General features: G+C 48.5%; 5 protein-coding genes across 6 annotated transcripts; 1 reads left to right on the forward strand and 4 right to left on the reverse strand.

Moving 5' to 3' along the window:
* Positions 1-56,173: 56,173 nt before the first annotated feature.
* Positions 56,174-80,711, reverse strand: RBM5 (RNA binding motif protein 5). Its single transcript, XM_048856523.2, has 25 exons — positions 80,578-80,711; positions 80,251-80,314; positions 78,307-78,502; positions 76,407-76,574; positions 73,519-73,588; positions 72,968-73,041; positions 70,403-70,486; positions 68,287-68,347; positions 68,047-68,112; positions 67,437-67,597; positions 66,607-66,704; positions 63,932-64,019; positions 63,595-63,672; positions 63,421-63,493; positions 62,638-62,723; positions 62,181-62,259; positions 61,841-61,932; positions 61,119-61,280; positions 60,329-60,475; positions 60,179-60,250; positions 59,380-59,559; positions 59,090-59,164; positions 57,873-57,970; positions 57,660-57,789; positions 56,174-56,759 (listed from the first exon to the last, which is right to left on the reverse strand). Exons 2-25 carry the CDS (start codon positions 80,265-80,267, stop codon positions 56,634-56,636), a joined length of 2,481 nt encoding a protein of 826 aa, XP_048712480.2. The 5' UTR covers positions 80,268-80,314; positions 80,578-80,711; the 3' UTR covers positions 56,174-56,633.
* Positions 80,712-80,808: 97 nt separating this feature from the next.
* Positions 80,809-84,660, reverse strand: LOC142072753 (uncharacterized). The gene is made up of 2 exons (XM_075130639.1): positions 84,174-84,660; positions 80,809-83,505 (listed from the first exon to the last, which is right to left on the reverse strand). Exons 1-2 carry the CDS (start codon positions 84,658-84,660, stop codon positions 82,937-82,939), a joined length of 1,056 nt encoding a protein of 351 aa, XP_074986740.1. The 3' UTR covers positions 80,809-82,936.
* Positions 84,661-87,567: 2,907 nt separating this feature from the next.
* Positions 87,568-234,109, reverse strand: RBM6 (RNA binding motif protein 6). Of its 2 annotated transcripts, XM_048856495.2 has the most exons (22): positions 234,022-234,109; positions 216,043-216,154; positions 209,748-211,068; positions 209,006-209,095; positions 207,727-207,796; positions 182,887-182,960; positions 117,883-117,957; positions 114,944-115,004; positions 113,095-113,163; positions 109,586-109,834; positions 108,343-108,503; positions 106,749-106,846; positions 105,728-105,770; positions 104,182-104,242; positions 103,099-103,190; positions 101,719-101,862; positions 98,496-98,585; positions 97,393-97,656; positions 96,334-96,408; positions 91,013-91,110; positions 89,392-89,521; positions 87,568-87,815 (listed from the first exon to the last, which is right to left on the reverse strand). In XM_048856495.2, the coding sequence occupies exons 2-22, from the start codon at positions 216,084-216,086 to the stop codon at positions 87,690-87,692; spliced, it is 3,435 nt and encodes a 1,144-aa protein (XP_048712452.2). In that variant the 5' UTR covers positions 216,087-216,154; positions 234,022-234,109; the 3' UTR covers positions 87,568-87,689. The 2 variants fall into 2 exon arrangements, with proteins under 2 accessions (XP_048712452.2, XP_074986742.1); XM_075130641.1 differs by lacking the exon at positions 113,095-113,163.
* On the reverse strand, positions 137,918-140,252 carry LOC142072754 (uncharacterized). The gene is made up of 2 exons (XM_075130640.1): positions 139,682-140,252; positions 137,918-139,094 (listed from the first exon to the last, which is right to left on the reverse strand). The coding sequence occupies exons 1-2, from the start codon at positions 140,235-140,237 to the stop codon at positions 138,586-138,588; spliced, it is 1,065 nt and encodes a 354-aa protein (XP_074986741.1). The 5' UTR covers positions 140,238-140,252; the 3' UTR covers positions 137,918-138,585.
* A 10,294-nt stretch (positions 234,110-244,403) lies between the features above and the next one.
* MON1A (MON1 vesicular trafficking associated A) lies at positions 244,404-276,818 on the forward strand. Its single transcript, XM_048856549.2, has 6 exons — positions 244,404-244,685; positions 261,413-261,560; positions 269,092-269,559; positions 270,464-271,223; positions 273,461-273,608; positions 275,430-276,818. Exons 2-6 carry the CDS (start codon positions 261,434-261,436, stop codon positions 275,568-275,570), a joined length of 1,644 nt encoding a protein of 547 aa, XP_048712506.1. The 5' UTR covers positions 244,404-244,685; positions 261,413-261,433; the 3' UTR covers positions 275,571-276,818.
* The last annotated feature ends 11,540 nt before the right edge of the window (positions 276,819-288,358 follow it).

Below are 288,358 nucleotides of genomic sequence, written 5' to 3' on the forward strand. Positions count from 1 at the left end.
GGGTTGGCTTACAGTGAATTAAAATCAACAAAGGGGGTGGCTTTACATCAAGGAGAAATAAAAACAACTGCCACACAGAATGGCCCCCTCAAGGATTGAACTGAAATCCCTGGGTTTGGCAGGCCAATGCTCAACCCAATGCTCAACCCACTGAGCTGTCCCTCCCCCTGGTATTTCAGGCATGACTGAATCTCCATTAAAGTTTTCAAGGTGCCCCTGACAGACCACACTGAAACAATTGTCGGCCGTTGATTTCACGGAGAGAGGGAAGGGGAAGCAAATGAATACAAAACAAATCTGGTATATTTCTTGTTTTGATCCACTCCATCTATCTTTTATATCTTTGGCTGGCAGCAGACGGTGCAGTAGGACTGCTGGCCATCCTCATCTCCTGCCTGCTCGCCATAAGACGGTACAATAGGACTGCCGGCAGGACTAAAGAGAATGGCCTGGTCGAGTCACTCCTATTTTAGTCCCTGCGCCCATGTCTGCCCAAGCGCTCCTGACCAACCTTACCTAGGTGGCCAGGAGCACCTCAGACATGACAATGATGGTTATCAGGCCTATTGCACCATCTGCTGCCACAAGGCAATGAGCTGCTGCTGTGTAGCAATGCAGTACCGCATCTGCCAGCACCCAGGAGACATACTGTGACAGTGAGCTGGGCGGGCTCCGTGCTTGCCATGGTATGGTGTCTCCATGGGTAACTCAGGAAAAAAGGTGCAAAACAATTGTCTGCTGTTGCTTTCATGGAGCGAGGGAGGGAGGGAGGGCCTGACAACATGTACCCCTAACCACCCGTGACAATGTTTTTGCCCCATTAGGCATTGGGATCTCAACCCAGAATTCCAGTGGGCAGCGGAGACTGCGGGAACTGTGGGATAGCTACCCACAGTGCAATGCTCCAGAAGTCAACGCTAGCCTCGGTACTGTGGAAGCACTCCACCGAGTTAATGCACTTAATGCACTTAGAGCATTTTGTGTGGGGACACACACAAGCAACTATATAAAAACGATTTCTAAAAAAATGACTTCTATAAATTCGACCTAATTACATAGTGTAGACATACCCTTAGTGTCATCTGCGAACTTGCTGAGGGTGCAATCCATCCCATCTTCCAGATCATTAATAAAGATGTTGAACAAAACCGGCCCCAGGACCGACCCCTGGGGAACTCTGCTTGATACCGGCTGCCAACTAGACATCGAGCTGCCTGGCCAGTGCAGATACACACTGGGCTGTTTATCTTACCCCAGGGGGTGTATTAATTTGCCTCTCACATAGTAACACCAGGCAATACAGGCTTACAGCCAAGGTAGGCTTCCCTGGAGCCCTCACTTCCCAGCCCATGCTCATCCTCTGAGCTCCTCCTGAGCTGCCCCTTGCTTTCTTTTCCTCCCCAATTACCTGGCTAGCCCAGTGACTGTCACCCAAGGGCTCATGGCCCCCACCAGAAAATGTAGAACTGCCCTCAGCTGGGCCTGCAGCCTGCCCCAGGGTGCTGCTGATCGTGCCTGCCGCAACCTCACTAATGAGTTAACATCCTGTCAAAAAAGGTTGATCTCACCTAAAGTTCTCGTCAGCATTTTCGGCCAAGCTAAGATCGCTTTCTCTTTGGGATTACAGTGGACGAGAAGCTGGATATGAGTCAGCAGGGTCCTTTTTAGCCACAGTAATTACATTTCAGGTCCCTCAAGTCGCACGAGGGGGTCAGCCTGCCCCAGCTCACAGGCACCCTTGAGTTGGGCTTCCTGGAGTCCCACCTTTGAGAGATCTCTGGGTGACTCCCCTCCTCCCCCTGATCTGCTGTCCACAAACTCATCTGCCACTGAGCAGATCTTTAGGCTTCTGGTCCCCTTACCACATCTTAAGGTCTGGAGGGCAGATGTCATACAGCTACTTTTTCACTAGGAGGGTGGTGAAGTACTGGAATGGGTTACCTAGGGAGGTGGTGGAATCTCCTTCCTTAGATATTTTTAAGGTCAGGCTTGACAAAGCCCTGGCTGGGATGATTTAGTTGGGGATTGGTCCTGCTTTGAGCAGGGGGTTGGACTAGATGACCTCCTGAGGTCCCTTCCATGATTCTGATTCTATGATTCTATGATACTCCAACTCCACCAGGTTATACAAGTCCTCGATGGTAGTGGCCCCTGTGCCCTTTCCCAACTTGCAGAGATATTCCCCCAGCAGGTTGGCAACCTCCTTGTAGGTGATGCCTGAGGTCTTGTGTACCCCCGGAATCATTTCCTGTATGCCTCTGGGGGTAGAACAGGTCATAGTACCCCATCTCAATACCACCCATTTGGCTGAATGCCTCTAGGGCCTTTGGACCCAGTAACGGGGGGTTAGACAGTGGAGCCTGTCTGTGGGGTCAATCTGGTTCAGACCACAAGTCTTCTCAAAGGCTGTGAGGTAGCCATTAATATCCCTTCCCCACCCCTCCTTAAACTGGGGCTGCAGTTTGGTGTCTAGATTCCCCGCAGACCTGGCATTTCAGGGCCTTTCCCCACTTACCACCCCCGGCAGGCCCTCTTGGCCTGCCTCTCCTCCAACTCCAGCTCATGTTTTCACTGCCCCAAGCAGTCAGCTAGCCTCTGCTCCTCCGGCTCCAGCTCCTTCACTCTCAGCTTCAGTTTCCATCTCTTCACACGCACTGGGGGGAACCCAGGTGGGAAGCCCCCATCCTGGCTGGGGAACTGGGTCCATTGGACCCCCTGCCATTACCCCAACTGCCCCCCTGCTACTCCCAGGAACTTGGTCCTTAGACTGGTCACTCTCTACCAGCCAGGCAGTCAGCTGCTCTTAGGTGAGCCTCCCAATGCTCAGCCCTCTCTCCCTGCACAGATGTGCCAGGTCCCTCTTACAGAGCTGGTTATAGGCCATTTCCATGCTGGTTCCTTCCATTCCCTCATTTTATCGCTGGCAGCCACTCACTGCAAAGTGCCTGCATTCGCAGCCACCTATCTACAGGGTGCATCCACAAACCATTCTTTGCTACCACATTGTCACAGACTCCCAGTCGTGCCCACACTTGGCCCCTGGGAGGAACCCCCTTCAGTGTGACAGCCCTTCTCGGTGGTCCACTCTCTCTCGGGGGTTAAGCCCCTCTCCTTCTGGAACCACACCTCTCTGTCTGTCTCTCGCCTTGGGCCCCCTCATGGAGTCCACTCCCTCTGGACCCCCGGGGCCGCTACCCCCAGAGGGAATAATGTAACCCTGTTCTCTAGACCGGCACGACTCTCAGCCAGCGTAAAACAGGAGGGTTTCTTGAGCGTCTGAACGCAGCATAGGAAACTCTCAGGGCCCTCAGGCCTGGCCTCCCTCAACAGCACAGTACGTCTAAGTCTCCCCTGCATCCAGGTGGGCTCTGCCTGCTCTCTCTCTCCAGTCCTGAGACCTTCCGCTTTCCAGCTGGGCATCCGATATCACCAGCCCCAACATCTCCTCCCCTGTCCTTTTTCTTCCATCCAAGGTAAATAGGTTGCTGGGGCCCTCTCTCTTCTGTCCTTTGTTCCCCTCTGGCTGGAACTGGTTGGTCAGGTCACCGGGGTCTCTCTCCTCAGCCCTTTGTCCTCCCATTGGTCAGAACCGGCTGACTGCCAAGCTGGGATGGGCCTCTTAGTCACCAGGTCACCAGTTGTTAGTGTTCCCCATCTCCAAGCCGTTGTCTGGGGGTCCCAGCTGCCAGGCGAGGTCACAAACCCTCTGCAACAACAAACCCTCTCCCACCACCTTGTTAAACTTGCAGCACACAGGGAAACTGAGGCACACACACATTGTTCATGTAAAACACTACAAAAATCCCCAACTTTGTCACACCTCCTACCCAAGAGTCCTCACAGGGGCTGTGTGTTCCTTGCCCAGCTGGGCAGCTGCATAATAGGTCTGCTTTATCCCCTCAAATCATCAGCAGACAGTGTGGTCTAGCAGATGGAGCCTTTAACTCTGGAGATGGGGGTTTTGTTCCCAGCTCAGCTCCTGCCCTGCTGGGTGGTCTGGGGCAAATCACATCCCTGCCCTGTGCCTCAGTTTCCTCATCTGTAAAATGGGGATAATTATGCTGACCTCCTTGGTAAAGTGCTTTGAGCTCTCCTGATGAGAAATGCTTGGTATTTGTATTAGCCCAGGACACACACACCCGTCCCAGGGAGGACATGCCTCTCCAAGCAGATCTCTTGGTTTCTGTAGGAAATACACTTTGTCTTCCCCACTCAAAGCAGACTACTGCAGACTCCCTTCCATAAGAGATGTTCTTGGATGCGGGCTCCTTCCCCTTCGATTCATGATCCCATGACATCCCTGTGGATGCCGCAGCCAGGGCTGACATGAGCAAGCCGTGTTAGCAATGTCATCAAGAACATTGGCACTGAGAACGTGTTGGGTCATTTGTCCTTTTGGCTTTTTATTTCCTCTGGCCAGAACCTTCTCCCCCCCCAACTCCATTCGTCTCCTACCCTCTGCTTCCCCACACAACCCGCCCAGCTGCCTCGAGCCCTGGCACCCTGCTTTGGCCCTGACAGCAGCTCTCAATCCCTCTCCTTCTACATAGCAGCAGCTCCTAGAGATGGCAGCACAGCTGCTCCTTCTGGCTTTCAGCTGCGTTTATAGGCCTGGTGGTTCTTCTTTGCAAGGAAGAGCTGGAACATCTGTAGAAACACCTGGAAAGAAGAAGGAGGAACCAGCAGCATACAACCAGCCAGCCAAGGGAGTTCTCTACAGACCCCAGTGAGAGAGACACCGGGCAAGACAGTCACCCACACCACCATGCTGTAGCAGAGATGGTGGGATTGCATGACACTATCATCACTAACCGTGGGGTTCTGCCCTACCCGGACATGGCCCTCTGGACTTGCAAGTCAATTGTTTCAAACTTGGGAACATTACAAGGCCTTTTCCTTGCAAACGTGCCCTGGTTTTGGGGTGGATGCTACTTTCACAGCTCCAGGGGAATCTGTCAAGAACTTTCTTTTCTTTCCCAGGGAACAAGACAAAAATACATGTTTGTAATTTCAGGTAGATTTTTTTTCTGTCACTCATATGGGGGAATAAAGGTTTGATATTTGAATGTACATAAAAAATAGCTTGTTATGTCCCGATTGGGGCCCTCAAGCTCTACCAATTAATATTAACTAATTAATATTGTTAATTATTATCATCTGATGACAAGAGAACCTCACAAGTCCTGGAATTTGGGTTCAGTTCTGGGAAGTGCCCTGCAACAGGCGTGACTTTCTGTAGCTTAATCAAAGAAGAACAAGTCTTCAGAATTGCACTGGAACTTCCATAGTGGCTTTTCTCCTGGGTTTTCTGATGCCAGTGCATCTCTGCAGTACATTCATCTCTCGTGTAAGAAGTCTGTTGACTTCAACTTCCATCAACTTCAGTTCCCTGTGACTAGCTTGTTAGAGAGCTTATTCCTTCACTCTCCCACTTCCCTGGTCCTTCTTGCATGAACAGAGAACAACAATACCCGAAGTCTGAAGGTGCAAACAATTCAATGTTTATTGGGGTGAACTTCCAGCAAGCTTAAATCCAAGTTCCTTTTTTCTTATTTTCAAATCCCAACTTAATTCCTGTTTGCCCCTAATTTATATAGTAATATTCTTAGCTATACCTTAACCAATCATTCTACTGAAATTTACCTAAGCAATCCTAACATATTGTAACATGATTAGCTAACCAATTATATCCAACCACCTTAATTAGTTTACACCCAGCAAAATTAATTACACAGCAGACAGAAACAATCACAGAATCAGACAGAGACCATGCAAATAAACAATAGCAAAGTGGGAACTATAATAACAAAACAATACAGAAGTGAGGATTTCACAACTACATCTATGACGACATAAGGGTTTCCCAGCTGTGTCTATTGATAAGTGAGTTCTTATCAAACAGAAAACTATCAAACTAAATTTCCTTTTACATCTTTTAGGCTCTTCCCTTTCTCTGGAGGTGATAGATCGGATCACCTTCCTAAGAGCCCCAGATTGCCTGATTTCAGTGTGACTAGTTTGGGATGTGAGGATGTGACTGTATGCTTCCCAGCTTATGGCTGCTTAAAGGCCTTAGCCTAAGGCCTGGTCTACACTACAAGTTTATGTTGGATTTAGCAGCATTAAATCCGAATTAACCCTGCACCCGTCCACACAACAAAGCCATTTTTTCGACATAAAGGGCTCTTAAAACTGATTTCTGTACTCCTCCCCAACAAGGGGATTAGCGCTGAAATCGACATCGCTGTTTCGAATTAGGGTTAGTGTGGATGCAATTTGAAGGTATTGGCCTCCGGGAGCTATCCCACAGTGCACCATTGTGACTGCTCTGCACAGCACTCTGAACTCAGATGCACTGGCCAGGTGTACAGAAAAAGCCCCGGGAACTTTTGAATCTCATTTCCTGTTTGGCCAGGCAAGGTCATCAGCACAGGTGACCATGCAGTCTCAGAATCGAAAAAGAGCTCCAGCATGGACCGAATGGGAGGTACTGGATCTGATTGCTGTATGGGGAGAGGAATCCGTGCTATCAGAATTACGTTCCAAAAGATGACATACCAAAACATTTCAAAAAATCTCAGAGGCAATGAGGGACAGAGGGTACATCAGGGACGCACCACAGTGCTGTGTGAAACTTAAGGAGCTCAGACAAGCGTACCAGAAAACCAAAGAATCAAACAGCCGCTCTGGGACAGAGCCCCAGATATGACAGAGCCCCTACGCTGAGCTGCATGCAATTCTTGGGGGGGCCTCCACTACTACCCCACCCCTAGAATCATAGAATATATAAGGGTTGGAAGGGACCCCAGAAGGTCATCTAGTCCAACCCCCTGCTCGAAGCAGGACCAATTCCCAGTTAAATCATCCCAGCCAGGGCTTTGTCAAGCCTGACCTTAAAAACCTCTAAGGAAGGAGATTCTACCACCTCCCTAGGTAACGCATTCCAGTGTTTCACCACCCTCTTAGTGAAAAAGTTTTTCCTAATATCCAATCTAAACCTCCCCCACTGCAGCTTGAGACCATTACTCCTCGTTCTGTCATCTGCTACCATTGAGAACAGTCTAGAGCCATCCTCTTTGGAACCCCCTTTCAGGTAGTTGAAAGCAGCTATCAAATCCCCCCTCATTCTTCTCTTCTGCAGGCTAAACAATCCCAGCTCCCTCAGCCTCTCCTCATAACTCATGTGTTCCAGACCCCTAATCATTTTTGTTGCCCTTCGCTGGACTCTCTCCAATTTATCCACATCCTTCTTGAAGTGTGGGGCCCAAAACTGGACACAGTACTCCAGATGAGGCCTCACCAATGTCGAATAGAGGGGAACGATCACGTCCCTCGATCTGCTCGCTATGCCCCTACTTATACATCCCAAAATGCCATTGGCCTTCTTGGCAACAAGGGCACACTGCTGACTCATATCCAGCTTCTTGTCCACTGTCACCCCTAGGTCCTTTTCCGCAGAACTGCTGCCTAGCCATTCGGTCCCTAGTCTGTAGCTGTGCATTGGGTTCTTCCGTCCTAAGTGCAGGACCCTGCACTTATCCTTATTGAACCTCATCAGATTTCTTTTGGCCCAATCCTCCAATTTGTCTAGGTCCTTCTGTATCCTATCCCTCCCCTCCAGCGTATCTACCACTCCTCCCAGTTTAGTATCATCCGCAAATTTGCTGAGAGTGCAATCCACACCATCTTCCAGATCATTTATGAAGATTCTTTATCTCTCTGTGTTATCCTCAGGAGAGTGATATCGTTCATGGTAACCTGGTTGAAATAGGGGAATTTGATTAAGGGGACATTCAGAGGTGCCCGTTCCTACTGGGCTGTTTGCCTGTGGCTGAAAAGAAATCCTCCCCACAGTTAGCCACGCGGTTGGAGGGGGGGCCATTGGCGCTGAGCTGTTCGCGTTTGGCTAGCAGGGATCTTCCCTGATACCAGCCATGCGGTGTGGGGAGAGGAAAAGCGATCATCCCAGAGAATTGGATGTGGGGAGGGGGTTAGTTTGGTTTCTGCTGCTGCACGTTAACAGGAAAACTGCAGCAGTAAATGGCCAGCTCAACGGGCTTTGCTTGGTATGGGGAAGTAGGGGGATGCTGTTATGAAGGTTGCAGAAGCCAAAAGGCTATGGCTTACCATGGCCGCCTGCAAGCCGAAGATAGGGATATGCGTTCCGTCTATAGCCCCTCCACATTTAGGGAATCCCATTGCAGCAAAGCCATCCACTATGACCTGCACATTTCCCAGGGTCACTGCCCTTGATATCAGCAGATCTTTGATTGCGTTGGCTACTTGCATCACAGCAGCCCCCACAATAGATTTGCCCACTGCAAATTGATTCCTGACTGACCAGTAGCTGTCTGGCATTGCAAGCTTCCACAGGGCTATTGCCACTCGCTTCTCAACTGTGAGGGCTGCTCTCATTTTGGTATTCTTGCACCTCAGGGCAGGGGAAAGCAAGTCATAAAGTTCCATGAAAGTGCCCTTACGCAACCAAAAGTTTCACAGCCACTGGAAAAGTCCCAGACCAGCAACACTATGCGGTCCCACCACTCTGTGCTTGTTTCCCGGGCCCAGAATCATCTTTCCAAGGCATGAGCCTGCCCCATTAACACCATGATCTCCAAATTGCAGGGGAACGCGGTTTTAGAGAAAAGTGTGTTCAGGACCTCATCACCGCGCTGCCATCACCTCCTCGCCTGGTTTTTCAGGTGCTGGTTCTGCATACGCTGCATGATAATGCGCGAGGTGTTTACAATGGTCATAACTGCTGGGGTGAGCTGAACGGGCTCCATGTTTGCTGTGCTATGGCGTCTGCTCCTGCTCGGGCAAACCAGAGAAAAGGGCACGAAACGATTGTTTACCGTTGCTCTGGCAGAGGGAGGGATGACTGACAACATGGCTTACAGGGTTGGCTTACAGGGAATTAAAATCAACAAAGGGAGTGGATTTGCGAGGAACAAAATGGCCCCCTCAAGAATAGAACTCAAAACTGGATTTAGCAGGCCGTTGATTTCACGGAGGGAGGGAGGAGAAAATGAATACAAAACAAATCTGGTCTATTTCTTGTTATGATCCACTTCATCTATCTTTATACATCTTGCTGGCAGCAGACTGTGCAGTACAACTGCTAGCCATCGTCATCACCTGGGTGCTCGGCAGAAGACGGTGCAGTATGACTGCTGGCCATCGTCTTCTGCTGGCTGCAGATTAAAAGACAGTGCTCTGCCAGTAGGACTGAATCACTATGAGATGAAACTTAAAGGGAAATGACCTGGCTGAGTCACTGCCATGTTTGCCCAGGCGCCCCTGACCTCATCGAGGTCAGTTAAAAGAGCACCCTGGACTACGTCGACAACGGTTACCAGTCATACTGCACTGACTGCTGCCAAAAGGCAATAAATTGCTGCTGTGTAGCAATGCAGTACCGCGTCTGCCAGCACCCAGAAGACGTACGGTGACAATGAGCTGAGTGGGTTCCATGCTTGCCGTGGTATGGCATCTGCACAGGTAACTCAAGAAAAAAGGTGCAAAACGATTGTCTGCTCGTGCTTTCACAGAGGGAGGGAGGGAAGGTGGGCCTGATGATATGTACCCAGAACCACCCGAAACAATGTTTTAGCCTCATCAGACAATGGGATTTCTACCCAGAATTCAAATGGGCGGTGGAGACTGCGGGAACTATGGGATAGCTACCCACAGTGCAACGCTCCGGAAGTCTACGGTTGCCTCGGTACTGTGGACACACTCCGCCGACTACATGAATTTAGAGCATTTGTGTGGGGACACACAAAATCGACTGTATAAAAACACTTTCTACAAAACTGACTTCTATAAATTCAACCTATTTTCATAGTGTAGACAAGGCCTAAGAACAGGGCCTCAGACTGTCACAGTGAGAGAAGTTAGTTACACAGATTCTTTCTTTTATACCTCTATAACCAGCTAAATGATAAACATATATCTAAATTCATAAAGTATAGGCCTTTACAGACAGGCCTGAATATCTATATCCTAGCATCGCTGACAAGGGATCAGGGACTCTGCATAGTTTTGTTTTATAAAAGTTTCTCGTTTCATTTAGGAGCTGCTTTAGGAAGCTCGATCTTCTCTGGCCCAGAGCGAGGTATCAGACAATGCTCTTCTCCAACAGAGATCCACCTTAGCAGGGCTCAGCTAAGCGTAATGAAATTAGCTCTGACACAATGCGATAAGGGGACTAGCTGACACACAGAAACTCTCTTCCAACCCAGCAGATCCTCGGAACGTGTCTGGGATTTGATCAGAAATGGCATGTGTATTTAACAGTCCTCAGTGAATTAACTCTTAGTACCCATTCATGTACCCTTTGACTCCTCAAAAATGCTAGTGAAATTTAACCCCTGAAGGGCTATTGTGTGTATGAGTCCATGAGGCATAAGTCTTCCAAGGAAACTACAGAATACAAAAGCGGCCATACTGGATCAGACCAATGGTCCATCTAGCCCAGTATCCCATCTTCTGACAGTGGCCAAATCCAGCTGCTTCAGAGGGAATGAACAGAACAGCGCAATTTCAAGTGATCCATTCCCTGTCATCCAGTCCCAGCTTCTGGCAGTCAGAGACTTATGAACACCCAGAGCATGGGATTGCATCCCTGACCATTTTGGCTAATAGCCACTGACAGACCTTGTGGCGGGTTTTCCCCCCCTCTCCGGGGTGCCACCCGATGTACTGGGGTTGCACTGAGAACTGCCTGTTCCACCAGCTTGGGCTCCCTCACCCTGTCCTGCTGCACACATACACACAAGTAGGGATACACCCAGCTATCTTCATGGGAAGAGTCAGCTCGGGGATTGCCCAGTACTCAAGTGCACACACCCTCTGGAGTGTAAACCGAAAATTATATTGTCTTGCGCTGTATACAGATCTATACAGCATAAGCTCATGAAATTCGCTCCCTCACTCATTGTGGAGGAAGATATGCACAGCTTTTTGCATCCCACCATGAATTATACAAACTGGTCATAGAATAAACAAAAAACAAGTTTATTAGCTACAAAAGGTAGATTTTAAGGGATAGCAAATAGATTAAAGCAGATTACTGAGCAAATAAAACAAAAACGCAAACTAGGCTGAATACATTAAAGAAATTGGCTACAAATAGTAATTTCTCACCCTAAATGTTATTTTATGCAGGTTGCAGAGTTTCTTGAAGGCAAACTGCACTGTTTGCATCCTAAATCTCCAGGTATTCCTTTCACAGGCTAGATCTTTCTCACCTGGACTCAGCTCCTACCCCCTGCCCCCACTTAGTTCCTTTGTTTCTTCAGGTGTTTTCAGCAGTCTTCTTTCTTGGGTGGGGAGACAGTGGAGAAGAACCTAGATTAACTCACTCCCCAGCCTTAAATAGGATTTCCATATGGTGGGAATCCTTTGTTTCCCAGTTTGACCCCCACCCCCTCCTAGTGGAAAATACTAGCAGTCCAAGATGGTGTCTGTGATGGGTTAAACTCCCTGGGGTGTCACCTGATGTGCTGAGATACCACTGAGTTGACCTGTTCTGCCAGCCTGGGCCCCCTTTAACCTGGCTTGCTGAGCCAGGCTCTTATAACCTCCTCTAACACACACACACACAGGCAGGGCCATACCCAGCTGCACAGAGAGACAAAGATCTGCTCTGAGAAGGCTCATCTTAAGCAGCTTGCCACAGCACCCAGATGTCCACCCCCGCACTTCCTTGGAGTACAAACCCAAAATTATATGACATTTGCCTCTTCCCTCAATGTGGAAGAGGGTATGCACAACTTCTCACCCTCACTCCCAGTTAGAAATCACATAAACTGGGTTATATTGTATATCAGAAATAAATTTATTAACTATAACAGGTGTATTTTAAGTAGTTAAGGAGGTAGCAGACACAACAAGGCAGGTTACTAAGAAAATACAACAGAGAACGCAAACTAAGCTTTGGTCCCCCCATGTGGACAAATTGGAGAGAGTCCAGCGGAGGGCAACAAAAATGATTAGGGGGCTGGGGTACATGACTTATCAGGAGAGACTCAGGGAACTGGGCTTGTTTAGTCTGCAGAAGAGAAGAGTGAGGGGGGATTTGATAGCAGCCTTCAACTACCTGAAGGGGGGTTCCAAAGAGGGTGGAACTCGGCTGTTCTCAGTGGAGGAAGATGACAGAACAAGGAGCAAAGGTCTCAAGTTGCAGTGGGGGAGGTTTAGGTTGGATATTAGGTTTCAGAGTAACAGCCGTGTTAGTCTGTATTCGCAAAAAGAAAAGGAGGACTTGTGGCACCTTAGAGACTAATCAATTTATTTGAGCATAAGCTTTTGTGAGCTACAGCTCACTTCATCAGATGCATACTGTGGAAAGTTTAGAAGATCTTATTAATTGTGTGTATATAATAAGATCTTCTAAACTTTCCACAGTATGCATCCGATGAAGTGAGCTGTAGCTCACGAAAGCTTATGCTCAAATAAATTGGTTAGTCTCTAAGGTGCCACAAGTACTCCTTTTCTTGTTGGATATTAGGAAACACTATTTCACTCGGAGGGTGGTGAAGCACTGGAATGGATTACCTAGGGAGGTAGTGGAATCTGCATCCTTAGAGGTTTTTAAGGACTGGCATGTCAAAACCCAGGTTGGGATGATTTAGTTGGTGTTGGTCCTGCTTTGAGCAGGGGATTGGACTAGATAACCTCCTGAGGTCTCTTCCAACCCTAATATTCTATGATTCTATGATTTTAAGCTTAATACACTAAAGAAACTGGTTACATGTAAATTCTTATCCTTATTCTAATCTTCTTCACAGGCCAGACGCCCTTCAAGCCAGCATCCCGTTCTTTCCCCCAGTTCAGTCTTAGTTGTTTCCAGCAGTCATCTTAGGTGGAGTAGCAGGGGAGAACTGACAACTTGGATTACCTCACTCCCCACCCTTAAATAGGATTTGCATAAGGTGGGAGTTCTTTGTTTCCTAGTTTGATCCCCCCCTTGTGGAAAAGTACAGAATTCAAGATGGGTCCCAGTATCCAGTGACATGGTTACATGCCTCTGGAGGGCCCTTGTAGCCATTCTTCACAAGATGACCCACACGTTCACAGGAAGACTAAGCACTTTTACAGTCCATTGTCTTTTGCTGATGGGCCATCAGCACTGTTTCATTGTTGTACCTGAAGTGTTAGCAGGGGGCATCACCCAAAGTAACATAGTTGAAATATAGATACATAGTCAGAATTCCTAATTTCAGATACAGAAATGATACATGCATACAAATTGGATAATCACATTCAGTAAATTATAACCTTTCTAATGATACCTTACAAGAGTTATCTTGCATAAAGCATATCTTAGTTATGTCATATTCCTATCACAAGCATATTGTAATGTCACAGTGTCCAGTACCAAGTGACTTGGTACTGACCCTGCAGTGTCAAAGCAGCATCCCAGGAAACTTCTCAGGAAGGAGGGAGATCAGTATCTTCAAAGTCCTATTGTTCTTCCTAATGGCCCATTCCAGACTAATTGCATACTGTCTGGTGGGCGTTCCCTAGGTGAAAACAGTTGTAATTTTTACATTGCCAATATTCCTAACTTCAGATACAGAAATGATACATGCATACAAATTGGATAACCACATTCAGTAAATCATAACCTTTCCAATGATACCTCACATGACCCATCTTGTAGGTGTGTGTGTGTGGGGGGGGAATGTGGGAAGAGGGAGTGCCGTTCCGCCAACTCTGCTACAACCAGAAGTTGAGCTCCCTCTGCCTCTCCTTAGCTAGACGAGGTAGCACTCCCCTCTTCTGGGCTGATGCTGAGAAAGCTGCCCCTCCTGGTTCAGTCGGCCTGCTTCATGGAGGTCAGGGCAGCATGCAGGAGATAAGTGGAACTGTGGCTGTGGCTGGACCTACTGGCCTGCCCTTGGCTCACTCAGGCAGAGTCTGCAGACCAGGGTGGGGGCAGCAGGGGGCGGGAAGTGAGAAGAGGGTGCTCAGATAATATGGAGGCACTTGGATACTGCACTCAATCCCAGGATTTTAGGAGAATAAGGCTACAGTCATTACTGAAGGGAAAACCAAGTGCGAGCCGGACTGGTGGATTCTCACTGGCTCCCCAGAGATCGGCTAACCAGCCCTAAGGTGACTTGACACTCCGGCTAAGCCACATGTCCTCCAGCGCCAAATGTCCCCATTGCCTGGTGGGCCATGTGGCCTTTGATTAATTTAGAGTGCAGAATGCAAAGTCCCTCTCAACCAGTTCTTTTACTGAGGTGGCTACGGAAATGCATTATAGATGAGACGAGTGGATCACACAGGGAGACACAAGGATTTTATTTAGTACTTAAAAATGGATAAGTAAACTGGAAACCATAGAAAAGCAATGTAAACACAGCAAAACTGCTCAATGTCTAGTAGGCAGCCGGTATCAAGTGGAGTACCCCAGGCAGGGCCGGCTCTAGGATTTTTACCGCCCCAAGCAAAATAATGTTTGGCCGCCCCCACTTTTTTTCGTGGCCCCCCCCGCCCCGGCTCTGCCCCAACTCCACCCCTTCCCAACCCCTTCCCCAAATCCCCAGCCTCACCTCCTCCCCAGGGCACGCTGCATTTCCCGCCCCCATTGCTTCCTTCGGCTCCCCCCCGCAACCCCCCGCCCTAGCTCACCTCCGCTCCGCCGGCTCCCCTGAACAAGATGCTGCTCCGCTTCTCCCTCCCCCAAGGTGAGGGAGAGGCAGCGTGTTCAGGGGAGTAGGTGGAGCGGAGGTGAGCAAAGGTGTGGGAGGAGAGCAGGAAGTAATGTGGGGGGGTAGAGGAACTGCTCCCCGCCCCAGCTCACCTCCGTTCCACCACCGCTGCCTCCCCCGAGCACGCCACTGCTCGACTTCTTCTCCCTCCCTCCCAGACTTGCCATACAAAACAGCAAGCCTGGAGAGGGGAGGGGAGAAGCGGAGCAGCAGCGGAGCGCTCAGGGGAGCAGGCGGAGGCGAGCTGGGGCAGCGGGGGCACATTTCTAGGGGCAGCATGGCCAGCGCCGGAACGCCGCCCCTAGAAATGTGCCACCCCAACCACCTGCTTGTTTTGCTGGTGCCTAGAGCCGGCCCTGACCCCAGGGGTCGGTCCTGGGGCCGGTTTTGTTCAACATCTTTATTAATGATCTAGAGGATGGTGTGGACTGCACCCTCAGAAAGTTTGCAGATGACACTAAACTGCGGGGAGAGGTAGATATGCTGGAGGGTAAGGATAGGGTCCAGAGGGACCTAGACAAATTGAAGGATTGGGCCAAAAGAAATCTGATGAGGTTCAACAAGAATAAGTGCAGAGTCCCGCACTTAGGACAGAAAAATCCCATGACTGCTACCAAATGGCTAAGCAGCACTTCTGCAGAAAAGGACCTAGGGATTACAGTGAATGAGAAGCTGGATATGAGTCAGCAGTGTGCCCTTGTTGCCAAAAAGGCTAACGGCATATTGGGCTGCATTAGTAGGAGCACAGCCAGCAGATCGAGGGAAGTGATAGTTCCCCTCTATTCGGCACTGGTGAGGCCACATCTGGAGTACTGTGTCCAGTTGTTGGGCCCCCCCATTACAGAAAGTATGTGGACAAATTGGAGAGAGTCCAGCGGAGGATAACGAAAATGATCAGGGGGCTGGGGCACATGACTTACGAGGAGAGGCTGAGGGAACGGGACTTATTTAGTCTGCAGAAGAGTAGAGTGAGGAGGGATTTGATAGCAGCCTTCAACTACCTGAAGGGGGGTTCCAAAGAGGATGGAGCTAGGCTGTTCTCAGTGGAGGCAGATGACAGAACAAGAAGCAATGGTTTCAAGTTGCAGTGGGGGAGGTTTAGGTTGGATATTAGGAAACACTATTTCACTAGGAGGGTGGTGAAGCACTGGAATGCGTTACCTAGGGAGGTGGTAGAATCTCCTTCCTTAGAGGTTTTTAAGGTCAGGCTTGACAAAGCCCTGGCTGGGATGCTTTAGTTGGGGATTGGTCCTGCCTTGAGCAGGGGGTTGGGCTAGATGACCTCCTGAGGTCTCTTCCAACCCTGATATTCTATGATTCTATGGAAACAATCCCCTGCATTGCACACACTCAGCCTCATGGAGCTCATTGGATGAGAGAAGATGGAACGAAAAGCAAGTGGAGAACATCATCAGTAGGATGAGACGATCCAGGATTCCACCACCCTCTTACCCAAATGTAAACACTAGGGGTTGGTCTGACAACCTTTTTACACGCCTTTTCCTTACATCCCCCACCCATCCGGTGACCAGATTGCCCCCTCCACGTTTCCAGCAAATGCAGACCACCTGATCACTGCAGAAAGTGTGGAAGGATAGAGGATGCCACGGAGAATGGAGTCCTACTTAGCAAAGGGGTGTGTCGATGTCCAGTTCATCATCAGCTACACCCAAAATCTCCACTCCCATGTCCCCATAAGTGCTCCGACCTCTTGGGCAAGTCTACAGCATCCTAAGGAGGCAGCCCCTGGTCCATCCCCAACTCTCCCCAGTCTCAGTCACTTTCCCCCAAAAGTGATGGCCCCTTCTTCTGGCCCTTTGGGAGCTGGTTTTCTCACTGACCCTCTTGGGTGTTACCACTCCTCCTCCCAGATTGAGCTGGGTCTGGTTTATACAGGCCCAGAGCCAACCTCACAGAGGATTGGTTACTTGGAGTCAGGTGACAGTTCCCTCTGTCACACAAGACCCCTGGGACTGCTGCCCCAGCTGGAAATAAGGGGGCTTTGGAGCCAGGCTCCAGTGCCCTGACAGCGCACCCCTGAATGGGAACAGCTCACTGCACACCCCCACCACAGCTGTACTCACACAAGGGGTCATGGGAGGTCAGGGGCTGGAACTGGCATCCTTTTCCCAGCACCTTTGTGGTGCTGCTGTGCAGTGTGGAGGCAAGAGGGGATCACACACCCAGGACATGCATTGAGGAGTCTCCAAGACCCACGTCTCCAAAAGCAGGAGTGTGGGTTGGTTGCCCGCCCCCAGCATGTGCCTTTGGGGAGGGAGGGCCATGCTTTCTCCCCCAGGCTGCTGAACATGGATACATCGTAACTCTGAATGCATCTGTTCTGCCCTAAACACGTGCCTGTGGGCAGCAGCTGCATGTACAGAGGTGCAGAGACCCAGGGCTGCACACATGCATCACACCGGTCCACAGGGATCCAACCCAGGACCTTCAGCACCCGAAGCACAAGGAGCTGCTCCGGTAGAGGTGAGAAAGACTTTGTGCCAGCAGGGTACATGATCGCAGGCACTAAGCCAGCACCATACATACAGCAGGTGAACAACAGGTTGCACTACCCTGCACAGATCTTTCCTGCTCTGCTACCCACGGTCAAGTGCTGGGCTGCAGCCCTCAGGGCAGGGAGCAGGGATGGGAAGAGCGTAGCAATGGGCCATGCTTCTGATTACTCAGCCGTGCATTTTGGCAGCTGTGAGGTGTCACCTTTCATAGAATCATAGAATATCAGGGTTGGAACGGACCTCAGGAGGTCATCTAGTCCATAACCCTGCTCAAAGCAGGACCAATCCCCAATTTTTGCCCCAGATCCCTAAATAGACCCCTCAAGGATTGAACTCACAACCTGGGTTTAGCAGGCCAGTGCTCAAACCAGTGAGCTATCCCTCCCTCCAGCTATCCCTTTCATAGCCCCAGGGCCCCATCTACACTAAGGAAATGCTGCCAACAATTCTTGGCAGCGGCTCTGCTAGCAAGTGGGGTTTAATTGCTGAGCAAAACCATAGCCAGCATGGTCCTAAAGAAAGTGAGCACGAGCAGGGGCCCTGAGCCTTGGGTCGTGCCGGCCCGGGCTCTTCCACATGGTGGCTAGCTGGCAAGGGGGTCCCAGCCAGATCCCAGCTAGAAGGGAAGAGGGGCTTGGTATGGAAAAGGCCGAGAACCACTGCTCTAGACCATGTGCCAGCAGCATTGTGAGGGTCCTGCTGGAAGTGTGAACGCTGATCCATAAGGAGCCTCAGGAGCCCCCCAAAACCAGCACGCCTGGGGTATTGGAAGGGCAGGGAGCACTGTGCACAGTTAGGATGGACGTATTGGACTGAGCATGTGCCCTGCCCCTGTACACCAGCTAGGTGCCTGCACCACTTGCCCCTGCCCCCTTTTCCCATGGGGACCTATGGAGGGCTCCCTCCACTCACACACCAACCTTGGCTCTCCCACTCTTTTGCACACCTACACCCTTGCTCTTCTTTGCATGTGTGGTGGGTCCGTGCTGGTATCCACACAGCCTTTTGCCTACACACATATACACACCCCCTCGCTACACACACACGCGCGCGCACATACAGCCCTCAGTGTCAGCTCTCCTTAAGCAACTGCTATGGAGGACGGAGCAGGAAGGGGTCACAAGGAAATCGCTTTCTGACTGTACAAATAGAAAATGCGCAGGGATTAGGTTGCCGCTCTGGCATCCCACAGTTGAATGGCACCTCCGCCTGCTGAAAAGCAGGACAGCAAACACCAGAGGTGTCTGCTTCCCTCCCACCACGACCCACCTGCCCTTGTTAGGGCTGCATGGCAGGGGCAGCTTGCCAGGGCTCCGCTGCAAAGGCTGTGCCTGTGATGACAGATCGGGAGCGTCAGCAGGCACCTGGCTGGACCCAAAGGCCTGATTTATATGCAGCCCAGAGCCAGAAAAACGCCGTCTGCCTGATGCCACTAGAGCGGGCACCATTGCGCTGGGCCCTGGGGATGGCCTGTGCACATAACTATCACGCACACGCAGCAATCAGCTCCACGCATCTCAGCCAACAGAGAAACACATGGTGGGCTAACACCAGCTCCAGCCACTGCCCTTCTAGACAGGTAGCATGAGGTGCTGCAGCCTATGACGCTGCTGGGGCACTGGCTTGGCCTGGTTGTGCTGTGTCTGCAGCCCCTGCCTCTGAACCCCATACAAATGAACAGCAGCCTGAAAACAGGACCACCAGACGCCAGCCCTCGGGCCTGGGCTCCAGCTCGCCCACCACGTCACCAGCCCTCGGGCCTGGGCTCCAGCTCGCCCACCACGTCGCCAGCCCTCGGGCCTGGGCTCTGGCTCCCCCGCTGCGTCTCCAGCCCTTGGGCCTGGGCTCCGGCTCCCCCGCTGCGTCTCCAGCCCTCGGGCCAGGGATCTGGCTTCCCCGTCACGTCTCCCGCCCTCAGTAGGGTCACCAACTTTCTAATTTCAGAAAACTGAACACTCTTGCCCCGCCCCTTCCCCGAGACCCCACTCTATCCCCCCTCTTCTGTCACTCGCTCTCCCCCACCCTCGCTCACTCATTCATTTTCACAGGACTGGGGCAGGGGATTGGGGTGAGGGAGGGGTTGAGGGCTCTGGCTGGGGGTGCAGGCTCCAGAGGGGGTGGGGCCAGGGATGAGGGGTTGGGGTGCAGGAGGGGACTCCGGGGTGTGGCCAAGGGGTTCAGAGTGTTGGGGGGAGCGTGCAGACTCCGGGAGTGAGTTCGCATGCAGGAAGGGGTGTGGGGTGCAGGCTCCGGGAGGGAGTTTGTGTGCAGGAGGGGGCTCCGAGCTGGGGCAGGGGATTGGGAGGCAGGAGAAGGTTCCGAGTGCAGGCTCCGGGTGGCTCCGGCTGGTGCAGTTTGCGGGGGCTCCGGGAGGTGCTGATGTCAGACGGCCTCTTAAATAGTAGCCACACCAGTGCTGCCCGGGCATTTCCTGGGCCTCAGAGGCTGCTCTATCTGCCATGAATCCTGGACAAATGGCTCAGCCAGTGCACCAAAGACAAAGGTTTTTCCTGTTCTCTGGAATGGGGAGGTGGGGGGGAAGAGAATTCCGCACAAGTGACACACGCACCCCCTGCTCCCCCAGCATAGCCCAAATCACAGCAACTCTAGGGAGAACGCTGCTGCAGGCCCCCTCCTCCTCCTCCCCCCACTGTTTAAGTGACCCCCAACCCCTCTCCGTCCCCCCCAGCCTGGCCGCTGGCTGGGGCCTCCACGCCCAGCTGCTGCCCAACTCTGCTCAGACCCGTTCCCGGGAAGAGCAGCCCAGCTTTAGCCCCATGCTTCCGTGTAGCCCATTCATCCCCAGGAGAAGACTGACCAGCCCACAGCCCCTTACCTGTTGTCCGCATTGTCCCGAGACGAGCCCGCAGCAGCAGCCCCCATGGAGAGGGCTACTGGGCCTAGGGCAGGTGGCAGCGGCTCACCGTGGCCCCCACCCCTGACGCCAGCTGCATGCAGCCCCCAGGGAGCCGAGCTGGCTCCTCTCTCCGCTCCCACTGGCTGGGAAGCAGCGGGACAGGTAGGGAGGGAAACAAAGGCACTTCCTAAAGGCCAAAATGCCCGCTTCCCAGGGAGCCCCTGGCCACTGTGGTGGCTGCTGCCCGGGGTTAACCCTGCTGGCCCCAGCCTGCAGCCAGGTGCCTCTCCCAGCCCCTCCGCTGAGATCCGCCCCCTGCCCACCAGGGCTCTCATGGCCCCCGAGCTCCACAGAGAGAGCTGCTTCATGCCCCCTTTTTTATCCCCCCACCCACGACCAGACTTTTAACAGCCGACCAGAGCTGCCAGGGTCCCTTTTCGACCATGCATTCCGGTCAAAAACCAGATGCCTGGCAACCCTAGTACTCAGGCTTCCCCGCCGCGTCTCCGGCCCTCGGGCTTGGGCTCTGGCCATGTCTCCAGCCCTTGGGCCTGGGCTCCCGCTCCCCTGCTGTGTCTCCGGCCCTCGGGCTTGGGCTCCGGATCCCTGATGCATTTCTGGCCCTTGGGCCTGGGCTCCAGCTCCCCCACTGCATCTGTCGCCCTCAGGCCTGGGCTCCAGCCACATCTCCGGCCTATGGGCCAGGGATCAGGCTCTCCTGCCGCGTCTCCTCTCCCAGGGTGGGGGGACCTGCTGCTGAAACTCCTGCCCCTCATTTTGATGCTACCCCAATGGACCATCCTCTGCTTTCAGCTGGGCCTTCAGTGGAGCGATTTAAAAGGGGCTGTAGGGCAGCTGGCAGGGGGTGGCAGGAGGGTCGGGGAACCACAGGAGAGGGAGCTGCTGCTCAGCAGAGCCCAGACTGCCTGCCAGGCACTGAGGCCAGGGAGCTGGGGAGAGGAGCTGGGGGAAGTGGGGATCCAGCTGGGGGAGAAGACAGGTTAATGCAGTCCAGCGGGCGAAGGAGAGGATCTGGTAGGTGAGGGGGTTGTGTGTTGGGGTGCTGGTGGCGGGGTGTGCTGTGCTAACTGATGCAGACTTTATGCCTAGTTGATGCAGGTGTCTGCTGGGGCAGGCAGGTTGCCCAGTACCCCTCCAATCCGAGGTCCCCAGCAGGAGCATGCAGCATCAGTGGTGTTATATGCATGGCAATAGCACCGAGCACCCTGAGCCAGGCCCAGCCATGCTGACAAGGTGGGGGGGTCTCTGATTTCAAGAGGAGCGCCTGTGGTGAGCCGTCTCTTGCTTTCCAAACATTTGCAAGATCTACGCTTTCCCCAGAAAAGGAGCCAGTCCATGGTTCTTCCTCTATGCCCTGCTAAAGGGAACTCCAGCTCCTTAATTGCTTGTCACCCCTATCTGCACAGGGCGGGAGGCTGCGTCCAGCAGTAAGTGGGAAGCTCTCTGGGGTGAGCCCTAGCTGTTTGTTTGCATGGCCCAGTAGTGAGGGCTCTAGCTTAGAACCTGGGAACCCTGAATTCAAACACCTGCTCTGGTACAGCCTTCCTGTGTCCCGCAACCCTTCTGTGCTTCAGTTCCCTGGCTGTAAAACAGCGATAACTGCACTGCCCTAGCTCCCAGGGGGTACGAGGTGCCAGCTACCCCAGTGATGGGGGGCTACATAAGAATGCAGAGATAACAAAGGTGGGCTGTCTCTACAGTGCCTAGCACAAGGGGGCTGATCCAGGACTGGGGCCCCCAGGCCTTACCAAAATGCAAAGAGGAACTGACCACACAATTCAGGCATTTGATCGAATGTGTCCAACAGCAATGTTGGGGGCAGGGGATATTAATCCCAGGCTCTTTTGACAAGAGAACACTTGCTGGCATCTCCGGTTGCTGACAGCAATGTTGTTGGTTCAGTGGTTTTCCTCTCACGCTGCACTGGTCACAGCCAAGCTCTGCCTGCTGAGGTTTGTTTTTCTCTGCTGTCTCTCAGAAGAGGCGAGATGACCTGTTCCACTGGATGGAGGTTTGGAGCCTGGTGTCAGAGCCTTCCCAGGGGCTGCCTCAGAGAAATTCACTAAAGCTGCGGCTGAGAGGATTCCATACCTATCTCGTCCCAAAAAGCAGAGAGCATGTACCAGGACCTTCTTCCTCCTCTTACAAAGCAGAGGAACAGCACAGGTGGCAAGTTGTGGAAAGGGCTCAGGAGCGTAAGATGCCAGAGAACAAAGGAATTTGTAGAACTGGAGTGATTCAGGCACTGGAGCAGAATTTCTGGGTTCAAAACTGAAATCCCTCTCTAATTTTCCAGTCCTGAAAGCTGGGAAAGTTCTGCCTCTCCTGGAATCTAAAGGAAGCTCCTTTCTGTAGGGGAAACTTACAAGGCTGCCCCTTGCTTCCCATAACATCTTGCCCACTTGCCAACTCAACACCTGCGCTCTACAACAGCCCCCTTTCCGGCTCTCAGGTAGGGAGGGGCTCAGAACAGAAGGAGGAGAACCCAGCTCGAACACAACCATTAAGGTAGTGTCAAGGGTGGGGACTTGTCTTCAGGTGCGTGGGTCCCTGGTGGCAGCATCTGTCGAGCGTGTTCTAGGTCAGGCATTGGCTTAAGTGGCCAGGGGAAGGGGAATTACCTAGAGAACTCCACTAAGCAGCCATTTAATACATTCCAACAGCTGTAGAGGGGGAGCTCTTCACATGCGTTTCTGATGAAAGGCGGGCTCCAGACACCTATCAACCAAAGTGCTGTAACAACAGGGGCAGGAGATTTTTTTCCCCTCAACTGGGATATTAGATGAGCTGAAGCTTTTCTGATGATTCCCCAGAGTCCACGGCTGTTATTAAAACCACACACACAAGGAAGCCCTTAAGTTCCTGGGCCTGGCAGACCGCACCAGGATTCTGCTCTTTCTTCTGAAGGCAACGGGCAGTTTGTTCCCATGAACAGTGAGTCTCGGGTCCTAGATGCATCGTTGGCCTGCCCAGCCCTCTCTCAGGGTCTCTCAATGGTGATGAAAAGATAGTCCTCGAGCGAGGGGAATCTATCCCAGGGATGGGCAAACTACAGCCTGCAGGCTGGATCCGCTCTCAGAAGCGGCCAGCACCAAGTCCCTGGGGCCCCTGGGTGGGGGTGGGGGGGCAGAGGGCTCCATGCGTTGCCCTTGCCTCCAGGCACCGCCCCCCACAGCTCCCATCGGCCGGGAATGGGGAACCGCGGCCAATGGGAGCTTCGGGGGAGGTGCATGGAGGCATGGCAAGGGCAGCACATGGAGCCCTGTGCCCCCTTTCCCACAGGGGCCGCGCAGGGACATGGTTCCGGTCGCTTCCCGGAGTGGCACAGCCTGCGGCCAGGGCAGGCAGGCAGGGAAGGAGCCTGCCCTGGCCCCGGTGCGCACCACTGCCACCCCAGAGGCGCTTTAGGTAAGCAGCGCCAGGCCAGAGCCCGAACCCCTCCTGCACCCTGCCCCCCCAACTCCCTGCCCTAAGCCCCCCACCACACCCCAACCCCCTGCCCTGAGCCCCCTGCTGCACCCCACACCCCTCCTGAACCCCAACCCCTGCCCTGAGCCCCCTGCCTGCACCTTGCACCCCAACCCCTGCTGCACCCTGCACCCCAACCCCCTTCCCTGAGCCCCCAGCTGCACCCCACATCCCCGTGCACCCCAACCCCCTTCCCTGAGCCCCCAGCTGCACCTCAACTCCCTGCCCTGAGCCCTCGCCACAACCCACACCCCAACCCCCTTCCCTGAGCCCCCTCATACACCCCGCACCCCTCCTCTGCCCCAATCCCTTGCCCTGAGCCCGTTCCTGCACACCGCACCCCCTCCCACACCCCGCACTTCCTCCCACACCCCAATCCTCTGCCCCGGCCTTGCATACAATTTCCCCACCCAGATGTGGCCCCCGGCCAAAATGTTTGCCCACCCCTGATCTATCCTGATGCTTTCGCCCAAGCCGAATAGCACCTCCCCTCCCGCATGGTCCCATTCCACTTGGGTTCCATTCCTGTCTCTGCCACACACTCCCCTGTATGAGCTTGGCCAAGTCACCTGGTCTCGCTGTGCTTCGGTTTCTCCATCCATACAAGGGGGACAATAGCCCTGCCCTGCCACACTAAGGCGATGGGAAGATAAAAGTGCTCATGTGTGCGAGGTGAGATAAGCACTATGGAGAAGCCAATAATCAGCTACCAGAGTGTCGGTGGGATGATCTCCATTTTAATTCCATTAAGGCCCAGACAGAATGGTAAGAGGAGAGCTGCCATAAGTCTACTCTGGTATCTACATGGCTCCCTCCGCTGGAGTATCTGGGCACCTCACAATCTATACCAAGTTTATCCTCCTTCACCCCTGCGAGATCAGGCTACCCCCCATTATACCACTGGGGATCTGAGGTCCAGAGAGGTGAAGGATATGGCACAGCTGGGAACTGCATTCAGATTGCTGGAGTCCCAGGCCAGCCCCCGAACCATCCTTCCTCTCCAAGAAGAGGAAACAGGGTCTAGTGGTTAAAGCACAGGCCTGGAAGTCAGGAAATCTTGAGCCATTCCTTGTTCTGCCACTGGCTCACCATGTGACCCCAGGCAAGTCACCTCCCTTCTCTGTGCCTCAGTTTCCCCATGAAAGGGACTGAAAGATAAGGGCGTTAGGAACAGTCATCCCCCCCAGCTACAGGCTGCCTTCAGGGGAACTGGCAGGCTCGGCCCAGAAAAATGAGGCCAAGAAGTCAAAACAAACATCAGGCTGCAACAACAAGCCCCAGAACAGGGTGACAACCTGCCCTGCCACCAGGAGGCTTGACAAGCAGCTGGCAGCCAGCCTGGCAGCCTCAGGTCTGTGGGAAACACATGCACTTTCCAAACTCAGGGACGAGGCCTGGCAGTGCCAACTCCTGCAAGGAGTGCTTCCGGCTCAACATCCACCACCCCTTCCCACCCGGAGGTCCCACGGCAACAGGACACATCCCACCATGCAATGGCTTTGTGTCCCATCAGGGCCCAATTCTACCAGGGGCTAATCTCCCCTAGCCCTTGGGAGAGCAGAGTGCATGCAGCACCCTCCCCCACCCCCCATAGCGCTCAGCACCTTACAAGGCCAGGAGTTCGATTACCCACACCCAACTGGTATGGGACGCCCCAGTGGTCCCATACTCTCTCAGCTGGCATCGCACCAGCTGACCAAGCAAGGTGTGATGAGTGAATGACTTTCCCAGTGCTGCTTCCCATGCTGCCATCACACAGACGCCAGCAAAGCACAGAGCTCTGGCTGATGTCAGCAGCTCCAGTTCCAGCCCAAGCACAACCTTTCACAGATGTCTTCCTGGGTGGGATGAACATTTTGGGGTTTACCCAGTGCAGGTCCTTCCAATATTCCACCACAGCTGACAGAGCTGGCGTCAGAGCACGGATCTCCTCAGATCCTTCCTGAAGCCCTCCGGCATGCCACCAAGACACCACTCCAGTCCGTATCCTGTTGGCTGGGTCACCAGGATCTTCTTAAAGATGAGATCTGGGAGGGTAGCTAGCAGGATCAGCCTCAGCAGCTGATTGTACAGTTCCAGACCCACCTGCCATGACTCACCCAACTTCAAAGAGCTCCCCCCAAACTTTCCCCCAGTGCCCCCTCTGCTAAAGCAAGCTCAGGGCCCCCCATTTTCAGCTGGTCCAGGCAATATTCCTTTATCATCTGTTCCAGCCGCCACAGTGACCTCGTGGCTTTGCTGCTGCAGAAGAATCCTGGACTCACAAAAGGGAAGGCCACCAGAGAGATGCCAGACCCTGGCACGCTCCATGTGGACTGAGTCCCCAGAGCCCAGTTCAGCGGTTGTGACGAAGTGACTCAGCAGGGAGGGGGGAGTGTTGACCTGGGAATGTGCCCTGGGGATGGGAGACCTGAGAGCCTGGCACCTGAGCCAGGAGGGGGAGGGGGAGGTAACACCTCTGCCCGGGAATGTGAACAGAGGCTGCAGCAGGGAACCTGCTGGGTGGGGTTAGTTGGCAGTTTGGAGGCTGGGGAGAGGAACACAGGGAACCCCAGGGCTGGGGTCTAAGCTCCCTGCTCCCCCAGAAGGACGTGATCGAGGGGCCCTGGTTGTACCCACAAGCTCTGTTGTGGACTGTGTTCCTGTTGTCCAATAAACCTTCTGTTTTACTGGGTGGCTGAGAGTCTCAGTGGATCCCAGGAAGAGGGGTGCAGGGCCTGGACTCCCCCACACTCCGCGACAACTGGTGGCAGCGGTGGGATCTACTGCACCCCGTGAACGGCGCTTCCTGCAGTAAGTGACTGGGGAACAGTAAAACGAAGGGGAATTGACGGGGACCAGGCGTGCTGAAGATTCAGAGAGAGACGGTTTCGGGGGGCGGCTAACCCCTGGGAATGTGTGACCAGAGAGAAAGACTTTTGCAGTAACAGGGTCCCCCGGGGGATTGCAGCGAGCGGTCCCAGGGGCGGAGGAGTCTGCAGCTCGACCCTGGCAAAGAGGTGGTGACCTCAAGAAGGACTGGCACACTAAGGGCTTTTCCTGGAAACCGTGGGAAGCTGCCCGGCCTGCGAGTGGCCAGCAGGGAGATGTACGCTAAACGCCTTAAGAGTGACCTGGTGGAGCTGTGCAGGCAGAGGGGGCTGCGCATCGGGAGGTCCACCAAGGAACAACTGATTGCCCAGTTGGAGGAGAGGGATCGCTTGGATGACCCGATCCCTGTCCCTGAGGGGAGCCGCCCGGCAGACGCAGCGTGGGCCCCGGGGCCTGACCGGGCTGGGAGGGGTCAGACTGCTGCCGAGGACATCCCGAGACCCTTCCTACCTATGCCTGGGGGAGGGGTTGGGGGAAGCCCAGCGAATACCGAGGGCACCCTGACCCCAGCACCCAGCAGGGGATCCTCCCGGCGGAGCTCCCCATCCCTGGAGCGGAGGCGGCTGGAATGGGAGAGGGAGATGAAAATGAGGGAGCTGGAGGATCATGAAAAACAACGTCAACATGAGGAGAAACAACGTCAACATGAGCAGGAGGAGAAGGAGAGGGAGCGTCAGGAGAAGGAGAGGGAGCGTCAGGAGAAGGAGAGGGAGCGTCAGGAGAAGGAGAAACAAAGACAGCATGAACTGGAGCTGGCCAGGCTGAAGAGCAGTGGGGCCCCGGCTGTGGTGAATGAGGGGGGACCCAAGACTGCAAGGAACTTTGATAAGTGCTTCCTGGCCCAGCGGAAGGAGGGGGAGGACGTAGATAGCTTCCTGACGGCCTTTGAGAATGCCTGTGAGCTGCACAGGGTTGACCCTGCAGACAGGCTCCAGTTTCTCACCCCCTTACTGGACCCCAAAGCCGTGGAGGTGTACAGCCGGATGACAGGGCCGGAGGCAGGGGACTATGAACTGTTCAAACAGGCCCTGCTCCGTGAGTTTGGGCTGACCCCCGAGATGTACCGGAGAAGGTTCCGGAGTCAGCGTAAAACGCCTGAGGTCACCTACCTACAACTGGCCAACCGGATGCAGGGATATGCCCGCAAGTGGACAGCTGGGGCCCGAGCTAAAGAGGACCTGCTTGACCTAATTGTACTGGAGCAACTGTATGAACAGTGCCCTTCCGACCTGAGGCTGTGGTTGGTGGACAAAAAGCTCGAGAACCCCCAGCACGCAGGGCAGCTGGCCGACGAGTTTGTGAACAGTCGGTCAGGGGGTAGCCGGGAGGAGTCCCAAAAGAACAGGCCCCCCCCGATGCAGAGAGAGAGTCACCAGGGGGCCTCCCAGCGGGGAAATAGGGAGAACCCCCTCCCAAGGGGAACGCCTGGCGTCGGGCCCCTCCGACCCGCTCGAGGGGACCAATGTGACCTGAGCTGCTATCACTGTGGCCAGAGAGGCCACATACGGTCCCAGTGCCCTGGGCTCAGGGACAAACTGAGCAGACCCAACCGACCCAGGGTTAATTGGGTAGGGACCCAGCTGGACGAGGGGCAGACGACTCAGGCAAGGGGGGCTGCCAGTTTACCACCTGCCCCGGAGGGAAGAGTACCCCAGGCCAGCTCCACCAGAGGGCTGGAGGCTCTGGACTCAGGGCGCTCAGTTTACAGGGTGGGCGCGGGGCTGTCCCTCCGGAGAGAGTGCCTTGTTCCCCTGGAGGTGGATGGGAGGAAGGTCAATGGATACTGGGATACGGGCGCGGAGGTGACGCTGGCCCGGCCCGAGGTGGTGGCCCCAGATCGGGTGGTGCCCAACACCTACCTGACCCTGACAGGGGTGGGCGGGACCCCATTTAAGGTGCCCGTGGCAAGGGTACACCTGAAATGGGGGGCCAAGGAGGGCCCCAAGGATGTGGGGGTACACCACCATTTGCCCACTGAAGTTTTGATGGGGGGAGACCTAGAGGACTGGCCAAGCAAGCCCCAGACCGCCCTGGTTGTGACCCGTAGCCAGAGCCGGCGAGGGCCACTGCTCCCTGACCTCGGGGAGGGTACCGCACCGGAGGCGCAGGACCCTACCCTGGTGGGAAGGGAGGGCCGAGGGGCACGGCTCAGAGAGGCTGAGGCCTCAGACCTGGCCACTGAGGGGGAACCGGGCCCCATCCCTTCCCCAGCCGCTGAGTTCCAGGCCGAGTTGAGGAAAGATCCCTCCTTGCGGAAGCTCAGGGACCTGGCCGACCTCGGTGTGGTACGAACCATGAGGAGAGGCTGCCAGGAGAGGTTCCTGTGGGAGAAGGGGTTCCTGTACCGAGAATGGGCTCCCACAAGGGAAGTAGAGTCCTGTGGGATCAGGAGGCAGCTGGTGGTCCCCCAGAAGTATCGCCGCAAGCTCCTGTACCTGGCCCATGACATCCCCCTCGCAGGGCACCAGGGAATCCGGCGCACCCGGCAGAGGTTGCTACAGAACTTTTACTGGCCTGGGGTCTTTACCACGGTCCGGCAGTATTGCCGATCCTGTGACCCCTGTCAGAGGGTGGGGAAGGCCCGGGACAAGGGGAAAGCAGCTTTGAGACCTTTGCCCATCATAGAGGAGCCTTTCCAGAAGGTGGCCATGGACATCGTGGGGCCTCTCAGCAAGACGACCCGGTCGGGGAAGAAATACATTCTGGTGGTGGTAGATTTTGCCACCCGCTACCCCGAGGCAGTGCCCTTAGCTTCCATTGAAGCAGACACCGTGGCCGATGCGCTCCTGACCATTTTCAGCCGAGTGGGGTTCCCCAAGGAAGTCTTGACAGACCAAGGCTCCAACTTCATGTCGGCCCTGCTCCGGTGCTTGTGGGAGAAATGTGGGGTCCGGCACGACTGGGCCTCAGCTTATCACCCCCAGTCCAATGGGCTGGTGGAGAGGTTTAACGGGACGCTAAAGATGATGCTGAAAACCTTTATGAACCAGCACCCGCAGGATTGGGACAAGTACTTACCTCACCTGCTGTTCGCGTACAGGGAGGTGCCCCAGGAGTCTACCGGATTTTCGCCTTTCGAACTGTTATATGGAAGGAGGGTGAGGGGCCCCCTGGACCTGATGAGAGACGAGTGGGAGGGGAAGGCCACTCCCGATGGAGAGTCAGTGGTGGAGTATGTCCTGATCTTCCGAGAGAGACTGGCTGAACTCATGGGCCTGGCCAGGGAGAATCTGGCCAGAGCCCAGAAGAAGCAGAAGGTCTGGTATGACCGCACGGCAAGGGCCCGTGCCTACGCCACCGGGGATCCGGTGATGGTTCTCATCCCTGTGAGAAAGAACAAACTACAGGCCGCCTGGGAGGGCCCTTTCAAGGTCGTCAAGCAGCTCAATGAGGTAAACTATGTGGTGGAGCTGTCGAACCGGGCGCACCACCGCCGGGTGTACCATGTGAATATGATGAAGCCATATTATGCCAGGGGGAATGTGGTGTTGGCCGTGTGTGGACAGTGGGAAGAGCAGGGAGATGACCCTTTAGTAGATCTATTCCCTGGGACCAGAGCTGGTTCCCCCCTGGAAACAATCCCCCTCTCGGATCAGCTAACCCCTGCCCAGCAAGCTGAGGTCAGGGGGGTGCTGCATCCGTACCGACAGCTGTTTTCCAACCAGCCTGGACGCACTAATCTGACTGTCCACCGGGTGCAGACAGGGTCGCACCCGCTGATAAGATGCTCCCCCTTCCGAGTCACAGGGAAAACTGCTCAGGACCTGGAAAGAGAGGTCCGGGACATGCTGGCTTTGGGGGTGATCCAGCCATCTGCCAGCCCTTGGGCCTCGCCGGTGGTGCTGGTCCCCAAAAAGGACGGGTCGGTCCGGTTCTGCGTGGACTATCGGAAGCTCAATGCCATCACTGTATCTGATGCCTACCCCATGCCCAGGCCGGACGAGCTCCTAGACAAACTGGGAGGAGCTCGGTACCTTACCACCATGGACCTTACAAAGGGCTACTGGCAAGTGCCGCTGGATGCAGATGCCCGACTGAAATCGGCCTTTATCACCCCTCTGGGGCTCTATGAGTTCCTGACCCTGCCTTTCGGCCTCAAGGGAGCGCCGGCCACCTTCCAACGCCTGGTGGACCAGCTCCTGAGGGGGATGGAGAGTTTTGCCGTGGCGTATATTGATGACATCTGTGTCTTTAGCCAGACCTGGGAGGACCACGTGTCCCAGGTTAGACAAGTGCTGGACCGACTCCAGGGGGCTGGGCTGACTGTAAAAGCGGAGAAGTGCAAGGTGGGGATGGCGGAAGTGTCTTACCTGGGCCATCGGGTGGGGAGCGGCCGCCTAAAGCCGGAACCAGCCAAGGTGGAGGTGATCAGAGACTGGCCCGCTCCCCACACCAAAAAGCAGGTCCAAGCCTTTATTGGGATGGCAGGATACTACCGAAGATTTGTGCCCCACTTTAGCGCCATAGCCACCCCCATCACTGAGCTATGCAAGAAGGGGAAGCCAGACAAGGTGGTCTGGACCGAGCAGTGCCAGGTGGCTTTCCGGGCGCTGAAGGAGGCTCTGGTCAGTGGCCCAGTTCTGGCGAACCCGGACTTTGACAAGGCCTTTGTGGTGTTCACCGACGCCTCCGACACGGGACTGGGGGCGGTGTTAATGCAGGAGGATGAAAAGGGGGAGAGACACCCCATCGTGTACCTGAGCAAGAAGTTGCTACCCCGGGAGCAACACTACGCGGCCATCGAGAAGGAGTGCCTGGCCATGGTGTGGGCCCTCAAGAAACTAGAGCCCTATCTCTTCGGGCGGCACTTCACCGTGTACACCGACCACTCTCCCCTGACCTGGCTGCACCAGATGAAAGGAGCCAACGCCAAGCTCCTGAGATGGAGCCTGCTCCTGCAGGATTACGACATGGACGTGGTCCACGTGAAGGGAAGTGCCAACCTGATAGCGGATGCGCTGTCCCGGAGAGGGGGCCCCGAACTTCCCCAGGTCACTGGTCACAGTGACCCCGCTCAGTTCAGTCTCGAAGGGGGGAGAGACCACTATAGTTGTCGCGGAGTGTGGGGGAGTCCAGGCCCTGCACCCCTCTTCCTGGGATCCACTGAGACTCTCAGCCAGCCAGTAAAACAGAAGGTTTATTGGACAACAGGAACACAGTCCACAACAGAGCTTGTGGGTACAACCAGGGCCCCTCGATCACGTCCTTCTGGGGGAGCAGGGAGCTTAGACCCCAGCCCTGGGGTTCCCTGTGTTCCTCTCCCCAGCCTCCAAACTGCCAACTAACCCCACCCAGCAGGTTCCCTGCTGCAGCCTCTGTTCACATTCCCGGGCAGAGGTGTTACCTCCCCCTCCCCCTCCTGGCTCAGGTGCCAGGCTCTCAGGTCTCCCATCCCCAGGGCACATTCCCAGGTCAACACTCCCCCCTCCCTGCTGAGTCACTTCGTCACAGCGGTTGATTTAATTCACAGGAGCAGCACTTGAAGAACTGCCAAATGTTCCCCGACTGATACTTCCCAGGCTTTGCTGGGAGAGCGTTGACTGACAACGCCAAGCGCATGTGTCCCCATGTGCAGGCTTCAGGCGTCTCTCCATACAACGGCTGTACTGGCTGCTTTACCTACACTGGGCTAGGTAAAACAATACGCCCCCTCGTGGGGAGGCAGGTATAGCAATTGTGGCAAGGCACCTTCTCAGTCTCACCAGCCTCAGCCTTGGTGAGACGGGCTTGGGGTAAAACTATCCGTCTTGGCTGCTCAGGGGCAGTCCATCCTTCTCTCAGCCAATCTTTTGGGCTTGTTTGTCTCCCTTATGGGAGGGAATGCAGCCTCCCCTCCTGATGAGGCTCACTCTCTTGCTGCTACTCACCTGCTGGCAGCTGGAATCCTTCTCTCTCCTTCCCTCCCTCTTCTCCCAACAGGGAGGGTTTAAAAATGTCTCAGGCAGCCCTTAGTTGGAATCAGCTGATCCTAAATGACCTCAGGTAATGCCCTCTCAGCTGATCCTAATTGATGTCTGGTAACCTCTTCTCAGCTGAACCTGTAGTCACCCCTCCTCCGTTTGCTAGGGAGGAGGGCCTTTTAACCTTCTGGGACTGTTCCTCCCCGGCCGCTTGCAGACGTCTGTCCTGAGTTTATCACACAGTATAACAGTGCTTAGACCAGTATACTATTCCCATGTGGGAAGGGTATTAATTGATACCTAAGGCTCCTTTATCTTGGTATAACTGTGTCCTTATGGGGGTTATTCCAGTACTGTATAACTATATTGGTTACCAAAAAACCCACCCCCCAGCTCATTGTTCTACTGCTACACAATCAGTGTGTGGAGCAGGCTGCCAACACTGACAGACTTTATACTTTCTGTACTAAACTAGTGCCCCGAGAGTAGAACTGGACACTGGGACTTGGGCCCCTGAGTCTCCCAGGAGATCTGAGACCTACCGTGTCAAAACAGTGACACTGCTTGCCTTCCCCAGAGCTGCAGAAGCTCAAAAGCATGTCCCTTCCATCAACAGACGTTGGTCCAAAAAACGAGATCACCTCCCCCACCACATCTCTCTCCGATCCTGGGACTCACCCTGCTGCAAACATCAAAACTGACTTGTGGGCTTGGGTGTCTGAATTTATGGGATCCCAGTGCCTGAGCAGCTGCCCTCTGTAATGCAGGCCCTTTAAGATGTCTCAAAATTGTCCCCCCAAAAAATCACATCACTTTTGAGAAGCTGGGCCTTGTGACCAAAGACACATGTCTCTGTCCTTAATTCCCAATGAGGGGAGGGGAGCCCCGCAACCTGACCCCAGCCCATCGGGATCCAAATACAAGCTTCTGGCCCGGGTTGGACACCAGCTGGACACCCTCGGGCTCGGGCCTGTTGGGCTCTCCTCCTTGAGCCAGTGTGGTTGGCATGGCGGCGGCTGCATGCCCTGCTCCTGCTGGGCCCTACCTCCTCGCCGCACTGCGTATGCTGCAGAGTGAGCATGTCAAGGAGTCAGATCTCCTCTCACTGTGCAGCAGGCAATAACAGCCAATGGAAGTGGGACACGCAACACTGGTGCACCAACACCCCTGGGCAGGGGAGGAGAAGACCCAACCCCCCACTCCCCAGGGCAGCAAGCAGGGCTGACTCCAGAGGAGGTGGGGGGAAGAGTCAGGTCAGAAAATGATTCGCCCTCTGGCACTCAGAAAACAATGGCTCAGGGGGCCATCAAGGTGTCAAGCCATTGCACTGCTATGTGGGCACACCTGGGGTAGGGAAGAGATAGTAACTGAGGGGTTTTGGAGTAGCTCGGGTGTGACGGGGGAGCAGTTGATCTCCCTGGATTTGGCATGAATCCCCAAACAGGGCATAAGGTCAGTGATTGTCGGGGACCAGGGCAGATGTTGGGATGCTGGCAGAGGAGTAGGAGATGGAGATTGTTATCTGAGCCATGTACCTGTGTTGTTCCTTGTCTGTCCCTTCAGTCGAGAAGGCTTTGCCCAGTTTAACTTGTGCCAAGTGTAATGCTGCAGGCTTTGCTTTTAAATCCCCTTTTATTTCTCCTCTTATTGTGAAAGTCTCTTATTGCATTGGAATTCTACCCTGCCCATCGCTGAGGGACCCACCCAGTGACGCATTGCCTACAGGGGGAGAGGGCTGCAGGAACCAGCACTCCCTGCTGGGACAGTTCTCAGGGTGCCCAGGACTGGGAGTCATCTTGTTACCCTCCTCCCTGCCTCCATTGTGAGGGAGTCTTGCCTGTGCTTAGGTGGGTGTCAGTTTTCTAACACCGCCAGCCTTCTAGCCACTCCAGCACTCTCTTCTGGGCTAGGCCAGCCCATACATTACCTTGCAGGTTAACAACAGGTGCACTCCCAGTCCCCTGGAGCGTCCAGACCCTTCTGCACTGAACACCAACAGAAACACGAGGCCTGCTGGCCCCGAAAGCACAGAACACACCAGCTTGTCTGAGTCAACTCAGGATCAGCACCTTGCTTAACATCACAGCACTGAGATACATTTATAGTGAAAGCAAGAATAAGTTTATTATCCAAGATTCAAGTGACAGCCAATAAGGATATTGGAAACAAAATGTTATATATGACACAAAAACATAACATGCTCTATAGAGACTAAATTTAACAGGCTAATCTCCCAACAAAAGAAGTTTATCTCATGCTCAAAATCCTCCGCAGCCACCTGTTTACTGCCTAGGCGTAGATATGGGTGTGTGTCATAAACATACAGCTAAGGGTAGCATAAAATCCCTCCTAGGTAGTTGTACTGAATCTTTACCTGTAAGGGGTTAAAAAGCTCAAATAACCTAATGGGTACCTGACCAAAAGGGCCAATAAGAAAAGAAGATACTTTCAAATGTGGGAGGGTTTGTTTGTCCTCTCTTTGTTTGTTCCCTCTCTGGACAGGGAGAGAGAAACCAGGCAGGAAATATATCTCCTGAAAACATACCTGAAACAAGTAGTAAAATTACAAAAATTGTAAGTAATGGCAAGGAAATGTGTTAGATTATCTTTTGTTTTAGCTTGTAAATTTTCCCTGTGCGAAAAGTGAGTTTTATCCCTGTTTTTTTTTTTTTTTTTTTTTTTTTGTGACTGTGAAGCTGATCCTAGAGGGGAACCCTCTGTGTTTTAAATCTTTTTAATTACCCTGTAAAAAGTACCTTCCATCCTGATTTTTGCAGGTGTAATTCTTTTACATGTTTTAAATAAAATTCTTCTTTTGAGAACCTGATTGATTTTCAGTCTCCTAAAACCTAAGGGGTTTGGTCTGTGCTCACATTGTACCAATTGGTGAGGATATTATTCTCAAACCTCCCCAGGAAATGGGTGAAGGGGCTTGGGGGAATATTTTGGGGAGACAGGGATTCCAAGTGGCCCTTTTCCTAAATCTTTGGCTAAATCACTTGGTGGTGGCAGCAATACCATCCAAGGACAAGGAAAGGATTTGTGCCTTGGGGAAGTTTTATCCTAAGCATGTAGAAATAAGCTTAGGGGGTCTTTCATGTGGGTCCCCACATCTGTACCCAAGAGTTCGGAGTAGGGAGGGAACCCTGACAGGGTGTCTCTTTTGCCTTCTGCTTATGTCCCCAAAGTTCATTGTCTGTCCTCAGAGGCAGGATAAGCACCTGTGGCTTGTTTGTTCTGCGTGCTCCTTCCCCGTTGACTTCACTTCTCTTCAATAACTGCATGTAAATGGGCATCCATTGTATTAGCTTATAATGCTTAATTTACATCCAACAGAGAGACAGGTCAATATGTATCTCGTGTCTGACAGCAAACCTCTTCTTTCCTCTCTGCTTGTGACTCAGACTTTGACACAGGCTCTAAGAACAGCTCTTCGGCATATACACATTGCTCCTGACATAGCGTCTGTACGTACATTTCACAATGCTATTAATGACCAGCATGACCTCAGTTGTCATTTAAGACCTCACGTGACATTCTCTGGAGAACCAGAACGTACACAGTCAGGACATTCCTGTAACCCCCTTTCAAGTTGGCATTAAGGTGTCCTTAGGTCACACCCACTTTAATCTGGGCCAAAGAGGCATGGGGAAAGGGGCCCACTCCCAGTTAGGGCTGCTGCAAGAGGCTAGGGTAGGTAACACACAAGGAGAGTAGCCGTGAGACCAAAGGAGTATAAGTTTTTTGGGGCAGGGACTGTCTTTGTAAGTGCCTCATGCAAGGGGGTCCTGGTCAATGACAAGGTCTCCTAGGTGCTACTGAGTAGGAGTGTGTGGCAGTGTGGCAGCAGGCACTGGCCCTGGGCACTGACCCACAGCTCCAGCTGAGTAGTTGCGGGCTCCAATCCCTGGCTCCAGACACACAGTTCCTGTCCCCAGCCCTGGCCCTGGCTGCATGGCAGCAGACACCAGGCCCTGGCTCTGGCTACGCAACAGTGGGCCACTGCCCCAACACCCATCACTGGCCCCCGGTGACTCCCACAGCCCTGTATCCATCCCCCCGGACCCTACTGCCTCCTCCTATTCATGTCTCCGCAGGACCCAGCTGCCTCCTCCAGCCCCCCATCCATCCCCACATTGCCCCGGGCCCCCGCTGCCTCTCCTGGCCCTACATCCATCCCACCATCACCTGTGGCCCCTGCTGCCTCCCCCTTGGGCCCCCCGCATCCAGGGCTTAATGGGTCCTGGGGCTTGCTGAGAAAAGTGATATTAACAAACATGCAAGTATCACTTTTCCCAGCAGACTTACCAGCTATCTGTGAAAAGTGATACTTGTATGTTTGTTAATATCACTTCTCACTTTTCATAGCCTCCCAGGTAGCTACTAAGTGTGCTGTGATATTAACAAAGATCCCTTTTCACAGCAAGCCCCAGGACCCACTAAGCCCTGGATGGGGTGGGGCGGGGGCAGCATTATTTTTGTTATTGAGTCTGCCAACAAACCCCACATATACACATTACACTGATGTGGATGTGTCTCTGTGCATATTTAATTGGTTTTCCTAAAGTTAATTAAGTATTTTAGGGGAAAAGTGTCAGTGCGGCCACCAGTGAGAGTTGGTGGCCGCACTGTGAGGCCACCCAAAAATGTGTTGCGAGAACTCCTGGCCTAGAGTGTACGAGTAACAGAGAATTTAATGCAGATAACAGCCCTACCTGTCATGGGAGAAGAGCCATGTGGGACCCAGGTGGGGCTGGGCCCACCACCTCTTAAAGGGACCTGTCACCTTGTGACAGGGTGCAACCCCCACCTTCTGCCCCCAAAAACCATTTCCTTGCATGACTGTGACACACAGCTGGATTGCTCAGGGAATTGCTGCCCTCCAGAGGGCAATGGGTGGGAAATGAGTCAAACAGCCTCGCCAGCTGCTTTGTGCAGTGGGGCTGGTCAGTCTGGAGCAGGGCTGGGATAGCGTGCAGGTGCGGAGAGTGGTGGTGGCTGTGACCCACAAAAGGTCAGACCCAATGGTCTATGGGGCCCTTCTGACCTTGGACTCTGGGACTCTAGGGCTTATCCTGGGTTGGACGGCACGATGGGAGAGAAACACTTTGACATTTGGCTTCACCCGGGCTCCAGCCGACCTCGAAGCGAAAACCTTCCAGATTTCAGCAGAGCTAAGCCAACCTACCCCAGCTGAGGCTCCTGGCTGGTCATTGTCTTAGGAGGTTTCTGGATGCGCAAAGCTGGGGTTTCCAAGAAGTGCCCAACTCCCATTAAATTTCAATGAGATTTGAGGCCTAACACCCTTGGCCATCTTTGAAATTTCCAGGCTACAGGCCAACTTCAGTGTCTTTCTCTCAGACAGTGCACTGGGCGTGGATACACCGAGTACGGCAACCCCTTTCATAGGGCTCCCAGTGCCTCTGAGCATACTGCCCACAGGTTGCCTTTCTTCTGCTAACAGGCAACCAGGGAGAGGCAAACTCTGGGCAGGAAGATACTCATACTGACCTGCGATCGGTGGGGAAAGCCCTGGACTCTGATCTTGGCATCCTCAGCCCACAGCCCTACCCCTCCCACCCAGGCACCTAATCTCTGCTCTGCCCAGTCCCACCCGCCCAGCTTGCCGGTGGAGCTGGCTGAGTATGGGAGGAGATATGCACAGAGTGGCACCAACCTGCAACCCCCCAGGCAACTTGACTATTCTGTGAGGTGGCCCTGTGATCTACTGGGGCTGCTTCTTTGGGCTGCAAAGAGGGGCCCAGGGCAGAGCAAAGGGAGTACATTTGCCAGGTCAGTCAGGGCCCCTTGGCAGTGACCTTTCCCCACCCCGACTTGGTGCGGGGCACAGGCTGCTCAGTGCCTCGTGATGGGGAGAGGAGGAGACGTGGGGGAAGGGCAGGCTGGGGGCAGCAGGGCCAGCACTATGCCCCCGGCGACTCAAAGGGAGGAAAGTGGGTTTGGAAATCCGCCTGCCCGTGCCCCAGCCATGGGCCCTTTTCCCCTCCGTTCCCAGCCTTCTGTCCACAGGGCTCCCTGGACTAGCACTGGGCCTCACCCCTGGAGGGCGCTGGTCCCTGGGGGATGCTGATGACACTGGGGTCTCCCCGAGGTGTAGAAAGAATAGTAAATATGGCAGGCGACCAGCTTGGCTTAACAGTGAAATCCTTGCTGATCTTAAATACAAAAAAGAAGCTTACAAGAAGTGGAAGATTGGACAAATGACCAGGGATGAGTATAAAAATATTGCTCGGGCTTGCAGGAGTGAAATAAGGAAGGCCAAATCATCCCTGGAGTTGCAGCTAGCAAGAGATTTTAAGAGTAACAAGAAGGGTTTCTTCAGGTATATTAGCAGCAAGAAGAAAGTCAAGGAAAGCGTGGGCCCCTTACTGAATGAGGGAGGCAACCTAGTGACAGAGGATGTGGAAAAAGCTAATGTACTCAATGCTTTTTTTGTCTCTGTCTTCACAAACAAGGTCAGCTCGCAGACTACTGCACTGGGCAGCACAGCATGGGGAGAAGGTGACCAGCCTTCTGTGGAGAAAGAAGTGGTTTGGGACTATTTAGAAAAGCTGGATGAGCACAAGTCCATGGAGCCGGATGTGCTGCATTTGAGAGTGCTAAAGGAGTTGGCGGATGTGATTGCAGAGCCATTGGCCATTATCTTTGAAAACTCATGGCGATCGGGGGAGGTCCCAGATGACTGGAAAAAGGCTAATGTAGTGGCCATCTTTAAAAAAGGGAAGGAGGAGGATCCTGGAAACTACAGGCCAGTCAGCCTCACCTCAGTCCCTGGAAAAATCATGGAGCAGGTCCTCAAGGAATCAATTCTGAAGCACTTAGAGGAGAGGAAAGTGATCAGGAACAGTCAGCATGGATTCACCAAGGGCAAGTCATGCCTGACTAATCTAATTGCCTTCTATGACGAGATAACTGGCTCTGTGGATGAAGGGAAAGCAGTGGACGTGTTGTTCTTTGACTTTAGCAAAGCTTTTCACACGGTCTCCCACAGTATTCTTGCCAGCAAGTTAAAGAAGTATGGGCTAGATGAATGGACTATAAGATGGATAGAAAGCTGGCTAGATTGTCGGGATCAACGGGTAGTGATCAATGGCTCCATGTCTAGTTGGCAGCCGATATCAAGTGGAGAGCCCCAGGGGTCGGTCCTGGGGCCGGTTTTGTTCAATATCTTCATAAATGATCTGGAGGATGGTGTGGATTGCACCCTCAGCAAGTTTGCAGATGACACTAAACTGAGAGGAGTGGTAGATACGCTGGAGGGTAGGGATAGGATACAGAGGGACCTAGACAAATTGGAGGATTGGGCCAAAAGAAATCTGATGAAGTTCAACAAAGACAAGTGCAGAGTCCTGCACTTAGGACGGAAGAATCCCATGCACCGCTACAGACTAGGGACCGAAAGGCTCGGCAGCAGTTCTGCAGAAAAGGACCTAGGGGTTACAGTGGACGAGAAGTTGGATATGAGTCAACAGTGTGCCCTTGTTGCCAAGAAGGCCAATGGCATTTTGGGATGTATAAGTAGGGGCATTGCCAGCAGATCGAGGGACGTGATCATTCCCCTCTATTCGACATTGGTGAGGCCTCATCTGGAGTACTGTGTCCAGTTTTGGGCCCCACACTACAAGAAGGATGTGGAAAAATTGGAAAGAGTCCAGCGGAGGGCAACAAAAATGATTAGGGGACTGGAACACATGAGTTATGAGGAGAGGCTGAGGGAACTGGGGATGTTTAGTCTTCAGAAGAGAAGAATGAGGGGAGATTTGCTGCTTTCAACTACCTGAAAGGGGGTTCCAAAGAGGATGGCTCTAGACTGTTCTTGTTCTGTCATCTGTTACCACTGAAGAGTAATGGTCTCAAGTTGCAGTGGGGGAGATTTATGTTGGATATTAGGAAAAACTTTTTCACTATGCGGGTGGTGAAACACTGGAATGCGTTACCTACGGAGGTGGTGGAATCTCCTTCCCTAGAAGTTTTTAAGGTCAGGCTTGACAAAGCCCTGGCTGGGATGATTTAGTCAGGGATCAGTCCTGCTTTGAGCAGGGGGTTGGACTAGATGACCTCCTGAGGTCCCTTCCAACCCTGATATTCTATGATTCTATGATTCACTGTGTGTGGCTGGAGGCTGCTCCGGAGAACCAACACCAACGATGGGGCTAGGCAGAGGGTTCCCTAAGCAGGCTGGACTAGGGGGGACATTTCACCCACTGGATGCCCCTGGTCCACTCTCTATACAAGGCCTGACACCCTCCTTCCCCTGTGGGGAGGGGCCGGTGTCGTGCTGGGGTTTGGTCCCCCCCATGGCAAACCCCATCAGCCAACAATTACGTGTGGGTACCCAAAGCATGACTGCCTGGGGCTGTGACTGCATCTGGCTGCCCCCTCCTCCACCCCCAGCTGCTGGCTAGGCATGCTTCCCTGGTGAGTCACAAGCGAGTCTGTTGGCACAAGCCCAGAACACTCACTTCTTTAAACAACAAAGAGTGTGAAAACGTAGAGCATTTGTTCCTCTTTTAAAATGTTTTCTGTTTATTGCCATCAATATGGCTCCATTAACACAGATTCCAAGGCAAAAAATGATATTGAAGTGGAATTAAATGTTACAAGTACATATCAGTGATGTGCAATAAAACCATTGCCAGGATGTCCTGGCTAGACCCAAACCAGGCGGTCCAAACCCAGAACATCAGAGTTAATGTCACACTTACAAGAACCTGAGATGTGTTGAAGTAAAAAACGCAACTAGGTAGGCTTCTCTCTCTCAGGAAGGGAGAAGAATATGGGCAAAAAATATCTATTCAAATCAGTTTCATCTCCTTTGTAAATATCCTCCCTCTATCATGAGTTCAGTTTGCTATCATCAGCAATTTCTCATCTTCTCAAGCACATAACGTTACTAGATACAAAGGTAAGGTCTGTGTGGCAATTCTGCTGTCTAATAAAACATGCCCAGCTCACCCCCATCCCACCTCTTCATGACTCCTCCAAGTTCACCCGGAGTGCAGAATGGGCAAGAGAAGCGGGAAGCTGCTGCTGAATGGTATATGGGGAGGGCTTAGTGTAGCAGGCACTGGGGTGGAGGGGGTCAGTGGGGGGGTCAGAGCTGGGGGTGGTGGTTCAGAGCCCTGCGTGGGATGCTGAAGCAGTGCAGGGGGCGTAGGAGCTTGAGAGACTGCAGGGTGAGGACACTGCCCCTTTGTCCCTAAGGGCTGGTGGCAGGCAGTTCTGACAGGCCCAGCACAGCCCTAGATCCTGACTCTGACTGGCCGAAGGGCCCAGCCACACACTGTGTTTGGAAACATTTCCATGGCTAGAGCTCTGATGAAAAATTGGGGGTTTCTAGTCCCCAAAGAGCCTTTACTGTCTGGGGGCTCCAAGGTGCTGACAGAGTAGAACCATAAAGGCAGGGGTGGGGAGGAATTGGGCACCTTCCCCAGCAGTGACATGTGGGCAGCGGGGAGAAATGGAGCCATCTGTGTCCTCCATGCTGTACATGTACCCAAACAACTTCCCCCACATTGGCTGCTCCCCTTCCCTCTGCAGCAGGGGAAGTGGCTCAGAACTCTCCTCCTTCCCCTGTCCTGCCCCAGAGAGTGAATGAGACCCCAGGCTCAGCCTTCCCCACAAGGCTGCTGCTTTTAGGGGCTATTAGAGCAGCGCAAGGGGGGAAAGGTAAGGGCGGGGTTCAGTTCTGCCCCCCCCATCCCACCTCCCCATTTCCATCCCTCCTTCCAAAAATGGCCCCACTGACTCCACATCAGCCCCTGCATCCTCTCCCAAGCTCACCATCCTGTGAGGTCCTGGCTCCCTGGGGAGGACGGAGAGCCGGGCTGCGCTGGTAAGGCAGGGGATGGGAGGTGAGATCTGGGCAAGGAAGGGCCCAATATACCGCCAGAGCATTGTGTGGCTAGCGTCATCATAGCCAAGGAGCCAGAGGCAGTGGAGGAGGGGAGAGGGGCTGTGGAACATGGGAGTGCTGAAAAATTATTTTAAAAAACCTACCACAAAGAAATTAACTGCCCAGAAACTTTGTAAACGCAGAGTTAAGGGTGCCCAGCAGTGCCCTATGCAAAGCATAACAGTGTGCACTATTGGTTGTAACCTCCTGGCAAACAGGGGTTAATAGTTCCCAGGCAGGTTCAAAGAGAGGACGATTAGCAAAATAAACATGGAATGCATGCCGAACACATCATCAGTAGGATAAAACACCGGCAATAGTATTTGGAACACTCCGAATCACTTTTAAACAACAGCTGTTAGACAATACAAAAGTATAACTGGGCTCACAAGAAGAATGAGATGGATGGGGTCCAACAGCGGCTATTAGCCAAGGTGGTCAGGGAGGCAACCCCAAGCTCTGGGTGTCCCTCACCCTCTGACTGCTGGAACCTGAGACTGGATGACAGGGGATGGATCACTGGATAATTGCCCTGTTCATTCCCTCTGATGTATCTGGCACCGGCCACAGTCAGAGACAGGACACTGGGCTAGATGGACCATTGGTCTGACTCGGTATCTCCCAGTGTACCTTATACAGACTTCTCAGCTTTTTTTCTGTCACAAATATTCAAACCTAAGGTTTCAACATCACATTTTGTATACTTCAGCACACACATTAAAACCCCTTCATGTCCAGGGCCCTCTCTTTTCCCCATATCATAGAATCATAGAATATCAGGGTTGGAAAGGACCTCAGGAGGTCATCTAGTCCAACCCCCTGCTCAAAGCAGGGCCAATCCCCAATTAAATCATCCATAAACCCAGCTAAGTCAGGCAAGAATTTACAAACCTTCCCTTGCCCCATTTGCTCTCCTTCGCAAAACAGATTCCCAATCTGGAGCAGGTAGCTAGTAGCTAAATGTAAATGCCACAGGTCTATAGCCTCTAGGGGTCATAAATGTTACCCCAGGTCTCCTGCTAGCCCCAGAAAACACCCCAAAACGGATCAAACCTCCTCACATAGGTAACGCTGGAGCAGCCATCCCTGTATCCACAGTGGGACCCACCAGGGACATCTCTGGATCCTGCGTAGATCAGCCGCTGAGTCCCTTGGGCTGTCTCTAACTCTTGTGTTTATCCCCCTTCCCCTGTGGCCTCCTTCTGAGGCATTGCCTTCACTTACACCTCACCAGGAGACCTGTGCCACGTCTGCCACCAGGCTGCTCATAAGGCCCATGGCAAGGGGGCCCTGTGCCAGGCTACTGAAGTATAAGAACAGTCCATCTAGCCCAGTGTCCTGTCTCTATCAGTGGCTAATGCCAGGTGCTTCAGAGGGAGTGAACAGAACAGAGCAATCGTCCAGTGATCCATCCCCTGTCGTCCAGCCCCGGCTCCTGGCAGTCAGAGGCTAGGAACAGCTAGAGCATGGGATTATGTCCCTGCTCAACTTGGCTAATAGCCACTGATGGGCCTAACTTCAGTGAACTTATCTAGTTCTTTTTTGAACCCCATTATAGCTTTGGCCTTCACAGCCATCCCCTGGCAACGAGTTCCACAGACTGACTGTGCGTTGTGTGAAGAAATACTTCCTTTTGTTTGTTTCAAACCTGCTGCTTATTAATTTCATTGGGTGACTCCTCTTTGTGTGTTAGGTGAAGGGGTAAATAACACTTCCTTATTTACTTTCTCCACACTATTCTCAATTTTATAGACCTCTATCATATCCCTCCTTAGTCATCTCTTTTCTAAGATGAATAGTCCCAGACTTTTTAATCTCTCCTGATACAGAAGCTGTTCCATACCCCTAATCATTTTTGTTGCCTTTCTCTGTACCTTTTCCAATTCTATTACATCTTTTTGGAGATGGGGCAACCAGAACTGCGTGCAGTATTCAAGGTACGGGCATTTGAAGATTTGTAAATTCTTGCCTGACTTAGCTGGAGGGTTCTGTCCTGCCCTGGGCGTTGGAGGTTGCAGAGCCCTGTGGGGTGGCCTGGCCAAATCTGAATGGCACTGTAATCCTGTATGCTGGCTCCCTGCTCTGGGCAATGTGACCTATGCCCAGCCCACAAGACAGGAGCTGCTGCTGCAGGGAGAGGTTTTTCATTCTATAGGGTTTTTTCCCCATATTTTTGAGAAACAACACAGGCCTCTAATTATTGCCTCATTTTTCAGATGGAAACTGAGGCACATAAAAATTCAGGACTGGGTCAAGATGGGATTGGAACACCACTCTTGTGAATGCGCTAGGTTAAGATCTGAACCTCAAGATCAGCCTTCCTCTGGTGTTTAAAGACGCATCCACCTGTTCCACCAGCACAGACCCTCACCATGTGCACTAGAGGAGAATCACTGTTTGCTCTCAGCAATATAGGGCTTATGACACCCAGCTGAGCAGTTTTGAGTCCATCCTGAAGAAGGCAGCGACACCCTGACGCACACCAGCAAGAAAGTCCCAGCAGCACCTGGCTCCTTTCCCCTCCCTCTTATTCAGCAGCTGGGTATTATTAAATCCTCAAAACCCAGCAAAAGCTCTAAACAGAACAGGGCTGAGTAGTCATTTGCAGAGGGTAGGATGGGATTTGCAGGTGGGAGGGGAGCTTGGCTGACCAGAGTTAAATGGCATGGGCAGTTACTGACCCGCTCTATCTGCTGAGATAAAAACTCCCTGAGGTCACTGGCAAAATAAAGCTCTCAAAAATAATATTTTTGGAATGATTTTGGTGGCCATGGTAATGCTGCGCAGTTGGGGCTTTACCCCGGTGACATCAGGCGTTGGCGTGGGTTCCTGGCTGGAGCAGGGGAAGGGGAAACTGCATTTGAGCAAAGGACTCCAGCTTCTTTCTGCCCTGCAAAGGAATCGCATTTCCCAAAGCCAGCTGCAAACAGCTCCGTTGGTTTGCTGTGGCATGGCGCGCTCCCCATGAGCGAGGAGCAAAGGCAGGCCTGTCCCATCTGTAGGGGAGGGCAAGGCGTAGCATTGGAAATGCAGCGTGCAGAGCAGATCTCTCACCCACATCCTCCCCTCCCCCGGTATCTCTGAAACACCCTGCACTTGTATCTAGCCAAACAAAGCAGAGCCCCGTGCCTGTCTCCCCACGAGATTTCGCTCCAGAACTCAGGATTAATGAAGGCGTCAGACTCCAGCCTCTCTGGGGCATGGATTGTGCGGACAGAAAGTTTTGATCCCAGTTTTGTTACTTAGAGCAGAATCTAAACTCTGTACGAAGTTGCTCTCATTTTTCTGAGCCAGGGGCAGGGGCATTGTAGGGGAGCTCCCAGCTACTCCAGTACCAGCCTCTCCCAGCAGGGGGCGCTGTGAGCAGGGGGCCAGAGCACTGGCTGTGGGGGGAGCACCCAGCTACACCAGCCTCAGCCTCTCCCAGCAGGGGGCACTGTGGGGAGGGCGCAGGAGTGCTGGCTGTGCGGGGAGCTCCCAGCAGAGCCTGGGACACATGGCAGGGCCAGAGAGGGGAGAAGGGAGCTGCATAAAGGGAATGGAGGATAGGAAAATCGCTGAGCCCTGCTTCGCTGTCCCTCACTAGCTGGAGTGGGGCAGCCAGGCGGGGCTGGGGAGGAGAAGGTAGGTGGAAGAAGGCTGGAACCAAGAAACAGGGAGGCCTGCCCGTACTGTCAGCGCCACTCCGTGGGCCATTCTCCCCGAGGACACTCTGAGCGCTAGGCCCCACGTCAGCCACACCCTGAAACAAGCAACCCTATGGAGCATCACCCCACTGAGCCAGGCTCCAAAGGGGGAGGGGAGCCGGATCCTGCCATCCACATGCAGGGCCAGCTGCACACTCCCCGGCACCAGGGGAATGGAGACCACCGGGGGCACTGGGCAGAGAAGCGCCTTTGGGGCCACCTACCCCAAGACCCATCATTAGGGACGCTCGAGATGCTCTGTGAGGCGTGTTCCCAATCAGTCCCACCATCGATGCTCCGGCCGAGCCAGGGTGGGACCCAGGCTGCAGTTCAGTCCCGGGGGCAAGCGTTTACCCTTGGCCTGGATCCCGGGGGGTGGGGAGACGGTGTTGGATATGCCCAGTGGGAGAGCGCTGGCTTGTCTCTCCCAGCCCCTGTTGTGTATTCACCTGCCATCCCCTCTCCTGACATGGCCTCAGAGCCTGCCAGGACTGTCAGCCACATTCTGTGTTTGTGCAGTGCTCCTACACCTACCGTAATCCACCTAATAAACAGTCATAGCAACAGGGCGCAGCCTGGCCTGTTGTTGGCACCCAGCTGCGCAGGCAAGCCCTGCAACCCATGGCTGGCATGGACTCGGGCTCACCACCTGGTACTGAAGCCTCCACAGAGGAGAGGAGCAGGATTTCATTTTGATTTGGGAAACAGACCAGAGTCACCCCACGGGGACCCCCCAGCCACACGTCCTGGGGCGGCTGTGAGATCCCAGTGCAATGGGCACAACTGAGCAGGACAGGAGATGGATGCGCCACTAAGGGCCGGGAGGATGGGGTCGGGGGCTATGCCTGGCACTCATCCCCTCCATCCCAACTGCTGATTCCCCCCGTGGCATGCGGTTGTTACCCCATCGACTCACAACACTGTCAGGGCAGCTAGGCCCAGGGGTCAGAGTGGGGTCCAGCCTGAGGCTGGGACTAGTGCAGTAGCTTGTAGAGATGGGCTGGTCCCAAGGATCAGAGTCCAAGTCAGGTTGCAGGTTAGGAGGCAAAGTCCAAATCAAGGAAGGGCCAAGCTCAGGCATGAGGATGATCACAGCAATTACAGGCGATCTGGATACTTCCTGGAACACCCCTTGGGTTTATATAGGGCAGGGAGCCAATCAGGAGCCAGGAGGTTGCTGTCTCTCAGATCCCATGAGGAGGGACTTCCTGGGTCTGTGTCCATAGTGGGCAGTGGAGGGCAAGCAGGGTGGCGGCATGGGGATGCCAGCTGCCTGGCAGTACTATAGGCCTGGGTTCTAGGCCCATGGGGCCTGACAGAAACCTCCTCTGAAACCATCAGTCTGACAAAGCCCCTCTCTGCCCAGCCAAGTGTCAGGAGTGTGGGCTCAGCCCAGCCTCCCGCTGGTGGTGGAGCTACAGCCTGGGCCCTGGGGTGCTGATTTTCCAGTGCCCCCTGCTCTAGGGCCAGGTCTCTCGCTGGTCACCAGGCTGGTGTTTCAGGCACCTGATACCCTCTCAGGCCCCCAAGGTGACTCAGGAGTAGCTACACTGGGATTTACCAGAGGAGGGATGTTCTGGAACAGCTGCCCAGTAGGGACAAAAAACCCTAACTGGCTTCAAGACTGAGCTTGGTAAATTCGTGGAGTGGAGGGGATGATGAGACGGACTACAATGGCATGTAGCCAATCCATGACCACTACTAGCCAATACCTCCAATGGCTGGAGGTGGGACACCAAATGGGGAGGGCTCTGAGTTACTACAGCGAATTCTTCCCCAGGTGTCTAGCTGGTGGGTCTCACTCTCAGGGTCAGGAAGGAATTTTCCCCTGGGTCAGATTGGCAGAGACCCTAGGGGCTTTTCACCTCCATCTGCAGCATGGGGCACAGGTCACTTGCAGGTTTAATCTAGTGTAAATGGTGGATTCTCTGTAACTTGAAGTCTTTAAACCACGATGTGAGGATGTCAGTAATTCAGCCAGAGGTCGGGGATCTGGTACAGGAGCCGGTGGGGGAGGTTCTGTGGCCTTCAATGTGGTGGTTGAAAGATCAAACTCAAAAAGTAGTTTAGCAATAGTTCGCTGTCAAACTGGGAGGACGTATCTAGTGGAGTCCTGCAGGAGTCAGTCCTGTGATCTGTGCTAGTTAATATTTATGACTTCGATAATGGAGTGCAGATTATGCTTATAAAATCTGTGGATGACACCAAGCTGGGTGGGTTTGCAGACATTTTGGAGAGCAGGATTAGAATTCAAAATGACCTTGCCAAACTGGAGAATTGGTCTGAAACCAACAAGATGAAATTCAATAAAGATATGTGCAAAGTACTTAATTTAGGAAGGCAAAATCAAAGGCACAGCTACAAAGGGGGAACAACTGGCTAGGCAGTAGCACTGCTGAAAAGGATCTCGGTGTGATAGTGGATCACAAATTGAAAATGAGTCACCAGTACGGTGCTGCTGTGAAAAAGGCTAATATCATTCTGGGGTGTGTCAAGGTTCCTTCCCCACTCTGAACTCTAGGGTACAGATGTGGGGACCTGCATGAAAACCTCCTAAGTTTACTTTTACCAGCTTAGGTTAAAACTTCCCCAAGGTACAAAATTATTTTACTCTTGGATTTCCACTGCCACCGCCAACCTTTATCTGGGTTTACTGGGAAAACGTAGTTTGGACACATCTTTCCCCCCCAAAATCCTCCCAATCTTTGCACCCCACTTCCTGGGGAAGGTTTGGTAAAAATCCTCACCAATTTGCATAGGTGACCACAGACTCAAACCCTTGGATCTTAGAACAATGAAAAAGCATTCAGTTTTCTTACAAGAAGACTTTTAATAGAAGTAAAGGAATCACCTCTGTAAAATCAGGATGGTAGATACCTTACGGGGTAATTAGATTCAAAACATAGAGAATCCCTCTAGGCAAAACCTTAAGTTACAAAAAAGACACACAGACAGGAATAGTCATTCTATTCAGCACAGCTCTTTCTCAGCCATTTAAAGAAATCATAATCTAACACATACCTAGCTAGATTACTTACTAAAAGTTCTATGACTCCATTCCTGTTCTGTCCCCGGCAAAAGCAGCAGACAGACAGACACAGACCCTTTTTTTTTCTCCCTCCTCCCAGCTTTTGAAAGTATCTTGTCTCCTCATTGGTCATTTTGGTCAGGTGCCAGCGAGGTTATCTTTAGCTTCTTAACCCTTTACAGGGAAGAGGATTTTTCCTCTAGCCAGGAGGGATTTTAAAGGGGTTTACCCTTCCCTTTATATTTATGACAGGGTGTATTAATAAGAGTGTTGTATGTAAGACATGGGAGGTAATTGTCCCACTCTGCGCTGCACTAGTGATAAAATTAACAGGCATCAGGTTTAAAACAAACAAAAGGAAGTATTTCTTCACACAATGGAGTCACCTGTGGAACTCGTTGCCAAGGGATGCTGTGAAGGCCAAAACTATAACTGGGTTCAAAAAAGAACTAGGTAAGTTCATGGAGGACAGGTCCATCAGTGGCTATGAGCCAAGCTGGCCAGGGATGCAACCACATGACCTCAGCTGGAGTACTGTGTCCTGTTCTGGGTGCCACACGTCAGGGAAAATGTGGACAAATTGGAAAGAGTCCAGAGGACAGCAACAAAAATAATCAAAGGTTTAGAAACCTGTGGGGAAAGGTTAAAAAAACTGAGCCCGGTCAGTCTTGAGGACAGGTGACAATGGGGGACTTGATAACAGTCTGCAAATAAGTTATGGACTCCTATAAAGAAGATGGGGATCAGCTGTTCTCCATGCTCACTGGAGAGAGGACAAGGAGCACTGGGCTCATTCTGCAGCAAGGGAGAGAGAGGTTAGATATTAGCAAACACTTTCTAACTCTTAGGGCCGTTCAGTTCCGGAACAGGCCTCCAAAGGAGGTTGTGGAAGCCCCATCACTGGGGGCTTAAGAATAGGCTGTACAAACCCATCAGGGCTGGACTAGGGTTACTGTTGTAGCACAGGGGGCTGGCCTCTCAAGGCCCTTCCAGCTCCACATTTCTATGGTCCCATGCTCCACTGAGCAGGCGCAGGCTCATGCCAGGCTGCCAGGAGGCCAGGGAGAGGCCGACTGTGAATCCAAGAACCTCCCTTGGCGCCCAGGAGACCATACATCCATCCCCAGCCCTTACACGTGACTTGGATCCCAGGAGCAGGGGGTTCCCTGGGCCCCTCCATTCCCTGGGCACCCCCTAAGTGCTCTAGTCCATGTGCAGCTCTGTCTCCACGTGAGCCGTGGGGCTGACAGGCCAGCTGGCCCAGCGGGCTGGGCACTAGCATGAGCCCTGGGTTCAGTCAGTCCCTGGCTCTGTCACAAACTCCCTGTGTGGCTTGGGGCCTCGGTTCCCCCCGGTCCTGGGGATGGCAGCCCTGCCCTGCCCCTGCGAGTGGGTGAGGGTGAGTACCGGACATCTAAGGAGCCCCCAGAGGCTCTGGAGGTGGGAGCCAGGTGCATACCATAGACAAATGGGCTCTCATGTAACAACTCCCCTCACCTGGCTAGGGGTGACTAGTGGCTCCCTAGAGAGAGGGTCAGGGGGCTGGCTCAGATTGGTGCTGGGCACTGCCAGCCCCCACTGGGATTAGTGGAAGCTGTGGGCACTCAGATTGGAACACCCTCCATGCTGGGAGGGACAGGCCTCATCTCCACTCCTGGCTGAGGCCCCCAAGCGTCAGCGCCACAGCGTACCCGCCCTGTGCTCAGAGTGGTTTGAGGCCCCAGCGGGACCTTTACCCCTCTCAGCACAGTTCCCCCTCAGTGCCCAGGGTCTCTCTGTCACAGAGCCGGCTGAGCACCCACCAAGGGCCGGGCACCAGAAGCAAAGCGCAAAGCCTGGCAGGGAGCTAGGGGACCTGGCTCATGCCCCAGAGCTCTGTTTGCAGACCCTGTACATGATACCCAGCTGGCTGATGTGGCCAGAGCCAGCCAGCCAGCCACTGCCCCAAACCCTGCCAGAAAGCGTGGGAGTCTCAGGGCTCTCCGCCTCATCACCCACTAGGGCTGGGATCACAGGGGTGTCCCAACCAAAAACCTGGGGCCTGTACCTCAGCTCCCCCAGTAATACCCACAGGTGAGTCTCAAACCCAGCGTGGCACAAGGGGAAGAGTTGCCTGCTCCTCTAGTGCAGGCCTTGCCGCTGAGCCAGCCCCACACACCTTTCTGACTGCGGGCGCTTGCTCCCCAGCCACGACTGCTGTGAGCCAGAGCTCAGTGTTCCCATGGCTTCAGAGGTGCTATTGAGGCGGTGAGCGGGACTTTGTAATTCTCTTTGGCTTGTCAATGTGGCTGCTCTCGATAGTTCTTCGCATGGAGCCAAGTGCCTCTCTGCCCATGTAGTGCCGGGGCCCTGAAGGACTGGGCAGGAGAAGAAGCTGCCTCCTAAACGTTGTAGCCCTCAGAAATATTCCACGTTCCCCACCTGGAGACTGATGCCCATGAGGCGTCTGACTGTCCTCTGGCTACTGAATAGCAAAGGCTGAAGGAAGCGCGGGGGTTTGAAAGTCTTTGACCAGGTCTCTGTAGCTTTTGCGTCATCCTCTCATACCTAAGGTACGCCCCCAGCTTCTCCGTGGGGTGTGTGGGACTCACTTGCTAGCTAAGGAGCACAGTAGCCACCTTGGAAATAAGGGGCACATTTAACTGTGAGGCAAAAGGTATAGTAACAGGAGAAGTGGGATCTAGTGATTAGATCTGGTGGGACTGGGAGCTTGGACTCCTGGGTTTTCTTCCCAGCTCTGGGAGGGGAGTGGGGTCTAATAATTACAGGGGCTGAAAGCTGGGAGCCAGGACTCCTGGATTCTATCCCCAGCTCTGGCAGGGGTCTAGTGCTTAGAGTGGAGGGCAGGAGGTCTCCTGGGAGTCAGAACTATCCTTCACTCAGAGTCCCTCTGAAGTGCTGGAGCCGGAGCTAGGAGGGAGCCAGTCACCTTCCAAACAAATGCCAGGGCCTGGGTTTGCAGACCTCAGGACGTAGTTGCTTGTGGCCAGAGGGGTCACTCCTGCCAGCAGCTGGAGCTTCAGGGCACAGAGGCTGCACTGAGGCATCCGTGCTCTGATCCCCAAAGCTGATCCCAGTCCTGGGGGGGGACATGGCACTGGGGGTGCTGCCTCTGCCCCTCCCCCATACCCTCTGGCTTCCCCACCTTGCTGCTGTACAGAAACCCAGCTCTGCAGTGTCATTGGGGGCTGGGGATGCATAGGGCCAAGACTCTAGAAGGGGTCACCGAGGGGCATGGCTGAATAATATCAGGCCCAGCACAGTGGCTGAATTAGGGGAGCATGGTCTAGTAGCTAGAGCAGGGGCCTGGGAGGCAGGACTACTGGGTTCTATCCCCAGCTCTGATACCGGGAGGCTGTGTGCCATGGGTCGAGCTGTGTCATTCAGTGCCTCAGTTTCTCCATCTGTAAACTGGGCTAGTGTCACTGCCCCAATGTCACAGGACCTTGTGCTACCCGGGGCTGGAACAGACGAGAATTCTGCCACACCTTCTGACCTGATGGTGCCCCCTGCAGGGAACCTCCTGGCTAGCACACACCCCCTCCCCGCCCCCAGCTGTGCAAGGCCCGGCTGGCAAAGGGCCAGCAGTGCAGCAAAGTGCTTTGATCCTCTGGGTGATGGTTTCTAATTGGAGGGGAAACAATTTTCAGGCCAGGGTTTCCCAGCATGGAGATTCAGCTGGTCGATAAAATGCATTTCCTTGTCTCTCTGCCTTTGGAATCTATCGATTTCACTCAGAAATAGCCTGATAACAAAGGGGATGAGTCAGACTTTGAGCCTCCCTGCTCCCCCTGCCTCCAGAAAGGAAAAGGGTGGTCTGGGGGGACCTGGCTGAGAGCAGGCAAAACCTCTCATGGCTGGGTACTGATGCTGGCCTGAGGTGGGGCAAGGAATCGGCATGGCAGTACAGGGCTGAGGCCTCATCTTTGTGCCAGCACAGCACCTACGTCCCCCACCCCTGCAATGTATCGTACTGATCATCTCTGGCATAAGGTGGCAGCTCCAGGGGGGTGGCCTGCTTGGCTGCCTGCTCCAGGGTAGGCCATGGGAGCCAGGCAGGGGCTTCAGCTCTGGAGCTGCTGCCTGTGATGGTGCTGGTTTCAATCCCGCTCTGGCTGGCACTGAGCAGACAGGAGGAGAACGGGTGCGACAAAACCCTCCACGCTCAGGCCCAGGCCCCAGCTTAGGCACCACCCGCTGAGCCCTGGGGAAGGCAAGGGAGGGCATTGCTAGGGAGCGGCTGCCATCTTGTGGCCGTTGTGCATCACCCCTTCACACACAAACCCTGCAAAGCTGCGGCTGTGAGTTAGAGGTTTACAGCTGCAGACCAGCTGTGGGACAGTGGAGGTTCCCCTCGCCTCCATTTCCTGTATTCTGCCATTGAGGATCAAGAGATTTTCCTTGCATGCAAGGTTGTCTGGGAAGGGCCTCATCCCTGTTCCTGGCTCCTTTTCTCCCTGCATTCTGAATGCCGGGGAAATGCAAAGGGATAGCCTTGTGATCAAGGCGCAGCAGAGCTCTGCAACTTCTCACGGGGGCTATGCAAAGGCTGCAGCGCATTAACTGGCCTGGTTAATGGAAGCAGCACAATCCCCAGGGCAGATTCATGATTCCAAGGCCAGAAGGGACCATGGTGATCATGGTCTGACCCCCTGAATAACCCAGGCCCACAATAATCCCTACAGCTGAGCTCTAAGAAAAGTAGCCAATTATGATTTAAAAATTGCCTGTGGTGAACCCACCATAGCCCTTGGTAAATGGTTTCCATGGTTCATTACGCTCAGGGTTAAAAATGTACCTTCTTTTCAGTCTGAATGTGCCTAGCATCAACTTCCAGCCATTGGGCCGTGTTAGACTTTTCTCTGCTAGACTGAACAGCCCATTGTGAAGTATTTGTTCCCTGTGAAGGTACTTTTATAGGCTAATCAAGTCAGCCCTTCACCTTCTCTTTGCTAAGCTAAATACCCCAGGAGATCAATCACTGTAAGGCAGGCTTTCGAATCCTTTAATCTTTCTCATGAGCCTTCTCTAATTTAACAACCTTTTTGAATTGTGGACACCAGAACTGGACCCAGGATTCCAGCAGCAGTGTCAAATACAGAAGTTAAAATAACCTCTCTACTCCTACTGGATACTCCCATACAAATCCCAAGGTCATATTAGCCCTTTTTACCACAGTGTCACACTGGGAGCTCACATTCAGCTGATTATCCACCACACCCACCAAATCTTGCTCAGTCTCTGCTGCCCAGGATCAAGTCTCCCACGTTGTAAGGAGGGCCTGCATTCTTTGGTTCTAGATAGCATGCATTTACATTTAGCCATATTAAAATGCCATTTATGGAGCAATGCAGATCATTCTGTATCAGTGACTGGATGCAGTTACACTGGTGTAAGAGGCTGAGGCCTGTATAGATTAATCCTGGATGGGCAACTCACCTCCGCAGAAGCAGGGAGACCCTGGCATTTCCTTCCCATCCTGACCCTTCCTTCCAGCCCACAGCCTGGAGCATTTTGTTGCCAATATTGCTATGGTCGATGCCATCTTTACGGGGGTGTGCGTGAGTCCATAGGGGAATAAGCTACAAAGGAATAAAGCTCCTTTTGCCTAGCATGGTTGCATCCATACTAGGGCTTGGGTTGCTTTAACTACATGGGGGGGGGGGGGGGGGGAGAGGAAAAATAACACTCCTAACTATCATGGAGACCAAGCCTCAGGAGAGGAACAGGGAGAACATGGCCCTGGAGCATCTGGAGAACATGCGCTGTGACTGTTCAACAGAACCCAGCCCCCAGGAGGGGGCCTGTAGCGAAGGAGCAGAGACGCAATGCAAGGGGTACTCTGGGCTCTTTTCAAGCTCTGTAACAATTCTGCAAGGACACAAACGCACAGGTAGGCGCACGCGCACACACCCGCAGCGCTGGACAGATTTCCCTGGTGGCTCCACTGGCTGACTTGAAAGCTGCGTGAAAATTCTTTTCAGCAAGTGGTGCTAGGAAAGGTCAAAGGGGAGGAGGGGTGTCATTTCCCAGGCAGGTGGGGGACATGGAAAGGATCCAACACAAAGATGCAGCCACTTCTTTAGGACCAAAAAAAGACATCCTCATAATACTCCAATGGTTGTGGAATCCCTACTCCTGTCCCCTCCTCCCCCTTGAGAGCCCCCCAATTTATTACAAACATTTGAGAAAAAGTTTGCTACAGTTCTGAAAGCAGGGCAGAGGAGCAGTAGAAGCTGCAAAGATGGCAGTACGAGAAACAATAGACATATACATGTGTCATCTTCAATCAGTTAGGGAATGGGGCAAGCCTCAAGCTCCGCCCACAAGACAAGCTCCACCCACCCAGATCAGTAGGAGATTCCACTTACAGCACATTGTGTGCCTTCAGAATACACCCACCCCCTCCTTTGTTGCCAGCACTGAAGTAGTTAATGACACTGACAGCCAACATTAGGTTTCAGAGTCAATACAAAGTAGAGACAAGCTGGGGAAGGTCAAGCTTTCAGAGCTATCATTCCAGGCTATCTGCAGACCCAGGTACATACATGGTGCTGCATTAGTAGTTTTTCTTCACAACCAGACTTAATTCCAGAGCATAAGTTGCCAACTCGGCCACTCACCCCCCCAAACAGAGCCCTGGGGCTGTGACAGATCTGGGAAGAAGAGAGGCAGTGTCACGGCTGTAGCCCTTTTTAAAGACTGGATTCACTGGCAGGGGGGCTGGAACCTTTGTCCATTGGCTTATGGAAGATAAGCTGGAGCAGTAACATGGGGTGTGGTATGATGGGGCTTGACAAAGAGCAGGGAAAGCCGCTTGGTGTCCACAGTGGGCTGGAGAGCATCTCCTCCGAAGCCACTAGAACTTCTGGAAACCCAGGGGCTCCTTAAATGCAAAGCCCAGCCCAAGCAGCCTGAAGGCATGGAAGGGGCCTGCCCCAAGTGGGGTGTGGCTAATTCACCCTTCCTATGTCAGGAGCCACCCATTCCAGAGTGCAGCATGCTAGAGGCCCAGAAACCTGCACCCACCCTCTGCAGCTTCATAAGTAGTAGCTGCATCAAGCTCTACAGCTGGATGGTGAGAATCCAGCACAGGCTACAAAGGATGATTTGAGCCCATGAGGGTGAACAGGGTCAGTTTTGAGTGTTTTTCTTGTGGAAAGAAGCCAAACTGGCAACTAGAATCAAAATCTTCAAAAAGTCTATACAAAGGTATATCATACAAAATATACAGGAAAGTTGTGCCAAAAAAAACCAAGACAATACAACAAAGGAGAGCACAGACAGTGTCAAACCACAGCTAACACATCCCTCACCTGCTCCAGAGACCTGGAGTGACATTGACACTACGCACTCTGAACTCAAAGTACATTATATTACACTATGTACAAGAATGTATAAAGATGCAGCATCCCCTTTGGCCTGGCCACGAGCTCCCCAGCATGAAGGTATAGCAATTCAGACAGTCCCTCATAGAAGCTACATGGTGGAAGGGAAGACAGTCCAAGGGAATGAAATGGTTAATCCTAACCCATACTCAGAATACAGCACTGCCACCAAGGTCCCAAGGTTTAACAGTCAGTTCCAGGTAACAGACAAGTCAAGTGCTTTGGTAGCTCGTAAGCCTCGAGGGTGTGGAACTCATCATTCCATCTCAGTGAAGCGAGCAAACATGGCTTTCCGCACTGCATCCTTGTACGAGTCGGCTGTGGAGACTCCGTAAGAACTCCCCTTAGCTCCCAAGCCAGCTCCTCGCATGCGCACTTGAGCCTGGAAGGAAACAGGCACTTTAGGATTGGGTGCACAGTATCCTGTACACCACACCCACTACAGAAATCCCTATGCTCGCTACCTAAGGGAATCTACTACAGTGGGAAGTACAATACTTATCAGGTTATGAGAGAGGGGAGATGAGAGATTTGTTGCATTCTTTTAACAGCTATTTAAGTCCCTCTAGTAGATTTATTACTAGGAGGCCTGTCTCTGGGAAGGGCCCCCAGTCCACAGATACAGCAAGAGCTACATGCTTAGCTTTCACCTGTACACAGCTGACCTGCTGCCACGAAACACGCTGTAACAGGATGAGGGAATGTGCCTGACACATTAGCCAAGCTGCTATTCAAAACAGAAAACATGGCAGACGCAGCCCCGCTAATAGAATCAGAACAGATGTTAGAACCATGTGCATAGAAGTGACGCACCTTGGAGCAGTACAATGGGATAAGCACCTCTAGCCTTGCCCACTTTCATGTCATCTTAAAGTCAGAGAAAACTAGATTCTGAATTACAGTAAATTTGGTGAAGTGCAAACTGTTCTAGCCCTTAACTTAACCCATGACCCCAACACTGACTGCTGCACTACATACATGCACAAGTTTACCTTCCTGTTAGACAGCTTTTCAAAACTACATGTATGTCATCCTGTGCACACAGCTGCGGGACAGTTTCAGGAGCCCTAATCCCACAATGGTGCAGATCCTTGCTGACTGGGGAGGGGTGTCACAGCTGGGGGTTCATGCCAGTTCAGACCTTAGTTGCAGCATATTCTGCTCCAACTGTCAGGAAAGTACTTCTTCAGGGCATCTAATTGCTCGGGACAGCCTCCACTGTAATTAGCAAAGCCAACAGATCATACAGCCAGTACCTTCTCTCCTCCTCCACCATGCTTACCTCAATGGGAGCTGTGATACCCTGGCATTTCCTTCCGAGTCCCGAACCTTCCCTCCAGCCCATGGCCTGAAGCATTTTGTTGCCAATATTACTATGGTCAATGCCATCTTTAGTGGGTTGCTCATAATTCCTACACAAGAGAATAAACCATTAGATTTAGGAAAGCTTGTTATGTACTCTAAAAAGGCACTACAGTGCCTGGCAAATACATACACTGTGCCAGCATCAAACACCTTCTTGCGCTTCGGCTCAGGGGGTTCCGGGATACCATATTTCTCTCGCCGTTCAGCAGCTCTGTCTCTGTATTTCATCTGCAATGAGATATATTCTGTAGGACTGAGTGCAAATGGCTGTAAGTGGGATGCCAACTCCACCAGACACCCAAAGTCAAAGAATTCCCTCTTGGCACTTTGATACAGCAAGAGCTAGGTGCTCAGAATACTACAAGTTACTGTTGGTTTGCACAGCTGCAGGTGCACCAAGTTCTGGGTTAATTGTTTAAGCCACCCTCATCTTTCACAGTCTATAATACCAAGTACAAGCATTAGAGATGCTGCTTTTGGAGCAGGCTGAACATTAACAGGAAACACTTTTTCTCTGCACATAAATACCCAGTCTATTCAACTGGGCAGTTTTGCCAACTGAACGGAAGATAGTTGGGAAGATTCACAGAAAGCCACAAATAGGAATCTATCATTCTGAAAAGCTTTTAGCAGTAAATAGAGGATAGGAGCCGTGTGTTTGATGACTTTGCATTAGCACAGAGGTTCTCTCACATACTCCACCTGTGACACCCACACCAGCTCAAATTTTGCATCATGACCAAAATGCAGTTTATAGTCACTCCACTAAAACTGAGGGTTGGTTTGGTTGAAGGGCTTCCTTTTCTCCCCTCCCTAGTGCTTGCACTATGCCCTGGACTTGACACTTAATCATGGTGAGGAGCAGGACAAGCAGGATCAAGGAAACTGGCTCCTCAAGATGTCGGAGCTGTGCATCCCTGGAGCATAACATGATGTGGCACAGGGAGTAATTACACTGGGGTGCGACTAGCAGGGCAATGAGGACACAGCTACTCCCCTCCCGAGTCCTGGCAAAATAAACAGAGCTCTGCAGTTGCTAAGATCCCCCACTTCCCAGACCACCTTAGGGTCACTACCTCCAGCGTGGGAGCCCATATATAAAAATACTGCTGTATAGCAAAGAGTGAAAAAGCCACCCTCCCTTCCCCGATAAACAGAACTTATGAGCACCTGAATATTCAGGTCTTATTCACTGGGAAAGCCCCCCAAGCTTGTCACAAGGCAGATGTTTAGGATAATCTAGCTCCTGGTTATCCCCAGCTGGTGACATGGAACTGGAAAGAAACATCCCATCCATCACAAATGCATGTTCATCTCTGGATCCTGTCTTGCCACATGGCCACTGACCTCTCTCTCACGCAGCTCCAGTGCTTCAAGTTCCTGCTCCGACAGCCTAGATCGCCTGTAGATATCCATGTTTTGCTGTGTCAAAGGAAGTACATCACATTAGGAGGATGCTCAAGGAGGCCACATGGCTGCTGTTTTAGAACAGTAACACCTTGGTGGTATACCTGACGAACAGATGTTGGTGGTTTCTGGAAAGCAAAGCTTTCTAGTACAAGCAGTGCCACAGTACCTTAACTCCATTGTAAAACACTGCAACCTCAGAGATGGGAGCTGCTCCCACAAACAGTTACCTTGTGCAGGTCAGAGAGCTGCTGGTGTCGGACCAAGGCATCTTTGTTTGGGAACTGCCTCCTACACAGCAGACAGGCCAGCTTCTTCCAGTCAGTCAGCTTCTCTTCCTCATTCTCGATTCTTTCCAGCAGGTCCTCCTCATTATCGCTATCTCCACTGTAGGCAGCCACCAGGCCACGCTGGAAGGCAGGCAAGGCCACCATTAGCAAAGGGAACATTGTACAGGAAGGCAACTGCAGCAGGTGGCAAGATCCTCAGTTTAAAGAGTGGGTATCTCAGAAATGGGCACAACTGAAGGAAGTGCATCTCCTCACCCGCAAACTTCCTGACAAGAGTAGGGCAACAACATCATGCAAGATCTCATGCCCTCCCCAATGGGCACAACTCTTCAAGGTAGTTCCACAGCTTAACATCAGGGACACCACATCTAGAGTCCTGCAAATCCACGGACATCCATTTTATATCTGCAGATGTGGAATCTGCGGACCATGTTTGTGGACTGGATGCGGATACAAATTTTATATCCGCACAGGGCTCTAACCATATCCTAGAAGTGGGAATGCAGCAGCCCTGGAAGAACTAATTATTCCTTCCAGCTGGTCTGCTACAACACTAACTAAAAAACTGTCTGCAGTGCCAGGACCCTTACCTGAGCCTATCCCTTTGCACAAAGGACCCCAGGACTTCAAAGCAGAACAGTATCAGCTGACACTCAGATAAAAGCTGGATGCCATGTTCCCACCAGCATTATCCAAAGCTGCAGCAATATGGGAATGAGCTGAGTGTGTGTACACTTACTTTGAGTGGATTCTCCTCCTCTCCATTCTTTACCACCTCTGGCATGACCTGCTGTCTCTCAGACAATGTGCCCTAGGAAAGAGAAAGACATGAGCTCTGGGCTCTGCACAGCTTGCCCTGCTCTGTAACCACGCTCCTCCACATGACTACCTTTTTCTCGAAAAGAGCAAAGCCAGCATCTGCTGCTGCCGATTCCCTCCTTTCTTCCTCCCTGGAGCAGAGTGGCTGGAAGCTATTCTTAAAATTCTCTTTCTGTTTGTTTAAGCTCTTTGCCCAGCGCTCCATGTCTTTAGCAATCTGAAACACAGACAACAGGGACTGAGTCAGACAACTCACTTTGCACGATGCCTCCTGGGACTTTGGATCTAGTCATTCCAACATCTCTACCCCCTGTAGGAGGTGACACACACACTTTGACCCTATGATCTTTTAAGATCTTAATAAAGCCCTGTTATGGGATCATATCATCATCCCACTTTTACAGTGCTTTTCTTTGAAAAGGAATTTTCACTGTCTACAGTATGCCAGAATTGAAATTTACCCATTGCCACTTGAAAGTCTTTGAGGAATCTAGTAACCAGCTTTGACTCAAGCTACAGGAAAGCAAAATCTAGTAACCAGCTTTGACTCAAGCTACAGTGAAAACAACAGCTTACAATTACCTCCTTAGCCCAGACACCAGCCCCTGTAGGCTGCTAGTCAAAGACTGTGGGGTGCTCCTGTTGTGTTAGAACTCCTTGGTTTTCACAAAACTTTCCAACTCCTCCCCAGTTCTCTACTATGCCTACTCTGAGGTGCAGCTACCCATCCAAATGGCTCAACCCAGATGTCCCCTGCTTCAAAAAGAACCCTGAGTTTAAGAGGTTACATGTGACCATACAGTTCCAGAAAAGCTCACAGATTTCCCATCCCAGCTGTGATCTGATTTTCTTCTCCTCACCTGCTGAGCGGTTTTACTCTTGGGTTTCTCTTTCTTCTCCTTCCCTTCTTTGCTGGAAGGTGCACTAGTTTGCTGGTATGTTATACCCTCTGCAGCAGGCATGTAGGTCTCTTTCTCGCCATCCCAGTAAAGGTACTGCTGGGTTAGGGCATTGTAGTAATACTGAGGGAGAAGTGAAAAATCAGACAGTTATCCATCTGAGATAAGCTAAGTGTACAAGGGACAACTGCTACTCCCCAACCAAGAGGAATGTTAGATTCAGATTGTTAGATTTGAGTCAGAGTTTTTCACAGTATCCCAAATCTCCACAAAGTGGTCAACCAGGTATCAGCCTGTTAAATCCCCTGCTTGCAACCACATGCATTCTAACCAGGTAGCATTACAGGAAGAACCTTCTCCTCTACTTCACAATTTCTTTTGGGAAACCCCACTAAAGCCCAGAGCTAGACAAGTTTAACTAGATTCTGCAGAGCTAGAAGTCACACCAATAGGATCTATAGTTAGAGGCCTATACTCATATGGGTTGTTCAGGGGAAAAAAAAGCAATGTGAAAAACTGTTACACTGTCGGGAACAGACAACAGTCCTGAATCACTGTTGAGGGAGTGCGCAGCATTCACTATTTTACCCCCCTCCCAAGAATGTCAGTTTCACTCACAGTTGATGGGGCATGAAACTAACAGACCTCAAAAATTAGGATGGATGGGAAGAACTTGCGTTTACCTGGGAGTTAGGATCATAATAGAGCCCTGTTATGGGATCATAATAATATCCTGAAGACTCATCGTATTGGTAGGTAGAGGTGTCAGGGACAGCTGTAAAAATCAAGAATTGAAACAGGTACCTTTTCGTTTCAGTTAAGACAACTGTGATGATAGCAACTACAAGGATAGAAAAGGCTATAAAGCACTGCCATCTCATCAACACACGTTGCATTACCCCCAGGGATGGCTTCACTGCCAACAACATGGGAAGGAAACACTAAATCAAGGGAATATATTTATCTACTACCACACAATCACAGATGTGCTTCTGCCAACAAGTATGACTCAGCATTGCTTACCACATTTGGTGCCAGGGACCACACCAGTTGGAGAAGCTGACTGTGCCTGGGTGCTGGTGCTTGGCTGTGCTGTTTCAGTCTGGAAAGAATAGAAACCTCATTCAGGATGTCCTTGCAGGGTCCATGGAAATCAAGACCAGCAAAGCCAGCCACTAGCAACATATTAGTATGCACACCAGCTGTTCTTAACCCACGTGCTCTATATATTCTCTCTCTCTCTCTCAAAGAGAGGAATCAAAGCCAGTGTAGAAAGAATGGCAGATAGCTGCTCTTTTGTAACTAAAAGTTCCCGATAGACTAATTTCAGTCTACAGAGAGATTAAAGTTTAGGAAGAAATGATTCCCCAGTTTTGCTACATGCTCAGTTGCAAAGCAGCACAGGAATGCCCCATGATCAATTCCAACCCTGCCTGCACAGAAAGTCAGTTGCAAGAGCTCTACAAAGTTCTATATTTACCGGAGAGTCAGGAGAGTTGGGCTGTTGATTATATAGCTGAGGACTCTGGGATACAACAGCTGCTGTAGTGGTAGTAACTGGAGCACCTGCCAATGTATAGTTTGTCAGTTGGTCAGTGAACTTATTTCCTGGAACTCTTGGGACAGCACCTCATGCCAGAGCTAGAGTAATTCCACTTACTGAAGCGTGTATCAGCTCCCATTATCACCTCCAATAGTCCCCTTGGGCAAGAGCATTCAGAGAATTGTCAGAGATAATGGGCATATAATTCAATCTACACAGACGGAGAAATACTTTCTTTACAGAAAGAGATATAAACAGACTCTCTGGGAATGGAACAGTTAATACAGCATGGTCAATACATGCAGGATCTTTCTTAGCATGAATGTTACGCATTTACTATGCCAGAAGGCAGCCACCTTGCCTACATGCAACAGTAATTCCTGGTAAACAACAGCTGCTGGCATCAAAGATTAGGCTGGAGCAGCTCAGGTGTGGCTTTGAGACAAATGCATATCTGAGTTCTATAGGGGAGTCCATAGCTGCCCTCCATTTTAAATGAGTTGCAACCAGAAGAGACTAGAGGTCCCTACATGCTCCATCTTGAGCAGACCTTGGCCACCCTGGTTTACTGGAGATCAGAGACTCCTTTATTCCAAATGGCAGAATCAGCTAGAACTGCTGACACTAAATGGGATTCACTTGATTCTGCAGAGATTAATACTGCTACACAACTCACATAACCCAAAAAAGAGCTACTCGGAAATGTAAAGAAGATATTACCTGATATAATAGCTGCTTCTGTGTCCAACGCTCCAGCCTGACTCTGGTAGTACTGCTGGTAGTCCTGCGAGTACTGTGAAGGGAAGCAAATGACAAAGTAAGCATCCAGTTGAACAGACTTTTGCCTCAGACAACGAGTAAACACGGTTAACAACATTAATCAACATTACCCACCTGCGCATACTGGGTATAACCATCTTGCCCTGGCTGGAGATAGCTGTAGTCAATGGTGCCTCCTTCTCCGCTATGAGGCTGCAAATTCCAGCAGAGAGTTTTCATCAGAGACAAGTCAGTTCCTTTATTTCACTGTTTCTAAAACGTGCTAATACTGTATCCAAGCCAACAAGCTCACTAACTGTAGTGACCATTTCCTTCCTTAGTACTCTGCTCTGTATCTCCATTTAGCCAAGTCAGGAATGTTAAACTGTCATTAGCGGGACTAAGAATTCTCTAGTTTCATTTTAGCAAAAGTAACGTGCTAGTGTATGGAAGCCTCCCCACCAAATCCTACCTGGGTAGATGACCACTGAGCTGCAGCGATGGCTGTGCTTGCCACAGAGAAGGCACTGACCCGGTTACCATCTGGGAGAAGCAAATCTCTGAAACCAGGAAGATCAAGTCACAAGAATGAGCAAGTGATGCTTTCTCTCGGTCAGCCTCCGTGCAGGAAATCTCCCTGTATTCTATTGTTCCAAGGGGATTCACTGACCACGATACATGTGGATCTCTAAAGATACCTACAAACACCCTCTAAGATGTCCCAGCCGGCTAAAGTGCAGCCTGGCAAGTTTGGGGGAACAGGGGAGTTACTTTGAGGCTCACAACTGCAATCCAGAAATACTGAACAGAAATTATTTTGGGGAAATAATTCTGCATCTCTTAAAAAAAAATCAGTAAAAAAAAAATCAGTAGCAGTGGCAATGACGGGCTTGAAATGCAGAGGAATAAGCAGCCGGAGTTGATGATCGTATTTTCGCTTCATGTGATATGATGGACAAGCAACAGCAGACACTGGTTGAGTGAGCAGAGCCATTTCCCCAAACAGAATGTTGTACTAACAGCAAAGGCCATGATGACACTTGCAAGTCTTAGGCCTGGTCTACAAAACAGGGGAGGTGTACACACTACAAAGCTACTTTTGGCAGCAAAAGTCTGCTGTTTTGCAGACAAAATAGAACCACTTCAACGAGAGGCATAAAGCTCTTTGCGGCAAAGTAAAAGCGACAAAGCATCGATGTAGAGACTGCTGTTTGTTTCTGACATAACTGGCTTCCACCAGTATCCCACAATGCCTGCCGTGACTGCTCTGCTCACTGTTTTGATCTCTGCTGCCCTGCAAGGCACGCACCCCTCCACTTTCAAAGCTCCAGAAGTATCCGACAGCTGAGCATGCTGCTCTGGAAACTAACCATTAACCTGGAATGCTCCTGTTCTGCCCTGCATTAGAAAGTGGAGAGGGAAGAACTGCTGTGACATTCCTCAGCAGGGAGAGCTGACAGAGCTGCTCAGGATGCCGTTCCCTGCAGCTGAGGAGGCTGTGGGAGAATTTGGAGGAAACTACAAAACCATGACGAGATAACTGGCTCTGTGGATGAGGGGAAAGCAGTGGACGTGGTATTCCTTGACTTTAGCAAAGCTTTTGACACGGTCTCCCACAGTATTTTTGCTAGCAAGTTAAAGAAGTATGGGCTGGATGAATGGACTATAAGGTGGAAAGAAAGCTGGCTAGATTGTCGGGATCAACGGGTAGTGATCAATGGCTCCATGTCTAGTTGGCAACCGGTATCAAGTGGAGTGCCCCAAGGGTCGGTCCTGGGGCCGGTTTTGTTCAATAGCTTCATTAATGATCTGGAGAATGGCGTGGATTGCACCCTCGCCAAGTTTGCAGAAGACATTGAACTTGGAGGAGAGGTAGATACACTGGAGGGTACGGATAGGATACAGAGGGACCTAGACAAATTAGAGGACTGGACCAAAAGAAATCTGATGAGGTTCAACAAGGACAAGTGCACAGTCCTGCACTTAGGATGGAAGAATCCAATGCACCGCTACAGACTAGGGACCGACTGGCTAGGCAGCAGTTCTCCAGAAAAGGACCTAAGGGTTACAGTGGATGACAACCTGGATATGAGTCAACAGCATGCCCTTGTTGCCAAGAAGGCCAACGGCATTTTGGGATGTATAACTAGGAGCACTGCCAGCAGATCGAGGGACGTGATCGTTCCCCTCTATTCGACATTGGTGAGGCCTCATCTGGAATACTGTGTCCAGTTTTGGGCCCCACACTACAAAAGGATGTAAAAAAATTGGAAAGCGTCCAGCGGAGGGCAACAAAAATGATTAGGGGACTGGAACACATGACTTATGAGGAGAGGCTGAGGGAACTGGGATTGTTTAGTTTGTGGAACTAATGAGGGGGGATTTGATCGCTGCTTTCAGCTACCTGAAAGGGTGTTCCAAAGACTGTTCTCAGTGGTAGTAGATGACAGAACAAGGAGTAAAGGTCTCAAGTTGCAGTGGGGGAGGTTTAGGTTGGTTATTAGGAAAAACTTTTTCACTAGGAGGGTGGTGAAGCACTGGAATGCTTTACCTAGGCAAATGGTGGAATCTCCTTTGACGTTTTTAAGGTTAGGCTTGACAAAGCTCTGGCTGGGATGATTTAGTTGGGGATTGGTCCTGCTTTGAGCAGGTGGTTGGACTAGATGACCTCCTGAGGTCCCTTCCAATCCTAATATTCTATGATAGGCAGGCAGACAAAGACAGCTGCTTCGGGAGAGATAGGTGTGCCTGCCGAGCACAGCCAGGGGCTGACATGGGGGGCACTGGGGGTTGTGAGAAGTCGGTCAGCCTGCTGTCTCTCCCTTCCCCTCAACCCTTCAGTTGAAAAAGTGGCAGACAATATACTAGTATGCCCCTGGAACAATGGAATTAAGAAACCTGTATCATGTGATGCTGTACCTGCACCATGAGGCACTGCAACCCCTTCCCAAAGCACCCTGCTCTCTGTGTCGATGCAAGAGCTGTTAGTGTGGATGCACTTTGCTGACACAAGGAGCTAGTGTGGACATGCAACAGCGTTTTTAATTAACAAGCTTTAATTAAAGCGGCATAACTTTTGCCGACAAAACTTTGTAGTGTAGACAAGGCCCTAACAGAGTTAGGAAAAGTTAAGTGCTTATAACTCACTTTCTGGCACTCTTTGCAAAATCAACACCAATTGTTTTGCCATCAATTTTCAATGGTGGCTGAAGACTTTGTAAAATCTGCAACAACTGAGATGCATCCTAAAAAGAGAAAATACCTGTCAGCACAGTACAAGCTACCAACTGAAAAAGCAAGGTATTATTGAAGATTCAGTAGTGTTCATCCCAATTAAGTATCAAAAGTGCCAAACTCTAAGGAAAAGATGGATAAATTACATGCAATTGCACATACTATTTGCAAGTAGCTAAGAATACAAACATTTCCCCACTCCCTTCATACTACATAAGGGTAGATTTAGTGCTCTTGAGAGATGACTGCACTGATCAAAACCATGGTCTGTGGACAAGCTCTGAAAGACTCCCAGATGCAGCTTTGTCAATGTACCTTCTTCCTGATCTGCAAAACCCCTGGCTCTTCAATTCTCAATTGGTCAAAATGGTCTGTAATATGAGGTCCACAGGGAACTTATCTGAGACTAAACTACCTGTTTTTAGTAGACATGATCAGGATTCAAACCTAGTCTACAGAAACCAGAGCACAGATCCTACCCTCCAATACCAAAAAGCTTTCTTTTCTCCTGTATGTACATGTTTCATTTAAGGATCTCTAGGTGCTTTTTCACCACCATGAGGATAATGCAGAAATAGGCAAATGGTTAAGTGATACACTCACTGTTACAGTGAACCGGGCAAACCAGGAAATAGCAGCCAAGGTCCTAATTCCTCACTTCAGTCACTAGCCCACGTTGGCAATGCACTTCTCACAAGGCTTCCTTCACATTTTTAAATCAAAGTGCATTATTAAAATCTCACCATTGCAGAAGACAGCTGCACAAATGCAAAACCCCTATTCTGCTGGGTCTGCTTGTCTTTGATAAGGCGAATGTTATTGACTGCCAGCGAAGCATATGGAGTCAGTGCAGTCATGATGGAATCTACCACTGTGTGGGGAGCTATGTTTCGTAAAATGATAGCTGAGGAAGAAAGAGGCAAAGAGTTACAACAGTTATAGTCATAAATACTCCTCACAATACTTTTAGTTATTATGAAACCAACAGCTGTTGGAAGGTCCCTCAGCATTAGGCCTTAAATAGCAAAAAGAAATGACTATTTTTAAAGAAAATTTACGAGAAATCTCTCTTATCTAGGAAGAGAAGGGGGGTAACTTTTTTCCAAAGTTTTATGCTACATGCAAATAAAACCTGCCTACACACATTATTGAATTTCTGCTATAAGTCATACCTAACGAACATGCGTCATGGAGCACACTACGCTGAACAACCTGCATTGAAAAGGGAACAGGAAGTGGGTCCCAAATACATAGTACAACACAGACACTAGAGAGGATTTTTAGCACTGCTGTATCTCCTGCTAGATCATACTAACACATGAAGTCAAAGAAAAAGCACAAACACTAACTTACTATCGCAGTAGTAATCCACAGACTGAACAGCCTCTGCTGATCCAGGTGGTACCTCCTGTTCTGAATCTTCACAGGAAAGAGGAATAAATTGCTGTTACTCATACAGCATGGACCTCTCACTCATAGTTAAAACAGACTCTTAATGAGCCAGCCTAGGACCTGTGATCCCATTTAGTTTCCAACTGTGACAGGAAATATTCCACGTAACAAAATGTGCTCAAAAAGCTGAAAGTGACTTACCAAATTTATCTGCTCCACAGCGGAAGCATTTTAACCGTCTCCTGAAGTTGTAAAGGCAGCACTAGGGGACAAAACAATTTTACTGAGATTTTACAGAGTTCATACCCTATCTGGCATGCTATGAAATGTCCATATGAGGTACTGTATATCTTCATTATGATGCTATAGTCAAAGAGACTGAACATGCCAGATTAGATTTAAGATGCATCACAGCTGCTACGCCACAAAGTATTAGAACAGCAGTTGTTAACAGGTGATTCTACCTTAAATTAAATTACTCAGGTATTTGATAGCCTCCAGTCTATGATCCCAGACATGTAAAATATCCATGTACTACTATTACAGGCTCATGACTGCCACGCTAAGCCATCCCTCTCTGGTAGGCCACAATGTGCTACTATTGCTTACTTCCTGATTAACTAGACATGGTTTGATTTGCCATGGAGTTTTGGCAGCTTGGTCTTGGGCAGTCCAGTCTCCACTGCAGATTACAGCATGCACAGGTAAATGAGAGGCAGCAAGCACTGGCTGGTACAACCCAGGTCTCCATATGGTTAACTCGTATAACTGCCAGAGACAGCTGAGAATAACTTTTCTGTAAGATTTCAGAGTAACAGCCGTGTTAGTCTGTATTCGCAAAAAGAAAAGGAGTACTTGTGGCACCTTAGAGACTAACCAATTTATTTGAGCATAAACTTTCGTGAGCTAAAGTGAGCTGTAGCTCACGAAAGCTTATGCTCAAATAAATTGGTTAGTCTCTAAGGTGCCACAAGTACTCCTTTTCTTTTCTGTAAGAGACAAGAAACAAGCTAGAGTGATGTAAAGCTTGCATGGAATCAACCCATCTCAACACTGCTGCGGGTAGACAACAGACAAAATATTTTAAGTTTCAAAGATTGGTCCACTGAGCTCCACAGAGTGATCGGAATGGTTCTTTGGGGGCACAAACATGTCGCAACAGAAAGATCTGAAAGTTTAGTTTCTCCATTAAAAGCTGGCATTTGAGCCTAGCCTAGCCTGCTCAAGGCAGGCATCTTGCTGCGAAGCAGCATCAGAGTAGCTCCCATATGGGTGGGGTCAATGAAATCTGGCCTGCAGATTACCATTTTAAGACTTGTTATTTACACAAGCGTCACAGAAAGTTACATCAGCATTAAGAGAGACTGGAAACAGATTTACTATAACTGCTGCTTAGACAGATCGGCTATAACCACCAACACATCAAATTTAGTTTAGTGACCTATGTCTTAAATACATCATTTAAACTGTATGCTATTTGCTGTGCAACTTGGAACAAAAGATAAATATGAATGGAAGCTTTCTTTAGTGCCATGAAATGCCATGCTGCCAAACGTGTGACCCTGGAGGCTGCTCAGCTACAACATCCTGCCTGCGGGCCAGAGATCTAGTCATACTCATACCCCCTTTAGATAGCGTTTTATTAAAATGGGGGTACAAGGCTGGGAAGCAATATGGACAGAGCAATCCGGTTTTTGTTCTTGCTGGGTCATTTCCACTTTGGGCTCAGCAAAGAACATGAGAATATTTACTACTGAATATAATTCAGTACTGGGTTAGGGCGGTCATATCCTACATTAGCACTCAACCTCTACTATAGTAGAGGAAATATGGAATTCAGCTGACGAATTCTTAAATCTGATGTCAGATGAGAGTCCCATTAGCTCATCTCAATCCTATGCCAAGATACTCAACCGAAAATCCTCGATCAAGATTGGATGCCTTTCTGAAAGATACACTCCAGTTCAGCCACAGGTTACTAGACTCAATGCTAGAACTGCTGAGTGAAATTCCATGGCCTGTGTACGAAGGTCACTTTATAGTAGTCCCTTCTGACCATAATCTGTGAATTGCTGTCCATGTCACTCCAGGTCTCTCTTGACTGAGCACCTCCCTTTCATTTGATCTATGTTTCGTTTTATTTGGCCCCAGAGATGACACATTTTAATCTTATTTTGTTCCTTAGTATCATGTGATCTCACGTGAATTGGCAACATCTGCAAGGTTAACATACCTCTTTGCCCATATCATTAACAGTGGTAAACAGAACAGAACCCCAATGTTGATTAGAACTCTTTGCAGAAACCATACATCTTACCTTGTTACAAAGCCAGTCTTCAAATTTAGGCCTCGGGTTGCTGTAGTGCATTGCAATCTGCTTCCCTTGAATCACCAGTTTTTTCTGCAAGAAAAGCAGGTTTAAGTTATCCCTGTATCGAGGCACACGTGTCCATTTTCCCATGGCAGAGCACACTTCGGAGGAATCAGTGCTCCTGAATTAAATGGACAACATATGGGGAGGACGTGGAGGACCAACCACCGCCACCTACGCTCTGCCCATCCAATCCTGCAGAGAGGAGGACGTGGGCAGTAAGAGAATGGGATGTGGAATAAAGGTAAACGGAATCAGGGAGTGTTGACCAAGCTGTCAAATACTAAACGCTGACATGGAACAAGGAAGTGTCTCGAAGGAGACAGAGTCCTAAACCTGCTGCATTCAGTATCGCCAGATTTTAGGAGTTTCTTGCACCCAAGTATTTCTACTTCTGGTATACCACTGAGCAGCTTTTTAACCGTGTCCTTACTGCTTCACTTCTTACCCTACTCCAAACACCTACAGCTTTAAATGATAGCATTTTGAATCTTTTTTCCCCCTCAAGTGCTTTCTTCAGGATGTGTCCCTTGGAAATACAGTAATTTTCCCAAAGAGACCCTGCTTAGACTTCTTAGAAGTTGGATTATAAATGCCATCAACTGAAACATAGCTCAAAATGGATGCCTTTGACTAATGCACCAGTTCATGTGAAAGCCTGTGTAAGAGGTTTGTGTTCTTCATTCAGACAGCCAGGAACTCTCTTCAAAATGAGTAACTAGACTGCGAGTAAAGTTCTCCAAGGCGTAAGAAGAGATCATACTGCTTTCATCAGTGTCCTCTCAGTCAAGAGTGTGACATTACAAAGGGGCTGGGAGTTTTAATCTATTTCAGCAGCCAAGGTTCTGAGCTTCAATCATTTCTGAACCCTATGTATACAGAGTGCCCTTTCAAAGTATGGCCATTTACAGGCTTACAACTTAACAGTTAATTCAGCTGCCTCTTTAAGTGTGGCCCCAGGGACATGTGTTGAGGTAGCATGGGCCAAACCCCAGACATTTTATTCAATTTCTTTTTTTTCAAATGAGGGTTAAGCTTTATTATACAGGCACTAAAGAAACATCAGGACCAGTCCTTTTGATAACAGGATCTGACAGATCTAGGGTGTAGCACATGAACAGGGCTCAAGTTCTGTACTGCTAGACAGGAGAAAGCTAATCTTGTCCTGTGAGCAGAAGGGAGGATTGGAGGGCCCAGTACTCGCTGGATATGCACACATATGAAACAAAGATGCTCGCATTTTTACAATACATCATCTTTTCGTCTAACAGTCAGCAGCAGGGCCACTGGGGAGTCTCAACTACTTTTTTCCCTACTGCTAGGGTGGCTCTGGTTCTTTCGGAGTGAATTTGGATTGTATCCATCTCAATAAATAATACATTAACACAGCTTTGTATACATTAAAACTGGGGTGATTTTAAAATTTTTTTTTTGCTAAAGTTAATTTCTTGCCACCAGTAGTCCTGGTGCATATGCTGCAAGCAATAGACATTATGTCAGGAAAATATGACTTGAACATTTTGTTGCTGTGGGGCTATGATATGAAATGCATGACACTCTACTCTAGGAGGCTACATGTTGTGACTTCTGATTACTGACACAAGAAGTCTCAAAATCCAACATGAATTTAATTTTCTTAAGTGTTAAAAATAAAGGACTATAATATTACGTGTGCCTCCCTTTTAACTTTAATGGTTTTCTAACCACACAAAAAGAGCTCTCATTATATTTTGACTCAATGTGAGGAGAGCAATTTGATGAATTTTGCTGCAAGGACTGAAAACCAATATCAAAATGCAGCAGAACTAAACATTCCCATTCATGTGCAGTGTAACAGGAAAACTTAATTGTAAAATGGAATGAACTTTTAACAGACTATCTATTCTGGTTTTCAGCTCCTATTATTCTCAGAAAAGAGGCCAGAAATACACAATATCACTTTGAGAGAACTGAGCTTCTAGAGGCCTTTAGCAGGTCCCATGATTTGAATGGACTCCAATAAAGAGTTCCCCCACTAGAGAGGGAGCTAGGGTCTGTCAGTTTACAATCAAATGTCAGTGCCTTCAGGGCTAGTACCAGTGATGCAGATATTCAACGTTACTACTGCACTCCTTTTAAAAGGTCTGGTACTTTGTATGGCAACAGTGATATGGGAAATGTCAGGTGGGAATAAAGAAGGATGTTTCAGAAGACTGGTCTAGGTAAGAGTTTTAAGAGCCAATTAGAACTGTACTATATAATTAAAACACCAGCACACAATTAAAGCAGTGGTTTATGCCTATTTGTTTAACCAGGGGTGGTTCAGCATAGCCAATTATTTTTCTCCTCATACTATCCTTGTTCCACTGTTACTAATTTTAATATATACAAAGCCTTTATTCTTTTAAGTCACTGTTTTGGAACAAACCACTCCTTCCACCTTTTGTTTATTCCTTTTCTTTTCTTTTTTTTTTTAAACTGTACAGACTTGTTCCATTTTCAGGAATATCTAGACTTGGTGAGTGAAGCAACCTGATTGGCTTCCATCCAGCTGGTAGCATCTTGAAAGTGATAAAACTCCACGAAGGCGAAACCACGGCTTACACCTAGAGACAGCATTCAGATATAGACGGGATACTTGTGTTAGTCAGTTCCTTTAAAACAGGTGAATCTCTCTCCAACTGCTTCATTACGTCATGATAAAGCAGCTTTACAAATGCGACGTCAACTGCTGGGATCTGCTTATTTTGCCATGGCAAGGAACCAAGCTGCCTTAACTGGCTACATTTTGCTTGATTTGAATCCATGTTTAAGGTAACCATGCAACAGACTACATAACTGTCAAATGGGTTTACGCTAGTGTTACTTACCGATACCTTTTAACAAAAATCCCTGAAGACAGAGGTCTTTTACAGTGTTCTTCAGCTATCTAAAACCTATCAAAAGGCCACATTCCTTAGCCATGGCAAACCTTTTATTTTGGTTTTGTGTGCTTGCAGATTTGGGGTAATTCTGGATGTTCTTGTGTGTCTGGGGGTGAGGGGAGAGGAAAATGGCACCAACAGTCAGATTAGAGCACTCACCTGTCTTTCTCTTCATCAGCCTCACGTCTGCAGGCTGAGGGCCTTCAAAGGACTCAATAAGCTCTCGAATCTGTATGGAGTTTAGTCATCAGACAGTTAAAGTTTCAAATCTTGACAAATATCCTTTTTCTCACTGTGAACTGATTTGCAGCCTTCCACCCCAAATATTTACTCTGAATGAGAATCATTGTGCAAAATCACACTTTTGATTTTACTTTAGACTGAACTGAGAGAGAAGTACCACCTCTGTGTAGGAACTAATTTAAGAAAAGTAATACTTACTACACCCAACCAATTCTCCCCTTATTTGTATTTAAGTATTGTCTAGGAGATCCAGTCATGGACCAGGACTCCATGGTGCCAGATGCTGTATGAACAAGACGACTGTCTCTGCCCCCAGGAATCTGCAATCCAAGATATAATCTACAATACTCTTGTCTGCAAAATCGCTAGACCTGTCTCCCTTTCTCTCAAACTCAGAAGACTGAAGGGTATTTATTTAAATACTGATCTTGGCTTGCAGCCACCTTCTCTTTTTGACCTACTCTCTTCACATTCTCTCAAGGGGAAGAAAGGGATTTGTGCAGAATACTAACATCAAAGAACAAGGCTAACAGGTTAATAAGGCACCACTTCCTCAACTGTACTGAACCTGCTTAAAGCTCCAGAAATGCCCAACGAGAAAGATGAAAAAACCATCAGATTAGTAAGAAGTTCCCCAGAAGGGTGAAGAAAAAGGTTACTATTGGCAGAAACGTTAGAAAACGTATTAAAAGCAGATGAAAGAAATCCCAACGTGGCTCAAAAGAAAGATATGTAACAGCTCAAGAACAGCCCTTACAGTACAGGGAAACCCAAAGGCAGATTTGATCAACAAAGCACAAAGACAGTACATGGCCATCCTGTAGCTTTGCAAGTCAAACTGACCCATGGTTGACTATTGTTGACAGTGGTGTCCTTTGGAGCTGACTTTTACATACATCAACATGCCAAAGAAAAATTAAACAAATAAAGATAGCCATTGCAACTGTCTTCCCTAACCACAAGGGAAGGGCTGCAAATTTGTATAGCAGCAGTTGTTGCATTTTGGAAAATGGAAACAAAACAAAACAAAATATGACTAACTAGTACATAAATTAAAAGCCCTACTTACACATTAAAGATTTGTTCAAATTAAATTCTGATTCTAAATGACTCAACATTATTCAAAGAAACTACACTACAGTCATTTTAGCTGTTAGCAGGCATACAAATCAATATTTAAAAACTGTTCAATACAGCTCAGCTAAATCCATTTAAATGCCTCAGAACAAGTAGCAATTTCACACACCATTTATTCAGGATTCGAATAAAATAAACATCAAACTTAAATAAAAGCATTTACTGAAATTTTATAAAATGACTTGTTTGTTTCATACAAAGCATATATATACTCACATCGAAACTAACCACTATAGCATCAGACTAGTCATGAAAATCAGAAAATAAACTGGACTGGCTAGTCACTACTTTCCTAGCTAAGTGAAATGCAAAAATTTAAATAGTAAAAGTGGCACACACAAAAATCTTGGTTTTAATAATCCAGGGAGACATTACTAGAACAGACACTTCAGAATTACAGATGTAGTCTGGTTAAAAAATCAAATATGAACAGTTCTGCTTTTGTGGGTTTGGTATTATTTTAACAGGTATTAGGATTAGATTATTTTGGTTACCCGGCCAACCTGGCAGAAACAGAAGAGATAAAAGAACACTGATAACTCATCACCTCCAAAGACTACTGGAATTTGCATGAACACTGTAAAGGCTCGAGAGTTATCAAAAAAAAAAATCTAGCTACCAAGCCCCCTTGTACTCCCATCAGCATTATGGCAGCCATTTTACCACTCCAAGAGCTGTTCTGACAGATTATGCTGGTGCAGAGATTTCTTAACAGGCTGAGAAGATAAGTAAATTGGTGTAAAACAGCCAACACATTATCTTCGACCTCCATCAAAACAGGAAAATAAATCCATATTTTGCCCCTGGAAAAAATCTATGTCAGCTGCGTCTTCCCTAAATTTATGGAAAAGTAAATAAAGAAAAATAAGCAGAATTAGCCCTGTAAGTAGTTACTTAATAGCATCTTTTCCATGCCTTAGCCAGGGGTGGCTAATAACCACATGCAAAAGACTTATTTTTAGATAGTTCTATTTTAAAGAGGCACACATGGCCTTAGCTGACCCTTTCACTTATTTAATATACAACAGCTACAGTTTAAACCCCTTCAAAATCCAAGGTTAATAATGGAAATATTAACCAGCCCTTCAAGATAGGATTGTTATCTTTGCAACCTTCAGGAAAGAGGCAGTGATAAATTGTACCTTTAATATGGCATAAGTAAGGCTAAGTTTATGTCATAGATGTCACCTGACCTCCTTGACATTCTCTGCTTCATCCCCAGGGGCTGCTGGACTCTGGAGCTGGCAGCCAGCAGGGGCCCCCTGCAACATTCCAGCGACAGGTGACAGACTCCTGAGGGGGGCCCTTCTCAGGGCTCCAGCAAAGGGTGACAGCCTTGCGCAGGGGGAAAGGGGGGCCCCCCTCAGGCGAGCTGCTGGAGGTGTCCCGTTTTCTCCTTGGGAAATACGGTTACCCTGCAGCTCCCAGCTGCTGCGGGTAGAGGCAGAACCCCACAGCTCCCAGTCACCAAGGCGGCAGGAAAAACAGTGGAGCCACAGCAGCAAGTGCCACAGACAGATCACAGCTTACGTGAATTTTTGTTTATTGCCCATGACTTTTATTAAAATTACCATGACAAAAATCTTAGCCTTAGACATAAGTAAACCAAACCAATTTGGATCTCTTGGTAGCCTAGGTAAGCAAAGCCATTTTCTCTGGATACTTACATCGTTTTCTGTAACAGTGATAGGAAGACCACGCAACATGATGGTCTTGCTTTCTTTCTCATCATTAATGTCATTCCTGTAGTCGTGCTCTCCATAGTCACCATCAGAATGGTACCCATCTTCTGATTTATCACTATTCCGTCTCTCACGCTCCCTCTCCCTGTCCCTCTGGTGAGTGAATATCCAGATTAGCAAACATGCACACTGCTAATGGAGAAACCTTATCACCCAATACAGAAAAAGAAATCCTAACAAAACTGGAACAAGCTCCAGCAGACCTGGAGCTTTAATTTGCAATCAGACGGTAATTCCAAAGAAATAGTAAGAGATGTATCTTAAGTAACTAGCGAAATTCCATTCCTGAGGAGAGTGGGTCTTACACGACTAATAAAAACTGTACTGGAAACCTTAGGGATGCTCTGAAGTGGTTGTTTAAAACCAGATTTGGTTTCTATCATCTCATAATGCCTTCTCCATAAAAGTGAACCTATCAGTTCTGCCAGGAAATGGCTCCACGTCTAGTTGGCAGCCAGTGTCAAGTGGAGTGCCCCAGGGGTCGGTTTTGTTCAATAGCTTCAGAAATGATCTGGAGGATGGTGTGGATTGCACTCTCAGCAAATTTGCGGATGATGCTAAACTGGGAGGAGTGGTAGATACGCTGGAGGGGAGGGATAGGATACAGAGGGACCTAGACAAATTGGAGGATTGGGCCAAAAGAAATCTGATGAGGTTCAATAAGGATAAGTGCAGGGTCCTGCACTTAGGACGGAAGAACCCAATGCACAGCTACAGACTAGGGACCGAATGGCTAGGCAGCAGTTCTGCAGAAAAGGACCTAGGGGTGACAGTGGCCGAAAAGCTGGATATGAGTCAGCAGTGTGCCCTTGTTGCCAAGAAGGCCAACGGCATTTTGGGATGTATAAGTAGGGGCATAGCGAGCAGATCGAGGGCCGTGATCGTCCCCCTCTATTTGACATTGGTGAGGCCTCATCTGGAGTACTGTGTCCAGTTTTGGGCCCCACACTACAAGGATGTGGATAAATTAGAAAGAGTCCAGCGAAGGGCAACAAAAATGATTAGGGGTCTGGAACACATGACTTCTGAGGAGAGGCTGAGGGAACTGGGATTGTTTAGTCTGCAGAAGAGAAGAATGAGGGGGGATTTGATAGCTGCTTTCAACTACCTGAGAAGTGGTTCCAGAGAGGATGCTTCTAGACTATTCTCAGTGGTGGAAGAGGACAGGACAAGGAGTAATGGTCTCAAGTTGCAGTGGGGGAGGTTTAGGTTGGATATTAGGAAAAACTTTTTCACTAGGAGGGTGGTGAAACACTGGAATGCGTTGCCTAGGGAGGTGGTGGAATCTCCTTCCTTAGAAGTTTTTAAGGTCAGGCTTGACAAAACCCTGGCTGGGATGATTTAATTGCGGATTGGTCCTGCTTTTGAGGAGGGGGTTGGACTAGATGACCTCCTGAGGTCCCTTCCAACCCTGATATTCTATGATTCTATGAAATCAAGAATAAGAATGTGTTACTATATTTAGGGTTACAAGTTTTGAAGAAATTGGATGCTCATCAATAACTTTTCAGGCCAGTACATTTCACCACTAATAGTTTGCTAGATATGTTACTTATGATCCTCAATTTTTGCCTGTTTACAGGAAGGTAGAATTGTGTTGTATTTTCTGTTGTCAGCTACCTTGGACTCTTAGCCAAACAGAAAATATCCAACTAAGACACTTAATCAAGTTAATTGTGTATCTGATTAGTACTTGCAATGGCAAGACATTTCATTGATTACTACAGACAAGTGGCAAGATCTATACTATGCTAATTACTGTGTTATCAGAACACTATTAAAAAATTCACTCACAGTCTGAGTGAATGCAAATGTTTTCACTTACCTCAGGGCTGTCATAGTCCCGGGTGTCATAGTCCCGGGTGTCATAGTCCCGGGTGTCGTCATATCTCTCGCTCCTGCGCTCCTCACTGGATCTCTTGTAATCAGAATCCCTTCGCCTGCTTCTAGAGTCCCGATCATCCCGATCCTCTCTATCTATGATAGAGCCGTACCTTCCACTCCGTTCAGTCCTACTCACACTGCAAAAGGGTAGTTTGTTCAGTTTGAGAATTCTCTCTCAGGGAAAAGCAGCAATTCAGGGAAATGCCATGGTTCAGTTTACTTTCAATACCATATCATCTGTGTCAGCTCAGGAAATTCTAGCGTTATCAGTTCAAAATTAACCAAATAAGATACAACACTGCCAAAAATGAATCAACTACCACCCACTCCTCCATTTCGTAGCATCAGATTATTCAACAACACAATGGTCAAATTTGGATGAGAAGCTCTTGTACATATGGAGAGTACACTAATGTACACATTATGTGGAAGTGCAGTAATGTGTAAATTGAAGAATGTGTGTAACAAAATATACAGATGAGAAATGCATTGACAGAGATAGGTTATTAGGCAACCTAACAGGTCTCTTCCAAACACCTCTGATAACAACCCTGATAACCTTTTGCTATTTTTCTAATAAACTCTTTTAGATAAACAATTTTGTATAGGTCACCAAGCCTCAATAAAACAGGTACAAAACATCGCTCAGATGAGAGATCCGAAATCCAAAAATACATTCACGTTAAGGTTTTTAGTAGAAAAATATTTATCAGGTTAAAATGTGATAACTGGATATAAACCAGTCACATCAACTGGAGACTACTTTTCAAATACAAGAGTTGATACTATTTTTATTACTTCCTTCAGAGAGAAAAGCAAGTTCACTGCCAGTGAGTGATTTCAATTATTTTGGTGGCACTGATTGCTTCTCCAGAACTGTTTTCCTCCAACCCACATGTACAAGGAATGTGGAGGGTCCACATCATCTGACATTTTAAGCAGTAATGGCTAAACTATTATACTAAGTGGAAGGTGTTTTCTTTTTCCAATTCCTAATTAATCAAAGCTGCTACTAAGAGTATTCTCAAAAGGTCTTACTGATTTGAAAACTTAAGACACCCTAATGGTTCTTTAAGACTACTAGATCCAGTTATTGAGCTGTATTCACCACTAACCCTGCCCCATAATGTGCTCCTCTAGAACCCCACCGCACATAAAGATTACTATAGTCACACCCTCTCCAGCACCAGTAGCTAGCTTTTTTTTAAATGCCGCTAGAGACTTCCCTCCTAATAGCCCATATAGAAGAACCCAATGCCAAACTAGTACCAATTTAACACGTAGTTCTGTTAACAGGCTTCTCTCCTTTTGAGGGAGCAATCTTCTTTGCTTTAGATTCTAATAAAATTCTCACTGGCTTGTGACCTGCCCCTCTCGTGAATCCCGGGATGCTGAGGAACACTGCCCTATAACAACAGGTTTCAGAGGAACAGCCGTGTTAGTCTGTATTCGCAAAAAGAAAAGGAGTACTTGTGGCACCTTAGAGACTAACCAATTTAATTATTTATAATTTACTTATGAAGTGAGCTGTAGCTCACGAAAGCTCATGCTCAAATAAATTGGTTAGTCTCTAAGGTGCCACAAGTACTCCTTTTCTTTTTGCCCTATAACAAGTGCATTTCCCTACGTATTGGCGTGAGAATAAGTCCTGCTTAAGCCCTAAAGAGAGCAGAAGGGTGTTCCCCATAAACTAGCGGATTTAGATCTCATTCAGCCATCGGCGCGCTCTCGGGGATGGGCCCGGCTCGGGGAGCTGCCAGCGGCCTGGGCGGCTGCTCGGCGGCGGACTCCCAGTGCCTGCCCTCCGCGGCCCTACGTTCAGGGCCGAGAGGGGGAGCTCATCGGGCACCACCGATCGCTCTCCCGCGAGGAGGGCGCTACCTACCGTTTATCGGAGCCCATGGTCCCACGGCCAGTTAGCCTCCCAGCCCGACACACGGACGATCAGCCTAAGGGACAAAGAAGAAATAGTGTCAGACCGCGCGCACGGGAGCGCGCATGGAGGGCGCTCAGGAGCGGCGCGCGAGACCTACGGAACTCGGGAGCGCGCGGGACAAGGGCCGAGGGAGGTGCTATGGACCAGCGCGCGGGACTGGGGGCGGAGGAGCTCCGCAAACGCGCGGGTCAGGGCCAGCGCTGGCCGGGGAGGGGGGAGCCCCTACCAGGCAGTGAGGTGATGGGGGGCTCTCAAGGCCGGGCTACCCGCACTTACCGACTCGCAAGCTCTGCCGACCCTTCTCTGCCGCTCCGTAAAATGGCGCCCAGGAAGCTCACCGTCTCCTGCCCACAATGCACCGCGCCGGCCGCCTGGAAGCTTCCAGCAGCTACGCGGGCGCAATCCCCCTCAGCCGCACGGCATGCCGGGAACTGTAGTGCCGGCGGCTGGAAGCCTGGCCCTATCCCAGAGTTGCTGCTGGAGGGGAGACCCGTTCGCAACCGAGCCCAAAGAGGCGGCGGCCCTTAGCCTGTCCCCCAGGATCTCGCTCCCCCCTACCGAGCTCCCTGGGTCCCCTCCTGCCCCATACCACCAACCCGTACGGGGCTGGCCACTGGATGGCCACCAACAGCACATGAGGCGCCCCGGAAGGCTGGGGAGGCCAGTGGGGTCAGCCCACCCAGTGCTTGATTTGTGCCGGGGCCGAGCCCCGGGCTTGGCTGATCACAGCCGGGCACTTCCGGCTTGGCGCATCAGTTATGGATTTAAATATATTGCTTTAGCCCAGCCCCTCTTCCATTACACACAAAGCCTGGGCAAGGCCGGAGCTCGCGGGGTAAGGGCCACCCGCGACACTGGGTTGGGGCACTGCGAGAGCAACAGTCGAGGGGAGAGGCCAGGAAACTGCAGCCTGGTGTGAGCTCGATCCTGGGGCGGTCTCTCAGTAACCCGCCGCGGTCAGGCACAGTTCGCGGAGCAGCAAAGCGGACAAGACCGCAGCTGTGTTAGCAACTCGCCTACCCTGGCATGCTTAGCCCTACCCAGAGCTCGCTGCCCGGTGGCAAGGGCCCAACAACGTGGCCTTTTGCTCCTCCTTGCGCCAGGGCCTGGCCCCAAGGCGGTGGCGAGCTATAGTGGGGCCTGAGGCCAAGGCACGGGGCTCTTCACCCTGGGAGCCGCCTGCCAGCGGCCGCGCCTATTGCCCGAGCTGCGCACAAGGGAGCTGGCAACAGCCCCTGTGCCACGAAGGCAGAGGAGAGACTACAGGTCCCAGCCTGCAGTGCGGCGGGGCGGAGCATTGCATGCCGGGAACCTTCTGGTGTCTGTGTGCCGGTCAGCGCCAGTACTGCACTGCAGGGGGCGGGAAACGCACCACCAGAGCCACAGAAGGGACGTGTTGGGGGGAGATATGCATCGGCCCTCAGGTGCGGGCGGGGGGCTGTGTGCCCCCTCCTTCCCCAGTGCTGTGCCCATACCAGCTTGTGAGCCCCACCAGTCGGTACCTGCAGAGTGGGGCAGTGCCTTCCCCCGGAGGGCGAGAACATACAGCAGCCCCTCCCTTTCTGTGCACGTACATAGAGCAGAGAAACCACTGCAGCAGCCTATGCTCCTTCCAGCAGGCTGGCACACCCCATAAAGGAAAATACGCAGCTAGCTGCACCCCGAGTTCCTGGGCACCCCGAGAACAGTCAGTGCCGTGCAGAGGAGCAGCGGGGGTGGGGGGACGTGTGCAGTGTCATTGGCAACCATGGATTGGGGGACGGAGTTAGGAAAAAACGCTGGAAATAAGCCTGGCTTCCTGTCTCCCCCAGGGAGAAATCGCTGTAGGCTGCTTAGATTCAGCTGTATGGGAGCTAGATAATAAAACCTGCAGAGCCTATAGATTTCATACCAGCAAATCCTCTTTGGCTACTCCCCTCCCCCAAAAAACCTAGGAAGCTGCAGGGAGAACAAAAAACACTGTACCGGAAGAGACAATGTAGTAGCTTGTCAGACCCCGCTTACTCTTTAATGCCGTGGCTCATGAAACCCTACACAGGGAGCCTTGACAGTAGCAAGGAGCGGTTCAACAACAGGCTGAGCCCCTATAGAATGACTGTGGAGTGTGCTTTTGGCCATTTAAAGGGTCCCTGGCGCTCTCTGTATGGGAAGCTGGACCTGGCCGATAACAGCATCCCCGTTGTTATATCCGCGTGCTGTACCCTCCATTACATTTGTGAAGGGAAGGGTGAAAGATTCACTCAGGCATGGAACTCGGAGGTTCAACACCTGGAGGCTGAATTTGAACAGCCAGAGAGCAGGGCTATTAGAGGGGCCCAGTGGGGGCTGCAAGGACTAGGGATGCCTTGAGGGAGCAATTTGAGGCTGAAAGCCACCAGTAATGTCTGGTGCCCTGCACGGGAGTGAATTGCAGTGGTTCCAATGTTCATAGGAATCTGTGTTTGCTATATACGATACACTGACTTGCAGTGCCTGTTGCTTTCCTGGGCTAAGGTAGCTTTTATGTTAGGCAATAATAAAGAATGTTTTCAAAGCAAAAAAATCCATTTAATGAAAAGAAAATGCATTTATTGAAAAGAAACACAACTGCTTGGGAAACACAAAGGGCAATGGGTTGGGGTAGGGGATGGTACAATCACAGGTTTGCAAGTGTCCTGTTATCATATTCAGCCTTCCTGTTTGGAGTGCTGTGCAATGAGTGCTGCATTTTAGGATGGCTATACTGCATGGTGATGGGGGTCGACTGCAGTGGGTAAGGGTTGTAGTTTTCAGGGCTGGGTGGTGAATCTTCAGGTGTTGGAGGCAGCTGGTGCTGATAAGAACCTGGAGATTGGGGAAAGTGGGTTGGAGGTGACATGGAGGCACAAGGGAAAGAGTTTTGGGACAAGGGCTGCAGGAGGGAAGGGGGGGCGGGCGGGCGCACGAGGTAGTGCTCCGCCTGCATGGCTACGATCGTCTGGATCGAGTCCGCTTGGCGCTCCATAATGCTTATCAGCCTCTCTGGGTTTTCGTGCCGGTGATCCGCATTCTGCTGGCGGACCCTCCTTTCACTCTCCTGCCACTCCTGCACTTTTTGATTTTCATTAAGGGAGTGCTGCATGACTTCATGGAGCATGTCCTCTTTGCTTCTACATGGCCTCTTCCTGATTCTTTGCAGCCTCTCAGCCGGTGATAACATGGACAGCTGAGATCTTAAGGTTGCATCTGTAAAGGCAAAATGCAACACTTAACAGAGGCAGCATTGTTCACATCAGACAGAGCAATCATTCCCCCGTATTTAAGGGCAAGCACAGTCTACACAATAGCATAATTTGCCCGTCCCAAAGCAAGTGCACATAACCCACGGGAGCCCCAAAATGGTGAGTAAGCACAGCATCAAGGGGGACTGATTCTTTCATGGCTGTACTGTCCTCTGGGTTTCTGTGCCTTGGGGAGAGCCAACAGCGGCAGGGGGCCCCTATACTGAACACTGTCCCCCACATTTTCCACAGGAGTTCATCCTGGAAGATATCTTGCTGCTGAGGGTGACCTGGGAAGCAAGGGAGGGTCTTCTACTGCAATGCGGCTTCCACCCTGGCCCATATGCAGCTTGCCTGTGTGCAGCAATGGTCCCCCCACCCCTCAAAGCACAGTGGCGCAGACATGTTAGCCTGACTGGGACAAGGACCACGGTGGCTCTCCCACGAAACCTGCGCAAGCGCATTGCCCAAGTTCTGGATGAGACCTTTGAAGAGATCACTGAGGCCGATTACCGCGATGTGAGAGAGCACATCAACGCCCTATTCTGCATCTAGGCACGCATGCAGCCCTAACCCTCCTCGCCCCAAGAGCCCACACCGAATAACTTCCTTCCCAAAATAAAAGCCGCTTACAGGGATCCTCCTCTGGTGTTTGTCCTTCCCCAAGCACCGGCCGCCGCGACTGGCTACCTTCCTCCTGGCTTGAGAACAGCTCCGGGCATGTCTTCCTCCTCGTCAGCACCCTCGCTCCCACTTTGCTGCTCCTCCTCCTGCCTTGTAGAACTGTGCTCTGAAGTGTCCATGGTGGTACTCGGAGTGGAGGTGGGGCTGCATCTAGCTCTTTGTAAAAATGGCAGGTTGCGGGGGCAGCACCGGAGTGGCTGTTTGCCTCGCGGGCTTTGCGGTAGGCATTCCACAGCTCCTTCACTTTAATCCTGCACTGCAGAGCATCCCAGTCATGGCCCCTTTCCATCATATCCCTTGATATCTGCCCAAAGGTATCGTAATTCCTAGGGCTGGAGTGCAGCTGGGACTGGACAGCTTCCTCCCACCAAACACTGATGAGGTCCAGCACCTCGCCATTGCTCCATACTGGGGATCGCCTGGAGCGTAGAGGCATGGTCACCTGGAAAGATTCGCTGAGAGCACTCCACACCTGGCTGAGCAAACAGGAAGGGGATTTTCAAAATTCCCAGAGAATTTAAAGGGTGGGTCTGACAGTTGGTCACTTGAGGACAGGGCAGTAGAGTTCAAAGTGATGACCAGAGTGGCTAGAATAGGCATTGTGGGACACTTCTGGAGGCCGATCAGAGCGCACTATAGGACCAGGGTGTCCACACAGGTGCCGTGGCGCTCCAGTGGGGGCGCATCAAACGTTATTCCACTCGCCGAGGTGAAGTACCAGGAGCGCTCTAGCCACAGAGTCAGAGCGCTCTACGTGCCTTGCCCGTGTGGATGCGTCGTGAGTTAGAGTGCACTGGGCTGCTTTAATGCGCTCTAACTCACAAGTGTAGCCATGCCCTAAGTAACAGTTCAAGCCCCGCAGGTCTACTATGGGCTGCAGACTGCCCTTGTCTTTGGTGATTAAAAAGTATCAGGAATAGAACCCCTTGTTCCTGGACTCCACAGGAACTACTTCCACCACACCCAGCTGTAGTAGACCCTCCACCTCCTGTACGAGAAGATTCTCATGAGAGGTGTGACATTGCACCCCATAATGCTTTATGGAAATATGCTTACGAATGTAAATATGTCATGACTGGAATATGTTTTATGCTTCATATGCCATGTAACATATCTCTGCAAAGGTTATGATCTACTGAATATATTCCTCCTATTTGTATGCATGTATCATTTTTGTATTCAAAGTTATTAATATTTGGCTATGTACTTGTTTAATTTTAAATAGCCTCAGTGAAGCAGTTGGTTAGCTTCCTGAGAAAAGACTATTCTCAGTAAGTGCCCAATCAAGAAACACTTAAGCCAACAATAAGAAAAGGAGTACTTGTGGCACCTTAGAGACTAACCAATTTATTTGAGCATGAGCTTTTGTGAGCTACATGCTCAAATAAATTGGTTAGTCTCTAAGGTGCCACAAGTACTCCTTTTCTTTTTGCGAATACAGACTAACACGGCTGTTACTCTGAAACCTGTCATTAAGCCAACAATGAACTTGGAGACACCAGTCCACATCTGAGCTTTCCCAGGCATGTGGCTTGGCTGGTAAGGAACTCAGTCATGCATGGACATGTGACTTGCCCATATGACTCCAAAAAGAAACTGGGACAAAGGACAGTAACTGCAGGGGGTGTGAGTGATTACGGGACCCAGACTAGAAGGAGGCTAGTCTGTAAAGGAGGCTTATTGGAACTTCTTTGAGGGTGAGATTTTAGCTGTATTCAGCTTCTTACTGTATTAGGCATAGGCTTGCATGTTTTATTTTATTTTTCTTGGTAATTCACTTTGTTCTGTATGTTATCACTTGGAACCACTTAAATCCTACTTTTTGTATTTAATAAAATCACTTTTTACTTATTAACCCAGAGTATGTATTAATACCGGGGGCGGGAAAACAGCTGTGCATATCTCTCTGTCAGTGTTATAGAAGGCAAACAATTTATGAGTTTACCCTGTATACACTTTATACAGGGTAAAACAGATTTATTTGTGGTTTGGACCCCATTAGGAGTTGGGCATCTGAGTGTTAGAGACAGGAACACTTCTTACGCTGCTTTCGGTTAAGCCTGCAGCTTGTGGGATGTGGTTCAGACCTGGGTCTGTGTTTGTAGCCGGCAAGCATGTCTGGCACAACCAGGCAAGGTTCTGGGGTCCCAAGCTGGCAGGGAAGGCAGGGGCAGTCTTGGCACATCAGTTGGCAGCCCCAAGGGGGTTTCTGTGATCCAACTCGTTACAAGGAAGAGAGACGGGGAGGGTGTGCGTGAAGGGGGGGGGGGGGGGGAGAAAGTAACTGAAAGGTGTAACTCTGTGCCACCATACTGAGGACCCATTGGTCCAATATTATAGACGCCCATGCAGGGAGGAAGGAAGAAACGCCTGTGATGGGTTGGATCACAGAAAACCCCTTGGGAACTGCCAACTGATGTGCTGGGACTACCTCTAAGCCATTTTTCCTGCCAGCTTGGGACTCCAGAACCTTGCCTTGTTTGAGCCAAACACTCTAGCCTATTACAAACCCAGACCCAGGTCTGAACCACATCCCCCAACAGCTGCAGGCTTAACTGAAAACAGCTTAAGAAGTGTTCCTGTCTCTAACACTCAGATGCCCAGCTCCCAATGGGGTCCAAACCCCAAATAAATCCGTTTTACCCTGTATAAAGCGTATACAGGGTAAACTCATACATTGTTTGCCTTCTATAACACTGATGGAGAGATATGCAAAGCTGTCCCCCCCGCCATTAATACATACTCTGGGTTAATAAGTAAAAAGTGATTTTATTAACTATAAAAAGTAGGATTTAAGTGGTTCCAAGTAATAACAGACAGAACAAAGTAAATTACCAAACAAAATAAAATAAAACATGGAAGTCTATGCCTAATTCAGTAAGAAAGTGATTACAGATGAAATCTCACCCTCGGAGATGTTCTAGTAAGCTTCTTTTACAGACTAGTCTCCTTCTAGTTTGGGTCCAGCAATCACTCACACCCCCGTGGTTATTGTTCTTTGTTCCAGTTTTTCAGGTATCGTTTGGGGGTGGAGACGCTATCTTTTAAGCCAGCTCAATACAAAATGGAGGAGTTTCCAGAGGCTTAAATAGACTTCCTCTTGCTGCAGGACAGTGACTCTGCGTCTGCAGAGCTGGCGAAAAAATCACGTGTGCAACATTCTGGAAGTATCACTGAGACTTAGGCCCATCTCTGCCACTCTAGTCCTGCGCCAGTCACCCAAAGGGCAGCACGAGCCCCAGGAGAGATGAGGAGTCATCGGCCGGAGAAGTCTTGGGAAGGTTCCAAAGTGAGGTTTGTTTTTAAAGCAGAGACTTTGGGGAAGGAGATAAGGAAACAGCACTGACAAATTTTCCATTTTATTTAAAAAAAAATTCTAGCAGCAAAACCAGTAACAATTTGAAAACAAAGAGAGACCATGACACAGAAAGAGAGAGGGTTGGGTTTTGTGGGATTCCACTTCATTCACTCAAGTTCCTTGTAGCGGGCAAACATGACTCTCCTGACAGCATCCCGGTATGTTTCATTGGACTGCCTTTTGCTGGGCTTCCCTTGGGTTCCTAAGCCAGCTCCCTTCTTCTGACCTTCTGCCTGAAAACAACACAGACAGCTTGTTTTCACAATTCTTTGTGTTCTCCTCATCAGCACAGGCTGCCAGGGAGATTGTGTTGGCTTTATTTGACAGCTGTACTAATGACTTGGAAAAGGGTCATGGTACACTAACATGCCCAGAGAATACAGAATTGAGAGGAGTTGCTGATGCTGCCGTGGACAAAGAAAGCCAGACAGCAAACAATCTAGGAAGACAGACTCCAAAGCATGGGCAGTCAGTGGGGAGGGAACAATCCAGGAAGCAGCGATGCTCAGAGCACCAGGATGGGTGGGAGCGGACAAGAGGCAGTGGCAGCATGTAATACAGCCAGTAATGGAGGCAATCAGAACCAATTTGATTTGAGGAGGACACTGAGCAAAGGAAAAGAGGCTGAATCTCAGATCTCACAATCTTTCTCATTAGCCTGTCTGAACATCACAACTCTCAGTTGCTCTCCCATCACATGGGATTCTCACAGGCTCTCCTAGCTTGCTCTGAATTCTGACCTTGTGAACGATCAGTATCGTAGAGCCAGTGATTGTATTATGCAATACTGCCTGCCTAGAGCGACCCAACTAAATATTTCCCACAGCGTGGGAGTTGTGTTTACTTTTCAATGCTAGTTATTTGGATGCTGAGGGTCTGATCAATTCAACCAAGGGATCCAAGTCTCCAGAGGCTGAATGAAGCACAAGGCCCTGTATTAACACGAAATGGGAGGAGAGGACCTTCCACCTTTGTGGCTTCTCCTTGAGAGCTTGACAGGATTGTCATGAGCTGAGGAATCTTGTTTGCAGGTCAGCCTCCCAGGGCTCATCTGAGCTGGCTTTTCTACAGTGCCAGGGGGCAGCTGCAGGGGTCTCCCAGCCAGGTCAGAGTGAGCACCTGGGGACATTTTCTGACCATGTTTGAACTGGAGAGGGAATGGTGTGTTTGCTGCCTGGGACAATGAGCGTTCAAGCACATGCGTTACATTCCAAGCCTCAAATGATCTGCTTTGAATTATACACTGGATCAGAACATGCAAAATTCACAATGCATGCTATGTTGGGGAGTTAAATATATCCTCCATTCAGGGGACAGAAAAAATACCATGTGACATACGTAACCAATACCACACATATTTCACATATAGCAGCCAGCTAGTCACGTGCTAGTCTCATAAGGCAAAACATTTCAAAGAAATCCCCACATTATTTCAAACAAATGCCATTTGAGACTGCTTGAACTGCAAGGGGTAAAATGCAATGACTACATTGTTCATTATGGCAAACTCCCTTCACTGTACTTGTCAAGCACCACTGGCACGTGATTGGGCTCAATGCAAGTGAACCGGAGTGAAATTTCAGTGCCTGTGCTATACAGGAGGTCAGACCAAAGGATGTAATGGTCTCATCTGGCTTTGAACGGTACAAATCTACGAATAGGGGCTATTTCCCTCTTTCAGAAGCTGTGCACGATTCTGATCTCACCAGGCGGATCCCTACCCCCACATTTCTTTCAGATGGGAATGGGAAATGCTACCAAATTCAGGATTGTACTATCTGATTTTAAAAGGAAAGGAAGGTGTTTCACCTCTACTGGCGATGTCATGCCCTGCTGCTGGCGTCCCAGTCCTGAGCCTTCCTTCCAGCCCATAGCCTGCAACATGCGGCTTCCTTTGTTATTACTATCGATTCTTGCTTTACTCACAGGGTTATGCTCACTACAAAAAGAAAACAACTATAAGTATCCATACACATCGCTTTATTCTATTTTCCAACATGGTACCATGGATTTCAACACAGAATTGATTGCACCTTGGATAACATCAAGGGCTTTTTGCAAAGATGCTCCCATATTGCGTGCATGAAACATGCTGTTTGAGGCTTATTTTGGGTTCACTATGGTGCATTATGCATGCATAATTCAGGCACATTTTGGAAAATGTAGCTCCTGAAGTCCAGCTTCAAGGTGATCTGCAGGGGAGTGGGAGGGGAAATGGGTGCATATCCTTAACAATATATTGTTTAAGATACCCAAAGAAGGCCTGAAAAGTTTTACGTACACATGCGTATACATACAGGGTTTGGTTTTTATATATAAACTTTGGAAATATCAGGAATGGGAAGTCTGGCCCCTCCTTTCTTACTGGAGCTTTTCTTCTGAACACTGAGCTGGGAGGAATTGGGATCACACTCTCAGATTTGAGCTGAAGGGGTAAAGGTGTCCAATTTTTAACAAGGAGAGTTTTTCTTTCAACTGTTCTCACTGATCATTAGCAAGAACAAATAGCTTTCAACAGTCTGAACAACTATCACTTCCCCTTTCAGTCAGGTTCCACTTTTTAGGTATCTATGCTTTCACGCACACAGTAAATTCTCCAGTCATCTAATCTTTTCCAGGAAGAACGGAGAAGACAAAGACCTGACTTTCTGATCCACAAAACACACAGGGAAAAGCCTCCTTCCAAACCTTCACATGTCAAAAAGAAACAGGGAGCACAAACCCATTTCTCCTCTTTGAAGGTCACTTTTAAGCCAGCCTAGCAAACCCAAGGGTTTTATTCTGCCTAGGGTGCCTTGGCACCTGCAGACACACCATGGCGCTGTGCCCCAAGCACAGGCAGTGCTCTCTTTGTTCAGCCACTCTGACCGAGAAGGAAAAATGCCAAGTGTGTCTGTCTCAGCCGGAACAGATGAAAACATGGCCCTGCTCCTCCTCCTCCAGCCTGTTCTGCTCCCTTCTCTCTCTCTGTCATACCAAACTACAGACAGGAGGACAAGGAGAGAACCAGTTGGAACAACATCCCCCGAGGAGCCTGGGAAGGGACACTCACCTGTCCCAGATACCTGGCTCCCAATTTCCTAGGAACAGGGTAGCCAGGCTCCTCTCTTCACCAGCAAGGATCTGGTCCCAGCTTTAAATCCCCCCTCCCCTGCCAGCACATGTTGCTCATTTCAAAGGGCCCCACTGTACAATTGGCATCGAGGCCACTGAAAGGCCAGAAAATTCATGAAAGGCTAAAACTCCACGTTGCTTTACACAGAGAATGCAGCCAGCTGTCCAACCCTTCCCCCCCTCCTCCGGCTGCCCTGCTGGCCTCATCTCCTCCAACTACACACAACGTGACAGTCTGGTGCACCCAGCTGCTGACAGCACCAGCAGCTCTGAGGAGTCCCGGATGCCCTGAAGGAGGCGGAAGAGCAGCTGGTACCTCTCAAAGTCCCAGGCCTCCTTCAGTCGTTTTCTCTCTGGTGAGTCCAGGCGCTGGAATCTCTCTCTCCGGTCATTTCCCTTGTCTTTAATCTTCCCCTTTACAGTGAGCAGAAGAGAGTTAGCATTAGTAGAGAAGCTATGACTGAGTCGCTGCCCTGCCTGCAGCTCCATGGGGAGGAGAAGTCTAGGTAATTGACATGCTCCCCATCACCGTAAGACCCAATTGCCTCCAAGTATTTGTAAAGCCACAAAAGAGTCATCTTCTCCGCCCTCCTTCCCTTCCAGCCTGCAGGGAGATGCCTGGTTAGTGATCAGGGCGATATGTTTGGGGAGTGAGGGAGACTGCAGAACACAGCTTTTCCTCAATAAGTCATTGCCCTTCGTTCTGAGGGCAGCCAGCCCCCAGCGCCGCTTTTGTGGCATGAGTTCCACAGTCTGGGTCTGGTCCTGTGGAAATTCGGTTTCCCACACTCACAAACATCCCTCTGTCGGGGAGGGAAAAAGGCTCTCAGGTAGCTGGGACCAACCCCAGGGAAGATTTTGTTTATTAGACAAGAGAGCTGGATTCTGGGGAGCAGGCACAAAGGGGGACCTGGTACACACTCACCAGTGGGTTAGAGTAGCACACTGCATGTGGCCCAACAAAGCTAATAGATGGGACTGTCCTTCTGGGATTCCCAGGGATCAGCTGGAACTGCCGCTCAGTGCACAGAGAACGATCAACATGCGGCACCTGGGGCCAGAATGCTGCCGGCAGCTCCTTCGCTAGCCCTTCCCTCAGTTCAACCTCCAGTCTGGCGCTTGGGGACTTGGGCCTCCTGCGCTAAACCACTCGGCAATCTGGGCACAATTTCAGAGCTGGGGGCCTGCTCAGAAGGGCCCCTCACTCAGCTGCAGAGATGCATGGGCAGAGATACTATGGGGCAGGGTGCAAGTCTAAGACCAGAAACCGGGTAGAATTAGTGGGGGAAGCAAAAGTGGATGGGAATCTGGGAGGCAGTGACCATGAGTTGGTTGAGTTCAGGATCCTGACGCAGGGAAGAAAGGTAAGCAGCAGGATACGAACCCTGGACTTCAGGAAAGCAGACTTCGACTCCCTCAGGGAACGGATGGCCAGGATCCCCTGGGGGACTAACTTGAAGGGGAAAGGAGTCCAGGAGAGCTGGCTGTATTTCAAGGAATCCCTGTTGAGGTTACAGGGACAAACCATCCCGATGAGTCGAAAGAATAGTAAATATGGCAGGCGACCAGCTTGGCTTAATAGTGAAATCCTAGCGGATCTTAAACATAAAAAAGAGGCTTACAAGAAGTGGAAGGTTGGACATATGACCAGGGAAGAGTATAAAAATATTGCTCGGGCATGTAGGAATGATATCAGGAGGGCCAAATCGCACCTAGAGCTGCAGCTAGCAAGAGATGTCAAGAGTAACAAGAAGGGTTTCTTCAGGTATGTTGGCAACAAGAAGAAAGCCAAGGAAAGTGTGGGCCCCTTACTGAATGAGGGAGGCAACCTAGTGACAGAGGATGTGGAAAAAGCTAATGTACTCAATGCTTTTTTTGCCTCTGTTTTCACTAACAAGGTCAGCTCCCAGACTGCTGCGCTGGGCATCGCAAAATGGGGAAGAGATGGCCAGCCCTCTGTGGAGATAGAGGTGGTTAGGGACTATTTAGAAAAGCTGGACGTGCACAAGTCCATGGGGCCGGACGAGTTGCATCCGAGAGTGCTGAAGGAATTGGCGGCTGTGATTGCAGAGCCATTGGCCATTATCTTTGAAAACTCGTGGCGAACGGGGGAAGTCCCGGATGACTGGAAAAAGGCTAATGTAGTGCCAATCTTTAAAAAAGGGAAGAAGGAGGATCCTGGGAACTATAGGCCAGTCAGCCTCACCTCAGTCCCTGGAAAAATCATGGAGCAGGTCCTCAAAGAATCAATCCTGAAGCACTTGCATGAGAGGAAAGTGATCAGGAACAGTCAGCATGGATTCACCAAGGGAAGGTCATGCCTGACTAATCTAATCGCCTTTTATGATGAGATTACTGGTTCTGTGGATGAAGGGAAAGCAGTGGATGTATTGTTTCTTGACTTTAGCAAAGCTTTTGACACGGTCTCCCACAGTATTCTTGTCAGCAAGTTAAGGAAGTATGGGCTGGAAGAATGCACTATAAGGTGGGTAGAAAGCTGGCTAGATTGTCGGGCTCAACGGGTAGTTATCAATGGCTCCATGTCTAGTTGGCAGCCGGTATCAAGTGGAATGCCCCAAGGGTCGGTCCTGGGGCCGGTTTTGTTCAATATCTTCATAAATGATCTGGAAGATGGTGTGGATTGCACTCTCAGCAAATTTGCGGATGATCCTAAACTGGGAGGAGTGGTAGATACGCTGGAGGGGAGGGATAGGATACAGAAGGACCTAGACAAATTGGAGGATTGGGCCAAAAGAAATCTGATGAGGTTCAATAAGGATAAGTGCAGGGTCCTGCACTTAGGACGGAAGAACCCAATGCACAGCTACAGACTAGGGACCGAATGGCTAGGCAGCAGTTCTGCGGAAAAGGACCTGGGGTGACAGTGGACGAGAAGCTGGATATGAGTCAGCAGTGTGCCCTTGTTGCCAAGAAGGCCAATGGCATTTTGGGATGTATAAGTAGGGGCATAGCGAGCAGATCGAGGGACGTGATCGTTCCCCTCTATTCGACATTGGTGAGGCCTCATCTGGAGTACTGTGTCCAGTTTTGGGCCCCACACTTCAAGAAGGATGTGGATAAATTGGAGAGAGTCCAGCGAAGGGCAACAAAAATGATTAGGGGTCTGGAACACATGAGTTATGAAGAGAGGCTGAGGGAGCTGGGATTGTTTAGCCTGCAGAAGAGAAGAATGAGGGGGGATTTGATAGCTGCTTTCAACTACCTGAAAGGGGGTTCCAAAGAGGATGGCTCTAGACTGTTCTCAATGGTAGCAGATGACAGAACGAGGAGTAATGGTCTCAAGCTGCAGTGGGGGAGGTTTAGATTGGATATTAGGAAAAACTTTTTCACTAAGAGGGTGGTGAAACACTGGAATGCGTTACCTAGGGAGGTGGTAAAATCTCCTTCCTTAGAGGTTTTTAAGGTCAGGCTTGACAAAGCCCTGGCTGGGATGATTTAACTGGGAATTGGTCCTGCTTCGAGCAGGGGGTTGGACTAGATGACCTTCTGGGGTCCCTTCCAACCCTTATATTCTATGATTCTATGAGTATGGGCGATGGGCTGTATCGATCAATAATGCTGAGAAGGGGGCCCAGGACTGGAATAACGGGGCTGCGGGTCAGGACTGAGCTGCACTGGCAGAGCTCTGCATGCTCCTCTCAATCCAGACTGCTGGGTGACAGAGCTCTGCCATGGTTAAATCTTCTGGCCTGCCTTGCTGCACCTCCCTGGCTGCCACCTTACTGTGGCCAGCTCTTCTCGCTCTCTCTCAGCCTGCACGAATAGCCTCTGCACGGCCCGACTGTCCTGCGAGAGAATCAACAGCTGCTGCTCGTGAGTACAGATCACAGCTGGTCCTATGGCCTGGAATATTTGTCCTCTCAGCCGCCCCACCATCAGACCAGGCTAACCATGACATGTTCTAGCCATGTGGCTGGGTTGGTGGAGAGCCTCTCAGACTGGCATCCTTACGCACATGGAGCTTGGCTGGAAGCACTGATATATCATCAGCTGGGCAATGCAACCAAGGAATTGAGTCCAAGCCCCCTGGGATTAAACAGGCCTGCAAGCTTGGCCCATTGTCAGTCACCTGCACTGATACCCTGTGTACAGCTGGGCTCTACCAGCCTGGTTTGCATCCAAATCACATCTGTGGGCAGTCTGGAATGTGGGGCAGGGGAGCCGGGATGGACTAGAGCTCTCTGGCAGGTTTGCAGCTGGACTCCAGCAGGGCCTAAGCAACCTCTGACATCACCATTAAACTATTCTAGAGGCACGTCTAGGGCTCCTGTCCTAACAGTGCAAAGGTGGAGCTGCAGCCCTGCAAATCCATGTCCCAAGGTTGATGGGGGCTCTGGAAACTGTCACATGCTTTGAACGGAGTAACTAACCAGCTGGGGTAGAACAGAAGAGGCTGGAGTTGCCCACCACCTTGATCTCATCTCCTGACTCCAGGGGCAGGCATTTCTCACTCCAGTTTATCCTGGGAGTAACCCCATTCTAATGATTGAGATCAACGTAAGAGATCCCTGAGATAGAAGAGATATATTGGATCCAGCCCATTCCCTTTCCTGAGCAAGGCAGAGAGCCAAGCTAGCAGACACAGCCACTTACTGTCTGATACTCTAAGCCAGCAGCTGAAGAGCTGCTTTCTTGGCCTACTGACTGACTGCTGGATAAATAGAAGGCTTTTATAGCCCTGTGTCTGGCACCATTCCACGGGGCCTCCCTCACCATGTCACAACATTGCTCCCAGCAAGTCCAGCATCCAGCCCACTTGGGATCAGACCGGAGCTTAAGCTGTGGCTGACACTGGATGGGGAGGGAGGAATATGGACATCAGCCACCCCTCCAGCATTGCAGACACCAAACTCCTGCTGCTCCCCATGCTCCATAGGGTGTGTGCTGGCCCCTGCTTCACAGACTGGAATGCTCCAGCTCACATGAGCACAGGGGCAGCCTGCAGGGAGCCCTGTAAGGCACACAGTGCTGGTGAAACAAGAACCACTTTACATCCAGGTGGGCTGATGGAAATCAAAGCAATGAAATCAGTGATTTCAAGCCTTGATGTAACCCATCAATTTTAATCATGTTTTGCATCTGTACTTCAGTTATTGCCCTAAAGAGAGGCTGATTCTCATTGGTCGGAAACCACTAAAACATGTTGATTTGCAGATAAACAGCTTTTTCACTAAATGTGATACTACTTTTCGCTAACCAGGAAGATACCCAATATTTACATGCCTTTATTTAAGCCACTCGACAGCTGCACTAATTTTGCATACAAGTTAGGGTACCCTGAACATCCCACCAGCTCCAGTTGGAACCTCCTCTTTTTGCAAGGACAGCACCACACCAAGGCCATGCCCAGAGCCATTTGAGAGGAACAGCAGACTCAGGCTGTCGTCTGGCCGACATACTCATCTCTAAGGTCATACCTTTGTACCAAGGGCCACAGCATAAGACTCCCCAGACTGCACATGGTTTGCAGGCTGAACTCTGAATGCTTACAACGTGTGCATGGTGGGGACGAGTGAACACTGGGGGTTGGCTGTGGGTTAGCGCAGGATCCTGCTTCGGCAGGGTGACAGATGTAGAGTGCTGAGCTAAAGCCTCCCCACCTCCACACGCACACACCTCTCGCTCTCTCCTCTCCAGATATGCCAGCTCTTGCTCGGATCGTTTGATCTTCCTGTGAATCTCCAGGTTTTGCTGGAAGGAGGAAAGCAGAAGTCTCTGTCAGTGGAGAAAGCAAACAGCTGGAATCATGGATTGAATCTAGATGATTTGATCTTTGATTTTGTGCCCAAACAAACTTAACCTGTGACCTCCTGCCTGAACTGCATATATTAGGCCATAACCTCCCACGCCGCTCAGCATTGCTGCTTTCATTTAATATCCATGCACTGGTTTCTGCCCTTGGACAGTCAGATGTCTTTCCTTTCTCTTCCCAGCAAAGCTGTAGAGCATAGAATCACCGTCAATGCTTCATAGCCTTTTGTGTTAAGAGAGCATGTGAATCTGTACTTACTGAAGTGAGCTGGCTGAAGCTGTGCAGAACGCAGGCAGGTACTGTCCTCGCTTCTGTCTCTGCAACTCTGCCTGCATCCCCCTCTGTGGCCCACCCCACACCCTGAACTGTGTCGCTGTGTGTAGAAAATAGTGTCTAAAGATTCAGGTAGTAAGTGCTAGTTTGTATGGAGCACTCTCAGAAGTACCCAGCCAGGAATCCACATCACCCAACAGCAGGCTCCCTTCATCCACCCCATCAGAGAACTAGCTGGTAGCACATCCCAGGACAGGTATGCTCAGCCTTATCCCTTTAGCGCCCCATCTTGCTGAGGCAGGTTAGCCAATAACCACCCTACAGCACTGATGACTTTCTATACCTCATCTTCACACTATGTCCCAGGTGTAAAGGCACACAGCTCTCCTTAGGAACCCATGGGAGAGAATGCTCCTGTTAGCCTGCTGGGTTCTGCAGCCCATAATACCTCACTTCAGCTAGTTACAGAGCATCCATACATGTTGTCCACACACAAAGGCTCTGAACAGAGAGGCATTGCGGGCTACTGAGACAGCATCCGATCAGTTCCACCCACCCAACTCCTTCCCCTTCCCTCACAAATCACAGGCTAAGTCAATTGCAGCCCCGAAGAGTGGGACTAGCTGGGGCCCCCATAGGCCCTCCAGTACCTTGTGCAAGTTGGAGAGTTGCTGATGCTTGATCAGCACTTCCTTATTGGGGAACTGCCTCCTGCACAGTAAACAGGCCAGCTTATTCCAGTCGGTCAGCTTGTCCTCATCAAAGTCAGGCTTCCTGGGCTGCTCCTCCCGCTGCCTTGGCAGATGGGGAGGCTGTGGCGGCTGCGATTGCACCTCCTCTTCCTCCTCCTCCTCGTTGTCGCTGTCTCCTCCATACTCACCCAGGAGCCCTATCAGAGGGTTCACCACCTTGGGCTGCAGACAGAGCAGCAGAGGATAATGCCACTTTGCAACCCCAAGTCTGTTCCGCCCTGCCAGGCCCTGCTGCCTCATGTGATATCCCCACCTCAGTCTCTGCCTGAGGAGAAGGGGGTGGCATTTCAGCAGCATGGGCACCACATTGAAGGAAGCTAGCAGCTAAGTAGTCAAATGTCCCCTGTATTCCCAAGATGGGGTGCCTGGCCATTAGCCACCCAGCCATATATTTAAGCACAGGGGATTGCCTCTCCAAGTCAGGAGGAACTAGGGATGGGGTGTGCAGCAGGATGGCTCTTTCCTGTATGCCAGTTGCAGTGTCACTCTCCCTGGATTTCCCAAGACCTTAAAAAGAGGGAAGGGTGGGTGAGATTCCTGAGTGTTGGCTACAGACCTCTCTGGTCCACGAATCTTGAGCAAAACAAGTTCTGAGTTAAACAAAACCAAAAAAAACCCTCTGCAGTTCTCTGAACGTTCCTTTCTCTGGCTGATGAGCACCAGAAGCAGGAGTCATCCTAAAGCCAGGGTGTAAATCAAGGGGGAGCTAAAGAGATGCCAGGTGCAGAGACAGCAGCCTCCAACCCCACTCCATCAGAAGTCTGCATAAAGCTAAGCAAACAGCATGGGGAGGTGGGGAGCGGAGGAGAAGAAGGGGGCCAAGGCTTTGGGGTCTTTGTGCAAATGGAGGGACCCCCGGCTGCATTCCTCTGCACTCCATACCCTGAAGCAACAGGGTTTGTGCTAGGAAAGCTCAATAGAGGATCAGGTCAAGATTCTATCTAGTTTAATTTTTCACCACTAACAAGCCAAACAGCAACACACGCTACGGAGTGTCTTACCGGGGCTGAGCTCTCTTCCTTCTTCGCTATGGGAGGCAATGGTTTTTTAAAGATGTCTTCCGCAGGGGGCTTCTCCTCTACAAATTCATTCTGAAACATCCAAGATCGGGAGTTAAACCAACAGTGTCCCGGAGAGCAAAGTGAGAGTCTCCAAAGAGCGGCTGGGAACTCACTTAGCGAGCATCCCTGACAGTCAGTCAGTGGAAGGACGGAAGGGTTTAATGTTGCAGACACACCTTCTCTGGGCTCAGCAGAGGCTGTGTGTCCCCCAGAGGTAATGTCCTTGGAGTCTGACACAGCAGCAGCAGTTCTCCATGAAACCCCTCCCTCCCCACCAGTTTGTTGAGCACTTTCTGCTGGATCAGTCCATTGCAATAGTGACAGCAGCTGCATGTCCCTGCTACAGGCAGGCTGGGGTCTGGGAGCATGACAAGAGTAGGATTACCCATTCAGACACCTTCAGTCCCAGAGGACTATGCAACCTGCTGTACTGAACTCGAAGTGAGGGAAGATGCTGAGCGCCCACTGTGCTCGTCAGCAACAGAGCTGCGTAATCTGCCTTCAGAGTGTTCCCTGTTCAGGGAGCAGCTCTCTCCCACAGGTGCTCTACAGCACGGTAAGGACAGGAGAGGAGGAGAGCGGTTTCTGGCTGCACTCATGTCAAAACCCCCATGCCCATCTTTCCCCTTCTTGCTGGCATTTTGTTACAGTAGCTCCCAGAGATCACAGTCAGGATCAAACCCCGTGTGCTCAGTGCTGTGCCAAACACGGCCTGCCTACGTATGTTTCTATGAGGTGGATCACGGCTGCCAGCTGGTTCCATATTGCAGCTCCCCTCTGGGCACAGAGGTTAACAACTGTTCATATTGCAATAGCACTTGGGGGCCACAGTCCAGATTCGGGGCCCCACTGTTCTAGGTGCTGTACAGAACAGTAAAAAAGGTTGCCTGCCCCTGTCAAGGTTCCTTCCCCACTCTGAACTTTAGGGTACAGATTTGGGGACCTGCATGAAAACCTCCTAAGCTTACTTTTACCAGCTTAGGTTAAAACTTCCCCAAGGTACAAACTATTTTACCCTTTGCCCTTTGACTTTCACTGCCACCACCAAACGTCTAACACCGGTAGTATTATTATTAGGAACGAGTTCATTTGGAAACGTCTTTCCCCCCAAAACTTACCCCCTTTTTTCTGGGGAAGTTTTAACCTAAGCTGGTAAAAGTAAGGTTAGGAGGTTTTCATGCAGGTCCCCACATCTGTACCCTAAAGTTCAGAGTGGGGAAGGAACCTTGACATGGTGGCAGAGCGGTGGGATTAACTTGAAATCGTTTTGAGATCAATTTGAGATTTTCTGAACCAGAAGCACAGATTTTAAAAGGGAATTTTTTTTTCCTTTGGGCTGCTGGAAAGCAGGTTTCCAACTGAAAGCAGTTAGAGTTTTTTTCTCTGCTTTGGGGCCAGAACAGAGACAAAAGGGAATTGTCTTTTGTGAGCTGGAGTTTTCTCTACCTAAAGGCAGGGTAGTTAACCTCCTGCAGGGAAATTCACCAGTCTTCACAGACCTGAAGAAGATTTTTTTTTTTACCTAAGAGCAACCAGAGGGGTTTTCTGCCTATTTGCCTGGAGACAAAGGTGTTAGGGTTTGTTTTGTTTGGTTTTTTTTGGTTGTTGCTGTTGGTTTGGGTTTTTTTAGGATTTTTCCGTAGGCTGACAATCACTATCAGAGAATATAGGTATCATATTACAGCACAGCAAAATTTGTTTTCTTTCCAACTCTCGGGTATAAAGTTAGTTAAAAACAGAGAGGTTAGGATGACAGACTCCACAGTTCAACAAAAGCTGGAATTAGCCAGATTTGAGGCTGAGGAAAAACAAAAGGAACATGAAAGACAGGCAGAACTCAGACAGAACAGGAATGGAGTCTTAGAACTTAGTAAGTAATCTAGCTAGATATGCGTTAGATTCTGTTTGTTTAAATGGCTGAGAAAATAAGCTGTGCTGAATGGAATGGATATTCCTGCCTTTGTGTCTTTTTGTAACTTAAGGTTTTGCCTAGAGGGAGTCTCTATGTTTTGAATCTAATTACCCTGTAAGGTATTTACCACCCTGATTTTACAGAAGTGATTCTTTTTACTTTTTCTTCTATTAAAATTCTTCTTTTAAGAAACTGAATGCTTTTTCATTGTTCTTAAGATCCAAGGGTTTGGGTCTGTGGTCACCTATGCAAATTGGTGAGGATTTTTATCAAACCTTCCCCAGGAAGGGGGGTGCAAGGTTTTGGTGAGGATTTTGGGGGGAAAGACGTTTCCAAATGTGCTCTTTCCTAATAAAATAAAACCAGTTAGACGTTTGGTGGTGGCAGCGAAAGTTCAAGGGCAAAAGATAAAATAGTTTGAACCTTGGGGAAGTTTTAATCTAAGCTGGTAAAAGTAAGCTTAGGAGGTTTTCATGCAGGTCCCCACATCTGTACCCTAGAGTTCAGAGTGGGGAAGGAACCCTGACAGCCCCAAACAGCTTACGATCTAAGCTCTGCCTGAACCGGCTGAAGAGTTTGTCCCCTCCTCCCTCCAGCCCAGGACTGCTGCCGGGCTCTCCTGTCCATTTGTGGTTTGGGGATATGGGCTGGTTGCTCAGGGCATGCAATTGGGCGGGACACAGAGATACATTTGCTGGCATGTTGTCTTTATGTACCATGGGGGTTTTGGTGGCAGTTCTGTTACGATGCCCAGGTGCCTTTGGCATTAGGGGCCTATGGGTTACAAAAGATTCCTAGACTCCAGGGCCTGCAGGGACCATTGTGCTCATCTAGTCTGACCTCCTGGAGAACACAGGCCGGAGAACGCCCCACAATCGTTCTTGGAGCAGAGCTTTTAGAGAAACAACCAGTCTTGAGTTAAAAATGGTCAGGGATGGAGAATCCACCACGGCCCTGGGTAAACTGTCCCAATGGCAAATGACTCTCCCTGTTAAAACACGTACGCCTTATTTCCAGTCTGAATTTGTCTAGCTTCAACTTCCCACCCTATAGCTGCGATCTAGCCATAAAGAACGGGAGGGTGGTCGTGACTCTCAGGTGGAGAATCCACACTCTGCAGTGACTCTTCTGCTCTTTCACTGCCCCTGCTCTCCCTCCTAGACCTTCAGGAGAGCCCCTCTTAGCTCCTTCTTCACAGCTCAGCTGCCGGGCCTTAGACACTGGACCATTCTGATCACAGAGACGATTTACCTTCGCTGAAGTACTTCTGCCTCTCTCCTTTCTGTCCCTGCTAGATGTCTCCTTCCTTTCGCTTGTCCTTTCATGGCTCCCATGCCTCCTTCCCCGGCCGTTCGTAGGGGATGACACTGCTTCTTGGCCCACTGTGACTTGTTTCTGAAATGGAGTGTGTGCAAGAAAGTTAGCGAAAAGCAAATGCCTGGATCCCAGCATTAGACTGATGAGATGGAGACAGCAAAGGAAAGAGATTGCAAGGGCAAAGGAACCGAAGGAGAATGAGACAGTGGGAGTGGTACTGTGGACTTGGCTGGAACGGGGGTGGGGAGTCTATGGCACAGTAACCCTGACCACAGCCACAGGATGCTGATGGCTACTGTCCGTGGGGAAACAGCCCTCCATGGGGTTGAGAAGACCTGCTCTGGATAGCGCTTTCCCAGCAGGGCTGTAGCTAGCACTCTAGGCTCTATGGACACAACAATGGCTCAGCCGTACAGCCAGAAGACGGAGCGAGCGAGAAGACCAGAGATAAAGCTTGGTTTTCACTGTCCATCACATAATGGTGGCAGTCATGTGCTTTCAGTCTCTGGTGAGGTCCAGCAAGGGCACTCTGCCCATGGAATGTCTGATGAACAAAGCAGGGACACAGACCTCTGAGGTGGGACTCTAGGGGACAGGGAAGAGCATAGGCTGGAGTGAAGCACCCTTTAGAGCAGTGATACTCCGACTGAGGCTCAGGAGTCGCAAGTGGCTCTTTAACATGTCTCCTGCGATTCTTTGCAGCACGTGATATTAAAACACTGTGTGATTTCATTATTAACCAGTCTAAGTTATTAACCAATCAGGATGCTTTTACTATGTTATTAACCAATTGTAGTTAATAAAATAATACTTGGTCAGTCATTTTGCTGCAAGAATTAGACAGATTAGAAAGATTGGATTAAAAACTAAATATTTTCCCTGTCATACTGTTTAAGTATGACTATATAATACTATAGTAAATGAAACAATGAATTCACATGACTGTGGTCCTTTTGGGTAATGTCGATCACTAATTCGGCTCCTGAACCCCTGAGGTCTGAGTATCGCTGCTTTAGTGAGTTAACTGAACCAACGTGAATCCAATCAGTTCCAAATCTCTCCTCCCACCAAGTCAGTGCTGTGGACTCTCCTGGGAAGGCAGAGCTTCTTGAACTTTCAGGGGCACTAAGCAGGGGACAGGACATGGAAATAAAGCCCAATCTGTATTCCCATATCCCAGACCTCCTTCAACTGCACCATCTGACTCCACAGGGGAAAGCGGCACCAACGCTGTGAAATGTGCTTCTTAGAGGAGAGTTCACACAACCTGCTATAAAACCAGCTAGGTGTATACTCCCCTGCCCACCCACTCACCTGTGTCTTGGGGTCGTAGTATAACCCAGCTATAGGGTCATAGTAGTTCCCAGTGTCAGGATCATAGATGAAAGTGGACACATCTGACGGAGCTAAATGGGAAGAGAGAAGAGCCAACATCAGATTCGCCCTAGGAGAAACTTTTACAAAAATACAGGTGTGTGCAAATATTGAGCTGGTGGAAGGACGGCCAGCCCCGGAGATGGAAGCCCCCTCTCCACAGAGCACATACCGTGCAAGCTTCCCCACACTGCTCTGCCAATATCTTTCACTCCTCTAAGGCCGAGAAGATGAATTCGTTTTCATGACCCATCCAGCTCCGACTTTGGTGGTGCCAGTTAATGCAATGCAGGCACATGCCCACTGGCACCTGGACTGAGACCACCAGCTGATTTCATTTAAAGGGACACAGACAAGTTGAAATCTGGTCAGTTTCAAAAGAATGACTTAAAAGTGGTTTGAGAACCTGTCCTTGCCCCTACTTGACAGGTGTGTGCCTCTACAACGAAAGCCGCTCAGAAACAGGAGGGGAAACACTGATCCTACGGGCCGCCCATGAAACGGGCTGCACACAAAGTGCTGTCAAAGGTCTCAGGCAGGCACATCAAGGAACATGAAGAATTTTTTTTCTCTCTAATCACCATCAGTAACAGTGATCTGAGATGTCACAAGTAAGGACAGTCAATGCCACACAGAAGTGCAATTTTTTACATGCTATTTGTACAACCCTCCCATACAATTCCTGTAACTAAAAGAGATCAGGGGGAAATATTTCTCTATTTTTTACACTGGATGATTGACTGTGTACAGTCAGTTTTGCTACTTTCCTTGTACAATCAGTTGGTTTCCCCCATCTGTGTGGGTCTTTTACACACCGCAAGGGGGAGAGAAAAACCATAACAAAACAGGACAATGTGATTGTAAACCCAACAAAACTGGTAGGGGAACTGAGAGGCGAGAGTAGGACCAGAGCCTACTTTCAGCTCTTAAAAAGTTGATTGATTTCAAGTTGACAGTGCTCCTTTAAGCACCTATAAAGAAGAAGAGAATCCACTGTAAAAGCAAGGTAGAGCTTAGCCTTACACTGCGCTCGGCTGTGTCTCTGCGATTCGGCACCTCTCCTGTCCCTCATGCCCCTTTTGCCCTGGAACAAGAGAGCTGTTTAGACACAGGTCACAAAAGGAGACTATCTGGCAAGCACTCCTCTCTCACATGGGCTCCAAGAATGCAGGGTGACATGCCTTCAGCCACTTCAAATGGAGGAAGAGCCGGCATCGCTTTTCCTCTAATAAGGGGACAGATGTACTCTCCCAAGGCCTGATCCAAAGCCCACTGAAGTCAAGAGAAAGACCCATTTACTTCGGTAGGTTTTGAAAAGGCCCCCAGTTCAACATACACAGTGATCTCCAACCTGTGCTGTACACAGAGAACATTCCACATCCCATCTTCCCCATGCCATACAGAAGAGATCCTGCCCCCACCTTGGATTGTCTGTAGCTGTTTTTTTAAAAGGCTCTTACGGGTAAGTACTTTTCTGAAGTTATGGCAGATAATGAGACAAGTATTGATTAATAGACATAAGCCAAGAGAGACTGATTAACTCTGTGAAGGCATTTCAGAGTACAGGCAACAACAAGTTCAGCAAACTTTGTCCTTGGACAGGAAATTGGCTAAGCAGAACAATACAAAAGCTACTAGTCTACAGTTGTGTGAACTGTAGACTAGTAAAGAAGATAGTTGCATTAGTTAGACTAGATGATCACAACGGTTCCTTCCAGTCATGGACTCTACAAGGAAAGAGTTAACATGATTACAATCCTTCTGGGAGGTGGTTTCTCGCAGGATGCTCAGTTCACCTTACACAGGAGGTACTTTGAAATAAACCCCCAAACCACTTACATTTATAGCACATTTGCTTACAGCTTACAAATCACTTTATACATCTCTGATGATCCAACACACCTGTTTGCACCAATCCATTAGCTTACTGTTCTGTACCTGTCCTTATGTCACTTCTGGACACTACATTTGAAACCAGTTGCCTGTGAAGGTACTTGTCCTCCAACGTAGAATGAATGTATTTTGTCTTTGACAGGCTTTTTCTTTGCTAATGTCAAAAGCTACGTTTAGCTTTGCGGAGTATTGTAGGATATATATATCTATCTATCTTGACAAGAGTGAGCCAAGTGGACAGAATTGTGGTAAAGCCATAATATAATATGGTATGCCCTATGCTCAATAAGTGTGAACTGGCTAATACAAGCCAGACTATTTGATCCCTTCAAGTGTCTTCCCTGAACCCTCTACCCTAGGTACTGAAGGTCTGACCACGGTGTTATAGACTGAACGGTGCATGTTGCAATGCCTAGGAGTTTGGAGCAGAGCAGAGCAAAATGTAAGTTTCACCCTTGGCTTAGTGTTCTGCCTTCAACCCGGGGAGTTTTTGGCCATTCAAAGGAAGCAGTCTGGCAAAGGAAAGCCCAGTCCCCCTGCTGGGCACCAGCAGCCCAATCTACCCTTCAGCGTGAGTGCCATCATAGCCAACGGCACAGATGACGACAACCACAACTAGCCCCTTTTGCCAGCTACAGGTAAGTCACTCCAAGATGCAGCATTGGTGCAGACCTACCGGGTTGTAGTAGAGTTTGTTGGCCTGCTCCCCGTAGTCATTTCTAGTGAGAGAGAAACAGAATTTTCTAATTAAACCTAGGTTAGCTTCATTTTAACCTCAGCATCTTTGAGAAGACCAGCAGGGCCACAAAGAGAAGAGGAAAGTCCTCTCAACCCACATGCCAGAGGTCATATTATAGCCACCATAGATCTGCGGGGCCGCTCCTCTGTCAGATGTGAGGGGTCATTCCAACTCCAGGAAAGTTGTTGACTCAGCAAAGTCTCTGGGTACAAGCAATGTATTGAACTGGATAACCTTGCCCCCGATGCGCTCGGAAATGCCAAAGCCCCATCTCCTAACCCCCAGGAAATGGGAATTGGTCAGTGGACACCAACTTTAAAGGCCACTTGACTAGGACAGTGGTTCTCAACCAGGGGTATGCCTTCACATAGGTCTTCCAGGGGTTACATCAACTCATCTAGATATTTGCCCAGTTTTCAACAGGCTACAGAAAAAGCACTAGCGAAGTACAAACTAAAATTTCATCCAAATGACTTATTTATGCTGCTCTATATACTATACACTGAAATGTAAATACAATATTTATACTCCAATTGATTAATTTTATTTGCATATGATAAAAATGAGAAAGTAAGCAATTTTTCAGCAATAGCGTGCTATCACACGTTTTGATGCCTGATTTTGTAAGCAAGTATTTTTAAGTGAGGTGAAACTTGGGGTCTGAAAGACAATCCAGCCTCCTGAAAGGGGAACAGTAGTCTGGAAAGGCTGAGAACCACTGGACTAGGACTCTTGCCATTTGTTTTTCAGACACCCAAGTCACCTTGTCAAACTTGGATGACTAAAGTTCCCCTCTTAAACTTCTGGGAAGGTACCTAATTACCTATCCAGGCACCTGTGAGCTATTTGGGTGCTTAAGCTTTAGGCATTCAAGTATGATAACGTGGCCTCAACTGGAAAGACTAAGGCACCACAGCCCGTCGTACACTGGATAGCGTTGCCTCTCATCTTCTCTCACCTTCTCTTTCCTGTGGCTAGGTTCACAATTACGGTGTGCCCATCAATGCAGATTGGGGGATCCAGGTTTTGCAGAACCTTCACCAACTGCACCGCTTCCTGGGGAAAGAAGAGACAAGCTTGCATTCTTCAGAAGGAAACAGAAGCCCACTTCCAAAATCCAGCCATAACGGAATGAACTCTGAGGTTGTTCGGGGTGAGATGTTTGAGGCTGAACCCTGGTGAGAATACAAGTCACCCACCACACAGTGTAACAGGTTCCAGAGCTGACTGGATATAAACAAGGTCTTATAGTTTGATTACTGAATTCAGTAAATCCATATCCACTAGGGTCTCTGAGCTGCTAGGGAGAGTTTTGCTGGGCTGGAGGACACGACCCAGACCCTCCAGGGAGGGAGCCCTCTGAAGGATGGTTTGAGCTGTGCAGGTAGCAGCAGGTTGGAGTACCGCCCTGGGACAATAAACATTACAAGAGCTCCGTCTCTTTTAAACATGTTTCAAAGACTCTTCGGATGTGAGAAAGGGGGAAGTGCATATTTGGGCTCCCTGCCCATCCTTCGGCCCCTTCACCAGCCAGGGAGTGACCTTGCCTGGATCTTGCTTTCCCTGAGGGCTGCTGTTGCCACTAGCCTCTGTGCAAGGCAAGGCCAATAAGGAGGGAGTATTGAAATGGTTCAGCCTGATACAAAGGCAGATCCCTGCAGCTGGTTGGTATGTGAAAGTTTGCATCTCCTAGAGCAGAGGTGGGAAAACTACGGCCCGTGGGAGCATCCTGCCCTTGAGCTCCCAGCTGGGGAGGCTAGCCCCCAGCCCCTCCCCCGCAGCCTCAGCTTGCCATGCGGCCAGGGCTCTGGGTGGTGCAGCTGTGAGCTCCTGCCGGGCAGCATGGTGGCGTGGCTGCCAGTCCTGGTGCTCTGAGCAGCATGGTAAGGGGACGGGGGGTTGGATGAGGGGCAGGCGGTCCCAGGGCCAGTCAGGGAACAGGGGATGGTTGGATAAGCGTGGGAGTCCCGGAGGGCCTGTCAGGGGGCAGGAGTGTGGATGGGGTTGGGACAGTCAGGGGACAGGGAGCAGGGCGGGTTGGATAGGGGGTGGGATCCCAGGGGGCAGTCAGGGGACAAGGAGCAAGGGGGGTTGGATGGGTCAGGAGTTCTGAGGGGGGAATTCAGGGAGCGGGAAGTGGGAGGGGGCCAGACTGTTTGGGGAGGCACAGCCTTCCCTCCATACAGTCTCAGAACCCCGATGTGACCCTCAGGCCAAAAAGTTTGCCCACCCCTCTCCTAGAGCAACTGATGCAAGAAATTCACGCAGCTTAACGGTATCTATGATGGACTAAAGCTCAGACGGTTTGTACTGGAGAGCAAAAGGAAAGATGAAGAGTCGTCAGCCATTCCCCACACCTAGGACTAGGGACTCGGCTAGACAGACCAAAGCGGAACTAGGGAAGGCTGAAACTGGCCTGAGACTGTTGCTTCTACTAGCAAGACAAGCCTTTCCAAGGTAACTGTAGCATGAACCTGGATGTCTATGATAGGACTATGTTTTCTCTTGCTCTTTCTCTGCACAGACCTTGGGGAAGGGTCAGGGCCACTTACAGCATGCGAGTCCAGTTCCACAAAGCCATAGTTGTCACTTCTCTGGCTAGCCCTTTTCTTAATGATGCTCACGCTGGAGGTGGAGAGACGAACAAATGGTGCCAGCAGCCCCACGATCACTTCCGGAGGGGTGAAGCGAGGAATACGCTTCAGCATAATTGCTGCAGCAGCCCAGGCAGGGGGAGGGAGAGAAGAGAAGACAAAGAACATTGCATGAAGCCAGCCTCTTACCACCACAGTGACAGCAAAATGAAAATAAACTTGTCTGAATGACTCTGATACAGCTGCTTACACAGACAGGCTGCTCACTTCCTCCCCCAGGTATAGCTTTACGTGGACGAAGACCCAGTCTCCTCTCATTGTCTGTGCCCCTGCTATCTCCGGGCCCTGTAGAAATCTGGGTCTGCCCCTCCTGATTTTGGAATCACGCACAAATGCAATCACTGCTGAATTCATGCCAGTGAGCCCCTGGCAAAGACAGACAAGAAGCAGCCAGGGCAGAAGGAGTTGAGGTCTGAGCTGGTCACTGGACCCCCTAGAGGAGACCTGAGCCAGGCTATGATTAGCAGGAAGCCTCCCTATTTGAGGACACAGAAGGGTCCCTGGGAGGGAAAGGAGGGTGGGTGCAGAAGGGGAAGAGCAGAAAGCAAGGCAGGCCCTGACCTGCTAGGCTTTTCCCAGGCCCTGTGAGCAATGAACCATCCCAGCTGGCTGCCTCCAATCTCCCACCTCCTCCCTGAGCAAACCGGGCTTCCAGGGCAATTGGACTCGCTCTCTGTGCTCCTCAGAGCAGAGGGGGAGAGAGGAACAGGGCGCCAGAGCCACTCCAGCAGCACAGACCTCCTTGGGGCAGCAGATCTGGAGCACAGCACAGAGGCGGGGCTGAGACCATGAAATTAATGGTACGGGGGTAGGGGCAGCTTGCCCTGAATTAATTTCATCGAGGACAGTGTGGCCAGGGACCACTCTCTTTCCCCAAATCCTCTCTGAGAAACCCAAGCAGGGCCTCCCTCCCCAAATCCACCAGTACCTGAGCAAGCCAGGCAGAGACACCCCACTCCCCATCAACTACCCCACCCTGCAACAGATCATGAAGCTTACTGAATTCACACTGAGGAAGCATCCCTCAGACAGGTGGCATAGGGAAAAGCCATTGCACTCTGTCAGTGACGGCCCAACCCCCAGCCAAACCCGGGTGCTCTGCACTTTGGCCCTTTGTCTGAAAGCCTGAGACTCAACTTACTTTTACTCTCGCCCTCCTGAGGTGCGGTCTGCTCAGCTTCCCTCCTGGCAGCAGGCTCCTGGCTCTCCTTCCAGGGAGGGTACCTTTTCTCCTGCGAAGGCCATCGCTCTCTGCCTTCGTCTCTCTTCCGAGGCTCGGGTTCCTGGGGCTGGCTCTGCTGCGGAGGAGCCGCATGCTGGGGTGGCTGTTTCTGAGGCTTCGGGTGTCCTGATAGTTCTTGCTCAGGTTTTTCAAGCTTGGTTTCCGTTACTGGAGAAAAGAAATGGAATGAACCCATTTTCAGTGTCCCCCCCGGCACACACTACAAACCTTGTATTTTCTCCCAACCACCGGCAGTGGGCTGGCAAACTGACTCTGCTGTCCTTTGATTAGCCACGTTTCTGAACACTTAGCAGGAACACGAAAGCTTCCTAGACTTCAACAGACAAGACATTAAAGCTCACATCATCACATCCCTGCTCCAAGAAGGAGCTCATAATTTGGCCTCCCTTTTGCCTAGGTCTACTTTCAGGTTCAGCTGTTATCTGAAAAATGGAATCCCACATGGGTTTGGAGGCTACCTCCCGGATCCGGCACAGGATCACGCCCACCCCTTACATTAATCACCCGAGACTTTTATCTACACTTTTATCACCCGAGACTATTCTTGAACACCTGTAGCCAGGAAGTGTTAGTGATTGGCCACTGATTCTCCAACCTCAGTGTTCTAGAACAGCTGCGCGATCATGGACTTGTGTAACTACAGCACTGACGGGCAATGTAACGAGATTAATTATGAATTTGATAAGTTGCCTATCCATTCCAGGTGAGGAATAACCCCCCCTTCCAAAAACTCTTCTTTTGATTTGACTTTTAACATTTCTTGTACTAATTAATATTTCAGTCTTGCCTCCCCTCCCCTATAGGCTGGATCATGTCCCCTCCTGCTGCCACCCCCACCTCCATCCTAGCAGCTACTCATGCTGCCTAGACAGGAGCAAAGGAGACACGTCAGGCCCTGGCCATATTCACTGCTAACACCTGTACTGCTTACTTGATAAGATCATGGTCTCACACCTTCCTCCCCTCTCACAATGTATTTCGTTCACATGTGTCACAGGGACAAGTGCACCCAAGATATACATTAAATGAGCCAGGGATGTCAAGATTACCCAGACTAGCCAGTCAGCCAGTCTGAATGCCGTGTAAACCATATCAGGGTGGTGCGAGGCCTGTGGAATTCTCTATCTCCTGAATTTGGGCTGATCATGTTACAAGTTGCAGAATCAAGTCCACAGTGGACAGGGATGAACTGTCTGGTTCCCTGGTTACAGAGTAGTGTCTGGAGAGTATGATCTTCAGTACCTGGATTTAGGCCAGTGTCACTCCCTGAGGTATTGGAGGGATTGGAGATACTGAGTACATAACTGTACTTTGGATCCATGTCCTTCCAGGCCAGAGAAGGGTTGATGGAGATTGCTTACATCTCCTCCTTTGGAAGGCTAGGGTCTTAGCTTCAATAAAGGAAGATCTTGTGCTACCAGCCATCCCGCAAAAGAGACACATGGTGGTAACAACCCAGCCAACTACCAAATCTCCTGCTCTTGGCGAACATTAATGGGAAGGCTGTGGAAGACAACTCTCAGAGTGCATGGTCACCTCACATCTCTGACTTATGTCAGTCTGGGGCCAGTCCTGCGTGCAACACCAACTGCTGTACAGACAGATCTGTCCGCTGTCTTCAACACTGGGGATTGTGAGGAGTGGCTGACTTGCCAGCAAACCCAGGCAGGAAGCAAGGGGCTTGCCAGTCAGGTGTTTTGTCCCTCTCTCTTGGAGACCCTCTCTGGTTTCTGCTGTGCACGGTTCCACAGAGCTCTGTCTCATTCAGGGTGTACAAGGGGCTCTTAGCAAGGCCAAGCAACAAACACGGAGGATCAGCTCCTCACAAATCAACAGAACTGAAGACAGCGGATGTGGGCTAGCTGGCTGAAGCTCAGTCCAGACAAACCTGAAGTGAGGCTGACAGTGGGGAAAGCAACCATTCCATGTGATGGAAACATCTGCCTCCTTACTGAAGATGGATCCTCTGTGACTGTTGCTTGAGGTTAAAATCAGGGCTATGGGTGGACCCCCAGCTGCTGCTATATCATTTAGCGTCAGTGACAAGGAAGGTTTTTATCAAGCCATGTCTAACCAAGAAGTTGCAAAGGTTTTTTTCAGATGTGGCTCTTGCTCTCATAATCAATGCTTTCGTCATCTCAATATCAAACTACTGTAATACACTCTTAATGGGGCTGAACCTTAACCTGAAAATTCAAACTAATGCAGAAAGTGGCAGCTTGCTTTGTAAGAGGAATCTCTCATGACACTAGTGCTCTGTGGTTTGCACTGGCTGGCTACTGATTTCTGAGTGGCGTTTAGGGTGTTTTGAGCTATAAATTCCTACATGGTTTGGGATCCCAACACTTGAGAGATCACCTCTTTATTTATGCCTCACTGCCTCAGCTGAGGTTGGCAGAGGTGCTAGAGTTGGCGTTCCCTAGGTTTAACTTTAGGGCCCATTCAATAGCATTACTGCCGCATATTAGACTTGCTGGATGCATCCCCTGGGGCTGCTAAGCTCTGAGAGCCCTCCAGACTGCACCAAACATTGTTACAAGTGTGCTGTGCAAATCCAAGCACCTCAGTCCTTCTACTAAACCCCAGACTTCTCTTAGAGGGGAACTCGGAGGAGGCAGGGGGTGAGGTAGGATGGGAAGTGAGAATGAGCAGAGAACCCCAATTTTCATGATAAATAACCTCTTTCTATTCCAAGGCAGCCTCTGCATATGCCCACTGGTGGGAGTCTAGTGAGAAATACATATCCCAGGAAGATGGGCTGAGGACTTTTACCTAAATGAGGGGGAAGGAGAGCCCTCGGATGTTGAAGGACTCAGGCTCCCACCCCTGGCCATGCAGAGGACAGCCAGCATGCAGAGGGAAGGTCCCTGTACTTGCAGTAGGCCATGGAAAGGTAGAAACAGAGGTGGCTGCTCCACAGATTCAGTGCCAAGAGAGGGTCCTTGTGTGACCCCAATGGGCACCGCAGTCCAGAACATTCCCAAAGCTGTGCAGCATCTAGGGAACATCCAAAGAGGGAGGCTACCCTGTCACCGGGGACACTGATCTGTCAGATGGCTATAACCACATATGCAGCACAAATACTGATACAGTTACACACAGGCTTATTTTAAGTTAACACAACTCCTTATGATACAAACGTATACAGTACAGGTGAGAGAACATTTATTCATTCATATCAACACTGCAGCATGTAGCTGGGTTCAGAATGCTGCCTACATACCAAGGTTTTGTGCATGATTTGCACAAGAAATTACAGAGATTAAATGTCCAACTGCAGTAACTGCATGTGTAAATTATGCACGAGCATTTTCCCATGCATTTCTACAGATGGAGCCCACAGACACCTTTCCCTCTCTGAAAGAGCATATCCACAACCCCAGACTGTGTGATGGTGATTCTCTTACTGAAGTCCTGCTCGTCGTGCACATCCTCTCCCTCCAAACCACTTTTGGGCTCTGTCCCTGGTCTGCTCCCTACAAGAAAAAGGCATAGCAGGAACTATTTCAAGGCCATCAGCCACAAAACATGCAGGAATTCACCCAACAGCTGCTTAGAGAAGGGAAGGGGTTCTCAACTTTTTTCTTTCTGAGCTCCCAGCCCCCCCCCCCCCCCCCCAATGCTATAAACATTCCATGGCCCACCTATGCCACAAAACTAGTTTTCTGCATATAAAAGCCAGGACCAGCATTAGGGGGTAGCAAGCAGCGCAATTGTCTGGGGACCCATACCACAAGGGCCCCCAGGAAGCTAAGTTGTTCAGGTTTTGGCTTCACTCCCAAGTGGAACAGCTCAGGGCCCCAGGCTTCAAACCCATACGGTGAGACTTCAGCTTTCTGCCCTGGGCCCCAGAAAGTCTAACACTGGGGCTGCTTGGAGGATGCCCTGCAACTTGCTCGCTCCGGACTCCTGGTTGAGAACCACTGGAGAAGGGGAGAACCCTACCCCTTAAGACTGTGTGTCCTTTTTGTGATCCACTCCATCATTTAAAGACCAGTCACACAGGGTTAACCCTTAAAACACATGCATTCCCATGGCCATCAGCTAACCAGACTAGTAAAATGAGGCACACAGCCGAATAACGTTCAAAGCATCTGGAGGGGCCTGAACATTTAACTCGCTATACAGCTGTTTGTATCACCATTTGGTTAAGTTAGCCAAGAAGGCAGAGCTGAAAAGGCCAGCAGTTTGAGCTCTGCTTCCATAACACTGATGGTGGGTTGCTCATGTTACAGTAACAGTGAGAGGGAGTCAGGATCTCTCTAAGGGTGGGGCTGCAGTGAATAAAGAGCTCTGAACAGAGCGCAGAGCATGGGGGCTAATAGGTATTGGCAGTTTGTTCTCTGGATCAACAGAGCTTGTAACACACACTGTTTGCCCAACGTACGTAGACTTGCTCTGTAGGAGGCACAAGACATTCTGAATCTGCTAGCAGAAAAGCAGCAGCGCAAAACCTTGCACTGTGAATGCCTGGCTGTCCGACAGAAGTAGGTTCTTGGGTGGAGAACCTGGTAAGACAGAGGTGACACGGGGAGGAACTGGCAGAATCCATGACCACAAACTATTGGGGGTGCCTGCTCTCCTGTCTCTTCAATTGCGCATAGTCTCAGAGCTGATTGGACTCCGTGGTATTCCCAGACTCTCCAGCAATAGCAGCCAGCCAGACCTTTGGCAGCCCCTTCCTGGGCTGGGCTATTGCAGTGAGAAGGCCAGACAAAAGCTCCAGTTGCTGCAGTATGCAGCAGCCCGTCTCCTAAGCAAGGCCGCTAGATGGGAACACATCACATCCACAGTCTATACCCTACACTGGGGCACCATCTAATTCTGTGTCTGCTTCAAGGTCCTAGCCCTCATCTTCAATGCCTGTGGCAGTCTAGGCTGCGTAGCCTGGACCAGCTCTCACTCAGCCTCCATCCCATAATGTTAGGAATGAAGGAGAACAATGACACTGAAGGAACAGAGGATAGTACTATCAGGTACTGGCAGCAGGATGTTCTGGATGAAGGGCACTGTCCTGTGGAACTCCCTCCCACTACAGATCAGTGTGGCCCTGTGCCTTGCCTCGCATGCAGAGCAAACAGCCTGGCAGCATATCTACTTCCAGTACTGCTACTAATTCTCTTATATGGTACCTAGACATCCCACTGCATGGCACAAAGAAACCAGTCAACAGAGACATTCACTCCCTAGGGCAAACAAAGGCTTTTAATCTACACGTATAAAACCCAGTTTGGCACAGTGACAAAATATACTCACCATCTCTCGGGAGCTTGCAATAGGAGCAGGAAGATCTGTACCCCACAGTACACACTTTACACTGCAGTGAAAGACAGGCAGCATGAGGGAGAGACATTTAAAAGGCTATTGTAACAGCTATCAGCATGTTCCAAGTCACTGCTTCACTTTGAGAACGTAGCCAGGTTAGTTACATGAGCGAGTAACGCAAAGACTGTGTCTACACTACAAATTACTTTGGTATAATCCACAGCCCTAAGCGAGGTAAGTTACACTGACCTGGTGTAGACAGTGCTATGGCAGCTGGAGAGCTTCTCCTGCTGACATAGCTACTGCCTCTCCTGGAGGTGGTTTTATTATGTCGATGGGAAAGCTCTCCCCATCGGCATACAGCGTCTTCAACAAACACGGTGCAGCTGCAGTGCTGCATGTCTAAAAAAGCCCTAAGAGCCTGAAGGAGACAGGATGAGTGATGTTAGCTTGCAGAGAGCTGGCATGAAGGGTGGAAGCTGGTGAGGCACCCTGAGAACAGCAAGCGGGATTTTCAAGTGACTGAGGAGCACCAGTCCCATCTTTATTAATTTGCACCACTGGTTGCTAGAGCTGCATGCCTGGCTCCTGGGCAACTTTTCTAAGACTGGGCACTCCTCCTAAAAAACAAAACCCAGTAAAGCAAGGACCAAGTCGCTCAGCACATGAAAATGACTCTGCAGACCAGACCTCTCCTTGATTGCCAGCCACCCTGTACTTTGAAAGAATGCAGAGGTGCAGTTAGTTTTCCGTTTCTCAACTGATTCCTGAGGCAGGGAAGTGAAAACTCCCCCAACGTAAAGTGCAGTTTTACTGTGAAGGTATATCTACAGCATGGAGCCAACGCCAACAGAAAGACTGTTCCTGGCAGTGCAGGAACACCCCCTCCTGGATGACATTAACTATGACATTAACATGGGGAACAGATGGCCAGCCCTCTGTGGAGAAAGAGGTGGTTAGGGACTATTTAGAAAAGCTGGACGTGCACAAGTCCATGGGGCCGGACGAGTTGCATCCGAGAGTGCTAAAGAAATTGGCGGCTGTGATTGCAGAGCCATTGGCCATTATCTTTGAAAACTCGTGGAGAACGGGGGAAGTCCCGGAAGACTGGAAAAAGGCTAATGTAGTGCCAATCTTTAAAAAAGGGAAGAAGGAGGATCCTGGGAACTACAGGCCAGTCAGCCTCACCTCAGTCCCCGGAAAAATCATGGAGCAGGTCCTCAAAGAATCAATCCTGCAGCACTTACATGAGAGGAAAGTGATCAGGAACAGTCAGCATGGATTCACCAAGGGAAGGTCATGCCTGACTAATCTAATCGCCTTCTATGATGAGATTACTGGTTCTGTGGATGAAGGGAAAGCAGTGGATGTATTGTTTCTTGACTTTAGCAAAGCTTTTGACATGGTCTCCCACAGTATTCTTGCCAGCAAGTTAAAGAACTACGGGCTGGATGAATGCACTATAAGGTGGGTAGAAAGTTGGCTAGATTGTCGGGCTCAACGGGTAGTGATCAATGGCTCCATGTCTAGTTGGCAGCCGGTGTCAAGTGGAGTGCCCCAGGGGTCAGTCCTGGGGCCGGTTTTGTTCAATATCTTCATAAATGATCTGGAGGATGGTGTGGATTGCACTCTCAGCAAATTTGCGGATGATACTAAACTGGGAGGAGTGGAAGATACGCTGGAGGGCAGGGATAGGATACAGAGGGACCTAGACAAATTGGAGGATTGGGCCAAAAGAAATCTGATGAGGTTCAATAAGGATAAGTGCAGGGTCCTGCACTTAGGACGGAAGAACCCAATGCACAGCTACAGACTAGGGACCGAATGGCTAGGCAGCAGTTCTGCGGAAAAGGACCTAGGGGTTACAGTGGACGAGAAGTTGGATATGAGTCAGCAGTGTGCCCTTGTTGCCAAGAAGGCCAATGGCATTTTGGGATGTATAAGTAGGGGCATTGCCAGCAGATCGAGGGACGTGATCGTTCCCCTCTATTCGACATTGGTGAGGCCTCATCTGGAGTTCTGTGTCCAGTTTTGGGCCCCACACTTCAAGAAGGATGTGGAAAAATTGGAAAGAGTCCAGCGGAGGGCAACAAAAATGATTAGGGGACTGGAACACATGACTTATGAGGAGAGGCTGAGGTGTGACAGTGGACGAGAAGCTGGATATGAGTCAGCAGTGTGCCCTTGTTGCCAAGAAGGCCAATGGCATTTTGGGATGTAGAAGTAGGGGCATAGCGAGCAGATCGAGGGACGTGATCATCCCCCTCTATTCGACATTGGTGAGGCCTCATCTGGAGTACTGTGTCCAGTTTTGGGCCCCACACTACAAGAAAGATGTGGATAAATTGGAGAGAGTCCAGCAAAGGGCAACAAAAATGATTAGGGGTCTGGAACACATGACTTATGAGGAGAGGCTGAGGGAACTGGGATTGTTTAGTCTGCAGAAGAGAAGAATGAGGGGGGATTTGATAGCTGCTTTCAACTACCTGAGAGGTGGTTCCAGAGAGGATGGTTCTAGACTATTCTCAGTGGTAGACGAGGACAGGACAAGGAGTAATGGTCTCAAGTTGCAGTGGGGGAGGTTTAGGTTGGATATTAGGAAAAACTTTTTCACTAGGAGGGTGGTGAAACACTGGAATGCGTTACCTAGGGAGGTGGTAGAATCTCCTTCCTTAGAAGTTTTTAAGGTCAGGCTTGACAAAGCCCTGGCTGGGATGATTTAATTGGGGATTGGTCCTGCTTTGAGCAGGGGGTTGGACTAGATGACCTCCTGAGGTCCCTTCCAACCCTGATATTCTATGATTCTATGATAACTGCACAAGGGGATCTTGCACAACTGAGCATGCATCTAACTCCACCTCACTACCTTCAGAAAGAAAGGGGGCAAGGGAAAAATAAGTGAAATAAATCCTCCATTGCCAAGTACTTACACGTTTGCAGCGCCAAAATTCCGGGCACGGCGTGTACTCAAGGGTCACTTCTTTACCACCAATCACAAGGGTTCCCTGTTGAGACAAGGGAGTCAGTGACTAACATGCCAAACACACTAGGAAATTCAACGGTGGGAAAGAGGCTAAGAAAGTCCCAGGATTCCAACCCAATGGGTTTTGTAAGCAAAGTAGGACAGCAAAAAAAGCCAAAATCACCAGCTCAATTACAGAGCTGGAGGTTTGCCAAGGAAATGAAAGCAGGGAACCAGCCTTTGCCCCTGCCATGGCAGTTGCACTGGACTGCTGACATGGTTAGTGCCAGAGCAGCTGGCTCAGAAAAGCTTTGGCAGCTCCTCAAAGTGCAACAGACAGAATACAATGATCCCAAGATAAACATACATGGGAATTGCTTCGACTCGCTGCAAAGTCAACGGGTTGGGAAAGGGGCAGCTGTCCAAACTGCTCCAACCCAGCCACATTCTTGTCTGCTGGATGGGCCTCAGGAGAGGACACCTTGCTGGCATAGACACTCGAGAAGGAACAAAAGGGAAAACACCACAACCAAAGGCAAGAGGAATTTGGTACCTGTGTTGGCCTCTCCGTCCTTCCTCAGAACCTGGCTTTTCTCCAAGGAAACGTCCCACCCCATGGGGGAGGCTGTTGGCTTGGGAGAAGGCACAGCATGCCACCATGTGGAGAAGGCAGGTTTGGGGCTGACTTTGAGCGCTCAGGCAGTGGCCAGACAAGAGCTGAGAGCACGGCAGGAGGTGGGGGAGGGGGGGGGGGGAGGGATAGAGGAGCGGACAGGACAATACATGGGGACTAACATGTGCCTGATCCAACTCTAGCACATTCATTTAGAGCTTCCCCTTGGGAGAAGACAGCAGTCTTGGCAGACACTTGGAGCCCTAGGGACAACAAGCTCTGCTGCAATTCAGCTACGTATATGGATTTAAAAGGGTAAAACTAAGGAAAGGTGAAAGTCCTAGATATCCACTTGGACCCGCCTCTGAAACCACTAAGCAGTGAGGACTCCCAGTGGCATTCATCGCAGTCACGCAGAGCCCAGGCTTATATACCCAGGGCGTCAGCGCTCACAAGAAATCCAGAGATTCGACTTGGCACCTGACAAAGAGTTTAGCTTTAGAATAGCTGGGAATAAGTCCCCTTCTCCTTTGATGCTGATTGGGCCAGGCTGTCTGTATCACCCCAGGTGGAGAATGGACAACCTGCACCCAACGCACACTGGCACATGGAGAAAATCTCGTGCTTTCTCTTCATTTCATGCTCTGGTTTTTGATGAGGAACACTCAAGGTTTTTTTTCAGATGCAGACTATCAGCCAGCTCTAGAGAACCCTGGGGACAACAATACTTCTACTTCCTCTCCAGTTTTCAGCTGAAAAACAAACCATGCTCTCAGCACACACCCACACTCAGTTAAAGCCCCTTTTCTCCAACTACACACAACCACCGCTAGTGCAAAACAACTGCACTGCTTCAATTTTTTTTTGGCTTTTAACTGCTCCTATCTTCAAAACTGCTTCACCTGTGATATCAGAACCCATTACAGTACGAAGAGCACCACAAGAACAGCAAACACCAAATGAAACTAACGGATCCCACCAGCATGCTGGAGAAAGACAAAAGCACTTGTAGCTCAAATCATTACTCCAGAATGAACATACAACAGAAACCAATTTAGTTTGCAAAATCAAGTGCTCAACTCCAGACCTCCACCCGCTAGCTATCAATTTCTGACACCTGCACTCAAGCTCCTGCTCTCTGGATCTCACACCTGCTGCTCTGGTCTGCACTCACATCTGGAAGACACATTGTAGCATAAGAGAAACAGAGCACAGGTACAGTAATAAAGAGAGTAACCTTCGGCCTCCAACACACAGTGATGGTCTCCAAGCACAATAAGCACCTCAGGATTTGTCACTCATGCTACAGAATTAAGTTAACCCAGCTTGCTTTTCTTTTTCATTTCCTCATTCAAGACAATCATTGGAAGGCACCCTGCGCCTCACCAAACCAAACTGTCTTCTGGCAGCACCCGGCTACTGCAGGATGACGCATCATCTCCCCTCAACTCCAGGCTCACTTTGGTTTCTAACAAGTCTGTGGGGTGTTTGCTTCAATCCCAGCAGACATAAATTCAGAATGTATTTGCAGTGTGGTGGAGTCCACCAGTGCAACCAGCTAATCCAAAGATGGCTCTTGCTCAGGGTCATTAATTACTAGCGTCAGCTGCTGGAGTCCAGTTCCTTAAGATGTTTAGACTCCGGACTGGATTTTTGTTCTGCCTAGCACAATGGGGTTCTGAGGTCCGGTTCCCTTCGTTTGACCCTTTGACCACACTCCTGTCCCTGTTGTTCATTAGTTGTCCCCTGTAATTATTTGGTTTTCCAGGTCCTGTGGACCCCCCCTTAGGCTGGGAGGGATCCTTTAGCAGTGGGCGGGCAAAGCCCACCCACTTCCTGGATCCCAATATGGACAATGGGGTTCTGAGCTGTAACTCAAGCTCCTATGCACAACAGTAATGCAAACAGGTAATAATAAAATAAAATAATAATAATAATAGAGATAGTCTGTCTATAGCAGCACCTCAAAGTTACAAATACCAGAGCTACAAACTGACCAGTCAACAACACACCTCATTTGGAATCGGAAGTACGCAATCAAGCAGCAGCAGACAAGAGGGGGAAGAAAAAAAAAAGAAGCAAATACAGTACAATACTGTGTTAAATGTAAACTACTAAAAAAATAAAGGGAAAGTTTAAAAAAAAATTTGACGTGGTATGGAAACTGTTTCTGTGCTTGTTTCATTTAAATTAAGATGGTTAAAAGCAGCATTTTTCTTCATTATTATAAAGTTTCAAAGCTGTATTAAGACAATGTTCAGTTGTAAACTTTTGAAAGAACATCCCTAGCGTTTTGTTCAGAGTTACGAACAGCCTCCATTCCCGAGGTGTTTGCAACTCTGAGGTTCTACTGTACCTAACGTACTAACATGGCTCCCATTACCATCATATCTGAGCACTCCACCTTCCAGAGAGGCAGGGCAGTCCTACTATCTCCACTGCACGGACAGGAGCTGAGACCCAGAGACTGAGGCCATTACACTACTGTGCTGCTGTAACGTCTCTTGTGCCGCCACTCTATGCTGGCAGGAGACACTCTCCCGCCCACACAGCACTGTCCACATTGGCATTTTTGTCGGTGAAACTTATGTCAATCAGAGAAGTGTTATTTTCACACCCCGACCCACAAAAATTTTGCCAACAAAAGTCCTAGGGTAGACGTAAACTAAGTGATTTGGCCACGGTCACACAGGGAGTGAGGCAGAGAAGGAATTGAACCCAAGTCTCCCACATTCCACACCTAGCATCCTAACCATTCGGCCACCCCTCAGTGGGTGCAGGCAGGGCAGTGGGAGCTGGGAACAACCGTTCATTGTGGAACCCCGAGTGAACCAGCAGCCTCTCCAGGCCACCTGACCCAGGCGGCTAATTAGTGTTCGGAGGGATTCCCTAGCACATAAACACAGCAAAGCACATTCCTGGGGTTATTTTGCAATGTTAATGCTCAAACCTCGTATGCATTGGTTGCCCCAGAGAATGGGGCACCCATAAGGAAATGGGTTTATGGGATGGCTGATCCTCCTACAGCCACTGGAAGAGATGCACTGAGGAGAGCTGGATAAAACAGAAATGGACCTGCCCATCAGGCATCACTTTGGGGGTTAGGCAGCCACCCCCCTCTCACTTTCCCTGCAGCCTGCCCCCTGTGAGCCAACTGCTCTCCTCCTCCCACTGGGCCCATCCCTGGCTGCCTGCTGGAGGTGCTTCAACAGCCCCTCCGCCACCATACAGACTAGATGAGCTTGGCCAAGCTGACATCTGTAGCTTTTGCTGACACCTTCCTTGTGCACCTAGAGCATAGCGCTGAGACCCACAAGCCAAAGAACCTCTTCAGGGGTCACGTGTGGCACTGAACACAAGCACAAGAGGAAGCATGCACCTAAGGCTTTAAGGCAGAGGTAAGAGTAAATATGGGAAGAAGAGGGGTACAGAAGGCAAAGACTATAAAAACATGGATGCCTCCTTCAGGCCTGACAGTCCTTAGAGGAGGGAGAACACTCTATCTGGGACCTGTAACACACAGTCAGAGACAGGCACCTCCTGGAAAATGTCCTGTGCCTGAGGACAGAGTGGGTGTAGCAATAGGCAGAGCAAGGAGGTGGGCTGCACAACCTCCTAAAGGAAGCAGTGGCCCCGTCAGTGAACATCAAGGCAGATCTCTAGAGCAGCAGTCTGACAGATTCCTCAACACCCAGGTTAATGGCATCTAAGATATTGCAAAGGACGGGGTGGCAATCAATAGGGTTGTATACCTGTGGAATTTGGCCAAGCCATGTAACAGTGCTCAGAAATCCCTACAAAGCAGCACCCCCACCCACACCACCTGTTGATCAGACACTGAAGCCTGCTTTGCAGGGAGAGGGCTTGGGTGTTACCCTCAAACCCTTCACTCCATACTCCATCCACTATTAGTCACCATTAAAAGAGGGGAAGTCGATATGCCAGCTCCTAAGACCTTCCACCAGCCACCACTACCTTTGCCCTTAGCTGGCACACTCCACCCGCACACCAGGCAGCTGTTTACCAATCTATACAGCAGCATCTGCAGTTATCATACCAGATCCCACATTTGAGAGCCATACGGTCAGACGGCAACAGGATCATCATAAGCCATGCCACCATGACTCAACACCTCACCTCCTGCTGTGTAAGGGATGGACTGCGTCATTCAGCCGAGATCCCTCTGAGCTTTGTCACCAAACTGATGATTCTGGGCCCTTTGCATGGCAGCAGCACAGACCACATGAGAGTAGAAGGGAAGAGGTGTCCTAGCATCACCCAGTCCCTCTTGACTGAGCTCTATGCCCTTCACCATGCCCAGGTGAATCGTAAGGATGTCAGAGGGAGGAGGGAGAAGATTTTGATGTTGCCGATCATAGAGCCATGGCATCAACCGGTCCCACACTGGCCAAAGCAATGAACTCACGCTCAACCAACTCAATCTACTGCAAGCCAAGTAGAGAAGGTGCTGCCCTCTTGTGCGCCCAATATACTTTGCTGCAACCCGTAATCCCTATGGACAGAGGATGTTGCTGAATTCTTGGACTGTCATGTACAAAATATCACTAAGAAAGGTACCAGGATGAGGCCCCAGGAGCCAATTCACATACTCAGAGCACACCAGAAAAGGCACAGGGCTCTGGCAGAGAGGTCTCATAAACATTCAAAGCGGGGGAAGAGTGACTGGGTGGCACCCATCCCTCTAAGGACTCTGGGGAATCCGGCTAAACCCTCCACCCTATAGCATAGCAAGATCCCTACAGGGATCCGGAAAACCAGGACGTTGGACCCCACATGGCATGCAGGAGAGAGAGGTGGGAAGCCACAATGGAGTCAGCATGATCTCCTATGAACTGCTCCAAAGGCATGGGCCACAGGTCCAGCCATCCGACTCCTTCCCCACCCCTGTGGAAAACTTTAGAGCCGACATGGACCAATCCTAGTCCTCCTTGCAGGTGTCTGGAATCATTCATTGAGGGTCCCTCTCGCACGGGAGAGCCCCCGGTGACAACAGGCATGTGAGAAGCCATGGCCTCTGTCCCACACAAGCTCCTGGCCTGGGAAACATGCACAGGTTGTAATGGCCACTGTAGAGGTCTGCTCGGTCCTGCCCGTGGGACTGGCATAGCAGCAGCTCCATACCGTGTCCCTGCCATCCACTGTCCTCTGCCATGCAGCCAAAGGAGCTGAGACTGCTCAGCGCACTCACTCCGCAGTGCCGATAGCGCAACGAGGTGGCAGCAGCCAGCAGGAACAGGGCGCACAGTTGCTGTTGCTGCACCAACCCCACAGGCAGGAGGAGGGGAGTTGGTGTGTTAAATGAAGTGTCAATGAGAGCCAATGGGAAGGTAGAACTTTCAAAAATTGGGAAAGAAACTTTCCCTTTTTCTGTTGTTCTCAATGCTATAAGCAGGAATGCTGTGTAAAGTCTGAACCAGATATGAAAACCATCAGATCTTATCTAGAACTACTTTTAACAACCCAAATATGTAAGTAAATTAGGAATGTTCAAGAAGATGCAATTAGGTTTATTTCTGTTTATTTTTTAAGGCTTGTGGACTCCTCTGTGCTAACCCCAGATGCTTTTATTTGCTTGTAACTTTTAAGCTAACCTCCAAGAAAGCTATTTTGGGTGCTTAATTTTTGGAATTGCTCTTTTAAAATCTAGCAAAAGCCTAAGTTCCAGATGTATTTTCTTCCTTTTTGTTTTTAATAAAATTTACCTTTTTTAAGAACAGGATTGGATTTTTGGTGTCCTAAGAAGTTTGTGCATATGTTTGATTAGCTGGTGGCAACAGCTAATTTCCTTTGTTTTCTTTCTCAGCTCTTCCTGTGGGGGGGGGGGGGGGGCGTGAAAGGGCTTGAGGGTACCCCACAGGGAGGAATTCCCAAGTGCTCCTTCCTGGGTCCAAGGGTTTTTTTTTGCATTTGCATTTGTGTGGTGGCAGCGTTTACCAAGTCAAGGTCATAGAAAAGCTGTAACCTTGGGAGTTTAATACAAGCCTGGAGTGGCAAGTATTAATTTTTAGAATCCTTGGGCCCTCACCTTCTGCACTTGGAGTGACAGAGTGGGGATTCAGCCTTGACAGCTGGTCTGACCCGAGAAGGCCCAGTTGTTTTTCTACCCAACCCGACCCACACCTGACACTTGTAGTCGGGTCTCATCAGGTTGGACTCATAAGAACATAAGAGCAGCCACACTGGACCAGGCCAATGGTTCATCTAATCCAGTGTCCTGTCTTCCTACAGTGGCGCTTCAGAGGGAATGAACAGGGCAATTTATCAAGTGATCCATCCCATGTCTAGTCCCAGCTTCTGCCAGAGCATGGGGTTCCATCCCTGATCATCTTGGCTAAGAGCCATTGATGGACCTGTCCTCCATGAACTTATCTAATTCTTTTTTGAACCCAGTTATACTTTTGGTCTTCACAACATCCCCTGGCAACAAGTTCCACAGGTTGATTGTGTGTTGTGTGAAGTACTTCCTTATGTTTGTTTTAAAAATCCTGCCTATTCATTTAATTGAGTGACCACTGGTTCTTGCGTTATTTCAAGGAGTAAATAACACTTCCTTATTCACTTTCTCCATACCAGTCATGATTTTATAGATTTCTATCATATCTCCACCCCATCAGCTCTGTTCTAAACTGAACAATCCATCTTTTTAATCTCTCCTCACATGGAAGCTGTTCCATACTCAATCATTTTTGTTGCCCTTTTCTGTGCTTTTGCCAATTCTAATATATCTTTTTTGAGACGGGGCAACCACAACAGTGTGCCGTATTCAAGGTGTGGGTGTACCATGGATTTATATAGTGGCATTATGCTATTTTCTGTCTTATCCTTTTCCTAATGGTTCCTAACATAGTTAGTTTTTTTGACTGTCGCTGAAAACTGAGCAGCTGTTTTCAGAGAACTATCCACAGTGACTCCAAGATCTCTTTCTTGAATGGTAACAGCTAATTTAGATCCCATCATTTTGTATGAACAGTTGGGATTATGTTTTCCAATGTGCATTGCTTTGTATTTATCAACATTGAATTTCATCTACCATTTTGTTTCCCTGTCACGCAGTTTTGTAACATCCCTTTGTAGCTCTTCATGGTCTGCTTTGGATTTAGCTATCTTGAGTAGTTTTGTACCATCTACAAACTTTGCCATCTCACTGTTTTCCCCTTTTTCCAGATAATTGATGAATATGTTGAACAGCACTGGTCCCAGTACAGATCCTTGGGGGACACCACTATTTACCTCTCTCCATTCCGAAAACTGACCATTTATTCCTCCTTTTGTTTTTTATCTTTTAACCAGTTACTGACCCATGAGAGGACCTTCCCTCTTATCCCATAACTGCCTACTTTACTTAAGAGCCTTTGGTGTGGGACTTTGTCAAAGGCTTACTGAAAGTCCAAGTACACTATATCCATTGGATCACCCTTGTCCACATGTTTTTTAATCCCCTCAAAGAATTCTAATTGATTGGTGAGGCATGATTTCCCTTTACAAAAGCCGTGTTGACTATTCCCCAACAAACCATGTTCATCTATGCATCTGATCTTACTCTTTACTGTAGTTTCAACCAATTTGCCTGGTACTGAAGTTAGGCTTACTAGCCTATAATTGCCAGGATTGCCTCTGGAGACAGGCTGCAGGGCTCTAGGCCACTGCCTCAACACCACTTCCATTTTTCCAAGTTAGTATCTTTTTTATTTCCTATTCATACTTCTAGCCTCCCTGAGTACCACCTTTGGAGTATTTCTTGGTCTTCAGTGGTGTTTGCAGCTGCTCCCAATTTAGTATCCTCCACTGATTTCATCCCATTGCTTTTTACTCCCTCCCCAATCATTACTGAAGATTTTCAGTAAGGCTAAACCAAGCAGTGCTCCTTGTGGCTGTGCACACCACATGAAACATCTCCCCTGTGACTTGGCACATTGCTGCTTATCATCACTTCCCTCTGCCTGTGGCCCTTCAGCCAATTTCAAACCCATGTGAGTGTTCTTATCAACTGCAACTTGAATAAATACCCATGAGGCTTTGTACCAGATGCTTTCCTAAAACCAGGATCTATCACAGCAACTATTTCCATTCACTGATTATGCCATTCTACACAGACATAGTCAAGTCCATGGTCTTCGTCCTTACCTTCAAATAACTCCATGGCCTGACCCAGGGCACCTAAAAGACCATTTAAAGCTGCGGGATGAAGACTGTGGTTGACAGCTTTGCTCCTCTGGCACAATGGAACTCTCAACAAAGGGTAACACTTGTTGGTGCAGGAAACAGAACCTTCCCTGGGGGGTGGCCCAAGGCTGTGGACTAAACTCCCCCAGAAACAAAGGACCAGCACAAACTTCGCTGCTCCGCGCTCCAAGTGCAGGACATATTTCTTTGATCTTGCCTTTTCTTATATAAAACATACAGTCATAGGTGTATCTATTAATAAATAAAACAAACCCTATAAAAACAAGACACTCCACTGCACACACTTCTCGCTCTGGGGAGAGGATGAAAGAATAAACAATGTGTGACAAATGTACAGTCATGATGCTTAACATGCTACTGGAAGGCAGTCAGATATTACAAGGATGAGTGTGATATAAAAACCTTTATAGAAGTCTGTCTGGTGTGCCTGGTTCATCATAAACCCATGCTGATTATTGCTTAAGGTTCTTCCACCCAATATAATGGGGGGTGTCAGGGTAGGAGAAGGTGAGGAATCACTGCAACAGCATTAACAGATTGTTTTTTCTAATACTGGCTTCTTTATTTTACAAGAGATTTAGGCTAAACTTACCATAAGACTGGAGAAAAGTGACAGTGGTACCAGACTTCTGCAATGATCCCAGCTCTCAAGAGACTTAATTGTCCATAGTTCAATTACCTGAGTCACTAATTTCCTTAATACCCTGTATCAGCCAGACCTGCTGATTACATGCTTACTTTTTTCAAGTGCTTCTTTATCCAATCACTTCGCCGCCAGTGTCCCCTTGTTGCCAAGAAGGCTAATGGCATTTTGGGCTGTATAACTAGGAGCACTGCTAGCACATCGAGGACGTGATCGTTCCCCTCTATTCGGCATTGGTGAGGCCTCATCTGGAGTACTGTGTCCAGTTTTGGGCCCCACACTACAAGAAGGATGTGGATAAATTGGAGAGAGTCCAGCGAAGGGCACCAAAAATGATTAGGGGGCAGGAGCACATGACTTATGAGAGGCTGAGGGAACTGGGATTATTTAGTCTGCAGAAGAAAAGAATGAGGGGGGATTTGATAGCTGCTTTCAACTACTGAAAGGAGGTTCCAAAGAGGATGGATCTAGATTGTTCTCAGTGGTAGCAGATGACAGAACAAGAAGTAATGGTCTCATGTTGCAATGGGGGAGGTTTGGGTTGGATATTAGGAAAAAAAATTTTCACTAGGAGGGTGGTGAAGTACTGGAATGGGTTACCTAGGGAGGTGGTGGATTCTCCTTAGAATCATAGAATATCAGGGTTGGAAGGGACCTCAGGAGGTCATATAGTCCAACCCCCTGCTCAAAGCAGGACAAATCTCCAACTAAATCATCCCAGCCAGGGCTTTGTCAAGCCTGACCTTAAAAAATTCTAAAGGAAGGAGATTCCACCACCTCCCTAAGTAATGCACCTCCTTCCTTAGATGTTTTTAAGGTCAGGCTTGACAAAGCTCTGGCTGGGATGATTTTGTTGGGGATTGGTCCTGCTTGAGCAGGGGGTTGGACTAGAAGACTTCCTGAGGTCCCTTCCAACCCTGATATTCTATGATTCTATGAAAACAGCTCAGAGCAGTGAGGGGTAGCTAAGGGCTGTGTGCTGGGAGGGCTCCCCTGTGTCCCCTGTTTCCCGAGGGCTCTGCCAGCCACAGAGCCAGGGCCCCCCACCCAATCAACTCTTACCGGCTGCGTGAGCAAAGCGGGCTGGGAGCTGAGGAGGAGCTTCAATCCCCTGCAGCAGCAGGAGACGAGGGAATGCTGCAGCTGCCTGCTCTGTAGCACTAGCCAGAGCAGCAGCTGTCCCACACTGCCCAGCTCTGGCTTTCCGCCTCTGACCTGGCTGGGCGTGGGGGCCTGTGTGGAACTGCCCTGGGACTGCCCTACTCTTGCACTGTAGGGGTTTTTTTTGTTTTTTTTTTTGGGGGGGGGGGAATTTTAACACCCCCGTGTACTCCCAACTCTGCTCATGAGCTCAGGGCTTTCGCCCCGAGGGGAGCACCAGGGCTCGGAGCTCTGGAATTCAGCCCTGCTGCTCCTGGCTGCAACCCTGTGGGGGGGCGCCAGGGATCAGGGCTTCAACCCTGCAGCTCCTGGCTTCAGTCCCTTGGGAGGTGCAGGGGCTTGGGCTCTGGGTTTTAGCCGCGGGGCCCCGTGGCCCCCGTAAAAGGGTTTGTGGACCCCCTGTTGAGAACTGCTGATCTAGACTTACCTCCTACATAACACAGACCACACGACTTTCCTGAATTAATTCCCGTTTGAACTAGAGCATAATTTCCACCACAACCTTTGATGAGTTGTTCCAATAGTTAACTACCCTCACTGTTAAAAAATTGTGCCTTATTTCCAGTCTGCATTTATCTAGTTTCAACTTCCAGTCACTGGAGCGTGTTAGACCTTCCTCTGCTAGACTGAAGATCCCTCTATTATCAAATGTATTATAGACTGATCAAGTCGCCCCCTTAACCACCTCTTTGTTAATCTGAACAGACTGAGCCCTTGAAGTCCATCACTATAAAGAAGGTCTCCCAATATTTTAATGATTCTTGGGGTTCTTTTCTGAGCCCTCTCCAATTTATCAACATCCTTCTTGAATAGTGAGCACCAGAATTGGACACAGTATTCCAGTAGCAATGTGTCCAATGAACCCATCCCAGAAACCTCCTACATGCTTTCCAAGATACACAAACACGGGAACCCAGGCCGACCCATCGTATCTGGCGATGGCACTCTTACTGAAGGAATAGCAAGACTCAGAAACCAACCTCAAATCATGCACCAGAAAAATGGCCAAATTCCTCCAAAGCCATCTTCCTTCCTCCAGAAAATCTGCAGCATTTACAACTTCCCCCAAAATGCCATCCTTGCCACCATGGATGTGACTGCTTTATACACCAACATCTGTCCCCATGACAGCATTAGCACCTGCCTCAGATATCTACAACAAACAATATTCTGAAATCACCCTAAACACATTGCCAAACTCATCCATTTAATCCCTACCAACAACAACTTCACATTTACCAACAAACACTTTGTCAAAACCATATATACTGGGATGGCTCCCCAGTATGTCAATCTCTCCATGGGCCACCTTCAGGAAGAATTTCTTGAAAAGTGCACCACAAACACAATGTCGTCTCTGAGAGATATGGATAATATTTTTATGCTCTGGACAGACGACCTAAACTCCACTATAGATTTCAACTTCAACCACCACTCATCCAAACCTATGGGTTCTTTTTGGGACTCTTCAGTCTTCTGCCATGTGTGGATTTAACAACAGTACTGGAAACATCTCCTCATCTCTGTTCCTGTCATACTCTGGCTATATTATGTTTAATCCTCCAAAAAAATTGGATTCTTGAAGTGCATTCTGTGAAACTGTTCCTTACCATGCTGAATTAAAAGTAGCTTGTGATCACCAGTACATTAAAATCTATATGAAATTTCACAGGTGATGCGACACAAAATAAACAAAACCACATGATAATGATATTCATGTGATTAATGGAATCTACCACAGCTCAACAATGTGTCATGGACCTATGACTAAGGTTAAGATTTTGTCATGGGTATTTTTAATAAAAGTCAGAGACAGATCACAGGCAATAAACAAAAATTCATGGAAGCCCACGACTTGTCCCTCCCTGACTTTTACTAAAAATACCACTGCTCCTGCAGTGAGAGCTGAAGCCGAAGAAGTCATGGAGGTCTGTTAAAGTCACAGAATGTGTGACCTCCGTGACAAAACCATATCCTTACTGATGAACAACAAGCCTGCACTCTTCTCTGGCCATTAAGCTATCTCCACTGTACCTTAACATTCCAAGCTGCCGAGGAGCTTTGCCTTTTCTTTTTTAAAATCAAGCCACCAGAGAAAGGTTTCCTTGTTCATCCCCAAACTTCCCAGTGAGGAATTTCCTCCTCAGAATGCAGTGGCCTAAAGACCCAGGACAGTCAATATACAGTCGTAGGCCAGTGAATATTTTAGGGTCCAATATGACTCTGCAAAGCTAGACATGGGAGCATTATACCAATGGCAAAGGGAAAAGCCTAACATTCCAATGGAAGACACAGCATGTGCTTCTGGTTCTGGGGAGTCCAGAGATATGGGAACTGAATATCACAATGTTAGTATATATGGGGAAACTATTTTAAGGTTATTTTTAAAAGTGGCAGAGTCCTGTGGCACCTTATAGACTAACAGACATATTGGAGCATAAGCTTTTGTGGGTTAATACCCACTTCATCAGATGCATGTAGTGGAAATTTCCAGAGGCAGGTATAAATACGCAAGCAAGAATCAGGCTAGGGATAACAAGGTTATTTTTAGGTGTTTTAAACATAGTTGCATGTATCTTCTCCCTCAGAGGTCTGTACAGTTGGATTCATGGTAGTAGGAGCCTGGTCTTGTACTTGATAGGATATAACACAGATAGCATAAAGGATAGCTGATGGTATGGTGGGGTAAAAAGTTATTACTAGCACACATCTGCAATGAGATACAGAACTTGATTGCAAGTTCACCTTTTGAGAGTAATAAGCCAATCCCAAGCTCACTCCAATAAAATCTTTGTTCCATTTAGTATATACTAACAGAAACAGCATTCAAACTTATGGGAAAATACAAGCTCTATATAGTATATTTAATACCCCATTCAGTTTTTACTAATTTTTACCAAAAATTCCCAGGTTTTTCAAAAGCTGGTTTGGGGGGTTTATTAATTTATATATCACATTAGATGGATGGATATGTGTGAATAACAAATTAGTCTAAGTGTAAATGAAAAGCTGCCTATTAAAGTAAGGCAATGTGGTGGAAAATTAACAGTACATCGTGTTAATGTACGGTTCATTACATAAACCACAGGATTTACACTGGTTTTACTTTCAATACTCATACTTTCCTCTATTTGCTGCTTTACTTTTGTTCTAGCAACCCCTAATAGGAATCCCAAAATTTACCCAGAAAACTATTAAGTTAATTTTTTCACCCATTTTTACCCTTTTAAATTTTTTCTAACAAACAGATAAATTCCTGGGAAATTTTAAACAAAACAGCATCCAAAAATGAAAGGTCTTGACTATATTTTATGGTGACAAAACACAACAAAGAAAAAAATTCACTGGTAGCCAAGGAAAATAATTCAAACTGGAGAAATATAAATTTATCTAGAAGCAGTAAGGATTCCAGAAGCAATGTTATACATCGGCTGCATTGGCTAGAAGTTCCAAAAACACCAGTTACAATAATCTATCCTTGGGAAGCTAAAAATATCAATGTTTCAATTGCCTTGTCAAGCAGAGGTAATAGTAAATGAGACATCAAAAGAATAAGCACCAGCCTTAGTGATGGAAACAAAATACTTCTCAAGAGAGAAGACAAAAGCAATGCAACTCCCAGGGTCTTGATGGTCAGACATGGTGAAATGTTATCCTCAGAGTACTTCATCAGAGAAAGCTCTGTAGAGGATCAGGCACCAGAAAATTCAGTTTTATTGGAGTTTAATTTGCAAGCTCTTTGCCACTAAAGCAAATCATGATGACAATGGGATGCTCAGCAGACTGACAGAACTCTGAAGTAAACAGCAACGTTATCAGCATAGTAAGGTTTCAGAGTAACAGCCGTGTTAGTCTGTATTCGCAAAAAGAAAAGGAGTACTTGTGGCACCTTAGAGACTAACCAATTTATTTGAGCATGAGCTTTCGTGAGCTACAGCTCACTTCATCGGATGCATACCGTGGAAACTGCAGCAGACTTGATATACACACAGAGCATATGAAACAATACCTCCTCCCACCCCACTGTCCTGCTGGTAATAGCTTATCTAAAGTGATCATCAAGTTGGGCCATTTCCAGCACAAATCCAGGTTTTCTCACCCTCCACCCCCCCACACACAAATTCACTCTCCTGCTGGTAATAGCCCATCCAAAGTGACAACTCTCTACACAATGTGCATGATAATCAAGTTGGGCCATTTCCTGCACAAATCCAGGTTCTCTCACCCCCCTCCAAAAACACACACACACAAACTCACTCTCCTGCTGGTAATAGCTCATCCAAAGTGACCACTCTTCCTACAATGTGCATGGTAATCAAGGTGGGCCATTTCCAGCACAAATTCAGGTTTTCTCACCCCCCCACCCCCATACACACACAAACTCACTCTCCTGCTGGTAATAGCTCATCCAAAGTGACCACTCTCCCTACAATGTGCATGGTAATCAAGGTGGGCCATGTCCAGCACAAATCCAGGCTTTCTCACCCCCCCCCCCCTTTTTTCCAGGGACACACACACACACACAAACTCACTCTCCTGCTGGCAATAGCTCATCCAAACTGACCACTCTCCAAGTTTAAATCCAAGTTAAACCAGAACGTCGGGGGGGGGGGGGGGGGGGAGGAAAAAACAAGGGGAAATAGGCTCCCTTGCATAATGACTTAGCCACTCCCAGTCTCTATTTAAGCCTAAATTAATAGTATCCAATTTGCAAATGAATTCTAATTCAGCAGTTTCTCGCTGGAGTCTGGATTTGAAGTTTTTTTGTTTCAAGGTAGCGACCTTCATGTCTGTGATTGCGTGACCAGAGAGATTGAAGTGTTCTCCGACTGGTTTATGAATGTTATAATTCTTGACATCTGATTTGTGTCCATTTATTCTTTTACGTAGAGACTGTCCAGTTTGACCAATGTACATGGCAGAGGGGCATTGCTGGCACATGATGGCATATATCACATTGGTGGATGTGCAGGTGAACGAGCCTCTGACAGTGTGGCTGATGTTATCAGGCCCTGTGATGGTGTCCCCTGAATAGATATGTGGGCACAGTTGGCAACGGGCTTTGTTGCAAGGATAAGTTCCTGGGTTAGTGGTTCTGTTGTGTGGTATGTGGTTGTTGGTGAGTATTTGCTTCAGGTTGCGGGGCTGTCTGTAGGCAAGGACTGGCCTGTCTCCCAAGATTTGAGAGAGTGTTGGGTCATCCTTTAGGATAGGTTGTAGATCCTTAATAATGCGTTGGAGGGGTTTTAGTTGGGGGCTGAAGGTGACGGCTAGTGGCGTTCTGTTATTTTCTTTGTTAGGCCTGTCCTGTAGTAGGTAATTTCTGGGAACTCTTCTGGCTCTATCAATCTGTTTCTTTACTTCCGCAGGTGGGTATTGTAGTTGTAAGAAAGCTTGACAGAGATCTTGTAGGTGTTTGTCTCTCTCTGAGGGGTTGGAGCAAATGCGGTTGTATCGCAGAGCTTGGCTGTAGACGATGGATCGTGTGGTGTGGTCAGGGTGAAAGCTGGAGGCATGTAGGTAGGAATAGCAGTCAGTAGGTTTCCGGTATAGGGTGGTGTTTATGTGACCATTGTTTATTAGCACTGTAGTGTCCAGGAAGTGGATCTCTTGTGTGGACTGGACCAGGCTGAGGTTGATGGTGGGATGGAAGTTGTTGAAATCATGGTGGAATTCCTCAAGGGCTTCTTTTCCATGGGTCCAGATGATGAAGATGTCATCAATATAGCGCAAGTAGAGTAGGGGCTTTAGGGGACGAGAGCTGAGGAAGCGTTGTTCTAAATCAGCCATAAAAATGTTGGCATACTGTGGGGCCATGCGGGTACCCATAGCAGTGCCGCTGATCTGATCTATTCAGGGGACACCATCACAGGGCCTAATAACATCAGCCACACTATCAGAGGCTCGTTCACCTGCACATCCACCAATGTGATATATGCCATCATGTGCCAGCAATGCCCCTCTGCCATTTACATTGGTCAAACTGGACAGTCTCTACGTAAAAGAATAAATGGACACAAATCAGATGTCAAGAATTATAACATTCATAAACCAGTCGGAGAACACTTCAATCTCTCTGGTCACGCAATTACAGACATGAAGGTCGCTATCTTAAAACAAAAAAACTTCAAATCCAGACTCCAGCGAGAAACAGCTGAATTAGAATTCATTTGCAAATTGGATACAATTAATTTAGGCTTAAATAGAGACTGGGAGTGGCTAAGTCATTATGCAAGGGAGCCTATTTCCCCTTGTTTTTTCCTCCCCCCCCCAACGTTCTGGGGGTATGTCGACACTACGGAATAAGGTCGAATTTATAGAAGTCGGTTTTTTAGAAATCGGTTTTATATATTCGAGTGTGTGTGTCCCCACAGAAAATGCTCTAAGTGCATTAACTCGGCGGAGCGCTTCCACAGTACCGAGGCTAGAGTCGACTTCCGGAGCGTTGCACTGTGGGTAGCTATCCCACAGTTCCCGCAGTCTCCGCTGCCCATTGGAATTCTGGGTTGAGATCCCAATGCTTGATGGGGCTAAAACATTGTCGCGGGTGGTTCTGGGTACGTATCGTCAGGCCCCCGTTCCCTCCCTCCCTCCCTCCGTGAAAGCAAGGGCAGACAATCGTTTTGCGCCTTTTTTCCTGAGTTACCTGTGCAGACGCCATACCACTGCAAGCATGGAGCCCGCTCAGGTAACCGTCACCCTATGTCTCCTGGGTGCTGGCAGATGCGGTACGGCATTGCTACACAGTAGCAGCAACCCCTTGCCTTGTGGCAGCAGACGGTACAGTACGACTGGTAGCCGTCATCGTCATGTCCGAGGTGCTCCTGGCCACGTCGGCTGGGAGCGCCTGGGCAGACATGGGCGCAGGGACTAAATTTGGAGTGACTTGACCAGGTCATTCTCTTTAGTCCTGCAGTCAGTCCTACTGAACCGTCTTATGGTGAGCGGGCAGGCGATACGAACTGCTAGCAGTCGTACTGTACCATCTTCTGCCGAGCAGCCATGAGATGTGGATGGCATGCAGTCCTTCTGCACCGTCTGCTGCCAGCCAAAGATGTAAAAGATAGATGGAGTGGATCAAAACAAGAAATAGACCAGATTTGTTTTGTACTCATTTGCTTCCCCCCCTCCCCTGTCTAGGGGACTCATTCTTCTAGATCACACTGCAGTCACTCACAGAGAAGGTGCAGCGAGGTAAATCTAGCCATGTATCAATCAGAGGCCAGGCTAACCTTTTTGTTCCAATAAGGACAATAACTTAGGTGCACCATTTCTTATTGGAACCCTCCGTGAAGTCCTGCCTGAAATACTCCTTGATGTAAAGACACCCCCTTTGTTGATTTTAGCTCCCTGAAGCCAACCCTGTAAGCCGTGTCCTCAGTCGCCCCTCCCGGCGTCAGAGCAACGGCAAACAATCGGGCATCTGAGAGTGCTGTCCAGAGCAGTCATAATGGAGCACTCTGATGGGGCTAAAACATTGTTGCGGGTGGTTCTGGTACGTATCATCAGGCCCCCGTTCCCTCCCTCCCTCCCTCCGTGAAAGCAAGGGCAGACAATCATTTCGCGCCTTTTTTCCTGAGTTACCTGTGCAGACGCCATACCACGGCAAGCATGGAGCCCGCTCAGGTAACCGTCACCCTATGTCTCCTGGGTGCTGGCAGACGCGGTACGGCTTTGCTGCACAGTAGCAGCAACCCATTGCCTTCTGGCAGCAGACGGTGCAATACGACTGTTAGTCGTCCTCGTCGTGTCCGAGGTGCTCCTGGCCACGTCGGCTGGGAGTGCCTGGGCAGACATGGGCGCAGGGACTAAATTTGGAGTGACTTGACCAGGTCATTCTCTTTAGTCCTGCAGTCAGTCCTATTGAACCGTCTTATGGTGAGCGGGCAGGCGATACGGACTGCTAGCAGTCGTACTGTACCATCTTCTGTCAGGCAGGCAAGAGATGAGGATTGCTAGTAGTCGTATTGTACCATCTTCTGCCAGGCAGGCAAGAGATGAGGATGGCTAGCAGTCGTACTATACCATCTTCTGCCGAGCAGCCATGAGATGTGGATGGCATGCAGTCCTTCTGCACCGTCTGCTGCCAGCCAAAGATGTAAAAGATAGATGGAGTGGGTCAAAACAAGAAATAGACCAGATTAGTTTTGTACTCATTTGCCTCCTCCCCTGTCTAGGGGACTCATTCCTCTAGGTCACACTGCAGTCACTCACAGAGAAGGTGCAGCGAGGTAAATCTAGCCATGTATCAATCAGAGGCCAGGCTAACCTCCTTGTTCCAATAAGAACGATAACTTAGGTGCACCATTTCTTATTGGAACCCTCCGTGAAGTCCTGCCTGAAATACTCCTTGATGTACAGGCACACCCTTTGTTGATTTTAGCTCCCTGAAGCCAACCCTGTAAGCCGTGTCGTCAGTCGCTCCTCCCTCCGTCAGAGCAATGGCAGACAATCGTTCCGCGCCTTTTTTCTGTGCGGACGCCATACCAAGGCAAGCATGGAGGCCGTTCAGCTCACTTTGGCAATTAGGATCACATTAAACACCACACGCATTATCCAGCAGTATATGCAGCACCAGAACGTGGCAAAGCGATACCGGGCGAGGCGGCGACGTCAGCGCGGTCACGTGAGTGATCAGGACATGGACACAGATTTCTCTGAAAGCATGGGCCCTGCCAATGCATGCATCATGGTGCTAATGGGGCAGGTTCATGCTGTGGAACGCCGATTCTGGGCTCGGGAAACAAGCACAGACTGGTGGGACCGCATAGTGTTGCAGGTCTGGGACGATTCCCAGTGGCTGCGAAACTTTCGCATGCGTAAGGGCACTTTCATGGAACTTTGTGACTTGCTTTCCCCTGCCCTGAGGCGCATGAATACCAAGATGAGAGCAGCCCTCACAGTTGAGAAGCGAGTGGCGATAGCCCTGTGGAAGCTTGCAACGCCAAACAGCTACCGGTCAGTTGAGAATCAATTTGGAGTGGGCAAATCTACTGTGGGGGCTGCTGTGATGCAAGTAGCCCACGCAATCCAAGATCTGCTGATATCAAGGGTAGTGACCCTGGGAAATGTGCAGGTCATAGTGGATGGCTTTGCTGCAATGGGATTCCCTAACTGTGGTGGGGCTATAGACAGAACCCATATCCCTATCTTGGCACCGGAGCACCAAGCCGCCGAGTACATAAACCGCAAGGGATACTTTTCGATAGTGCTGCAAGCACTGCTGGATCACAAGGGACGTTTCACCAACATCAACGTGGGATGGCCAGGAAAGGTGCATGATGCTCGCATCTTCAGGAACTCTGGTCTGTTTCAAAAGCTGCAGGAAGGGACTTTATTCCCAGACCAGAAAATAACTGTTGGGGATGTTGAAATGCCTATATGTATCCTTGGGGACCCAGCCTACCCCTTAATGCCATGGCTCATGAAGCCGTACACAGGCAGCCTGGACAGTAGTCAGGAACTGTTCAACTACAGGCTGAGCAAGTGCAGAATGGTGGTAGAATGTGCATTTGGACGTTTAAAGGCGCGCTGGCGCAGTTTACTGACTCGCTTAGACCTCAGCGAAACCAATATTCCCACTGTTATTACTGCTTGCTGTGTGCTCCACAATATCTGTGAGAGTAAGGGGGAGACGTTTATGGCGGGGTGGGAGGTTGAGGCAAATCGCCTGGCTGCTGGTTACGCGCAGCCAGACACCAGGGCGGTTAGAAGAGCACAGGAGGGCGCGGTACGCATCAGAGAAGCTTTGAAAACCAGTTTCATGACTGGCCAGGCTACGGTGTGAAAGTTCTGTTTTTTTCTCCTTGATGAAACCCCCCGCCCCTTGGTTCACTCTACTTCCCTGTAAGCTAACCACCCTCCCCTCCTCCCTTCAATCACCGCTTGCAGAGGCAATAAAGTCATTGTTGCTTCACATTCATGTATTCTTTATTCATTCATCACACAAATAGGGGGATGACTACCAAGGTAGCCCAGGAGGGGTGGTGGAGGAGGGAAGGAAAATGCCACACAGCACTTTAAGCACAGCACTTTAAAAGTTTACAACTTTAAAATTTATTGAATGACAGCCTTCTTTTTTTTGGGCAATCCTCTGTGGTGGAGTGGCTGGTTGGCCGGAGGCCCCCCCACCGCGTTCTTGGGCGTCTGGGTGTGGAGGCTATGGAACTTGGGGAGGAGGGCGGTTGGTTACAGAGGGGCTGCAGTGGCAGTCTGTGCTCCAGCTGCCTTTGCTGCAGCTCAACCATACACTGGAGCATACTGGTTTGGTCCTGCAGCAGCCTCAGCATTGAATCCTGCCTCCTCTCATCACGCTGCCGCCACATTTGAGCTTCAGCCCGCTGCTTACTCTCTTCAGCCCGCCACCTCTCCTCCCAGTCATTTTGTGCTTTCCTGCACTCTGACATTATTTGCCTCCACGCATTCGTCTGTGCTCTGTCAGTGTGGGAGGACAGCATGAGCTCGGAGAACATTTCATCGCGAGTGCGTTTTTTTTTCTTTCTAAGCTTCACTAGCCTCTGGGAAGGAGAAGATCCTGTGATCATTGAAACACATGCAGCTGGTGGAGAAAAAAAAGGGACAGCGGTATTTAAAAAGACACATTTTATAAAACAGTGGCTACACTCTTTCAGGGTAAACCTTGCTGTTAACATTACATACATAGCACATGTGCTTTCGTTACAAGGTCGCATTTTGCCTCCCCCCACCGCGTGACTACGCCCTCAACCTTCCCCCCTCCCTGTGGCTAACAGCGGGGAACATTTCTGTTTAGCCACAGGCAAACAGCCCAGCAGGAATGGGCTCCTCTGAGTGTCCCCTGAAGAAAAGCACTCTATTTCAACCAGGTGACCATGAATTATATCTCACTCTCCTGAGGATAACACAGAGAGATAAAGAACGGATGTTGTTTGAACGCCAGCAAACATACACTGCAATGCTTTGTTGTACAATGATTCCCGAGTACGTGTTACTGGCCTGGAGTGGTAAAGTGTCCTACCATGAAGGACGCAATAAGGCTGCCCTCCCCAGAAACCTTTTGCAAAGGCTTTGGGAGTACATCCAGGAGAACCGCGAATGCCAGGGCAAAGTAATCCTTTCACATGCTTGCTTTTAAACCATGTATAGTATTTTAAAAGGTACACTCACCAGAGGTCCCTTCTCCGCCTGCTGGGTCCAGGAGGCAGCCTTGGGTGGGTTCGCGGGGTACTGGCTCCAGGTCTAGGGTGAGAAACAGTTCCTGGCTGTCGGGAAAACCGGTTTCTCCGCTTGCTTGCTGTGAGCTATCTACAACCTCCTCCTCATCATCATCTTCTTCGTCCCCAAAACCTGCTTCCGTATTGCCTCCATCTCCATTGAAGGAGTCAAACAACACGGCTGGGGTAGTGGTGGCTGAACCCCCTAAAATGGCATGCAGCTCATCATAGAAGCGGCATGTTTGGGGCTCTGACCCGGAGCGGCTGTTCGCCTCTCTGGTTTTCTGGTAGGCTTGCCTCAGCTCCTTCAGTTTCACGCGGCACTGCTTCGGGTCCCTGTTATGGCCTGTGTCCTTCATGCCCTGGGAGATTTTCACAAAGGTTTTGGCATTTCGAAAACTGGAACGGAGTTCTGATAGCACGGATTCCTCTCCCCAAACAGCGATCAGATCCCGTACCTCCCGTTCGGTCCATGCTGGAGCTCTTTTGCGATTCTGGGACTCCATCATGGTCACCTGCAGCTTGCCATGCTGGCCAAACAGGAAATGAGATTCAAAAGTTCGCGGTTCTTTTCCTGTCTACCTGGCCAGTGCATCTGAGTTGAGAGTGCTGTCCAGAGCGGTCATAATGGAGCACTCTGGGATAGCTCCCGGAGGCCAATACCATCGAATTGTGTCCACAGTACCCCAAATTCGAGGCGGCAACGTCGATTTAAGCGCTAATCCACTTGTCAGGGGTGGAGTAAGGAAATCGATTTTAAGAGCCCTTTAAGCCAAAATAAAGGGCTTCATTGTGTGGACGGGTGCAGGTTTACATCGATTTAATGCTGCTAAATTCAACCTAAAGTCCTAGTGTAGACCAGGGCCAGTTTAACTTGGATTTAAACTTGGAGAGTGGTCAGTTTGGATGAGCTATTGCCAGCAGGAGAGTGAGTTTGTGTGTGTGTGTGTGTCCCTGGAAAAAAGGGGGGGGGGGTGAGAAAGCCTGGATTTGTGCTGGACATGGCCCACCTTGATTACCATGCACATTGTAGGGAGAGTGGTCACTTTGGATGAGCTATTACCAGCAGGAGAGTGAGTTTGTGTGTGTACGGGGGTGGGGGGGTGAGAAAACCTGAATTTGTGCTGGAAATGGCCCACCTTGATTACCATGCACATTGTAGGAAGAGTGGTCACTTTGGATGAGCTATTACCAGCAGGAGAGTGAGTTTGTGTGTGTGTGTTTTTGGAGGGGGGTGAGAGAACCTGGATTTGTGCAGGAAATGGCCCAACTTGATTATCATGCACATTGTGTAGAGAGTTGTCACTTTGGATGGGCTATTACCAGCAGGAGAGTGAATTTGTGTGTGGGGGGGTGGAGGGTGAGAAAACCTGGATTTGTGCTGGAAATGGCCCAACTTGATGATCACTTTAGATAAGCTATTACCAGCAGGACAGTGGGGTGGGAGGAGGTATTGTTTCATATGCTCTGTGTGTATATCAAGTCTGCTGCAGTTTCCACGGTATGCATCCGATGAAGTGAGCTGTAGCTCACGAAAGCTCATGCTCAAATAAATTGGTTAGTCTCTAAGGTGCCACAAGTACTCCTTTTCTTTTTGCGAATACAGACTAACACGGCTGTTACTCTGAAACCTTACTATGCTGATAACGTTGCTGTTTACTTCAGAGTTCTGTCAGTCTGCTGAGCATCCCATTGTCATCATGATTTGCTTTAGTGGCAAAGAGCTTGCAAATTAAACTCCAATAAAACTGAATTTTCTGGTGCCTGATCCTCTACAGAGCTTTCTCTGATGAAGTACTCTGAGGATAACATTTCACCATGTCTGACCATCAAGACCCTGGGAGTTGCATTGCTTTTGTCTTCTCTCTTGAGAAGTATTTTGTTTCCATCACTAAGGCTGGTGCTTATTCTTTTGATGTCTCATTTACTATTACCTCTGCTTGACAAGGCAATTGAAACATTGATATTTTTAGCTTCCCAAGGATAGATTATTGTAACTGGTGTTTTTGGAACTTCTAGCCAATGCAGCCGATGTATAACATTGCTTCTGGAATCCTTACTGCTTCTAGATAAATTTATATTTCTCCAGTTTGAATTATTTTCCTTGGCTACCAGTGAATTTTTTTCTTTGTTGTGTTTTGTCACCATAAAATATAGTCAAGACCTTTCATTTTTGGATGCTGTTTTGTTTAAAATTTCCCAGGAATTTATCTGTTTGTTAGAAAAAATTTAAAAGGGTAAAAATGGGTGAAAAAATTACAAGTACAGCATAGTAAGGTTACCCTAAATCATAACAATAAGAAAGAGAATAGTGTCAGCATATGTACAGCCCACCCACAATTGCAAGGACCCCAACAGAGAAACAGTTGTAGCATGCCAGAACACGGACCAAATGGATCAGACCTCAGTCACCCTACAGGTATGGTCACAGATCACAGAGAAAAATCTTTGCTGGTGAGGAAGCAACAGGAGATACAAAAACTTTGGTCACCATTATGGTTATTATATCACTTCCTATCTTAGTGTATTTACTGTAATATTCCTGCAGCAACTAAAGGGATTGTCCCTACCCCTAGAAAGGAACCTTGCCAATTCATATAAATGACTAGGAGAGCCAGTGCATATTACAAAATGTGTCTAGTAGAGGAACAAACCACACCTATGCTTAAAGTTGCCTCTCGCTTTCTTTTATAAGCCATTATTCTCAGTTGCTTACCACTGCCACACTTTAAACTTCATAGGCTGAAACTGTACGTGCTTTTCATGTGCCTCATGCTGTATCTTTTTGTTCGGGGAAAAACCTTTTTCCCAGTGCCAATATTTTTCTCAATAATTTCTTTAAAGAGCTTCTAGTATCTCCAGCTCCAAGAACAGCAGGTACCATACGCTAAGTAATCCTATTTTCTTCAAGTATGTGTCAGTGTAGATCCAACTGTAGGTGAATGGCAACCAGTCTCCTCTTCTAGACAGTGAGAGGGAGGAGTATCACTCATGTTAATTAACTAATGATTGAAGTTCTGCTCTTCTGAGCTTGGCACCTGAGCTCATGTGTACGATGTTTAATGAAAGGCAGCAGGTTGCTCCATGCGGCTGCCTTGCAAATCTCTGAAAACGGATCATTTCTTAAGCAGGCTGATGAGGTTGCCTATGCTCTGGTGGAGTGCAGCTTGACATGCAGTGGGAGAGGTTCACCAGCCAGCTGGTAACAGGTGGAAATGCACAATGTGATCCATTGGAGAGTCTCTTAGAAGAGATTGCCTGGCCTTTCAATACATCCAATGTAGCCATAAAGATGGGGGAGAGCCAGAAGGGCTTCCTCCTCTCTAGGTAGTAGAGCAGAGCTCTGGAACCATCCAGTGCATGAACTTTCTTTTCTACTGAAGAAGAGTGAGGTTTCTTGGGGTGTGATCTCATCACCGCCTTGTCCATGTGAAAGGACAGGTATAGCAATCCAGGTCCATAAGGGTCTGCATCTCGCTGACTCTCCGTGCCAACATGATGGCAATATTCTCTCTTTCTGGGCCTGGCTCTGAAGCTATTTGTAGACTGTACTGAGACCTTGGAAGCCAAATATTTTAGTGTTCTTTCAGTGCATGAGCTCATTAACAGAGTAAGTTTTTGGAAAGCGTAGGGGACAATTTCCTGGCGCAAGTGCTAGAGGAGCCAACTAGGGGGGGCGCTTTTCTTGACCTGCTGCTCACAAACCGGGTAGAATTAGTGGGGGAAGCAAAAGTGGATGGGAATCTGGGAGGCAGTGACCATGAGTTGGTTGAGTTCAGGATCCTGACACAGGGAAGAAAGGTAAGCAGCAGGATACGGACCCTGGACTTCAGGAAAGCAGACTTCGACTCCCTCAGGGAACGGATGGCCAGGATCCCCTGGGGGACTAACTTGAAGGGGAAAGGAGTCCAGGAGAGCTGGCTGTATTTCAAGGAATCCCTGTTGAGGTTACAGGGACAAACCATCCCGATGAGTCGAAAGAATAGTAAATATGGCAGGCGACCAGCTTGGCTTAATAGTGAAATCCTAGCAGATCTTAAACATAAAAAAGAAGCTTCCAAGAAGTGTAAGGTTGGACATATGACCAGGGAAGAGTATAAAAATATTGCTCGGGCATGTAGGAATGAAATCAGGAGGGCCAAATCTCACCTGGAGCTGCAGCTAGCGAGAGATGTCAAGAGTAACAAGAAGAGTTTCTTCAGGTAAGTTGGCAACAAGAAGAAAGCCAAGGAAAGTGTGGGCCCCTTACTGAATGAGGGAGGCAACCTAGTGACAGAGGATGTGGAAAAAGCTAATGTACTCAATGCTTTTTTTGCCTCTGTTTTCACTAACAAGGTCAGCTCCCAGACTGCTGCGCTGGGCATCACAAAATGGGGAAGAGATGGCCAGCCCTCTGTGGAGATAGAGGTGGTTAGGGACTATTTAGAAAAGCTGGATGTGCACAAGTTCATGGGGCCGGACGAGTTGCATCCGAGAGTGCTGAAGGAATTGGCGGCTGTGATTGCAGAGCCATTGGCCATTATCTTTGAAAACTCGTGGCGAACCGGGGAAGTCCCGGATGACTGGAAAAAGGCTAATGTAGTGCCAATCTTTAAAAAAGGGAAGAAGGAGGATCCTGGGAACTACAGGCCAGTCAGCCTCACCTCAGTCCCTGGAAAAATCATGGAGCAGGTCCTCAAAGAATCAATCCTGAAGCACTTGCATGAGAGGAAGGTGATCAGGAACAGCCAGCATGGATTCACCAAGGGAAGGTCATGCCTGACTAATCTAATCGCCTTTTATGATGAGATTACTGGTTCTGTGGATGAAGGGAAAGCAGTGGATGTATTGTTTCTTGACTTTAGCAAAGCTTTTGACACGGTCTCCCACAGTATTCTTGTCAGCAAGTTAAGGAAGTATGGGCTGGATGAATGCACTATAAGGTGGGTAGAAAGCTGGCTAGATTGTCGGGCTCAACGGGTAGTGATCAATGGCTCCATGTCTAGTTGGCAGCCGGTATCAAGTGGAGTGCCCCAAGGGTCGGTCCTGGGGCCGGTTTTGTTCAATATCTTCATAAATGATCTGGAGGATGGTGTGGATTGCACTCTCAGCAAATTTGCGGATGATACTAAACTGGGAGGAGTGGTAGATACGCTGGAGGGGAGGGATAGGATACAGAAGGACCTAGACAAAATTGGAGGATTGGGCCAAAAGAAATCTGATGAGGTTCAATAAGGATAAGTGCAGGGTCCTGCACTTAGGACGGAAGAACCCAATGCACAGCTACAGACTAGGGACCGAATGGCTAGGCAGCAGTTCTGCGGAAAAGGACCTAGGGGTGACAGTGGACGAGAAGCTGGATATGAGTCAGCAGTGTGCCCTTGTTGCCAAGAAGGCCAATGGCATTTTGGGATGTATAAGTAGGGGCATAGCGAGCAGATCGAGGGACGTGATCGTTCCCCTCTATTCGACATTGGTGAGGCCTCATCTGGAGTACTGTGTCCAGTTTTGTGCCCCACACTACAAGAAGGATGTGGATAAATTGGAGAGAGTCCAGCGAAGGGCAACAAAAATGATTAGGGGTCTAGAACACATGACTTATGAGGAGAGGCTGAGGGAGCTGGGATTGTTTAGCCTGCAGAAGAGAAGAATGAGGGGGGATTTGATAGCTGCTTTCAACTACCTGAAAGGGGGTTCCAAAGAGGATGGCTCTAGACTGTTCTCAATGGTAGCAGATGACAGAACGAGGAGTAATGGTCTCAAGTTGCAGTGGGGGAGGTTTAGATTGGATATTAGGAAAAACTTTTTCACTAAGAGGGTGGTGAAACACTGGAATGCGTTACCTAGGGAGGTGGTAGAATCTCCTTCCTTAGAGGTTTTTAAGGTCAGGCTTGACAAAGCCCTGGCTGGGATGATTTAACTGGGAATTGGTCCTGCTTCGAGCAGGGGGTTGGACTAGATGACCTTCAGGGGTCCCTTCCAACCCTGATATTCTATGATTCTATGATTCTAAATGTGACATCAGAGAGAAGGATTAGGGACAAGTTCTTTGTATACACAATGAATGCTAAGCTCAAGGAACTTACTCAAGATACCATTGGAAGGTGTAAAAAGGACTCTATGATCTTTTATGAAAGAGCAAAGAAGTATCTGCACAGCAGATATGACTTCTCTCAAGGCAGCCTTCACAGTAAAGTATCCAAGCTAGCTCCTAGAAAACCCATCTGGTTTTATTAGCTAACATTTCTGCATTTGTGGTCATGGTGGTGGGGCCAGGGTGGGGGATGTCCTGTATTCTGGGGATGTATCAGTGGCCACCCTAGCATCAGGGGGAATCTGTGGGAAGACAGAGGAGACCTTGAGAATACTGAAGGGAAAAAACGTGTCTGGCAGACATCTTATGCTCATGATACCCCTGGAGCAAAAGGCTTCGCATCTGGCATTTTCCGCTGCACTGTACAGGTCTATGGTTAGGTCCCCTCACTTCTAGAATATCAGATCCAGGATGAATTTCTGCAGTGGCCATTCAAGGTTGGTTACCATGTTCCTGCTCAAGCAGTCTGCAAGGTCATTGTTGACCCCTTGAAGATGCAGGGCCAATAGGGTTAGTGTGTTGGTGACACCATTCCCAGAAATCAATTGCTTCCAGGCAAAGTGGGGACGAGCACGCGCCTCCTTGTTTGTTGATATAGTGCATCATCAACATATTGTCCATCATGATCTGCACTACAGAGTTTTATGGAACAGGCAAGAATGCTTTACAGGCTAGCTTCATGGCCCTCAGCTCTAGGAGGTTTATATGCAATTTCAGCTTGCCTGGGGACCACACAAGCCTTGCATTTAGGGCACATCTACACAGCAGCTGTATACGAATATGTACCCAGAGGATTGGGCAGGTTTGTATTCAGGCAGCAAGCCTGAGCCACCGCCAGTGCCACCAAAGCTCTATGTTTAGCGCACTAGCTCTGCTCAAGCTAACGCATGCCTGTCTACCTGTACTGGGAAGCACATTCCAGTAGCTGTGAGACATAGCCTGTCGCAATGCCCACAGGCGAAGTTTGGTAAGCAGCAGCATGTAAGTACATGGTGACACGTGTCCTTGGAGTGGTAGGCACATGCAAACCTTTATGGGCAGTCTCACCGGTGTCATGTAAAAGCTTGAAGGGACCTGACTGTCCCCCTGCAGATGAACTCACATTGACCAAGAATCAAGTCGAGTTCCTATGAACTGAAAGTGTGAGACACAATTTCTCATACTTCATTAGGAGAACAGGGAGAGCACTCATTCTAGGGCTGCCTCGGTCTCATTCTGGACTTGCACCTGATCAACCAGTCCTCCAGGTTCGAGAAGACATGAAGTATCCATTTCCTTAGATGTTCTGCTACCACTGCCAGGCACTTTCTGGCACAGTCAAGGAATTATGATCTGATTGGAATAACAGAGACGTGGTGAGATAACTCACATGACTGGAGTACTGTCATGGATGGATGGATATAAACTGTTCAGGAAGGACAGGCAGGGCAGAAAACGGGGAGGAGTTGCATTGTACGTAAGAGAGCAGTATGACTGTTCAGAGCTCCAGTATGAAACTGCAGAAAAACTTGAGAGTCTCTGGATTAAGTTTAGAAGCGTGAGCAACAAGGGTGATGTTGTGGTGGGAGTCTGCTATAGACCACCAGACCAGGGGGATGAGGTAGAAGCAGCTTTCTTCAGGCAACTAACAGAAGTTACTAGATCAGAGGCCCTGGTTCTCATTGGGGACTTCAATCACCCCGATATCTGCTGGGAGAGCAATACAGCGGTGCACAGACAATCCAGGAAGTTTTTGGAAAGTGTAGGGGTCAATTTCCTGGTGCAAGTGCTGGAGAAACCAACTAGGGGCAGAGCTCTTCTTGATCTGCTGCTCACAAACAGGGAAGAATTAGTAGGGGAAGCAAAAGTGGATGGGAACCTGGGAGGCAGTGACCATGAGATGGTCAAGTTCAGGATCCTGACAAAAGGAAGGAAGGAGAGCAGCAGAATACGGACTCTGGACTTCAGAAAAGCAGACTTTGACTCCCTCAGGGAACTGATGGGCAGGATCCCCTGGGAGAACAACATGAGAGGGAAAGGAGTCCAGGAGAGCTGGCTGTATTTTAAAGAATCCTTATTGAGGTTACAGGAACAAATCATCCCGATGTGTAGAAAGAATAGTAAATATGGCAGGCGACCAGCTTGGCTTAATAGTGAAATCCTTGCTGATCTTAAACACAAAAAAGAAGCTTATAAGAATTGGAAGATTGGGACAAATGACCAGGGAAGAGTATAAAGATATTGCTTAGGCATGCAGGAGTGAAATCAGGAAGGCCAAATCACACTTGGAGTTGCAATTAGCAAGGAATGTTAAGAGTAACAAGAAGGATTTCTACAGGTATATTAGCAACAAGAAGGTGGTCAGGGGAAGTGTGGGCCCCTTACTGAATGGGGGAGGCAACCTAGTGACAGAGGATGTAGGAAAAGCTAATGTACTCATTGCTTTTTTTGTCTCTGTCCTCATGAACAAGGTCAGCTCCCAGACTACTGCACTGGGCAGCACAGCATGGGGAGGAGGTGACCAGCTCTCTGTGGAGAAAGAAGTGGTTCAGGACTATTTAGAAAAGCTGGACAAGCACAAGTCCATGGGGCCAGATGCACTGCATCCAATGGTGCTAAAGGAGTTGGCGGATTTGATTGTAGAGCCATTGGCCATTATCTTTGAAAACTCATGGCGATCGAGGGACATCCCGGATGACTGGAAAAAGGCTAACATAGTGACCATCTTTTAAAAAGATCCGGTAAGACGGATCGGGGGAACTATAGGCCAGTCAGCCTCAACTCAGTCCCTGGAAAAATCATGGAGCACACCTCAAGGAATCAATTTTGAAGCACTTAGAGGAGAAGAAAGTGATCAGGAACAGCCAGCATGGATTCACCAAGGGCAAGTTATTCCTGATTAACCTAACTGCCTTCTATGATAAGATAACTGGCTCTGTGGATGAGGGGAAAGCAGTGGATGTGTTATTCCTTGACTTGAGCAAAGCTTTTGATACAGTCTCCCACAGTATTCTTGCCAGCAAGTTAAAGTAGTATGGGCTGGATGAATGGACTATAAGGTGGATAGAAAGCTGTCTAGATCATCGGGCTCAATGGGTAGTGATCAATGGCTCCGTGTCTAGTTGGCAGCTGGTATCAAGCGGAGTGCCCAAAAGGTCGGTCCTGGGGCTGGTTTTGTTCAATATCTTCATGAATGATTTGGAGGATGGTGTGGATTGCACCCTCAGCAAGTTTGCAGATGACACTAAACTGGGAGGAGAGGTAGATACGCTGGAGGGTAGGGATAGGCTACAGAGGGACCTAGACAAATTAGAGGATTGGGCCAAAAGAAATCTGATGAGGTTCAACAAGGACAAGTGCACAGTCCTGCACTTAGGACTGCACTGCTACAGACCAGGGACTGAGCACCTAGGCAGCCATTCTGCAGTAAAAGTCCTAGGGGTTACAGTGGATGAGAAGCTGGATATGAGTCAACAGTGTGCCCTTGTTGCCAAGAAGGCTAAAGGCATTTTGGGCTGTATAAGTAGGAGCATTGCCAGCAGATCGAGGGACGTGATCATACCCCTCTATTTGGCATTGGTGAGGCCTCATCTGGAGTACTGTGTCCAGTTTTGGGCCCCACACTACAAGAAGGATGTGGAAAAACTGGAAAGAGTCCAGTGGAGGGCAACAAAAATGATTAGGGGGCTGGAGCACATGACTTATGAGGAGAGACTGAGGGAACTAGGATTATTTACTCTGCAGAAGAGAAGAATGAGGGGGGATCTGATAGCTGCTTTCAACTACCTGAAAGGAGGTTCCAAAGAGGATGGATCTAGACTGTTCTCAGTGGTAGCAGATGACAGAACAAGAAGTAATGTCTCAAGTTGCAGTGGGGGAGGTTTAGGTTGGATATTAGGAAAAACTTGTTCACTAGGAGGGTGGTGAAACACTGGAATGCATTACCAAGGGAGGTGGTGGATTCTCCTTCCTTAGAGGTTTTTAAGGTCAGGCTTGACAAAGCCCTGGCGGGGATGATTTAGTTGGGGATTGGTCCGGCTTGAGCAGTGGGTTGGACTAGATGACCTCCTGACGTCCCTTCCAACCCTGATATTCTATGATTCTTTGACTTTGGGGAACACTCTCAGTCCCATGCAGAGTCTGAAGGGCATAACCTTGTATCGGTAATGATTCTTCCCCACCGTGACTCGTAGGTATTTTCTGTGAGCTGGGGGGATAGCAACATAGAAGTACATGTCCGGCAAGTTGAGAGCCATGAACCAATCTTGGGCCTGCAGAGATGGGATTATGGAGGCAAATATTACCATCCTGAATATGAAGCAGTGAATGCATTTGTTGAGTCTCTTCTGGTCTAGGATAGGTTAAAGACCCCTCCCCATTTCTTCTTCAGAATGAGGAAATACCAGAAGAAGCTCCTTCCCCTGTGTTCCTGAAGAGCCCCCTCCAGGGCTCCTAGTTGGAGCAATGAGCCCACTTCTGTTTGTAAAAGGCTTTCATGAGATGGGCCCCTCAGGAGGAATGGGGAAGATGGGTGGTTAGGGATAGCAACTGGATGGAATGGCTGCAGGCGATTACCTCAGCACCCATTTGTTGATGGTGATATCTGACCATGACTGGTGGAATGAGGCACAGCAGCTTCCACAAGTACTCACTTGAATCATCTTAGAGCTGTCAAAATTTACTGCCACGTGGACAGAGCACTGTGCGTGCCTGTGGGCGACAAGGATTGACGTCAGCCACTTCTTCCACTGATAGTCACCTGCCTGTGGTATGAAGGCATCTTTTGGCTCTGCTGCTCTTGCAGTATGCCAGAGGTGAGTAGATTCCCAGGGGCTCAGAGATTCCGAGACCAAAACGGGTAATTGTCTGACCTCTATAACACAGGCCAGAGAACTTTCCCAAAATAATTCCTAGAGCAGATCTTTTAGAAAAACAGCCAATCTCAATTTTAAAATGGCCAGTGAAGGAGAATCCACCATACGGTTAATTACCCTGTTAAAAATTTGCACCTTATTTCCCGTTTGAATTGGTCTAGCTTCATCTTCCAGCCATTAGATCATGTTAGACCTTTTTCTGATAAATTGAAGAGCTAATTATCAAATATCTGTTCCCCATGCAGGTACTTATAGACCGAGATCAAGTCACCCATAAACCTTCTCTTTGTTAAGCTAAATAGACTGAGTTTCTTGATTCTATCACTATAAGTCAGGTTTTCTAATCCTTTAATAATTCTCCTGGCTCTTCTCTGAACCCTCTCCAATTTGTCAACGTCCTTCTTGAATTCTGGACACAATATTTCAGCAGTAGCCACACCAGTGCCAAATACAGAGGTAAGATCATCTCTCTGGTTCTACTCGAGATTCCCCTGTTTATGTACCCCAAGATCACATAAACCATTTTGGCCACAGCGTCGCAGTGGGAGCTCACATTCAGCTGATTATCCCCACATCTTTTTCAGAGTCACCGCTTCCCAGGATAGAGTCCCCCACTGTGTAAGTATGTTCCTACATGTATACATTTACGTTTCCCATAGGGCTGCCTTGGAATCTTTTATTAAATGTCATGCACTTTTCATTTTCTCACTAAAAATCTCTGACCCTTCAAATGGCAAATCCTCAATTATGGTTTACACTTTGTGGGGAATGCAAAAAGCCTGGAACCAGGATGCCCTACTCATGGTCACCACGGTGGCCACAGACCTAGCCAGAGTGTCAGCTGCATCCATTGCAGCTTGCAGGGATGCCTGTGACTAGTTGTCCCTCTTTTACAACATCCTTAAGCTCCTCTCTAGCCTTGTGGGGAAGCTTGCTGATGAACTGCCCCATGTTGGAACGTCATACTGCCTCACTCTGCCCCACATTGGAAGGTCATATTTGGCTTGGGGGGCTTGGCTATTGGCCATTTGTAGCTGGACCGATGCTGAAGAGTAGGACATTCTCCCAAACAGGTCCAATCACTTGGGATTTTTACCTTTGGGTATATTCTTTGCAGAGTATGATCTCTCTTGGATGGTGGAGACTGCAAGAGATTCAGGGCTGGGGTGTGAGTAAAAGTATTCGAACCTGGACGGTGGCACCAGCTACCTTTTTAAAAATGTTTCACTGTTGATGATACTGTGGCTGGCATTTGCCATACACATCTGGCTGGGCCTAGCAATCCCTCATTTATAGAGGTGGTAATTTGGGTGCGGCTGCGGCCAATAGAGTATCAAATTGTTTGCGAGAATTCTCAAATACATTGAAATCTCAATTGCCATTGATTCATAATTAAAGCTCTTGAAATGCCCTGAAGTTATCAAGCAATGGCATCTATGCTGTGGTGACTGCCTCGTCAGGTGATGAGGGGAGCTCTTTAGGGGGTGACTCTGGGGCTGATGGGTTTGTGCCTCCCAGTATTCTAGTGTCTGTGGTCTTGCCAATGAGACTGTAGGAGAAGGACATCTTCTCTTTCTCAAAGGGGAGTCAAGCGGCTCTTTGAGGCTTGGGAAAGTGTGCCTCAGAAAGGCGAGGTGGCATCCTGTATGGGTACTGGTGGCTGACAGACTGCAGGTTGGGCCACTGCCAGTCCTGTGGTGGCTGAGTTCCAAAGAAGCCCTCTGGTCTTCCAGTGGTGCCACATAGGGACCATATGACAGACAGATCGACACCAGCAAGGAGGTATGCCTCACTGATGACAGGTATATCTTCGCCATAGAGGGTGTCCATGGGTATGGTTTTGTAGATGCTGGGATTGTTGTTGGTACCAAAAGGTCCTTCGGTGGATAGTTCTCTGAAGACGTCCATGCAGCGTGCAGCAGCAGTCAAAAAAGCAAACGGGATGTTAGGAATCATTAGAAAAGGGATAGAGAATAAGACGGAGAATATCTAATTGCCCTTATATAAATCCATGATACGTCCACATCTTGAATACTGCGTACAGATGTGGTCCCCTCATCTCAAAAAAGATATACTGGCATTAAAAAAGGCTCAGAAAAGGGACACTAAAATGATTAGGGGTTTGGAACGGGTCCCATATGAGGAGAGAATAAAGAGGCTAGGACTTTTCAGCTTGGAAAAGAGGAGACTAAGAGGGGATATGATAGAGGTATATAAAATCATGAGTGGTGTGGAGAAAGTGAATAAGGACAAATTATTTACTTGTTCCCAAAATGTAAGAACTAGGGGCCACCAAATGAAATTAATGGGCAGCAGGGGTTAAAACAAATAAAAGAAAGTTCTTCACACAGCACATAGTCAACCTGTGGAACTTCTTGCCTGAGGAACTCCTTGCCTGAGGAGGTTTTGAAGGCTAGGACTATAACAGGGTGTAAAAGAGAACTGGATAAATTCATGGAGGTTAAGTCCATTAATGGTTATTAGCCAGGGTGGGAAAGGAATGGTGTCCCTAGCCTCTGTTTGTCAGAGGGTGGAGATGGATGGCAGGAGAGAGAGAGATCACTAGATCATTACCTGTTAGGTTCACTCCCTCTGGGGCAACTGGCACTGGCCACTGTCGGTAGACAGGATACTGGGCTAGATGGACCTTTTGTTTGACCCAGTATGGCCATTCTTATGCTGACAATGGTTCTGCTGCTCATTCCCCCGGTGCCGGAGTTGTGACTGGCAGTGGTGCCTTTGAGCCCAGGACCATCATGACTTATGCCTCTCAGGTGGCAGGGATAGTTTGAAATATCTCTTTTGTTGGCCCAGAGTTTGCAAACATTCTTCAATGTGAACTTTACCATATTAACCCGTATCTGTCACTGCTAGACTACTTAAGGCTACCCTTGAAGACAACTCTGGACCTTTAATTGATACAGAATGTGGGTCCTGGCAGGTACATGAGTGCAACGCTTGGGGCTCTGCTCTGGTGTGATTCAAGATGTAGAATAATAGAATATCAGGGTTGGAAGGGACCTCAGGAGGTCATCTAGTCCAACCCCCTGCTCAAAAGCAGGACCAATCCCCAATTAAATCATCCCAGCCAGAGCTTTGTCAAGCCTGACCTTAAAAACTTCTAAGGAAGGAGATTCCACCACCTCCCTAGGCAACGCATTCCAGTGTTTCACCACCCTCTTAGTGAAAAAGTTTTTCCTAATATCCAACCTAAACCTCCCCCACTGCAACTTGAGACCATTGCTCCTTCACCTGTCCTCTTCCACCACTGAGAATAGTCTAGAACCATCCTCTTTGGAACCACCTCTCAGGTAGTTGAAAGCAGCTATCAAATCCCCCCTCATTCTTCTCTTCTGAAGACTAAACATCCCCAGTTCCCTCAGCCTCTCCTCAGAAGTCATGTGTTCCAGACCCCTAATCATTTTTGTTGCCCTTCGCTGGACTCTTTCCAATTTATCCACATCCTTCTTGTAGTGTGGGGCCCAAAACTGGACACAGTACTCCAGATGAGGCCTCACCAATGTCGAATAGAGGGGAACGATCACGTCCCTCAATCTGCTCGCTATGCCCCTACTTATACATCCCAAAATGCCATTGGCCTTCTTGGCAACAAGGGCACACTGCTGACTCATATCCAGCTTCTCGTCCACTGTCACCCCTAGGTCCTTTTCCGCAGAACTGCTGCCTAGCCATTCGGTCCCTAGTCTGTAGCTGTGCATTGGGTTCTTCCGTCCTAAGTGCAGGACCCTGCACTTATCCTTATTGAACCTCATCAGATTTCTTTTGGCCCAATCCTCCAATTTGTCTAGGTCCTTCTGTATCCTATCCCTCCCCTCCAGCGTATCTACCACTCCTCCCAGTTTAGTATCATCCGCAAATTTTCTGAGAGTGCAATCCACACCATCCTCCAGATCATTTATGAAGATATTGAACAAAACCGGCGCCAGGACCGACCCTTGGGGCACTCCACATGATACCGGCTGCCAACTAGACATGGAGCCATGTAAGGTGGTTGTCATTTATAAATCTTTCTGTATTCTGGACTCAGGCTCCCCTGCGACAGGGGAGGGTCCCAAAACCTGGGCTCAGACAAAGACCAAGACCAAGCCTGAACATCTACACCAGTTTTACAGCCCTGTAGCCCAAGCCCTGACATGGGACAGCTGTGTCTGTTTAATTTCAGTGCAGACATATCCTCCTTCTCCTCCAAATCCCTCAAAAAAGCTCTTCTCCTATAACCCCTCAATCATCCTAATTAATCCCTTCAAACAATAACTAAAATGTAATTACATGTCAGAATAATACAGAAATAATGACTAACACCAAGTGACTGTATCCCCTTAAACCACCCTTACTGTGTAGAACAATGCCTCATTCTGTGTATTTCTCCCTTTGCCTTACCTGTTACTTTCCCTAGTGTTGCGGTTGCTTGCAATCAGTGTGGATCGCAAGCTCTCTGGGGGCAGGGGTCGTCTCTCTACTCATTATGTAAAGCATCATGAATACCTTGGGCACTAAATACCCACGTGACAGTAAATAAAGAAATACCAAGTCGGGAAAAAAAGTCAGGCTGGAAGGTTTTGAGATGGATGAAAGTCAGGTGAGAGAGCTCCTTTCTTCCCATGAGCGTCTCAGACAACTCGGCTTGTTACTGTGAACATCCAGTCTGAAGACCAAGCATACATGGATTTGCGTTTATTGGAGCATGTGGCCCTTAGATTGTACATTCATTCCATTCAGCCTGCCTTGAATTTAGTGCAGTATATTCCACAGAACAGATGCCAGCTGGACAGTGAGAGGGGCAGTCAGGGGAGGAGTGCATTTGAAAGTCTCCTCCTCCAAGTCACTCCTCAAAACTCACCTCTCACTTAAGACAGAGAAAATTTCATAAAAAACAGCAGTCTGATGAGGATGAGGCAGGTGGTGAGTTGAGATCACTGCTCCTGATTGGCTAAGAATTGTGCCCATCCTTTAATTTTTGTAACCCTCCTCTACCCACTACTGCACCCCATGTGCTCATCTCATCCGCCTATTATAGAGGGTGGGCGCTTTGGATTGTCATCCATGTACAGTACCTAGCACAGGGGTGGGCAAAGTATGGCCCCTGGGCCGGATCCAGCCCGCCAGCCATTTTAGGCCAGCCCTCGAGCTCCCGCTGGGGAGTGGGGGCTGGGTTTGCCCCCCTCCAGCAGGGGAGCAGGGTCGGGGGCTGCTCCACGCAGCTCCCGGAAGCAACGGCATGTCCCCCTATGTGCTCCAATGGCCCCCTCCAGCGCTCCAATGGGAGCTGCAGGGGCAGTGCCTGCGGACGGGGCAGCGTGGAGAGCTGCCCGGCCGCGCCTCCATGTAGGAGCTGGAAAAGGGACATGCTTCTGCTTCCGGGAGCCACTTGAGGTAAGCACTGCCTGGAACCTGCACCCCTGAGCCTCTTCCCCATGCCCCAACCCCCTGCCACAGTCCTGATCCCCCTCCTATCCTCCAAACCCCTCGATCCCAGCCTGAAGCACCCTCCTGCACCCCAAACCCTTCATCCCCAGCCCTACACCAGAGCCCTCACCCACCCCCCCGCTCCCCACCCCAGCCCGGAGCTCCCTCCCACACCCTGAACTCCTCATTTCTGGCCCCACCCCGGAGCCCTCCCACCTCCAATTTTGTGAGCATTCATGGCCCGCCATACAATTTCTTTTCCCAGATGTGGCCCTCGGGCCAAAAAGTTTGCCCACCCCTGACCTAGCACAATGGGGTCCCAACATAGCTGGCTTCTAAATGCCACCACAGCATAAAATGAGATGGCTAGACCTGCTGGGTTACTTCCAAATGCCAGCTAAAGGTCAGGGTAGTTAAAGAATCACTCTTCACCACAACCAACGCAGCACACCTTCAGGCAATACTGGAAAAGGCCCAGCAACACACACATCTTGCACCCTCTCCTGAGTAGCCAGCCATCTGGCAGTATTTTAAAGGTTAAATGCTGTGAGCACAGTGCACCACCAGGAGTTCTCCACATGGGAAATAGAACATTAGCACCTTCAAAAACATAAACTGGGAGGAGGGTATTATGGAGAATGAAAGGAAGGGGCTGCTGGCCAACATGAGCAGGAAGTTCCAAGGATGAGTCTTCGCCCGCACATCAGTAAGGAAAATATTCCACTAGGCATTCACAATCAGCTGTTTTCAGACATTTGGAATTTATTTTTTTCTCAACCAAGTTTTATCAGAGGAAGCGCAGCATATGGATGAGGGACATGGCCAGTTGGCATTTTTCAAATAAAGCCACTTTTAAGTTATTCAGGGCCAGAGAAACCCTGAACGGTTTCTTAAACAACAAGTATTTTATTTGACGCTAATTTTTTTTAAATGTCAAAATGAATTAAACTTAAAAAAAACCTTTGGATTTAAAATGAATGGCCCAAAGGTGATTGTTCTGGAAAGCAGAAAGCAACTGACTACAGGAATGAAATCTTTTTTTTTTTTTTGTTAATATGTTTTTGTATAATTGAGTGCCAGTCTGATAGCTCTGAGACTGAAGTTTTCTGTGCATTCAGAGGCAGAGCAAGCTTTTCCCACAACATCCTTCCTGCAGCACCACTACCAACGTAACTAAAACCCTGACCTGGAGGGAGCAACTCTACGGGGTGAGAAGAAAGTTCAGCCTTCATGGACTTTTATTTCTTGGTCTCTCCTGTGAGATTGCACAGGACAAATATTCATTGATAACACAACTGTGACCAACCAATTTCACTCAAGCTAAACAGCCATCAGATGACAACAGCTTTTGATCACTAACATCTAGAGTTAGATTTGAACCAAGAAACTGCTTCCTCGACCACAGCTACGGTAAAATGCCGCTTCTGCAACTCCTTGTCTACACTAACGCTGTAAGTCTATCTAAGTTACACCAGTTAAGTTACATAAGTTAAGTCAAAGTACTTTACATCGACTTAAAGCGGTGTCCACACCGTGCTATGTCGACAGGAAAGTGCTCTCCCATCTACTTAGCGCATCTTCACCAGACCCTCTACATCGACACCGGTGCATCAATGGCAGAAGCACCAATTTAGCACAGTAGCGAAGACAAGCCCAGTTTCAATTGTAAAGTAACACATGGGTCATTGAGGTACCAGTTCCAGGTCTGTAGTTAAGTTTGGTTAAGATTTGCACTTAAATCAGAGATTCAACCTGTTATGCATGAAGAATACAGCATATCTTCCCCAAAATTACAGAATTCACTCTGAGAACAGAATGGATTTTATAATTTATATGTGAATTGGTTAATTGATTTAGCAGTTAAATTTAAAAATGGGTCCTTTAAGAAATAGAGTACTGCATCAAGAGTTTTTTCCCCTCCCAAATGATCGATAGAATATCACAGACTTGTCAAACTTCCATATAGTTGAAATGCACTGAAATCTTGTGCAGGGACTACATGTAAAGACTTTTTTAGGTTTAATGGCCATTTTTTGCCATTATTCTTCATAAGTGAAAATTTCTCCTCCAGCAGGGACCGAAAAATAGTGCTGTAGTTCAGAGAAGTTCATGTAAAATTGCCCTCTTTCAAAATAGCTTCCATCATCTCTTACTGTTCTCAAATGAGACTGAGACCACAGGATAGACTTAGCAAAGATAACTGCGCAGAGGGCTGCCATCTTCCTGGAAGGCAGCTTGGCTTCACTGCCACTGGGAGTGAATTAATGGCCATTTTGAAAGCAGAGTTCCTTTGAAGAAGGTTTCAGGTTCTATCCTCTGCTGACAGATACATGATTTAAGGCTGATACTATACATCTCTTAGAAATATCACATGGTAACGACGTTTTCTGAATATGTTTATTGTTCATGTATGAACTTTAATTTAAAAAGCCCAAGGAGAAAACACCCAGAGAAAAACAACAGTAAGATGAAGTTGGAGAGAACATATCAGCAATTTAGTGCAAGATACATGACAGGGATGTTGTAATTATCCCAAAACCAAAAGTGGTAAAACCAGAAAACCGAGAGCTAAAGTTACATTTAAAATAAGTTGTTTTATACCAAACATGTTAAGGTATGAAACAGAATTGTTACTTATCTTGCAGTAAGTACGTTAATGATTCTTCCAGAGGTGTTGTCCACATGGATTCCACTTATGATTCCATTGTTAGTGCACATGCACCCCATGCAGGCAAGATCAGATTCTTTTTGCCAGCAACTCTGTTGGAGCTATGCCTGTGCCCTAGATATGCTTGCACCCTCTCACCTGAGGGGGATTAAGAGCAGAATGGGCCCAACCGTCCCCCAGTTCTGCCAATACAGAATCCCAAAGGAGTAGGACTCGGTAGTAGCGGGGAAGGAGGACGGGTCGTGGAATCCATGGAGACAACACATCCAAAAGTTCCAGAGTTACTGTAGGATAAGAAACCATTCTCTCAGAGACTGTCCACAGAGATTCCACTCTTGGTGACTAACAAGCACTGACCAGCTTGGAAGTGAGCAGTAGGAGTCCTACTTAGGACATGCCTACCAAAGTGGGTATCGAATCTGGAAGCCTCTACCAAAGAGTATGGATCTTGTAAAGGTGGATTAAGCTCCACGTAAACCTTCTTCAAGGAATGAGGGAGTTTGGAGAAATCTGGGAGATGAATAAACTGGTTCACATGGAATTCTGAAACAACTGTGAGCAGAAACTTGGGATGAGGCCAAAGAGTGACCCTGTCCTTATGACTAATGCGGGGACCACCCACCATAAAGGCCTGAATCTCCTCTACCCTTTGAGCTGCTCATGTAATAATCACTAAAGAGATGGTCTTCATCGATAGGCGGTAAAGGGAACAGGTTGCTAAGGGCTCAAAGAGTGGGCCCCATCAACTTTGCTAGTACTACGCTGTGGCCCCAAGAAGGAGAGGTCTCCTGAACTGAGGGGAGGAGTGGGACATGAATAAGGAACCTTATCACTGCAGGGTGGGAACATACAGCATGGACCTGGATAGGAGGGTGATATGCAGATGCTGCTGCTAGATGGTCTCTTTACGGAGCTGATTCCTAGATTCCAAGACCAAAAGGGACCACTGTGATCATCTAGTCTGCCCTCCTGCATAGCAAAGGCCAGAGAACGTCCCCAAAATAATTTCTAGAGCAGACCTTTTAGAAAATCACCCAATTGTGATTTTAAAATGGCCAGTGATGGAGAAGCTACCACAACCCTCAGTAAATTGTTCCAATGGTTAATTACTCTCACCGTGAAATATTTACACCTTATTTCCAGTCTGAATTTGTCTAGCTTCAATTTTCAGAACTGACTTTATCACTATGTATAGCGCCCATGCTTCTGGGTTTCAGCTCGCCACGTGCAGGGGCCAGGAAGGGATTCCCCTCCCCGCCCCCAAATTTATTCTGGTGTTTATCTCCTTCTTCTGAAGCATCAGGGATGGCTATGGCTGTAGATTGGACAGAGAAGAGGAGGGCTGAGAGGCATGCCTCAGTTTCTATCCATACACTGCACTGATACTGAGTGAGTGCAAAAGGGTTAACACTAGGGGGAATGAATACGCTCATTAAAGAGCTGGCTCAAACTGACCCACGTCAACAGAGGAGCCAGCAAGACACAGAGGTGCCCCAAGGTCTGAACAATCAACACCTGACAGCAGGAAACCCCAGCAGGAGGGACTTGGGAACTAAGTTCCCAAGATGTCAGGTGACTGGAAAAAGGGGCCTTTTTGGAAGGATTCAGGAGCCCAGACGGGAGAAAACAAGAAAGGGTGCCAGAGATGGAGTCCATCACAGCCTGGCTGGCTCATCACAGAACCGGTTTGGCCAGGGTGGATTATGGGTTAACTTCTGTCTCTCTGCTAATTTAAAACTATAACATTGCGTGTGCCAGGTGACTAATAAATGTTTACCTTCTCTTGAAAAGGCTGCCCATGTCCCTGTAAATTCTCCCTGGGAGCATTGCATCCTGAATGGACATGATACAAGCCTCCCACAGGAGACTGGAATGGCAAGATTCATTGCAGGGAGCGAAACAGGAATTGCTGGTGTCAAAGACCCAGTCTCAGAATCATGGAGACCATGGGCCTGCCCCTGTGGAACTGTGTGGGTCCTTGGGTCTTGGCACACTGAAGGCTTCACTCCCAGCAGACTGGTTATAGGCTGGGGGCATAGACCAAACCCTGTGATTCTGCAACAATATCACTTAATGATTTCCCTGCTATTGTGGGGGCCTCAGGCATTAGCGACCTCAGTGCCTCGTATTTTCTCCCTGTGGCCCATATCAAGCCCCTGTGGGCTGTAATTTTGGTTGTCGGATTTAGTGTGCAGGTGCTGGGTAGTGACAGAGGTCTGTGATAGACAGGAGGTCAGACTAGATCTGGTGGTCCCTTCTGGCCTTAAACTCTATGACTATGAGATAGGTTTTCTAATTCTTTAATCATTCTTGTAGCTCTTCTTCTGAACCCTCTCCAATTCAGCAACATCCTTCTTCACTTGTAGATACCAGAATTGGGCACAGTACATTGTACACTGGCCACACTGGACAGTCTCTATGTAAAAGAATAAATGGACACAAATTGGACATCAGGAACGGTAACATACAAAAGCCAGTAGGAGAACACTTCAATCTTCTTGGACCATTCTATAACAGATTTAAAAGTGGCCATGCTTGAACAAAAAAACTTCAGAAATAAACTTCAAAGGAAAACTGCAGAAATAAAATTAATTTGCAAATTTAACACCATTAATTTGGGCTTGAATAAGGACTGGATCACTACAAAAGCAAAGGACAGTTACCTGTTCCGTAACTGGCATTCTTCGAGATGTGTCGCTCATGTCTATTCCACAGTAGGTGTGCGTGCTCACCACGTGCACTGGTGCTGGAAGTTTTTCCTTTAGCAGTATCCGTAGGGGGAGCGCTGCTGTGACCCCTGGAGTGGCGCCTCCATGGCGCGGTACAAGGGGAGCTGCACGCTCCCCCCACCCTCAGTTCCTTCTTGCCGGACCAACTCCGACAGAGGGGAAGGAGGGCGGGATGTGGAATAGACATGAGCAACACATCTCGAAGAACACCAGTTACGGAACAGGTAAATGTCCTTTCTTCTTCGAGTGCTTGCTCATGTGTATTCCACAGTAGGTGATTGCAAGCTATGTCTGATGGAGGTGGGTAGGAGTTCACAGATTCCCTGGCTGAAGCACAGCTCTACCGAAACCAGCGTCATCCCTGGCGTGGGAGACAATCGCGTAGTGCGAGGTGAATGTGTGAACTGAGGACCAGGTAACGGCTCTACAGATGTCCTGGATATGGACATGGGCCACAGAGGCAGCCGATGAGGCCTGAGCCCTTGTTGAATGCACCCTCACGATAGGTGGTGAGGGAACCCCTGCTGGGTCATAGCATGTGTGGATGCACGATGTAATCCACCAGGAAAGCCTCTGGGTGGAGATCGGTTGACCCTTCATGCGCTTGGCTGAAGCAACGAATAGTTGCGAAGACCTGCGGAATGGCTTAGTCCGATCCAGATAAAAAGCCAGTGCCCTGCGCACATCGAGCGAATGGAGGTGGCGTTCCCCGTAAGAGGCATGAGGTTTGGGGCAAAGGACAGGCAGGAAGATGTCCTGGCTCATGTGGACAGCGGAGACCACCCTAGGGAGGAACGCAGGGTGTGGGCGGAGCTGAACCTTGTCCTTGTGAAAGACCATGTAGGGGGAGTCGCAGGTCAGGGCCCTGAGCTCCGAAACCCGTCAGGCTGACGTGATAGCCACGAGGAAGGCTACCTTCCATGAAAGGTGAGACCAGGAGCACGTGGCCAGGGGCTCAAACAGGGCCCCCGTGAGGCGGGATAACACCAAGTTTAGATCCCACTGAGGAACGGGGGTTCTAGCATACCGAAAGGACAGGTCTAGCCCCTTGAGGAAATGCCCGGTCATGGCATGGGAGAAAACCGAGCAGCCCTGGACCGGCGGATGCAATGCTGACATAGCTGCCAGGTGCCCCCTGACGGAGGAAGGTGCCAGACCCTGAGTTCTAAGGTGAAGGAGGTACTCAAGGATAAGTTGGAGCAGGGCAGACCCTGGGGAAGTACCCTGCTCGCCCGCCCACCTGGAGAACCTGGACCACTTTGCCAGGTAGGCTTGGCGTGTGGATGGCTTCCTACTTTCTAGGAGTACACGCCTGACCCCTTCCGAACACCTTCTCTCCTCCGCACCTAGCCAATGAGCAGCCACGCTGTCAAATGGAGGGTGGCCAGGTTGAGGTGGAGGAGAGTAGGTCCGGGTGGAGCAGCAACCGCCATGGCGGGGCCACCAGCAAGGTCCTGTACCAATGCTGCCGGGACCAACCTGGGGCGATCAGGAGGACACGTGCCTTGTCCATTTTCACCTTCTCCAGGACTTTGCCGCTGAAGGGGAATGGGGGAAAGGCGTAGAGGAGTTGACCTGACCATGACAGGAGGAAGGCGTCTGAGATCGCTTTCCTCCCCACCCCCCCTCTGGAACAGAACCGGTGGCAACGCCAGTTCTGTCGGGTCGCAAACAGGTCTACTTGGAGTGCCCCATGCTCAGAAGAGCTGGTGAGTGACCTCCGAGTGGAGCAACCACTTGTGTTGGCAGGAGAAAACCCTGCTCAAGCTATCAGCCTGTGTGTTGTTGAAACCTGGCAGGTGGAAAGCCTTCAGGGAGATGTCGTGGGCTATACAAAACTCCCAGAGCCTGAAAGCTTCCTGGCAGAGGGCCGAGGACCTCGCCCCGCCTTGCCTGTTGATGTAAAACATCGCAGCGGTGTTGTCCGTGAGTACTCTGACCACCTTGCCGCACAGTTGTGAGCTGAATGCCACACAGGCTAAGCGTATTGCCCTGAGCTCCCTGACATTTATGTGAAGGGACAACTCCCAGACCCAATGGATGTGGTCGGCCTCGGAGTTCCCTGTGTGGGCCCCCCAGCCCAAGTCCGACGCATCGGACATTAGGTCTAGCGACAGGGTCGAGTCCCGGAAGGGAATCCCCTGGAGCATATTGATCGGACAGGACCACCATTGTAGCGAGGCGATCACCGGCGCCGGTACCATGAGGACTTTGTCCTGCCTGTCCCAGGTCTGGGAGAACTGGCGTGGCAGACCACATACGTGCATGCCGCCATGTGGCCCAGGAGCTGCAGGCATGCCCTGGCCGTGGTCACGGGGAACTCAATGACCGAGGCTATGAGCCCCTTCAGGGTCTGGAACCTGCCAAGGGGAAGGAAAGCTGGGGCCTTGGAGGCATCCAGGAGAGTGCCTATGAATCGTATGCACTGCACCGGAACCAGTGTCGACTTGGCCCCATTTACTAGGAGGCCTAGGTTGGCACACACAGCCAAGAGCAGCTCTACATGGTCCTGTACCGGAGACCGCGAGCTGCCCTTGAGCAGCCAGTTGTCGAGGTAGGGAAATATCCGGATCCCTCGGCATCTGAGGTAGGCCGCCATGACCGCCCTACACTTTGTGAATACCCTGGGCGTGGTGGACAGGCCAAATAGGAGGACTGTAAACTGGTAGTGGTCCTGTCCCACCAAGAAACAAAGCAAGCCTCTGTGCCCCTCGAATATATGAATATGGAAATATGCGCCCTGAAGGTCCAGGGCCGCATACCAATCACCAGGGTCCAGAGAGGGTATGATACATGCCAGAGAGACCATGCGGAACCGGCATTTGGCCATAAACCGATTGAGGTCTCGCAAATCCAGGATAGGCCTGAGCCCCCCTTTCGCCTTCGGGATAAGGAAGTAACAGGAGTAAAACCCTTTTCCCCGGAACTCCCTTGGAACTTTCTCCACGGTTCCCAAGCTGAGGAGCCAACCCACTTCCTACTCTAGCAGGGGTACATGTGATGGGTCCCCCTGCCAACCCAGGGATGCGGGTGGGAGGCTGGGCGTGAGAGAAACTGTAGTGTGTAGCCCTGGGAAATGGTGTTGAGGACCCAACGGTCCAATGTTATTTGGGACCATTCCGCAAGGAACGCGCACAAGCGGTTGCTGAAGGCAAACGTTATTGGTAGGAGGGTCCTCTCAGGAGGCACCCGGGTACCCTCCTGCAAACAGTCAAAAACGCCTCTTGCCCTGCTGCTTGCCCCTCGAGGGCCTAGGCTGCGGGGCAGAGCAAGACTGCCTCTGAGGTCGCCTCTTTTGGGTCTTGGACCTCTTATAGGCGGGCTCGTATCTTGGCCGGGGAGCCCGGGAGGGAGCCTGCGGCTTAGGCTTGTCCTTGGCAGGCGGGACATAAAGCCCAAGGGTTTGGAGGGTAGTACGTGAGTCCTTCATGCCATGAAGTTTCACGTCTGTTTGCTCCACGAACAGGTTCTTGCCATAGAAGAGAAGATCCTGCATCACAGACTGCGCCTCCGTGGAGAGCCCGGACAGCAGGAGCCACGATGCCCTGAGCATGGTCTCCGCCGAGGCCATGGACAGAGCAGCCGTGTCAGCTGCATCCGATGCTGCCTGCAGAGCAGCCTTTGTGGCAGTGGCACGCTCCTCCACAAGCGCCTTAAATCCCTTCCTTTCACGCTCCAGAAGGGAGGGTTCGAATTTGGGCAGTGACCCCCACAAGTTAAACTCATACTGGCTAAGGAGGGCTTGGTGGTTGGCCACCCAGAGCTGGAAACTGGACTATGAATAAAGCTTCCTACCAAATGAATCCAGCCTTCTAGAGTCCTTATTCTTGGGTGTGGATCCTGGTTGACCCTGTCTCTCCCTATGATTTACAGACTCCACCACTAGGGAGTTGGTGGCCAGGTGGGTATAAAGATACTCGTGCCCTTTCGTGGGCACAAAATATTTGCGCTCTGCCATCTTTGATATTGGCGCAAGGGAGGCTGGCGTTTGCCAGATGGCATTGGAAATGTTAGCCACCCCTTCGTGCAGCAGTAGGGCCACTCTACCCAGTACCGAATAGGAGAGGACATTGAAGAGCGAGTCTGACGGTCCCACCATCTCCTCAGCTTGGAGCTGGAGGCTCAACGCTACTCGCTTCAGTAGCTCTTGGCGAGCCCTGAAGTCCTCCTGAGGTACGGAAGGGGGTGGGGCTGCAACCTTGTCATCCGGAGCGGGGGAGGAGGCCGGTACGGAGCTCTGCACGTCGGCCGGTGCCACAGGATCCACCCCTTGGTCGGACTCTGCATGCGGTGCTGAGGATCCATGACCCGCCGATGTATCCCTTGGAGGCCTGGATAGTGAGGCGGAAGGAGCCTCTGATGCCCCTGCTACCGAACGAGCCCCTGGCTGGGTATGCACGGGGAGCCAGGGGGTCCACTGGCACCGCCATGGGGGCCCTTGCCACTGACCGTGCTGGGCTAGGATGTAGGGGGCTGCGTGTGGGTCGAGGTCGGGGTTACCAACGACTTATCTGTACCATCAGAGCGGTATGATCGATGGTGCCGAGAACGATGTCTGCCATGGGACCGGGACTCTGACATCGAGGAATGGTGCCGCCTCGAGCTACTACTTCTCGAGACTCCGCGATGCCTAGATCCGCAATGACACGGAGCTGGCAATCCCCGCCGGAAGTCGTGGGCACGGTGCCTCAAGGAGAGAGAGCTGGAGCACCAACGGCGACGGCGCTCACGTCAGGAGCAGGTACAGTAGCTCCGACAAGAAGGGAAGCGCCTACGGTGCCTGTGCCTGTCCCGTCAATACTCTCTGCTCAGCGTGAAGCGGTGCCTGGAACTCCAATCTGACAGCACCCAACCAGACAACCTAGTGGGTGACGAAAGCGGAGGCCGCAGACTGTGCCCTGACAGGACACTGAGTGGCGAGCAGGCCCGAAAGTGGTCCCCTGACCGGGATCTGCGTCGCGTCGGTATCAGCTGCCGAGAGCCCAGCGGTGGCTTGCCTCTAGAGCAGGGCCTGGGTGCCAGTGGTGCCCCGGGGACCTGCAGAGTCATAATGTCTCGGGCTGCCTGCAGGGCGGACATCCGGAGAGGCTTAAGTCGATGCAACTGGGCCGCTACGCTCGACATGAGTTGGAGCTCTGGAGCCCGGGGGGGAACTGGGGCTGCCCGACATAGGTCTAGCCTCTCCCCTTGCTTTCTCTCAAAGCCGCTGACAAGACGAGGCCTTTCTCTGTTTCTTAGACGGGGAGCGGTGCGTGGAAGGAAGACAAGGTGCCCGTGCTGAATCCGCTCGGCGCACTGGGGTTGGGGCCAGTGCCGACTCCACGAGAAGGGCCCAAACTCTAATGTCTCTTTCCTTTTTGGTTCTAGGTTTGAAGGACCTGCAGATCTTACAGCGGTCAATAATGTGGGATTGATTCAAGCAGTGGAGACAGTTGGCATGCGGGTCATTTCTGGGCATCGAACGCCTGCAAGACTCGCACGATTTAAACCCTGGGGCACGGGGCATGCCCCGGACGCGAACTGACTGAACTGAACCTTGTTGAACTAACACGGGTACCGCTAACAACAAATGATGAGTTCTGGGACGAGCTGCAGCGAAGCACAGCTGGAGCAAGTAGTTCCGACGCATCCTCATTGGTGGCAAGAAGGAACTGAGGGTGGGGGGAGAGCTATAGAGGCGCTACTCCATGGGTCGCAGCAGCGCTCCCCCTATGGGTACTGCTAAGGGAAAAACTTCCAGCACCAGTGCATGCGGCAAGCACGCACACCTACTGTGAAATACACATGAGTAAACACTCAAAGAAGAACTTTCCCTCCTCATTGACACCTCCTCATCAATTATTGGGAAAGGACTACATCCACCCTGATTGAATTGGCCCTGTCAATACTGGGGTTCTCCACTTATGAGGTAACTCCCTTCTTTTCATGGGTCAATATAATAATGCCTGCATCTGTAATTTTCACTTCATGCATCTGAAGAAGTGGGTTTTTTACCCACAAAAGCTTATGTCCAAATAAATCTGTTATTCTTTAAGGTGCCACTAGGCTCCTTGTTGTTTTTGTGGATACAGACTGCTACCCCCTGATACTCTTTCACTTAGCTTCATAAGTCATCCTGGTTAAGGATTTCCTACACTGGAGTAGAATATTTTCAATTTTAGCTAAGTTTTTTCTTGGAGGTCTTCAGCCAGCCAGCATGCAGGCTCTCAGATGTAATGAAGGTCAGTTCAGGTGTAGAATCTGGTTGTTCTGTCAGACTGTTTCGGATAGGGCAGGTAAGGTGATGGGAGCTGTGTTAAGACATGCATGGATCCAAATCCCAGAACCCCTGGCCCATATCATCATCAGTCCCGGGGCTGGCATCATTAGTCCTGCATCTTGCCTTGGTTTCCTCAGAATCCTTGATATAATGAGTATCAGCAGTGGCGGTGGAACAATGTGTATAAAGGGAGTACTGAGAGCCATTGAATCAAACTGTAAACCCTGTATATAATGAAAACCACTTCAAGCCAGGGGGTGCTGCAGCACTTCCCACACCTTTAGTTCTAGCACCTACGGGTATCAGTGGAAATGCATGCATCAATCCCAGTGACCACGTGATGAGAAAAGCGTCTGTCTGTCCCCTTCCTATCTGACATGTTCTGATCTGAGGCTAACGGGTCTATTTCTAGAAGTCTCCACCTGCAAAAGATGTCTGCAGGACTGAGTCTTCGACAGATTTCTCATGGCTGTCTCACAACTGCCTGCCGAGTGGACCTGCTAAGGTGTTCTGAAAGCTGAAAAGATGTAGCATTGTTTGGAGGTTCATTTGGAATGCACCAACTCCAGAGCTGATTGGCCCCCTGAGAGAGTGGCGACAATCTCAATCCCCTTTGTCTGTTGATAAAATGAAGAGTGGTGGTGGTGTCTGTCAGATCTTGGGTTGTGGATCTGAGTAGCACTAGGAATGCCTTGTATTCCAAGCAGATGACTGTTCTAGGATGTTTATGCGGCAACCACCTTCCTGAGGAGACTATAAGTTCTGAATTTGAAAGCCATCTAGATGAGGTCTCTTATCTCTGAGGAGAAGCGTTTGTCACCAGAATCTTGGTACTAGAGGTGTAGAAAAGATACTTCCTTGTGCACCTGAAGAAGGCCTTTCTACCAGTTTAATGAGAGGACTTCTTGTGGGGCTGTGACCATCAGACCCATGTGGTGCCTGCTGGGCAGATACACTGATTTGTGTGAAGCCTAGGCAAAGTCTGGCACACTGCATCACACGAGGCACATGAGGCCATGTGTCTCAGAAGCTCGAGGCATGCACTTACTGATGTCTTTGGGTGAGCTTAAAGTTGGTTGATTCGGGGCTCTGTCGTTTGGCATCTTTGCTGTGGAAGGTAAGCGCTCAGTGACCTGGAATCTAATGCTGCTCCTACAAACTCTATGCTTTGAGTTCAAGAGTAGATTTTTCTGTTGGCTTTAAGGCCCACTGTGGTGCTTTAGAATTACTGAATTGAATTGAGTTGCTTACCTTCCTCAGATCAGCCAGTTGTCGAGATATGAGTAAACCTGGATTCCATGTCTCCTTAAGTGGGCTGCTACGACTGCAAAGCAACACCTTTGGGGCTGTGGAAAGGCCAAATGGCAGGACCCTGTAATGAGATGTTCCTACTAGAGATCAGAGGTATTTCCTGTGGGCTGGATGAATGGCTACGTGAAAGCAGGCTGAGTGCCACGAACCAGTCTTGAGGATTCACTGAAGGGATTATAGAGGTCAGAGTCACCCCTGCTGAATTTGAAATTACATGAATTTGTTGAGATGTTGAAGGTACAGAATGGGAATGCTAACTGGGATGAGAAAATAATGCCAACAAAACCCCTGCCCCTGAGGATGCTTTCTCCAGTGCTCCAAGCTGTAGAAGCAAGTCCACTTCTTGTTTTAGCTCATGGGAAGGGTCCCTGAACAGAGCTAAGGAAGAGATTGAAATTGGATAGAATACCCCTCGTTTACAATTTACAAAAAACTCATTGGTCTGAGGTTGTCCAAGTCCAGGTTTTCTGAAAATAAAGTGGTGGTTGCCAAAATCAGGGAGCTGAAGGGAGGTGGCTGGAAAGGAAGAGATCCTTTGAAGGTTCTGTCAGGATCTCAAGATTGGTGTTAAACCTGTTGCCTGATAGAAGAGACAGACTGTGTAGCAGTAGAGGAAGAGGGTCGCTATCACTGAAATCTCTGCTTCTTTCTTGGTGACTCCAAGGTCCTTGGAGACTGGTAATAGTACTGGGCCAAGGGACGCTGCCTGAAGGAAGTCTGGTCTCGCTTGCTTCCTTCTTGGGGCTTTAACAACTCAGAGAACAAAGAGTTGCCCAACAATCCTTTAAGAAATAGAGGGCTTCATCTGCCTTTGATTAAGACGTTCATTGCCCTCACAGGTAACGTTTGGACCTCCCTGTAAATCCCTGAACACTGGAACCAGGTAGAACGTCTCATGGCCGCTGGTGTAGACACAGTATGTGTCACTGTGTCGCATGCATCCAGTACCGCCTGTTAGGATGTGCAGGCTATCAGCTGTCCTCAGACACGATGGTCTTTAGCTCCTCTTGGTGTTCATGAGATAATTTGTCCCAATTAAAATAATTAGTGATTAGCCCCACATACATCTGGAGGCTGACAGATAAGAGACTGAGTCTGAAAAGTCCAGTCTCTTTGGGTCTTTCTCCCTCGTTGTGGACCTGGGAGGCCCCTCCTGCTTCAACCTCTCTTGGACTATACCTACAAGTGACCCTAGTACTAGGTGGGAATAAACTATTCAGATCCCTTGGAAGGAACGTTGTACCTCCTGTCAGATTGCTTGGATGTGGTCAGAATGGATGCTAGCATGTGCCACAGGACTTTTGCAGGTTCCAACGGTCCCTTTTGTTTACAGGTATCGTAGGGTGCACAATGTCTAGGAGTCTGAGAGGTTTCTCTTGAGCCACTTCCAGAGTGTTTACTGTGTACCTGATGAGCTCTTGGAATGCCTTGAAGTCATCAACTGAAGGAGGTGTTGAGGGACTAACTGCCTTGTCGGGAAAGATGAGATTGCAGCTGGGACAAGTTGTTCTTCTCCTTGTAGATGTTGTTCTTAGTCACTTGCCTCTCCAAGATTTGAGCCTGCACTAGTTGATCTGGCTGTAATAACTTATATTGCCTCTTTGGGGAAGGGGGTAGACCCTAGTGGTGGCCAAAGAGGCAGACTTGCGTGAACAGCACTAACCCCCTGGGGCATCCAATAGGGCCTAGGCTGATATGGGCATAGGCACTGGAGTGGGACTCTCATAGAAGGTACCAGAGGAATGTTCCCTATGAGCCTTAGGTCATTCTCTGCTATCCCTTATTGAGTCCTCCTCAGAGTCTCTTCCCCCCTTGGGTAGCACAGTGGGAGTCAGGAAGCAAAGCGTGTAGGAGAGGAGTCCCTGTTGTGCTTTAAGGGGGATGACAAAAGGAGTACACCTGTTCCAAGCCAGGGGCCATCCTGTCAGGAGTGCCCTGGCTCTGTTGTGCTCTCCCTGGCTGGGCAGGAGGTGCAGGCAATACCAGAGATATTTCCTTTGCCTACTGTATTGACATCTCAGTAGCCAGCAGGTTACACCACCCTCAACCCCTCAAGAAGAGGAGACTCCAGTACCAAGCCCAAAGATAAATCACCTTATATGTATATGCCCTTAGTACTGGTACAGTAGGTACTGACGCACTGGGCACTGAGAACACAGTTATGGGATTGCCGAGTGGTGAGGGATCAGTTCCAGGAGAAACAGTCCACCGGTTTAGTCGGCACTGCTGGCACTCTCCCAACACTCAGTACCAGTGCACCAGAGGAATTCAAAGCAGCCACTCCACCATGTGTCAGACCGAGCCTTGATTCAGTAGGCACTAGAGAGGGTGAGCTAACCCTTGGCTCACCTCTGAATTTAAATTGTCAGAGGCTGGAATGGTGGCAGATGACCGAAATTTCTTGGCTGCCGTAGCTCAGGGTGGAATCCTTGCCCACTGGAGCACTTGTGGACAGGGGAAATGACTGGAGAACTGAGGTTTAACTATCTCCGAGGAGGCTTGCATAGAGTGCTCCAGGGAGAACAATATTAGATGGGCTTCTCTAGCTTTTTGAGTAAGCTTATAGGAGGAGACACATATGTTACATTGTCCCTCTCCTAAACAGAGCAGACACCTGGATTGTAGATCATTGAAGCTTCAGAGGAAGGACAGGTTTTAAACACCAGGGATTTCATTTCTGCCATTTTGGTAGAGCCCCTGTACAAGGGGGTTTCTAGCCTAAAAATCAGAACCTGACTGAAAAGAATAGTGTGTGTATCTCCAACAGGCAACAAGCCTACCGAAGCACCAACACTAAACAAGCACAGCGGGGAGAGAAGCAGCCAGACACTGCCTCGCTGCCATGGGTAGTAAGAAGAACATGAGGGATAGCTGGGTCAACTCCACTCTTTATGCCTTTGAGTGTGGGGGATGCACAAACACCACCCATGGACACTGCTGGCCAAAATAATCTGATTTCATGTGCCTGGGACACGTGTACCAAGAGAGAAATCAAAATGGAATCCATGTGGGAAATCATGGAAGAATGCAGGTAGGGCACGCAAACTACTTTTACTCTGTCCTGCAGTAACACCATTGGTGGGGGAGAGGAGATGGGGAGGAAGACCCTGTAAATCTGTAACAATGAGTTTAACCTGGAACTACAAACACTAAATTGCCTTACCAATGACCGCATATAGTGCATGGTTACACTGTCATGGTCCTAATCTGGTGTCCAACGTGTGGAGAAATGGAGCTGAAGCATGAAGGCTGGCACCCAATCCAGAACATTTTGGCTTCTCAAAAACACTCCACTCTGCATTATGTCTAATTCTAAAGGAGCTTATCCTTTGTAAAGTGCTTTGAGAGCACTGGGTGAAAAACACTATGTGCTACAGATTTTTACCATCTCCTTTTCTCAGGCCAGGCAGTTGAAGGCCATCAGAATGACCCCCCCCCCCCCCCCCGCTCTCTTCCCCAGACTCCAAGATGCCATGCGTTTCTTCACAGAAGAGAGGGTCTCCCCCAGTTTCTCTGAAGATAAAAAAAGAAATCTCTCCTTTTGCATACAAAGAACATCCTGAAGACAACACCCTTTCCAGAGATCAGATTCCTTGAGTCATGTGTCTAGAGCCCTGCCCTTCATTTAGAGTAAAATTTATTCGATGCCACGCTTGACGTCTGCGTACCTTTGAGAATCTGCTTCTGAAAGTGGCCTGCTCATCTTCTACAAGGCACTGAATGCACTCATCTAATTCGATTACCGATAAGAGAGACTTGGCCATGGAATCTGGTCGCTGTGAATCCCCCCTCATTCTTCTCTTCCGCAGACTAAACAATCCCAGTTCCCTCAGCCTCTCCTCAGAAGTCATCTGTTCCAGACCCCTAATCATTTTTGTTGCCCTTCGCTGGACTCTCTCCAATTTATCCACATCCTTCTTGAAGTGTGGGGCCCAAAACTGGACACAGTACTCCAGATGAGGCCTCACCAATGTCGAATAGAGGGGGACGATCACGTCCCTCGATCTGCTCGCTATGCCCCTACTTATACATCCCAAAATGCCATTGGCCTTCTTGGCAACAAGGGCACACTGCTGACTCATATCCAGCTTCTCGTCCACTGTCACCCCTAGGTCCTTTTCCGCAGAACTGCTGCCTAACCATTCGGTCCCTAGTCTGTAGCGGTGCATTGGGTTCTTCCGTCCTAAGTGCAGGACCCTGCACTTATCCTTATTGAACCTCATCAGATTTCTTTTGGCCCAATCCCTTTGGTCTAAAGCATTACCAAGCCGGGTGAGATCTGAACCAGAAACCATGAGAACATTGTACAATTATAGGGATAAAAGTTTGCACAATTCAGTGATCCCAATCAAGTTCATAGTACTTTCTTTCCACCTTCTGTAGGTGGAATTGAACAAAGTGAACCCAAACTTGATTGATATCTTGAGAACAAAACAGACAGGAACCAGTATATCAAGAAGTGAACCCAAATTCACACATCCATTTTAATGTCCCTATGACTCTTTGGAAAAGGAGCTAAATCCAGCCATAGCTTACATAAGATGACACGTGAGAGCTGCAAAGAGACAGCAGAGAAAATGATCCTGCCTTCCTCCATCCCAACTACTGTGTACAGGTTGAAGTTTCTTCAGTCATTAGACTCACCAGCCTTATCTTACTGTTCCACACAATCCAAGTGCCAATAGCTCAGGCGTTAGAGGAGGGAAAATATTAGCACCAAGGAAGCATAAAAACAAAAAATAAACAAACCTATGTTAAAATGCTACCCAAAGGTGAACATTCTTCTGAGCCTTGCCCTCAACATAGTGAGGTCTGGTATACAGGTAGATCCTTGAAGAGAGATAATCCAGAAGGATCTGGTAAGGTCATATCGCTCTAAAACTGGCTGGAAAGACACTACAATGCACTTGGTATTGTGCCCAATGGTGGGCTGGGGAGGATGACAAATACCACCTTTCTCACAATGTGCACACCACTGAGAACTGTTGATGGAAGATGGACTCTTGGTTGGGAAGGTGTATCTATCACCTCCAGACATCAAGCCATCATAACAGGAGAAATGGGTTCCATCTTCAGACATCTGTAGGGAATTTGAGCCAGGGTTCTAAAGTTCCCCTTATAGTGCCTCACCCTGTATCCTTCAAGAAATCTCAGTAACATTATTGTCTCACTACTTGTCATGGCTCATGGGGATCTCTTGCTGCTTTGGGGAGGACTTTAAAAGCACCTAAGGCAGTTAGGATCATGAGTTCCATTGTCTTTCAGTGGGACTTTGCCCAAAGGATTCAGGAGCTTCTTTCAAAAATCTCCCCTATTAACTACTCTACACATACACAAAGGAAATTGACTAGTCTACTCCAAACATTAATACCCTACATGCTATCTTGTGTTCCCTCTAAGCTGTGTGGTCAGGCGGCTGCCCAGGAGTTATTCAAGTGCCACGCACATCCAGCAGCATGTGTTCAGGTCCTTCTCCCCCCGCTGCTTTGTGGCCACGTTGCTCCTGCCCTCTGCCTTGGAGTCCCTGGCCAGCTGCTCCCAGGACCCTCCTGCTGGCTGTGCAGAGTGCGGGGAGAGGGGGATGCTGATGTCCCTTCCCCCACCCCTGTACCTCATCTCCACAGAGCATGGGAGGGGGGACAGGACTCAGGAGCAGGAAAGCTTCTGAGGTCTGAATGAGCCTTCAGAGCCATGAGTGAATGCCTTAAAGAGAGAGTGCATGGTCTCTCAGAGACTTCCCCAGCAGCCAGCACAAAGTCACACATACACAGTCTCTCACAGAGTCTTTCACACTCACCTCCCAATACATATTTGTATTATTGTTGTTGTTACTCCTTGGTAATTCCTGCAATGCACATATATTCTCTGTAATTTTATTCTTTCAAAGTGCTGTTATTTTAGTGTTTTGACTGGTCTATGCATTTCATAATTTTTATTTCTCTTTTACACTTAAATTTAATTCTTTGAGTAGTGAATTATAAAATGCCTAACCTGTCTTGGCTGGAATTATTATCCCTATGGTAACTTTTTAAAAATATATATTATATCTAGGTTTTTTGTTTCTACTGGTGGCACACATCTGCAAATACCTCAGTGCACATAAAATTTATTCCGCATATGGATGGAAAAAATTAGAGGGAACATTGATGCTATCCCCCCTCTGCAGCACCTTAGATATACTTAAGACAAAATAAATAATATCTACATTTATGGTTCCTCACACTGAGTCTATCAACTTAGTAGAAGTGCCTTTGAACTTGCCTTAAGACGGATCTCTGCCCTGACACGATGCTATTCCTTCACACAAAGGTCCTGCTTACACCCTGTAGGAGCAAGGGACCAGATGGCTACATAGACGGGGTAGTGTTTATATCTCCAAAGGTACACATAAGGCGCATCCTTCACAGTCTTAACGCAAGACAAAAATCTTAGCTACCAAGTGGCCTGAAGGAACAAGATGCCAAAGGCCGCATCACTTAGGAAGGGGCCTTGTATTAGGACAATGGCTGAAACAGGGTTTTTCTTATTTTAACTTAGCCTCTGCAGTAAATCACATCCTACAGATGCTTACAGACCCATAAGAGATGCATGGAGGAGAGTTACCTGTGGTTTGCACTGCATGTAATATTCACTGGCGAAGGATTTCACATTGCTTCACTTTTCAACAATCCAGTCAATGAATATTGCACAGCATATGGGGAGAGTCGAGTGCTGTTATTCAATGGGGGTGAACTGGAACGTTGCGAGCACTAGTGTGCAACCTCACTTCCACAGGCAGGCGCTACAGATGCACTCTAAAAAAGAGAGCTCTTATCCACTCCACCTGGCACTCAGTAAAGGCTTACATTATGTAACTGAGCTTCAGGCAAACATAATATTCCATGATGTTTGCCAGGAGAAAGACAAATGCTCCTCAAAAAAAGTGAGGGAGGAGACTGAGCAGAGCAGGTAGCTGCACAGCCCATCTGGTCGCAGCAGGTTAGTTTGGAACCAAGTTGGCTAATTTGGTTCCTTTGCTCCGTGAGCTAGTAGGGCAGAACACAGCTCCTCAGCAGGAGGATGCACACCTCACCTGGCAGGCTGGTGGAGCAGCAACACTGATGGGCTCTTGTCCTTAGCTGGGGAAGGGTCAATGAACTGTACAGCCTTTGGAGGAGGGAGATCCCAGAAGACCTCCCATGCAATAAGGGAAGACCTCAAATGAAGATTCAGGGGAAGAGACAGAAAGGCTGAGATTGTGGGAGATGAGAGAAGGAAAAGACCCAGAGAAATGTTAAATACAGTTTCTCAGTTAGTCAAAAGCCGTACAATGTGATGAATTCCCCTTAGCATAAGGAAGATCACTCTGGCGCACAAACATTAAATCGTCCCCCTATGCATAGATAAGCACACACTGCAGCCATGTCAGAATGCGAGAACTGATATATACATAGGCATCTATAGGATACCAGGAAGTACAACTCAACTAGCCAGCAAACAAGACTCGGGCTAATGACAGATCTATAACACTGCTGAACTAATCACTTCCCTTTCTCAGGCAATAAAACTCAAGTGACAAAGTGATCTAAGGTGGCAGTTACCATGGCGAAACAAGCAGGGGTGAACAATTGGGTGACCCAGCAGCTCAAGACCCACTGAAAAGAGGCTGTGAGTCAGCTCATGACAAATGCATGTAAGCAACTTTGAATCAAATACAACAAAAGAAATCAACGACGTTGCTGTTTTAGCTGAACATCCTCTCATCCGAACAACATACAGCCCACTAACGGTACCTTTTAACAGCCCACTGGGCTACAAAACATATTAGTTCACCATTCTGCCTGCTCCTCAACTTGGTAGGAAAGTTTATGGGAGGAATCACATCACAGGGATGAGACACCTTCCTCCCACTCTACAAATGAGAACAAGCAGTACAGGAGACTCCAAAGGACACTGCCAGAAATCCTTATGGTTTAAACCAGGACATTTTGAATACAGAACACAACAGAGGGACACTTTCCCTTGCAACATGCAAAGCTGCAAAACACCCCCTGTGCTTAATACAATTAACAAGAAAAACAGGGTATGTTTAACGCAAACCAGAAAAGAACACGCTTCGTTTTTATCCCAGGACGCAGGTGCCAAGAGGAGTGTGTGACCTGAATGGGGCCTTCTCCTGCTCTCCTTGGGTGCGTGTGGGACATTGGAGTTTACACAGCATGCTGAGGACCTGTAACCTGGGCACGCTTACAAACATTACCACCACTACACACAACTGCAGGAGACACAGTAACCTGGAAAGTGTTTCCTTTGCTGAGCAAGTGAAGGGCAGAATGCCTTGCACCCAGGAGAAATATTAATCCTAGAAAAGGTATATAGAGAAGTCTGTTCTCCAATTACATAGAGAACATTTCTTCAGGTTTCTAGACCAATCAGAGGCCCCCACAATTAATACCTCCTGCCAATGCTAGACAAAATTCATTTCCAGTATTCACTTCTATGCTGGATAACAGTTCCCTACATGGATTACAATGTGCTTCTTGTCATGCACACAACGTGCCCCCCAAGACCACCCCACAAGTGCTTACAGATATTTTCAGGCTGAAATTAAGCAGCAAATGCATTGGGGACAATTATAAAAGTCTTTCACACTCAACGTGCTTTGGGCTGAGCATCATAAGTTGTTATTGCAAAATGCCTTCAAGGCCTGTAAATCCTAACCCCTCTGCCTCAAAGGAGGTAAATGGCAGAAAGCAAAATAGCAATCCATTGCTCTTCCAACAGCCACATGGATTTTAACAAACAGCTGTGGTGAAGTAACTGCTGATCATTACTAGGCTCTACACCGCAGATATATTAGTTTAATGAAAGGATAAAGGAAGAGGGACACACAAGAGCAGAAAAACTCTAGACGTTGATTCATCATTCTGATCTCACCAATGGGGGGTCTGCTTAGGTAAAGCTAAGGGCCTGCTGCTCCCCTCTGGTGCATGGCAAGAGGGGAAGGAGGCATGAGTGCATTAAGAAGAAGAAATGGGAACAGGTGTCACTGCAGTAGAAACTGGCAGCTCTTTGGTATGTGTCACCTACACGGACACATAGATCTCTGTGCAAAGTGAGAGCAAATCATGGAACAACCAATCTAGCATGTGCCCACAGAACTCCAGCATTATAGTAAGTCTGTCCAGGAAATTAACGCTAACCTCCCCTCCACAACTTCCAGACCCCTCTAAGGGAGCAGGAGCAAACAGCAGGCAAGGGTCAGCCACTGGCAGGAGGGCACACGAAATAACCATGCTGCCAACATTTCTTGGGGCAAGGGGCCTGGGAGAAGTTTAGTGTGGCAGGCATGATGAGTACTGTCAAAATCAGTCATTTGCCCCAATTTTCCATTGGTTCTCCTGTCCACAAGTTTGACAAGTCACACACCTTGTCCCACACACATCACCATCAGCCCTATCTCACAGAGCGAAGAAAACATCCAAGTAGCGATAGATGCATCTTTTTGCTTCTCCCCTTCTATCCACTATAATGACGGAAGGGAGTGCAAGGAGAAAAACACTCTGCCCTCCTAACATGCACTGGAAGGCTTGATTTCACTATTCACTGAACACAGTAGCTCCACTGTAGCTCAGATCCCTGCTTCATTTCCTCCCAGAAAAAGCTGATCATTTGGTGCCCAAGAACAAGTCCAGGGGGTTTTAAATGAAGCCAGCATTTATCCTGAAGATGAGAGAGCCCTGCTATGGAGTCACATTTCCTACAACGGACTGCAGCCCCTCAGACAGATCTAACTTAATACCAAGAAGCAGTGTCCTAGTAATTACTTCTTTCATGAGGCTGATCCTGAAGAAGCCAGAGCACTAATCCCACTGGGAGGAACACACCATTGTGCCTGGCAGGCAGCATTGAGTATGTACATGAAGAAGATGAAAGAAGATCGACCTTATATACACAAGGGACAATTCACCTTCCCTCAGGTTTTAAAGGATGGAAAAGTTTTTTGGAAGAAGCCACATAAATCAGCAGCATTAAAGACCAACATAGATAAGTCCTCTGAATATATCCTGCATCTCACCAAAGAAGGCCAAGATTGCCATGTGAACAGGGAAGAAGTCTCCACCCTCAAAACGCAATGACGCAGACAACTGACAATGAAACCAACAAGAGCAACAGCTACCAACAGCATTAAAAAAAAGGCGGCCAAACGCAACCCAGGGAGTTCTGCAAAGCAGCTTGCAGCCAACCTTCTCTAACACAGAGGTGCAGGCCCCTGGAGTTCCAGTTTGCAGCCAGCAATTCTCCATCCTGACCTGAGCAAGCAGGCAGGAGGAGGGTGATTGCAATGTTTCCCATTTCATACATATTGGAGGTGACCTTTGAGCTACTGGCAAGTTGCCAATGCAGCCATGAACTGAGCTGAGTTTGGCTGCCCCTGGATTAAAGTGACCTCTTTGTGCCATTAACCCCTGAAATGTCGCCATGCTAATTAGAAATTGGGATGTTTTAATCCATTTAGCTACAGCTGTGAAAACTGGGGTGAGCAGTGGTATGAAAGGCATCCTTCCATCACAGAATCAGGACAGCACAGGAGAAGAGGGAAGTTTCTTCACCTCAATGCATTCAGTAGAAAGCCTCCTTGGAAACCCAATACACACACCCATGCTACATTTACTGGACAAATAGCTGGACCTGGTAAATCTGTGATTTGGAATCTGGAAATACCACAATAAACCAAATGCTAGTTTGTATTAAGTGAAGGGAACAAGGAAAAGAGTTGCCAAATTTTATACCGTCAGTGTCAGCGTAAGTTTCCTGCCTCTATGAAAGGCCTCACTCCTAGCAGGGGAGATGGCTGTTTGGTAGTGGGGCTGTGGCACTCCGGGGGGAATAGCTCGGGGAAGTTATTAGTTCTTGGTCTAGCTATATTATTTGATTTGACTGGGGTAACCAACAGGTTTAGTTATTAGTATATTGTTAAAAGATTATCCAGGGCATCCAAGCCACTGCATAAGCACTCTTATTAGAGTTTGTACAAAATCAGATACATTCTCAACCTGGTGACATGACATTTTCTCCCTAACAACTCAGTCCTGGGCCCCACCCAGGAAGAGATTAAAATGGTGCAAGCTCCGTCTTGTGGGGACGGAGAGATGACATTCCCCTGTCCATCCATCATACAAATGAGCTCAATTTGGACTCAGAGCTCAAAGGACAGTTACCAGCCTCACAGCAGGTATCACTGATTAAAAAAAAGTTTAGGATTTTGTCCTAAATTAGAGGCCATTTTCCCTAATTCTGTCAAGCACCACATACTGGTCACCCAGGAGGGTGGGATGGGGGAGCCCTAGCTGACCCAAGTCTCACCAAAGTCAGTGGGAGCCTTTCCACTGATTTCAGTTGGGTTTCGATCAGGCTCATGCTGAGGAACACAACTTGCCACAAATTAACCACTAACGACTGTTGCAATGAACAGGACGCTGTCACGACTGGGAGGTTCTGACAGAACTGGCCTAAGAACAGACCTTGCAACGTTCCCATCGAGATGGTCATCTTCTAGACATTCTCCACACACGCTGCCAGCAGGATGATCAGAAGACATCATTACACAAGGGGCCTAGGAGGTGCCTCCACCAGGATGCACGTGGCGGGATGGATAGACTACCCAGGTGACTGCTGGCGCCCTGTCATAGTGGGGATGAGACGTGTGTCTGGGGTCTTGGAACATTTCCTCTGTGCTGCCAGCACTGCAGAGTGCAAGCAAGTATTGGAGGGGGGAAGGGAAGAATAGATATGCCATGCCAAGGGGCAGCCTGCGCATTTCCCCAATTGGACCCTCTCAGGTGTGTGTAGGGTAACTTCCCCGGATTCCTACATGAAACCTATGTGGGGTAGGAACACTCCCTAGGTGCCTACAGGTGCCCCATCACAAACCCTTACCTCTCCTATTTGAACAAAAACAGACACCTGCTCCAGCATCTGTGGATGTTCCAACAGGAAAGTGGTCAAGCTTGACAAAGCCCTGGCTGGGATGATTTAGCTGGGGATTGGTCCTGCTTTGAGCAGGGGGTTGGACTAGATGACCTCTGAGGTCCCTTCCAACCCTGATATTCTATGATTCTACCCAGATGGAGAGGAGCTTCCCAGGTGCCCAGGGCTGTCCCATCAGTGGACCCTGGCCACTGCAGGTAAGACGAGCTGAGAAGAGGAGAGCTGGGTGCATACAGTGGTGGTTTAGTTACTGTGCTGTTCACACCAAGTTATGTACAGGTTTTCCCATGATAGTGCGTTTTACATGGAAACCATCATGGTGGCAGTCAAAGCATGGGTGGCAACACGGAAGGGAAGTCAGATTTTAGCCTCACCCACTGTGAGAGATTCCATTAAAATGGTACAAATTCCAGAGCTCCCCTGCAAGCATCTTTTTTGGCAGGTGACCTCATCGGGGACACCAGCAATACTGGCATCACATCAGCCTGTGCACATTCCCATTGGCGTTAAAAATCAGAAGCCATAGGAGCATTTCTACAAACATTTAGCACCAAGTTTTTAGAACAGGAACATGCTCAGACTTTGCACTGCTATTGTAACTGTAGATATACACACACACGTGCCACATCTAACAGGTGGGCTGTATGCACATTCATACAATTCTAAAACTGTGACTCAGTTTTTAAGTTGTGTGGTTCTCCTCTGGCAGGGGAAGCCAGTCTTTAGGCAAGGAAACCAATGGTATTCCAAAGTATGAATGGGTTAGATCACTACAGCAATTTTTGCTCACATGCAAAACTGAAAAGGAGGTGGGAAGCCATTCTCCCAGGACCAGGGGCTAAGTGAGAGGGATCTAGTAGAGGGCAGCAGTGAACTGCGATCAGGTAGTTGTCTCCCAGGTGATCAGTCAGTTCCCTGAAATTTCCAAGGAATGGGTGATAACAGTAGATTTCAGTTCTTCTTGTCTTCTGTGATTTTCAGCTTTTGAGGGTCAGATACTTGCATGGTGCCCAACAGCAACAGACTCAAACAATCAGATCTAAATTACTGCTATAGTTGGGAGCTTATTCCGTGAGAGAAAGGCTAAGAATTTTTTTAAATTTAGAGTTCAGAAACATCTAGGGTGACTAGACGTCCTGATATAATCAGGACCACCCCAATATTATGGGCTGTGTCTTATATGGGCAACTATACCCCACCCCTCTGATCTCTGAAAAATGTCCTGATTTTTCACACTTGCTATCTGGTTACCCTAGAAACGTTCAGATTTACCAGGTACAACTGTGCATAGGCCACCCTTGCAAATGCAACTCCAACTTGCCAAAGGACAACATGAATACAAAGAGAGACACATATATGAGGAATCCCCCCCACCCAGATGAGCCACATGGAAAAGTAGCAGGCAAGTAGCATTTGAACTCATCAGCGCTGTATACCCGAGGCCTCGCCCATAGCGACGCGTGTTTGTGTCTAACTCAAACCCTGTGTACAGGGGACAGATACAATTACTGTGCACAGACAGGGCAGTGAGGAGTTTCACACTAGCAGAGCTCTTTCCAACTGTGAGTATAAACCCACAAAGGCAACAACCTGTACTGGGAATCTTTTTCATCTCCAAGCCTTTAAATCTAGCCAATCTGCAGGTGTGCTCAAGTTGAAACGGCAGAACATTCAGAGCCTCTTTGCTCTTTCACAGAGGCATTGCAAAGCCTTTTGTAAGTTTCTGGGAACACTAACATTTGAGCGGCAGTGTCGTGTAAAAACAAGAGCCGATCTTCTTTTGAACCATTTCAAAAATCACTGACTCTCCACCCGCCCCCAGCAAAACAATATTCTTCTAGCAGCATTCGACCGAAGTGTAAAGCAACCTGATTGGCTTCCATGCATCCGATGGCCTCTTCCAAGAGTGAAAACTCCACGCAGACATAGCCATAGTCGTAACCTGGGGACAGCATTTAAATACAGACGGGAGTCGTGTTAGTGCCTTGTAATACAGAAGAGCCACATTTAAACAACCAATTTCCCCTTCCCTCAATCACAAACCCTCCTACCACCACCCCAACCTCTCTGCAAAATAAAACACAGAAAATCAGTGGCTGACACTCGGGTGCTGTTTAGGTCCGTGGAGTTGAGCTCAAGTTTTGGTTAGACACAAAGATGCTCTAAGAAACTCTCATTTCCCCTTCTGAAACAAGACAAGTGTGAGACCCCCTCCTTAAAACAGGTAATAGTGTGAACAATGCGCATTTTTAAAGAAGACAGACAAGACACTGAGTCAGGTTTATAATAACTAGGAGGCGCAGGCTGCTCTGAAACAAACATTGATTAATCCACAACAATAACTTTAGTGCAAACCTGGCCAGCATGTATTCTGTTTTTCTGAGTGACTAGCCTCCAGGAAAGAGCTAAAGTGCATCCTTGGCCTACATTAACTTTTGCTCTTTAACAACTGCTTTTTGAGTCTCAAAGTCCTCTGCACTATGAGCAAAGGCACAGGAGCAGGGCTGAAAATTCCAACCTTTTCTCACTGTGGCTTTTAAGCTAAGCCAGTGCATTTCCTAGGCATGTTTTGTACATTTCACAAAGGGAGGTGGGGGTGATTCAAAGTAAAAACACATCTTCATAGCACAAGAAATATAAAATGCCATTACTCCTTTTCTCTTTTCTGAAAAAGCCCTTGGTCAGGCGTGACGGATTTTATTTTGTAGTCCAACTGTCTGTGCAGTAATGCAGATGTTTCATAAAAAGGGTAGGGTTAATGTTACTTGGTACAGAATTAAGGCAATTTCAATAACATTTCACCCATCCCTCTCCCCAAACATTTCTTTCTGATGGATACCCTTGACCTGGAAGAAGTGCTTTGATCCCCTCTTCCTCCCATACTTTGTGGTTGACTGATCAGTAGGTTTGTGGAGAAAGCCCGTCTTTAGGCACTGTCTTGGTTGAGTGCTCCAGTTCCCACCCTCCCAAGAGCATCCTGCAGTGACTTTACCTCCAAACCAGCTACGATTCAAAAGGTCTTATTAAAACCATGAGTGATTAAGAGGAGAACCATGCTGAACTAAAACAAAGGAAATGAACTGCATGACGCATATAGTCTGAAATTCTGCAAAAGCCAATGCACTTCCGCACCGTTCATTTCAGTACAGGCATGGTATTCCTTACCCTCACATCTCAAGTGCTTACCCACTCCTCGGCTTTCCCAGTCCTTTCCTGGCCTGTGATAGGGCAGTGTGCCAGAAACCCAGTATCTGGCATGGAGGGTCTCAGGTCATCCTCTCCCTTTGTCACCCTGGGCTCCCTCAGTTATACCTTTCAGATGACTTGGATACAGTACATTCCCTGCAAAGGTATTTATGTCCGTGTCCTTTTTCCTGGGAGATGCCAGTCTCTTAGGAAATGTCCAGAGTGCATTAGCCAAATCCATTCAGACTTATATTTGCTGCACTGGACATTTTTGGTTCCTGTATTTCTTGTATCACATTTGCAACATCAAAAGTTCTTTTGAAGTCGAAGCCACACAGTACAGTTGTCTCCTGACTCAACTTCACATCTTACTACCCAAATTTCACACTCACACACTCTGCACCTTGTTCTAGCCCAGCAACGCCGGGTTTGCATGTTTATTGTCCCAAGTATCAACCTGAATCCAGCTCCCTTTCTGCCTTGCATGTGAGCTTCAAAGAATAGGGCCTTGTATAGTCATATAATTTAATTCTCTTCCAAATCTCAGTTCTATTCTGTCAGTAATTAATATTTACTAGAGATTACAATCATCCACCATACTGTGCAAATGCAATTCAGATAAAAATTGCAGTTTGGGATTTAACTCGGTGAATGAAATCTAGGCTGGCACAGCACAAAAGCAGAATGGAACCAGTATCGTACACAATATATAGCAAGCACCTGGAATTGCAGACATAAGATCAGGCACTAGAAGAGACACCCAAGGTGAGAGGAGGAACAGAAAACAAATTAAGCCAGATATTCCTGGAGTATCAATTCTGTTCTGCAATGCCTCAGTTGCATCAGGGCACCTTGCAGGGGAAAAAGTTCTTTGCTCCTAAGAAGAGGCAGGGCTCTGAAAAGGAGAGTCACTAAGAAGAAGCATTGCTGCCCCTCACTGGGAAACTACTTTGCATTCAGAGCAGACTCTGGTTTAATTGTTCACTGCATAGCGTTGTGGCTTACGTGATACATTTTTTATCGTGTTCAAATCCAGAACCCCACAATCACACACACACACACCTCTTTCAAAAAGGGCTGCAAGAATGGCATTTGCAAGCACTTAACCAAGTCCTGATTCAGCCTGTTGGAAAGCATTTCAGAGAGTTGCTGTAATCAGAGAGCCAAGACCAGGATGTCGGATGTCTAATCTGTATATGTATATAAAGTAGACTGTGTCTACTGACAGGAAGCAAGATTGCACTACGTTTACCTCATGTTTTTGCCTCCCTATTGGCCCAATCCTGATTCAAATTCCTGTAAAGCTAACGGGCGCTGCAGGTGCTCAGCACCTCTCTGGCTTTGGCTCCACACAACAGATCTGACTGAGACTAGGGGAAGGATGTCAAAAACAGAAGCCCATGCCAGTGATAACAATGTAAAGAACTCCCAACATTTGGAAGAATGTATGCTGCAGAGATAAGAGCCATTTCAAATACACTAAATGGAGAAACTTAAAGAGGTAGATTGTAATCTCGAGAAAAGGAAAGTGGAAAACATACAAGTGTCCAGTAAAGCGGGACACAGGGGAGGGAAAACTCGGCAACTCTGGAAGAATTTTGATTCACCTGCTGTTAGCTCTCCCTCCCTCTTGCATCCTTGCGGTAAAAAAAAAAAAAATGGGGAACTGAAAACAGCGTGGTGCAGCCCTAGGATATCCAAGCTGTGCCCAGAGAAAGCTCCAGACCAGATGTTCAGTTGGCGAAAGGCCATGAGAACTGAAATCATGTCAGAAGCATTTGGGGTGATCCTCTACAAGTCACCCATGTGCAGAAGGTACTAAATTAGTCACAAAAAAGAACAGAGCAAGTAAAGTCAGGAGTGCGACGTTTCAGACTGCTAACAAAGATCAGCAAGGGAAAGGGTTTCAGAGTAACAGCCGTGTTAGTCTGTATTCGCAAAAAGAAAAGGAGTACTTGTGGCACCTTAGAGACTAACCAATTTATTTGAGCATGAGCTTTCGTGAGCTACAGCTCAACAGCTGAGTTTTCTGTCTCTGCCCTGCCCCCAATATGATAGGCATGCTTAGTGTTATGAACTATGCCGAACAGCATTAGCATCTGACTAAGGAGATTGCCCCTGGCCAAAAGCACAATAAAATCAAATGCAGGAGCATCCTTTCTGACAAAGCCAGAAGAAAGGGTGCAGTGTGTTCCAGTCAATCTGCATAAATAGCTATAAGCTAGAAACACAGGCTGACAGGGATGCAACAAAGCTATGGGATTCCTTCCACGTCCCCGAGAAAGGCACCAATCAATTAGATCTGGTAATTGCCTGACTCTATACATTAACTGTTGTACCCAGAGCATCAAACTCAAAATGAAAACCCAAGACTCGGGGAGTGGAGACATTTTTTGAAGTGCTAAAATCAAAGATGGCCAATAAAAGTAGAGCAGCAGCACAGTCACAGCAGACCCATGCCATGGCCTGTTTGAACGTGAAAAAATTATGTTCACATGCAATAGTCTGTGTTAAGATCACATGATAAAATCCAAAGTTGTCTTGACTTGATCTTTCACCCACAGATTAGAACTAGGGGGAGGAGGAAGCATTGTAAAGACCATCTTAGGTCTAATCAGAAGGGAAGAGGGCAGTTCTAGGCTGCTATCACAGTAGCCGCTAATGGTTCATTTAAATATGAAGCAGGTTTTTTGGAATGCCTGGCTTTTCTCTCTGCTGAAGAATTCTTCCCAGCATACGGGCCTGGGGCAGGAGCTGAGCACCCCCACCCGGGAACTCTCAAAGTTGGTGCCTCTGGAGGCAAGGGATTTAGCTCAATTTCCCCAGCACCATTCTCTCATGGGAGAATTAGGGCCCAGGCAGGAGTGATCTCTTACTAGGAAGGACAGGTGTGTAGCCTGCACGAAGCCACGCTCCTTAAGTTTCCAGGCACTCACGCTTGCCACCAATCTAGAACCCTATGGAATGAAAGAGCCCCAATGAGAGTGGCGGTGAGAGCAAGCCAGTGAAGGAATCCATGCAGCAGGAGTTTGGGATCAGGGAGTCATGACTAAGGAATAGTCTCCTCCAATACCAAAGGAAACCCCAATCGCCTAGAAATCTTAATTCAAACTTTTAAATACACTTCAGAAAAACTTGTCCACTAAAGTGAGGATAAAAGGTTAGGCAAAAGTTTGACACTAATTTCCAAGTGACAAAAGCTTCTTCTGAATTTGTAATAGTCATTTGGCAAGAAAATGCTTGCACAGGCATTAAAGCATGCCATTTAATTTTTTAAATCAGCAAATGTTACTAAGTATGCAGATATATACCAGGAAGTACTATTAACTTTAGCCATTGAAATAACTCATTAACATTGTAAAAGTACTACTTAACCTTCATACAGACCACTGAATCCATTCCACCTTCTAGACTTACAGACAGGAGATGTTTGGCTCTCAAACATAAGATGAAACCATTCCTCAACATCTGCAATGCTAGAAATAAATATCTAATACAGTGCACAAGATTGAGCTCTAATCCTTTAATCTTCCATTGGTTTATTGGATATTATGGATGAGTTCTGGGTTTAGCGATATTTTAGTACCTTTCTTTGTATTCTCATTTTTATATCTTTGGGTCCACAGAATTCAGTAAAGCTTATTAAACAAATTTCTTAAAGTCATATCTGTTTAAGAGTGACACATGAAAACTTTCAGTGTCTATTTGGCATATCACTAACTATAGTGTTAAAGACACAATCCTCTAATTTGGTCAAAATTTAGATTTATGATCTTTATGAAATTTAAGATTAATCATTTTTTTTAATTTCAACCAAACTGTTTCAAACCTCAAATATTTGGAGAATTTGAAAGTGAAATGGACTACGATGAGAGTGAAACTGAATTCGCTGATTCTCAGTGTCAAAACTAAAATAGACAAAGTAAGCCAGGGTATGTAGTGAAGAGTAACTTGGAATTTTAAAATGTTTTAGGCTTTAATAACCCAAGATGTTATCTGTAATGTAGGTAAGGAAATTTATCTCAAGTACATCTTAAATTGAGTCTCCCCTTTAACCAACTCAGATTATTTCCTTACATGAGATAGATGACATTTGCAAAGAAAAAATCATGCTATTTTGAACTTTAAATCCACTATAAAGAGCATCGTAGAAAGACAGGAGTGAAAAGAGATTTTTTAGAATAAACCCCGTTCGTCCCAATTATTAGAAAACTGCCTTGATTAACATTGGCACAAATACTTAAAAACAGTGTAAGTTAGTTGTGAAGTAGTAACTAGAGAAGTAACAAGAGGCATTTTTGATGGCCCCAAATTTTGGATCAATTTTACTAAAACCTGCTTCATTTTAGTCAAGTATGACAAACTACCAAAATGTGACACTGCCTCCTCCCTCAGCAGCCTTATTTCCAAAGTTGAACTAGAGACCTTCCAAAGTGAGACTGCCAATAGCCTCAGGGCACGTCCAGACTAGAAAAAATGGCCAGGTTTTAATGTGTTAGCCCATAGCAGATGCATTTTAACTAGCAAATTAAACCCTATTTTACACCTAGTGTAGACTGGAAAAGTAGCGGTTTTAAAAGAGTTAACACTGACCACAACGTTATCAACTCTAGGCACTAAGTCGTATTTAACATCATGTAAATTTTTCAAAAGCATCTAAATCCCATTGTCCATTTATGCCAGAAGGAAGACACTGGATGTGGTTTAACTTTATTCTTAAATGTCTGGGAGTAGCTGGCAGATAAAAGTGTACAGTGCAGGTAATCCCATAATCCTTTCAATATATACCCTGGGGTCTTCCGTTGGCCGTCCACCTTACCCATCCTGGGACCTCACCATCCCCCCATCGAATGTGGGTTAAGGGGGCTATAAAGAAGGGAGAGTTGGTTCCCTGCCATACCAGTCATAGGAGACCTGAACTCCCGTTTCTGCTCCTTTAAAGAATATCTCCTTTAAATGTTTTACCAATCCATGTATCTGGTCATTGTATCCCTAGAGAGTACCTACACTGGACATCCGCCACGTTTAAAATACGGGTTGCAACTTCATAGCCTATTTCCTTTTCATGTTTGCCCCAACAAAGCCCCTGCAAACCTGCTGTCAGGAAGGCAAAAAACCCTCCACTGCACCTTGGCCAATCTGGAGTTGAGGGAAAAATTCCTTCCCAGCCCCCCCGAGGAAGAAGCAACTAAGGCAATGCCCACAGCAGATGCTGACAATACCCAGTATCTCGCCACTAGTATAGCTCCTTCACTTAGTCCAGGTAAAAGAGGACTTTTCCAGCACTGGCATGCACCTATGCAATCTCCCTTCTGCTGGTCCCTGGTGGATGAGGGGGATAGGTCTGAGTCCCCACACTAACCTGGTCTGCAGCAGAAAGTCACTTCCTGGCTCTCTAGCCCGTGAAGGGAGCACATATTTTCCAGTAAGCCAGACCAAGGCCATCACCACTTAGTTTGTGGTAAGGTTATTGTCCAACTATGCCAGAAGGAGGACAGGAGACACTGGATGTGGTTTAATTAGGCCTCAATTTTATTCATAAACATCTGGGAGTAGCTGGTAGAAAAAAGTGTACAGTGCAGATAAGTCCATAATCATTTCAATATATACTTAAGGGGCTTCCATCAGCCCTCCTCCTTATCCACCCTCGTCCCCAGCCAACCCGCTGCTGGGACTTCACCATCCCCCCCCCCTCGAATGAAGGGTAGGGGGGGCTACACAGGAAGGGGGTTCGCTCCCTGCCGTACCAGTCATAGGAGCCCCACACTCCCATTTCTGCTCCTTTAAAGAATACCTCCTTTAAATCCTTTACCAATCCATTTTATCTGATCACTGTATCCCTTTCCACCAGAGTACCTGCACTGGACATCTGCCACAAGGAGACACCAGCAATTAGCTTGACTGTCTCCCCCGAACACCTAGCTGGGTTCCCAGACATCTCCTAATGCCCTCTTTAATATCAGCCAAAAATATGTCAGCTCCCAAATCTGACAGGTAGACCCCATCCTCCCTGAATAATTCTGGTGCCCTGTATGCTATGGCTGGATGCGAAATTACCAACCCCCCTATGCCAGCCATGAATTTGGCCACCTCCCTATTCACATACCTCCTAGCCTTGTCAACCCGGGGGGGCTTCAAAGCTCCATCCCACACCCTGCGTTGCAGCATGTCCGACCACACCATTTTTACTCCTGGGAAAAGTTCAAGGATCTGCCCCAAGTCCCTCTTAGCTCTGATCATTAGGTCTACCCCTTTACACATTCCCAAATCATTTTCCCCAAGGTGAACCACAATTATATCTGGAGCCTGCCCATGGGCCCCCAAAGTGTGCAGAAGGGGCATCAGTTCGTCCCATAACATGCCCCTCCTCCCATGCCAGCTCAGGACTGCTTCACCACTGAGGCCCAGCTGCGGACCTCCAGCCAAACTGGAAGTCCGCCTATGCGCCCAATCAACAATAGTGTGCCCGCAGATCCAGACCACCGTCTGCCTGGCCCGTCCACCAGCATCTGGAATGAGAACACAATGGAAAATTAACACTGATTCCCACATGGGGTCTCATGTACGTTCTGTACATTTCAGAACGAAAATGCCCAATTGCCTGAATTGCCCTATCCCCAGACCCAGCCGGGCAACTGCCGCTGCTACCCCGATCCTGAATGAGCGAGAACTAAAATCATGTGCTGGGAGCCTCAACCCCACATGTCCAGGTAAAAGAGGGCTTTTCCTGCACCAGCATGGACCTAATACAGTCCCCCGCTCTCTTCATGCTGACCTGGCCTGCAGCAGAAAGTCACTCTAGCCCTTAGAGGGGCACACATCTTTTCCAACAAGCCAACCAACAGCCCTCACTGCTTAATCTGCAATGAGGTCACTTTCAACACTAACTTAGGCACTTACAAGCCAACACCCCATTGACTGTCAATGGGACTTAAGTTTTCTTTTCAAAACTGACTTTAGTTTTCTTTTCAAAACTGACTTTGATATCTTGGAGCCTAGGTGCTTTTACAAATTTCTACCAGTCACAACTTAAAACACAGACTTTTTTGTAATAATCTAAACATCCTCTAAAACAATGCTTTGGAAATGACAAAAACAAACTTAAAAACCACTCCATAAATCTGGATTTCTAACATAGGACACACACTGTCAGCATAAGTCACGCAACGCAGAAACTCAGATTCTCAGCCAGTCTGTTAATTTTGGATGCACCTTCTAAAGACTCTCCTTGCCTCAGACACTGCCAGTATATAAGACGCAGCACGCAACCAGATGGTTAAAGCTTAGGTCGCAACTTTATTAACTAAGAAACAGCAACATAGAAGAGGTAAGAAACAGTGCTCCCAGCCCAAACCAGCCAGTAGCTAATGGTCCAGCCTGGCTCTCAAATGCTGATCACCCAGGCATCCCATATACTCAAGGGGAGGCGAAGGATTCAGTCCAGTATCTAGTTTGGGAGTGGCTGGGTCATTACACATATTGAATCTATTTCCCCATGTTAAGTATCCTCACACCTTCTTGTTGTCAACTGTCTGAATGGGCCATCTTGATTATCACTACAAAAGTTTTTTTCTCTCCTGCTGATAATAGCTCATCTTAATTAATTACAGGTTTCAGAGTAGCAGCCGTGTTAGTTTGTATTCGCAAAAAGGAGTACTAGTGGCACCTTAGAGACTAACCAATTTATTTGAGCATAAACTTTCGTGAGCTACAGCATCCGATGAAGTGAGCTGTAGCTCACGAAAGCTTATGCTCAAATAAATTGGTTAGTCTCTTTAAGGTGCCACTAGTACTCCTTTTCTTTTTGCTTAATTAGCCGCTTACAGTTTGTATGACAACTTCCACCTTCTCTGTATGTATGTGTATATCCTCTTACTATATGTTCCATTCTATGCATCCGATGAAGTGGGCTGTAGCCCACGAAAGCTTATGCTCTAATAAATTTGTTAGTCTCTAAGGTGCCACAAGTACTCCTGTTCTTTCTATATAAGAAAAAGTCCCAAAAAATGAGATTGTCCCTTAAAAACGGGACATCTGGTCACCCTACACTTATACATCCCCGGATCATATCAGCCCTTTCTGCCAGAGCATCGCACTGGGAGTTCATGTTCAGTTACATGTCTGCTATGACCCCTAAACCCTTTCCAGAGTCCCTGCTTTCCAGGCTACAGTCCCTGTTGTGTTGAGATGGGCTGCATTCCTCAGTCCAGATGTCTGAGCTTGGATTTGGCTGTAGTAAAGACGACATAGCACACAAATGTACGGTTAAAGCACACACCGCAACTTTATTATTAAACATCAGCGTCAGAGGGGTTAAGAAACACCACCCCTTACCAAATCTCCAGCACTAACAGTCCAGCGCAGCTCCCAATTATTGCTTTCCACAACAGCTCCCATCCCTGTACCCAGGTTTGGCACCTGGAAACCGGCCCCTGTTATCAGCCGCCTGCTGCAGGGCACATCAGCAATAAGCATGGATTTTCCTCACTTTCCCCCCTGCCCACAGAGTGGAAAGAAAATGCCCAATCCACCCTTTTAGGTCTGCCAAAAATATGTCTAAGCTCTCGGCAGACAGCTCCACACCATCTTTCCTGTATATGTTACGGCCCATATAGCAAATCTCCCGATGGGTGATCGAGCCCCCCATTTCCTGAAGGAACTTTGCTACCTCCCTATTCACACCCTTTCTGGCCCACTCAATCCCAGTGATTTTGGTGGCTCCTGGCCAAATCTGCTTCTGGAGCATCTCGGACCACACCAGCTTAACCTACTTCAACAATGAGAAGCACATCCCTTTTTATCTTGAGTACTAAGATAACAACAGTGGCTATCACTAGGCCATTTTCACCGAGATGCACAATAAGAATCTGCAGTGGGCAAGAGTGAGCTGCTAAAGAATGCAGCTGGTCCCACAGTATGCCTTCCCTGCATGCCAGAACACATGAATGGCTTCGCGTCCAAAGCCCAACTAGGAACCATTTCGACTGCTGGTGGCCCGCTTGTGGGCCCAACGAATAACACTGCGGCCGATTATCCAAACGTCAGGCCGAGATGCTCCATCATTCCCTGCAAGGATAACAAAAATACCACCATATTTAACAGGACAACAGTTCTATCCTTCCCTTCCTGAAGGCAGCATCCCCCAGCCTGAGGGCGGAGGTTGCAGTCTGACTGCCAATGGCCTATAGACTGAATTGCAGGTGCATTGCAACCTAACGCGGCCTCAGAAGCAGCTGCCCCTCTTCCAAAAGAGACGGAATCACAGACACCTAGTTTTCAGCCCAGAAATATAATTCCCATTTTAGCACCAGAGGGAAATGGAATCTGGTCAAGTACTTCACGTCTCCATGAATAAACTAATGGCTCCCACAGGATAGCTGGAAAGCCTGGAATACACACAAGGAAAGCAAATCCTTTCGTCATCACATTCCCTTAAAGTCTGGGATCCTCTGCCAGCCCCATCAATTTGGAGTCAGCACCGCAGATCCCAGGCCCCAATGGAGGTCATTCCAGACCAGACACATAACTGAACTATCATTAGCAGACACTGCTAGGATCTCACTTGCCCAAAGGCACCCAAAAAAGGCAGCCACGAATGACACGTTGAAGAAAACAGCTTTGCAACGGCTAGCACATGTGCTTGGTAAGGCCTGAACCAGATCAAAAGAATCTGAATCATGTGACACCTGGGATCTTCAATCGCAACCAACCTTTAAGATGCCTCTGAACCACAAATCCCCAGGCAATAATCAGGGAATCCTGCAAGCACCACAAGGTCACCCATTGTGATGAGACTGTGCAAGAGCAAGGGGGATGTTAGGAACAGATTCCGTAGGCAGTCACCTAATTTTAGGGGCAGCTCCTGCCTGATTTTCCCATCAGTCAGACAGGGGAAGTGGAATGTCTGCCCCTTTAAGGACATCGTGAATATTACCAGGAGCTGCCACACTAAGGTGACTGGACCAGCCCAGCTGCCCCTTCCACAATAGCCAGGCAGGGAAGTGGAGGTATCTGATCCTTTCATTGTATCCTTGCACACTGCTGGGGTGGCAGAGCAGCTGCTGCCCTGGGCAACCATGACAGTGCTGCTCCAGCTCAGCCCGACTGCCATCTCCCCACCAGCTGGGACATCGCTGGAGGGTCAGGAGGATGGTAGTTTGCATCCTAAGAGCCAAGCTCCCTCTCCTCCAATCTGTGGAAGAGGCAAGCCTACAATGGACCAACAGCTTTGTGATCTGCACTTGCTGAAGCTCCAGTATGGGTAACAAACACAGAACCTGGCAACTCCTAAAATTCAAACTTTGTTAAATCCACTTTGTACATCCCAAATACCTTTGGAGCTATAGATTTTTCTACCAATCCAAGAGCAGCTTACTCAAGGACTGTGATACCTGGACCCGGTCTCAGTTGCCTGAGGCATGTCGTCACCAAGTCCATGCAGATGAAGATGAAATTCCCCAGTCACACTCATCCTGAATAGGATTGGAGATCACCTGTTGCTTTTGTCCCCTAGATCTGAGGGGAAAAGGGTGACGAAACTTCCCTGCTGTTATTCCAGACGTCAAGGCCACAATCCACAAGGAAGGCCCCACTAAGGCATCTCAGAACCAGAGATATGAATCAGAGGATGTCCAGAAAGTCAAGCGGCACCTCCTTCACCAGAGCGACAGGCCCAGCCACACTCCCACTCTATGTTGCATTCTCCCCCCTCTTGGGTATCTTCAACAAGGCACCAAATGAAACGGCAGCTAATGGCACCTCTGCATGGCCCATGAACTGGCCAATCCCAGCTGTGGGGGATAAACGGGCAGGGGGGAAAGGCCACCACACTGATTTAGCAAAACGAATCCACAACAAACAAACAGATCACCACATTTTAGAGCCAACTCTCTCACTAGATTAAAGAGGACAAGAGCACTCAACATTGCTTCCAGCTCATTTTACTCCTCACCACATGCAACTGTATTTAATGAGCTGGATAAGCAGAATTCAATAACCACATCAGCAAACTGGTTGTTCGTGTTATCTGTAATCTACCAAGAACATATAAGTGCTTAGGTCTATCAAACGGTTAAATGACGAAAGCTAAACAAATTACGACAAATATACCTGTTACCTTAATGTCCTCCAAGTGCCTAGGCTCTGCATCACACTTCAGTCTCACTCAGACCTCAGCAATACTAATTACAAAAGGGGGAACTGAGAACGAAGTAGCACCCCTCATTCTAAATTTATTTTAAATTTACACATTAGACCCCAGAGGTTAATGCAGCTCTTCATAGTCATATGCTTATAGTCCAAAAATAATCATAAACGATTACAGCTGTATGGTTAAGATTTTCAAGGGAGTCTAAGGAATTTGGGCACCATTTGGCATTTTTGAAAATATCCAGCCATAAACTGGACTGAAATGCTTTTAACAAATGGTAAAACAGAGTAACAGCAGCAGCGGAACATGTACATAGACAAGCAAAGATATTTTAATTTTCATTATTTGAGCCACAAGGCTTTGTACATTCCAAATCTACAACTCTGTCTACACACAAAGTTGCATCAGTTTAACTACAGGTTTCAAGCCAATTTAATTAAACTGGTGGAAGTGTGTGTATGGCGACTCACAGTACCTGTAATTTGCAGATGCTAGCTAAACCAATAGAAGTGAGGGTTCAACTGCTATAGGTGTCCATACAAGGGTTTGCACCAGCTTAACTTTATTTTAAACACATTTAATTTAAACCAGTGCAACCTGTATGTAGGCAAACCCTGAGTTTAAACTTCTGTAGCAAGGTCAACTCTTGCTGGGGAAACAGAGAACCCTGAACTTGCTCTTTACCATGTAGTAAAATAGGAATTCTAACATTTAACTCTTTGGTTTCAAAGCATATTTGTAAGTTATATATTCTGCTAACAGTTAGGGATCTTAAAATGTGGATTTGGAAGCAAGTTAGACACATTTAACTTCAACTGTATCCTAATATAACTTGTCAGTTAAAAAAAATTTCTGGCCAATACACTGAACTAAAAAATAAAAGTGCTAATTAAAAACTTCCTCTTATTCTGCTGTCATCTAGATACCAGTACGAGAACATTTACAGCAGGCTATAATTTCAACAATTCTACACCAGTATTTTACACAGTGAGCAGATTTTTCTGAGAACACAGATCTGTCACAGGATCATATTAGCATTACCAGTGCAAACAGTCAGTGGTTTGAGGCATTTGGGAATGGACGAACTTAAACCAACAATACTAACATAGCGTGTGCCTGGGAGTGAAGAGGCTGGTATGGTAGAGAGAAGATCAGGACAAAAAATACTGAAGGTACCTGAAGAAAAAACCGAGTTTTTAGAAGAAGTCTTCAATAAATCCTAATTTTATATTACCTTTGATATAGCAACACTTCAGGCAGATATTTGTACTGATGCAGAGAAACCTCCCAGACCAATGAACCACCGTAACAAGCTATTTTATTTTGTTAACTTTTTTCTCTCCCTCCGTCCAAAAAACAACAACTTTTAGAAGTATTGCATTAGACTTCACGAACATAAATTCAGACAGGATCAACTCCTGCTGTGATGAGTTCTGCATAAATATGCAGGAGTTCAAAACACTATTGTTACTGGAAGAGATGCACAATAGTACGCATTTAAGACTATGTAAATGGCAGCACTGCCTGAGCCACTAAGTTCACTTACTATATAACTGAGGAAATAAATTCTGTGCTCCTAATCTTTGCTAAGGTATAATACACTCTGTGTAAATAATGTCTACACAAATTAATTTTTTTTCCATCCCCATGTTAAAGTTTTCTTCCCGAAGAGGGTTCAGGTGATGTGATGATACATTAAAGGGGACTTGATAAGCTAAAACAAAAAAACAAACATTTGGCACATAATCCTAACCACCAGGATAAAGTTCTGAATTTAAGACCTACCTGGCCCCTGGCCTTTGCAGGTCCTGAAGTCCAATCCCACGGCAGATAATCAGCTTCTAACACTAATGCACAATGATCTCACATTTATCATGGGGCAACCCCATACCAACTCATCCCAGATGAACTTATTTATCCAGTACATGGGACGCCCAATTATAAACACAATATCGCAACGCTCATACATTTTATTTTTAAATAGTAAAATAAACTGGTTAAAAAAACATAAAACCATTAAATATTGTGAAACATATCAAACCATCTTTTACCCAAACCACACCAATTCTAACAGGGAATCACTAGTATAGTACATGCTGAAATGTCAGCAGCTGATGATTCTTGGTGGGACTAGAATTCAGAATATACAGGAAAAAAGTGCTTAGCATTTGATGTAATTCTGGGTTTATATGAATTTCTCTGCTAAACCTGTGTGCTACATAAGTCATATGTAAATAAGATAGACTTCTTTAAAGCCATGAAGAGTTGGATGGAAGGGCAGGGGCAGAAAAGATTGTTTCCTGGTATTGGATGATAGGTTATAACAGAACCTTGTCCAAAACCCAAAAACTGAGATGTTGCTCCCTAGTTCCCTCCATACACCCCCTTTGCTCCTCTCCCAATCCTTTCTCTTTCTATTCCTTTGCCTTCTTTTCTGTTCTTCCCTTATTTTGGAGGAAAGGAAAATCAATAAAATATAAAAAAGTAAATAAACCAGGTCCTATTTCCCAACCACTGTAGACTGAGAATACAAAACCATAAACTCTTGGCAAGGTAAAAATCTACCACTTTATTAATGATAAATAAGTTACTGCCCGCTCTGTACTGAAAGGGTAGCACCACACACACTCAAAATACAATGACAGGTTTCAGAGTAACAGCCGTGTTAGTCTGTCTTTGCAAAAAGAAAAGGAGTACTTGTGGCACCTTAGAGACTAACCAATTTATTTGAGCATGAGCTTTCGTGAGCTACAGCTCACTTCATCAGATGCATACAGTGGAAACTGCAGTAGATATTATATACCCACAGAGACCATGAAACAATACCCCCTCCCACCCCACTGTCCTGCTGGTAATAGCTTATCTAAAGTGATCATCAAGTTGGGCCATTTCCAGCACATATCCAGGTTTTCTCACCCTCCGCCCCCCCCCCACACAAACTCACTCTCCTGCTGGTAATAGCCCATCCAAAGTGACCACTCTCTTCACAATGTGTATGATAATCAAGGTGGGTCATTTCCAGCACAAATCCAGGTTCTCTCACTCCCTCACCCCCCTCCAAAAAACCACACACACAAACTCACTCTCCTGCTGGTAATAGCTTATCAAAAGTGACCACTCTCCCTACAATGTGCATGATAATCAAGGTGGGCCATTTCCAGCACAAATCCAGGTTCTCTCACCCCCCCACCCATACACATACAGTTTGTGTGTGTGGTTTTTGGAGGGGGGTGAGGGGGTGAGAGAACCTGGATTTGTGCAGGAAATGGCCCACCTTGATCATCACACACATTGTGAAGAGAGTGGTCACTCTGGATGGGCTATTACCAGCAAGAGAGTGAGTTTGTGGGGTGAGGGGGTGGGGAGGGGGTGGAGGGTGAGAAAACCTGGATTTGTGCTGGAAATGGCCCAACTTGATGATCACTTTAGGTAAGCTATTACCAGCAGGACAGTGGGGTGGGAGGGGGTATTGTTTCATGGTCTCTGTGTGTATATAATGTCTACTGCAGTTTCCACTGTATGCATCCGATGAAGTGAGCTGTAGCTCACGAAAGCTCATGCTCAAATAAATTGGTTAGTCTCTAAGGTGCCACAAGTACTCCTTTTCAAAATACAATAAACAACAATGCTGCACCAACAGAAAGGCACTGATGCCAAAAGAGATACCAAAAACTTTTAGAAATATGAAGGCAAACATAACATATCATACAGATTAAAACAATTTTATCCTTAAACTACAACCAGTGCATCCTTTGAGAGAGGGCATGCAGAAATGACCCAGTCCAAAGAGGCAAGAGGGGTTGACCCCTCTTGCCCCTTCACTGGAGAAGCCCCAACCCCTTCAGCCTAGAGGGACTAAAACAGTCAAAGCTGCTAAGTACCCTGAAAGGGACAACACTTCTCCTTGCTGTGAAGGGTCACAGCCTAAAGACTTGATCCCGTGGGAGGGGAAAAAAGCCACAATATTGAAAGGTTGTACGTTTCAGCTTTATTAAGCACAAAATATTACAACAGTATATACACAGAATATCCCAGATTCTAATAAAGAGCAGGGACCATCAATAAAAAATTCCATAAGAGGGTTGGAAGCTGCTTATGAGGCAAAATGGGGGCAGAACAGGAGCCCTGAATTAAAATGCTACTAAACACTTTATCATCTCATACTTATCAAATGATCTGTGATGGGAGATTTTTACTAACTCATGTAGGAAAGAAACTAATTCAATAAGAAATGTTAATGCAGGCAGACTGCTGACTCATGAAGGGAATAGGAAGTTTCAGATTTTGTGCTGGGGAGGTGAAAAGGTTGAGCACAGCTGTATTCCAAAAACGTGTCGCAAAAAGCTGTGACAGTGTTTTATGGACAGCCTTGTCTGCTGCTGCATTTCAGGGTTGTTGTATAAATCGTTCTCTGTAGCAGGGCTAATCAGTTAGTCAAGTACCTCTGCACAGAGTCTATCAACAATCCATTGCCTACCTCCCAGACACCTCCCTGGGTGAGGATAAAGTCCCAGGGAATGCCTTCTACTGGAAAGAGGTGGACTACTACAGCAGACTTGTCAAAAGCCAATTGTCCATCCAGCTGGAAGGACCAACAAGAGCCAGTATTACTGTTCAGCAAGGACCAATGCTTTGGTCCTGGCCACTCTAGCTGGCTACAAACAAGATTCAATTGCTTCTCGTAGGCTGGCATTGAAAATACCTTCCCCGATCTCTGACAGGTGAACACCATCTGGGCTGAACAGCTCTGGGGAAGAATACATAATCTGGTCATGCCTTAAAACTGAGATCCCAAACATGCTGCAAAATTTGGAGAGTTCCTTAATAATCATCTTCCTGGACTTCTCTACAACTCCTGGGGGTTTGTCTAACACTGGCCATGTCCTAGGCAGTAGAGTGGACCACACAATCTTTGTCTTGGGAAACATTGAACACAACGTTGTAAGGTCATTTTTCATGCTCTTGATTAAGCCCAGCCTTGATTGGTGAGCCAAGTCATTTTCCCCTAAGTGTATAATTATCACATCAGGCAAAACACCCCTCTGCACGACAGACTGTATTAGAGACAACAACTCATCCCATAGCATGTCCTTCGTACCCAACCACGATACATGAGCCCTGATGGGGTCTATCCCTAATCGTGCTCCATATGGATGGCACCAACCCCTCTTCCACAATGAGGTCACCACTGTGTGGCCACAAATCCACACTTCCAGAGGATTAGCCTGAGGGGGTCGAGTCACTCCTGAAAGGAAACAACAAAAGGCTTCAGTTTAGTATGATCCTGCCCCCCACCTCCTCCCAAACAATCCCCACTACCCAGACCATCATCTTGCCTTGCGATGCTATGTAGGGTATGTGAGCTTGCAAATATGGGTATTGTGGGGCTAGCAGTGTCAGAGTGGTGGTACTTGGAGCCTTTGAGAGGTGGTGGGACAGGAAAGTGCAGCAATGCCTTGTGCAATTTCACCAGCACCGGCAGGCTGTGATAATGCAAGGCAGCAGTTTAAGGAAGCTGCCATGTCCCTCCAACTACAATCATGGCTGCTATGAGGGATCTGGGATTAGGTTATATTGGAAAAGAGTACGCCAAAGTGAAGGGACAACAAAGTCCTCAGGACATAACAAGCAAGAGCTCTACTTTAATGTAGAGAGAGACCACTCTCCCTTCGCATGCTCCCTGGATGAGGAAAATGGAGAGCTTATGACCCAACGTGGGGATGCTCAGTCCAAGAAAGAAATATATAAAATCCCCACTGACAAGGTGTTAACTACTAGACCTACCACGAGCTCTTACCAAGTGAATAAGCCTTACATATAGAACACAATTTTAAATTTTAACAGACATCTACTGAAATATTTCTGACGCTAACCATCCACTGCTCTGATATACGGGATAGACTGCACCAGGAAGAATCCCCTTTTTAGTTTGCCTGTGGAGCCTACAAATTGAAACGTAAATGGGATTCCAATGTGACAAAGCGTAGCCAGAATGAGTGCGAAGTTAAATTCCTGGGTCAAGTACCAGGAAGAACTGCGTTAAACAACTGGTGTGGAATGGAGCCAAGGACACGGCGGCAGTGCACGTACTGTCCACCTGCCAGGCCATTTCTGCAGGGCTATGGAGATCAAACACAAATTGGCGTGCTTGATTCCAGGGAAGGAAAGCGGCTACGTTAATATCACTCCCTTGCTGACTGGACTACAGAGCAGTACTCAAGGGACACAAACAAGGGAAAGAGCTGCAAAAGTCACTAAAAATGAGACAAAAGGGTTAAAGAGGGAAAGGATTCAGCGCCTATGAAAAAAGGTAATGGGAAATGGTCTTTGGTGCTGATGGCACTCATCAAAACCAAAAATTATTCCAAAAATATTAAAATAAAATAGAACAGCTGCTATTAACAAGCAGCTTCTAAAAGAGGTCATGCACATTGTAAGGTAATACCATTAATTCCCTACACAGCACTATTGTTATTGGCCAATACAAATTTCCTATCCTCCACAATTGGACACTTGCACTCAACTGGTCCCTCTTCCTCCTCCTACTGGCAGGGATGACACCTCTCTTGTCTTCCCCCTGCTCTGAAGACTAAGATCATGCCTCTGGTATCATGGCACAAGTGTCCCCTCCATCCCCCCCAGCTCTGGTGCTCAGTCCTTCCATGACACCCTTGTCCAGTTCTTGCATCACAAATACACAGGGGCCCTTAGGATCATAGGTCTGCCACAGCAGTGCCTGTCCTCAGATACATTTCTGGGATGCTCCCTACCTCTAATACAAATCTAGTCAGCCCCGCTCCCTGCACCCGTCAGCCCTGTATTACTACCCAATTAAAAAGGTATTCCCAGCTCTCACTATACAGTGCCCTCAGGAACTTCCCTTCACTTCATCTTTCCACAAGTTCTCAAAGGAAACATTTATAGGATCTCCTTGATAAAAAAAGGGGGGGATTCATTCAAACCCCAAGTCTCCCTGCTTCCCAACATTTCTATGCAGAAATCATTTAAAATGTACTTAAATAGGCTGCTGTAGACCTCACTTCTCCCTCTACCAATACTACCTCCACCCTGGCTCACCTGATCCCTCCAGCTCCGCTTCACGGGACTCCTCTCTGGGCGCTCCGTTCTCCACCTCGGCCAATGTGTCCATCCTCCGCAAGGGTCTCCCAGCCCGGGAAGAACTCCTCTTGGCTCCCCAGATGCGCTCGTAGAGTAAGCTGGCACATCCTCACAGGTCTACCAGCAACCTCTCCTTGAAGCTCATTTCCCCTAAACAGCTTCCCCAACCGTCGGTACCAACCCTAGCACGAATCTCAGTTGAAAAACAGACCCTTCCAAGCTCTTTCCACCTCAGAGAGTTTCCAGAGGAACAATTCACTTGAACAGAAGGCTGAGGATGGTGGAGTATAGCCCACCTCATGCTCTCATTCATAACTTTGGTTTGTCTTTGTATTTGGCAAATACTGGTGCAGTGTTTCTTAAAGTAACATGACTCATAATAGGCAGCCAAAGGCCCTTCAAAATAAAGACAGCTCCTCACCCTCTGGTGGGCAGGGCATACATACAGTGATCCTGAACATTCTGTGCACACTGGACACACAAGATCATTTCTCAGTCTCTTTGTTTTATGTTTAAACCCTACCTAGAAAAATAGAAATAAAGATTGAAGAAAAAAGTTTGGAGGAGCTATGTCTGGGTTTTAAAGTACAAGCAAGTTTATAAAGTGAAGAGTTGTGTTCATGTGAGATCCCTTGAAGAGCTTCAAACTTTTCTGGCAGTGGCAGCATCATGTCAAATTTACAGGAAGTAACATGGGAAGAAGCGAAGCACATGACAAAACTGGTCCAGTGGCATTTCACACATGATTAAAAGCTCCACCACATACAACACACAAGGTTAGGTGTCCTTGAAAACCTTGACCCCTGCTGGGCCACTGGAGATCAAGTTATTCTGAATGGAGAAAAGGGAGCTATTAGTCAATTACATAACCACTTCTCACAAGGCTTTCATAAGCAAATCACTAGTATCTACCAAAAAGGCAGCTCATCTTTCACTCTGACTGGGAATGCATACTTATCAGAACAAGAAGAAGGGGTTACAGAGCAAAATGGCTTCTAACTCTTGAGAAAACACTACAGACACCATTCTCAAGACATTAACTGAGCTGGCAACTGATACCCTCCAAAAAGGTACAGCCAGAGGAAGAGACAACAATCTAAACTATTAATGTACTTATTTTTGATGACATTATCACACATGATTATGGTGGGGGGGGGATACAAAAAAAACCCAAAACTGTCCGAACAAATTTTCTTGGTACCTCTAACATGTAGGTACACGCATTAGCCCAAAAGTTAGAGGTCCAACTTAAACCACGTAAACATATGGAAGCTCATAAGGTAGAACATATTTGGTCTGAATATTAGACGTCTAACACAAATCTGTGAATGTCCTGGGTGCTTGGGTTAAAGTCAGGTGAACTCATAATATAGTAGTTAAGCCAGTTCTCTTGATTAGTTTCTCTACTTTTTTTTAAACCCAGATAATTGTTTTACTGTTTGTATGCCTCTTAGGCCAAACTGTCTAAAGGGTAGATAGCCCATATGCACATCAAAATCACGCACCATTGTGTCAGAAACAGTACTGAAAGATCAGCAAGTGCAGAGATTAAAACGTTTTTCCCTTAATGCACATGCATCATTGTTAAAAATGCATCTTTATAGGCTTATATAAATTAATCAAGCTACTAATCTCAGAGAAAGACTAACTACTGTAAAACACATTTTGTCAAATTAGTCTTGAAAAAAGTCACACAGCAAGACTCAGCGTAATAAAATAAGATTAGGGCCCTAACAAATTCACAGTCATGAAAAACGCATCCCGGACCATGAAATCTGGTCTCCCCCTGTGAAATCTGGTCTTGTTTGCTTTTACCCTATACTATACAGATTTCACGGGGGAGAGCAGTGTTTCTTAAACTCGGGGTCTTGACCCAAAAGGGAGTTGCAGGGGGGTCACAGTATTGCCACCCTGACTTCTGTGCTGCCTTCAGAACTGGGCAGCCGGAGTGCAGCGGCTGTTGGCTGGGCACCCAGCTCTGAAGACAGCGCCCCGCCAGCAGCAGTGCAGAAATAAGGGTGGCAATACCATACCATCACAACCTTATTTCTGTGCTGCTGCCTTCAGAGCTGGGCGGCCAAAGAGTGGTAGCTGCTGACTGAGGGCCCAACTCTGCAGGCAGCAGCCCAGAAGTAAAGGTAGCAGTACCACAACCCCCACAACAATGACATCGCAAATCCCCTCCACACACACACACAAAACTCCTTTTCGGGTCAGGACCCCTACAATTACAACACCATAAAATTTCAGATTTAAATAGCTGAAGTCATGAAATTTATGATTTTTGAAATCCTATGTCTGTGAAATTGACCAAAATGGACAGTGAATTTGGTAGGGCCCTACATATGATAAAAAGAGCTTAACAGTCATTAAACTGTTCTGAACACTAATTATGGGACATTTATTCCACACTGAGTGTTGTTAGTTATTGGCCACTTCCTTTCCCCAATATCTGCAGTCCTCCTTCTCTCCAAGACACATTGCCAACATGAAGTGCACAATTAGACTCATTAATAACATTAAAATAATATATAGTTCTTGCTGTGTTGACACAGACGTTGCACTCTTACCCACGCATAGACGGACTTAGCACTAGCTCTTTTGAACTATGTTGTCTTTTTTTTCACCAAAATAATCAATATAGCTGGTGTGCATAGGTGTATTACCTAGCACCTTCCATGATGAAATTTGCAGCATGATGTTGCCTTTGATTGTATGCATATTTAAGCACACACACCATTACCGCAGTAGTAGAGTCCCAATCTTCCAAACAGGGCTCCTACTTCCAAACACACTTAACTTTTCAGAAAAACTAAACTTTGAGCTCAGTTTTTCTGTTTCTCAGCTCAAATTTTTTTAAGTTGGGTTTAAGTAAGCTTTCACCTTTTTAGTTACCTGATCAGGAAAAGATGTTTTCCACATTTTTAGAAAGTTACTTTGTTGTCACACACATACACAAAGGAAAGTTACTGATGTGATAAGTTACATAACTTCTGAGATTCCTGACTGGTATTTAAATTCTCAGGCATGTTACAACAACATATTTTGTTTTGTATCGAATTTCAAATCTTTGGATTGTCAAAACAATGCATCTGGCTAAAGCATGGTTATGTGGACTATGAATAATTCTGCACTACTGCAGACAAGTCAATAGGAAGCAGGGCTACTGACCAATCAAACTAGCTGACACAGAGTCAAGCAACAATTTTAAGTAGCCCACAGAACATAAGCTACTTTTTAAAATGTCAACCCTTTCCCTCCCCAAAAAAGTATTTACTACTATTTTAAATTAACAGAAATACATTTCTTGCTAAGATGATGACATGACAACTGAAACAGAACATTTCATTTACAGAGTATAAGGGAAATTTGCACTTCTTGGGTTAAAGAATAACCATCAGTGGGCATTAAGGCCTCAGCATGCAGCTTCAGACATTACCGCCCACATCTGGACACCTCTGGAAACTGTGGGGCAATAGCTCTCTACCAAAAGCCTAACCATACATCCAAATTGATTGGAGGTGCAAGACTTGTGAAGAGAAGCCCAGGTTGGAATTCATTTTTTACTGAGAAGGAACATCATACTCCTGAGAAAGAGTATTAGACAGAACCATGTCTGTATATGTACAAACATGCAGTGTTGTAGCTGTGTTGGTCCAAGACATTAGAGAGACAAGGTGGATGAGGTTAAAAAAAAACCAAAACATATTACCCCACCCAGCTTGTCTCTGTGTACAAATATAATGCTTGATAATTGTGGTGTTGCACTGTATTAATTTCATAAGCTTGATGTTAGCCACGCTGTGTTACACTCAAGGAGGATGGAAGGGAGCAGAGAGGCACTACCCATATCCTCAGTGAATCCTGCTTGTTAGGCAAAAGCAGGTGACATCACTATGGGACATTCGTTCGTTCAAGGGACTGAGGAAAGATGGAGGCACTCCTTTGACAGCTGCTCAGAACCAAAAATGTAATTAAAGCTTTCCCTTTGTGAAATACTCTTTTGTTCCAGGTTTAATTGTAAATAAGTAATGCATTGACCCCAGGCATTACAACTATCCAGCAAGTAACCCAGACCAGCAATGGTACAATGCAATGGCCAGCATAGAAACTTTACATTTTTTTGTTTGTTTTTAAATAAAAACACAAGAGTCTCTTTTAAGGGTTTGTAAAATGAAAAATTCACTTTGGAGCAGAAGCTGTTCAGTATCATCAGAGCAGGGAGAGATGCTTTCAGATGGTTTCCCATTGTATCCAGAATTTTCTTTCTATTGTAATTCTAACAACATCCCCAGGAATCATCCCTCATTCCCTACCATTGCACTTCCTTGTTTCGACACCTTTTTTTCCACCTAGAAAGGAACCCTGCAAGTCTTGTGAATACATGTCAGAAGCACAAAAAAGTGAACCAGGAAGATGAAAAAAAAGTCATCCTTTGATATGAGGAAAGCCATCCTAATCCAGAATCTGGTACTTGTGTATACATACATATACACCGGACCCTCGTTACAACGTGGGATTTGGGATCCATATGCACTACCGCGTTAAAATGAATTGCAATTAAAGTAATTAAATTTGGGATCCATGGCCGTGACCGCATTATATGCGAATTCGCGCTATATAGACGTGTGCTCTAGCAAGGGTCTGGTGTGTGTGTCTATAGATAGATATATATATATATAGATATATATAAATAGACACACACACACACACACATATATATATAAAGTTACATTTTGACCTGTGTTTCATAGCTATGATGTACTACAATAGCTTGGGATTACAAAAATAACATTTGTCAGTGATGCAAGGTCTCATGAGAAGTCTATTTGTATAGAATTTTTTCCAGAGTGCAGTCACCTCATGGTTAAGACCGACTGCCCAATAAAAAGATTTAACAGGTAACCTCTATAGGGAACAAACATTGCCCACTGTGCATACAGGTTTTGCTCCTGAAGGAGTTCATCAGACAGTTTAGGTGCTTTCTGTCACTCACACATGGCTAGAGCACAGGTAGTACATGTGCTTAACCTCTGAAGTACCAAATCTATGACTGATGCCATCAATCTTGAAGGCAGCAAGAATATAGACTAGTATTTAGATGACTCAATAGGTATTTTCAGGCCATACTACCTAGGATTATGGCACCAAACAATTTAAATAAAAAGAATAAGTGAGCACCAGTCTGATAAAGGCCTCTTGATAACCCCACCCCAGCTCCCTAAGACCAGAAGCACTGAAAAAACTCTCTCACCTGAACTATAATCTTTTAGGCGCAAGTCTTTCACAGGTGTCCCATCAGGCGCTCGGAAAGCGTTGAGAATCTAGAGAGACAAACCAAGAGTCCACATCAGTTCCACAGCACACACCAAACCAAGGCTACTTTAGCAAGGCAAGATAGCTTTTACTGTACTCTACTTCCTCTCTCTAACACTCTCATAAGACTTCTGTCGGTTTTGGATTCCCAACTCCATTACAAAGTGACATATTTTCCCACAGAGTCTCCTTATCATCTGAGAACTGCCTTTTAAAGAGAAACACTGTCGTTACAGAATTCAGGTGCATGGAGCTCAGTTATTTAGGTTTTAATGACCTCTCCATTCAGTGTTTTCTTCTTAATGTGTTGCAATCACTTCTCTGGCCATTTATTACTATTAAAATCACTGATTGATAGTTACCTTTGAGATTGTTTGGGCCTTTATTTCCTCTAACATCCCACTATCTCAGGACACAGTAAGTTCCTCACCGGAGTTCTCAGGCACAATTCTCAAGAAGTCTGATAATCATAACCAAACTAAAGAGCACTACATTGCAAGAGGCTCACAGTCTGGAACTGCCATGAGATACACCCTGGGGCTGACTATTGGAGCTCTGTGGAAGTAACTTTTTCTACCACCTCACAGAGGAAGGCTAGCAACCAGTGTTGGCTTTTTGACTAAGCTCAAGTGTAGTACGAGATGTTTTTTCTGTCTCTCCAGGATACTATTTTAGCACCTCCCAGCTATTGCCCATGGAGCGGCCTGCAGCTCACTTGCATACTAACTCCCTTTCTGGCTACAAAGTGAATAAAGATGAGGTAATACAGGAATATAAGGCAGCCTGAAAGAAAGGGAAGTGAAAAGCCTTAGGCCCTCCAGACAGGCTTAAGCAATCAAGCTAAAGTGAACTACATTTCCCCACCTATCAGCACTCAAGAGTGTCACCTCTACATTACTCGCAGTCAAAGTCTCAACAACAAGAAAAAAGTAGCACTGTGGTCACCTCTAAAACCTGGGATTTCCATGTGGAAAAAATCATAAGCTGGTGTAAATCGCACTCTGCCCACCTCTTGGACACAAAAGGCCTGAAAATACATTTTAGATTGGCAATTGCTTATATTTTTTGTTTAAAAGAAACAAAAGTTGCTCTTCTCTAATTAAAAGTCTCTTCTGTTCTTCAGACCATGCTGGGAACTGCTTACAACATTTGGGATATTACATATTTTTGCTACAGATTTTGAGAAACTCTGGAGGAATTTAAAAAAACCCACTTACATCATCCTTTGTGGCAGTTTCAGGCACTCCCCCTAGCCGAATGAGCTTGCTTGGTTTCACATCTTTGGGGCAGGTCCTGTAATCTTGGTCCTTGAGTTCAGAATCAAGATAGTTTTACAATTGAGACACAGTTGTCCGTAAGACATAAAACAGTAACAAAATAAAGCAGGGTACAATTCATAAGCAGAATGGCTCCAACAGCCCTTTACAACAACAGTATGTTTTAGGGATGGGCAGCCATGTTGGCTGGTTGTGGCCTTTCAAACTTGGAGCTATTTCAAATGCATTTAGATTCTGCAAAGAAATTTCAGTTTAGTCCCAGTAAATACTTGTCTACATGCGATATCATTCAGAGTAACCCTCAGTCACTGCTAAGAAGTGGCCAAACTCCTGGAAAAATCATGGGCTCTAAAAGATTTTAAAGAAAAGTGAGACAAGCCAACATACAGTTTTGTTGTGCTCCTAAAAGCAGGAGATACTTGGAAATTTTAAAAAATAGCTTGAATTATTTATTTTGATATTACTTTGGACTAAATTAAATGTGTGGTGTAGAGGGAATGAGTGGGGGTAGAAAACTAGAGGATGAGGAGGCATTCAGGGAAGGACCTATACAGGGATAAGACTGCTACCCCTAAGATATGGACGGAAATCTCCTTCACTACCCCTCCCCTCCTTTTTTCTCATACTTTAAATAAAGAAGGATCTGTTTTGGCTCATTCAGAGTTTTTACAAAACCACATACCTGAAGATCCTGCCTAGAATCTTTGCTGGGTTTTCCTTCTGTAAAGGACTTGCCGTGCTCATAATCAAACAGCTGACTCCCTGGCAGCCGGTGATCTACATCTCTGTACTCAATGTTTCTGTAATCAGTATCTTGTCTTCCGAGGAAATCCAGACCACCTTCGCCCTTTAGCACAAGACTAGAATCTGATCTTTGATGTTCAGTACCAGAAAGCTGCTGCTCATTTGCAAAGGTCTGAGGTGGCTCATCTCGGTCTTGAAGAGGCCCACGGCTATTCTGGAAATCTAGTGAAGACTCAATTTCAAGACCCACTCCAAGGGACTCTTCCCCTCTCGTTCTCAGCTCTGAATGTTGAAACTCTCCTTTCTGGATGCCAAAGGGAGATCTGTCTAGAATAAGATCACGCGTGGACTCTTCTCTCTTGTTTGTGCTTAAGGCAGATCGCTCTCTGTCTGTTAAAGGTACAGTAGACTGACTGCGCCTAAAATCTATAAGATTCTGATCTACAGGGGGAATCTCCCTGTCTGTAAAGTCCATAGTAGGAGCAATGTCTCTGCCCCTAAAATCCTGATCAGATCGAGACTTGTGCCTATTTCTGAAATCTGAAGGCTGTGTCTCCCTGTCCCTAAAGTCCAGATCAGAGGTACTCATGCCCCTGAAGTCCACGTCAGGTACATCCCTGTTTCTAAAATCTGAATAGGAATGCTCTCTGCCCCGATAGTGTAACTCAGGCATGTCCCTTGCCCTGAAGTCTGAATGGGCTCCATCTCTACCTCTGAAGTCCAGATCAAATGAACCCCTGCTCCTGAAGTCTGATGGGAGGTCCTCTCTGCCTCTATAGTCCATGGTATGAGCTTCCCTGTCCCTATAGCTCATACGGCTTGCCTCCCTATTTCTATAATCCATAGAAGAAACATCCCCACCCCTGAAGTCCATAGAGGGCCCCTCCCTATCTTGGAAATCTCCAGAGTACATCTCCCTGCCCCTAAACTCAGAAGAGGGTGGTTCCCGGCCCCTGAAGTCCAACTGTGAGTCGTCTCTGTTCTGAAAGTCAGAAGGTGGGAAGTCTCTGCTCCTGAAATCATGATGACCCTCCCCACCTCTGAAATCACTCCGAGGTCCATCTCTAGCTCCATAGGTGAAAGAAGTTTCCTCTCTGTTGGCAAACTGAGGATTGAGAAGGCCTGAGAGTGCCTGGATATCAAAAGGAAGTGATTCTCTGCCAGAGAAGTTGCCAGAGTGTCTTTCTTGAGCAAGACTATCAAGGGAAGAAGGGTATTCCCTGTTCCACCCGGGAGCAAACCTTTCTTCTTGGCTCCCACTGTAGAAATAAAGACAGTATTATTCATAAAGTGCTCAGAGTCTGAGCTCTACACAGAAGAACATTCTTCTCGAAGCTCTAAGAGCCACAGAAGGCATTGACGTTTGGCAGTCTAAGATGAGGCAGCATACGACAGATGTGAAATAGTAAACTTGCATGCTTCCATTTCACCACAATTTCTAGAAGCACTCAACAGGGAAAACCTGCAATATTAATGGGTTAATGATGATAGCAATCCACATAACCCTGCACTATATGCAGCTAGGGAGCCAGATGAGGCTCCCTGAAGTGGTCTATTTGCTTGAGCATCATTTTGCTTTGGTTCTCTTAGCACGGATACAAAAGGTTATCTTACTAAATGGTCATGAGGTGGAGGTTACCTAGTCATCTCAATTAGTATGCTATGTAATAGTTTGTCCTCTTTGCTAGGGCCTGATATTGCAAGATGCTGAGCACTCTCAATTCACGCTGACTTCAGTAAGAGTTTGGGAGTGCTCAGAGGTTCCTAGGAAAAGGTCAAGTGTTCAAAACTGTGTAGCTTGCTTGTGTCATACTAGTTCCCCAGCAACGGCACCTAATTTATGTTGCTAAAGCCATGGGCTCTAATTCTCTATGCACAGTGAGACTCAGAAAGAGGTTTTTTCCTCAAGGAGGTGGGTTTCAGAGTGGTAGTTGTGTTAGTCTCTGTTATCAGCAAAAACAACGAGGAGTCCTTGCGGCACCTTAGAGACTAACAAATTTATTTGGACATAAGCTTTTGTGGGCTAAAACCCACTTCATAGAATCATAGAATATCAGGGTTGGAAGGGACCTCAGGAGGTCATCTAGTCCAACCCCCTGCTCAATCCCCAACTAAATCATCCACGCCAGGGCTTTGTCAAGCCTGACCTTAAAAACCTCTAAGGAAGGAGATTTCACCACCTCCCTAGGTAACGCATTCCAGTGCTTCACCACCCTCCTAGTGAAAAAGTTTTTCCTAATATGCAACTTAAACCTCCCCCACTGCAACTTGAGACCATTACTCCTTGTTCTGTCATCTGCTACCACTGAGAACAGTCTAGAGCCATCCTCTTTGGAACCTCCTTTCAGGTAGTTGAAAGCAGCTACCAAATCCCCCCTCATTATTTTCTTCTGCAGACTAAACAATCCCACTTCCCTCAGCCTCTCCTCACAAGTCATGTGTTCCAGTCCCCTAATCATTTTTGTTGCCCTCCGCTGGACTCTTTCCAATTTTTCCACATCCTTCTTGTAGTGTGGGGCCCAAAACTGGACACAGTACTCCAGATGAGGCCTCACCAACGTTGAATAGAGGGGAACGATCACGTCCCTCAATCTGCTGGCAATGCCGCTACTTATACATCCCAAAATGCCATTGGCCTTCTTGGCAACAAGGGCACACTGTTGACTCATATCCAGCTTCTCGTCCACTGTAATCCCTAGGTCCTTTTCTGCAGAACTGCTGCTTAGCCATTCAGTCCCTAGTCTGTAGCGGTGCATGGGATTCTTCCGTCCTAAGTGCAGGACTCTGCACTTGTCCTTGTTGAACCTCATCAGATTTCTTTTGGCCCAATCCTCTAATTTGTCTAGGTCCCTCTGTATCCTATCCCTACCCTCCAGCGTATCTACCTCTCCTCCCAGTTTAGTGTCATCTGCAAACTTGCTGAGAGTGCAATCCACACCATCCTCCAGATCTTTAATGAAGATATTGAACATAATGAAGATATTCATCAGATGCATGGAGTGAAAAATACAGTAAGCAGTATAAATATTACAGCACATGAAAAGATGGGAGTTGCCTTATTAAGTGGGGGGTCAGTGCTAACGAGGCCAATTCAATTAAGGTGGAAGTGACCTATTCTGAACAGATGACAAGAAGGGGTGAATATCAAGAGAGGGAAAATTACTTTTGTAGTGACCCATCCACTCCCAGTCTTTATTCAGGCTGAATTTGATGATGTCCAGTTTGCAAATTAATTCCAGATCTGCAGTTTCTCATTGAAGTCTGTTTTTGAAGTTTTTTTGTTGAAGAATTGCCACTTAAGTCTGTTACTGAGTGTCCAGGAAGATTGAAGTGCTCTCCTATTGGGAGTGGATGGCTCACTACAAGAAGTAATTTTCCCTCTGCTAATGACAGGTTTCAGAGTAGCAGCCGTGTTAGTCTGTATCCGCAAAAAGAAAAGGAGGACTTGTGGCACCTTAGAGACTAGCAAATTTATTTGAGCAATGCATCCAGTGAAGTGAGCTATAGCTCACGAAAGCTTATGCTCAAATAAATTTGTTAGTCTCTAACGTGCCACAAGTCCTCCTTTTCTTTTTCCCTCTACTGATACTCACACCTTCTTGTCAACTGTTGGAAATGGGTAACATCCACCTTGATTGCATTGGCCTCATTAGCACTACAAAAGTAATTTTCCCTCTCTTGATATTCACCCTTTCTTGTCAACTATTGAGAATAGGCCACTTCCACCTTAACTGAATTGGCCTCGTTAGCACTGACCCCCCCACTTGATAAGGCAACTCCCATCTTTTCATGTGCTGTAATATTTATATTGCTTACTGTATTTTTCACTCCATGCATCTGATGAAGTGGGTTTTAGCCACGCAAGTTTATGCCCAAATAAATTTGTTAGTCTTTACGATGCCACAAGGACTCCTCGTTTTTTCTCAAGAGGTAGTTTCATAACATAAGAATGGCCATACTTGGTCAGACCAAAGGTCCGTCCAGCCCAGTATCCAGTCTGCCGACAATGGCCAATGCCAGGTGCCCCAGAGGGAGCGTACCTAACAGGTAATGGACCAAGTGATCTCTCTCCTGCCATCCATCTCCACCCTCTGACAGAGGCTAGAGACACCATTACTTACCCATCCTGGCTAATAGCCATTTATGGACTTAACCTCCATGAATTTATCTAGTTCTCTTTTAAACCCTGTTATAGTCCTAGCCTTCATAACCTCCTCAGGCAAGGAGTTCCACAGGTTAACTGTGCACTGTGTAAAGAAGAACTTCCTTTTATTTGTTTTAAACCTGATGCCCATTAATTTCATTTGGTGGCCCCTAGTTCTTATATTATGGGAACAAGTAAATAACATTTCCTTATTCACTTTCTCCACACCACTCATGATTTTATTTAGCTCTATCATATCCCCCTTAGTCTCCTCTTTTCCAAGCTGAAAAGTCCTAGCCTCTTTAATCTCTCCTCATATGGAACCCATTCCAAACCCCTAATCATTTTAGTTACCCTTCTCTGAACCTTTTCTAATGCCAGTGTATCTTTTTTGAGATGAGGAGACCATATCTGTATGCAGTATTCAAGATGTGGGCATACCATGGATTTATATAAGGGCAATAAGATATTCTCTGTCTTATTCTCTATTCCTTTTTTAATGATTCCTAATATCCTGTTTGCTTTTTTGACTGACGCTGCACACTGCATGGACGTCTTCAGAGAACTATCCACGATGACTCCAAGATCTCTTTCCTGAAGCTACATCTAAATTACCAATAGGTTTTATGGGGATGAAGCAATCTGTCTCATTTTAGCCAAGTCTGACTCCCACGCATTTTTAAAAAACTTAAAAGGTAAACAGAAATAGAGCAAGAATCTTTAAAGAACAATCCCAAATCCTGATAAATCAGTAGACATCTCCACTTCGGTAATCTTAGCAAATCAAGTTCACCTTAAAGTTCACAAAGATAGAAGCATTCACCAATGGACATGTGAGATGACATATTTGAATTTAGTCAAATTATCTATGGATATATTGAAAGCAGTAATGCAAAACAATTATTATAACTTGGATCAAGGGAAAATAAATAATTCTCCAACACTTGAAAGAATTATGCTAGTTCATTTTCAACAGGAAAAAAAACCACCAGGAAAGCATCATCATCTAGAACCAGCCAGAACAGTATTAGTTCAAGGGTAAAATAAAATCACATACAGCTACTCATATATAAAGCATACAAGTAGGGAAATGACTTCTTGGCAATCTCTCCTTGTTACTGACTCAAACAGCAGAAGTATTCTCATTACCTCAGAACCCTGTGGGGTAAATTTCTGTTGTGAGGAAGTACACTCAGCAGATTCATTCAGGCTGGACAAATAAGTGAGTTAACAAGGACAATGAAAGAACTAAGTACTAGTGACTAAACAGTGAAATAGCCTAGCTCCTGATACCTCTCTTTTTCTAACCCCAATTTCCTGATATCAACATAGGGTCTAAATGACAGCCAGAGGAATGTAAGCAAGGGAAACATTCCATTGTGTTGATACTTCTTGTTTGAGTGTAAGGACTGTTACAATGACATTCACAAGTGTCTCACTATTGTACATTCCACATTCTGAGCTGTACTCCCTTAGATTTCTCTCTCAATAGCGTGGAAGTACCCTAACCATTCACTACAAACAAGTGACCTTAAAGGCCATGAAATTGCAGATATGTTTGAAACCAAGAAATGTTGAAACCAAGATCCAACAGGATCCACATGATAATCTTTAAAAATGCCTTAACAGCTTCTAGAGTCAAAGTTAGATGTGTATTAACACCTTATCTAACAATGGCTACATTAAATTGGTTAGTCTCTAAGGTGCCACAAGTACTCCTTTTCTTTTTGCGAATACAGACTAACACGGCTGTTCCTCTGAAACCTACATTAAATTTAAGCGTATGTTCAGCAAAGGTGCAAGGAGGAGAAGCAGAAATGCTAGAAGCAGCTATCTTTGCAGAAGAAATGACTAGCAGGAATTTACAGGAAGCTGGAACATTTTGTGTGGTAGAAAACAGGCAATTTGAGCCACTCAGAGTAGCTCCACAGTGGTCATATAGCTCACCCAAAAACAGTTTCACAATAGCAAGATGTGCAGTGAGTAATGACAAACAGTAAACAGAGAAGAGAGCTCCATAGCCCCTGTTACTTTCAACATTTCACATAAGAAGAGCCTTGAAATATAAACTCCAAATCCAAATGCTTACCGGAAAGGGCCCATCCTGTTGGCCGGCCGAGGGTCTCCCCACATATTTCCCTGTCTGGTGGACTGCCAAAGATGGGTAAATTCCTTCCACAAACAATGACAGACAGCAGAACCTGTGGTGGAAATAGCATGACAATAAGCCTGTAGACATCTATGAAAAATATCATAGTTTAAACAAAGTTTTGTATATCTGAGATTCAGAAATATAAGCAACATGCTGCAGTGCAAGAACACAGAAATGCAACAATTAAACTCCTTCTTTTACTAAGTTTATATGTCCCAAACTATTCAACTTTTTTTTTTTAATCAGATTGTCAGAATGGCAGGGGATAGTAATTTACAATTTATTTGTCATTAATACCACACTTCCCACCGACTGTGTATTCTAATTTACTATTCACATTCCAATTAGAAAAGAGAAAACACTCAAGATCTACAAATCAATAGAGCTGTAATTTAAAAAAAAAAAATCAACGTACAACATTAATTTTTAAGCCAGACACAATTTCTGACAGAAGCTCTTGGCTGGCTAAGTATGGAAACATTTCCATTCAAATGGTCTATCACAGTGGTTCCCAAACTAGGGGCACCACTTGTTCAGGGAAAGCCCCTGGGGGGCCGAACCGGTTTGTTTACCTGCCGTGTCCACAGGTTCGACTGATCATAGCTCCCATTGGCTGCGGTTCGCCACGCCAGGCCAATGGGAGCTGCGGGAAGGGTAGCCAGCACATCCCTTGGCCCGCGCCACTTCCCGCAGCCCCCATTGGCCGAGAACGGCGAACTGCGGCCAGTGGGAGCCGCGATCGGCCGAACCTGTGGATGCGGCAGGTAAACAAATCGGCCCGGCCCACCAGGGGCTTTCCCTGAATAAGTGGCGCCCGTAGTTTGGGAACCACTGGTCTATCATGTTTATTGTGCTATCTAGAGGCACTTGAATTAGAAACAAACATCTTGCTCACAATTGGTTATATAGGCACCACAAAAGTGCACAGTTCTAATCGGGATGGATATATCAGAACACAGGTCGTCTCATTTGGATCTCTTTCCAGAGGCTACGAGAACATCCACAGCAAGTCTAGCCCCCTATTATGTTTCATTTCCACTTTAAGATTCTTCTTGTGGTCTGATTATCAGCATAACCATCGGATACATTCATTGTGCTAGAAGAAAAGTGTCTGCCAAAAAAACTTGTAGGACTTGTGGAGAAGACCAGAAGAGGCCCTGACTTTAGCACCACCAGCATAGATAGCATCTTCCTCACCCCGACAACAAGACTAGTCTATAAATGCACAGCAGTCTTTTCTGGACAAATGAGCTGCTAAAAGCAGGAAGCCATGGCCTGGAAAAAGGGGAACATGACTACAGAGGATGTATTGCAGGCTCCTGATCAACCCCAGGAAAACACAGAACCCTCCAGTGTAAGTGAAGAGTGTTCTACTTTGGATGGCTCATCATGACAGTTTTCAAAGTGGGAAAGATCAGGAAGGGGAAGAGTTAAAGGAAATTGAGAGTGCATATGATAATCACTTCTGAAAAAATAGAAAAGTCCAATGGTCTGTCTGTGGAGTTATCACAAAAGTTGGTACTAGCGGGCAGAGAGTAGGTTGTCTCTCACAGCTGACATACTTGCAGTATTGCATAACAAGTAGGGGCAGACAGAAGAGGGCACTACAGAAGTGGAACCGGAGAGGTTCCAAACAGCAGTAGTGGTACTGCTTAAAATTCCCATAGGGCTGTCTTTAGTGTTCCAGCACTGTATAGACAACTAGCAGAACAGAGCACAGCACCTGGTGAAGGACAAAGGCGATACTGGATATAAGATTATTTCAACCCTGAAACACATGGGTAATTTGTCCAATATATCAGCAGATGGCTAGCTATGGCTTTGACCTTAAACAGCTGGGTATCACACGTATGAAAAAACATTTCAAGGATATACATGAGGTGGGAGTGATATAGATACTGCAGCCTGAGTTAGCTGGAGAATTGCTCGTCAGCACTGCACAACGTTGTCAAGGCAAGCACATTCAGGGCAATGGACGCAGACAACAATCACTCCCACAGCCACCTAGAATGGAACAGCAGACACAGAAGTTTGAGAAAGGTCAAAAATACATCTGAAGAGACCCTTACTGACTTCTGCCTCTGAAAAGATGCTTCGCCCATGTGGAAGATGAGGATGTCCAGAAGTTGCTGGCTACTGTCAAATCCAGAACATCCAGGTCCAAGCAGTTTCCCCTCCCAAACGAAAAAAGGCTATGGTAGAACTTTATTGAGCAGCAAAGGATGCAACACAGCTGGCAACAGACAGCTCCAAAGGGCGGGGGGGAGGGGTGCATCAGATTTTACAGGCCCACTAATGCACAGCAGGTCAGCCTTCGCAAACTGATTTGCCAGCATGAGATACACTGCATGTGTCGTTTTGAGAAGCAGCATGCTGTCAGCAATGTATTGGAGGAAATGCATATTGTCATACAAGCGTGGCTGCTCTCCCACAGCTTTCATGGCCTCTGACAGAGGACAAAGCATGAAGCAGCAGCCCATGTCAGCTGTTTCGCATTCATATCCTGCTTCACACTCCCTCAACCAAGCAGCACCGGAGCTTCTCTGAGGGAAGTGAGCAAATGCTGATCTGGTAATTATATGGCCTCCATCACAATACTATTTGAGATCATCAATGATTAACGAATGAACAATCAACATTAATGAATTTATCCTATTACCCCTGTAATTTACATACAGAAAACTGAAGTGTAGAGAGACTATGTGACTGTGCCAAGATCACACATGAAATCTCACTGAGCCAGGAACTGAACCCTGATCTCTTAAGGCCCAGTCTAGTACCCTAACCACACAGCCACCTCCTTTCTCCTCCTCCTTTTTGCCTGCACACACTTCAGCTGGTCTTCCACTGCATGTAATGTTCTCCAAGAGATTCAGATGACGCTGACTCTCTTGCCATCAGAAGCAGGAGATGGTGACACAACCAAACTGCATGCTCCATATGTTGCATCAGCTCAATAAGCACTGTGCTGCCCTCTGAGCTATACAATGCATTGTGCTGCACAGCTTACAGACCCAGAAAGACAGTAATCTGTATTTCATTTGGTCAGACTGGCCTCTTGAAAGGACTATGTGGCATCTAGAGACCAAGGCTTAACTAGCATTAGCTGGGTCATTGGGCTGATATGCCTACTAACGAAAAGTTCTGAGGTCAAGTTATACAGCCAGTAAAATGACAACATAACTGCAGCACAGGCCAAAAACACATTGCGCAAACTCAGAGGTAACTACCACCTCAGGAACAAGAGCACATAGTGACATATGTGAACTGCAGATTTAAAAATACCCTGGTTACCTTCCTCCTGTTGAGGCAAACACCCTACCAAAAGCAAAAATTAAAAACATGGACCAAGTACATTCAAGGGGACCCCATCCTAAACTCTTGCAGCAGCATCCCACTCAGACAAAAGGGCAGTAGCAGCTGCTCATATGGGAAGACCAGGCACTGTGGAGCAGCCTGAAGGATTTTGAGTTCATTAACATTTCCCCTGCAAGATTCAAATGAAGCCATCACTTCACAAACAGCAGATGGCTACAGGATACAGTTGTAGTGGCTACTAACACAGACCCCTTATTATATTAGCAGCTCAAGAGAGATGCAGAGCAGGAACTCTTCCATGTAGCTGTCCCATTGCCTAGGCTGAACCCATTCCAGTGATTACTCCAAATAGCTTTTGGATACAGCAGGAGCTATGGACACTGGCCATTAGACCTCCCTCTACAAAGGCTATGTTGAGGATTTCATCAAAATTATTAAATCCCTGCTTCTGTCTAATTATCAAAAGACTGACCGCATAATACTAGTAGCAGCTGGGAAAAATAGCCTCAGACAAGCATAACACAGGGTGAATAGTAATATGTTCTCCCCGGCATGCCCCATGCAAGAAACTAAAACCTGCCAACTGCCTTATGAAGAAAGCACACTTTCTACCTGGGGACCATTACCAACCAGTTAAACGGATGGGAGATGCTAGATAGCACAAGCATTCCCTACATCCCCTCAGTCATCAACTAGTGCAGTGTTGCCAATGTAGTCATTTTCCATCTCCTGTAAATTCGAGCATCCCCACTAATTTCAATTCCTGGGGAAAACATTATGATATTACCCTCAATGCTTGAGGGAGTGGCCGTTGGTGTAGTAATCCTGACCCTGCTAAAACTGTGATACAGCAGCATAGAATACTGTCCTGGGGGGAGAGAGAGCAGCTCAGCTGGGGAAGCGGCTCAGAATTAACCTGAAGGGCGGCTGAGAGAGAAAACAGAGGAAGGAGAAGAATCTACATGCTGAGCTAGCAGAGAATAGAAGTAGGGAGTGAGAAGGAGGAAAGAAGGAAAATAGAAAAGTTTTCAGGTCAGGAGAAGAAGAAAAAAACAGACCTGGGCATGGAAGCAGAAACTTTTAAAGAAGGGAAGTAGAGGGAAATAAAATCTACCGATGCACAGGGAGCATCAAGGGAGAAAAATGAAAAAATTTAAATGGTGAAAATGGGAATTGATCAAGAAGTTGTGTGAGATGAAAACAGATCCTGAAAACATTAAAATGGGAATGTCACCCACAAAGGACATGAACAGAGAGAATAACTGTTTGAACATCTATTGAAGGAACACAGTCCAAAGGTGCCTAATGGACAAGTAAGGGCACACTAGGTGAAGAAACCCAACTTGTAAATAAACATGGTGCAAAGAGGTACAATCAGAGGAACACAATCTAAGGAGCACTCCAAGCCAAAAAGAAGAAAAGGACAGCAAGAGTGGAGCTGGACTTACAGCCAAGGAGAGGAAAAGTTGATTCTTCTCTGAAGTGACACAGGATATTGTTGAGTAATTGCTTTTGTTCTTGCATTTGTAATTTTGGTTGCTCTGGATTACAAATGGAAAGATTAATCTTTATTTTTTGCACACACTCTGCAAAAGGGTACATCTTCCAGAGCAGGACTGTGAGCAGAGAGCAGCCCTAAGGGTCTATTTACTGTGGACAGCAGCTGGTCCCTGCCAGTATTAAAGGGATCTTGAAATTACAGCCCTGCTGGCTACTCTCCTTCTTGCCCTGCATTATATACAATGCTGAAGAGAACCATCATTCTCCCAAAAAGAAAAGGAGTACTTGTGGCACCTTAGAGACTAACAAATTTATTTGAACATAAGCTTTCGTGAGCTACAGCTCACTTCATCGGATGCATAGCTCACGAAAGCTTATGCTCAAATAAATTTGTTAGTCTCTAAGGTGCCACAAGTACTCCTTTTCTTTTTGCGAATACAGACTAACACGGCTGCTACTCTGAAACCTATCATTCTCCCGAGTGCCTGGGCTCAACTTCCTCACACTAAAAGGGTGCTGATACCAAATGTCTCATTACCAGTAACTTTAGAGAAGTGAGTTTACACTAAGGGCTCACAGGTATTCTTGCCCTACACCTTTCTATCCCCTCCTATAACTCCTGATGTCATATGAACCTTCCGTTTGTTCTCTTTTCCCCCCTCCTTCCTCTTCTACAACTCAGTCTTCACTCTCCTCCACAATCTCCAAATGAAATTCTATAACGGTGGCTACCCTACTTTCACTGATAACTATCTTATGTTCACAAGAAGAGTGGTGTGAACATGTTAAATCAAAATCCAGTTTCTTGTTTGCAAATGCTATTTGATAGCGCCACTCTGGAAGCAGCAGGAGATGGTGAAATTACTTCCCAACACTCACGCCTCCCCTGCCCCCTCAAAAGCCCTATACTTGATTATTAAACTGCTCCGCACATGTTGCACAGCTCTGTCAGCTTTGGTAGAGTCCAGCTGACATGAAACTGATGAACAGGCACTTGTACTCAAGTTTCCAGTTATACAAGTTTCACTAAAATATGAGAGGTAGAACCAAGCACCACCAATCCATTCTTTCTGAGAGCCTTTATAAACAGAATCCCATGTATTCCACAAGTCCACAAGAACTGAATTCACCTGCTGCCACAGAACTAAGCACCAGAATCTCAGCTTTCATTTTAAAAAAGCATTTCTAGTCCTTACTGTTGCGAAGATAATTTGAAAATATGACTCAAGGGTAACTAGAGGATTATATACACTTTTTTGCTTCTGTAGACTGAGTCCATTGCACATACCAGGTTCCCCTAGTGCCATCCCTCCCCCTCCCCAGGTGTTGTGTACCCCTCATTCCTCCTCCTCCACGGCAAGGGTTTCATATGCCTCCCACATTTTCCCCTTGCCACATACCAGGCACGTGTCCTTCATGTCACCCTCACACTATACCATCTCCCCCTTCTTCCTCCACACCAGAGGTTCAGCGTGTTCTAACCAACCCCCCACATTCTCCCCATGCCAAGGTCCCCATTTCCCCCTTCTCTTCATGTCATGAGCACTGGGTGTGCCCCCATTCCCTCCTCTCTACCACCTCTTTCATTTCTTTGGTTTCTGTTTCTGAGGGAAGTCTTTAAGGATGTCCACATTTTTAGAAACTGTATTGGGAGAATCAGCACAGCTGAGATGGGTGAGTATATTATGTTGGAATGTTTTGATGAAAGCCAGCAACTAGTTCTACAGACAATTACAGAAGTGATTGAAGCAGCTGGGTCTGCTAACCAGAAGCCAGAGGCTTCATGTGTCCCACATTTTCCGCTTTCCAAATTTTTACCAAAATCAGAGTTCTGCCTACTGATGCTTAGAACAGTCCCTATGCAGTGGTGTTGTAGCCATGTTGGTCCTAGGATGTTAGAAAGACAAAGTGGGTAAGGTAATATCTTGTATTGGACCAACTTCTGTTGGGGAGAGAGACAAACTTTCGAGCTACACAGAGAACTTCTTCAGGTCTGGGAAACGTACTCTGAGTGTCACAGATAAACACAAGGTAGAACAGATAGCTTAGCATAAGTAGTTGGCACATATTCTAAGATTCCTTTCAAGGCAAAGAGGCCTGTTAACACCCATATAGTGATAGGGCAAAAAGGGTGGTTAGTGGGTTACACGTTGTTGTAATAAACCATAAACAGTCCCTGAAACTTTGGAATTGAACTGATAATGGCCTTCAAAATTTATCAGACTGAAAAATGCCATCAAATTGATTGTCAGACCTCACTTTGCTTGGCCAACCAAAGTACTGATACCCTTTTCAGAACGTACAGAGCATCAAACAACAGCTTTAAGAGATGAGAACATTCCCATTCATCTCAACCAGAGCCATGTAGACTCTGATTCCTTGGCCATGGCATATATTTATTTATTTGTTTGTCTTTTGAGATGCCACAAAATTCTGCATTTTTGCTTCAGTTTCCCATTCTGCTGTAGCCAGGTGCTCATCAATGTATTTTCTGTCTCCCTGACTGCAGTGGCCTTTGGGTCTCTAGTGTTCCCCACAGGGGAAGTTAAGTGGATTACAGTGAGGACAGCATCCATGGCTACAGGCAGCAAGAATTTGGAGAGCCAGAGCTGAAGTCCAATGGGACAACCAGAAGCTGGGCTGCCTGGAAGGATAAGCTTCTGAAGCCAGGCCCCTCCACCCTCAGCATACACAGGGACAGAGGGGAGAGGTGCTTCTGAACCAGGCAGACTGCAGGAAATTGTAGGAGCCAAGGCTTGTGGAGTGGAGCCAGGCCACCTGGAGAGCACAACAAAAAATCCTATCCTTAAAAATATCAATGAACTTTACACCAAATAGTATTGTCAACTGTGAGCCATAGCAGTGCATGTGAAGGGGATAGGGATGCAGGATATTACACAGTAATAAAAAATATTAATGTTAAGGAATTTAGGATTGTGCCTAAAAATTTAGTCCAATTGTTCCAGAGTCCTGATTTATAACTCCTTTAAAAAGAGCAGCTATCACTCCAACTACAACGAACATTCAGGAGGTTCCATCTGAACACAACAATAGGGGACTCAAATATAAAAATTATAAACACTACGTTACTTTATTCTCTTCCCTCCCCCACCTACAAAGTGCCCCCCAAACTTCCTAGTGGAGACACAGAAAAGGGATCTCTCAAAGGAAGGAGGGGAGGATAGATGACCCTTTTGAGGCCCCACGAGAGAATGACAAATGGGCCAGTGGAAAGAGGGAGTCAGTGAATGGACCAATGGCCCTTGACTTCCCCAGTGGATGGTGGGGGGGGGGGGGGGGGGGGAAGGGCAGGACTGATAGCAACCTGTCCAAGACACTGCTCCTCATGCTCACTCTCCCTCCTTTGCCATTACTGTAAGAACTTTCTCATGTGAACATGAACCATGTGATGCAATTACAAAAAAAGTGAATATTCTGAGGTGTTGTGATGCTTCTTGGGGGTACCCAGGGTAGGTGGTAGTGAGGTACCTCACAACTCTTGGTGTGAGGAAGGTTTGGGTCAGCTCCCCAACTCCAGCCGCCATGGCAACCAGCCCTGCCCTCTAGCAATCACAGGCCCGGCTGTCATTCTACAATGACACATCTGGGTTAGGAAATTGCATGAAAGGCCATGAATGTAGGGCTGGGGCAGGGGGTTGGGGAGCAGGAGGGAGTGCGGTGTGCAGGAAGGGGCTCAGGGCAAGGGGTTGGGGCGGAGGAAGTGTGGGAGGAAGCTTAGGGCAGGGGTGCAGAGAAAGGGACAGAGTGTGGGAGGGGGCTCAGGGCAGGGAGTTGAGGTTCAGGAGGGGTGCGGCAGGGGGCTCAGGGCAGGGGGTTGGGATGCGGGATCCAGCCCGGCACCACTTACCTGGAGCAGCTCTGGGGTGGCAGTGGTGCACAGCGGGGCCAAGGCAGGCTCCTTACCTGCCCTGGCCCTATGCCGCTCCCAGAAGCAGCTGGCACCATATCCCTGCGGCCCCTGGGGGAGGGTGGGGGGCAGAGGGCTCCGCACACTGCCTTCACCTGCAAGTACCTCCCCCAAAGCTCCCATTGAATCTCCTTCCTTAGAGGTTTTTAAGGTCAGGCTTGACAAAGCCCTGGCTGGGATGATTTAACTGGGAATTGGTCCTGCTTCGAGCAGGGGGTTGGACTAGATGACCTTCTGGGGTCCCTTCCAACCCTTATATTCTATGATTCTATGATTGGCCATGGTAGAGACTGACAGCTCACGGCCCCCCAGAGGGGTCCAGACCCCCAGTTTGAGAACCCCTGGACTAGATGATCATGTTGGTCTCTTCTGACCTTAAAGTCTATGAGGCAAACTGACAGCATACATTTCTCACTCAGACTTACAGACTGGCTGTAAAGCGCTGCTAGGATATTGGGTGAGGTAGATACGAGGTTATTTTATTAATGAAATCTATGCTCTATAATGCATGTTATGGTTTTATTTTACACTAGGGCTGTCGATTAATTGCAGTAAACTCACACAATTAACTCAAAAAAATTAATCGAGATCTAAGTTTCCTGTAAGCTGCGCAACAGGCTATCAAGGGCCACACAGGCAGGGAGAGGTGCCCCTCCCCCAGCCCCACTCTGCACCACCAGAGCTCCTGCAGCCAGGATAACAGCCAGGAAGAGGCACCTCTCCCCCGGCCCCACTGGAGACGCCCTCCCCAGCCCAGCTCCACCAGAGCTGCCACAGCTTTGGAGAGGCACCCTTCGCCTGGCCCAGCCGAGCCAGAGCTGCCGCAGCCAGGGAGAGACAGCCAGAAAGAGGCACCTCTCCCCCAACCCCGCTGGAGCTGCCATGGCCGGGGCGCCCCTTCCCCTCCCCCAGCCCAGACCAACTCTGCTGGAGCTGCCACAACCTGGGAGAGGAGCTCCTCCACCGGCCGAGCCAGAGCTGCTGCGGCCATTGAGAAGCACCTCTCCCCTGGCCCGGACCCAAGCTGCTGTGGCGAGAGAAGCTCTGTCCCAGCCTTGAGTCCCCTCCCGCACCCCGAACCCCTCATCCCTGGCCCCACCCCAGAGCCCGCATCCCCATCCAGAGCCCACATCCCCTGCACCCCAACCCTCTGCCCCAGTCCTGAGCCCCCTCCCACATTCCAAATCCCTCGGCCCCACACCCACCACACATCACCTCCATATTGGTGCACATTACAAAATTCATTCCCCACATGCACATAAAAAATTAGAGGGAACACTGATCACAATTTTAAAAATTAATCGCAGTTTTAATCACCCTGTTAAACACAACACCAATTTAAATTTATTCAATATTTTGGAAGTTTTTCTACATTTTCAAATATATTGATTTAAATTACAATACAGAATACAATGTGTACAGTACTCACTTTATATTATTTTATTAAAAATATTTTCACTGTAAAGATGATAAACAAAATAAACTATTTTTCAATTCACCTCATACAAGTACCATAGTGCAATCTCTTTATCGTGAAAGTGCAATTTAGAAAGGCAGACTTTTTTTGTTACATAACTGCACTCAAACACAAAACAATGTAAAACCTTAGAGCCTACAAGTCCACTCAGTCCTCCTCCTTGTTCTGCCAATCACTGAGAAACAAGTTTGTTTACATTTACAGGAGATAATGCTGCCAACTTTTTTTACAGTATCACCAGAAACTGAGAATAGGCATTTGCATGGCACTTCTATAGCCGGCACAGCAAAGTATTTACGTGCCAGATATGCTAAACGTTCATATGTTTTTGGCCACCATTCCAGAGAACATGCTTCCATGCTGATAACGCTCGTTAAAAAAAATGCATTAATTAAATTTGTGACTGAACTCTTTGTGGGAAAATTGTATGTCTCCTGCTCTATTTTACACCCGCATTCTGCCATGTATCAGTCTTGGATTATGACCCAGCATGTTGTTTGTTTTAAGAATACTTTCACTGCAGATTTGACAAAATGCAAAGAAGATACTAATGTAAGATTTCTAAAGATAGCTACAGCACTCGACCCAAGATTTAAGAATCTGAAGTGCCTTCCAAAATCTGATTGGAACAGCATGCTTTCAGAAGTCTTAAAAGAGCAACACTCCAAAGCAGAAACTACAGAACCTAAACCACCAAAAAAGAAAATCAACCTTCTGCTCGTGGCATCTGACTCAGATGATGAAAATGAACATGCGTTGGTCTGCACTGCTTTGAATCGTTATCGAGCAGAACCTGTCATCAGCATGGACACATGTCCTCTGGAATGGTGGTTGAAGCATGAAGGGACATATGAATCTTTAGCGCATCTCGCACATAAATATCTTGCAAAGTCGGCTACAAGAGTGCTATGTGAACGCCTGTTCTCACTTTCAGGTGACATTGTAAACAAGAAGCAGGCAGCATTATCTCCTGCAAATGTAAACAAACCTGATTGGCTGAACAAGAAGTAGGACCGAATGGACTTGTAGGCGCCAAAGTTTTGCATGGTTTTATTTTTGAATGCATTTATGTATTTTTTGTACATAATTCTACATTTTTAAGTTCAACTTTCACAATAAAGAGTACTTGTACTAAGTGAATTGAAAAATTCTTTTTTTTACAGTACAAATATTTATAATAAATATAAAGTGAGCACTGTACACTTTGTATTCAGTGTTGTAATTGAAATCAATATATTTAAAAATGTGGAAACATCCAAAAATATTTATATAATAGCATTTTGTTATTGTTTATTTGCACAGTTAATTGCAGTTAAACCTTCTAATTGCTTGACAGCCCTATTTTACACATAACCTTTTGAATATTTCTATTCACTATTACTCGAATCTCTATGCTTTGTTAAATAAACATACCCTTGATTTCACTATAAACCAGGGTGGATTTGATTTAATTCACTAGTGAGGAAGACTCAATTTAATCATGGATTTCTACATAAAAGTGCATTCTTGTTGGCGGTTATAACCTTAATACATATTCTTCACAACTCAGAAATAGATGTAAGTTTCATTTTTAGAAAGTATGCACTATACATTTTTAAAGTGATTTATTTTGAAAACTTTTCAGATTAGTTTTACAGCTATACCAGAAAATGAATGATTGTTTGGTTATTTCATTAACCAAAGATAACTGAAGCAGATATTTATGAAGTCATTGGGAGGTGAACTATCTCCAATTCAACATGTTAATCATTAATATTTGGAGAATTTTCTTGCCATGATGTATTAGGAGGAGAACATCACCAGACAGACATTTAAACTGTTTTATTTAACTAAAACAACAAACTTAGGTGTTCTGGATTTTTTTCTTCAACAGCAAACCTATGATATTTTAACAAAACAAGCATATGAATTTTTGAATTTAGTTAAACATTGAAGTTTTTTTAAATCAGGTTTGTTTTTGTTAAAATTCTTTTTAACTAAAATAGTTAAATGAATTTAAAAAAAAAAAAATTATATTGACTGTCAGCCAGGTCATCATGAGAAACTTAAAAGATTAGCTTCTGCAGCTAACTCAATTGTCTTCATCTTCATGTTCCTGTTTGTTCATAATCTGGAAAAGAAAAACAAGCTTTCCTGCTTTTTCAGGTCCCAAACGATTTCTCAATTTGGAATGAATTAGTCCAAAGGAAGAAAATATTCTTTCTACACTGACAGAAGAAGCTACTGCTGTTAAAAGTGAGATTATCACTTCAACAGTCTCTGAATCCAAGTGCTTAAGTGCCTTCCACCAGTTCGATAGTGTGACTTTCTTTAAAACGTAAGCAAACATATTTCTTGAATGGTTCTTATTCCCAAACTGGGTCTCTTTTACAGCCTGCTGCCATTATAGGTTTCCCCTTCTAGTGAGAGAATGGAATGGTAGATCTCAAATCAATCAAGGCTACACTCCGAAAGACCTCAAGGCTTCTGGAATATGCTGCACAAACAGTTTCACTTTTGTTTCTACTGCTTGTCCCTCCCTTCTCACATTTATCTCCAGACTTCTTCTCCTTGTCCAGATCTACTCCATCCCCAACAATCTTCTATTCACTGAACTTTTTGAAATTTTGCACCTTTAGAGAGAGGTAAGGGACTGACTCTGTGTACACAAATTTGCAGAATGACAATAGGGTTGAGGTCTGTTATTTCTCAACTCTATATATTATTTATTTATTTTAAAATATTTTTGCTGTTAACAAGCATGTTATCTCTGGAGAGACAAATCCACAGTTTGAGAACTGCAAAACTAAGCATCTCTGATGGTATCTTCTAGACTGAGCATTGAGTCCCATTGGGTAGATAAAAAGATTAACCTAAATAATCTATACAGAAGCCCCTGGAACTCCATAAAATTAGGTCCCTAACCGATGAACTATTGGAACTCATTTACAAAACTTTTCTTAAACATTACATGAATATATTGTCTCATACTATAGAATTAGAATTTATAATCCCTAGTCCATGATGAGATATCTTTAAGATATAATGTATCTTGACATTGATTTTTATCCACCCTGCTATAAACAGATCTAAGTGCTGTGAGTTAAGTGGAGCACTAATCTAAGATAAAACTGGTAAACTGGGGAGTATTGCTTCTTTGGAAGTAGTGAATCAGTAAATACTGCAAGTGTCCAGCGGACCAGGGGTTAGACACTCCAGGGAGATGCACCCATTGCTGGTGGAGTTGGGGAGATGATCCCCGGCAAGCTAAGACAAGGCTTCCTAACACTAAGTGTAGGTGGTAGCGAGGTGCCTCACAACTGTGGGTACTCCCGGGAAGGGTCACAAGTCCCCAGAATGACATTAGCCTTTTTTGTAATTACATCACTTTGTTGGCACATGTTCACTTTGTGATTCACTATAACCCCTTGATCCTTTTCTGCAGTAGTACTGTCTCCCCAATTATTACCCATTTAGTAGCTGTGCGTTTGATATTTTCTTCCTAATGCTTTGTCTACACTATGACAGGTTTCAGAGTAACAGCCGTGTTAGTCTGTATTCACAAAAAGAAAAGGAGTACTTGTGGCACCTTAAAGACTAACCAATTTATCTGAGCATGAGCTTTCGTGAGCTACAGCTCACTTCATCGGATGCATCCGATGAAGTGAGCTGTAGCTCACGAAAGCTCATGCTCAAATAAATTGGTTAGTCTCTAAGGTGCCACAAGTACTCCTTTTCTTTTTGTCTACACTAGCACTTCTATCGGCAAAACTTTTGTCAATCAAGGGTTTTACACCCGACTGACATAAAAGTTTCACTGACAGAAGCGTCAGTGTGGACAATGCTATGTCAGCAAGAGACACTCTTCCGCCGACATAGTTACCGCCACTTGTTAAGGGTGGTGTAATTATACCAGCGGGAGAGCTCTCTCCTGCTGGCACTGAGCAGCTACACAGTGGTGCAGCTGTGCTGCTGTAAGGTCTGTAATGTAGACATAGCCCAAGTGTACTACTTTGTACTTTTATGTACTGAATTTTATCTTGTTGATTTTAGACTAGTTCTCCAATTTGTCAGGGTAAAATACTTGCAACCCCTACCACCTTGGCATCATCTGCAAATTTTATAAGCATACTCTCCACTCCATTATCTGAATAATTCATGAAAATATTGAATAGTATCGAACCCAGGACAGACCCCTGCAGGACCCATTAGATACATCCTCCCAGTCTGACGGCGAACCAACGATTTCCTGCTTGCTTTTCAGATCTTGTGATAGACTTTATGCCCATGGCTACAACTGGGGAATTTTTAGAGCTCTCCCACTGCCATGCTATCAGTATTGTAACCTCTGCTCTGGAAGGACAAAAGGAGAGTCATCTAAGCAAGGGCTCCCAACATTGTTGACATGATCCACTAATGAAAAGCTAGAAACCAGCCTTCACCATCCTCCAGTATGGGGCAGAAACCATACCATCCACATATTACCCTCCATTATGGTCTCCAATTTTGAAAATTATTTTGGGCTGAATACCCCACTCTATCCCATTCACTGCCCCAATAGTGCCCAGAGATGATGCTCTTCTGATAAGAGACCAGATCATCTTTTTCCACAGCCCAGATTATGTCCACACTGACCCTTCGTCCAATTTTTCTTTTAAAGACAGCAAGCTCTCTAAGGTAGAGACTGTCTCTTCATACATGTCTGTACAGTACCTGGCAAAACGAAGCCCTGACCTTGATCAGGGCCTTGGGGTACTACCATAACAAATTATAAAAACCTTAACTACAGACATTTCTGCTCCACCAAAAAGAGTAATAGTCTGACTTGACTATACAGGCCACAGATCCCAATACAAACTCACAAGACCAGACAGAGATCCCCTTGTACTGTTGACAGAATAAAAGTTTAATGCATGTTTGTTTCATGAAACAATTAGCAATGTCCTCCCAATAGTAAGGGAGGCAGTATAAAGATTGATTTGGAATTCTGAGAGAAATTTCAGAACGAGATTTTTCATACTATAACCTACTTTCCTCACTTTCAAATGTCTGTTATACTACCGCATTCCAATAAGGTTCTAAATAAATATTATATGCAAAAAAAAACTACATTAAAAGAAAGTAGCAGTTGCAGTTAGTTACTCAAGAGCCAAAAAATGTAGAATTTTTTGGTGAACACAAGTTTAACTCTCCCCCCAGTGCATATGCATCATGTGTTAAGTTTATTCCTAGGGGCTCGGGCTACAAAGTTAGACTCACATTCTTCCCCATATTCATAGAGGATATGTCACTATTGACAATAAGTTTGTACAAAGATCCAGTGTCGAAGTATGCATTAAACTATTTATAAAATTACTGCTGTATCCAGGATTGTTCAGGAGAGAAAATACTGGACTCTTTCAGTCCCAGTCCTTTCCGCCCATCATTTGGGCATCTGAGAGTACAGTTACCTGATGGACACAGTGCAATTGTGTACATAAGTTATTAAAGCAATTGCAAATCTAAATCATGTGAACTCATGGGTACTGACAGTAGACAGTGAATTCATGGGTACAGTGCATCTACAGGCCATTGTAATGCTGTGTTAATCTGAAACTTAGGTTACATTCAAAAATCTATTTTCATACCCATAAAAACCAGAATGAAACTTAGTTTCTGCAGTGTTAACCTATTACAGAAGCTGATCAAGCAGACTGGAAGTCTGGTACCCCAGGACTATGATTGCGTGCCATTCCAAAAACAATACACAAGTTTTCATATAACCTAAAATACAAGCTTTACACCTGTATTAGCAATTATTATAAATATACATGTTAGACTGCAGAAACACCCATATTTATAGTATCATACAATAGGCATTAAATCTTATGCATGCACATTCCAATTGGCCTGGCAACAGACACTGTGAGCCAGCAGGGCCACAATTCAACCTTACTGCAAGCCCTCATCCCCACTAATACACCCTAATGTTTTCTTTACTCAACCCTGACAGTCCCATAAGGAACCTTAAAAATTATCTGTGCTGTCCCAGGTCCAACACCTCCAGGGCTATGAACCCCAGGAACTGAAACATCCCAGCTCCACAGCAATTTACCACATAGCACCCTGGCTAGGAACCCCACACAGTGGGAACCCCTTTTAGCCCACTGTAAACCCTGTAATCAGCCCACCTCAACCAAAAGCCGCTGAAATCCCCCATGGCCAGCTGCCTACCCAAAAATGGCACCTTCCTAGCCAGGACCCTGCACTACCAAACTCCCTGAAGCTGGGAACCCCTTGGCAGACCCCTCAATTCCCACCCTGTTCTGCAAACCAGGATCCTGCAGGCTGCCCTCATGACCTGAATCCCTCCCCCCCCCAACCCAAAGACTGCAGTCTCCCCAGCAAAATGTCACAGGCAGGAAACTCCTATTCACAAACTGACCCAACCCCAGCCATACTTCCTCACACACCACAACCACACCTCAAACAAGAGCACCTGCCTCTCCATGGCAAATCCCCAGCAAAGCCCCCACCCCCCACAAGCCCTCCCCAAGGTCCATGATGATTAACCTCCCGCCACCCCACTATGACCCCGTCCTCCAATGAGACCTATGGGGCAACCCCACCCCACACATAGAGACCCCCCACCCTGAGAACTTGCATAAACAACCACACATATCCCCAACTGAGAACCCACATAAGCGATGCCTCCTAGTGCCCTCTCCTGCCCCTGCCAGGAGCACTCCCACTGTTAAAGCCCCTAGCCCCCAGAGAGCCCATATGCCTGCCACCCAGCTGGAGCCCGCATGCCCCCCCCAGAGCTCCCACCCGGGAGCCCACATGTTCTACCCCCCACACCTCCAGCGCACCCTCCCCCCCCACACACACATTTCCAGTAACCACTGGACATCCGACTCCACACACACACACCCCTCCAGCGGCCCCCCCCCGCATGTCCGAACCCCCCTAAACACACAACTCCCCGCATGTCCGACCCCCCCTACTCTCACACAGCTCCAGCGCCCCCCCGCATGTCCGACCCCGCCACACACACGCACAGCTCCAGCGCCCCCCCGCATGTCCGACCCCCTCTACAGACACACGCACAGCTCCAGCGCCCTCCCGCATGTCTGACCCCCTCTACACACACACACACAACTCCAGCGTTCCCGCCGCATGTCCGACCCCCTCTACACACCCGCATGTCCGATCCCCCCCCCCGCATGTTCGGACCCCCCCTACACACACACAGCTCCAGCGTCCCCGCCGCATGTCCGACCCCCTCTACACACCCGCATGTCCGATCCCCCCCCCCGCATGTTCGGACCCCCCCTACACACACACAGCTCCAGCGTCCCCGCCGCATGTCCGACCCCCTCTACACACCCGCATGTCCGATCCCCCCCCCCCCCCGCATGTTCGGACCCCCCCCCACACACACAGCTCCAGCGCCCCCCCCGCGCAAGTTCGACCCACCCCAGCGCCGGGAGTCCACATGCCCCGACCGCCCCAGCGCCCATCCGCCGTGAACCCAGCCCGCCCCCGGGAGCCCCCCAGCGCCCCGCCCGCGCTCCGCGTGCCCCGCCGCCAGGCGAGCGCGGCCTGGCCTGCGCGGGAAGCCGGAGCGGAATGGTGCCGTTCGCCGCCGCCGCCTGCCCGGGGGGCGGGGTAGTTGGAGGCTCTCGCGGCTCCCGCTGTCGCCAACACCCCAGCAAACCGGGCGCCCCCTCACCTCAGACACCAACGGAACCGCCGCCCCAGGCCCGCAGCAGCGCCGAGAGGAAACCGGAACTTCCGGGGCAGCGCCCCCTGGCTGCACCATGGGACACAGAGTCCGGGCGCGCCGCCGCACTACCACTCCCAGCATGCACTGCACAGCCGCCCGCCGCGGCCGCGATGCGAGAGGCGGGTGGCGGACTACAGTTCCCAGGTGCCTTGCAGCTCATGCACGGACTCCGGCTTCTCCCATGGGGAGTCACCCTGCAACTTAGCGTAGAGCATGGGGCCAGGCGGGGCAGGCACCGAGCCGGGCAGCGCTTCCCTTTGCAGCCGGGCAGTTCAGATTAGCCCGCATCACGCACAGCATTCACGCAGGCCTATGCAGCGCCCCCCCCCCGCCCCCCCGAGGCAGCGCGCGGGCAGGCCACCCGCTCTGGTGGCACTAGCACTAAAGCCCCAGCTCCTAGAGGCATGTGATTCCACGCGACTCCCTGCCAACATTAAAAGACAGGGAGATTCTAGCCCTGATGGTTGCAATGAGGCAAATAAAGAAACAAAAATTATGATTTCAAGTCAATCTCAATATTTTGGGGGCTACCTCACGATTTTTTAAAGTTCAAGGTTGGCAAATACCGCAAGAGACATAATTGTGAAACACAGCCACAAATCAATGTGAAGGCAATTGCCAATGAGACACATGACTAGAGGGGGAAAAGGGATGGCAAGAATGTAAGTTACTTCCCTAATAACATCAGCAGCATGGCTACAGAAATGAGTGATTGACAAGGAGAAACATAACAGAGAAGACAACTGGCAGAGCTGAGAACCATAGGCACTGATCTCAGTGGAGCTGCAGATTTGGGCTTTGATGGAGCTAAAGCAATGTCTGGGTGCTACACTCGACTCGTTTGCAGCAAGTAAGCACTTGCATTATACATCCACTGAGTAAGTCGCTGTCTAAACCTGGCAGTTATTAAATCACTGGTAACTCAGCCAGAAGAATGATCTGTCTAGAGCATCGAGACAGAGTGATTCTGATTACAGCAAGCAAAGGCCTCTGCTCTCTACTGATACGCAATGGTTCCACAGACATGATGCTGTCATTACCTTCCACTAACATCACCTATATGTTTTGACCCTCTGGAGGATATAAAAGGTTCCAGCTAGTGGCCTTGCCCATTTCATCTCATCCCAGCTCTTGCTTCGGGATTTGCTAATCTTTAGAACAGCCCCATGCTTGGCTGGCGAAGGAGACCCCTTCGTATAGTAAATGGGGGTGCAATGAGGAGCACCCATGCCTCAGTTATTGTAATAATAATATCTAGCTCTTACGTATTGCTTTTCATCAGTAGATCTCAAAATGCTTTAAAAACGAGGTATTATCCCCATTTTACAGAAGGGGAAGCTGAGTCACAGAGAAGCAAAATGACCTCCCCACAGTCACAAGCAGGTCTGGTCTCCTAAGGTCCCATCCAGGGATTTATTGATTAGGTCACATTGCCTCCCTGCTGCCACTATAGAAGTTGGAAAGTGTATAGGCAGGTGTCCCTCAAATACTTTCTTTGTTCAGCATTGGGTTTGGATGATGTGCAGTGAATGAAGCATAGGGCCACATATAAAGATTAGGATAACAATAAATATTGAACTGTTGCTTCCTTCGCTGAGCATTGTCCATACTGAGAATTAAATGAGGCAAATATCCAGTGGAAAAAATAGCTTGTGACAATGCATTTAAACACTGTGATCATGCAGTTATGCAGATGCACAAAGAGGCAGAGTTAAGATTCTGCAAAGCACATTAATTTAATAATTTCCTGGCTTTTGAGTGCTTCACTGTTCAGCCTTAATGTTATTTTAATCTCATTTTCTGTATGGAACTTCCTAGTCTTATTAAAAAGAAATTGAAATTCTTGTTACAAAAGAACGGCCATATGATATGGAAAGGCATGTGTGGACAGATCAGGGATGCTGCCTCAGTTATTGCATATGCAGTGTATTGTAGAGCATTCTACTGAGGTCTAGCACACAGCACAATATTTTCTTCTGCCCTTCAGTTAATGTTGTCAAAGAAATTAAGGGAAATAAGAAAAGTTTTGTCAAGTGTATTAGCAGGGGAAAGAAATATTAATTAATATTAAGATAAGTTCATGGAGGATAGATAAATTCATGGAGGATAGGTCCATCAATGACTATTAGCCAGCATGGGCAGGGATGGTGTCCCTAGCCCCTGTTCATCAGAAGCTAGGAATGGGAGATAGGGGATGGATCACTTGATGATTACCTGTTTTGTTCATTCCCTCTGGGGCACCAGGCATCGGAAGACAGGATGCTGGGCTAGATGGACCTTTGGTCTGATACAGTATGCCCTGTGACGGGTTGGATCACAGAAACCCCCTTGGGGCTGTCAACTGATGTGCCAAGACTACTTCTGCTCCTGCTTTCCTGCCCTGTCAGCTTAGGACTCCAGCACCCTGTCTTGCTAAGCCAGACACACCAGTGTGCTCCAACACAACTCCAGGGTCCAAACCATGCGCCTCAAAGCTGCAGAAAGCAATTTAAGAAGTGTTCCAGCCTTTAACACTCAGATGTCCAATTCCCAATGGGCTCCAAACCTTAAATAAAGCTGTGTTACCCTGTATAAAGCTTATACAGGGTAAACTCATAAATTGTTCACCCCCTATATCACTGACAGAGACACACAGACACACAGCTGTTTGCTCCCCCCAGGTACTAATACATACTCTGGGTTAATTAATAAGTAAAAAGTGATTTTATTAATTACAGAAAGTAGGATTTAAGTGGTTCCAAGTAGTAACAGACAGAACAAAGTGAATTACCAAGTAAAATAAAATAAAACACGCAAGTCTAAGTCTAGTACAGTAATAAAACTGAATACAGATAAAATTCTCACCCAGTAAGCTTCCTTTTACAGACTAGTCTCCTTCTAGTCTGGATCCAGCAATCACTCACACCCCCTGTAGTTACTGTCCTTTGTTCCAGTTTCTTTCAGGTATCCTTGGGGTTAGGTATCCTTGGGCTCTCTCTTTAGCCAGCTGAAGACAAAATGGAGGGGTCTCCCATGGGCTTAAATAGACTTTCTCTTGTGTGCAGACCCCCTCCTCTCTCCTATTCAAAGTGCAGCTCCAAGATGGAGTTTTGGAGTCACCTGTGCAAGTCACATGTCCATGCATGACTCAGTTTTTTACAGGCAGCAGCCATTCATAGAATCACAGAATCATAGAATATCAGGGTTGGAAGGGACCTCAGGAGGTCATCTAGTCCAACCCCCTGCTCAAAAGCAGGACCCATCCCCAATTAAATCATCCCAGCCAGGGCTTTGTCAAGCCTGACCTTACCATTACCCACATAGTATCTTGAATGTCCCCAGGAAGACTTCTTATGTGGACTAGAGCCTTCCAACATCCATTGTTCATTAAAGGCTTCTTGATTGGGCACTTAACTTTGCAAATTCCTTTCTAAAGAAGCTGACCAAGTGCCTTACTAAGGTTATTTAAAATCAGACAAGTATACAGCCAATATTCATAAATTTGAATACAAAAATGATACATGCATACAAATAGGAGGAAGAGATTCAGTAGATCATAACCTTTACAGAGATATGTTACATGGTATGTGTAGCATAAAACATATTCTAGTTATGTCATATATACATTCATAAGCATATTTCCATAAAGCCTTATGGGGGGGCACCGTCACATGCCCATTCTTATGTTAATTAGAAAGTTGATCTATTTAATAAATGAGGGTGTGTGAAATTAATGAGGGTTCAAAAATGATTGTAATCCTAACAAGAAAACAAAGAAAGGCTAGTATAATTGACCAAGTCAAGCAAGACCCCTCACTAGAGTTACCACCTGGCTGGTATTTGACCGGGCTGGCCTGTTTTTTTATGGATTTGCCAGTTGCCAGAAAAACAATTTAATCTGCTGTGGTTTTTCACATGGGTCTAAATGTTTGCATTATTATCACAATACACTGGGATAGCTAATGTTAAAAGGTTCTGTGTCCCGATAAAAATGCTGCAGTTTTCCCACTTCCTCGATTTAAGCAATACCAGATCAAAACTCTTGAAAATATAGCAGCTGCCTGCCCACCAACACGCAAGCACACCTCACGGGTGTGAGAGAGGGTTTGAGTCACATATGTGAGACATTATCAATCTTATCATAGAATCATAGAATCATAGAATATCAGGGTTGGAAGGGACCTCAGGAGGTCATCTAGTCCAACCCCCTGCTCAAAGCAGGACCAATCCCCAACTAAATCATCCCCGCCAGGGCTTTGTCAAGCCTGACCTTAAAAATATCTAAGGAAGGAGATTCCACCACCTCCCTAAGTAACTCATTCCAGAGTTACACCACCCTCCTAGTGAAAAAGTTTTTCCTAATATCCAACCTAAACCTCCCCCACTGCAACTTGAGACCATTACTCCTTGTTCTGTCATCTGCTATCACTGACAACAGTCTAGATCCATCCTCTTTGGAACCTCCTTTCAGGTAGTTGAAAGCGGCTATCAAATCTCCCCTCATTCTTCTCTTCTGCAGACTAAACAATCCCAGTTCCCTCAGCCTCTCCTCATAACTCATGTGTTCCAGTCCCCTAATCATTTTTGTTGCCCTCCGCTGGACTCTTTCCAATTTTTCCACATCCTTCTTGTAGTGTGGGGCCCAAAACTGGACACAGTACTCCAGATGAGGCCTCACCAATGTCGAATAGAGGGGAACGATCACGTCCCTCGATCTGCTGGCAATGCCCCTACTTATACATCCCAAAATGCCATTGGCCTTCTTGGCAACAAGGGCACACTGTTGACTCATATCTAGCTTCTCGTCCACTGTAACCCCTAGGTCCTTTTCTGCAGAATTGCTGCCGAGCCATTTGGTCCCTAGTCTGTAGCGGTGCATGGGATTCTTCCGTCCTAAGTGCAGGACTCTGCACTTGTCCTTGTTGAACCTCATCAGACTTCTTTTGGCCCAATCCTCTAATCTGTCTAGGTCCCTCTGTAGCCTATCCCTACCCTCCAGCGTATCTACCACTCCTCCCAGTTTAGTGTCATCTGCAAACTTGCTGAGGGTGCAATCCACACCATCTTCCAGATCATTTATGAAGATATTGAACAAAACCGGCCCGAGGACCGACCCTTGGGGCACTCCACTTGATACCGGCTGCCAAGTAGACATGGAGCCATTGATCACTACCCGTTGAGCCCGACAATCTAGCCAACTTTCTATCCACCTTATAGTCCATTCATCCAGCCCATGCTTCTTTAACTTGCTGGCAAGAATACTGTGGGAGAACGTGTCAAAAGCTTTGCTAAAGTCAAGGAATAACACGTCCACCGCTTTCCCCTCATCCACACAGTCAATTATCTCGTCATAGAAGGCAATTAGATTAGTCAGGCATGACTTGCTCTTGGTGAATCCATGCTGACTGTTCCTGATCACTTTCCTCTCCGCTAAGTGCTTCAGAATTGATTCCTTGAGGACCTGCTCCATGATTTTACCAGGGACTGAGGTGAGGCTGACTGGCCTGTAGTTCCCAGGATCCTCCTTCTTCCCTTTTTTAAAGATGGGCACTACATTAGCCTTTTTCCAGTCATCCGGGACTTCCTCCAATCGCCATGAGTTTTCAAAGATAATGGCCAATGGCTCTGCAATCACATCCGCCAACTCCTTTAGCACTCTCGGATGTAGCGCATCCGGCCCCATGGACTTGTGCTCGTCCAGCTTTTCTAAATAGTCCCGAACCACTTCTTTCTCCACAGAGAGCTGGTCACCTCCTCCCCATGCTGTGCTGCCCAGTGCAGTAGTCTGGGAGCTGACCTTGTTCATGAAGACAGAGGCAAAAAAAGCAATGAGTACATTAGCTTTTCCCACATCCTCTGTCACTAGATTGCCTCCCTCATTCAGTAAGGGGCCCACACTTTCCTTGACTTTCTTCTTGTTGCTAACATACCTGAAGAAACCCTTCTTGTTACTCTTAACATCTCTTGCTAGTTGCAACTCCAAGTGTGATTTGGCCTTCCTGATTTCACTCCTGCATGTATGAGCAATATTTTTATACTCTTCCCTGGTCATTTGTCCAATCTTCCACTTCTTGTAAGCTTCTTTTTTGTGTTCAAGATCAGCAAGGATTTCATTGTTAAGCCAAGCTGGTTGCCTGCCATATTTACTATTCTTTCTACACATTGGGATGGTTTGTCCCTGTAACCTCAATAAAGATTCTTTAAAATACAGCCAGATAAAATCTTATCTCTATGTGTGAACTCTCTAGATACTATAAGTGGCTGTTGGAGGGGGCAAGGGTTGTGGAGTTGCTTTGTGGTTGGGGTTGTGCCAGGCTTGCCTTGTGGGAAGGGTGCTGGGTTTTTTGTATTTCAAAGGTGGTAACCGTCCCCTTCCCCCCACTCAGGCCAGCCCCCCACACTCCAGCTAGATCCCCACACTCAGGCCGCTCACCTCCTGCCACTCTGGCTAGGCCCCCGGAGCCAGGCCCCTTGCCACCCGTACTGTAGCCAGACACCCACAGCTCCTTCACATCCCCCCCTCACTCTGGCCAGCCCTTCCAACCAGACCTCCATTTGCACTTAAAAAGTGGGATAACACAGGGAGCTTGACCTTCATTGATGAGCAATGAAGTGCACCACTCTCTAGCAAAAAGTAAGGAAGACTTTGTAAACACAGTTATCAATAGCCTAGAAATGGAGAAGGAGAAACAGTCAGAAAATAGAAAGGTATGGGGTACATGGCACCTGTACATGGAGCCAATTTACCTTAGACACTGCACTGGGAGCAGAACCAGGGATTGATAGCACCTAATGGCAGATGAAGCCCAGCTGGGAAGGAGCTGGGATAGGATTTTAAAACCAGGAAGGGAGCACAGGGATGAGGTTTGCAGTTGTTCTTTATGTTATTCTGGCAGGTGACGTTGAACCTGGGACTTCTGGAGCTTTGTACCTGAACCTCTACTGTATGAGCTAAAAGCCATATGGCTCTTAGTTAAGGCTGTAGAGCAGACTCATTAATCTCTCAGTGGTCTTGGTGCCACTGGATGGGACAGAATATCACACCCAGAAGGTGTGTGGGTTACACCTAGAGGGAAGGGGAGTTGGCTTGGGACAAGGAGGTGCTGTGCTGTAGAGGGAGAATAGGCCCTGGGGTCCTGCCTGGACTAGGAGTTGTACAAGAGGCCCAGAGGGATGAAGTAGCCGTGGGAAGAGGAGGAAGCTGTAGTGGTAAACCAGGAGATAGAGGGGAAGTGGGGAGGAACCCAGGAAAACAACAATATGGCCTGAGACTGAGCAGACCTATGTTTTTAGTCCTAGGCCACCTGGGCTGGAACCTGGTGGGCCTGGGTTTCTCTACTAGCTGCTGCCATAGGACCCAGAGTTGGGACAGAAGACTACCTGAGGTGGCTTTTGGACAGTGTCCAGGTGGACTCGGTTACCCTTGAAGGTGGGGAGATTACATGGTGACCTGGCCAGGGGGCTGAATCACAAAGAGGGAGCACCTTGAGTCATGGGAAGCGAGAGAGAGGGGCCACAGCATGAGTAACTGATGGAAGAGGGTGCCAGATGGGAGCAAGAGCTAATTCCCAGACCTAGCCCAAGGAAGTGCACGTGCAGTGAGTGGAACCCCTTCACGATGCCTGGTGCCAAACTCATCCCTACTGTAACACCCCTGGCTTTGGTGAAGTTACCCTGGGCATGAGCTTGGCCTCTAGAGCATGAAGAAACAGAGGAAGATGTTTTTGAGAAATCTAGGAAAGCCCCGGGATGGGAAGAGAAACAAGAATGCAATTCTGAGCTCCAAAAAAGGACAGGAGAGTGATCTTGGCAATTACTGTCTGGCAAAATAATGGAATAGCTAAAAGTCTGCAAACATAAGAATTCCTAGGCTGTCTCCGAGCCAAGGTCCACCAAGTCTGGTATCCTGGGGCTGACACCAGATGCTGCAGAGGAAAATAAGAATCCTGTGCAGTAGCAGGTGTGGGATAACCTGCCCCCCTCATTAGGTCTCCTCCTGGCCTCTAATAGAGACAGGGTTAAGTCCTGAAGCATGAGGTTTAATTACCCCGTCCAAAATTTGTGTTGTCACTAATTATGTCAGCTATGGATAGTCTTGAAATCATATGAATAACCAATCCATTTTTAAATCTTAATTCTTTGCCTCAGTGACATCCTGTGGCAGTGACTTTTGCAGTCTAATTACAGACTGTGAGGGGGAAAATTCCTTTTAACAGTTTCAGATTTCCTACCTTTTAACTTTGTGTCCCTTGTCCTTGTATTATGAGACAGGGAGAACACCTGCTCCTTATCTGCCTTCTCGAGACCAGGTGGTTGACGGAATAACTTTTATTGGACCAACTTCTGTTGGTGAGAGAGACAAGCTTTTGAGTAAGCTGAGAAAGCTCTGTGTAGCTTGAAAGCTTGTCTCTCTCATCAACAGAAGCTGGTCCAATAAAAGCTATTATCTCACCCACTTTGTCTCTCTCATATCCTGGGACCGACCTGGCTACAGCTACACTGCCTACAATTCTCTAGAATAGATCAGTCATTATTTTATATGTGTTTATCATCTCCCCCCTTATTCATCTCCTTTCTAAGGTGACAGTCCCAGTCTTTCCAATCTCTCTTCCTGGGAGTTTCTCCAGACCTTGGATCATTCCTGTTGTCATTCCCTGAACAGCAGTTCTGCAATATCCTATGTGAGATGGGGTGTCTAGTACCACACATAGATGGGGCAACACTACTGCTTTATATAAAAGTAGTAGAATATTCTCCATATTCTTCTCCATCCGATTTCCTATGCAGCCAAACTACAGCTGGGTGAAATTTTTCAGCAGGAAACTTTTTTCCATCTAAAAATGCAGGTTTGGGTCAGCTGAAACATTTTTCAAATGTATGTCAAAGCTACTGAATTGTTTTGGCGGCAGGCGGGGGACAAAATTTGTAAAAAAAAAAGTTTAATTTGGACATTTTCAAAACAAAAGTTTTGATTTTTTTATTCAAAATGACTTTTTGTTTAGAATTTTATTTCTTTTATTTTAAAGTGGGGGTAAATCGAAACAGAAACAATTTTAGTTCCAGGTAGAACAAAACATTTAATTCTACCTGACACAAATTTCTTCTTTTTCATTTCAGCCACTGAACTGAAGAATCAGTTATTTCCACAGCGCTAACCTGAACATCTCATTAGCTTGTTTGACTGCACCTGCCCATGGAGCAGCAGTGTCCACTGAGCTGTCGTACAGTGACACCTAGATCCCTTTCTTGTTGATGTAGTTAAATTGGACCCCTGAAAGACATCAGGTAGCTTAACATTTGCCAACAGTGAATTGCATTTGCTGTCATATTATCTATTTCCTTAGCTTGGTTAGGTTTCCCTGAAGTTCTGCGCAGTTCCCTCTGGTCCTAACCTAAATAGCTTTGTGTCCTCAGCAAACTTTGCTACCTTACTGCTCACCCGCCTCTCCAATCATCTCTATAGAGCCATAAGAATTACAGAAAACAAACATTGGTAAAACACCTCAGTGATGCCAGAGCTCAGGCGTACAGATCCTAGTGCCGCGAATTGGCTGTGAGTCACTGGTGCAGGCTTCTCTCTGCTCTCATCAGAGTTCAGGCTGCTGCTCTGCTTCACTCTCTCATCAGAAAGACTCCTTGTACGGAACTTATTCCTCTCCCTGAAACAGGGTGACCAGATTCCCAGTGCAAGTGGAACCGTCCTGATATTAGGGGCTTTGTCTTATATATGCAACTATACCCCTCCCCCCTGGAAAAATAGCATACTAAATTTTCCACACTTGCTATCTGGTCACCCTACCCTGGAAGCAGAGGTATGTTATTAGACAGGCATAGCCCCTGGGTTTCGGTCAGCCTCTGGGTCTGGTTGCAGCCAGGACCACAGCTGAGCACAGTGCAATGGAAATAGAGGAGAACATTCACACAGGCTGCTCTGTGCTAAGGGTTTCACAGCAGCAGCTTGCATCAAACTGTGCTGGACAAAGCACTGGTACCCGCTGCGGGGACCAATGCTGCACTAGTCCCCAGCGTGGGGGAGAATGGACGGCCCAGGTGACCCGTGAGGCCTTTTTCATCTGGCAAGTGTCATAGGGGAGGGATAGGTCAGTGGGGGGGAGGGATAGCTCAGTGGTTTGAGCATTGGCCTGCTAAACCCAGGATTGTGAGTTCAATCCTTGAGGGGGCCATTTGGGATCGGGGCAAAAATTGGGGATTGGTCCTGCTTTGAGCAGGGAGTTGGACTAGATGACCTTCTGAGGTCCCTTCCAACCCTGATATTCTATGATTCTATGATAACTGCCCAGCAGACTGCACCGAGTCCTTGTGGACTACAATCCCCAAGCTGCACTGGGGTATGTGACACTGGAAACGGACCTAGAGCGAAGCAGCTGTGCAGTACTTTCCTGGCTGGACTCTGCAGAAGCAGGAGCAAGCTCAGCGGGCCGCCCTGGGCAGTGTGTCTGCGATTACAATGACAGTGTGTCCAGAGGAGGCAGCAGCAGGCAGGCCGAGGGACCCCCCGGGCATTCCTCCGTCCCACTTTGTCTAGGCTTTGCAGAAGCAGCCACTGACGCTGGGTTCCTGCCAGAGCTGCGAAGCAGGGCCTCCTGAGCGCAGCTGGGAGAACCGCACAGGTTGGTCCCTTTGAGTCTCTCTCTGTCCTTGCGTGTCCCCAGCACTGCTCTTCAAGGTCCAGTTGTCCCGGGGAACCTGACCCCTCTGGCTGTGGCGCTTGGGCACCGAGATGCCGCCACCTCCAAGACATCTTCTAGGCATAGCGAGTGGGGTCTTCAAGGAAGGGTGCCCAAGTGAGAGATGTGCCTGATCTCCCTCTGGCAGCGAGCTGCCAGCATTCCTGTGTGGGGAGGGGCTCCTCCTGCATTGGGAGTGAAGGCAGGATCAGAGTGGGGGCAAGGACAGTGAGGGGAAGACAGGAGCATCCCTGCACCCCTGGCTGTGCTTCCGTCTGGTCTTACCCCATCTCAATTTGGGAGCGGGTGGGGATGATGAGGGCAGACAACACAAGCCCAGATCGGTGCTAGTGGAAGCTGCCAGGCTGGGAGCCCTGAAGCCTAAAGAACAATCACAGCCCCCAGGGGCACCAGGGCATGCTCCTCCCTTGCCACCCAAGGGCCCTCATGCCCAGGTGCTGGGCCATGCCAGTGACAGTGGTGGGTTTCCAGTGACCATGGTCTTGATGTCAGCACCTGCCCACGAAGCCTATTTCCCACAGCCCACCTAACTATCCTCAGTTGGGAACCGCGATCCCAACCATCTTGGGCCAAAGTCAAACTGGCAGCCCAAAGGCTCCACATCCCATTCCCTGTGTCTGTCACTGGTGAAATCCCACTGCTGGGAAGTGACCAATGAGACCCCTCAAGCTGAGTGCAGCAGAGACCTCTTCAGCTGCTTTCCAGCTGGGCCAGTCAGAGAAACCACTGCAGCCCCTGGCCCTTGTGGTGCCAAGTGATGCCTCTGCCCGCCAACTCCGCACTGGGGAGCCCCTGCTGCCAGCGCCCAGAGAAGCCATAAGTGGCTACTTGACAGAGGTTTGGAGCGACTGGAAGGGGAAGCAACAGGGCTTAGAGTTAGATCTGCCATGGCTGGAAAACGCAGCTGTGCCGGACAGTACCTGGTGTGCTAGAGCAGGGCTGTGTGAGAAGCTTCCAGCATGCTGCACTTTTTAAAGAGAACTAAAAATTCACTGTAACTTAGGTACACATGACCATGACTTGATTACATTTATAACGTGCATGCAGAGTAATGATCAGACCAATGATATGTACCCTTGGTGCTTTAATAGTGCTGTATTCACAAAGCTGAAAATAATTATGAGCCAAATCAGCCAGGAGGATGAATTTAATCAGAAAAATGGGAATGATAACAGGGAATCATTTCAGAACATTTGTTAGCAGATGCCTGAAAAGCCACAATCAAGGAGGGAAGGCTGTACTGGTTAAAAAAGCTGACTTGGTTTAGAGGGGAAGTGAGGACAGCTATAAAAAAAATACAACAAATGGAGGAAAAGGGAAGTTGATAGTAATGAATATAAATCAGAAGTTAAGAATTGTACAAAACTGATAGGGAAGCCAAGGGACACGAGAAATCTATGACCAGCAGAGTTAAGGACAATGAGTTTTTAAAATATATTGGGCATAAAAAATGTCCTGGTAATGGTCTTGGTCCATTACTAGATGGACACGGTGGAATCATCCGTAATAATGGCAGAAGTGCTCAATAAATATTGCTGTTCCATATTGGAGGGGGATCAGATGATATAGTCTCATCACATAGTAATTACACTCTTTCCATTTCACTAGTATCTCCTGTGGATGTTGAACAGCAGCTACTAATGTTAGACATTTTAAAATCAGCAGGTCAAACTTGCATCCAAGAGTTTCAGAAAGGCTGGCTGAGGAGCATGCTGGACTATTAATATTGATTTTTTTAAATAAAACTTGGAGCTCTAGGGAAAGTCCAGAGGAGTGGAAGACCACTAATGTTGTGCCAATTTTTGAAAGTGACCTGAATAATTATAGGCTGGTCAGCCTGACATGGATCCTGGGCAAGAGAATAGAGCAAGAGAATGATATGGGACTCGGTTAATAAGGAATTAAAGGAGGATAATTAATGCAAATCAATGGGTTTATGGAAAATAGATCCCATCAAACTACCTTGATATCTTTTCAAGTTTGGTTAATAAAGGTTGATGGAATATAGTTAGACTTTTCTAAGGTGTTTGACCTGCACCACGTGACATTTTGGTTACCTAGGGAGGTGGTGGAATCTCCATCCTTCGAGGTTTTTAAAGCCTAGCTTGACAAAGTCCTGGCTGAGATGATTTAGTTGGGGTTGGTCCTGTTTTGAGCAGGGGGTTGGACTAGATGACTTCCTGAGGTCTCTTCCAACCTTAATCTTCTATGAGTCTATGATTTAAAAAAAATAGAATGATATAAAATGTACATAACCCACATTAAATGGATTAAAACCTGGCTAACTGACAGGTCGCAGTGTAACTGTAAACTGGGAATCGTCATTGAGCCGGTGTGTTTCCATTGGGGATAAGTTCTTGGCCGTATGCTATTTAACATTTTTATCAATGACCTGGAAGAAAACAAAATCAGGGATAAAGTTTGCAGATGACCCAAAAATTGCAGGAGTGGTAAATAATGAAGAGGACAGGTCACTGATTCAGTGTAATTTAGCTTACTTGGTAAACTGGCTGCAAGCAAACAATATGTGTTTTAGTACAGCTAAATGTAATGGTACATATCTAGGAAAAAAAGAATGCAGGCCATACTTACAGAATGGGGGACTCTATCACGGGAAGCAGTGACTCTGAAAAAGATGTGGGGAGTGTGGTGGATAATCAGCTGAACATGAGCTCCCAGTGTAACAAGCGAATGTGAGTCTGTAATGCATAAACAGAGGAGTCTTGAGTAGGCGTCAAGGTTATTTTATCTCTGTACTTGGCATTGTTACGACCACTGCTGGAATCCTGTGTCCAGTTCTGGTGCCCACAACTCAAGCAGGATGTTGATAAACTGGAGAGGTTTCGGAGAAGAGCCATGAGAATGATTAAAGGAGTAAAAACTATGCCTTATAGTGATAGACTCTGTCCATTTAGCTTAACAAAGAGAAGGTTGAAGGTGATCACTATCTATAAGTACATGGAGAACAAATATTTAATAATGGGCTCTTCAATCTAGCAGACTGCACTATACAGCTTGACAAATTCAGACTGGTAATAAGGTGTACATTTTTAACAGGGAGTGCAATTAACCATCGGAACCATTTACCCTGGGTTGTGGTGGATTCTCCATCACCGACAATTTTTAAATCAAGATTGGATACTTTTCTAAAAGATCTGCTCTAGGAATTATCATGGGGCCTGTCCTATGTGGGAAGTCTCGATCTTCACAGACAAGGGCAGCTCTCAGACTGCTGCACTGGGCAACCCAGTATGGGGAGGAGGTGAGCAGCCCTCAGTGATGAAAGAACAGGTTAAGGACTATTTAGAAAAGCTGGACATGCACAAGTCCATGGGTCCTGATCTAATGCATCTGAGGGTGCTGAGGAAGTTGGCTGATGTGATTGCAGAGCCATTGGCCATTATCTCTGAAAATTTGTGGTGATCGGGGAAGGTCCCGGACGATTGAAAAAAGGCAAATATAGTGCCCAAATTTTAAAAAGGGAAGAAACAGAACCCGGGGAACTACAGCCTCACTTCAGTCCCCAGCAAAATCATGGAGCCGTCCCTCAAGGAATCCATTTTGAAGCACTTGGAGGAGAGGAAGGTGATCAGGAACAGTCAACATGGATTCACCAAGGGCAAGTCATGCCTGACGAACCTGATTGCCTTCTATGATGAAATAACTGGCTCTGTGGATATGGGGAAAGCGGTGGATGTGATATAGCTTGACTTTAGCAAAGCTTTTGATCAGGGCTGTCCCTAGACATTCTGGGGCCCTATGCAGCCCCCCTCATGGGGGGGAGAGGGGGCTAGCCCCAGGCCTCCGTGGGGGGACAGGAGCAGGCTTGGAGGGCAGGGGGGAACCGCCCCTGAGCACTCACTGGTGGCACAGCTGGGGCCAGGTTGCTGCACTTCCCGCCACTTCCAACCCCGATGCAGTCCTCAGTGGAGTGGGGGTGTGGCTGGTGTGGGAAGGGGCAGGGCAGGGGTGGAGCAGGGTGGGAGATTTGGGTAGGGGTGGAATGTAGGCGGGGCTGGAGCAGAGCAGGGGCGGGGGCCATGGGGAAGAGGCGGAGCAGGGGCTGGAGCAGCACGCAGCTGTGCAGGGCACCAGGAAATGTGGTGCCCCAAATTTCCTGGTGCTCTACGCAGCTGCATACTTTGCGTATGGATAGGGACGGCCCTGCCTTTGGTATGGTCTCCCGCAGTATTCTTGCCAGCAAGTTAAAGAAGTATGGATTGGATGAATGGACTATAAGGTGGATAGAAAGCTGGTCAGATCATTGGGCTCAACGGTTAGTGATCAACGGCTCAATGTCTAGCTGGCAGCCAGTATCAACTGGAGTGCCCCAAGGGTTGGTCCTGGGGCCAGTTTTGTTCAACATTTTTATTAAAGAGCTGGATGATGGGCTGAAGTGCACCCTCAGCAAGTTCCCAGATGACATTAAGATGGGGGGAGAGGTAGATATGCTGGAGGGTGGGGATAGGGTCCAGAGTGACCTAGACAAATTGGAGGATTGGGCCAAAGGAAATCTGATGAGGTTCAAGCCCTGGCTGGGATGATTTAGTTGGTGTTGGTCCTGCTTTGAGCAGGGGATTGGACTAGATGACCTCCTGAGGTCCCTTCTAACCCTGATATTCTATGATTCTATGATCACAAGGGTCCCTTCTGGCCTTGGCATCTCAGAATCGAAAGCCCTTCCAAATGGGAGTCGATTGATAGGGTGCATCTGATACTGGTAGTAACAGATACACACTTGTCCAGCAAGTGCTGCCTTTCACTTCTTACATTTGGTTTTGCTGCAGAGAACTGTGAGTGAAGGAGGGAGGAAGTATTTTAGCACAGGAATTGAGGAGGACAAAAGTTTGTTTGTTTAGCTGTTTATTACCCCAGAGCCAATGCCACCCTCATTAGAGCTGTAACTCATTAAACAGAATGACAGCTGTAAGATGTCTTCAAATAATCAAAGGGAACGTGATCTGAAAGGGGGACTATACATGGAGATGTGTCACGGACAAATGGCTGCATTTCAGAATTGTGGAAAATCAGTTAATCCTTTGGGGCCCCAGCCAGGATCTGAGGTCAGAGCTTCCCCTGTAATAGCTGATGCCTTATCACCCTTAACGCAGCAGGACACATGTAGTTCCTTGAGTTGTGCTAAGCATTGTGCAAGCCACTGTTGGAGAAGCAGCACAGAGCCCTGAACTCTGGTCTTTTCAGACTGTGTTTAAGGACAGGAGATGATGCAAACTGTTGAGACAAACTACAGAGCTCAGAGTCTGCACTGTGGCAGCTGGCCTCACACACATGCCCCAAATAAAGACAGTAAAGCTAAAGTACCAGAGCTAGTCCCAGATCAGGTTCATGCACTGCCTTCAGGTCCCGCTTTTGCTTTCAGTTCCCTTTGCTAGTTCCCGAAACGTGCCTGTTTCGGAGCGAAGAGAAGAGTCTGTTTGTCTGCCTGAGTATGCAGTGTTGTTGTAGCCGTGTCGGTCCCAGGATATTAGAGAGCCAAGGTGGGTGAGGTAATATCTTGTATTGGACCAACTTCTGTTGGGGAGAGAGACAAACTTTCTAGCTACACAGAGTTTCTCTGCAAGTCTGGAACAGGTACTCAGTGTCACAGCTAAATATGAAGTGGAGAAGGTTGTTGAGCACAAGTAGCTAATGGTCCCTTGCAATATGTGTTAACTACTTATGTCTGTCCTTAGTGTAATTCCAGCCAAAGCAGGCCTGCCACTTTGTGCACCGCTGTGATAGACGTTCATTGATCCAGATTCTGTTTCAGCCTCTGCTCTGCCCATGAGCAGAAAATGAACGAGTCTGATACCCAGCCTCCAGGGCTTTACATTCTGCCATTCAGAACATTTGGGCCCTGTAAAATTATGAGGGGTTACCTACCACCCCACTGAGATCAGAGGCCAGTAGCTGGTTGGCTGATTAGTCCTGCTGCTGCGCTTGGGAAGAGACCTGCGCCTTAACTGGCTGATTCTCATAGAAGGAGAAGCAGAAAATGGAGCAGGGGCTGCAATACCTGCAAGAGGCTGCGGCAACTGTTGGGTGGAACTGCTCTAAGAGTCAAATGGACAGCGCCAGACTGTGGGAAGTCCTGTTACCACAAGGCTCTGAGGTAAGAGCCAGGAGCTTTTGGGGTGATGCACTTACAGATATGAGGGACAGAGGTGGGGAAGATTGATCTTGTTTGTTGAGAAGACTTGCAATAAAACAAATAGAAACCACCTTCCCTGGGCTCAGTGAGAAGGTTTAAGACAGAATTCCCCCAGGGAGGGCACTAACCCAACAATTGCAAGCCTAGGTCCAGCCAGACGGGGGCGCTATAAGGCAGGCCCCAATCATTTAAAGTGTTAAAGGTGGCAGCTCAATTCTCCCCACAGGTCTTGAGCCTGCCCCCATGACTTCAGTGAGCTCAGACCCCCCCCCATGTGTTCATGTGCCACTGCTGTGCTGTGACTCCTGCATGTGAAAACATAAACCATGCCACTGTGCTCAGTGGCCCATGCTCTTACTTGATCTCTGCAGCCACGTGTGGGATCCATGGGCTCACCTGGCGTCAGCCTCACTTAAATATTTGCATCTGACCATTGGTCCTGTTCACCTCACTTGCAGCTGAAATCTGGCTGCCCAACGACATCTTGCCAGCCTAAGCAGAAACGTTTCAGAGCTATGTGACAGGCCTGGGCTGCCCAAGTCATGTCCCAACATCATGCTGGCTGTGGCCCAACACAAATCAGGCTGTCTTGCAGCATGGCAATTCCTGATGGGTCACCACCCTCCAGCAAGGCTGGGGGAGGGTCTTCTGTGCAAAGCATCACTACATGCTGAGTTAGCAGGTGTAAGCTGTGGATGTGACCCCCTGGGGTTGTCACATGCTAGTGACCTTGCTTACGTGCAACTTCATTGTGGGACAGAATCCTGCTTTGGAGGGGGGAATCCAATTGGACCCCAAGGGGGGACCCCAAGTAAGGCAGGAAACTCAGGTCCCTGCAACGCTCACCATAGTAATGATGATAAGGGGGGTGGTCTATCTGGGGTGCAGCGAAAGCAGCCCTGCAGGGACAGCCTCCCTCCAGCAGAAGAAGAGAGCGTACCCAACCCAGAGCAGGGGCCAGTGACTCCAATGCATCTTTATTATGAACTGTAGCACCTGAAGACTAGAAGTCCCAGCATCCAACGCTTCATGCTCAGCTCGTGTGGGAGCAGGGCATGCTGGGAACTGTTGTCTCTTACAGCAGCACCTTCACAGTGGAGAGGTCAGACTGGGTCCTGCTGTTGGGTCTCTTGGATTAGAAGATGTAATCATGGTGCTGGGAGGCTTCCTGGAGGTTGCACACTTCGTAGCGTATGTAGGCCATGAGCTGTCCACCCAGCCGGGTACAATAACCTGTTTCACCTAGCCTTGTTCTCAGAAACTGCTGGACTGTTCTAGTTGAAACGTTACAGCTCAGTTCAGCCAGAGGCAGATGCCCAGCACGGAGAATTTCAGGCTGAATGGTGAAAGTTTGGCTGAGTTATGAGCAACTGAAAACAGGACTGTATAATGGGAAGCATCAGGAAACCTTACCTCAAGGGTCACCCCCACACTTCTTGGCTTATATAGGCCAAGCTGGCCACCCAGCCAGAGCACTCACCCCCATTTGGTCACTCGGGATACAGGAGTGCGGGAGCTGGCCAGAGTGGGGTGAGGCAGCCCACTACCCCTACCCTGAGGTCATTGCCTCAGTCCCTGTATGACCCAAGGTGATCTGCGTGGCAATGAGTCTGTTCCGGAGGTCTGGTTTTCTCCCAAGTCAGCAGGGTTCTTGCCTGGAACATTTCCTGAAATTCTGGAATTGATCAAACGCATTATCTGAGAGTTACTGCTTTACAAACAGAGCAGTGCTGTGAGTTTAGTGTAGGGCTTTGCTTTGCTCTGCTAGTTTAATCAGTGGAGCTCCCAACCTCGCCTATAATTAGAGTAGCCCTGTAATGGCTTTTACTCCTCTTAAGTTACTGTTACGTACTCTGAAACTTGACTCCATCTGAATGTACAGAATAAGGCTGCAGCATGTTCCCTGTAAAGCCTAGAATGTCTGTTGAATCAGGTCGAAGCGATGAAAGAGCTACAAGCATGGCTGAGAGCATTTTGTTAGAATATCCCTAGGTTCAGTCATCATTGGGCTGCGTGGTCTATTACTGTCTAAATTATTACATTTTCAGACATTATGGTTTTACAAATTGCCATGCCAAGAGTCCCAGGCTGTTGTGGTATCATAAGAACATAAGAACGGCCCTACTGGGTCAGACCAAATGTCCACCTAGCCCAGTATCCTGTCTTCCGACAGTGGCCAATGCCTGGTGCCCCAGAGGGAATGAACAGAACAGGTAATCATCAAGTGATCCATCCCCTGTCGCTCATTCCCAGCTTCTGACAAACAGAGGCTAGGGACGCTATTCCTGCCCATCCTGGCTAATACCCATTGTTGGACCTATCCTCCATGAATTTATCTAGTTCTTTTTTGAACCCTGTTATGGTCTTGGCCTTCACAACATCCTCTGTCAAGGAGTTCCACAGGTTGACTGTGCATTGTGTGAAGAAATACTTCCTTTTATTTGTTTTAAACCTGCTGCCTATTAATTTCATTTGGTGACCCCTAGTTCTTGTGTTATGAGAAATATTAAACAACACTTCCTTATCTACTTTCTCTACACCAGTCATGATTTTATAGTAATAATATCTCCCCTTAGTCTCTTTTCCAAGCTGAAAAGTCCCAGTCTTATTAATCTCTCCTCATATAGAAAGCCGTTCCATACCCCTAACCATTTTTGTTGCCCTTTTCTGAACCTTTTCCAACTCCAATATATCTTTTTTGAGATGGGGCGACCACATCTGCACACAGTATTCAAGATGTGGGAGTACCATGGATTTATATAGAGGCAACATGATATTTTCTGTCCTATTATCTATCCCTTTCTTAATTATTCCCAGCATTCTGTTTGCTTTTTTGACTGCTGCTGCACATTGAGTGGATGTTTTCAGAGAACTATCCCCAATGACTCCAAGATCTCTTTCTTGAGTGGTAACAGCTAATTTAGACCCCATCAGAGGTAACTCAACCAATCACCAACTGTTACTCTATAGCTAATTTGCATGTAACAATTTCATTGGCTGTATGAGGGAGACTTGCACAAATGGTGCAATTGCAACACCTGTGAAGCAGCAGTGGGCTTTGGTCTATGGCCCAAAGTGCCAAACTGGAGCTGTGAGAGAACCAGAATGTCTGTCCCACGTGGAATTTCCAAAAGGAGTTTGTTCCAGATCTTTCAGCCTGTAGCCTGGGGAGCTGAGCGCGCCGGCTGCCCACCAGTGCAGGAAGCCAGCCAGAACTGGCTACCGATCTTTCCCAGGAGTCAGGAACCTGACAGGCTACCACGGAGCTGGAGTTTTCTGATGAGAAAGCCATTCTGGGAATTTTAAATTGCGTCCTCTAAAACATGTAGAGCCCTGTGAGTGACCTTTGTTTTGCGTCATGAAAGACGTTAACACTGAATTCTGCAAAGCCTACACTGGAAGAGTTTCATCCCAGGATCATGGGCTGTTTTTTTACTCTGAAGAGCTGTTTGTTCGATGGGACTGACATTATTGCTAGCTCATGAGTCTAGTGGTTTGGGGTGGGGTTTTGTACGTGTTGTGACGGCTTTATGGAAATATGCTCATAAATATATATGACATAACTGGAATATGTTCCATGCTACATATGCCGTGTAACATATCTATGTAAAGGTTATGATCTTCTGAATCTATTAATCCTATTTGTATGCATGTATCATTTTTGTATTCGAAGTTATGAATATTGGCCGTGTACTGGCTTGATTTCTAAATACTGAATGAGGGAGGCAACCTAGTGACAGAGGATGTGGAAAAAGCTAATGTACACAATGTTCTTATTGCCTCTGTCTTCACGAACAAGGTCAGCTCCCAGACTACTGCACTGGGCAGCACAGCATGGGGAGGAGGTGACCAGCCCTCTGTGGAGAAAGAAGTGGTTCGGGACTATTTAGAAAAGCTGGACAGGCACAAGTCCATGGGGCTGGATGCACTGCATCCAAGGGTGTTAAAGGAGTTGGCGGATGTGATTGCAGAGCCATTGGCCATGACCTTTTGAAAACTCATGCCGATTGGGGGAGGTCCTAGATGACTGGAAAAAGGGTAATGTAAGTGCCCATCTTTAAGAAAAGGAAGAAGAAGGATCCTGGGAACTACAGGCCAGTCAGCCTCACCTCAGTTCCCAGAAAAATCATGGAGCACGTCCTCAAGGAATCAATTAATCTGAAGCACTTAGAGGAGAGGAAAGTGATCAGGAACCATCAGCATGGATTCACCAAGGGCAGGTCATGCCTGACTAATCTAATTGCCTTCTGTGATGAGATAACTGGCTCTGTGGATGGGGGAAAGCAGTGGATGAGTTGTTCCTTGACTTTAGCAAAGTTTTTGATACAGTCTCCCACAGTATTCTTGCCAGCAAGTTAAAGAAGTATGGGCTGGATGAATGGACTATAAGGTGGATAGAAAGCTGGCTAGATCATCGGGCTCAACGGGTAGTGATCAATGGCTCCATGTCTAGTTGGCAGCCAGTATCAAGCAGAGTGCCCCAAGGGTCGGTCCTGGGGCCGGTTTTTTTCAATATCTTCATTAATGATCTGGAGGATGGCGTGGACTGCACCCTCAGCAAGTTTGCAGATGACACTAAACTGGGAGGAGGGGTAGAAACTCTGGAGGGTAGGGATAGGATACAGAGGGACCTAGATGAATTAGAGGATTGGACCAAAAGAAATCTGATGAGGTTCAACAAGGACAAGTGTAGAGTCCTGCACTTAGGACGGAAGAATCCCATGCACGGTTACAGGCTGGGGACCGACTGGCTAAGCGGCAGTTCATAGAATCATAGAATCATAGAATATCACGGTTGGAAGGGACCTCAAGAGGTCATCTAGTCCAACCCTTGCTCAAAGTAGGACCAATCCCCAACTAAATCATCCCAGCCAGGGCTTTGTCAAGCCTGATCTTAAAAACTTCTAAGGAAGGAGATTCCACCACCTCCCTAGGTAACGCATTCCAGTGTTTCACCACCCTCCCAGTGAAAAAGTTTTTCCTAATATGCAACCTAAACCTTCCCCACTGCAACTTGAGACCATTACTCCTCGTTCTGTCATCTGCTACCATTGAGAACAGTCTAGAGCCATCCTCTTTGGAACCCCCTTTCAGGTAGTTGAAAACAGCTATCAAATCCCCCCATATTCTTCTCTTCCGCAGACTAAACAGTCCCAGTTCCCACAGCCTCTCCTCATAAGTCATGTGTTCCAGTCCCCTAATAATTTTTGCTGCCCTCTGCTGGACATTTTCCAAATTTTCCACATCCTTCTTGTAGTGTGGGGCCCAAAACTGGACACAGTACTCCAGATGAGGCCTCACCAAAGTCGAATAGAGGGGAACGATCACGTCTCTTGATCTGCTGGCAATGCCCCTACTTATACATCCCAAAATGCCATTGGCCTTCTTGGCAACAAGGGCACACACTCATATCCAGCTTCTCGTCCACTGTAATCCCCAGAAGCTGGATATGAGTCAACAGTGTGCCCTTGTTGCCAAAAAGGCTAACGGCATTTTGGGCTGTATGAGTAGGGGCACTGCCAGCAGATCCAGGGACTTGAGGCCTCATCTGGAGTACTGTGTCCAGTTTTGTGCCCCACACTACAAGGAGGATGTGGAAAAACTGGAAAGCGTCCAGTGGAGGGCAAAAAAATGATTAGGGGACTGGAACACATGACTTATGAGGAGAGGCTGAGGGAACTGGGATTGTTTAGTCTGCAGAAGAGAAGAATGAGGGGGGATTTGATAGCTGCTTTCAACTACCTGAAAGGGGGTTCCAAAGAGGATGGATCTAGACCGGGGTCCCCAACACGGTGCCCGTGGGTGCCATGGCACCCGCCGGGGCATTTTTGTGCGTCCACAGGACACCCCACCGCTGAAATGCTGCTGAGAAGCATTGTCATTTCTCGGCGGCATTTCGGCGGCGACATTTATTGCCACTGCTGCTTCTCGCCGGCGGCATTTCGGCAGCGGGGTATCTGGCGCCCGCCACAGTCTTCTGGCAATAGCAATATGCTATTCCCACAAGAAAGGTTGGGGACCACTGATCTAGACTGTTCTCAGTGGTAGCAGATGACAGAACAAGGAGTAATTGCGGTGGGGGAGGTTTAGGTTGGGTATTAGGAAAAACTTTTTCACTCGGAGGGTGGTGAAGTGCTGGAATCCTAGGGAGATGGTGGAATCTCCTTCCTTTGAGGTTTTTAAGGTCAGGCTTCACAAAGCTCTGGCTGGGATGATTTAATTGGGGATTGGTCCTGCTTTGAGCAGGGGGTTGGACTAGATGACTTCCTGAAGTCCCTTCCAACCCTGATATTCTATGATTCTATGTTGAGGTTTTGTCTGTATTCAGTTTTATTAGACATAGACTTGTGGGTTTTATTTTATTTTGCTTTGCTTGGTCATTCACTTTGTTCTGTCTGTTACTGCTTGGAAACACTTAAATCCTACTTTCTGTTTTTAATAAAATCACTTTTTACTTATTAATTAACCCAGAGTATGTATTAATACCTGGGGAGAGAGGGGGCCAACAGCTGTGCATATCTCTCTATCAGTGTTATAGAGGGCGAACAATTTATGAGTTTACCCTGTATAAGCTTTATACAGAGTAAAACTGATCTATTTAGGGTTTGGACCCCACTGGGAGTTGGGCATCTGAGTGTCAAAGACAGGAACACTTCTGTAAGCTGCCTTCAGTTAAGCCTACAGCTGTTAGGGAATGTGGTTCAGACCTGGGTCTGGGTTTGCACCAGGCTAGCAGGTCTAGCTCAAACCAGGCAGGGCACTGAAGTCCTAAGCTGCCAGGGCAGGAAAAAAGCAGGAGCAGAAGTAGTCTGGGCACATCAGGTGGCAGCTCCCAGGGGGTTTCTGTGATTCAACCTGTCACATGTGTCTTATGGAAATATGATGAAAGGCGTGCCACCAACTCATGAATTTTCTCTCATTCAAAATGGCCACCTTTTCCCATTCCTGGCAATGGGGCCTCCATTTCCCTACAGGCTATCTGCATGAGAGTGGAAAGCTGCCCTGAATAAAGCTGGCTGCTCCCTCCCACTGTTTTCAGTTAGATTGACGCTATGCCCACAGGCCCATGGCTGCCAGTCTATGGCTCAGGGGGGTGGATGGGCCAAAGAGACTGTGAGGAGCAGCAGAGACCTTGTGAAAGGGGGATGGGGAGCATGATGGGGAGCAGGCATGGGGGGCGGGGCAGGAGGCAGGTTTAGGGGGATGTGGGGACAGGAGGCAGGCTGGGGGGTGCAGAGGACAGTGATGGGAGGCAGATGGAGGGGACAGCCTGGCAGGTCCCCCAACCAGGTGGGTGAGGGGAGTCCCCTCCCGGCAGCCAAGAGAAGGCAATATCAGTGTTGCCAAGCCAACACTCATGAACTGATTGGGAGTCACAGGGTTTGACACATACAGGGGGTCCAGGGCAGCAAGAGGCAATGGAGGGGGTAATCAGGGAAGAGCTGCTGCTGGGTCCAAGGCCCTGGACCCACCAGCAATGCCTCCCGCTGCCTCAGCACTTCTCCTTGCCTTGGGATCCAGGTAGGAGAAAAGCCCCGGGGAGCAGCAAAGCCCGGGACGGGAAGTCAAGCCAGTAATAGGCACGGGATGGCAGCTCCCCATCTGAGGGGTGCGGAGAGGGTAAGTGGGGGCTGCCTCTGAGCAGCCAGGGGGAGGCGTGTATTTCAGTGTGTGCTGGAGGTTGCCTTGTCAACCTGAAAGGATCACACATGCAGCGCCACAGGAATGGAGGGAAGTTAGAAAGGCAAAAGACAGGCCGGGAACCATGGTCTGAGGATGTTTTTGAAGTCCCATGATTTGGGGGGCCAACCGCATGGTATGTGGGGGTCCACTCATGAGTTTGGCTCTCCTGAGGTTGGCCATACTGGATAAGGAGGCTGGATGAATAATAATATTCAGAGAATTTCACAAAAATCTGCCCGCTTTCAAAACAGCTGTGGTCTCCCACTGTTCTCCGAGGGCCACAGGCTGCCCATGTCTCCATTCACCTGTTCCTCACAGTACTTTTCTCTTCCTCAGCATGGGAGGTCCACCTTTCCCCTGAAGGCAGCTTGGTTTCCCTCATGGTAAGAGGAATAGGCGATGGTGGCCGTTCTGAATAAAGGCAGCTAAGCTGAGGGAACCCTGTGGCCTCAGTCCTCTTTGAAGCCCTAGGAGAGAGTGGCCAATTCTCCAGGGGTTTCTCTGAAGATTTCATGGGCCAGGTTCTGCTGACAGATGAACCATCAGTTATGAAAAATGGTGGCCAAACATGAGCATATTTAATCTAAAAAACAACTTATTGCACCATGAGGGAAAACAAAGTTGAGGGTCACACATGGCATTGCTTTTGTAGGCTGCACTTGGTGTGTTATCCAACTTTTTATGTGACAATGGCTTGCCAGGTTTTCTGGGGGGAAACCCCCGCTATCCAATGAGATAGACTATCACTGCTAGCAACTTTACAGGCTACTGCAGGGTGATTCAGTGGACTGGGACCCCGGAGGCCTGGGACAAATATTTGGCTCTGCCACTGCTTTGCTGATTGATCTTGGGCCAGTCAGTCCCTCCCCGTGCCTCAGTTTCCCCATTAGTAAAATGGGGATAATGGTACTGACCTCATTCTTAAAGCACTTTGAGATCTATCGATGAAAAGCACTAGGTAAAAGCAAAGTATCGTTATTGTTCAGTTGGCTAAGCCACTCCTTCTCTTTTCTGTGCTTTATCCATTTCAAATATACACACCGAATGCAGGGAGAGGTGAAGCAGTGCCAGTGCAAAGGAAAGACTGCCATCCCTCTCTGGGCAGAGAAGCCAGCGCATGGGCTAGTGTCACAGGACTCCAGTGTGGTTTGAGTGGTGGCTAGGCACTCACATGGCACAGAGGTGAATTCAACCCAAACCCAGGACAAGTAACAAGGGGACCAGTGAGTTGGCCTCAGGCCCTAGAAAGAGAAAACCAATGGGATCAATTAAATGGGACTGTGGAAGAGAAGAAACCCTGCCGGTATTAGAGCAGCTTTTGTGACGCTTTTCCAGGAGCTTTGTTCACCCCAACTGAGTCAGGAGAATTAGGCGGTGAATGCTAATGTGACCAAAATCTCAGCTCTGCTCAAGGTCTAGACAAGGAGGCTGAGCTCTTTTATCTTTAGCTTTCAAAGTGTGTTACAAAGAAGGTCAGCATCATCCCCATTTTACAGATGAGGAAACTGAGGCACAAGGGCGGTCACCCAACAGCAGAACCAGGAACAAGAGCCTGCCTCTTCTGAGCCCCCCTACAGCGCTCAATTCACTAGGCCACCCTGCTCCTGTCAGAGTTTGAGCCTTGTCTCTAGCCATTTCAGTACATCTTTGCTTGACACCAAGAAAACAATCAGTAGCAGTGGTGGGATGGTGCTAGTGACAGGCCTAAGAACAAGGGGGGCAGGGTGGGCACGGACAGGACACCCATCTCTTTGGCCTCCTCTGTGCGCCCCCATCACTCCCCAGCGAGTGAGTGGCTGGGATGGATTCTGCTTAAGCTAGCAGTGTGGGGAGCTCTTCCTCATGAGAGCCAAGCCTTTGGGAGCGTGAGTGAGGAAGCGGGGGGGGGGGGGGGGGAAATTCTCACACCAGAATGGCTCCAGGCTCCACGCCGATTCCTCCTGCCCACATTCTCCCACTGGACCGGTGAGGTGCTGGCATCCAGCTGGTTCAGGAGTCTGGTCGGGATTGGGGCCAGCCATGGGGAAGTGACTGAATGAGCCATGCTTGACTAACTCCCTATGCCAGCTTCTCACCCTTCCCACCCAGCTCCCACCCGCTTTCATTATGTTACTGCTCTGAGGATCTCTAGAGCCATCACCTCCCCTCATTCAGACCGACCAGCCCCATTAATGAGGGATGGGTCTTGTTCCCTCTGACCACTCTTCCCCACTTGGCTCCTCCAACTGGCCCTTCTGGCCCAAAGCAGTCAGTAGCGCTCCAAGGATCGTCCCAAGGCTTCTGCTCCACATGCCCCCATTGAAAGCTCATCAGGGCTTCTCAGAGGACGTGCCCTTTCCCTTGTCACCCTCCCCAGGACCCGCCCCCATCTACCACTGTCCCTTTTGTGGCATGGCTCCCACAACGGAAGAGAGAACTCCAGGCCCTTCCCATGGCTGAGTAACGCAGATGTAATCTCAGCCTGGGCGTAGAAGAGGTACCTCCTGTAGATGTGTCCCACCTGCGATGGATAGGTGGTGCAGAGATGGCTTTTACACTCCTGCTCCATGTGCTACCAGAGACATACCCAGCTGTTACCTCCCCCTAATGAGCTCCAGACCATGATCAAAGAGAACTGAGCTACTTACTCTCTGGCCCATTCCCCATTGCTCCTGTCATCCCACTCAGACATTCCTGGTTAGGTTTCCCCCCTCACCACCGCTCTGATGTGATGCTCACTATGACGTGGTGCTTCCGTCTGCCCACGCTGGGGAGCAGCAAGACAAGGCGAGAGAGCAGCTGGATGTGGAGTGCTGACAGTCTTCTTTGTGTGCAGGTCGCTGCCAGCCTCTGAAGAATGGCTGCTGATGTTCACAAGAAGAAAGGCTGGGAAGTCCCCAACGGGTCCTTGGTGCCAACAGATGGGCAACCCATGGAGAGGTCGGAGAGCCCCACCCCAGGGCTGGTTCAGGGCACGGAACCAGGTAGGGACAGGGGATTATTGCATGATTCATAGGGGCCATGCTCACTCCAGCAGTGTGATTGCTCTGCTGTATTGGGAGGGAAGAGGGCGAAAACAATTTCCTCTTCCACTTCCTGGGTTAGCTTGGGAAGGAGACTGGGAGGAGCAGGCCACCTTAGCTGAGGTACCGTGACTGGGACGATGGACAGGCGCACAGGCCAACCAGCAGGAATGACGTGAGTGAGGGCCCGTCTCCGGGCTGATCACGTGACGTTATCCCCATGGATTAAGCTGTCCCATGCATAGGCACGGGAACTAGGGGTGTGGGGAGTGCCTGCCACCCTGCGCCCAGGATCCCAGCTGCCAGCCCTGCTCTGGGGCTCTGCTCCCCCTGGCCCCGCACGCAGGCTCCCAGCCCTGCACACAGGGCTACTGCCAGCCCCGCCTCTGCGTCCAGCTGTCGCACCAGCCTTGACCACTTTCCCCTTTCCGGGAGATATGGCCCCCTGCTCCCAGCCCCAGATCTGGGGGGAGGGGGAGAAACAGACAGGGGTCAGGCTTTCAGCACCTCCACTATTAAAAGTGTCCAGTGCCACTGGTCCCATGGTGGCAGAGCTAGCATTGGGAGTGACCCTGGAGCCAGCATGGGGAAGAGTCGCCATCCTTGCTCTGAAGCTGCTATGGGATTAGAACAGACATCATAACTGAGCTGCTTTCTCCACCTGGGAATAGATCAGGAGAAGGGGCCCGACTCCACAGCTGGGAAGATCTCTCACTCTGACTGGCGCCCCAAGTCATGCCCACAACAAAAATGGCCGCCTGACCTTCTACCCTGTCCCCTCCTGATCCCACATAGTGAATTCCTTCATGAGATATCCTGGGTGGAATGATGGGGGTTGGCTGGTGTAACGATGCAGCCTTTGATGGGACATTACTTTGAGAGTATCAATTCAGGACAAATTGCTTAGAGTAGGGCAGTTGCAGGCCAAGGCTGCGTTTTCTTTGCCATTAAGGCACACCAAACCAGCCAAACAGAGAGGACTTTGGTCTCACCCCACTGGCTAACCATAAGTCATACAAGCAATTCCCTTAGACACTCCAGTTTCCTAGTATCGCCACCAGTGCCACTTGTTATGGGGAAGAATGGTAATGAAAACCAAAACCCCAGTACAAGAAAAAAGGTTCTCCCGATCCCAAAGGACCAAGCCCCAGACCCAGGTCAATATACAAATCAGATCTTACCCACAAATCACGCTGTTGCCAATCCTTTGGAATCTAAAGTTTTATTCATAAAAAGAAATATAGATGAGAGCTAAAATTGGTTAAATGGAATCAATTACATACAGTAATGGCAAAGTTCTTGGTTCAGGATTGTAACAGTGATGGAATAAACTGCAGGTTCAAATCAAGTCTCTGGAGTACATCCACAGCTTGGATGGGTCATTCAGTCCTTTGTTCAGAGCTTCAGTTTTTAGCAAAGTTCCTCCAGAGGTAAGAAGCAGGATTGAAGACAAAATGGAGGGGTTTCCAGGGCCTTTTATATTCTTTCTCTTGTGGGCAGAAACCCTTTGTTCTCCTGTGCAAAATCACAGTAACAAGATGGAGTTTGTAGCCACCTGGGCACGTCACATGTCCATGAATGATTCAGCTTTTTGCAGGCCGACGCCATTGTTTACGTGTTAGTTTGAACGTTCCCAGGAAAGCTCAGCTGTGGATTGGCGTCTCCCAAAGTCCATGGTCATTTAAGTGTTTCTTGATTAGGTGCTTACTGAGAATAGTCCTTTCTCAAGAAGCTGACCAAATGATTCACTGAGGCTACTTAGAATCAAAACACATTGAGATACAAGTACATAGCCAATACTCATAAATTCAAATACAAAAATACAGACAGATAATCATAACCAGCAAACTACAACCTTTCCATAGACATCTCACTTGACAACCTTTGTACAATATTTGCTGCAAATATATAACAGTGATTGCAACAATGATCATACAGTTTATGTCAATAACGTTACAGCTCTGTGATGGAACGGGGACACATGTCAGAAGTCAAGGCTGCCATGTTTGCTGTGGGATGGTTGGTGGGGTAGCCATCCAGCCCAGGGATTTATAGGCGAGACAGCATCCCACAAGCCCTCTATAGTTAATGAGAAATAACTGTGCAGTTGTTATGCAGATCAGATGCCCCAGCCAATCAGCAAGCAGGGAATTGCGGAAGAGGACAGTGAGCATAGGGTGTTGGGAACGTGTCCAGAACCATGGCACTAACAGGCCTGTGAAGGGCAGGGGACCTGCAGTGACCCCAGTGGCGAGGATTCTGGGTTGGTGTCTCACCACCATGGGCACGGTGGAATGGAGCTAGAGAGGTCAGCTTTCCCCATGGAGTGACTTGCCGGAGGGGGTGGGGCTGAGACAATCATAGAATATCAGGGTTGGAAGAGACCTAAGGAGGTCATCTAGTCCAACCCCCTGCTCAAAGCAGGACCAACCCCAACTAAATCATCCCAGCCAAGGCTTTGTCAAGCCGGGCCTTAAAAACCTCTAAGGATGGAGATTCCAACACCTCCCTAAGTAACCCATTCCAGTGCTTCACCAACCTCGTAGTGAAATAGTGTTTCCTAATATCCAACCTAGACCTCCCCCACTGCAACTTGAGACCATTGCACCTTGTTCTGTCATCTGCCACCATTAAGAACAGCCGAGCTGCATCCTCTTTGTAACCCCGCTTCAGGTAGTTGAAGGCCGCTATCAAATCCCCCCTCATTCTTCTCTTCTGCAGACTAAACAAGTCCAGTTCCCTCAGCCTCTCCTCATAAGTCATGTGCCCCAGCTCCCTGATCATTTTCACTGCCCCACACTGGACTCTCTCCAATTTGTCCACATCCTTTCTGTAGTGGGGGGCCCAAAACTGGACACAATACTCCAGATGTGGCCTCCCCAGTGCTGAAGAGAGGGGAATAATCACTTCCTTTGATCTGCTGGCAATTCTTCTACCAATACAGCCCAATATGCCGTTAGCTTTCTTGGCAACAAGGGCACACTGTTGACTCATATCCAGCTTCTCGTCCACTGTAATCCCCAGGTCCTTTTCTGCAGAACTGCTGCTTAGCCAGTTGGTCCCCAGCCTCTAGCACTGCATGGGATTCTTCCTTCCTAAGTGCAGGACTCTGCATTTGTACTTGTTGAACCTCATCAGATTTCTTTTGGCTCAATCCTCCAATTTTTCTAGGTCACTCTGGACCCTATCCCTACCCTCCTCCCCCCAGAGAGCATATCTACCTCTCCCCCCAGTTTCGTGTCATCTGGAAACTTGCTGAGGGTGCAATTCATCCCATCATCCAGATCATGAATGAAGATGTTGAACAAAACTGGCCCCAGGACTGACCCCTGGGGCACTCCACTTGATACCGGCTGCCAACTAGACATCGAGCCATTGATCACTACCTGTTGAGCCCGATGATCTAGCCAAATTTTTGTCCACCTTATAGTCCATTCATCCAATCCATACTTCTTTAACTTGCTGGCAAGAATACTGTGGGAGACCATATTGAAAGCTTTGCTAAAGTCAAGCTTTCCCCATATCCACAGAGCCAATTATCCCATCATAGAAGGCAATCAGGTTGGTCAGGCATGACTTGCCCTTGGTGAATCCATGTTGACTGCTCCTGAGGTTCCACTGAGGGGAGCAGGCTCCTGTGGGGGAGGCCTAGCAGCAAGGAGCTCCATTCCGGCTGGGGACGCCCGACCCTTCCTCTGGGACCTTGGCAGTGCAGCTCCAGTGGTGACGCATTGCCAGCCCTTTTAACGCACCCACCCCACTGCCGCTCCAGGAAACCTCCCGACAGAGGGGCCTCAGGCAAAGGGTAATGCAGGCTTGGGCTGCAGGGAGTTTGCTGGACTGGCTGTCAAGTGAGGGGTGAGGAACAATCTGTGCCCGCCCCTAGCCCACGGGGGCGGGGGATTTAGATAGCACAGTTTGCAGAGGGCACTCCCTGGTGAGGGATGGTGCCATGGAGTCTGGGCGTGATCTATGGGAAAAACCAAGTTACTGCCCTGGTGCAGCACTGGCCCTTTAAATGTGCGAGTCACAGCATCACAAGGGCTGTCATTCGGTCCCCGCATCAAGGTCGTGCCCACTGGGAGGGGACCCCACTAGGAGCATGCCATCTGGGCCCTTGGTGGCTGGTTTACTATGCTCAGTCACCCCCTGCTCCACGCTCCCTGCAGGGGCTGGCCAAGGCTCCCTCCACCAATCCCCAGTGCTGGGGCTGGCTCAGCGGGCAAAGGCTGCAGGGGCTGGGGGTTCCCTTGCCCTGTGCCCAGTCCCCTGTGTTATGCCTTGGGCAGCATCTCTAAACCACAGCTCTGCATGGCCTTGGCAGGGTGCCTGCCTCCCCAGCTCAGACTAAAGTCTCCCCACAGCTCCGGAGCAGAGATAAGAGAGGCCATAAAAAACAAGGCGCCTGCCCCAGGCTTGTGCTGGGATAGGAGGGGGAGGAGGTGGTGGTCACACTGTCTGGAGAGGCTCAGGACTGTGAGTGCCGACCTCAGGACAGACAGTCACAAACAGGGCAGACACCCCAAGCTGGTGGTCTGGTCTATAATCAGATTTCACCAAGCCAGTAAAAAATGTGAACTCCTGGATCACTGTCACAGTCTCACCATGGAGTCACAGAGTCCTGCCACTCAGACAAACTGGACTTAGTGATAAATGGTCACTTACATCAAAAATCACACCACACATTTGGGTTGCTCCCAGTCCCAAGAGACCAGTCACTTACCCCAGATCAGTTGGTTCCCTAGATCTTACTCCAAAGACAACGCCTCTGGTCAGTCCTGTCATTAGCAAGCTAAAGGTTTATTAACTAGGAAAAAGGTATAAGGGAGTTATTTACAGGTTAAAGCAAGGGAATATATCCACACCAATGAGTTACCATCTAATCCTAAGAGCGACTGAGTTGCAGTGATCTGTCAATTCAAAATCTCTTTCAGGGCGGACTCAAGAGGCAGCCCCTGGGGATCTCTGGCTTCAGGTTAGGCCATGTCTACACTAGCGAGCTTACAGAGGCACAGCTGTCCCAATGCAGCTGTGCTGCTGTAAGAGTGCTTCTTTAGCCGCTCTGTGCCGGTGGGAGAGAGCTCTCCTGTTGACATAATAAAACCACCTCCACAAGCGGTGGTAGCTGTGTCAACAGGAAAAGCTCTCCCACTAGCACGGCGCTGTCCACAATGGCGCTTCTGTCGGTGTAACATGTCGTTCAGGGTGTGTTTTGTTCACACCCCTGAGCGACATAAGTTATATGTCACGTAGATGTAACCCTTCTGCCAGGCCAAGTTGATAGCAGCAAGGGCCGGGTTCAGTACACAGGGGTTCCCTCTCATCAAAGCAAATACAAAACTGGCTCGAGCCCCCACCCAGTGACCTGGGAAAATCTTACACACCCCCTGGGCGCCTCAAAGAGGCAATACTTCCCCTCTCGCAAGCACAGAGTCTTGGTGTAGCAGAGAATCTTTAATAACATGAGGTAAACGACATCAGCGTTAAATTGGGGAAACACCACAACTAGTGTTCATTAACCAAACCATGAGCAAAGACCCACCCCAGAAAATTGGGCCACGTCCTTTCCTTCGAATTCTTGAGTCCCAGAACGTCTCTTGAGTCCAGCAATCCACAAGTCACCCAAAGTTCAAAAAGTCCAGCCCCAGAGTTCAAAAGTTCATCTGCAGAGTGTTGCTCCCCAGTCTGGCTAAAATGTGCCTGTGTGGGGGGAAAGAGGTAAGGGGCACCTTACGTGTCCTGAAGCTGACTGCCCCACAGGGCTCCGCTCCACCACGACGGGCTCCGCTCTGCACAGCTTGCCATCTCACAAACACTTCTCTCCGCCATCTCATGAACACACCACTGTCTCACGATCGGCTCCACCCTGCACAGCTCACCTCGCCATCTCACGAACACTCCACCAGCCTATCCACAAACAGCACCACTGCACTCTAGTTCTTCCAGCTCCCCACTACTTGACACAGTGCTCAGTGATTCCAGCTCATAGTAGGGGGAGCCTTAGTGCTGGTGCACCATAAGGCCAAAGTGAATTCAGCACAGTACCTGTAGCAAGACTCTTAATAGACCCAAAATTAGCTCTGACATTCCACAGTGGAGGGAGACAGAGGTACAATTGGTGTTTCAGACCCTCACAAAGGGGCCCACACCACCAAGTACCTGTCTTAAGCCTCTCTCAATTCACAGAGTTTTGGAACCCATGTCCCTTGCCTAGCGAGTGCTACTTAGTTGATGGTGAGTCCCTCCATCATAACAAAAGGCCAAGTACAGTTCCAAGCACAGTTTCCATAATACGGGTAATAACAATTTATTCTTCCCACCCCAGTAACAGAGACACTGGGGATCCCACAACAGCCAAAGTGACCATTTGGGCAGTTATGGCCTCATTCTAGGTGGGGTGGGTGTGCCTATGCAAATGAGATCAGCCTCTGAAGTTCTTTTCCACAACTTGCACCACCTCACCACCAGATGTCAGGGTGGAGCTCATCCTGACTCTGCTTACATAGACATGGCCTTAAGAGTCTCTGTCCCTTCAGATTTCAAACAGCCAAAAAGATGGAAAACTTTCCTGTGACTTGGTTTTATTTTCTTCATTCAGCTTCCAAGTCCACAGGACAAGCTTCCTTGCAGGTAGCATCTCCAAGGTGTGGATAGGACCGTTAACTAATCCTTTGGATTGAGATGTTTCTTGATGGCCCACCTGATTTTGGAAGGGTGGGGGGACAATTCCTGTGCCTGGGTTCACAAGTTCAGAGCAAACATTTTCAAAGTTATAAAATAAAACTTACCTCTCTTCTTATAGCCTGGGATACAGACATTGCAAGCGAGATTATTGCAGGCAGCAACTTACAAGCATTTCACAGAGTCAAAACACCCAATGTCTTATAAGAATGTAATACCTCTTTTGAGCAAAACTACCATACAGGTGAAGTGGTCTGGTCTTCAGCTATGAGTTTGTCAGTTCTTAGCTAAAGCCTGCAGCCTGGAAAAAAGCTGGTATCTGGCCTGCCAGCATCACCAGGGGTGCAGGGGTTTTGTGTGCGCAGCCCCAGTAGGGCACAGATAGGTCCGGCAGCACCATTCTGTGGCAGCAGTCAGAGGACTGCTAGGCTCTTCGGTCAGCCATGTTGCTTTCTCTTTGCAGGTGCCTGGACAGCCCGATGGCTGAGCCAGCCGGGCCCTGGGTGCGGGCATTAGAGGTGCTGGCTCTGCTTTAGGAGTTGGCCTGCTCTGCTACAGAGATGGGGCTCTGGCACAGGGTGGGGTTCGGAGACTTGGGGCCTCTCTCTAGCAGGGGGATGGGGACACACGAGCCTGACTTTGTTATTGGTCCTGCAGGGCTCAAGTGGGGTTCCCCTCCATTTGTGGTGGTGTCTCCCAGGGTCTGGCTTATTTCTCCCCACCATCCAGCTGACTGTCCTAGCTTGTCTTAGAGCAGCCATCTTGGCACTGGAGAGGAGAGGCTAAAGCTCTCCGGTGTCTTGGTTTCCAGGGGCAGGCCAGGAGGGGGGAATGTTTGTTCACACCCGGTCTTATGAGGACCTGACAAGCCCCGAGGATGGAGACGTTGCGTCCAGGAGCCCTGAGGAAGGGCGAGGGGACCAGGCAGACCAGACCAGCATGGCACATATCAGCAAGGACTTCAGTGAGCTCAGCACACAGCTGACGGGCATGGCATTAGACCTGGAGGAGGAGATGAGGCTGAGCCAGGAGAACGAGATGGATCTTTCACCACAGACGGCCCGGAGGGACTCAGCACGGTCAGAGAAGGAGGATGAGGACGTGACCATGGAGGCCTGGCGCATGCATCAGAAGCATGTGTTCGTGCTGAGCGAGGCGGGCAAGCCGGTGTATTCCCGCTACGGCTCAGAGGAGGCGCTGTCCAGCACCATGGGAGTGATGATGGCCCTGGTGTCCTTCCTGGAGGCAGAGAAGAATGCCATCAGGTCTATCCATGCAGGTACCATTGCAGGCAGGGGCCACTTGAGGGCACATGCTGCCTCGGGGGGTATTAGCTGGATCTTAGACGTGATGCTCCGCTGACGACCGCTGCACAGAGTGGCTGGAGCACCAGCTTGGACAGGAGCTCACTGCTGTCCTGGGAGCAGGGCAGGCGCTGGGCCCAGCCTCCAGCTGCACACACAGCTGCCTGATTTGCAAGTGCAGTTACCACAGCTGCATGTGTGAATCCAGTCATCTGCTGTTGGTGAGTGCTTTGAATGTGCGTGCAAATTGGGGGCATTGTGAGATGGTTACAGAGGGAGGCAGATGAGGAGACCAGGGGCCTGTGTGTTGGTGTCTCCCTGGAAAGGGCATATGAAAGCCCGTGGCTCTGACACAGTGCAGGGGAAGTGCTGGGTTTCCCTTCCCTAGCGAGGTCCAGGAGCACTGGGTTGCTGGAGGAGCCTACCCTCAGTGTCCACCTCACTGCAAGGCAGCCATCCTTGCTTCTCAGGCCTGACTGACACTGAAAATGTAGGTTGATTAGCTGCAAAGAGATGGTAGCTAAGTCTTCCATTGGCCTAGATGCGTCTACACCAGGGGTTAGGTCGTCATAGCTATGGTGCTTCCCATAGTTACGACAACCTAACCCCTGGTGTAGATGCAGCTAGGCCAACAGAAGACCTACCCACCATCACTCAGGGAGGTGGTGTTCCTACTCCCATCAATTGGTGTAGGCTGTGCCTGTGCTACGGGGTTGTGCCGGCATAGCTATGACAACGTAGCTCTGACACTGTAGTGCCTGTAGCACAGACATGGCCTCATTCGCTGACCCTCCGGAGCCACGAGAGCTCCCTGGTATTTTCCAGCGGTGTGCTGCCCTGGGCTGATGTGTCCCTCTCTCTTCCTCCTGTGCCGAGCAGATGGCTACAAGGTGGTCTTTGTGCGCCGGAGCCCCCTGGTGCTGGTGGCCATGGCCCGGACGCGGCAGTCGGAGCAGGAGATCGCCCATGAGCTCCTCTACATCTACTACCAGATCCTCAGCCTGGTCACCTGGACCCAGCTCAACCACATCTTCCAGCAGAAGCAGAACTATGACCTGCGCAGGCTGCTGGCGGGCTCTGAGCGCATCACCGACAACTTGCTGGACCTGATGGCTCGGGACCCCAGCTTCCTGATGGGTGCCGCGCGCAGCCTGCCGATGGCAGCAGGGCTCAGAGACACCGTGAGCACCTGCCTCCAGCAGGCCAAGGCCAAAAGCCTGGTGTTCTCCATCCTGCTGTCCAGGAACCAGCTGGTGTCTCTGGTGAGGAGAAAGGACCAGTTCCTGCACCCCATTGACCTGCATTTACTCTTCAACCTCATAAGCTCCTCCTCCTCCTTCCGTGAGGGTGAGGCCTGGACTCCCATCTGCCTACCCAAGTTCAACTCCAGTGGCTTCTTCCATGCCCACATCTCATACTTGGAGCAGGACCTGTGTCTGCTCCTGGTCTCCACCGACCGTGAGGACTTCTTCACCATTTCCGACTGCAAGCGCCGCTTCCAGGAGCGCCTGCGGAAGCGTGGCGTGTCCCATGCCTTGCTGGAGGCACTGCGCACCCCCTTCTACAGCGTCTCCCAGGTGGGGATCCCAGACCTACGACACTTCATCTACAAATCCAAGAGCTCAGGGCTCTTCACCAGGTGAGTCGAGGCAGGCATAGTCTCCATCACCAGACACGGAACTGAGGGGAGGGCGCACGGCTGGGATGAGTCCCTGGGGCTGCTCTGTGCCCATCAGAGCACAGGGGTAGCTCCCAGCTGTGGCCATGCCAATCAGTACCAGCCAGGGGTGCTTCCCTGCCTGCCAGATCCTGGGGTGCCCCAGAGCCACCACTTGTGCTTACAGCTGCCCTTATATTAGAGCCACACGCGGCACCTCGTGCACCAAAGGGCAAGTCAGGGACACACGAAGCCCTGGGGTGTGTCATTGTGGGGTAGAGTGGATCTCTCCCAGGTGTGCCCTGAGTAGTGGGCTGTGGGGGGCATTCAGTGCAGAGGGGATCCCTGCAGGCCTGGCACAGGGCTCCAGGGTGGCAGCTCCAAGGGGGTGCCCAGCAGCCAGAGTCAGGGAGCTCATGAAGTAGCTTCCCCACCCTGACAGTGATTGGTGCTCGGGAGAAGACACCCACCGCACCAGCCTAGGTGCCTCATGTTCCCACTGCTGCTCCCACCAGTGCAGCTTCCTGCTGCCGGCCAAGGTAGGCCAGGCTCCAGGCAGCTGGTGCCAGTGGGTCTAGACCCTGTCTGCACTAGTGCTCCCAGCACTGCTCCAGCTCGGGGAGCTGCGTCACTGGTGACATGATGGGAGGGGGAACATCCAGCCAGGCTGCAGTGTATGACTCCAACTGCAGCCGCCTTCCTAATGGATTGCTCTGGAGGGCTCACTTACTCCCATCCCCCAGACCCGTGCTGGGCCCAGAGTACTCCTTGGATAGCAGCCTGCACTGTCCCTCACTGGGGGTGGCACTGATTCTCAGGGACCTCTGTTTCTGGTCTAGGAACAGCTGCCAGGCTTCCAGGGCAGTGCCATTTGGAAAGTCCCCTTGTGTGTGGCTTGAAGACTGGTGTGGGCTGGGGGGGCATAGAGAGGCCTCCATGGCAAATCCTGGCAAAAAGCAAACACCGGGAAGAGCTCCACTGCAGTGATCTAGCAAGGCCTGTGTGTTCATTTGCATATTACATTACCCAGACCTCTTTGCACCAGAGACAGGGAGTGGTGAAGGACATGCTCCTCCTCACTTTGCAGGCTAGCTGCTCTTCATAACTCCTCATGCTGGGTCCTTCATTGGGTCCAAGCGTTTCCTTGAGAGGAGCTGGCAGTGACAGGCAGGTGCCAGCTAGTGTGCAATTTCCATCAGAGTCACCTGCAAGGAGGTGGCAGACACAGGTGGGTGCTGAGATCTTGGTGTCATTGTGGATAGTTCTCTGAAATCATCCACTCAATGTGCAGTGGTAGTCAAAAAAGTGAACAGAATGTTAGGAAATATCAAGAAAGGGATATAAGAGAGAAAATATCATGTTGCCTCTGTATAAATCCATGGTATGCCTACACCTTGAATACTGCATGCAGATGTGGTTGCCCCATCTCAAAAAGGTATATTGGAGTTGGAAAAGGTTCAGAAAAGGGCAACAAAAATGATTAGGGGTATGGAATGGCTTCTATATGAGGAGAGATTAATAAGACTGGGACTTTTCAGCTTGGAAAAGAGGCAACTAAGGCGGGATATGATAGAAGTCTATGAAATCATGAGTGGAACAGAGAAAGTAAATAAGGAAGTGTTATTTACTCCTTCTTATAATACAAGAACAAGGGGCCACCAAATGAAATTAATAGGTTGCAGGTTTAAAACAAACACAAGAAAGTATTTTTTCATGCAACGCACTGTCAACCTCTGGAACTCCTTGCCAGAGGGTGTTGTGAAGGCCAGTACTATAACGGGGTTCAAAAGGGAGCTGGATAGATTAATAGAAGATAGGTCCATCAATGGCTATTAGCCAGGATGGGCAGGAATGGTGTCCCTAGCCTCTGTTTGCCAGAAGCTGGGATTGGGTGACAGGGCATGGATCACTTGATGATAACCTGTCTGTTCATTCCCTTTGGGGCACCTGCCATTGGCCACTGTCAGAGGACAGGATACTGGGCTTGATGGACCTTTGGTCTGACCCACTATGACCGTTCTTATGCTGGCTACTGGTGATCTCCATCACTGTGCAAGGTGTGTGGGTGGTCTGCACATGCTTCCCACTGGGCTCAGTAGCTTTCTGTGACCCAAGGGGGTGCCCAGAGGACAAGAAGTTCCATTGCTCTGTTGTGTGGAGCTTACCCTGGTCAGGTTAATGTTCTGGGGGGTTAATCAAAGGGCAATTTGTTTTTCCAGCCCTGAGATTGAGGCTCCCTATGTCAGCGAGGAGGAGAAGCAGAGGCTGCTGGAGCTATACCAGTACCTGCACAGCCGTGCCCACAACTCCTCCCGCCCTCTGAAAAACATCTACTTCACAGGACCCAGCGAAAATCTCCTGGCTTGGGTAAGAACCACTCATCCTTCCATCAGCTGCCCCACATCTAGAGAGGTCGTAATGGACCAGCCAAGCCTCTGTCATTTGAGCTAAAGGACTAGTGCTGTCAGTAGTAGTAGACTTTTCTCCTCTTATTAGGACCAGCCACTAGAGGGGGCAAAGACCAATATGCCATAATGGGGGTAACAAGCTGAGATAGGAGAGCTAGAGTACACTGAAGTGATCTGGTTAGCGTGTATGTTCAACTGTCCTCTGCATGGAATTTCCTCTGCATGGAACCTGGATACCAACACACTGTTAGGATAAGTGCCTGGGAAATACCTGGGGAGAGAGAGAAAATAAGAACTGCTCAGGTGTGTCATAAGCCCTATATTGTTTGCTGCTCAGGGGAATCTCCTTTAGTTCAAGTGGCAGAGTCCTGGGCTTTTGGCATAGGCAGGCCGATCTGAGTTCCAGCCCTGCCCCACCACAGAGTTCCAAATGGCCATGGTTTTGCAACACAGTGACAACCATGATGTACCAGGTAACCAGGGGTTTCATAGATGATTCCATCTAGTCTGCCCCCCTCTGTAGAGACTGCCCCCCAATTATCCCTGTTTGAACTAGGGCAAATATTATAGAAAAACATCCCATCTGGATTTAAAAATGGTCAGTGATGGAGAACCCACCACAACCCTGGGTAAGTGGTTCCCACGGTTAATTCTCCTCACTGTTAATGTACACCTTATTTCCAGTCTAGATTTGCCTACCTTCAAGTTCCACTCATTGGGCTATGTTAGACCTGCTGGCCTGAAGAGCCCATTGTTAAATATCTGTCCCCCTTTTAGGTACTTACAGACTGTGATCAAGTCACCCCCTCACCCTTTTGTTATTAAGCTAAATTGATTGAGCTCCTTGTGTGTCTCACTATAAGGCAGGTTCTCCAATCCTTTAATCAGCCTCCTGGCTCTTCTCCAAACTCGCTCCAATTTGTCAACGTTCTTCTTTGCTGCCGTACTCTTTTGCTGCTCTTCTGAGAGGCCATCTCTAGCGTGCATCCTCACACAACAGCGGTGTGACCTTTAGGTTGTAGCACGATGATGCTGTGGGACCCCATGGTGATACAATGTGAATACATGGCAGGAGACTTCTAGTGTTGTTCTGCAAGCCTGGGATTGCCCCCTGCTCTGGCTTTTGTGGGAGAGCCCTAGCCTTGTCGGGGTCCTTGATGTGCCAGGATGCACCTATTGCAGCATGTACCCATTGCAGCATGCAATGCTCCATACTGAGCTGAGATAGTTTCCAATATGCAGTGCAGCAAGGCCTTTCCACAGGCCTCATCTCCATGTTAGAGGTGAGGGCTGCTGCGTTCTAGGAAAAGTAGCTGCTGTTATATGGCATGAGTGGGCATAACTTGAGCATCTGCCTGGGATGGAAAGGTTAAATCCATCGGTTTTTAGTACAAATCCAGGGAGCTCCTGGGGGGAAGGGATGGCCCTTACAGGGTTTAAACTTTCATAAGCAGAATGGACAATGTTAATTATGGAAACGTGCCAACAACCTTTGCTCCCCAGTTAGGAGGTAGAAAGCCCTGTCCACTTGCAGTCTCTAATGTACATATCTTCATTACCCACCCATGCAGCAGTGCTGCCCTTCCCATTGCTCAGACGGGGAAACAGGCCAGAGAGACTACATGATCTGGGCCGAGGTCTGTAACAGGGCAAGGAATTGAACCCCCATCTCCTAAGTTAGTGACCTCATCGCTGGGCCATCCTCCGGACCCTTCCTGGCATCTGGAGGTAGGCTCTGTGCCCAGGCACTGACTGGGATTCGCTCTCATCCCTTCCGTAGGTGACCAGTGCCTTCGAGCTCTACATGTGCTACAGCCCCCTGGGGACCAAGGCAGCCGCTGTCAGCGCCGTCAACAAGCTCATGAAGTGGATCCGCAGGGAAGAGGACCGACTCTTCATCCTGACACCACAGACCTACTGATGGGTGCTGTGCCGTGCCAGCCATGCCCAGAGCATTCCCAGCTCTGATCAGGACACCCTCCAGGGCAAGCCCCGCCCTCCTGGTGTGCGTGGGGGATGGCGGGAAAGGGAGACCCTTGGGAAGCAGAGCCCTCTGCCCCCAAACGCAGGGAAAGCACATTAATGTCATTAATGGTTGTTAAATAGCAGATTTTAGAGACCCTAAAGCTTCCCGAGTTCCCCTGTGCTGTGACCAGGACCCAGTGGAGACCCCTGCTACTGAGGGGCCACCCCACCTGGACACGCATTCCCCACTACAGCCTCCAGCCAGTGCTTTTACCTTACCTGCCACTTCTCAGCCTCTCCACCCTGTCCTGCTTCCCTCCCCTGTTGCGACACTCATCTTCATTCCTGGGGTATATCCCTCAGTCTCGGGTGGAAGGGATCTACCCGTTGCTAGCTGCCTCCATGGTGGGCAGGGGAGGGGTGGGCGCTCAGTCTGCACTGGGCTCCTAGGACCCCTGGTTCTTCCTGCAGCACCTTCCCTCTTTTCTCCATCATTAGACTATTCCCAGAGTGCTGAGGTGGCATCTCCACTGCTCCACCCCCACCCCCCTACCCCTGGGGTCCAGGTCTCTGAGCCAGGGGTCACTGCCTGGGAGCCACAGAACCTGTTGGCTCCAACTCCACCCCAGCCATCTGCCAGGCCCAGGCATTCGGCCTGGCTCCCCAAGGGACAGGTTCTCAGGGGCGTTGGTGGGCAGGGCACATAGGGCGACTTGCCATGAGCAGGAAGGGCCCCTTGGTGTGGTCCCTCTCCCTGCTGCCTTCCAGCTTTCCCCTGCTCCTTGCATCTCCATACCAGCGTCTCCCGGCCAGACCAGTCTGGCAGCATTGGGGGGCTAGAGGCAGGGACCCGGACAGGAAGAACAGACCCTCTGGGCTCCAAAGTGAGGAGGCCTCCATGTTGCCTTGTGTTGGTGGGGTCACCCTGGGGAGGCCAGGGTGGCTGGGTCTCCAAGCCCAGAAGGATTCACCCCCAGGTCTCCGTTAGTCAGTGCCGGCCTCTCCCGCCCCCAGGTATTCCCTGGATCTTGCCCAAGCCCAGATCGCGGGCAGTTTGCCTGTCCCTGTGGCTGGGTTTTCGGAGTCAGCTCAGCAGCTGATCCGTGTTCATGGCCACAGCGGCACCAGATCCTGGGATGGGGCTGGAGGAGGAAACCAACATCACTGAATAAAGGCTGCAGAGAAACAACAGGTTTCAGAGGAACAGCCGTGTTAGTCTGTATTCGCAAAAAGAAAAGGAGTACTTGTGGCACCTTAGAGACTAACCAATTTAGAGAAACAACAGTGGTTTTATTGCAGGGAGATGGCCATGTGGTGGCAGCAGAGGATAAGAGCGGGGAAGGGCTGGGGCCAGAGTCTGAGGTTAAAGTCAGTTTCCGTTGTGAGCCCCATTGGGACCCCTGTTCACTGTCTCTGAAAAGCCAAACGATCTTCATTGTAGCCCAAACTGTCTCTGGTGTAGCCTGAACGTGCTCGGCACAGCTGGATGTCCTGCTGTTCTTCGGTGCTTTACAATGATTATCAGTTGTTCTTATTTTCAGGAATTTGCAATACTACAGCCCAGAACAAATGTCCCATGTGGGGTTAATAAAGTGGGTGCCATGGCCCAGCAGGGGCAGGGGCCTTCAGCAGCCCTGCAATGTGCCACTGACCCAAGCAGACTTTGGAATTGCACCCGGATGGTGCCAGTGGTGGGCCCAGGCCAAGCCAGCACCATGTGCTTGTCCACGGCCACACCTGGCTCCTGGGCCCTGCCTCAGCACAGATAAGAGGAATAAGCTATAGCGATACGAGGCACCTTGATCCTATCCTCTCGGTGTAGCTGCAGTGGTAAGATCTCACCCCCCTGAACTGCCAGTCACCCTGGGCCAAGAGGAGAGGATAGAGCAGCCCTGGCTGTCCTCTCGGCCTGCTAGGAGATGTGTCCCTGGGGAACAAGGAGTGTGACTAGCAGGTGGCCATCACTGATCTGTCCCAAGAGACCACAGGGTGGGGGAAATCAGGCCCCCAGCTCCAAGGGTGGAAAAGGAGGATTTGTCTAAGGCTTGGAGGTTCTTTCCTTCACTTGTTCACTATGGGCCCATGAGTGTGAAAGGCATTTTGGGAACACAGGGAGCTCTCCATAAGCACCGTACAGGGCTGGGGAGTGGGGAGACCATTGGGAGCAGCTGGTGCCTGCTGCCCAGTGGGGAATCTGGACTCCAGGATCTGCACAGTGCAACTATAAACCACATCCTCCCTGGCAGATTTCACAACCCTGCCAGTCATTGCCTCATCTGCCCTGAACCTTGGCCTACAAAGCTCAGCAGTAAAGGGCACCCATTCCATGCAAACCTGGGCCCCCCTTCACCGCAACCAGCATGGTGAGTCTCTAGGGGGCTGAGTTCTGGGGTGTCAGTGACCTGGTTTGAGAAGGGCAGCCTTCCTTCTGCCTTTTCAGGCTCTGTTGCTATCTTGGGTACCTGGCCCCCATGACCAGCATATCTGAGCCCCTCAATCCAGAAGAGACTTATCCTCATGCCCCACCCTCCCATGCACAAGAGCTGTACTCGGGTAGCAGCCTCAGCCATGGGAGGCCCGTGGTGAACTTCCTGGGCTGTCACAGGCCTCTGGTGTGACCCTGGGCAAGTCACTTAGCCTCTGTGCAGTGGGGATGCTAGTCCTGTCCTGCCTCATGGCGGTGCAAGGGAAATGCACAACAATTATGCCACGTGTTGAGAGCCACTGATGCTCTCTACGAGGTATAATTATTGTTTTACAGACGGGAACAGAGGCACAGCAACCAACCAAAGCTCACTCAGGGAGTGAACCAAAGCTGGGAACTGAATCCTGGTCATCTGGCTCTCAAGGTAAGGCCTAGCCATGGGGCCAGCCTTCCTCTCCATGCTCAACCTCTACAGTCCAATTCCTGAACCTCTGACACCTTCCCCTTCCTTCCGCTGTGCATGACGCACTACCAGGCCTGGGTCCAGCACAGCGACTCTCTTTCGGGGAGTAGTCCCACTGGAGAATAGGGCGAGGGCTGCTCCCATGCATGTGGGTCTGCAGGGCTGGGCCCTTTGCAGAGAAGGGTAGCAGCTCTCAAATGCCGACAGTGTTACTGCTCCAGTGCATCGATGCACTCAGCATCCTAAGAGTGGTGGTGTCTCCTCAGAAGCAGCCAGCAGGGGATGGATGAGGCCAGCAGGAGGGGACGGCTGGCAGCGAGAAGGGCAGTGTGAAGACCAGGCTGTGGATGGGGTTCATTGCCCTGGGTCAGAGAGGCTGGCGCTGCAGGAGGACCCCTGGGGAAGAAGACTCAGTGATGCGATCCGGAGCAGATGAAGGACTCGGGGAGGTGGATGGAGCCGGTGGAACAGGCATGCTGGGGGTTACAACATGGCAGTGCCAGGCAGAGCCTTCAGGAAGAGGATGAGGTGCGTGGGCTCACTGGGCGAAGGCTGGAGGCCGGTGGGTGGATCTGAGCAGGGAGCAGACAGGACCCCCATGGTGGGCCAAGGGAGGAGAGTTTGGCTGCAGTGGGCAGAATAGGCTGGACAGGGGAGGGGAGGAAAAGAAGGCTGCAGGCTTCAGGCGAGGCATGAGGCACCCAGGGTGGGAGAGAGCTGATCCCAAGGGGACGGGGAAGAACAATGGGGTTTGGCAGCAGCCAGGCCAAGTTTGGGGAACAGGGAGGGTGAAGGGCCCCAGTTTTGCTGCGTTTAACCTGGGGAAGCTGTGAGACCTCCCTGAGGAAATAAGAGGGGTGCGGGGAGGGGAGCTCTGGCAGAGGCAAATCTGAGTCAAGGGCACCGAGAGAGCAGCAGCAGCACCCTGGGGGCAGACACACTTGTCTGGGGTGGGGGCAGGTTTAGAACAGGGGAGCAAGCGCCAGCAGCTCCTGGGGAAGGAGGAGCCTGCTGGAAGAGGGTCTGAGAGATACAGGGAGGACGGGAAATAGGAGAGGGCAAATGCCTGGGGAGGGGCGGGGGGGGGCAGGAGAAGGGAATCTTGAGGGGGGAGGGATAATCCCGAGGCCCAGGACAGAAGAGGAATGAAGGGCAAGCATGTGGCGAGGAGACCCCTTGGCTCAGTGAGGGGGGCTAGTTACTCCGGGGAGGGCTTGTGGCACCTTAGAGACTAACAAATTTATTTGAGTAAAAAGAAAAGGAGTACTTGTGGCACCTTAGAGACTAACCAACCTACTTGAGCACAAGCTTTCGTGGGCCACAGCTCACCTCATCAGACGCATACTGTGGAAACAGTATGCATCCGATGAGGTGGGTTAGTCTCTAAGGTGCCACAAGTATTCCTTTTCTTTTTGCGAATACAGACTAACATGGCTGTTACTCTGAAATGTATTTGAGTATAAGCTTTCGTGAGCTACAGCTCACTTCATCGGATGCATTCAGTGGAAAAGACAGTGGGGAGATTTATATACATGAACAATGAAACAATGCGTGTCACCATACACACTGTAAGGAGAGTGATCACTTAAGGTGAGCTATTACCAGCAGGATAGCAGGGGGGGAGGGGGAGATGGCGGGGGGGGGGAACCTTTTGTAGTGATAATCAAGGTGGGCCATTTCCAGCAGTTGACAAGAATGTCTGAGGAACAGTGGGGGGTGGGGGTGGGGGAATAAACATGGGGAAATAGTTTTACTTTGTGTAATGACCCATCCACTCCCAGTCTCTATTCAAGCCTAAGTTAATTGTATCCAGTTTGCAGGGGCCGGGGAGGGCACGAGTACCTACTGGCACTGACAAGAGTTGGCACCTGTGCATATAGCAATACAAATGGCAAAAACCCCGTTGAAGCTTGGGGCACCTCTCTGCTGGGAGTAGTTGGTCCCAGTGTCAGGGATCCTGGGCAATGAACTACTTGAAAATCCCCTTGAGTGTCTGATTGACTCTTTCCCCTAGGCCATCTGTTGTGGGGGTGGTACACGGATGTGCATCAGGGTTTGATTTCTAATAGTTCCCATACCTCTCTCATCAGTCGGGATGTGAAATTTGTCCCCTGGTCTGTTAGGACTTCTTTGGGAAACCTGACCCTCGCAAGGATTTTCAGTAACTCATTGGCTATCATCTTAGCATTCGTAGACCGTAGTGGTATAGCTTCTGGGTAACCAGTGACATAATCCTTGATGACAAGTATATGCTGGTGTCCCGAGGTGTTCTTCTCTAGGGGGCCTATAAAGTCAATCCCTATCCTTTCAATGGGGGCATCCACCAAGGGGAGAGGCAATAGTGGGGCTTGCAGGCTTTCCTTAGGTGCTGTCAATTGACCTCTGGGACATGAGTTGCATAAATCCTTAACCTCCTTAAAGATTCCTGGCCAAAAGTATTGGGCCAGGAGCTTTGATTGTGTCTTGTTTTTCCCCAGTTGTCCCCCACACATGGTTGTGTGGGCCAAACACACTAACCCACAGCGGTATATGCGTCGTACTAGCAGTTGCTTCCTTATCTCTTGTACCTGCTTGTCTTGGTCAATGCGATATAACCAGTGTGACCTCAGGGCAAAATGTGGGTACTGCCGGGCCTTTAGGGGATCCACGTCTTCGTCATCTGTCGTGACTACTTGTTCGAAGGCTTGACTCAAGGTCTCATAATTTCTTTGTTGCACGTGGAAATCAGAAAACCTAGTTAGATTCTCCAGGTTAGATTCTTGCAGAGGGGGTGGTGTATTGGGGCCCATGGATGTTTCTTCTCCAGGCTCATCTGCCTCGCAGGCATCAGTTCCAGAATTTGTTGCCTCCATTACACCTATGGAAGAGACTGCCTCTCTCACTTCCCTTTGCTCTCTCCTCACTATCCATTTCTCTGTCTGAGATTTTCTTTCCTTGGGTCAGGAGGTCAGGATCCTTAAAAGGGAACAAGACCCCCCCAGCACCTCCTCTGGGGTGTCTTCTTTGGGTCCTGGTGCTAGGGGAAGCTTCTGTAAGAGCTCGGAGAACTACAGCCAGTCCCAGCCTAATATCTCTGAGTAGCGGAGGTCTGTAGACACATTCTCTCATCTGACCTTGGTGCCCATCAACAGTTAGTCTTATTGTTGTGATGAGGTACTGTAATATATCTCCATGGATACATCTGATTGGGATTTTCCCCTTCCTGAGTTTCCTTGCCACCTTGGCTATTCGTTCCCAGATACATGTCTGATCACACATTGAGTCTACGAGGGCCTGTGTCTTTTCACCCTCCACTTCAACTGGGATTGTGAGTTTCCTCGGGCTTTTTCTTCATGCCCTATTCTCTCTGGTCCAGATCACTCCAAAGTTATACTCCATGTAGTGGCAGTTGCAGAATCTGTGCCTCTGCTGTCTGCAGGAGTAATAGATCATTACATCTGTCCCTTGTCTTCTGGCAGCTGTGTTACCTTCTTTCTGAGTTGCAGCGAGCCAGTTCCTGTATAGATATGAGATGAGGAGTTGATAGGGGAGTTAAAGGCATGGGCCTATTGTTGTGGGGAAATCTGACCCATGGACCCTGAGGTATTTTACTTCCCCTTAAGCTGCCAGTCAGTTGGATAGCAGTCTACGTCTTCCTGGAGTTCACCCAAGAGGGACCACCACTTTTGGGTCCCTGGCTCATTTCCTTCTGTGGTATATCGGGAGCCATCGTTCCCTCCAAGAGGGAGGAGGCCTCAGCTAGGGTTAGCGGCAGGTGTCTGCAAACCCAGTCTCGACCAGTGAGCAGAAGAATCAGTATGAACTGTTCTAGGACTATGAGCTCGGCTACTTGGGGCCCCATTCGAGATTCTGGTTTTAACAATCACCATTAGGAGTCCTTCCGCCTCTGGGCAACTGCCCGGGGCCATGCCTTATGGGGGGAAGAGGTGGTAGCACTGATGGTGAGAATGCTGACAGTAGGCCTCTTCATCTAGGCCTAACCTATCCAATATGGCTGCCTTCACTTGCTCATAGTCTTGGGGTGCTGTGTCGTCCTGACCTCGATACGCTGCCTGGGCTTCCCCCATGAGGAGTGGGGTGAGCCGGATTGTCCACTGGGCTGGGGGCTAGTTCGGTGCCGTGGTTATCCTCTCAAAGGTAATCAGGAATGCTCTGGGATCATCATCCGCTGTCATCGTGGGGAGCTTCGGACCCGGAGTGATTCCTGGATTGGGGGGAATGTGTTTCCCACAGAAGCGGGATGCTGGGGAGTAGCAGCTGATACTAGCAGCCACTCATTTTAACAGCTGTTGCTGGTGAGCTGCCATCTGTTCAATCAGCTGTTATTGGGCTGTGGAGTCTGCCAGCTATAGCAGGAGCTGAGTCATCTCCATAGTTCTCAGGTGTAGGTAGAAGGGGGAAAAAAGGAGAGGAGGTTCTGTTTTGTTTATGGCTTCCCATCTCTGCAGGGAGGGGCCTCTGCACACAGACCCCACTTCTGGTACCACACTGTCTCCAAGTCGCAGCTGCCCTCGCCGGGACCCCCTTAGATTGCCCCTGGTCAGGGCAATTCTTTGACTCTTCACTTTCCTGAGTCCAGAAGTGTGCCTCACTCTCTGAGTTGTTCTCGGGGAAGCAGCCAGGAGCAGGGGTGCTGCCCTTCTGCTGTCCCAGGTCCTTCTGCCTCCCCTTCCATCTCTGCACTCTCCCCTTTGTAGCAGGTTTTGTTTCCTTCAATGGGCACAGCTGGGTGCCCGCCTCCATGACTTGCAGCTCAGGCAGCTGTGCGTGGGTGTGGCTGGGCTGCTTGCCCGCAGACAGGAGAGACTCCCCTCCCCCTCCTGCCTAAGCTCAGTATGTGGTCTATAGACCCCATTACATAGCCACTGAAAGTCATTCCGCAAACGGCAGGGGGCGAAAAACCTCTGCATGCCCCTAGCCACAGACATTCAGATCCAACCACCAGATTTGTGGCCCATCCAGCCCTCATGGTCCTTGCTGCTTCCCCAGCCTGGCTGGACTGGTGCTGCACACTGGGCCCAGTTCTGTGGGCCTCATTTGAAAACGGATGTTGAAAAATTGCAGCCAGTGCCCAAAGGAGCCATGACAATGACTTGAAGGCTGGAGAAAGTGCCTGAGAGAGACTTTGAGAGCTCGACTGGACCACAGCAGGTAAGTATCTCCCCAGGGAACATATCCCAGATACTGAACTCACCAAGAAAGGCAGAACCAGAACCACTGGCTGGAGTCACAGCCAGACACGTTCACATTACAAATATGGGAGGGACACAGTTTCGACAATGAGTGCTGCACAAACTCCGCTGGGCAGTGCTGGATTCTCCGTTCATTGGGGTCTGCAGATCCAGCTGGGCCAAACACAAGTCACTGGGCTCAATGCAGGGGTAGCTGCGGGACATTCTCTGGCCTGCCCTGTCCAGCAGCTCAGGTTAGATAGGCTCGTGGTCGCCTCTGGCCTTACGTTCTATGAACATGACTGCCTAGGACTTCACAGCCCTCGGTCACTGGTGTGGAAAGAGAATGAGTGATACTAGAGCTCAGGGGAAATGTGAAATGCACAGATGGAAGTCGGCACAGGGCTTAAAAAAGGTCTGTAAAAAGAGCTGGGGTGGGGAGAGGCTTCCTGCTGTTGCCGACACTGCTGCTCACAGGGGGCAGAGCAGGCCCAGTGCACCTGTGGCTAGCTAAGTACCACCTAGGAGAGGTCACAGGGGGCGTGTGAGCCCATAAGTCAGAGAGTAGGGAGGAAAACAGGAAGTGTCAGTGAGGGGGCCTTGAAGAGGATGCGCAGGACGCCTGGGGTTGGGGAAGGCAGGTGAACCTGGGTGCAGGAAGGGAGCCTGTCTCCAGGGAGAGCACTGGGAGTCACCACTTGGTAACGGGGGGCTGTATTGGGCTTTTATTGACTGATGAGCCTGCTGCGAGGGAGGGGATCCCTGGAAGCTCCAGCTGTGGACACTGTATTGCTGGGGTTGGGACCCTTTTTGAGTATGCATGCCTTAAGGCCTGGGTAGGTGCCCAACTCCCATTGGCTCTCTCTGGGACTTAGGGATCTAGCTCAACTTTATGCCTCTGCAAACCTCCCCCTGTATCCTGTGTGGGCTGCAGCCGCTGGAGAACAGCATGCTTCAGCAGCGCTAGCATTGCCTCCAGCTGGGGCAGTGCCTTGCACCGGTCATGCACCATCCTGTACTACCAAAGCCTGTGCAAGGGAGAAGCTCCATCTGCTCCATGCACTGAGGCCTCCCTGCTGCTCTGCATACACTGTCCCCGAGTAACAGCATTACAGGTCACCGCCACTGTGCAACACAGCGGATCCTCTTAATTAATAGGAAGTCACTGTGGCTGCTACGATTGCACCATAGGGTTAAATGACCTGGTGTTGTTGGAAGGGGGCAGAGTCTGGTACGTTACTGGAAAGAGCTGATGGCTTTGAGAACCAGTACTCCTTGTGAGGTCTGTATTCAATACATTTGAGCTGTTCACTTCCTCTTGGCAAACCGTCTGCAAACAGATCCAGCCCTGGGGATGTCTTCCTTCTCACCGTGCTCTTTTCAGACTTGATCAGGCTTGGTGACCAGTCACATACATCAAGGATTGGGGGAAAATGGGGGTGGGGGAATGGAAGGAAAAAATAGGTTTGGGGAGATTTCCTTCCCCTCTCCCTTGTTTGTTTAATTCCTTTGCTCTGAAATATTTCTGTGAACTCAACATTGGTGTGAAAGACAGCAATTTCAATTGATGGAGGAAAACTTTAAACTCTTCTAAAATGTTAAGAGACGTAATTGGAACACCCAGGGTTTTGTGCTACGTGTCTCTGTGAAAACTAGAACCCAGCCAACTTCGTCCGTTTGAATTTAGGCTTTCATCTCCATGCCTGTGTGTGTGTGCACTCTGATTTGGGATTGTCACAGACTCACAGGTTGTGCCCACTCTTGGCCCTGTATGGTCCCTGGGGGAACCCCCTTCAGTGAAACAGCCCTTCTCAGGGGTCCACTCTCTCTCAGGAGTTACGCCCCTCCACCTCCTGGAACTGCACCTCTCTGAGCCTTAGCACGTCTGTCTCTTGCCGTGGGCCCCCTCAGGGAGTCCACTCGCTCTGGACGCCCGGGGCCTCCACTCCCAGAGAGAATAATGCAACCCTGATCTCTAGACCGGAGTGACTCTCAGCCAGTTTAAAACAGGAGGGTTTATTGAGCGTCTGAACACAGCATAGGAAACTCTCTGGGCCCTCAGGCCTGGCCTCCCTCAGCACAGCACATTCAAGTCTCCCCTGCATCCAGGTGGGCTCTGCCTGCTCTCTCTCTCCAGTCCCAAGCCCCCCTGCTTCCCAGGTTGGCATTTGATATCACCTCCCTCAAGTCCTGCCTCTGTCCATTGTCTTCTACACAGGTAAACAGTGTCGCCTGGGCGTCCATCCCTCTTGGGGGGAGGGATAGCTCAGTGGTTTGAGCATTGGCCTGCTAAACCCAGGGTTGTGAGTTCAATCCTTGAGGGGGCCATTTAGGGATCTGGGGCAAAAATTGGGGATTGGTCCTGCTTTGAGCAGGGGGCTGGACTAGATGACCTCCTGAGGTCCCTTCCAACCCTATGATTCCTCTCCTTTCTTCCATCCTCTGGCCCTCTGGCTGGAACCAGCTGCTCAGGTCACCGGGGTCCTCTCTCCACAGCCCATTGTCCTCCCACTGGTCAGAACCAGCTGTGACTCCTGAGCTGGGTCTCCCAGTCACCAGGTCACCAGTCGCTGTGGTATCCATTCTCCTGGCCATTGGCTGGGGTCTCAAGTTCGTCGCTGGTCCTCTGTAATAACAAACTCCCTCTCCCATCCCCTCGTTAAACCAGTAACACCTAGGGAAAGTGAGTCCATCCCCCTGTTGCCGGCACCCAGTGCCGAGAGGCTGAACAACAGCTTGAGTTGGTTCATTACCCGATGTGCTACACCCAATAATCACAACGGGGTGGAGAAGCAGAAAAGTTTATTTGAAGCTTCAAATAGGTACAGGGAGATTTGAATCTCAAATCCTGTACCCAGAGCAGGAAGTTACACAAGCTTTTATACATCCTTTTCCCAGCATACTTATCCAATAGCAAGCTGCCCCAAGTATCCATATAGCCAGCCAATCCAGTTCCCAGCTAGTTTCCTGGTTCTCTGTATCATTTGTTAAACTATACATAAAGCTGCTTTATTCAGCATTGTTCTTCCATATCTGCCCTGTGTGGCCTTGCTTAGTTTCAGGCAGTCTGACTCTGCAGCATATTGTTGCAGATTCTCAGCATAACTGCTGTGTGTGCCTCCAGGCGGGGGGGCCAAAGACACTTGGGCCTAGTACACAGAGCTGCTGCGAGTGCCTCCAGGCGGGAGGGGGGGCCAAGGACACCTGGGCCTAGTGCGAGGGGGCTTCATCGACACTTGTGGTCTTCCATCCCCTCGAGTTACCTAGTGGCCATGCCCCAGTGTCCCCAACACCCCTCTGCATGCAAACCATTGGAAAAAACAAGGAAAGACCAAGAAAACCTCCCACTTTGTCACAGGGATTAAGAGGGTTCTGTTTCTACTGACATTAAACTGATTAAAAACTGGCTCCCATTATATTGAAAGAGGACATTTTAATCTGAAGGACAGGCGCTGAAATAACAAAAAGCGTGAATTCACACTGGTGGAGTTCTTTGGATTTATTCCAGTTTGCAAGTAACCGAGCCCAAAGTTACGGAACTGGCCTGGCACCATGAGCAGAGAGGAAGTGGGTAGTAGCTCTGATGATTAGAAAGGAGTTTGGCCACTGGGTGGAGTGTCCCCAGGCAGATCCTGCTAGAAGCCTGGTCTGGCCTCAGCACTCCTGAAAGAGAGAGATAACTGCATTTTACCCACATGTCTTATCTCTGTATGTAAAGCAGTGTCACCAACTCTTGTGATTTCATCACCAGGCTCATGATATTTGGTGTTTTGGAAGGCCCCAGCTGCTGGAGTCAGGTGATTGTGGGAGAATTGCAGTTTGCTTTTAAAACTATCCAGCAAATTGCTGGCCCTTGTGGGTGTGAAGAAACAGATGGAAAATGTAAGCCAAGGTTCAAAACCCAGAAGGCAATACACAGAGCCCCAGTGAATTGCTGGTTTATAAAATCTCATTATTTTTAAGACAGTCTCAGGGCTGGGAATGGCTGGATGTCTGATTTGTGAGTACTCAGGGTTGGCAGTGCTATTAAAGCGATGCTGCCAACTGGATTTTGTCTCCTAGACAACTCCTGGAAGAGCATGTGTGTGGGTCCCTGGGCTCCCTGTAGCTGTTTTGGCCAGTTCGGAAAGCAAAATCACACCCATCCTCCTCAGATGCGCCCCTCCCTCCATTCACTGTGCAGCTCTCTGTCTGCTGCTTTCGGTTCTGCTCTAGCTGGTAACACACTTTGGCTGGGCTGTGGGAGCAGGGATTGTGTCATCATCATCAGCACAATGTAACTTACAAAGTACCCTCAAATGCACAAAGGAAAGTCTCTATCTCTCTACCTCTCAGCTCTAGCAATCCCAGGGGGGATTTGTTACAATCATTAGTACAAGCATTTTCAGATGGAAATGCAATTCCAAAGACAAAGGTCCTTTAAATCAGGTAAAGTGTTTAACTCATGCATGCTAGATGTTGGCAAACTCACTGGCTTTGCTAACTATTCCTCACAGACAACAGCGAAGGGCGTATAATACCACACTGTTATGGCTGCCAGTTACTGCCTCCCCCTACCCTCATCCCCCACCCCACAGCATACCCACAATTGCTCAAGCTACAACACTTAGTATCAAGTTTTTAAGAGACCTCGGCACATTGTGGGGCTGATCTCTTTGGAAAAGTAACCCCATAAAGAATGCTGT

This window comes from Caretta caretta, chromosome 7 (assembly GCF_965140235.1).
Source record: "Caretta caretta isolate rCarCar2 chromosome 7, rCarCar1.hap1, whole genome shotgun sequence".
In the NCBI taxonomy this organism is placed as follows: Eukaryota; Metazoa; Chordata; order Testudines; family Cheloniidae; genus Caretta; species Caretta caretta.

Bases quoted from the DNA above. Each gene is read 5' to 3' on its own strand.
- RBM5 (XM_048856523.2), bottom strand. The intron at 57,790-57,872 runs GTATGTATTTGC...TCTCTTGTGTAG, and splicing joins GTGTTTGATGCTGGCACAGT to GAATTATGAGCAACCCACTA. The intron at 56,760-57,659 runs GTAAGCATGGTG...GTTTCCTTCCAG, and splicing joins GTATCACAGCTCCCATTGAG to GCTCAAGTGCGCATGCGAGG.
- LOC142072753 (XM_075130639.1), bottom strand. From the start codon at position 84,660: ATGCCTCTACGCTCCAGGCGATCCCCAGTATGGAGCAATGGCGAGGTG. The intron at 83,506-84,173 runs GTAAGCGGCTTT...TTGCCTTTACAG, and splicing joins AACACCAGAGGAGGATCCCT to ATGCAACCTTAAGATCTCAG.
- LOC142072754 (XM_075130640.1), bottom strand. From the start codon at position 140,237: ATGATGGAGTCCCAGAATCGCAAAAGAGCTCCAGCATGGACCGAACGG. The intron at 139,095-139,681 runs GTGAGTGTACCT...TTTCTCCACCAG, and splicing joins AGGCGGAGAAGGGACCTCTG to CTGCATGTGTTTCAATGATC.
- RBM6 (XM_048856495.2), bottom strand. From the start codon at position 216,086: ATGTGGGGAGACCCTCGGCCGGCCAACAGGATGGGCCCTTTCCG. The intron at 113,164-114,943 runs GTGAGTATATTT...TTTTTCTTGTAG, and splicing joins TTGCAAGCTCCCGAGAGATG to GGAGCAGACCAGGGACAGAG. The intron at 105,771-106,748 runs GTGAGAGAAGAT...CTCTCTCACTAG, and splicing joins CTAGCCACAGGAAAGAGAAG to AAATGACTACGGGGAGCAGG.
- MON1A (XM_048856549.2), top strand. From the start codon at position 261,434: ATGGCTGCTGATGTTCACAAGAAGAAAGGCTGGGAAGTCCCCAACGGG. The intron at 261,561-269,091 runs GTAGGGACAGGG...CTTGGTTTCCAG, and splicing joins GGTTCAGGGCACGGAACCAG to GGGCAGGCCAGGAGGGGGGA. The intron at 271,224-273,460 runs GTGAGTCGAGGC...TTGTTTTTCCAG, and splicing joins AGCTCAGGGCTCTTCACCAG to CCCTGAGATTGAGGCTCCCT.